This window comes from Hakea prostrata, chromosome 5 (genome assembly GCF_041222555.1).
Source record: "Hakea prostrata isolate BN-2017 chromosome 5, UWA_Hpros_2, whole genome shotgun sequence".
In the NCBI taxonomy this organism is placed as follows: Eukaryota; Viridiplantae; Streptophyta; class Magnoliopsida; order Proteales; family Proteaceae; genus Hakea; species Hakea prostrata.
In genome coordinates, this window is record NC_142604.1 from 56,367,080 (window position 1) to 56,610,872 (window position 243,793).

Sequence of the window (243,793 nt, forward strand, 5' to 3'; positions counted from 1 at the left end):
AGCCTAAGGCCAAGATCTATCCGAAACTTTAGAGAACTTGGGAGAAAGTTCATTGCCCGATTTCGAAGTTGTATTGGGAGTAAAAAGACGGTGGATAGCCTCTTCGCCATTAGACAAAAGCGGAATGAGTCTGTTCAAGACTATCTCTTGAGATCTAATAAAGTGGCTATTGAAGTGGAAGAGCTGAATGATACGGTGGCATACAATGCATTATGGAGTGGGATAACCCAATAACGCTTGCTAGAGGTGTTACTTCAAGACAAGCCCAAGACTTATGGAGCCCTTCTCAAGAAATGTCAAAAGCAAGCAACGATTGCAGAAGTTATTGAAGCCCGAGAAGAATCCACAAAGGGGGAGAAGGAGAAAAAGAATGATGGAGAGCGAGGTCAAAGCTCAAATATTCGTGGGAAGGATGACAAAAGAGGACATTGGAAAGATAGACTTGCCAATGAGGACTTTACATCTCTAAATACTAAGAGGTCAGAAATCCTATTGCAAATTCGAGATAAAGACCTCTTGAAGTGGCCGGGCAAGCTTCGTGCCCGCCCAGAAGAGAGGAATATGACTAAGTATTGTCGCTTTCACAAGGACTATGGCCACCACACGGATGAGTGTAGAAATCTTAAGATTGAGATTGAGAAACTCATACAAGCAGATCATCTTGAAAAATACCTTCAAAGGAAGCAACAAGATTGAGAGAAGTCTCCAGCAAGAGCATGCAAAAGACTAAGTTCAAAGAGTCCAGAGTGTGTGGAGAAGCTTTCCAAGAGCGAATAGACGGATCTTGGAATTCCACGAATCTTCGAAAATTCTACCAATAGAATTAATCAAGACATGTAGTTCTTGCTTTACAAATCATGCAACCATTTGATTTTCAATAAAGTCTGCGTTTCCACCTCCAATGTTCACTTTCCCATGAAGAGATTTATAGTGAAGTATTCACATAAAGAATGGATAAGCACTTCTTCAAGTGAAGAAGAACCCAAGAGAGTTCTTGAACTTAAGATAAGTTCTTGACCCCAGAGAGCGTTCTTCAAGTGAAGAAGACCCAAGAGAGTTCTCCAGATGAAAAAGAACCCAAGAGAGATCTTGAACTTAAGTTCTTGAACCCAAGAAAGTTCTTCAAGTGGAGAAGACCCAAGAGAGTTCTCCAAGTGGAGAAGACCCAAGAGAGTTCTCCAAATGAAGAAGAACCCAAGAGCGTTCTTCAAGTGAAGAAGAACCCAAGAGAATTCTCGAACTTAAGATAAGTTCTTGAACCCGAAAGCGTTCTCCTTTTAAAAGAACCCAAGAGAGTTCTTGAACTTAAGATAAATTCTTGATTTGGTGGTGTTATTTTGTTAAAATTTCACCCTACATCTAGGATGCAAGTGTTTTTTTTGGCGAGTTCTTGTAAATGGTCTCCTATTAGAACTCTCATCGGTAAGTGGTGCTTCAGTATCTCAGTTATATGCCCTCTAAGATTGAAAATGAAGTTATGTGGCACTTATTTTTTTGGTGTGAATATTTGGAACATATTCTGGCCAGTCGCCCCTTAGAAATCCGAGCAGAATTTATCACTGTATTGTCAATTCTTGTAGTATGCCTGGATTGGAGTACTAGAATCCATTGGAACACTCCACAATTGAACTGGATTTTCTCAGTTCTAGCAGTAACCTTCTATTATATTTGGAAAACTATAAACCAGGTTTAGTTTCGAACTAACCGGTTAAACCCAGCCAACACTTTACATGATATCTCATTTTGGATTTCGTAACTGCAAATACAACTCCCTTTTAACTTGTTCTATTGACAAAGGATTTAGGCGATAACATTCCAGACTCTTGTACACACCCTCCACTCCTCACTCCCAACTGGCCTATAATTACTAATATTACCTTAATGGCTGCAGAGTGAACAGCTGGACAGGGGGCTACTTTTGGGTCCATCAGGGACACCTTGTACATAAGAAAATGGATACAAACCCTTTTGACACAAAATTCAAGGCTGTTTTGGAACGGAGTTAACAAGGTTTGTTGTCTGCAAAACTAGGTGGATTAAGGCTATCACAACTCTGGACCAATTGTACATCTGTTACAGATCTACTAGCGAGTCCCAAGCATTTCTGCTGGCCCATTTTTTGGTACCGGTCCTCTTGCAGCTGTTTGAGGATCTCTCTTCAACTCATTTCAGAGATCTATCTATACTTATGTACCTTCAATTTAGAGTTTGTACAAAGACTCTACAGAATGACCTACAAATTATGTAAACAGTTGATACGTATCCTGACTCACTGGTTTCCTATCGAAATCCTGTAGCTTCATCCCAAAAAAAAAAAAGAAAAAAAAATGACCTAGTGCATACCCAGACCCTGTGGAAGGGTGCAGTCGTTCAGGTCAATGCTGCTCCATTCTAGCAGTGGTATCTTCAATATTATGGCCTCACAGATTGGCTGGAAGAAAGAAGTCTTCTGGTTCAGCTAAGAAAGATGGAAAGGAAGTTGAGACTACTACAGAGGATGCGAAGAAGAGCACCATGTCTTAAGGAAACTTGAGAAAGGTCAACGTGAGTACGTTGTAAATATGTTTAAAACTTATTTAATATAAATATTTATTTGGGTAAATATCACTTACCTCCCCTCTTAGCTGGACAAATAGCACTTACACCCCCTCTTAATTGGATAATATCACTTACCTCCCCTCTTATCTAACAAATATATCAAACACCTTCCCTCTGTTAACTTTCTCGGTTAAATTTAACTTTTACCGTTAAATATTTTTCTAAAACCCCAATCTACCCTTGGCTAAAAATATTTTTTTAACCCTAAATTATCGTAATCACCCTGACAGTTGAACTACTAAATTACCTCCAATTAAAATAATTATTAAAAACCAAAACACCATAGTTAAAACCTAAATTATCTTTAATTACTAAAAGCCCAACGTAACAATTTAGAAAACACGTTCTACTTTCAAGTAAACTAAAAAATGCAATTAAAAAAAAAGTAAGGGCATGTTGAAAAAATTAAACACGTACTGGGTTTTTTTAATTGTTTGATCAATTATTAAAAAAAAAAAAAAGGGTATGTTGAGCTTTTAATAATTAAAGATAATTTGGATTTTAACTATGGTGTTTTGGTTTTTTAATAATTATTTTAATTGAGGGTGATTGAGTATTTTAACTATTAGGGAGATTACGGTAATTTAGAGTTTGAAATAAAAAAATATTTTTAGCCAAGAGTAATTTGGAGTTTTAGAAAAATATTTAACGGTAAAAGTTAAATTTAACCGAGAAAGTTAACAGAGGGGAGGTGTTTGATATATTTGCTAGGTAAGAGGGGAGGTAAGTGATATTATCCAACTAAGAAGGGGTGTAAGTGCTATTTGTCCAGCTAAGAAGGGGTGTAAGTGATATTTGTCCAGCTAAGAGGGGAGGTAAGTGATATTTACCCTATTTATTTTAATTGTGTCTTTTATCTATGGTTTTATTTAGTCCCACATCGGGTTGAGAGGATCTGAGTATTTGGTTTATATATAATAAGGGCCCATGTATTATTAATTTGTGCGACACGAACCGAGCCAGAATCCTGTTGTGACCCTACCATGATTATATAGATATATAAATATTAATATTAATATATCTATATGACTTGGGACTTGAATTTCGTGTTCATTCTAGACACTGAATTTCCTCCTCTTTCTGTCTCTCTCTCTCCCTAGCAGTGAACATTACATACACCTTAAGTAACCTTTCTGGGGCTCAAGCACAAATCGGGGTTTCTTCTCTCTAGAATAATTGTAGGGGCTCAAGCACAAATCGGGGTTTCTTCTCTCTAGAATAATTGTAAGGTCAAGTGAATTTGCAGATTCCTCAACAACATTTCAACAGAGTATAAGCTTGATCCTCATATTGAAGACCTGTAGTTGGTTGTTGGCTGCAAGTGCATCCTAGGGCTCTTCAATGCGGTCGAGCTGATGGATATATCCTGGGGCAAAGAGCTTGAATTCTACACGAAGAAGGGGAAGGGTACGGGAAGTGCTGCTTGAGTTCTTTGTGTTATTTTTGAACAATTGTTTTCTTATTCATTTACCTTCTTTTTGGGCTTTGTTAAGATGACATACTTTGCATCATCTTTATCTAATGTTATCAACTAATTAGAGTTAGATTCCCCCCTCACCCCGCTCAAAACTCATAGTTATTAAATACGCATATTAATTGTCATATTAATACAAGTATTTGAACGTATTGTTGAAAAAACGACATTTTCCTGTACATTAAACACACTTAATGCCATACCCGACTTCCAAATGTAGCCAAATTGATTTCGTTATTAATTGCTGTTATGGTTAGCGTATTAATTAGCACACTAATTGTTTTTTTTATTACTTTTAAAACAATAAATATATAATAGAAAATAGAAACTCAAAATCCGACTTATTCCCATAGTTTCTTTTTCTCTTCTATTTTTCCTTCGCTCACAAGTGATCTCTCAAAACCCACAACTTGCTCATCGTCAATGGTCGCATTTGTTGGTAAGTAACTTCTTCTTTCATAAACTATTTATATAGTGTCTTAGATTTTCAATTTATACCACAAACACTTTGTTCAGAATGTCAAGATAAATTACAATGGATTTAGATATGGAGATCAAATTTAACTCTTAAATACCATAGAACAACCACACAATATGTCTTCTAAGTACGTTTTGTAGCTTTGACTTGCTCATGTTATTTTTCAAGGCATCAATTTCTATAGCATTGGAAGAGCAAAACCCAACAAACTGAGCAATGTTAGTGAGAAATTAGACTTGAAAGAGATGACTTTCTTTCTTTTTAGTTTCTTTTTTCACCCTCAATAGCGTGCATCTTTAGAAATATTTAGCTGCATTTTTAGGAAAAATAGTTAGAATTAAAGAAGATATACCCAAAAACAGAAAGTTCGAATTAAAGATAAGTTACCCATGCATTCATTTTATTCTTATGATATTTGATACTCCAATCTACAGTTTTACTACCCATTATTTTTAGTATTCTTTTCACATATGATTGTAAAACACAAACGCCATTTGACATTGATAATTAAAACTTTTTTTTGGGTAAATATAATAGTTTGTAAATTTAAATGGTTATGTCATTATGTGACAAATGAATTTTTTTTTAACAATGTTTTTTGGTTTTGTCAAGTTATGTTCAAATGTTTTTTTTAATATATTTTCCCTGTCTATGTAGAGATCCGAAAGAATGAAAAGGGTCTCAAATTAGGTTTTTGTCAATTGATATTAAAGTTTTTATTTATTTATATAAACAAAAAAGTTTTAAATTAATTGCAAAAGATTAATTTACTATTTATTTATAAAGAGACAAAACCCCCTATTCCCTTGTATTTGTGTTCCCATACTTATTCAAGTTATTTGTATTAAAATACACGTAAAATATGATTACCATACATGACTTATTGAGCTGATTTATTGGAAACATATCATTTGCTGTATGACCTTATTAATTGCCGTTCGTATTCGTACCCGAACTAACCCAAATTTACTAACCATGCTCAAAACACCAGTGTGCCTAATTGGCATCTAAAGAACTTGAAAAAAAGAAAAAAGAGGAGTGATGTGGCAAAGGCAAACTAAGAGAAGCTACAAGAACTTACCGTAACAGGAATGCTCACAAACAGATTTACTCAATTTTCACAAAACTTGTCAATCAACCATAAAGGAAAATGAGACAGGCCCTAAAATACATTTAATTTTTTTTTTAAAGAAATTATAATCATGGGGGAACCAGCCGTATATACTACATCGAGGGCTCATACTCACAGGGCCCACGTACACAGCCAAGAAACTACCGTCAGATCATATCCTTTTGCCCATGGCTCACACCGCATGGCCAACTTGTATAGTCTGATTTGTTGCCACTACAGCCACATGGTCCCATATGAGGAAGCAGACATCCACACCAATAGCTTTGTTCTCTCTATGGAAGAACTGCAAATATGCGTTTAGTATGAATATGTGCATCATTATTTAGTAATCTAGAGGATGTCAGTATATGCAAGAACAGGGAGGTGAAGTAATAATATTCTTGGCAAAAACACAGTTCCCTAATAACAACGTTGTAACTTACCCAGTCGAGATATCTATTCCAAGTTCCGTCATGCCTCAGTTCAGGAGTGGTAGACTGAAACTCACAGGTTAACCCGAGGAAATGATTATATGAAAGTTCCAGTCAATGAGCTTGACATATTCAGGCCTCAAACCTTCTGAACTACTCTGAGCTTTGCACTCCTACACCTACGATTCAACCTTTCTTCCTCCTCAGAAGGTGTTATTGGCCTCTTTGTAAGAATGGTGCCTCTTCTACCTTCTATTTTCTGTTTAATCCATGTTTCTCCTACATTGGCATCCTTTCCCTTCCTTGCATTTCCATCTACATTTCCACTCTTATTGTCAATGATGTCAAGAAATGTTTGTTTCACAATCCTGTCCTCCAAGCTATGGAAAGATATTACAACAAGTCTACCCCCAGAGGAAAGACAATCAAAACAAGCATAAAGTGCATCTTCCAATGTCTGGAGTTCATTGTTAACTGCAATCCTCAAAGCTTGGAATACCCTGGTTGCTGTCTTTATCCAGCCGTTCCTCCCTGGAATTTATTTATAATGATACGCAAGTAAAATAAATGGTGATTTAACATTCACTTAATAGAAAATTATCAATTAGTTGATTTAACATAAGCAGCCAGCCATTGCAGAGGGTATGAAACAATAGGCAAAATTGAGAAGAAATGAACAACCCACTCACCAAGGAAAATAAATGAAGCAGTATAAGAATGAACTAAAGTTAATACCGGAGAAAAACATCGAACTAAAGCTCCAAAAAACAGAAAACTGTACAGGCAAAAACTAAAGTGCAGTTGAGAGGGGGGGGGGGGGGAAGGGGGAACGAATCTACCTCCAGATGCAGGGAAGGTTTTCTGAATTAGGTCTACTAGTTCGCCAGTGGAATGCAAACCTCCATCTAAACGCTCACCAACAAACTTATTCTGAAGAAGCTGCCAATTGCTTTCCTCTCCATACTCGCGTAAAATTCGTCCAACTTCAGCCTCTGGCCAAAAGTTTAAGATGTCTTCTGCTCTCAAACTTGCCTGTTATTAATAGTTGATCAATTGCGAAAAAAACCATTAAGATTTCTTGTAGCATATTGAAGTAAGAATTTCACCTAGCCCCTCCCCCCAACCACACCAAAAGAAGCTCTCAGCTAATTAGCCAAATTTCCCCCTTTATAACCAATCACTTTCCCATGGGGAATAAATTTGAATGTGAACATTAAGCAGAAGTGATGTACTAACTAACATGTATCTATGTTGTTACATGCAACAGTTACATATTTACATTTGTTGTAGAACAAGAAACATAAAAGATAATCCCAGATAGCAAGAGCTGGCAGCGAATACAAGATAATTGTGTAAGTAAATATAAACTTTCACCCTAATTGTCATCTCTCCTTTTCCACCTGCCATGCTGCACTGTTACCACCAGCAACACAAACCCATCCCTTCCCTGCCCCATCGCCTCTTCTCAGCCCTCCCAGGGGTTGCTGCACCCTCAACTTCCTTCCAAATGACCGAGGGTGCCCATACTCAATTCTATCATCAAGCAAGTGGCAGTGAAGTTAGACCCCTGCATTCTCAAAAGAGACCACTGCATATGTACGAAATTACAATTAGATCCCTAATCTAGTTTGGTCCATGATTTCGGTTCAATGGTTCAATGGCTGTAAAGAGGTTGTTTATGTAGTCGATTTGAAAAACAAACGAATGATGGCTGAAAAAAGGTGCTCTGGTTTCAACAACAGTGGCGGAACCGCGGAACCAAGAGAACGATGGTGGAGATGGTCTGGTTGGCAAAACGATGAGTTGCAAGGGGTCGCGAGAGGGTTGCAGGTGGTCTGGGAGGCAAAACGAGGGGTTGCAGGTGCAGCGATGAGTTGGACGTGAGTCATTAAGGGCTGGAATGTGTATAGGTGCAGATGCGATGGTGGTTTCAGGTCTACGATGAGTCGTTAAGGGTGGAATGGGTATATGTGCAGGTTCGATGGTGGTTTCAAGTCTGATTTCAGCTCTGCGATGGTGTTTGGTTTCAGGTGGTGTAGCAGCAGCAGAAATGGAAGATGAAGAACTGATGCGGTGGCAGTTAGGTTGTAGGTGGTGTAGCAAATCGAGAGAGAGAGAGAGAGAGACCCTTGTTGTTTTCTCTCTTGTTTTTCTTCCCTAATCGAACTTAGGCTCTAATGCCATGTTGAGAAACACGACTATGGTAGAATTGCTTCAATGGATCAGTGTGATCTCAAACCCTCTATTTATAATAAAGTGGAAATAACACTATTACATAAATACCTTACTTGGGTAACAAGAAATAGAAAATTACATGAACAAAAACTCTAATAGAGTTGAAATCCCAGTAGAACTCAACCAACAAATCAAGGAGAAATTCCATAACCAAGCATTCATCTATCTCCCACTTGTCTTGTGCCGTACCAAGAGAAGATGGCTTAATAGAAGTCCCGTGACGATGGTTAGTAAGGGCATAAGCACTAACAGTAAGGGAAACAGAGTGAGACCAACGAAGGTAATTGGTTTCACTAAGCTTAACAGTGGTCATCTGGGAAAAAAATCTCAAACCTGAGAAATAGAAGAAACGGGAGAATCCTCCATACCATATGTACTTGAAGAGGCGAAGGTAACTGAATTGGCCATTGCATAGGAAAAATTCATCTAAGAAAATAGATTCCACAAAAATAGGAATCTCTGGCATGAGAAAAGTGCTCACCACCAGGAAGAAGAAATGAATAAGCGTTTTTTGTTAGGAAAAATATTTCAGAACATAGGAAAACAAGGGGATGGCCTTAGAAGCTCTTGCAAAAATGATGTGATGGCTCTTGGACCAATTGCAAGGGCCAGAGGGCCTAACCGATAGGCCTAAATGGATCACAAAGGTCTTGCAATCCTTCTAGGACCTAGCGATTGGTCTGAAAAACTCTAAGAAAGGAGGCTGTAGTGGTAAAAGGCTTAAAGGGAGGTATCGACCACCCTAGGAGAGTTACAGATGAATGGCAACACTCCTATGAGTGATCACAATAGGCTTTAATGGTTGAGGGTGAAGCTTGATGGCCCTAAAGGGATTGCAGAGGTGTAGCAATCCTTCTAGGACCTATTGTTGGGATTTTTGAAGATCTTGGAGCCGTAATTAGTGATGCAAGGGTTGTAGGTGGTGTCAATGGTGTCTAGAGGTGGGCGATGGCTATGGTGCTATCGTGGAGGCAGTACGATGAAAAAGAGAGGAGAAAGAACGGCAGTGCTGCTAGGGTTCAGATTAAAGACGGCTCTAATACCATGTTATAAGATATAGAGAAATCCTGACTTGTGCCTGAGAGACACAACATGGTCTTTATTTATACTAGTAACTTATCAAAAATACGTCAAATCTTTGCAGTTGTGGCCTTTTGGGAATAGTATAAGGAGAATAAAATCAATGATCTTAACAAGACAATTCTACCCTTATTGAAATAAATAAGACTACTATTGCCCTTGCAACAGCATCCTAAGTAGACTACCAGCCCTTGCAACACAAAATAACTAGTTTGACCAGTCCTTGGTTTAGGCCTCCAAACTGGGTCATATCAATCCAGCCATGCTAAGGCTACTGCATCAGCTCTCCTTCTCTTCAAAGTTTGGAGGATCAAGAAGACCATCTGAAACAACAATGTTGGACCTTCAATACTTTGGTATTGTGATTGTATGCACAAGTATTTTTGTACCCACAATGTTGGACCTTCTTACCAAATAGCATGGTTGACCAAGAAGAATACAATAGACCTTCACCAGGAGGACAACACACTGCACTGTGTCATTCAACTCACCAACAGAATAGGTGATCAAACACAAATCAGTAACCTTGAGTTTAGTGTTGTTCACCAGCTTCATTTTATGGGGATTAGATGTGACTTTTGTCTGCAATCCCAGCTTGCGAACTGCTTCCTCAGAGACAAGATATTTGTATAATTACCGCTGTCAATCACCATTGTACGTAATGGTCCAGGGCTGGAAGGTAGTGCTACAGAGCCAAACTTCACCCTCAATGTCTTTGTGAGTGTTAAAAACAAGATGATAAACATAACAAGGGCATTGCTTCACATCATTATCATTGGCCTTGCTCTGTCGATAAATCAACTGTTTCAAGCCCAAGCTGCTATTTTGGAACAGTAGGGATAAAATTATCTTTACCAATGTAAGCTACTAAATGGTTAGGACTCTGAGCATTGATTGTCCACAGCCTCTACACCTGAAACACCGATTGGTTGAATTTGGCATCACACAAAGCAAAAGCATATCAAAACCATGCCAAGGCGGAGATACCGTTGGCTAGGTCATGAAGACTCCGCTGAATTGCTAGCTTGTGGCAAGGAAATCAATCCGACTTTTATTGAGAAGAAGAATCTTGGGGCAAAAGCTATCACCTCTGGAATATGCGTAAGGATAATTTCTTCCATTGTAAGGTCCCCCTCAAAATTTTCACAACCTGATATGCCGGCTGAACTAGTTCCTCCACGTGAGGAATTTGTTAGTAGCACGTACAATATTTTCCTATGGCAAGCCATTGCTAAATTGTGGCACCCAGACATCTTCATCCCACTCAAACCCAAAACAAGTGGCTAAGTAATAGAAATTGGCCACATACTCCCCAACTCACAAACTATCCTGTCTCAACTACACAAATTTGAATTGTACGCACTACTTGAACCAGGTGATTGGAATCTTCAGTTGGCATCTCTTCCCTTGTAGTACCTTTGCCAAGCCATCAAGTACCGTTTGTTGCTGGAGTTTTTTGATCCACTAGACTTGACCATGGTTTTCGACTTACCCTCTGCAAATACTGTCTTCCTAGCCTCTATCAAGTTATAAGGAAGAAAAGAAAAGGCAAACCTGGTGCTAAAGACTTCTGCACAAGCAGTGCCTTCTTTTTTTTTTTTTGGGGGGGGGGGGGGGTTGGGCGCAATTTTCCTATGCAGCCTTAACCCCACAATTTTTGCTAAGAGGTTGTTTTCATACTGTTGAAGTAATGGGCTGTTTTACTGTTCACGTGAACAGTAACATGAACAGTATCATGCCTTGATGCTTGCTTCCTTTTTTAGATATGCTACTCTACTTTCTATTTCTAGTGTAGGAATATTGCTACACAAGTTTTGGGAGTTCCTAGAAAGCATAGTTTCTATTTTCTGCTAATTACTAATTTCAGAATACTAGAAAATTTTGTACAACTCCTTTCTGTTTTCTGATAATTACTAATTTCAGAATACTAGAAAATTTTGTACAACTCCTTTCTGTTTTATGCTAATTACTAATTCAGAATATCAAAAAATTTTGTCCATGAGTCGTACTCTTTATTTCCTTTTTAGTCTTGTCTCTCAAGTTGTATGCTAAGCACTTAAATCCTATAAATAAAGGAAGTTGCAATTCTAGTTTTACTTTAGCCAGAATCACAGGCTTCTTTTGTGGTTCTCTCTTCTCTATTTTCATCTTTTTCTTCTCTCTTTTCTTTTCTCAAGTTCAAACATTGTTTTGGTTGTTTAAAGCTTGATTTTTAACATGGCATCAGAGATTTTTTTAATCAAAAAAATGTTGTTCTCAGTGTTTTCTTTCGAAGTTTTTTTCTTTTCCCCCAGTTCTCCTTAGTGTGCAGCCACCTAATGCTGTATCTAATGTACTGTCAAGTTTTTCATATGAACTAATCTTCCTACTTATTACCTTACCTTTACAGATTCCAGAACTTGGATTAAATACAGATTTGCTTCCTACCTGCATTACCCTTTCTCCCTTTTTTTTTTTTTTTTTTTTCTTTTTGTTTTTTAAACATTCTACTTCAAGTTTTGGAAGGCTGATTCAAGTGATATCTACTTCAGTTTAATGTCTTCAATTACAAGTGACGCATCTTCTTCAGGAGACTTGTCTAAAACTCTAAGAGATGATGTAGCCAAATCATTTGCCGATTGCAAAATATTGAGACCGGCGCTTCCACATCCATTGGTAGTTATGCTGCAACACTTTCTCATACAGATAAGACAACACTTCTCACTTCTACTCTTACCCCTTGGATCATTGACTCAGTGCGGATGTGACCTTTTTTAAAGATACACCTTATTACCCTAGTCCATCTATATCTGTTGAAAATCCTTTTTAGATGCTGCTTCCCCTATTCCTTCTATGGTTCCTTCCATTGGCAGTGTCCCTATATAGGTTTATCAGCAGTTACGTAAGTTGGCAAAGCACATTGTGGATAGTACTGCTCCTCTTGTAAATACCAGCGACTCTCCCCTAGTGGAGACTGAAGTTGGTTACACAGATGTTCCCACTTCATCCTCTCCACCAGCGGATTCTTCTAGTGGAGATCCTACGCCGACTTCAAATGACTTGCCAATTACTTTGAGGAAAGGTACTCGTACTCGTACTTTATGCTCTGACATTGCTTACCTTGTTTCCAATTTGGTATCTATTTCTCATTGACCTCCTCATGTCCGTTGCCTTGCACTTTCTTTATCTTCTATTCATATTCCAACCCATCACACCAAGGCCCTTAAAAACCCTGCCTGGAAGGCTGCCATGGATGTGGAAATGGATGCTTTACAGTCTCGTAATACTTGGTCCTTGGTAAACCTACCTTCTAAAAAGATGTGGTCCTCTGTCAATGGGTGTATACAGTAAGTATCATTCTGATGGTACGGTTGAAAGGTTAAAGGCCCGCTTGGTGGCTAAGGACTATACTCAAACATACGGTGTGGACTATTTTGAAAAATTTTCTCGTGTGGCTAGACTTAATTCTGTTTGTGTTTTGATTTCTTTAGCTGTGAATTATGACTGGCTTGTATTTCAGCTTAATATAAAAAAATACCTTATATGGTGATCTTCGTGAAGTTGTTTATATGGAGCACCCTCCGGGGTATGTTGCTCAGGGGGACGATTGTGTTTGTGTTTGCAAACTTCATAAAGCAATTTATGGCCTTAAACAGCTTCGACGACCTTGGTTTGAGAAATTTAGCAAGATTGTGGAGTCCTATGGATTTGTACACTGTTATTTTGATCACTCTATCTTTGTTAGACGATAGAATGGTTGTGTTGTCATTACGGCAGTTTATGTTGATGATATTATTCTTTCAGGCAATAACGTTGAAGCCATTTATATAGTCAAGGCACACCTACAGAAGTGTTTCCAAACCAAAGAGTTGGGTGATCTATAATATTTCTTCGAGATTGAGGTAGTCTGCAATAAACAGGGAGTTAGTTTGTCATAAAGAAAATATGTCTTAGATCTTTTGACTGAGACTGGCATGCTTGCTTCTATGCCTAGCAACATTCACATGGACCCTCAGTTAAAGTTAGGACGAGATTATGGTGATTTGTTGGATGATGTCCATCGTTACAAGAGTCTTATTGGGAAACTTATTTATCTTATTGTTACTCATCCTAATATTTCTTATTATGTTGGTATGTTGAGTCAGTTTATGCAATCTTCAAGGAAGGCTCATTGGGATGCAACAATGCGAGTTCTTTGATATCTCAAGAGTACGCCTAGGAAAGGGCTCATCTATGACCACATCAAAGTATGGACTTGGTCACCTTTTCTGATGCGGATTGGGTTGGATCTGTCACTGATTGCCGGTCTACTACATGTTATTGTACCTTCGTTGATGGAAATCTTATGACTTGGAGGAGTACGAAGCAATCCACTATTTTTCGTCTAGTGTTGAAGCTGAGTATAGGGCTATGGCCCACACTATTGCTGATATAATGTGGCTTCATTCCTTATTAGAAGAGATGGGGTTCGCAACTTCTGCTCCTATGAAAATGTTTTGTGACAATCAGGCTGCCACTTACATTCCTAGTAATCCACTGTTCCATGAGAGGACGAAAGCATATAGAGGTTGACTGTCATTTTGTGTGTGATGCAATCAAGAAAAACCTTATAGAGACTCCCTTTATTAGCTCTACTGGCCAGCTCGCTGATCTCTTCACTAAAGCTCTATTTCGACCTAGTTTCCAGTCTATTTGTTACAAGCTAGGCATTGAGACTCGTATGCTCCAGCTTAAGGGGGAGTGTTGAAGTAATGGGTTGTTTTACTGTTCACATGAACAGTATTATGTCTTGATGCTTGCTTCCTTTTTTAGATATGCTACTTTACTTTCTATTTCTAGTGTAGAAATCTTACTACACGAGTTTTGGGAGTTCCTAAAAAGCATAGTTTCTATTTTCTGCTAGTTACTAATTTAGAACTTTCCTTTTTCTGTATTTCTATTTTGGACAGATTTTAGGAGTTAGAATACTAGAAAATTTTGTCCATGAGGTGTACTCTTTATTCTTTTTTAGAGGACAAGTTTCTTTTCTCTCAAGTTGTATGCTAAGCACTTGAATTCTATAATTAAAGGAAGCTTGCAATTCTAGTTTTACTTTAGCTAGAATCACAGGCTTCTTTTGTGGTTCTCTCTTCTTTATATTTTTAATAAATAATATATTAAAGCAACAGGCAGAACAGCATGAGAAATACAAAGCAGGAAGGAGAAAGAGGGGGGGGGGGAGGAGCAAGGAGCTCAAGAAGAGGGGGAGAGAGTGCAGTTGAGGCCCCAGAAACTAACAATTAACCTATTTCTGGGGTTGTCGGCAACAGGGGGATGGGGAAGGGAGAGCAATCTAGAAGAAACATCAAAGAAGATGGCTTTCCAAATCAAATCTAAGGAGCGAGATTTGGGAGTCCATCTTCGCAGGTTGCGCTCCCACCAAATGTGATGGATGGCGGCACTGAAGACTAACTTGCCAAGGCGATCACAAATGGAGTTACTAGCAAAGTTCCTAGAGATCCAAGACCAATCACGAACAAACCCGTATGAGCGTCTCGAGCGGGGCCAAATAGATGCAAGGACTCTATCCCAAAGGGGGCGGGAGAAGGGGCAGAAGAAGAAAAGGTGGTCAATGTCCTCAGAACCACTCCAGCAAAGGGTACAACTAGGGTTGGTGGGGATGTGGTGGCTAATGAGGAAGGATTGGGTAGGGAGGGCAAGGTTAATAGCTCTCCAAAGGGTGAGAGAATGGCGGGGGATGTGACATTTGAACCAAACCAAATGGGACCAGGGAGTGGGGACAACGGAGGAGGCTCCATGCAGAGGAAGTGGTGAAGGATTTGGATGGCGAGGGGGACCAAATGGTAGTATCACGGGGAAGGTTCAGGATAGGGGGAAGAGAGTTCCAGACATAAGCGAGACTGGAGTGGGGGAGAGGGGACCAGGCCCCGAGGGAAATGAAGGAGCCAAGGGATGTAGTCTTAGGGATGCGGGTCTTATAGACTGAGCGGGGGCCAAGAAGAGTGAAGAGAATGCCCAACGGATGCCAAGGATCAAGCCAGAAAAGGGTGGAAGAGCCAGTCGAAACTTGGATAGAAATGGCGGAGAGAGCACGGGGCCGGAGGAGAAGTAACTTTCTCCATATCTAGGAAGGGTATGAGGGACAAGAAGCAGTCCAAAAGGAGTCTTGTTTGAGAATGTAGGAATAGACCCAAGAGACCCAAATGGAGTCATGCTTGGTGGCAATCTTCCAAATGAGTTTGAGGAGGCATGTCGAGTTAACATCAAGGATGCGACGGATACCTAGGCCACCCTCAGCTTTAGGATGATAGATCGCAGCCCAAGAGATGGGATGAAGGAATCTGGAGAGTTCTTGGCCTTTCCAGAGAAAAGCACAAAAGAGGGACTCCATGGACTGGATAATGGATTTGGGGAAGGAAAAGATACCACCCCAATAAAGATAAGAAGATTGGAGGACAGATTGAATGAGCACCACTCTCCCAGCAAACGATAAAAGCTTACCTTTCCAGAGTTGGAGCTTTTTCCTAATATGATCAAGCATGGGGGAGCAATGATGGCAGGTGAGCCTGCCGGGGATGAGGGGGAGACCAAGGTAGGTCACAGGGAAGGAGCTAGGATTGAAACCTGAGAGCTGCAGAAGAGAGGCTCTGGTAGAATCCGAGACACCGGAGAGAGGATTTGCTGAGGTTGACACGGAGGCCAGAAAGAGATTCAAAGAAGGATAGGGAGGAAAGAATGGTGGAGATGGATAGATGGTCAGCATTGGAGAAGATCATGAGATCATTTGCAAAGGCGAGGAGGGTAAGGTTAGTGGATCGAAATTTGGGGATGGGAGAGATGAGGAGTTGATCCGTGTTAGATTGGAGGATACGGGAGAGGACCGTAAGAGCCAGAGTAAACAGGTAAGGAGAAAGAGGATAGCCTTGGCAGATTCCCACCCTAGAGGGAAAGAAGCTAGCAAGGGAGCCATTTGTGATGATTGAGAAGTAGGGGGTGGAGATACACATCTCAATCCAGTGGACAAAAGCCGGAGGGAATCCCATAGCAGAGAGGACCCCACTAATGAAATCCCAACGGATAGAATCGAAGGCTTTGTGAAGGTCCACTTTCAAAAGAGCAGCCGGGGAGTGAGAAGATCTTTCAAAACCCCGAACGATTTCCGCGCAAAGGAGAATATTGTCCGAGATGCTTCGGCCCGAAATGAATGCAGATTGGTTAGGGCTAACAAGAGAGGAAATAACCTTCTTGATTCGATTGGCAAGGATTTTGGAAATGAATTTGTAGATGACATTGCAGAGGGAAATATGGCGGAAATCAGAAAGAGAAGTGGCTCCAGGCTTCTTGGGAATGAGGCAGAGGAAAGTTTGGTTAATGGAGGAGATCTGGGAGGGATTGAGAAAGAAGCTCCGGATGGCGTGTACAAGATCCTCCACAATGAAGTCCCAGGTAGACAGGAAGAATCCCATACTGAAACCATCAGGGCCAGGGGCACGATTAGCCTTGTGAGAGCGGATAGCAAGGAGGATCTCCTCACGGGAGGGGATAGAACAGAGAGAATCCAAATCAGAGGGAGAGACGAACTTGTTAAGGAGCGAGGAGTGGATGGGAGGCCGAGGAGGTAGGGAAGGCGGAGAAAGAAGGCAGGAAAAGAAAGAGACAACTTCATTCCTGATACTAGGGAGATCAAAGATCCAGGAACCGCTCCTAGTCAGGAGACCAGGAATGGAGTTGTAGTTCAAACGACCCTTGAGGGAGCGCTCTTCTTTATTTTAATCCTTTTTCTTCTCTCTTTTCTTTTCTCAAGTTCAAACATTGTTGTGGTTGTTTAAAGCTTGATTTCTAACACATGCCTTGACCTCAAGGTATAACAGTGGTCCACCGACCATTGTGCCAAAACCACCCCTTTTAGCCTCTACCAAGTTATACCATCAAAGAAAATCTTTAAATAGAAATAGGAAGTGTCATAAAGGTATGCAGGGAGAAGCAAACTTGGAGACAAGGTGAAAAAAGAAGAAGAAGAAGAAGAAGAAAGATAGAGGGTAAAGCAAAAGGGCGGGGTAATTTGGAATGACAAAAATTTGTGTAATGTGAGCTTTCGAGATTTCTAGGTGTATTGTAGTTCTAGGAGCATCCAAATCAAAATTGATGAACACATTATCTTTCCTCATTCCCAAATGTAAAAACCTTACCTCGGTCATCTTGCCTTCTTTGATGATGTTATTCAAGGCTAGCCACTTCTATCTCCATTGTATCTCCCCCCAACCTCTTCAAGGGGCTATCTAACCTCCAGATAAAACTATTGAAATCCCCCATCTTCCTCTAGTGTTTCCATCTCTAACAAGTCACAAGGAAACCTTCTCCACGTAATTGGGTTATCCCCAAGATCAATTCCGATGAAATACCTAGGCCTTTCCTTGATCCATGACATAGTAACCAGCCATTACTGAACTACATGCTTCATTTCATCTGTAGCAGGCGCCAACTTTGGAAGGGCACAATCTCCTTCCCTTTGCAGGGAACCTTCAGCTGAAAAAGTTTTTTCCCCCCCTTTTTGGTTGGGGGTTGGGGTACAGCAGCTCATAAAGTTTAATGTCTATATTTATTGGTATAGCATGATTAGCATCTATGCTGTTCCAAAATAAATTATCTCAGCCATGGAATTCCTCATGTGCTCATTCCACTAGAAAGGCAAAGAATCTTCCAAATTTCTCTACCTGAATGGTTGAGTTGCCAACTACCTTCCAGATATCTGAGGCTCTTAATGTCCATAGGATCAAAGACTTCAATAAAATAGGGATCCTCAAGCCAATTTGGGATATTTCTTCCACCCACGGTTTGAAATATCGCCTGAAAAGGGGGTGTCGGTGGCTGGCGAAACCATTGACACCCCGAGATGTCGGCAAAATATCGCCAACATCTCCACTGATATATCGAGGGTTTCAACTTTCAAGTGTTTTATATTTTTACAATTTATTATCAAATAATATATAATATACTAATATAAAAACATTTATATGTTGCAACTTGCGCACACGTGAAGCCATAATAGTGGGACCCGCAATGCAATTGATTTTCAACTTTTTAACTTTTAGTGGTAAATAGTAAGGTGCTAATGAATAAACAGAGAAATCCCTGTCCTTTCATTTTTCACCACCCAGAGAGCAAAGAGAAAGACGGTGACGGTGAGTTTGGGAGAGACAAAGAGAACTGAGAACTGAGAAGAGGAAGAGCGAGAGTGAGAACTGAGAAGTCAGTGAGCAACTGGGAGCCGGAGAGATCTGAGAAGTCGGAGACTATGCTGGAGCCTGCGAGAGAGAAAGAAGACGGAGAAAGAGAGAGAGAGAGGGATCAGAGAAGGCTGCATTCTGCGAGCTGTTCGGAGTTCTCTTCTTCTCTTCCGGCATCCAACAGCAGTTGCCACTGGCGGAGAAATCGTTGATTTTTTCCGATATTTCGTTGGTTTGTCGATTTTTCGGCAAGTTTTCGCCGACTTTTAGTTGATGTTGTTTCGACGACCGGTTTCGTGTCACCTGTGAACGACATTTCGGCGACATAATGTACATTGGGTCCACCAACCATTGCACCGAGGCCCACTGCTACAGGAATTAGCAGAAGAATGAAAATCTAGCCTTTCAGTTGGTATCTTCCAAAACGACATGATGGTTAGACATCTATCTGGGACATCTCAACTAAACTAGGACCTAGCTACTGGTTCTTGTTGAGATGTTTCAGTAAACATCCCACTGTTGCATTTCATTCACAACCCAGAGCATAAATTTTACCTCCTTATCTCATAAACTCTAGGGAAATAGTTCCTGAAGAACCCTAAATTTAAGTGCTCCGAAGTAAGCAATCAAGTTCTCTAAAGAACTGTCATCAGTATCAATGCCAATCATAGGATGCCATGGAAGTTGATCAGAGTACAATAACAATAGAGAATTACATTTTAGGACATTAAATCAGGTTTGAGTTAGTTTCTTCAGAAATGCATTTTACTCTGGTTAGGAAGTTTTGGACTTCACTCACTGACAAAAAAGGTTAAAAATAAAGCATGAGGGAAATTCAAAAAAGAAAACTGTACTGGCAGGGACCTGAGGATTCATCCGCATATCAAGGGGCCCATCACTGAGAACACTGAATCCTCTTTCAGCATTGTTCACCTGTACAGAATACAAGAAATTGTTAAGGGCACAGTTATGTGGTCCAGAAGAAGATATTACACAGGTCGGCTTCATTATTTCAAAAAAATAACAAGCAAATTCATAAATAACCAGAGAAAGGCAGGAAAAAATAATTTCTGCTTGAGAATGGCAGTTCAACACTAAACTGGAGTTTTATGGACGGGGATGTCAACCTCATTTTCAAATAAAATGCAACAACATTTAGGAACTTAGATTACGCTAAACAAGAAATGAGGACAGACTGCAAGGAATAAAGTGCATAGCAGAAAGCCAGAAGCAGAAGAATATTATGCCAGTTTCTGTTTTATCACACTAACCAGGGGGCATTGCCTTACAAAGATTAATGACCCAACTAGAGTAGAAGTTTTAGATGGGCAGATTCCTCAAGTAAACCAGCAGAGTATTTCTCATGAGTCCACCACAAAAGAGAAACTGAAGACGACCAAACCTCCTCACCAGACTTACCTAATGATCCACAACCCATGAACTGCCTTGCTTATCCTCTGACAGGGAAGGATGAGCTTCTATAGAGCAGGTGAAAGGCAATTCCAAGGAAAGCCCCATGCTCTCATCACAAATGTTGTTCAGTTGATGACATCATTTCTTTCTTCCAAAATGCGTCTAGTTCAGCAACACTGCATTCAAAGAGGCAACTTCACCATTTCACACCACCTCCCACTGATTTATTTGATGTAGAGAAAATTGAGGCTCATCTTGTTGCCAATTCAGTGAAATATACTGTAATAAGAGTTAGTTCTCAGCCATTCAATTCCTTCACGAGTGAGACTACCCCACTGTTAGCTGCTCTTTTTTTTTTCTTCCTTCTTTTCTTTTATTTTTTATTTTTTATTTTTTATTTTTTATAAGGTCTATTAGTTGTATCCTTCTGAAATTGGTCTATAAGGAGAGAAATGACAGGATTTGAGTGGGATTTAATGCATATTAATGCAGATTAAATACATATAATCATAGAAAAAAAATTCGAGGGAGACTAAAGTTTTTACCAAGTGAAAATGGGAAACCTAGGTGGGAAACTGGGAAATTTTGAGAAAACTTTGGACTTTTTCGTGCAAGTTTCGACAGGTTTTAGGGAGTATTTTAGGGTGGGACTTTGCATTTAAGTTAATTAGAGTATAAAGAATATATTGACACGTGCATTTTGCTAAATAATCAATGTAGGTATGTCATTCAATGTACATAACATCAATGTAGAGTTGTTCGAGAAGTACACTATAAACTTAACTACTTAAGTACATACATTCAATATATAATTTCTAACTTCAAAACATCAAATACAAAATAACTAACAATAAAAGGAAAGTACAACTCAGTGCCAAGAGGAGTGTCTTAGTGGATCCATCCCATAAGCTAAGTAGTACTATGCCTGTAGCATCCTCTCCTCCAACCAACGAACATAAACAGCCCATGACATTTTATGTCTAGTCATCAACATGCCTAAAATAATCAGTCTGAGGGAATACGCAATTTGGATAGGGAAGTCTTGATGAAGGGGGTATTTGTCGTGGTATATGGGAAAATATGAAAGAAACAAAAAAATTGAAAATTTGGGAAAGCTACGAAACTTGCGGGAAAAAGTTTAGAGTTTCAACAAAATTTCCCATGTTCCCCATGAAATTTGGAATTTTTTTTTCTCATGAACTAGCTGGTCCAACTGGGTTGAACCAAGTTTTGATAGGTTTCGACGAAATTTCGATCGAAACTTGGGATTTTTTTTGGTTCCTTAGTTTTTCGTTTTAAGGTTCCCAAAATGCGAAATTTCGACCAAATTTTGTTCCATGCATATAATACTTTTTCAAAATTCAAATTTGGCTTGTGTAAAAATAAAAACTTTCAAAAATTAAAGAAGAAAATGAGTACAAAAAACCATGCCTCCTTATTGATTCTGCAATTGACGTAAACAAAATTCAAGGCCAAAGTAGGGCCTAGGGTTGTTTCCCCAAACCCAACGGCCCCTAGTACCAGGAGGGGTATTTTGGTAATTTACACTTTTTTAAACAAGTCCAATAGGGTTTAGTTGGGTCCAGTATGTTTGTGGGATCCTAGATCTATTTTTGGTTTTGAATTTGAGTTCCTAATTACCAAGTTAATAAAGATTACTTGTTCGGTATGATTCCTAATTTGTGAAGGAGTCCTCTAGATTTGTCCTACTTCTTGCAAGGGTTCGATATCTACTTTTAGAATTCAATTTGGATTCTTCTAGAGTGAGATATGAAAGTTATTTGTGAGACTTAAGAGTAAACTGTTTCCAGGGGTTCCACAGGGCCTAGGGTTACTTCCCCAAACCCTAGGACCCCTACTTCGATCTAGGGGTATTTTGGTAATTTTACCAATTTCTTGGTGTCCTACATTTGGGTCTCAAAGAGTCTAGTTTGTTGTTTGGACCCTAGATCTCATTTTGTTTTACTAGTTGGTTTACTATTTGCATTTCATTACAAACTCCTTGACTAGGTGCGATTCCTAGTTGTGTTAAGATCCCTTAATTTGGATCTTCTTTTCATTAGGACTCCATATCTACTCTTAGAATCCTAACAAGATCTCTCAAGAGTGAGTTATGATACAGTCCTTGTTTATGTGAGAAATTGTTAGTCAAGTCAAAGTCCTAATTAAACTTAGAAAGTCAGTTTGAAGTCTAATAAGGTTTCCTAGTGTGACTCTTAGTTTGTTTCCTTTGAGGCCATAAATAAAGCCTCAATTCATGTAAACGGAAGTTGAATTGATAAATAAAATTTCTTTGTTTAAGGGAAACGAAGTCGTGGGCTTACTTGGGAGGACCATAGCAGATTGAGAGTGAATCTTTTTCAAGTTCAGCCCTTGTTGTCCAATTCCAGCAGTAGAATAAAAGCTCCAGCAGCCTATCTCCATTTTCAAATAAGTACAGCCCCTCTCCCTTCCCCATTCCAGCCCCCTTCTCCCTCTCCCCTAACCCACACAAGCAACCCACCCTTCTCCTTCCCTGCCGCAGCAGCTATCCCCCTCCCTTCAGAACTCTTAGATCCCCAACCCCTAAACCCCCCCTCCTTAATTGGATCGAATCCCTCCCCTTACCCTAGTCCTACTTCTAGTTCCTCCATCGAGCCATCATCCATTAAGTTTACAAGTTTTATGCAATTCATCTTCAACCTTTAGAACCCTAAACCCTAATTTTATTAAAACTCTAATATCTTCCAAACCCCAGCTCCAATCCCCTCACCCTTTTAGGATTAGCTTCCCCAACCTCTTCCTCACACTCAATTTCAACCCCTCCCGATTCCAAGAATCCTAACCCCAATAGGACTCTTCAAACCTAACATAAACCAATTAGAAGTGACCTAAATACATCAATTGACCATAACAGTCCCTATCCTAATGCAACGATGCCTTAACCCTATTTCTAACTCCAAAGACCTAAAACATATAAACCCCAACCTGGAACTACTTTACAGCAACCATGAGCCCTATTGACCGTCCAACTTAGCACAAAATTGAAATCAACCCGAACCCTAAGTTACAGACATGAACCTAAATTATAGCAACATTACAAACTACAAAACCAAATTCCCTAATCCTAAGGCTGGCTGAACCCTTCAATGGCATTGCCTTATCACCTTAAACCCTAATTCCTCCATCCTATTATCAAGACATACAGCTTTAAATGACTGCTGGTTCCTTAACAGAGGATCCTAGAGTGAACCTAAATCAAGGGCAACATCTCTACAAGCTAACCCTAGAATTTAGTTCACATCATAGAGTATTTAGTCAATTAGAGTTTGAGTTTAACTAGTCTTGCAAGTTAGAGTCCAAGTGTGATTTCCTTCAATAGGCTATAAATAAGCCTCCTGATACTGTAATTGTTTGATGATTAATAAAATTCATTGAGAGTTGAAGGCAGCTAGAGAAGTTGCGGGATCCTATTTCTATTTTTTTATTGGGGGGGGGGGGGGGACTAGGGCAGCTTCAAGAAGAGAGGATTTTGCAAGTTCCAGATTTTCCAGCTGATGTAACCTAGACTTAGGGTTTTGAGAAGTGCAATTATCTCCCTAACATTAGGGTCACTCCAAGATCCTCTTCTTTTGAACCAGCAAATAAAAAACTAACCCTGGGAATTAAAGATTTTAACAATTCTAGATGGGATGGGTCTAATAGAGAAATATTGGAAGGTTAGGGTTTTAGGGGAAAGATATGGGGGAAAACTCAGTTAGTTGGGGATTAAATGGATGGATGATGTACGGGTATTAACAAATCATTATGGGTTGGTTTAGCGATACCAAGATTTACCCTAGGATGGATAGGAAGTGTACGGTTGGGACAAGAGTGTGTTTAGAGATGGATTGAGAAAGGATGCGGGCTGTCGTAGGGTAAAGGGTTGATCTTGGGTGTTTCCTGGGATCTTAGGAGGATCTTGGGCGCTTTCTCTCTTTCTTGATCTTGCTTTCCTCTCTTTCTTTCTTTCTTCTCTCTTTTCTAGGGCTGCTGCAAGATCCAAGAAAGGGGGGGTGGGGAAAGAGATGGAAGGGAGAGACGGGTCGGGAGGGGCACTGCAAGGTTAGGGAGGGGTGGGAATGCTTGCTAGGTTTGCCACAGGGGGGCTGTGAGGTCTGCACAAGGAGAGGTGGGGAAGAAGAGCCCTGAGCTAGGGGAAGGAGACGAGGGGTTGGAATGGGGATAGGAGGGGCTGTACTTAGTGGATTAGGGCTATGATGCTGCTATGGGTGTTGAATTGCTGTTGAAGATGGAAGAATCTTGCTGAAACTTGAAGAAGATGAGCTTCAATGCCTGCCATGGCCCTCCCTAGAAGATCACAACTTCCTTTCCCTCAAGACTCTGATTTTGTTTATTCAATTGAACTTGTTTGTTTACAGAGAGGTGGGGGCTTTAAAGAGCCTTACACTTGGAGGGAAAAGACTTAAACTCGGATACCTAACTTGACTCAACTAGAGAATCCTTTATAGACTAGGATTGCCTCTACAACTCAATAAATAACAACTGGAAAAAAAATGATTTGCAAAAATAACAAGTAATTATCCAAAAGAAATCAAACTTTTGAAATTGATCCAATTGGGACTCTTTCTACAACTAGGACTCTCAATACTAACTGAATTAAAAAATAATGAGAATAAAAGTAGATATGGACTCACAAAAAATATAAAGAAAATTACTGGACGAGTTTTAAGTCCAAATGAAGTGGGGAAAAGACCAAATTACCCTGTTAGGGTTTGGCCACCCACTTGGTGCACCATTGGGCTTGGTTCTTGGGCCCAATTTACTGATTCAGCAAGGGGGGTAGGCTTGCTTAGATCACCAGTTTCCAACATCGCATTCCAAGTGCGTACTAAACCCGCACCCCAATCCCAGCCCCATTTGCCTCTTCTTCTCTCCAACCTGCAACCCTCCCCTACCCCTCTCAACCGGTCAACCCTAATTTATGCATCCCAGCCACTTCCCCACCGTGGATCATTCCCCAACCCCTGCAGCAGCCATAGAGCCCCTCCCCCATCCCTAAACCCTAACCCCCTACCCTTCCCCAACCCTGATTGACAACCTGAGCCCACCCTTCTATTTTCTTCTTCTTTTCCCCACTACAGCTTGCAGCAACTTTTGGAATTTCAAGAAACTAAAACCCTAAACTGCAGCAGCCTCCAAGTTTTAATTGAACCCTATTCCCTAGACCTAAACCCATCCCTTTTAGGAATTAGAACCAATTCACCATCCCCTACCTTCAATCTAAAGAACCAGCCACTTTCCTACATCTAAACCCTAGAAAACCTGCAACTTGTCTTCCTATTACGAAACCCTAACCCCAGAATTCTTCAAAACCCTAAAACTCTTCAACCTAGCAGCCAAATCCCAAACCATTTTAGGTCTAGCACCCACATCCCTCCTTGAACACTCAAGCTAACCCTAGCTTCCATCTAAACCCTAGAAACTCTATTCTTATAAAACCCTAAAATCTAAAAGACCAAACTCAAAGTTTCAAATCTGAATTTAACAGAACAGCATAGTTTCAAGTTTGAAATTACAAAACCTTAGACTCTAGGCCTCGCTGAACCTAACCTAACCCTACCCTGTATCCAGCTCTAGTACCCATAATTCAGTCAAATAGTCTCAACCATAGGGCATTACAGCCCCTAGAAAACTGCTGATTCTCAGGAAGAAGATCCCAGAGTGGACCTGGATGTAGGACATTGCCTCAATCAACCAAATCCTACATCCTGATTCACATCACCGATTTTTGGTCTTTCATTGTTGTCACCTCGAACCCTAGCCATGGAGCTAGTCTATTCATCTACTCCATCTGCATTTGTATTTAATTCAATAGTGGCTGGTGATTGTAGAAATCGATCAGAGATCGCTAGTGGTGAGAAGTGACTTATTGGCTCATTGCTGCTCTTCTCAAGTGAGCCCATAACTTGATGCCCCTTGCCTCTGATCCTTCTTTATTTGTCAAGTCAATCAGCATCTCTCTAGTCTCTCCTATAAGTTTTTTTCTCGGATGTGAGTGGTTGAATGCTTTGACTTATTCTAGAATGTTTATATTAATGCCATCATGGCATATGGGTTGCTAGGAATGCTCTTAAGTCTTACCTTCAAGCATAGATAATATCTAATCCTCATCAAGTAATCCAAAAATTCTCAGTTGGGAAAGAAATCTGCATTCAAATCCCACCTATATCAACAACCTCATCTTTTAAACTCTCTTACAGCTACATATTTTACTGGGATATTGTACATTAAACCTTCCAACTATTATCACCAATGCCAACTACAATCCTTAGTCCAAAGTCATTGGATGGGCAGTTGGGCAGTAGGAATACCTGTTACATAGGCTCGTATTTTTGCTTATAGAGCAGCCGTAATAAACACCTACGTATCACTGCCATCTGATCCCTTAATCGTAGTACATATCCTTCTTTGTTTGATTGCCATCCCCAAACATAGTAACTAAGCGCCCAAAGAATAATTGGATCTTCTCATGTGTTTAGCCTGAAACTTGAGGCCATCGACGTGTTACTTTAGCCTAAAACCTAACCCAATGAGTTGTTCTTGATTGGCACATGTCCGGTAGTATACAGACAAAACTGGAAGTCAAGAACATAAATTTTAATGAGGCATGCTACCACACTGCTCATCCTGGGTGCCATGCGTGAACTGTGACTCCCCACTGAATCTGATGGGGCTCGGCTTTGTCTCAGATAGTGGAACTGCCATACGCTTTCGAACTCACCACCACCACCATCGTCATCATTATCATCACCATTGTCATCATCATCCTTGGCTAAGTCTAACTAGGAGGTTAGGTCTCATCCAAATCCTGCACATATGGAAGGCAAAACCTCATCATCACACGGGGGAATCAACCAATCCTAATCTGCAATAGTAGCACCAGCTACCTCTTGTGCATGTACCCGACCGTTGTCTGCCATCAAGTCATCCACATCAACACATGCTTATTGAGAAGTATGTGGGTCAGGCCTCCCTCTTGGCTGGTCCAAAATCGGCTCACCCTTGACCCACACCCAATCAACAAGGGGGTCCTTATCATCTGACTCCACTTGGAAGATATCTATGAGATCGATATGTCCTGTTGCAAGGCAAGGCGTACACCACTAAGTCACTAACTAGTCAACTCGTTATCCCCCTCTTTGTTTGGTTCTCCTTTAGCGCTTTCCCTTGGCCCCAACGTAGATAAAACAAAAGCATGAAGTGAATTGGTTTGACTCACGACGTTTAAATGACCAACAAGCACGATGGTCCATTCTCATATTGGATGAATGGCCAGTCTTACTATACAACAATCTAGAGATCAGAGCTGGCCACCTTAGTGATAGTTTAGCTTAAATGTAAACTAGGGCCAAAAAAGGGCCCCTCCAACGTTATGGTTCAATGTGAAAAAAACATAATAAGACCCTCACTTAGAATACTTATCCATGCTTAAAGCCATCATTGAAGTAGGGCGAGCCACGTTGGCATCTCAACAAATTGGCTTGGCCAATAGTGGACCTTAATGCTCTCACAATCCTTGCTTTACTTAATAGTAAGTCTTCCTTATGCAGCGGTGGGGTACAATCGGTTGGTTTCACAGCCATATGCTTCGTCATGTTGGAACATGCCAAAAAGAGTCTTCAAGTGAGCAAGTCAACCCAATACATTATTAGGTTAGGGAACCATATTTAAACTCAAGGCTTCCCACAATTCAAATCTGGGAACTGAGAACAATTTATTAAGGGATTGGAAAGACACATCAGTTGTCCCAAACAACTGATTTACTAGCTTCAAAATTCCCCAGCTGCTCAGGACGAGACCCACGAATATCGTGATGATAGCTCATAGTTGGATCTCACTATGAAAGATTCAAATCGACCATATCCTTTTAAAAGAAGAGTAAAAACCATTGCCACATCCCAAGTAAAGGAGGATAGACCTAGTGCCCCACCCAAGGATGGGAACTTTATACCAATTTAGTTGAATGACCAGCGCTACAAGCATAGCTTTGAGGGAAGCCCGTGCCGACTGATGAAAGGTCTTTATATTCAAGCGCCTTTTGAAGCCAAACCATAAATGGAAGAACACTTAACACTCCTTGCCCTAATTGGAGAAATGGAAGTACGTAGGTGGGATATTACTGAATGGAGCTTCAGGATAAAGACACTTTCTTCGTTGGGTGAACAACATTGTTCCCAAAGGAAGACTCTCATTGGGACGAAAAGTTAACGGTTGAGTTAACCCACGCCCAAGAAAGCTTTAGGTTTCGGAACAATCCAATTGCATAAATATTACATTAATTGCTATGCCACTCTTTCTTTTTGTCTTTTTTTCTATTCTACCTTTGAGTTTTCGCCATTGGTTATTGGTCAAGCCACTAGAATCGAATAAGACAAGAATCTCTGGTTTTGAAAAAGCCTCTCCACTTACTCGTAATAGGCTTTCCCTCTGGAGAAGACTTTGTCCAAATGGCATAATTCTCTGCAAATGCGCCTTAATCTCCCACGTGTGAATGCTTCACATCCTTCTTTAAACCCAAAACAGCTGTACACCATTCAAACTTCTTTGAACTCACTGCCTTGGTCAAAAAAGCAGCACTAGCCATTTGCTATCTTCTCTTTAATAAAGAAATCTCTTCTTAAGGTGGATCTCCATAAAGCCTTTGATTCCATTCGTTGGGACTTCATTAGTGGTGTCCTCGCTGCCATGGGTTTCCCTACCCCTTTCATCCACTGGATTGAAACCTGTATTTCCACCCCTAGATTATCTATCATTGCCAATGGATCCCCGGCTGGATTCTTTCCCTCCCAGGTTAGTATCTGCCAAGGCTGCCCCCTCTATCCTTATCTCTTCTCTCTTGCCTTAGAAGTTCTTTCCCACATCCTCCAAACCAAAACTAATCAACTCCTCATTTCCCCCATCCCTAAGTGCAAATCCCTAAACCTTACCCATCTTGCTTTTGCTGATGATCTCATGATCTTCTCAAAAGCGAATCACCTCTCCATATCCTCCATCCTATCTGCTCTCTCTAAATTTGAATCCCTCTCCGGTCTTCGGGTCAATCTCGACAAATCCACTATCTTCCTCTCCGGCATCTCCAATCAACTTTGAACCTCTGTCCTTCAGATTTCGGGTTCCTCTCCTGGTTCATTGCCTGTGGTATATCTTGGGCTCCCGCTCATTCCCAGTAGGCTTACTTGTCACCATTGCCTCCCAATGCTTGACAATATCTGCAAGAAATTGCAACTTTGGAAGGGTAAGCTTCTATCCTATGCGGGGCGAGTGGTTCTCATCCACTCAGTTCTCCAATCCACCTATCTCTATTGGTGTGGAATCTTCTCCATCCCCAAGTTCACCATCCAAGCGATGGAATCCTTATTCTGCGCATTCCTTTGGAAAGGGCAGGAAGCCTCACACTTCATCCACCCGATCAGTTGGTCTTCCATCTATCGCCCTACATCCGAAGGTGGCCCGGGAATCGGCCGGATCTCCGACGTTAACCTAACATGCCTTCTCAAACTCATCTAGAAAATTGCTTCCAAGCATAACTCTATTTGGGTTAACTGGGTCTACTCCTCTCTTCTCCGCCCGGATTCCTTTTGGATTGTCCCTTAGAAGGGTTTGGAGGATAATCCTTTTGCTTCGGCCTCGTGCTATCTGAGCTATTTCTATCTCCGTCTCTACTGGCTCGTCAACATCCTTTTGGCTTGACCCTTGGCATCCGACGGACATTCTCTTAAACCACTTTGGTCCCCGTACGGTCTATAACTCTCGAATCCCCAAATCCACCCCCTTATCGGCCTTCATCTCAAATGACTCCTGGAACCCTAACCCCCTGCCCATTCTCAAACAGGTTTGGGAAGCTTTCCCTCCCCTTTCTAACTCCCCCTGCGACCTCACCATTTAGCTACCTTCCCCCTCCAAAATCTTCTCCACCTCGGCCTGGAACCTTGTTAGACCCCATAGCCCAAAACCCCCTTGCCCCCCTTGGTTTTGTTCAAAGGCCACATCCCCCATTACCCTGTTACCCTTTGGAGAGCCCTAAACCTTGCCTTACCACCCAATCCTTCCTCTCTAGCCACCACATCCCTGTTAACCAAAACTGCATCCTCTATTGGTCTGGTTTGGAAACCCTTGAGCACCTTTTCTTTTCTTGCCCTTTCTCCAGATCTATCTAGGGAAAAGCCCTTTCCTTTATATGGCCTCGTTCGAGACGCTCATTCGGATTTGGGCGAGACTGGTCTTGGATTTTGAGAAACTTTTCAGGATCTTCCATTTGCGACCGAATCGGTAAGCTAGTGTTCTGTGCCTTGGTCCACCACCTTTGGTGGGAGCGTAATACTAGGAGATGGACTTCCAAATCCCACTCTGTAGACAGGATTTGGAATGCCATCTATTTTGAGGTTTCTTCCAGGCTGGTAGCGATTCCCCACCCCCTGTCAATGATACCCCAAGGAACAGGCTCATTGTTGTCTCCTAGGGTCTTAGTTCTTTTTTCCGGTCTTCTGCTTAAATACCTTGTACTTGTTCCCTTTCTTTAATATATTTCTTTATTCATCCAAAAAAAAATAATGGTACTCTATGCTAATGTGCTTGGTCCTTGCATGAAAACCTAGGACTTTAGCCAAAAATATTTCACTTTGACTATCACACCCAACTGCCACACCACCTTGTTTAAAACCAAGCCCTTTACACAACTTGTGGAGACAAATCACTTCCTTGATAGCATGTGTCAAAGGCCATTTAGTATGCCTCGGTAGTAAATAAAGCAATTGTGCTCTGCCTTTTGCCCATCCAATTGATAGCTCTTCCAAATAAGGAAACAACATATCCACTGGTAGATCTTCTACTATCGATGTCACCTCCCCAATCAGCATCCACAAAGCACTGTAGTTCTAATGGTGGCTGTCGCTTTGAGCTCTTCGTGCCTTCATAGACAGCTCAAAGTCAAATGTACCACAAGGATAGCAAAACACACGCTTCACTGCCATCTAATGCTCTTTCCCTAGCTTGGACATATATATGCTCAATACTCACTGCTTAGGCAATATCTAGACGATTACAAACCATGGCATACATCAAACTCCCAACCACACTCAGAAAGGGAATTGACGCCATCTCTTCTTCCTCCTCTTTAGTCTTAGGGCACAGGAGAGTTGACAACTTGGAACCTGTAATCATGGGAGTTCTCATTAGCATGCAGTATGACTAAGCTGAATTTATTCAAAATATTTTATGTATATTTCCTCTAACTCAACCATAACCTCCCTTTCTCACGCTCCCCTTTAATTTGCATCCCTAAGATTAGATTTGTCGGGCCTAGATCTTTCATCTCAAACTGCTCTACCAATAGTCCTTTAACAATATTGATCATCTTCATATTGTTCCCTAGAAGCAACATTTCATCCACATAAAAGGTTAAATAACAAAGTTAGCTTCTAACCTTTTCACATTCTTCACAAGATTCACAACGATCAAATCCAAGCTTTAATACATATGAGTTGAATTTTTAGTACCACTATTTCAGGCCATACGAAGACTTCAACTTGCATACTAAGTCTTCTTTTCCTCTGACCATTAACTCCTCAGGCTGTTTCATGTAGATATTCTCCTCCAAATCACCATGGAGGAATGTAGTCTTTACAACCAACTGTTACAGAAAGAACAAGTCTTATGGAATTCAATTTCGCAACAGGTTAAAATACCTCACCACAATCAACCCCTTCTATCTGAGAGTAACCCTTTGCAACCAATCAAGCTTTTTAACGTTCTATGTCCCCATTTGTAGTTAACTTTGTCTTAAACACCCACTTGCATCCAACCACTTCGCGATCTACAAGTATTCTCACCAAACTCCAAGTTCTAATTTCATTCAAGGAGTTCATCACATCTTCCATAGCTTCCCCCAATGTTTGGCATCATCTGAGCTTCTAGCTTGCTTTACTGTGCTTGGATCACCACCTGTAACGCTTAGGGCATTACTATCAATAACCGGCATAAAGAACATAGCTATCAGGTGTATATCTGGTCTTTTCTCCCTCATAGATCTCCTTAACGCTAGACCAGCTACCGCTGCAACCTCAACCTCAGCCTCAGTTTCAGAATCTATGTCTTTTACCTCATCAGGTTCAATGGCTTCAAAATCTGAATTTTCTGCTCCAATCTGTGTACTGACTAACTCTTCTTTGAAACCCACATCTAACGTCACTGCTTGTCGCTTTTCTGGAGCTTCTAGAAAATCTGGTTCAACTTTAATTCTCTAAACACAACATCTTTACTGTAAATCATACATTTAGTATCTGGATTCCACAGCTTTTAACCCTTAATACCATCCTTGTACCCAATAAAGATGCTCTTCTCTAACTTCTTGTCTAGCTTGTTTCTTTTCTTCTTTGGCATTGTACACATATGCCTCATAAACAAACACTCTGACATGAGAAATGTCTTGCCTCTTCCTAAAAAACGCTTCAAACAGAGTATGATCCTTCAATGTTCTTGAGATGACAAGCAATAGCCACTGCTCACGCCCAAAAGTCAGCTGCTAAGCCTACACCGCTCAACATGCTCCTTGCTTTCTCCATGAGCGACCGATTCAGCCTCTTTGCGACTCCATTTTGCTGAGGTGAATATGGTGTTGTCTTCTGCCTTGCAATCTCGTTTTTCACACAAAAGTAATCAAACTTTCTGAACAAAATTCCTCCATTTTCAGTTCTCAACACTTTGATTTTTTTTTTTTTGTTAAACTAATTCTCTACCAAGGCTTTGAACTCTCGAAACTTTTCAAACAACTATTTGCTACGCAAGAAGAATATCCACAACAAGGTAAAAAATTCGATCGATATGAACATTTCGAGGTTTCGGTCGAAATTTCGACCGAAACTGGATACTTTTTTCCTGAATCTTGAAAACTCAATTTCGAGCCTCAAATGCACTCAAATTGATTTGGATTTTTGCATACTAGCTATTTCAAGCATAATAAACACTATAAAACTACTAGTTTACTAAAAAACTATTGAAAATGTAACATCCAAGTATCCAACATTCCAAGTATATAGTACATGAATCAGAGAAGAAGCGGGAATGTTATTACTTACAAGTTACAAGTCTATTCTAATCAAGCCTCAAGGTCTCCCTCTTCCGTCTGCACCCCATACAAATGACAATATAACTCCCATGATGTTTGACCCCGCCCCATATAGTTTTGAACATAGTCAAGAACTGCATCTCTGTATGTGTCCTCATCCACATGCATAAGATTCCCTAACAGTGGGAAGTTGTGAATCTCCAAAGGAACTGGTGGTGGTGGGCCTTGTGGCTGTGGAATAGTGTGGAAGATCTGCTCAACAAATGAAAGAGCACCCTGGCTCTCAGGACTAGGAGAAGGATAAGGATACTGATAAGGTCCCAGTGGCTGACTCCGATAATCGACAGTGGGAGGGACACCATAAGCTCCATAGGCCGCTCCATAACCATAAGGCTCCAGTCGTGGCTGGCCGGGCCTAACCCGGAATCGATAGCCAGGAGGAACACCATTATGGACCATAAACATAAGTCGACTCGGTAGAACCAATACTCTCCACAGCAGTATCATATGAGGACTCTGCAGGCCTATGCCATTCGGATCCTCTGGAGGTGAAGGAGTCTCTAGCATCATCAATGCTCAGCGATCTCATAGATCCCACCAAGCTCTCGGCATCGGATGGACGGTAGGACCCATATGATGCCGTGTCCTCTGTGCTCCAGCCGTGCTGTCTCCCTTTCCCTTCCTCGAATATGTAGAGGAAACATTTTTGCCTCGAGATGCAGCTCCAGTATGGTCTGAATCCTGTGTCGCGTGGGTGAACTGACTCTCTCCTGTGAATCTCGGTGGTCGTCCTCCCCCCTTGACTCTCACGTACTGGTGGTGGTGGTGGTGGTCTGTCCTTAGGATCAGCTGAATCCTGATCACGAGGTCCCACACCCTCCTCACAGCTCCATCATCACCGTCATTGCCATCGTCATCATCACCACCATCGTCGTCATCGCCGGATGCCTGAATCACCTCATCCTCAGTGTCGGACCAGAAAATCAAATCCTCACTCTGGGTGGATGCACTAGGGTGTGGCACGAAGGGACTGGCGGACTCTGCATGTGGCCTCCCCTCCTGGGCCATGAAGGCTCCCACATCAGCCCCCATCTCCATTGCAATCTGACTATTGGGAAGACCTCCCTCCTCATCCAGCAATCCGTCTCCACTATCCCTGATCCAGTCAACTACTGGGTTATCATCATCATACATCTCTAATATGTCGGCCAACTCGATATTGGTGCTCTCTCTATCCATCCCCTGTCCAATATGATCCTCTCTCAGTCTCATATTATAGTGTAGGTAGACAAGGTCCTCTAGACGCTTCACACCCAATCGGTTGCGCCTCTTCGAGTGAATGAGGCTGAAGGTGCTCCAATTTAGCTCACAACCAGTGGCAGAACATGTCTGGGAGAGCACTTTGCTTGCAATCACACTCAAGTAGTGTGAGTCACATCCAAATTGCAACCACCACTCAGCTGCAACAAACATAGACTCCAAGTCATTTTAATACTTAAATAACTAAATTAAAGATAGAATATAATAATTAAATGTATAATGAAATAAATGAATGAACTTACCTGGAGGGGCGGTTTTCCGTCCTGATACGGCCACAGCACGACCGAAGCTCCCAGTGGCATCCCTAAAAGCCTTTATCTAATATATAAAGAGAAAAAACAATAACTAGTTACTAGGTTAATGACTTAGTATAAAACTACGAATTGTGAATGTCAAATGATTCAAATCACTATCTCACCTCCATAAGGATGATTGCTTGTTTAGCTGTTTCCGGTTCGACCTTCTCCACTATAGTTTGGACAGCATCCAGCAAATCTTGCCTCATCCCAAGATTGTCCTTGTAACGGTACTTGGGATTTAAATAGTATGCTGTGTAAGAAAAAGTATGTCATAAAAGGGATGTAGTGGATGCTGCAACATAGACTCCCATCTACTGTTGATGATTTGAAGGACTTTCTTGTTGCCGCGTGGGTGGACCTGAGCAACTTGCTGCTTCATCCTATCTACTGCAGCAAATATGTGTGGTAGAGTAGGTTTTCTCTGCTGATCTACCATCCTCAACACATTCACCACAGGCTCAAGTATCTTCACCATTATCCTCACATTGTGCCAGAAAGTCTCATCAAGGATGGTCAACTATGCTCTCCTTCCTCCCACTGATGAAGAACCCTCCCAGTTAAACCACTCCTCTGATGCAAACATACTCCTAAGGCCAGTCTTACTACTCTCAAAGCTCTGCAATGCTATCCAATTAGTAGCAAATCTGGTTATGCCTGGCCTTACTAACTCACCCTACACTTGTCCCTCATCATCCTTAATGCATAGGTGTGGTTATATATGAAGGTGCTAACATGTCGAGCTTGGTCCACGGTATTCTTCACATACTTGACCTTTCCAATCTCCTTCAACATTAAGTCAATGCAGTGAGCAACACAAGGAGTCCAAAAGAGCCTATATCTGTCCATCCATCAAGGCATCAAGCCATCAATACAAAGTTATAAAGTGTACATGTATATGTGTAATGTAAGTATATGTATTTAAAAATGAAAATTAATACTATATGTTTAGATACCTGGAGTTCTCCTGCATCTTCAACCCAACTTTCTTGTAGTTGGAGCTATTATCAGTCACAATTTAAACCACATTTTCCACTCCAACCTCCTTCACCACTTGCTTCAATAATTTGTAAACGTATTTTGCATCCTTCTTCTCACCGGATGGATCTACTGACTTGAGGAACACTAACCTCCCATCAAAATTCAAAATGAAATTGATGATGGACTGTCTAATGGGACCAGTCTGACCATCAACCATCAGAGTCACTCCATAATGATTCCACATGGGCTTTAATCCCTTAATGTACTCATTTATGTCTTCTTTATGCTTAGGCAAATACACATTATATATCTCATATGGAGTGGGGCCCTGTACACCACTCCCAGCCCTGCCTATCTGCTCAATCATATCTCTGTAGTAGGGCCCCTGGGCCGTATGTGCTGGAACACTATGGTAATGCGCCCATTTGGAGAAAGACATCCCCACTTTCTCCTTCACACTCCCCCATAAGTGCTTCAACTTTCTCTGTTTATGCTCAGGCCTCGCAAATAGGTCCGGATCACTACGAAGAATCTCAAGATCCGGATCTGTAGGATGTGCTGAGGAAGCTCGACCTCTTGTAGGGGCCTGTGGGATAGGAGCCTCCTGCCTCACACTCTGAGACCTCCTCATAGGGACTTGGGAACCACCTGTGCCTCCCATACCTATTGGCTCTCTAGAGGACCCACAACCAGGACCCCTCTGTTGCCTCCTCATGTCATCAATCCTCTGTTGCTCCCTACTCATCATCATCGCCCTCCTCAATTGATCGGCCTCTGGATCAGGGTCATTGTCTCCTGGCTCATCCCTACCATAACCCTCAGGATCTGGAAGGTCATCTAAGCAGGCATCCTCGAACTCATCCCTCTGTGTTCTCTTCTCTTTCCTCTTTTGCTTTGTACCAATAATATATGAGGCCATTGCCCTCTTGACCTCTACAAGCACCTTTGGGCACCCTGTTACATCCATGTTGCCACCAGCTAGATGCACCTTCAATCTAGTGGCCCCACCTCCTCCTATTTGTTTCTTACAATAATTACACTTGCTCTTCCTCCTATCAGTTGTCAGTGGCCTCCCATGTTCCCAAGCTATGTCAGACATCTTTAAAATAGAGTGCCTGATACAAGAAACACACACTATGTATCTTGAAAAGCTCCACAATATGCTCCAAAAATGACATACATGCTTTTAATAATAACCTCCTATTTTTAAATATACAAAAATATATACGTATAACTATATAAGTATTTTTTAATATATAAATAATTTTAAAATATATAAATGCACACAAACTATCTTAAAAATATCCACAACATGCTCCAAAAATTTCATACATGCTTCCACTAATACTCCACTATTTTAAAATTTAAAACAGAAATTAATTGGTTTTTTTTATATTTAAATATATTTTATTAATTATTTAAATATATATTAAATACAGTAAAATTACATAATTAACAGAAAAAAAAATTAATTCAACACCATCACAGCAATATGGTGTCTCAACTCTCACATACATTCATTTGAAGCTTATACATGTACAATACATATACATTTTTAACAATATACATAATTTAGTAAATAATTTTTAATAACAGAAAAATAAAAAAATAGTAGGAAGAATCAAAAAATAATTTTGACACTACAAATTCATAGATCAACACTCTAAAGTAAACATATATAAATTTGCAAGCAATCTAACATGATTTAAGGCACAAATGAAAAAAAAAATCAAAAAATGAGGAAGTTGGTTACTCACCTTGCAAGATTTGAGAAAATTCACAAATGGAGGAGCAAATCAAGTGTTTGAAGGAAATGGAATACTAGAAATTAGGTGTAAAAGGGGATGAAAGCAAGAGAAATCACAAAAAATTTCAAACAGAGGTCGAAATCTCCAGGGCGATACGCTCGAAACAGATAAAAAGGCTCGGTATGTCGAAAACTGGGTCGATTTGGATACTTTAAAGCATACGCAGGTATCATTTCGGCCCCGATATGGTATCGGGCCGAAATATCGACTAGTATCGACCGATATATACGAAACGATATGGATACATTTCGTGCCTACTACTACATTTCGTTTCAATTTGGAATTTTGTAGGTATTTCGGTCGAAATTTCGACCATTTCGTTCGAATTTTTTTCCATGATCCACACATATCTAGAAAAATCATCAGTAAAAGAAACATAATATCTTGATTTTATATGTGGATGCTATAGGTGTAGGTCCGAAGACATCATTGTGGATCAAGTCCAGAATACCTCCTACTTTGCCTTCTATGGATTCAAATTACACAAATTGTCTCCCATGCAGACAGTGCTTATAGGACCCAAATCCTATAGAACATCTCAAAATTCCATCCACCAGCTTCTTTAATGTCACGGCCTCCAATCCTTTCCCACCAATATGACCCAACCTTTGATGCCACAACATTGAAGGGTCCTCCACCTCCTTAGAGATGTAGCTCTCATCACTGAACACTGTGCTACCTAGTAGTTTCCACAGCTTCCCATGTCGTTCTCCTCCTGCAATTACAATAGACCCATGAGTCAAGCATGAATAATTGTCACCATTGAAATTGACACCAGCATCTGTTATAGTTCCCACTGAGATAAGATTTATGATAAGGCCAGGAATATGCATCACATCCAACAGATTCTTGATTATTCCATCATTCATCTTCAGCCTCACCTTCCCACAAACAACTATATCAAGTTTCATGTTATCTCCCAATCTCACTGTACCTCCTTGATATGGCTTATAACAACATAAACATTCCCTATGACGTGTTATACGAAAAGATGCACCAATATCAGTTATTCGTTCATTGCAATCACTCCAATATGAATTGTTGGCCGTATATAGATGCCTTGTGTCACTGCCATCATCCTTCTTTGTAGTAGAAGATGATGTCTCATCAAGCTTTTTTGGGCCTACACTTTTACTCCTACAATCCTTCTTAATGCGTCCAGCCTTTTTGCACTACCAGCACTTTACTTCAGATCTATCCCGGGCTGAGACTTCCCCCTACATTTACCTCTATCACTGGCTATTGATTTCTCATTGCTCCTTCCTCTAACCAAGAGAGCCTTATTTGAGGTGCTTTCAGAACCCATCTTTCACATCTCCTTGGGCAACAAGGCCGCTACAACAGTCTCAAAGCATAGTTTGCTAACAAAAGTATCAATCAAAATAATTATATGCTCTCATGAGTTAAGCAGTGAACAAAGTAAAAGCTTTATTTTTCTCATCCAGATTAACATCTACAAATACACGTTATCCACAAATAGTATTAAATTCAGTTATATGTGTAGAAAACAAATCACCTTCACGCATCCATAGATTAGATTGTGCAGCTTCTTTTGTAGAAATAGTTCATTCACGAGTGACTTGTTCTGACAAAGGCTTCTTAGCTTCATCCAGAGATCCTTCCTTGTCTTCTCAGAGATCACGTTCACTAAAACATTATCAGCAAGGCATAGCTAAATCAGACGTCGAGCCTTCCAATCGTTTTTTACCCAGTCCTTATCCAAATTTGATGCTTAATCTTCCGCAGTTTTTGCAGGCCCAGATGGTTTATCGTCTTCAACCACATACCATAGATCTCTATCGACAAGCAAAGCCTCCATCTTCAGTTTCCAAAACTTAAAACCCTTTCCTCTTAATTTTCTATGTCGATTCATGATTGACCATCCTTCACAAATTAGGTCTAAAGATTATTCTTAACAAAGAAAGCCCACCTAATTTGCAAAAAGGGGGGAGGAAAAGAAAGAAAGAAAAAACCTTTCACAAAACCAAGCTCTAATACCAATTATTGGGATTAGAATGATCAATCTCACACAATCAAACAAAAAACATAACAAAGACGACGTGGATTTACCCTGCTTCACCCCAGTGTAGGGTATTCATGGGCCCAAGCCCAAACTACAAAGGAAACTCCAAGGCCCTAAGTGATATAAGGCAACGGAATATGAAGCATAAGGCATACCCAACACTAAGAACCCAATCTGATCCGCCACTTCGACTGGATCAAGGAAAAGGCAATCCAGTTCCTTCCACATCCAAAGGCGACGCAAGTCTACGAGAGGACCTTGATTGCAACTCTCCTAAGGTTCTCTACACTCCCACCATAGAGAACCTACCACTCGGCAGCATTATAACAAAAACATTAAGGGCGCGTTTGGTAACATTCTTAAAAAACGTTTTTCGCGTTCTTCTGTTTTTTGGGAACGGAAGAATGGGTTAGAGGCGTTTGTTAAAATGGTTTGTTCTTCTGTTCTTTAAGAATAGACCAGTCAGAAAAGTGTTCTAAAGAATGCCTTTTGCAAAACATCAAAAAGATGTTTTTACCGAAGAACAGAAACGAAAGTGACAAAATTGATTTAAATAAAAACCTTAGAACGAGTTTATCAAACACCAACTTATTCTAATAGCGTTCTGAAAATATTTTCAGAATGGATTTATCAAATGCTCATTTATAAGCAAAGAACGATCTTTTAGCACTGAAGCATTAAAAAATGGTTTTGCTTAAGAACTGATCTCTCAGAACGGAAACGTTACCAAACACATACTAAGTCATTACTTAATAAATAGTCTAATGATTTGTAAAATGTAATAATTCTATATAAGTTATTGATTTAACCAAGATTTGTGCGTCCTCATCACTGCACAACAACATTTGAACCAGAGAACCCGAATCCGTCCTTAAAAACTTTGATCTACAACATTTTGTAATGTATGGTTAGCTAAATTCTTTCAAAATTCAAATGTAACTCCTAAGTCCTTAGTCCCTACTATCTTAACTCATTGTTACAAAAAGAGTGCAATGTCGAGTCCTGTTCCAACTTTACAATGAAAGCCATTACTGCCACAATTAGCTCTATATTTAACCCCAAAAGGTTTGCTTTACTAGTATTTGGGGTTAAGATAGCAAGCTGCACAATTTCAAAACTCACAATTAGACATAGCCTATGAATTTAATATCAAATGAATGAATTACCAACAAATTGCATATTTACTTACCAGCCTTCTATAATGGATGCATAAGATGTTCAGTCCATTTATCATCTATGACCTTTAGGAAGTTCCTGCAACCACTTTGATTTGCCTAAAATACGACCTCCCTCATTGCCTCAATGGCTGGGAACAAATGGAGCATCACAGGCCCCTTTATACAGGAGTCCATTATATGTAGTATCTTTATAATGGGGTCCATCATCTTCAACACTATCCCCAACTGTTTTTTGAAGTCCTCTCAAGATATCGTAGCATGTGCCATGCACCCGCTTTAAGTGTTGGATCCCCTACAATTAAACCACTCTTGAGATGAAAACATAGATCTCAACCCAGATTTCTTGCCCTCAGTACTTCGTAAGGTAATGTAGTTAATGGCAAACCTCGTGATATCGGATCGCCTCACCCTTGCATGTCACGTTCATCATATGAAGAGCATAGCTGTGATTGTATATAAAGTTCGTAACCTGTCTAGCCTTGTCCACTATGCTCTCAACACCCCCGATCCCCCCAAATTCCTTCAATATGAGGTCAATGCAATGGGCCGCATGCGATAATCATTGGACCACATCATCATATCTCTAGCTTTTTTTAAGTTACTTCCATTGTCAGTGACAATTTGCACGACATTCTTCATCCCCAGCTCCACCACCACCTCGTGTAGGAGCCCACAAATGTACCTATGGTCTTTCACCTACCTTGATGCATCCATAGATCTCAATAATATCGTCCTCCCATTACAATACAGCATAAAGTTGATGGACTTTCAAGTCGAGCCAATCTATCCATCAAACATTATGTTGTCCCCAGATGTCACTCAGAAGGGCCCCATCGATGAAATGTACTCCATAAGCTCTTCCTACTAGGTAAGATACTTTTTCATGATCTCATGAGGGGTGGGGCCAAGGTAACCTAGATTTGCATGTGCAATGGTGTTGATTATGGATTATTAGTAGGGGACCTCTGCACTGTGTTGGCTGGAATGTTGTTGGAAAGCATCCACATAGCCATTGCTTCCATCACTTTGCCCTTCATATCCTTCTAAGCCTATGACATATTGGCTTACTTCGCCCCCTTCTTCTAGAAAGCATTTGGATTCTGCTTTAGTATGGGATCCTTTCGTCGTGGAATATCTATTGATGGAGAAGGAGCAAACTCTGACACTAAGACCTCCTAAACATCCCATAACCACCAAACCCTGATGGTCTAGCTCCAACAGCTCTAGAGGGACCAGCTCATACACTACTTCTGGCCCTCTCCTGTGTTTAATGTAGCAACCCTGCTCTCTACCATCACCCCCCTCAACTCCCCAGCCTCTGTAGCTGTATGTACATCAACGAGATCATCCTTGGGTAAGCAAAAGGCCCCTTGACTGCCTCATCAAGTGCAACCACCTCACTCTCGATATCCAAACCTTCTTTCCTGCCCCCTTTTCCAACTCTCTTAATGCCCTACTGTGTTGCATGCTGCTATATCCTTCAAACTACCAAGGAAGTGTGCCTTAAATGCACTGATGCCACCTCCCATTAACTTATGCCTGCAGCAGTTACACTGGGTCTTATGCTTATTACCATCATTTGTTGTGCAGTATTGCCATGATGGGTCATTCGCGAGTCTCGTAGCAGCAGCTTGTCTCTGCTCTCTTCCCTGATCATGCCTCTCCTCTGTCATCCCCTGCCTCTGAGGACAGAAACCATCCTCCCCAACATCAATGTTGCAGATAGCCTCCTACTTTGAGACGTTATGACTATTGCATACACATAATGATTGCATCAGCCATTGAACAACATCAAAATAATTTTTTCCAAACAAAGAAACAATGATGTACCTAGCTAGTAATTTTTCCCTTGCCCATGTATTTTAAAATATAAAATCATTTTTAAATTTTTTTACAGTAAAATTGGCTGCCCATAGCAAAACCAGTGATGAAACCATATGGACAACACTTCCAAAAACATATAAAAAGCCATTTAATTTTTTTCTATAATTTTCAAAACCTTTTTCCCTATTTTTTCTATAATTATTTAGAATTTTTATAATCAAATAAACTTTTTATTTATTAGGTGGGAAAAATATCTAGACTCCACGAGACCATAAATATCGGCCAATAAAGTTCAACAATATTTATTCCATCATCATATATATATGGGTAAATATCACTTACCTCCCCTCTTAGCTAGACAAATAGCACTTACACCCCCTCTTAGTTGGATAATATCACTTACCTCCCTTCTTACCTAGCAAATATATCAAACACCTCCCCTCTATTACATTTCTAGGTTAAATTTAACTTTTATCGTTAAATATTTTTCTAAAACCCCAAACTACCCTTGGCTAAAAATATTTTTATTTTAAACCTAAATTATTGTAATCACCCTGATAGTAAACTATTAAATTACCCTCAATTAAAATAATTATTAAACCAAAACACTATAGTTGAAACCCAAATTATCTTTAATTATTAAAAGCCCAACATACCCTTCTTTTTTTTTTTTTTTTTTTAATTTATCAAACAATTGAAAAAACACGTACTACTATCAAGTAAAATAAAAAAATGCAATTAAAAAAAAAGGGTCTGTTGATAAAATAAAACACGTATTACAATTTTGGGGTTTTTTTAATTGTTTGATAAAAATTAAAAAAAAAAAAAGAAGACATGTTGGGCTTTTAATAATCAAAGATAATTTAGGTTTTAACTATGGTGTTTTGGTTTTTAATAATTATTTTAATTGAAAGTAATTTAGTAGTTTAACTGTTAGAGTGTACGATAATTTAGGGTTTAAAATAAAAAAATATTGTTAACCAAGGGTAGTTTGGGATTTTTGAAAAATATTTAACAGTAAAAGTTAAATTTAACTGAGTAAGTTAACTGAAGGGAGGTGTTTGATATATTTTCTATGTAAGAGGGGAGGTAAGTGATATTATCCAACTAAGAGGGGGTGTAAGTGCTATTTGTCCAGCTAATAGGGGAGGTAAGTGATATTTACCCTATATATATATATATATATATATATATATATATATATATATATATATATATATAAAATCCACTTTGCGAAAAGAATTTCAACACCGTGAGTTCGTACATCGGCCCACAGTGTTCAACATTATTTTCATGTCAACCCCACAACTATCTAATATTCATTTCCAAAAAATTTAGTTTAGGAAAGAATGGTACACCTCAGAGATGAAAAACTCCAAGATTTGACAGCAACGAGGCTTGATCCACCCGATGCACGCGTTTGCTGACAATATCAATGCAGGATCATGCAAGAACTGAAAAAATTCAACTAAAAAATAACAAAAAAAAAAGGTATAGGCAAAATGAAGCTCTGGAGAACATAGGCGAAGTTTCGCTCAAAATGGCATGTTTTTATATCCCGCAAGATTTTTGACCATCTCGGCGAGATTTCTCCAAAAATCGCAATTTCGCCAAAGTTTCTACATAACGTATGTTGGTCCTTATTTGTTCAAAACAAGCAAAATTCAGTGAAATTTCATCAAACCATGGCTTAACACCCCCAAGAAATTGCTCATGGAGATCACCATTAAGGAAGGCATTTTTCAAATCAAGCTGACACAACGGCCAGGGATGAGTCAGAGCAAGAGAAAGCATGTAACTCGGAGATCAAGAAACCAAAGAAGAGAAGCAAAGGGAGGCAAGAAGTTGAATGCAGCCAATGGAGGCTTCTGTTAACTTGGGAAACCTCCAGATATACTCTTTAATAAACAGAATGGAAGGCACTTGAAGCCAAAAAAAAGGAATAACAAATAAAAGAAATAAACTTAAATCACTGAGACTACTATTTTCTTTTCTAATTTATATTTAATGCCTATTATGCCCTTAATTCAAACAGTATCAATAGAAAATCTATGTAAACTGTTCGAAGGGAAAAGTGTAGAATGGAAAGACAAAGATGTCACTCAAGATTCCTGGCAGCAGTGTGTGCCTAATAGGACTCTACCGTAAGGCATTAGTTTCCTTTTTTAAGTTTACCTACAAAATAAAGGAAATATACTAAGGTTTCTCACATTAAGAGTGAGGCCTCCTTCATTCTCTTCTCAGATCATCTTCTTCCTCTCATTCTCGAGCTATATTTCTCTCTGTTTTTCTGATCCTTAACATGGTGTCAAAGCTGAAGTATTGAAGAATCCCTACACCTTTTTACCATAGGCTGTTCCTTCTTTATTTTCAAAAGAAAAGCTGCTCGTGTCCTCTGTGACTTGATTCTGAAGGTCTTCTACAGAGTCTCTGGTGGTTGTGCACAGCATCCTATGCTGTTTGTTGGAGATTGGATGTGAGACTGGTTGACTTTCAAATCCACATGAACCAGATCTCTTTAAGTTTCGGCTGGAGTTTGTACAAGTTCTGATTGAGGAGACTTCTGTCCAGGTATGTTTCAGACCTAATTTTTTAAATTTCAATGGAAGCTTGCCCGTTAAATTATGGTGTTTGAAGACTACTTTATCAGACTTTATCTGATTCAGACCTAGACTGCACTTGTTTAGTTAGATTAGGCCTACTTTTTTGCATGGTGGGAGATCTCGCGAGATATCTCGCCTTTTTAGAGAGGCGAGATCTGCGAGATTGCAGATCTCGCTCGAGATCTCGCTAACGGTGGGATTTTTTCTTCTTTAGAGCCATTTCAAAGGCCTTGTCTCGCTCGAGAGAGGCATATCTCGCCTCTCTCGAGCCTCTCTCTCTCCTCTATCTCGCTGGATCACCAAAATTGGCAAGAAAACTCCATTTTTGGCCGGAATTTGTTAGGTATTCAACATAGCAACATCATCAACTCATCTACAACAACAAATTGAAGCATATTTGTATTGATTCAAGCATATTTCAAGGGATCTTCAAGAAATGTAAGATTTTCCCCCAAATTTGGTTTTTTTCAAATACAAGGTTCTACAATGATTGTATGAGTGTGATATAAATATATGTTGATGTTCAAGCTTTGATCTACAATTTCATGGAAAAAAATTTAATTTTCTGTTATTAATTTTTTTTTTAAATTTTCGTATTTAAAAAATATAATATCTAAAAAATTAAAATTAAAGATTATAAATAAATACTTATGATATGAATGTGATTATTATTTATGTTAAACTACATTTAGAGGGCTACAATCTCATGTATTAATATTTTGATTATCATGCTTGCTGTATTTTTTATTATTATTTAAATAATTAAATAAAATAATTATGAAAAATAATAAATTTTTTTTAAATGATGCTTATATTATGTAGTTTATTTTAAAAATACAAATATGTCTTATTGAGCATTGTATATATGTTAACTTAGAACAAAGTGTGTGTTTTGTTGTTTTATAAATTATTTTTACATAAAATAACTATAAAAAATAATATGTTATTAAAAATTTATCCTTTTTTTTTTTTTAAATGATGCTCATATTATGTAGGTTATTTTAAAAATACTAACATGTTTGTTTGAGCAGTGTATATATGTTATCTTAGAACAAAGTGTGTGTTTTGTTGTTTTATAAATTGTTTTTACATGTTTTTATGTATCTAAATATTATTCTAATGATTATTTGGGAATATTCATGATTCATGTATGTATTTCAGACTTTCAATGCTGTACATTGGAATCTTAAATGGCAACTAGTGGGAGTGGCGGCATTGGTAGTGGGACTCAGGACATTGCTTGGCAACATGGGGATCCACTGACCTGCGACAAGAAGAAATCCCGATGCAAGTATTGCCTCAAGACTTTGAATTCTGGTGGCTCAACCAAATTAAAGCAACATTTGGCTGGTGGTTACAAAGATGTTTCCAAGTGTCCCAAGGTTCCTTATGAAGTGCAAAAAGCAGTTGCAGCAACTTTAAGGGGAGGGAAAAAAAAAACGGACGAGATGGCACAAAAGCAAAGGGAATTTGAGGATAAAGTGCTATCTAGACCTATTCTTAATGTTGATGAGGAGTCAAGCGATGATGAAGAGAGGAGGAGGGTTATGGGTGTTGAGTCACGAGCCGAATGGAGACAGATGAAGGCTGCAATGGAAGCTAGCAAACAATCCTTACATGCTGATAGTGTGAGGCAATATGAACAAACAAGGGGAGCAGGTGGTTCGGGGTCAGGGGCATCCATGACACCTAGACATAGTTTTCAGGGAACTGAGACTGAGAGGACCGAAAGGAGGAGGAGGAACACTACACACTATGATTCCACATTTGACCAAGACCCCTCCCTCTTCAACCAACAAGACATCTATCAAAGAAGCATTCCCTATATGTTTGCTGGAGGTAGAGAAGGCAGTAGGGAGGAGGAAGCTAGGTTATCAATCAGCAAATTCATGCTCTATAACAACATTGCACCCAATGTAGCCAAAACACCATACTATCAGGGGATGATCAATGCAGTTGCTAGGGCAGGTGTAGGGGTTAAAGGCCCAACAGCTTGAGAAGTAATGAATAACTATTTACCCAAGGTAAAGCAGGAGGTGGATGAATACATTGGTTCATTAAAAGAAAAATGGAGTACATATGGTGTTACTGTGATGGCTAATGGATGGACTGGTCCTACTAGACAGTCCATCATTAATTTCATGGTGAGCTGTAAAGGAAAGACATCCTTCCTCAAGTCAGTGGATGCCTCAGATAAGATCAAAGATGCTGACTACCTTTACAAGCTTCTTAGGGAGGTGGTCCTCGAGGTAGGGCCAAAGAATGTTGTCCAAATTGTCACAAATAATGGTGCAAACTTCAAAAAAGCTGGAGAAATGTTGATTAGGAAGAAGAGCAGCAGGATCCACATCTTTTGGACACCATGTGCTGCTCATTCGATTGATCTTATGTTGAAGGACTTGGGGAAAAGAAAGTCAATCAATACTGTGGTTGAGAGGGCTAGAAGGGTAAGTAATTTTATTTATAACCACGGTTATGTGCTGAAGATGATGAGGAACCACTGTAAGGGTGATCTAGTCAGACCTGGATTGACTAGATTCGCCACCAATTATGTAGCTCTGAAAAGCTTCCAGAAGAAAGTGGTGGGTCTTCGGCACATGTTTGCAAGTGAGAAGTGGTTTGGTTGGCATAGATCTAGCCATCCTGATGCATTACTAGCCCAACAAACCATTGCTGATGATTCCTTTTGGAGGCATCTGAATAGGACATTGGGCATTATAAAGCCTATTGTGTTTGTTTTAAGGATGGTGGATTCGGAGAAGAAGCCCACAATGCCCCACATATATGCTGCCCTCCAGCAAATGAAAGAGTTGGTTAGAGCTGCTTCCCCTAGCTCCTTCAAATCCTACAAGAGGATCATCGATAATAGATGGGAGATGCACTTGATGCATCCTTTGCACTTGGCTGGTGAGTCACTTTTAAGTCTTTAAGTTTTTGTTGTATACTTTAATTTACATTCTTTATTTGTTATAACTTATAATTTATAAACAAGTAAACAACCAAATCACTAAGTCACTAACCAAATTTTTTATTTCCACAATGCAAGCTTACTACCTTAACCCAAAGTACTATTACAAGAATGATCTGGGGCTTGATGTAAAGTTGATGACTGTGGTGCAAGAGGTGGTGGAGAAGCTTGTGTCAAATCCCGTCATGCAAAGGACAATTAATGGAGAGGTGAGAACTTATTCAATTGTTTCTTCAACTTCTTGCATTAGTGCATTAAGCATATACATAATACAATAATTGAAGAATTGGTGTACAAATCAGGGAGTACAGGGATGCCTCTGGGAGTTTTGGAAAGCCTTCTGCAGTTGCAACTAGGCAAAAAACTGATCCTGGTAAATAGTCCACTACTCTATAAGTCATTAAGTCTATAAGTCTATAGACTATAACTCTATAAATGATAACTGATAAGTTATATAAATATAAAGATTTACTTGCCTAATGCATTCTTATTTTTTGTTATGCAGCTGACTGGTGGGTGCTATATGGAACTAGTGCGCCGAATCTCAGGGACATAGCAATTAAAGTACTCTCACAAACTTGCTCATCTTTTGGTTGCGAGAGGAACTGGAGCACCTTCTCGCTCATCCATAGTAAGGTACGGAACAGATTGGGGAGTAAGAGGCTCGAGAACTTGGTATATGTGCATTACAACATGAGATTGAGAGTAGGGCACATACAAGATAATATAAATGACGACAATCGTGAACCGATTGAGTTGATTGATATATTCCACGAGCCCCCCGCAGAAGATGAGGAAGATGATGTCATATATCAGTGGGTTAGGGATCGAGGTGGCCCAGTGCTGGATGGGCCAGAAGGGCAGCCAGATCCTACCAGTGCTGTTGCTATGGGCCCAGATGCTGTGGCTGAGCACCTATCTTCTGATGAGGGTCAGGCTGCTGTAGCGACATTAGAAGGATCAGCTGTACCATTTGTGGAGCCACCTGGTTGACTTCAAACAACTGAGGTGACAACTAGTAGTGGGGAATCAGATGATGATGCCGATGATACCAGACGGCCAAGTGGCCCAAATCAGACATCGAGTTCGAGTCATGGAGGCAGTCAGGCTGGTCGTGTTTCTGATGGAAGTCACCTGACTCACCTCCACCAGGTCCGAGTCATCCAACACATGTGAGCCACAGTTCCCCTATCTCTCGGACTTATAGTAGGAGTAGGAAGAGCAGATCAAAGCAGGGGCAGGGGCAGGGGCAACCGAATGATGATGCGAGCATGCATGATCTTGAATTGAACATGGGAAGCATGAGCCTAGATCAGAGTGATTCACAACAGCAAAGCCTATCATCGGGGTACCAATATGGGGATCACAGCAACGGGTCAGATTACAGTGGGTATTCTTCTTATGGAGGTCATACTATTCCTCAAGACCCTTCACCTGGAGACTATGCATATGGGAGTGAAGGTGGGTTGTTAAATGAGTGGTTTAGAAACCCATACCCAAATACTCAACAACTATATGAACAACAACAACAACAATGGCTCTTTCACCCACCCACGATTGACGGTTATCCCAGACTGCTATTCCTCCAGTATTCTGACATGCAAACATAAAATGATCATATAAACCGATATGTGACATACTTCAGTGATCAATTGACTTGGGAGTCATATGTGGCCACCGTTCATAATCAATTGATGCGGAATGTTGAGTGATACTCTTAGTCTTGTAAGTTGTAATCTTCTTAATTCTTATGGTTGTAAAATTTTGAAGACATTTAACAATTTATTACTTTGAATCTTTGATAGTTTGAAGTTTGAACTTTGATCACTTGTTGACTTGAATACTTGATGTGTAATGTTATTGTATATTTGTATTTGTATATTTGTATTTGATACTTGATGGTTGATAAATGATAACTCATTAACTTGAAGTCTTGAATTACTTGATATCTTTACATAATTACATTACATGTTGTCTCTAACTCTCTAAGACTCTAACTCTATATCTATAATCTCTATTCTCTAAGACTCTAACCTTGCATTTCACAAAATTTCGATTTTACACATAGGGTCGATGAAGGAGACATAGTTAGGGTTATTTTCTCACAAATCTAAGGCCACCAATGTGTTCAAAAGGCCTTAAATAGGCTAAATACCAAGTTTCAGCCCAACCAGAGCCCTAAAACTCACCGAGATGGGCTACCGAGACTACCGCCAATTTTTTGGCATATCTCGGTCGAGATCTCGGTATTCTGAGTGGCGAGATCTCGCCCGAGAGCGAGATCTCCCACCATGCTTTTTTGGACCTAGTTGATTGGAGACTGTATTTGCAATCCTTCCAGACCCCCATTTGTATGAATGAATAGTCATTCAATAAAAAAGAATCAAAATATTTCATTTGTTGTTGGAATAAAGACAGATTTAATCACTAGGATTTCTCTTTTGTAGGAATATAAGGTATTGCATCATTATATAGGATGGAACCTTTCTTCAATTAGAAATAGAAAGTGAGGTTTTTCCAATGCACGAACAAATTCTCATTGAAAAAATAACTATTTTCCAAGTTTCCTGAGAAGAATTGATTTTCGTATACTTTTGTTCATATTCTTATAATATTTCTATTGCAAGAAGGAAGGAAAAGGACAATATAGAGGATGGTTAGACGAGGTTGTGAACCTTGGCTTGATTCATGACCCAAAACTAGGGGATTAAAAAAATCCACCCATCCAAGGATCCATAGGCTTACTATTCCTGATTCAGCTGGATGAGGAAAAGACCTTTTCTGCTGCTGCCATTCTGCCTTTCTTTTTTTCCCCCTTATTTGAATATTTGAAATCTCTAGATCTGATCATGATTCTGGTTAAGTAATTTTAGTGCTGTGAATTTGCTTGATTAAAGTTGCTTTGAAGGCTTTATTTTCGGTTGAGAACTGTTGTGAGTAGATATCTTATGTTGGGATTTTCGCAGCATCTTATTTTGGAGGATTATTGATGTAAACTATTTCCAAGGGTTCCACAAGGCCTAGGGTTGGGCCCTAATTCTACCCAGGGGTACTTTAGTAATTTAGCAAGAATTCTGACAATTTGGCGAGGGTCCCATCAAGGTGTTGTCTGGACCTTACATCTGTTTTTATTTTATTTCTCTGATTAGTATTTTGCAAGTTCTTTTAGAGTCCTTGCCTAGGTGAGACTTCCCGTTATGTTGGGATCCCCTAATTTGAGTCCCTTTTAATTCTCTTATTTTTAGGACTCCATATCTACTCTCAGAAATTGGATTGGCGTCCTCTTAGAGTCAGTTATTGAGTTCTCTTGTTTAACTAAGAGTCTTAGTCAATTAGAAGCTAAGTTAGTCTTGGATAAGCCAGTAAGAGTTCTAATTGGTTTTCCAACTTAGAGTCCCTTTTTTATTTCTTTATTTGAGGCTATAAATAAAAGCCTTCAAACCTTGTAACCACAAAGTTGAATTGAATACAAATCTGAGTTTGGAGAAGATCCAACTTGTGGTCTTCGTGGAGTGCCACAGCAGAATTAGTGTGCTATCTTCTTCAATTTTAGCAACTTGTCTTCAATCTACAGCCACAATTCAACCCCATCAGCAGTCTCTTCCTTATTTGAGTAAGTACAGTCCCTCCCCTCCCCTCCCCATTCCTAGCCTTCCCTCATCTTCCCTCATCCATCGCACCCTTCTTTTTATTTTCTTGAATTTTCGGACTTTTTATGACACCCAGATTTCAATGTCAGATCTACATCAATTTGACTGTTAGATCTGTCCCAGACTTTAGCAGACTCATCCCCCCAACCCTATGATAGATTCCAATTTGACCCCATTTTGACTGTTTGATTTCAAGATATAGTTATTTTCTTGACTTTTCATACTTCCTAAGACTCTAAAAACTAGAACCTTCATATCTTTCAATTTAGCCGTCCAAACACCCCCACCCCCCAAAACTCAAGGAATCATCTTCCTATATTATTATCTACATTGCCACCAAGTTTCAGCCCATTCTCACACCTATAAACCAAAGCTTCCATCTCAAGGAATTTATCACATATCTCCCAGCTTCCATCTCAAGGAATTTATCCCATGTCACCGATGGGTTGGGTTTTCAACTCTTCGACCAAAAGACAGTAACCTAACCTTTCCCTTAGGAAATATTTTCTTCACAACCCTTGCCACTAAGGCATCCCAGATCCCCTGAGTTCCCAAACCCCAGAAACCCTAGTTTCTCTCAAACCCTAAGAATTTCAAAACCACAAGTGAAAACGTTTACCCATAACCAACCCTTTCCCTTCAACTGTAGGGTATTCTAAATCCTAAATGGCTGTTGATTCTATTGAAGAGGGTCTTGGAGTAAACCTACATCCAGGGCAACATCCCTAAAAGGTAAAACCTAAAAATTCGGTTTACCTCAATTATGTACTGCTGCCTCTGAGTTTCAGACCGAGATTCTTATGAAAATTTATCGCTGGAGACATTCTTGTAGCTGGCACTGCTGCCTCAATATTTCAGATTCGATGCGTGTATGACAGAGCACTTTTGGTTGTTAAATCGAAGTGTTGTTGACATCTATCTTTATTTCTGTCTGCTTATTTTCATTTCAAGTGGAGTGTTACTTGCTTGGACTGAAGGAAGATTAGGATACTATGTCTACATCTGAATCAAAGTGTAAACCCAAAAGTAATTCTGAACAAAAATTTGAAGGGACAGTCAATTTCCATCAGTAGGAGACGATAGTCAAGGTTTTGCTCTTTGGTTGCTGCCAGCAAGGCCATCTCACTGTGTCTACTGGGAATGATACTATAGATTCCCAAATGTTAGGACAGATGATGAACTCTACAGAGACAAATATTGTTGACTTACTTACACATAGTGACATAGTCAGAAGGTTATGAGACTACCCAACTATTTTGTATTCTAGACAGAACAACCTTCCCTGCATCTAAGAGATTTCAAAGGACTTTTATTGGGTTGATAAGAAGGGTAAACCTTTAACCCAATATTTTGCAGAATTTAAGGAAATATCAGAAGAGTTCAATGCTATTCTACCTATTTCATCTGACGTGGTTGAAATGAAAATTTTGCGGAACAGCTTGCAGTTATGGGTTTTGGAAGGAAGGGAAGGAATTTGACCCAGTTAGAGCACAGATCCGGGGGTAGATAAGGTACCATCGATGTCTAAAACATTTTTCCTAGTACTACATGCATGTAAAGAAAACTCACACTGGTCCGGTTCCAACAATAATTCCACATTGGCATCTTTTACTCCAAACTATGGCTTTGGTGGTGGATCAAGTTCTAGAGCCACTCGTGGACTTACAGGCGGAGGATCAGGCAAAAACCCCAATACTCAGAGAAAAATTTACAAGAATCCACTGACACTACTAAGAATGTCAGGACTTGTCACCTCCATTGTCATCCAGGTCATATACAGAACTTGTTGCAAGCTTTATGGCAAGCCACCTAAGGTTGTTAAAACTGCATCAATCAGAATCATCTACTACTGCCCTCCACAGTCAGATGGGAAGACTATGAAAATGGTTGATGATGAATATGTTCAGTTCATCCAATTCCAGGCACTTCCACCTCAAACTCTGAACCTCCCATTCATGGTGGGAGATCTCGCGAGATATCTCGCTATCTAAGGATAGCGAGACGAGAGGGAAGGCGAGATCAGAGAGATGGGAGATCGCTCGCCAATATCTCGGCGAGATCTCGCTAACGGACCTTTTTTCAACACTTTAGGGGCTTTAAAAAGCCCTTGTCACACTCGAGAGAGGCATATCTTGCCTCTCTCTCTCTCCTCTATCTCGCTGGAAGCCCAAATTTGGCCGGAAAACTCAATTTTTGGCCGAAAATTGGCCGGAATTTGTTGGGGATTCAACATAGCAACATCATCTACTCATCTACAACAACAAATTCAAGCATATTTCAAGTGATTCAAGCCTATTTCAAGTGTTCTTCAAGAAATGTAAGATTTTCCCCCAAATTTCAATTTTTTTCAAATACAAGGTTCTACAATGGTTGTACGAGTGTGGTATAAATATATGTTGATGATCAAGCTTTGATATACACTTACATGGAAAAAATTTAATTTTCTGTTATTAATTTTTCTTTTTTTTTGAACTTTCGTATTTAAAAAATATATTATCTAAAAAATTAAAATTAAAGATTATAAATAAATACTTATGATATAAATGTGATTATTATTTATGTTAAACTACATTTAGAAGCTACAATCTCATGTATTAATATTTTGATTATCATGCTTGCTATATTTATATTTATTTTTTTATTTAATTAATTAAATAAAATAATTATGAAAAATAATATTTTATTAAAAATTTATCTTTTTTTTTTAAATGATTCTTATATTATGTAGTTTATTTTAAAAATACAAACATGTCTTATTAAGCATTGTATATATGTTATTTTCGAACAAAGTGTGTGTTTTGTTGTTTTATAAATTATTTTTACATAAAATAATTATAAAAAATAATATGTTATTAAAAATTTATCTGCTTTTTTTTTTTTTTTTAAATGATGCTCATATTATGTAGTTTATTTTAAAAATACAAACATGTTTGTTTGAGCACTATATATATGTTATCTTAGAACAAAGTGTGTGTTTTGTTGTTTTATAAATTGTTTTTACATGTTTTTATGTATCTAAAAATTATTCTAATGATTATTTGGGAACATTCATGTATGTATTTCAAACTTTCAGTGCTGTACATTTGAATCTTAAATGGCAATTAGTGGGAGTGGCGGCACTGGTAGTGGGACTCAGGACATTGTTTGGCAACCTGGGGATCCACTGACGACAAGAAGAAATCTCGATGCAAGTATTGCCTCAAGACTTTGAATTCTGGTGGCTCAACCAAATTAAAGCAACATTTGGCTGGTGGTTACAAAGATGTTTCCAAGTGTCCCAAGGTTCCTTATGAAGTGCAAAAAGCAATTGCAGCAACTTTAAGGGGAGGGGGAAAAAAACGAACGAGATGGCACAAAAGCAAAGGGAATTTGAGGATACAGTGCTATCTAGACCTATTCTTAATGTTGATGAGGAGTCAAGCGACGATGAAGAGAAGATGAGGGTTATGGGTGTTGAGTCACGACCCGAATGGAAACAGATGAAGGCTGCAATGGAAGCTACCAGACAGTCCTTACATACTGAGAGTATAACGAAATATGAACAGACAAGGGGAGCAGGTGGTTCGGGATCAGGGGCATCCATGCCACCTAGACATAGTTTTTAGGGAACTGAGACTAAGAGGACCGAAAGGAGGAGGAGGAGGAAGACTAGACATTATGATTCCACATTTGACCAAGACCCCTCCCTCTTCAACCAACAAGACATCTATCAAAGAAGCATTCCATATATGTTTGTTCGAGGTAGAGAAGGCAGTAGGGAGGAGGAAGCTAGGTTGGCAATCAACAAATTCATGCTCTACAACAACATTTCAGCCAATGTAACCAAAACACCATACTATCAGGGGATGATCAATGCAGTTCCTAGGGCAGGTGTAGGGGTTAAAGGCCCAAGTGCTTGGGAAATAATGAATAAATATTTACCCAAAGTAAAGCAGGAGGTGGATGAATAAATTGGTTCATTAAAGGAAAAGTGGAGTATATATGGTGTTACTGTGATGGCTGATGGATGGACTGGTCCTACTAAACAGTCCATCATTAATTTCATGGCAAGCTGCAATGGAAAGACAGCCTTCCTTAAGTCAATGGATGCCTCAGATAAGATCAAAGATGCTGACTACCTTTACAAGCTTCTTAGGGAGGTGGTCTTCGAGGTAAGGCCAAAGAATGTTGTCCAAATTATCACAGATAATGGTGCTAACTTCAAAAAAGCTGGAGAAATGTTGATGAGGAAGAAGAGCAGCAGGATCCACCTCTTTTGGACACCATGTGCTGCTCATTCGATTGATCTTATGTTGAAGGACTTGGGGAAAAGAAAGTCAATCAATACTATGGTTGAGAGGGCTAGAAGGGTAAGTAATTTTATTTATAACCATGGTTGTGTGCTGAAGATGATGAGGAACCATTGTAAGGGTGATCTAGTCAGACCTGGACTGACTAGATTCGCCACCAATTATGTAGCTATGAAAAGCTTCCAAAAGAAAGTGGTGGGTCTTCGGCACATGTTTGCAAGTGAGAAGTGGTTTGGTTGGCATAGATCTAGCCATCCTGATGCATTACTAGCCCAACAAACCATTGCTGATGATTCCTTTTGGAGGCATCTGAATAGGACATTGGGCATTATAAAGCCTATTGTGTTTGTTTTAAGGATGGTGGATTCGGAGAAGAAGCCCACAATGCCCCACATATATGCTGCCCTCCAAACAAATGAAAGAGTTGGTTAGAGCCGCTTCCCCTAGCTCCTTCAAATCCTACAAGAGGATCATCGATAATAGATGGGAGATGCACTTGATGCATCCTTTGCACTTGGCTGGTGAGTCACTTTTAAGTCTTTAAGTTTTTGTTGTATACTTTAATTTACATTCTTTATTTGTTATAACTTATAATTTATAAACAAGTAAACAACCAAATCACTAAGTCACTAACCAAATTTTTTATTTCCACAATGCAAGCTTACTACCTTAACCCAAAGTACTATTACAAGAATGATCTGGGGCTTGATGTAAAGTTGATGACTGTGGTGCAAGAGGTGGTGGAGAAGCTTGTGTCAAATCCCGTCATGCAAAGGACAATTAATGGAGAGGTGAGAACTTATTCAATTGTTTCTTCAACTTCTTGCATTAGTGCATTAAGCATATACATAATACAATAATTGAAGAATTGGTGTACAAATCAGGGAGTACAGGGATGCCTCTGGGAGTTTTGGAAAGCCTTCTGCAGTTGCAACTAGGCAAAAAACTGATCCTGGTAAATAGTCCACTACTCTATAAGTCATTAAGTCTATAAGTCTATAGACTATAACTCTATAAATGATAACTGATAAGTTATATAAATATAAAGATTTACTTGCCTAATGCATTCTTATTTTTTGTTATGCAGCTGACTGGTGGGTGCTATATGGAACTAGTGCGCCGAATCTCAGGGACATAGTAATTAAAGTACTCTCACAAACTTGCTCATCTTTTGGTTGCGAGAGGAACTGGAGCACCTTCTCGCTCATCCATAGTAAGGTACGGAACAGATTGGGGAGTAAAAGGCTCGAGGACTTAGTGTATGTGCATTACAACATGAGATTGAGAGTAGGGCACATACAAGATGATATAGATGACGACAATCGTGAACCGATTGAGTTGACTGATGTATTCCACGAGCCCCCCGCAGAAGATGAGGAAGATGATGTCATATATCAGTGGGTTAGGGATCGAGGTGGCCCAGTGCTGGATGGGCCAAGAGGGCAGCCGGATCCTACCATTGCTGCTGCTATGGGCCCAGATGTTGTGGCTGAGCACGTATCTTCTGATGAGGGTCAGGCTGTTGCTGCGGCATCAGAAGGACGAACAACTGTACCATTTGAGGAGCCACCTGGTCGACTTGAAACAACTTAGGTGACAACTAGTAGTGGGGATTCAGATGATGCCAATGATACCAGAGGGCCAAGTGGCCCAAGTCAGCCATCGAGTTCGAGTCATGGAAGCAGTCAGGCTGGTCGTGTTTCTGGTGGAAGTCAGCATCAACAAAGGGAGTCACCTTCACCAGGTCCAAGTCATCCGACACATGCAACCCACAGTTCCCCTATCTCCTGGACTTATGCTATGAGTAGGAAGAGCAGATCAAACCAAGGGAAGGGGCAACCAAATGATGATGCGAGCATGCATGATCTTAAATTGAACATGGGAAGCATGAGCCTAGATCATGGTTAGAGTGATTTACAACAGCAGAGTTTGGACAGTTGGCAATCATCGGGGTACCAATACGGGGATCACAGCACCGGGTCAGATTACAGTGGGTATTCTTCTTATGGAGGTCATACTATTCCTCAAGACCCTGCACCTGGAGAGTACACATATGGGAGTGAAGGTGGGTTGTTAACTGACTGGTTTAGAAACCCCTACCCAGATACTCAACAACAACAACAACAACAATGGCTCTTTCACCAACCCACGATTGATGGTTATCCTAGAGTGTTATTCCTCCAGTATTCTGACATGGAGACATATCAATTCTATATAAACTGATATGTGACATACTTTAGTGATGGATTGACTTGGGAGTCATATGTGGCCACCGTTCAGAATCAATTGATGCAGAATGTTGAGTGATACTCATACTATTAGTCTTAGTCTTTTAAGTTGTAAGTTGTAATTTTGAGTTTTGACATTCTTAGTCTTAGACTCTTAGTCTTGTAAGTTGTAAGTTGTAATCTTCTTAATGGTTGTAAAATTTTGAAGACATTTAAGTATTTAACAATTTATTACTTTGAATCTTTGATAGTTTAAACTTTGATCACTTGTTGACTTGAATACTTGATGTGTAATGTTATTGTATTTGATACTTGATAGTTGATAGTTGATAAATGATAACTCATTAACTTGAATTACTTGATATCTTTACATTACAATATTACATGTTGTCTCTGTCTCTCTGTCTCTCTGACTCTCTAAGACTCTAAGAGACTAAGACTCTAAGTCTCTAACCTTGCATTTCACAGAATTTCAGTTTTACACATAGGGTCGACTTAGGAGACATAGTTAGGGTTATTTTCTCACAAATCTAAGGCCACCAATGTGTTCAAAAGGCCTTAAATAGGCTAAATACCAAGTTTCAGCCCAACCAGAGCCCTAAAACCCACCGAGATGGGCCACCGAGACTACCACCAATTTTTTGGTAGATCTTAACCGAGATCTCGCTTTTCTTGAGTGACGAGATCTCGCTCGAGAGCGAGATCTCCCACCATGCTCCAATTGCCATCTTCATTTAGACAGGCAATGCTATGGCCTGTTTTCTACCTCTTGTCCTTATATCACTAACTCAGGGGCATCTGATCATATGACTGGTGTCTCAAGTAACCTTTCATTTGTTCGCCCATCCTCTTCCATCGTGACCCTTATCCTTATGCTAATGTTGGAAGGCACAGAATTGTCAGTCTCACCACCACCTTATCCTAATCCTTTACTTTAATGTACCTAGATTTCTTTTAAAATTTATCTATTCATAAAAGTAACCACCACTTAAATTGTTCTGTTACTTCCATTCTTGGTTACTGTGTTTTATAATCTTACGATGAAGAGGACACTCCATAGAGGCAGTGAGTTGGAAGGGTGTACTTTTTTTTGTCATTTCATCAAATGGATGTTCGAGCACATCTTCCCTTCACCAAATTCATTGTTGTCTAAGCCATCCTTCATTAGCTAGTTTGAAGCTTTACAACAAACCTATTTGTTCCATTCTGCTTTACTTTATGAATCGTGTCAGTTTGGGAAGCTTTAACATGGGAGCTATCCCCCTTGGGTTAGTAATTGTTAGGAGTATCATTGGAAAGGATCTCAAGTTAGCGAGAATCCCTGCTCTCCTTATTAACATAAAGCTTAGTTTCCTTTTTATTTTTTGGTTTCCTTGCTGATTGTAATTGTTGGAGTAAGTCTATATATAAAGTCTTAGCTGAAGGAGCTTACACAGTGAGTAACGCCTTCTAGTGTTTCTGATAAGCCCCTAGTATCACGAATCTACACTCGACAGGGAAAGCAAATCCCTAAATTCTAGGGAAGGAAACGATTGGCATATTTGAAGAGTCCTATTGTATTCAGGTTACTTTTTAGGATTAGATTGAAGAGTCACATTACATTCAGGTTAGAGTCATATTACATTTATATTACTTTTGAAGAGTCCTATTTTAATTCAGGTTACTTTTGAAGAGTCCTATTCGAATTGGGATGATTCTATTAATTAATATTGTAGGAACGTAATTGCTATAAATAGGGGGAAGGAAGAGTAGAAGAGACAGGTTTTGAGGATTGGGGAAGTTTATGTGAGAGCTATTGCTCTTGGGTAGCCGTAGGAATCACCTACTGCTGGTAGTATGTATTGTTTCTTATTCAACTTTTATTCAAAGTCCCTTTTTTCTTCTTGAGTTATTCCACCTTGTTAAGTAGCCTCATTCAGGTACCTAACAGTTGCCTTTAAACTTCTAGCAAGAATTCCTGCTCTCCTCAGTAACGTAGAGCTTAGTTTCCTTTTTAATTTTTTGGTTTCCTTGCTGGTAGTTGTTGGAGTAAGTCTATAAATAAAGTCTTGGTTGAAGGAGCTTACACAATGAGTAAGGCCTTCTAGCATTCCTCTAGACTTCTTCTACTTCCTCTCACTGATTTGGTTTCTTCTCTTCATCTACTCTCTACCTTACATGGTATCAGAGCAGTAGGTGCACTACATTACCTCCAATCTAAAGCTATTAGGGTTTACAAACATACCTTCAACTCTTGGATTCCGTTGGTATTGATATATCGTAGACTTTTTTGTAGAAATAGTTTCAAACCAAAAACTTGGGAAGGCTCAAGTATTTCTTGGGGATAGAAGTGACTCAGTCTAGAAAGGGAATCTCTTTGTCCCAACTTAAATATGTGATTGACTTACTATTGGAAATGGGGACACTTGGTTCAAAGCCTTTGGATACTCCAAATAGATCCATGTATAAAACTCATGGCTGAAAATGGAGATGCTCTTGAAGATCCAGAGTAAGTATCGGAGATTGTTTGGAAAACTAAACTATTTTGTTGTACTTGACATTGCCTTTCCAGTTGATGTTGTGAGTCAGTTTCTACCTAGTCCTAAGACCACACATTCGGATGAGGTTATGCACAAATTAAGGTATCTTAGAAGAGCACCTAGATGTGGGCACCTCTGGCAGATCATGGCCACAAGAGAGTCGAGGGATTTTCTAATGCAAATTGGTCTTGTTCGCTAATTGATAGCATATTTACTACAAGCTATTATACCTTGGCTGGAGGAATCTTATGTTTTAGAAGCATGGAACAAAATTTGCTCGAAACATAGGAAATTTCACTACCATTTCTGGAAGCTCAAAATGAAATTATAGTGGACCGAAAAAAGTCCAAGGTTTCGATCAAAACCTGAGAAAATTTGACAAAACCATGCGAAACTTGGAAAATTTAAAGAAACGGGTCAAAACCTAGTTCGACTTGGATGGACCAGAAGGGTTCATGTCTTAAAATCCTTTTATTCGCACGAAACAGAGGCAGAAGGAAAATTTGAAAACCTCATTTTTCCCCTCAATTTTTACCCTACTGAGATCATTTAGCTCATTTCAAGCACTTTCATTCACTCCTTTGGTGATTTAGGCATTTCTTGGTGGATATTTCAAGGGTTTTCAAGCTTTATACGAAGGTAACTAAGTTTCCCCAAAATTTGTAATTTTTTTCGTTGTTTCATGGCCAAATGATGTTAGATTCTTTTGAAATTTTTTTTATGGTCTCTAGTAGCTAGATTTACAAATGTATGTCATTGGATCTGATTTCTTAAGTGTGCTACTATTTTTAAATTTTTTATTTAAAAAAAATCCCTACAAAGTTATAGTTTTCTGTTAGTTTCATGCTCAAATAATGTTAGATTGAGTTAAAATTAATACGTATGGTCTCTAGTAGCTAGATTTACGCATGTATGTTGTTGGATTTGATTTTTGAACTGTTCCACTATTTTTCTGATTTTCCATGTATTTAATAATTACTAATAACTAATCTTTTAATTACACAATATTTTTAATTAGGAAAAAATCCCCATGTTTGGGGATACCTTAGTTTAAAAGTAATGTGTGTTTATGCTAAAATTACAGTGGCGGTTTGTGTTTTGAGTCTTTTGACAATGATCATTATGTATTTTGTTTCAGGCACCCACTTTTGAGTCGGAAATCACTATGTCAGATATAGCTGGGCAGCATGGTAGGCCTCTGACAGATGATAAGAAAAACTCAAAGCATAAACTGCATGTGCCAACATGTTCTTTATAGTCTAATTAGCTTATATGTAGAGTCCCACCCCAAAATACGCCCTTAAACTTGTCGAAACTTGCAGGAAAAAATCCCAAGTTTCCACGAAATTTCCTAGGTTTCGACCTAAGTTTCCCATTTTCACAGGGTTGAAACTTGAGTTTCCATGGAATTTTTTCTATGCTTAGAAGAGAAAGAAGCCAACAATGGTTGCTTGAAACAATGAATCAAAGTCAAGTCGTAGCACTAGGGGTTTCAACGGTTTGATTTGAGGCGCTTTCAATTTGAGCTAAAACCACGACCCCCTAACATTAGTTGTTAACAAAATTATGGTTACTGCCCGATTTTGATTTTGGCGTAGTTCGATTCAAGTTGACCACTGGTTTAGACTCAAGTTGGATCAGTTTTGGGACAGTTATCAACCCGTTATCAAACCGTTATAGCCTGTGTCAAACTAAAAATTATATGGGTCTTGGATCTTGTCACTAGGGCATAAGATCTAAACAAACAAATCACTTTAACTTCTTTAACAACTTTAAATAGTAAAATAAACTCACCATTCTATTTTTTTTTTTAAATAACACATGAGATATCAATGTAGAAACATAAAAAGCTATCATTCAACACAATTAATAGTTCAGGCCTCTTTAACCTATTCTGAAGTTCCAGAAAAGAAAAATAATAATATAAACAAATACTTCCACACTTCACAATTTGAAAAAAAATTAATAAAAGTCCATTATGTCCTTCATTACTCATAAAAATAGATTAATAGTGATGTTAACTCCAATAATTATATAAATGAAAACCCTTTGAATTGTTTGGGTAGTTTTAACGGCTCAGTCCGAGTAGTGGTTTAGTCCATTCAATTTGGCCTACCAGGTTGGACAAAACAAGCCCAAAACCAAGCGGTTTTTTACCCCTCAGTGCATGCTTGTCAAATAAGCCTCGGTTTTGTTCAGTTCAGGCCTTAACAGGCAGTTCAGTTCTGTTTTACTAGTTTGGTCCCAAAATTGACACCCTTATGTAGCACTTCTCAATAGTGCGCTGGTGTGGATTAAGTAGTTTTGGGGGGACCTTGGCTTTGATCATGAGTCACCTATATCTTTGTAGTGTGATAATCAGACTGCTATCCACATAGCATCAGATCCTTTTTTCATGAACAGATGAAGCATATTGAAGTAGACTGACCCTTTGTCTGTGAGATGCTGCAACAGGACTGATCTCCATTCATTATGTTCAAACCGGAGAATAACTGGCTGATTTATTCACCAAATCTTTGGGGGCTGAGAGAGTGAACTACATTTCTAACAAGCTAAGAATGTTCATGCTTATTCTCCAGCTTCACAGGGAGTTAGAAGGAAGAAGGGTAGAATAGGAAGACAAAGACATCTCTCAAGACTAAAGGCTGGCGCTATATCTCGACTGTCGAGGGAGATACTAGCGGGCAGTGTAAGTCCTTATAGGACTCCACTGTAAGGAATTAATTTCAATTTTTTTATTTTGTAATCTTCCCTATATATAAAAGGCAATATGCTGAGGTTTCTCACATTAAGAGTGAGGCCTCTTTCAGTCTCTTCTCAAATCTTCTTCTTCCACTCATTCTCGAGTACCCTTTCTCGCTGTTTTTCTGATCCTTAAAATAAACCAGAAATAAAACGTGGGGAACTAGGAGAAAATCAGAAACCAGACAAGGAAAATCAATACAAACATTTCTACCTTTTACTGTTAAGCATAAGATTGATGGCTAAGTTGGCATTGTGTTGAAAGAAACGATTGTGGTAGAATGACTTATTGATCAATGATCTCAAGCCCTCTATTTATAATTAAGTGGAAAGTAGACTATTACATAAATACCCTCACTTGGGTAACAAGAAATAGAATTTTACAAGAATACAAACTCTAATTGAACTCCTAGCAGAATCCATCACTCCCCCTCAAGTTGAGGCATAGATATTAGTCATGCCCAACTTGCCTACAATAGAAAGGAAATCTCTTTCTTTCAAACCCTTAATGAAAACATCTGTTACTCGGTCTCCAGATCTCACAAAAGGCATGCAGATAAGCCCTTGTTCTAGCTTACCTTTGACAAAAAACCTATCAATTTCAATGTGCTTAGTTCGATCATGTTGCACCGGATTATTAGCAATACAAATAGCAGCCTTGTTCTCATAATATAACATCATAAGGTTTGAAACTTGGAGTCCAATTTCCTGCAGCAAGCCTTTCAACCATAGTAGCTCACAAACTCCACGAACCATAGCTCTATATTCAGCTTTGGTACTGGATAAAGCTACCACATTCTATTACTTACTTCTCCAAGTAACTATATAACCTCCAACAAAGGTACAGTAACTTGAAATTGACTTATTGTCTGGAGATCTAGTTCAGTCTGCATCAATGTATGCTTGTACTTTTAGATTATCAGTGGGTGACAAAAGTATTCCTTTTCCACGAGTTCCCTTCAAATATTGTAGTATTCTGGTAACAGCCTTCATATGAGCAACAAATGGATCATGCATGAATTGGCTCACTATCCCAACGGCATAAGCGATGTCTGGCCTGGTGTGGGACAAGTAAATAAGCTTCCCTACCAGCCTGTGGTATCTTCCTTTGTCCATTGGTTCTCCCTCTTTTTCTTTAAGTTTAGCTCCAACTTCAATAGGGGTATCAACTGCTTTATATCCCAACATTTCCACTTCTGATAAAAAATCTAGGACATACTTTCTTTGGGATAGGAATATACCCTTCTTTGATCGAGCCACCTCAATCCCTAAGAAATATTGTAACTTCCCTAGATCTTTAATCTCAAGTTCTTTACCAAGAAAGTCCTTCAAGTTTTGAATTTCTTCACCATCATTCCCTGTGATGACAACATCGTTTACATAAACAATGAGAAGTGTGATGTTAGTACCTGACTTCTTGACGAATAGTGTATGATCAGCATTGCTTTGCTTGTACCCAATAAAAGTCATTGCCTTTAGGAGGCGTCCAAACCAGCATCTAGGAGACTGTTCTAACCCATAAATTGACCTATTTCCCTGCAGTATTGTTGTCGGAGAAACTATGTGGGATTTCCATATAGACTTCTTCCGCTAACTACCCATGTAAGAAGGCATTCTTTACGTCTAGTTGGTGCAAGTTCTAGTTTTTGTTCACAGCTTCAGACAACGGAACTCTAACAGTGTTTAGTCTCGCAACAGGGGCAAAAGTCTCCTGATAATCAATCCCATAGGTCTGGATAAACCCCTTTGCAACTAGTCTAGCTTTCAACTTATTGACTGATCCATCCATATTTTGTTTAACCACAAACACCCATTTGCAGCCCATTGGTTTTTTTCCTAGAGGAAGTGTAACCAGCTCCCAAGTGTCATTTTTCTTCATTGCCTGCATTTCCTATACCATAGTTGCCTTCCATCTATTATTAGCATAAGCTTCCTGCCCACTTTTAAGAACAGATACAAATGACAGAGAGGATATAAGAGCACGGTAGGAGTTAGACAAAGAGTTATAAGAAACATATTTAGCTATGAGATGTTGATTACAAGATCCTGACTCCTTTTCTAACAGCAATAGAAAGATCAGAAGAAGATACCTTAAGGGGAACAGTAGAATCTGATTCTGGAGCAGTAGTTTGAAGTGGTAATGTGTCACCATTCTCCACCTGCTTTAGCCGGATGTAATTCTTCCTCTGATAAGTTTGCACCTCCTTATTCTGATCAATCTGGTTATGAAAGACCTCAACAGTGTGCCTCAAAGGAGTGGTCTCCCCCTGGCTAGGTTCTTCACATGGTTCAAAAAATGAAGGGGGAGGATTAGAGTCCTCAGGTATACTAGCCGAAGTCTTCCTTTGGTCAAGAAACTCTTCTTGAACTCTTAAGTTGTGTTGGTGTGTGATAGGAAGATCTAGAGTTGGAAAGAACACCTCTCCTCTAGGACTCTCCCCTTGGAGAGGTGTATAGCAGGGGCAAGACTCATTAAAAATACATATGTGGATACAATGGTTTTCCTGGAAGGAGGATGATAACATTTGTACCCTTTTTGAGTAGTAGAATACCAAAAAAAAATGCAGCGTAGGCTGCGGGGAGCCAACTTACTCTGGTGGGCTGTGATTTTGGCATAACACACACATCCAAAAATCATTGGGGGAATAATAAAAGAAGAGACTCCCTGGAGAATCTCATTAGGACATTTAAAACCAAGTATCCTAACGGGCATCTTATTCATAAGGTAAGAAGCAGTGAGTATAGCATCACTCCAATATTGGTCAGGTACATTCATAGCAATCATAATTGGACGGGCTATCTATAAAAGATGCCGATTCTTCCTTTCAACAAAAACTTCATTTTTTGTTTTAAAAGATAAATTCATGTAGAACGAGAGTGACAATTAATAAAAGTAACAAAGTACCTATGGCTAGTAATAGACACACGTCGGCAGGGGCAAGGAAAAAATTTCGATCGATATGGTAATTTCGACCTAGAAAAAGGTCAAAATTTCGACCGAAGGGGGAGGATTAAAGTCCTCAGGAATATTGTCCAAAGTCTCCCTAGTAGGGAAACTCTTCTTGAACTCATAAGTTGTGTTGGTGTGTGATAGGAAGATCTAGAGTTGGAAAGAACACCTCTGCTCTAGGACTCTCCCCCTGGAGAGGTGTATAGTCAGGGTAAGACTCATTAAAAATTACATCCATGGATACAACGGTTTTCTTAGAAGGAGGATGATAACATTTGTACCCTTTCTGAGTAGCAGAATACCCCAAAAATATGCAGCATAGGCTGCGGGGAGCCAGCTTTCTCTAGTGGGCTGTGATTCTGGGATAACACACACATCCAAAAATCTTTGGGGGAATAATAAAAGAAGAGACTCCCTGGAGAATCTCATTAGAACATTTAAAACCAAGTATCCTACTGGGCATCATATTCATAAGGTAAGAAGCAATGAGTATAGCATCACTCCAGTATTGGTCAGGTACATTCATAGCAATCATAATTGAACGAGCTATCTCTAAAAGATGCCGATTCTTCCTTTCGGCAACCCATTTTGGGCAGCCGTATCAACACAACTCGTCTGGTGTATTATGCCAGAGTCAAAGAAATGTCTCTGAAATTCACCATCAACATACTTTGTGCTATTGTCATTTGTCACTACAAAGGATCTTCACAGTAGCATTGAACTAAGTTTTAATCATATTATGAAAATAACGAAAACATCGAAAAACTTCATTTTTTTTGTTTTAAAAGATAAATCCATGTAGAACGAGAGTGACAATCAATAAAAGTAACAAAGTAACTATGGCCAGTAATAGACACATGTCAGCAGGGACCCCACACATCAGTATGAATGAGCATAAAAGGAATAGATTTTCTATTATGAAGAGAAGGTAAATAAGTAGAACGAGTATGGTTCGCAAAAATGCAGACTTCACAAAAAAAAATCAACCGCATTATAAGAAGAAACCAAATCAGGAAATATTTTCTTAAGAGTTCCTAGAAGGGGGTGAAATAGCCTATGGTGCCACTGATGAAGGTCTTATATTACCGAATGGACCAGATTAGAAGATGTAGTCAGAGCAGTAGTAGATCTTCTAATCGGCTCGAACAAATAAAGTCCATTATCTACTTTACCATGTCCAATCTCCTTCCCCGTGACCAGATCCTGGAAGACACAATAAGATGGGAAAAAAGTTACTTTACAATTCAAGTCATGTGTAAGACTACTGATAAAGAGCAAGTTAGCAAAGAAAGAGGGAACATGTAAAACTTTAGACAAAGAAAGTGATGGAGAATACTAAATGGTCCATTTTCCAGCAATGGAAGAATAGGAGCCATCAGCAATTCGAACTTTATCCTTTCTAGAAGTTGGAGAATATTGTAAGAAAAAGGATGATAAACCTGTCATATGATCTGTGGCTCCTGTATCAATGATCCAAGGAGTAAAGACTGAAGAAACTTGGAAGCTTGTAAAAGTATTACCTGAAGTAGCAAGGTAGGAGTAGGTATGGGTAGTAGAGGAAGCAGTGGTAGAGGCTGTACCAGCAGTAGAAGACTACAAAATACGTCGCAGATAAGCTAACTCCTCCTGTGAAAAACCAACGTCTGCAGAGGGTGTTGTGGAAACTGTTTCATAAATATGAGCTTTCGGTTTTCCTCTTCTTTGAGCTTTTTTTATACAAAATCAGCAAGCTACCCATGAAGCTTCCAACAATTAGCCTTGGTATGATATGGTTTGTGACAATGCTCACACTTGACAATCTCCTTAGCTGAATCAAATTTACTGCTAACAAATTGTAAGGTTGATTTCTCCACAATAGGAGCATGAAGCATGGCTGATCGACGGCTTTCCTCACACTGAACAAGGGCATAAGACTGTTCGAGTGTAGGAAAGGGAGAACGACTTAATACTTGCACTCTGATCTGATCATACTCCACATTCAAACATGTCAAGAAGTCATATACCCGAATCTTATCAACGAGCTTCCTATAAGTAGTCACATCATCTGGATTAGTGGGGTGATAATCCCCATAATGATCCAACTCCTGCCAAAGAGAGCGCAACTCAGCATAATATTGGGCCACAGTCAGTTCCTTTTGGGTAGTCTCATGAAGCTGTGCATCATTCCCCAAATGTCCATATGTTTCAATAGTAGCCTTCCAGAGTTGGGCTGCAGTATCAAGTAATAGGTATCCACGGACAATATTTGGATTCATGGACTTTAAAAGGAATGACTTAATAAGAGAGTCATTCGAGATCCATTTATCCTATGAAACACCTGTGGTGGGAGGTTTGACAGTGGCGCCCGTAAGGTGTCCAAGAAGTCCTCTTCCGGCAATAGTCAAGTAGGCAAATTGAGACCATATCAAATAATTTGTTCCATCAAATCGTACTGAAAGAGGATGAAGAGTGGGATATTGTTTGGAACCAACGGAGGCAGTAGTACCATCAGTGGTTGCCATAACGCCCTTTCTTCTTCTTCTTTTTCTTCTTTTTCTTTTTTTTTCTGATTCTTATTCTGATGCTGATTCTGATTCTGATGATGATTCTGATGATGATTCGATGATGATTCTGATTCTGAAGTTATGGAAAATCACAAACAGGTCCCTGAAAGTTTGTATATTTACAAAACTGAACCCTCAAACATCGTATTTACGTTTTCTGTTTTTCTTTTTATTTTGGTTGGGCTAATCGAAACAGAAAACATAAATAGTGGTCTTCAGGAGACTCTTTCAGTGAAATTGCGAAGCTCCAGCGATTTCGGGATCGAAGCAACTATTGCGGAGCAAGCAGTGGCGGTAAAGCATTATAGCAACGATGGCAACGAAAGTTGCAGAAGAAGCAGTGGTAACCTTGTGTTTGTAATTTGCAACTGTAACTGTGATTCTTATCACAAGAAGAAGCAGTAGCAGGAATGGTTCTTCTTCTCTTCTTCTTTCCTTTTTTTTTTTTTTTTTTTTTTTGGTCTTCGAGGTGGAACTGAAACGATAGTGCAGCGGTGCGATGGGTTTGAAGAGGGAAAAAAATTCAGAAGAATTGATTTATGCGATGGATGCAGAATTACGGTTGTAGAAGAACAAGAAAAATCTGCGGGTTTTGGAGAAAAAAAAAGGTAATCTGCAACGGGTTTATGGGTTTGAAGAAAAAAATAGAAGAAAATCCTAATCAAACTTAGGCTCTGATGCCATGTTGAAAGAAACGATTGTGGTAGAATGTCTTATTGATCAATGATCTCAAATCCTCCATTTATAATTAAGTGGAAAGTACACTATTACATAAATACCCTTGGGTAACAAGAAATAGAATTTTACATGAATACAAACTCTAATTGAACTCCTAGTAGAATCCAACGCATTGGTCTGCTTTCCATTTTCCTTCAAAGTTGTCACATCCGAAACAGCTTTCTAGAAAGTGAAATCACCAACCTAAAGTTAAGCGAGCAAGGCTCATAAAACTTTTTGAGACACTAATTCACATCAAACAAAGAACTTTACTATAAACAATAACAAACTATCAATTGCTCTTAAATATTCATTCCCCAAACAAATTCTTGGCAGACCAGACCCAATCTAGCAAATAGTTTCACCAGATAAAAGGTCTTCATCTCCAAGGAAATGAAGGCTTCAGCAGAGAAGCAAGAGGCTTTTAACATGCCTAATGATGTATTTGGGCTCTCATCCCATGATGAAGTAACTTTTTCTGTTTGCTTCGGCTTCTTGTACTCTTCTGTTATCTATTAAAAAGAGAAAGTATGCATGAGGTTGTGAGAAATATCTATGGATTCCCTTCAGCGCTACTAACCCATGAAGTGACAATGGAGAGTCCCTCAAATACGATATACAACAACAACAACAACAAGCCTTGTCCCAGTCCCTCAAATACGATATACATAATTAAATTGATTACACAAAGAAATTCAAGAAGGTTCATCATTTCATCATCCGAGGGAGGAAACCAGTGTTTCCTGTGTGTTATTGGAACAGCTAGGATCAATTCATATGGCATGCTCCCTCAGATTTGCAAACTGGCATGTAGAAAGGGATGCAACAGCTTTTCAAAATAGGGCTCCTAGCAGCACTGAATCTCAATTAACTTTGAAATACGAGCAAATCATAACGCAATGAGCCCCAGACACATAAAAAAGGCAGTGTAGAAAGTAAACCTGCATAGATGACATCCCCAAGTCCATCAAGATACCATCAACTCCATGGATCAATAAATTTTCATCAATGTCACAGAGAACAGACTTGATATCTCTGAAATTTTTCAAAAAGGTGTAAACATTCAACTTTGAAGCTAAGCTGCAATCCTCACTCAAGAGGGCATGGATCTGAGCACGAGCCTTTTCGAGTGCTTGGGGGTCAACATCCAATCCAACATATAGCTGCAATCCTGAATGGACCTGAATTACCTGTTTCAAACTTTATCAGATTTAATACATTAAGGGGAAGAAAAGATTAAAATAAGATAAAAATAATTAGACATACCTTTTATATACAAAAGCAGCATAAAAAAACTAAAAGTTTGGCATAGCCAAAGGAAATAGAGATCTGAAGTCGGTTCCTTGAGCAGAAATATGTCAAAGTTACATACACTCCATTCATCTATAAGCCTATTGAATCATAAGTATACCATGGCCATGGACGTACATGCATGAAGGGGGACAATACCCATACACATGGTGAGGAATGGAAGAATTCCTTCTCTTTTTTTTTTTCTTTTTTTTTGGGGTGGGGGGTGGGAGGAGGGAGAGGTTCGGTTGTACTTTTATTTGAATAGCTAGTTCTTCATTCAAAAGAATGACCATCAAGCAGAACAATTATGAAGAGAACATATGATAGAGACAGGAATTTTTAAGGATAAGAAGGAAGAAATTGGAGAGATGTAGACGAAGGTGAGAAACAGAACAGAGAGTTTAGAGTTGAGAGTAATATTCTATATCATCTTTATCTGGCATCATGCTTATAAAGCCGATAATCTGGTAGGTTGTTACAACACAGCTCATGCTGCCTAACAAATTAGCAACAGCTGTATCGTTTCCCCAATTTTCTATACTTTCTCTCCTACAGATATCCTTCCACTATTTACATAGGTAATCCCTCAAACACCCTGGAGTTTGTCTCATTCTTGAGGCTCTACGCACGACTTGACTGCCAGGTGTTCTTCTTTCCCTCAGGTGTCATTGAGGCGGTTGGGATTGTATCATTACCATCCGCAGCAAGAGGAACCTTGTCCTCAAGGTTAAGCTGTGGAAAATGACGATGCAGAGTCTGCAAATCAACCCAGGTAGCATCTTCAGGCGGCAAATCACGCCATTGAACCAGGACCTGAGGAACAGTGGTACTACTGTGAAGCAAGGTACGATGTTGAAGAATGGCAAGAGGGACTGGACAGGCTGCCGGAAGGGGCACCGGAGATGTGGATGAAAATGCAGGAGGTTCGCCAATAAATTTCTTCAGAACAGAAATATGGAAGACAAGATGGAGGAGGGCTGTCGAGGGTAAGTCTAAGCGATACGCCACCTTGCCAATACGACCACAAATACGAAAGGGCCCAAAGAAGCGTTTGGAAAGCTTCTGGTTCAAGCGAGCAGCGACAGAAATTTGGCGATACGGCTGTAATTTGACCAACACCCAGTCACCGACTTGAAACTCTTTATCAATACGGTGTTTATCAGCCTGATGCTTCATTCGAGCTTGAGCACGCTGAAAGCAGAGTTTGAGGCAAGTCAGAGCAACATCTCGGGCAGTCATTTCTTGCTCGGCAGCAACATTGACGGTGCTACCTGGAATATATTTTATCAAAGCTGGTGGTGGGCAACCATATAAGGCTTCAAAGGGAGTAGTACCAATGGAAGAGTGATAGCTGGTGTTGTACCAGAGTTCGGCCCAGCTGAGGAATTGAACCCATCGAGAAGGCTCTGTTTCGACAAAGGATCGTAAGAACATTTCCAAGCAGCAATTTACTACCTCTGTTTGGCCATCAGATTGTGGGTGGTAGGCCATGCTAAGGTTGATGGTGGTGCCTTGTAATCGAAATAACTCCTTCCAAAAACCACTCACAAACAAGGGGTCGCGATCACTGACAATCGAGCGCGGAAGGCCATGTAGACAAATAATTTCAGAAGTGAACATCGCTGCAGCCTTAGAGCTGGAGAAGTGAGTCGGCAAGGCATGGAAATGAGCATATTTGCTGAGTCGATCAACTACGACCATAATAACTGTTTTGCCGTGGGAACAAGGTAGTCCAGTAATGAAATCCATAGAGACACCATCCCAAAGTGCAGTAGGGATCGGCAGGGGTTGTAACAGTCCAGCCGGAGCTGTTGTCGCTGTCTATATATGCTGGCAAACAACACAGTGAGCGACATATTGTTTAACATCCTTTCGAATGCCCTTCCAAAATACATTAGCGCTGATGCATTTGTAAGTTCCAACATATCCTGAGTGTCCTCCAATCGGGCTGTCATGGAACTCCTTCAAGAACTGTTTGCAGAACAGGGAACCAGCTGGTAAAACAAGGCGGTGCCGGTGGTATAGAAAGCCATCATGAAGTGTATATGCAGGGTACAGGTGCGGTTGCGCCTGAATCTTAGAACAAAGTGTCTGCAACTCAGACGATGTAGATACCACAACGCGTAATTAATCCAAGAAGTCCAATTGGGGAAAACCCACTGTGAAGGAGTGAAAAGATGGAGCTGGAGACCGTGAGAGAGAATCCGCGGCTCCATTTTATATTCCTGGTTTATATTCGATATCAAAGACGTACCCCATTAATTTGGTAAGCCAATGATACTGCTCAGGGGTTTGAACAACTTGAGTACAGAGCTTCTTCAAACTCTTTTGATCAGTCTTGATGATGAATTTGCGCCCCAAAAGATATTCTCCATTTAGCAACAGCTTGAGTGATGGCATACATTTCACATACATAAGTGGATGCAGCTTGTAATTGAGATGATAATTTCTTGCTAAAGTATGCTATAGGATGTCCAGTTTGAGATAATACCGCCCCAATACCAGATCCAGATGCATCTATTTCGATGTAAAAGGCAGGTCAAAATTGGGCAATGCAAGGATGGGAGCATGGATTAATACCTGTTGAAGGGTTTGGAATGCCTGCTGAGCTGAATCGGTCCATGAGAATGTTCCATGTTTAAGTAAATCTGTAAGTGCGCTGGCCAATTTGGCATACCCTTTTATAAAGCGTCTGTAGTAGCCGTAAGGCCCAAGAAGCCGCGAACGTCTCGGACATTTTTTGGTGTAGGCCACTGCAAGACATGGGTTATTTTATCTAGATCCACCTCAAGCCCATTACCCGAAACCTTATGCCCAAGATAATCAATAGTGAGCTGCCCAAACGAACACTTGGCCCTTTTGGCAAATAGTTGATGGGCTCGGAGAGTAGCAAACACCTATGTCAAGTGGGAAATGTGGGCGGGCCAAGATGGGCTATAGACCAAGAGGTCATCAAAGAAAACTAAAACAAATTGGCGGAGGTAAGGGCGAAAAATGTCATTCATCATGGCTTGAAAGGTCGAGGGGGCGTTGGTGAGCCCAAATGGCATGACCAAGAACTCATAATGTCCCTCATGAGTCCGGAAAGCCATTTTATGGATATCTTCCACCCGTACGCGAACCTGATGATATCCCGATCAAAGGTCCAATTTCAAAAAATAACGGGCGCCATGCAATTCATCAAATAACTCATCAATTGTTTGGATGGAAAACCGATCTTTAATAGTAATAACATTTAGGGCCCGATAGTCGACACAAAACCTCTAAGTACCATCATTCTTCTTAACCAATAGAACGGGAGATGAAAAAGGGCTGTGACTGGGCCGTATGATACCAGATTGTAACATGGTGGTCACTTGTCTCTCCAACTCATTTTTTTGAAAATAAGGATACCGATAAGGTTGCACCTTAACCGGCTGACTTTCGGGCTGTAAGGGTATGCTGTGGTCTTGAGTGCGTGGTGGAGGAAGCCCAGGTGGTTCAAGAAAAATATCCTCATAGCCCGTGAGTAGCTGTTGGATTTCTGGAGCCCCACTTTCTAGAAGGTTTACTGGGGGCCCATCCATAGATAATAAAAATAAGGTATCCTGATTATGGGCTTGTAACAAACCCTTCAGCCCGTGATAGTGAATGGGTTCGGATGATGGACCACCTGTACCAACTAATATCGTTTGATTGTCATCCACGGTAAAGGCAAGGGTTCGTTTGGTGTAATCAAAAAATACTAGGCCCAGCTGGGCCAACCACTGTACTCCCAATATCAATTCGGCCCCAACTAAGGGTAAGACATAAGCTTGGATCACTGTGGAATACTTCTGGATTACCAAGGGCAATTCTGGAATTTGACCTTCACAAAGTAAACGGTTACCATCTCCGACAAGGACCGACATACTCGGAGCGGTGGTAATGGCCATTCCTAATCGGCGAGCAACATGGGTTTGCACAAAATTGTGCGTGCTCCCACCGTCAACCAGTATCTACAGAGGATGTCCATTAACATACCCAATAAAAGGAAGAGTGGTTGGAGTAGATATACCTGCCAATGAATGATAGGAAACTTCAGTGGTTAACATAGAACCATGTCTGCTATGGCTGTGGTATTTGTTAGATCATCAGGGCAAGCAACTCCTTCTGGATTGTCGTCATCATATTCCAAGAGCAGCAAATGCCGTGTCTTACAACGATGGCCAGGAACATATTTCTCATGGCAATTGAAGCAGAGTCCTCATTCCCTTCGTTGTACCATTTCGGTTGTGGATAACCGTTTAATTGGGATTCCAGCAATTGCAGGTGGAGAATAAGGTTTTGGTTGGACATAGCTGCCAGTGGTGTTAACTAGTGGCGGAGGTCGTGAAGATAATGGTGTGGCCCTGACATATGAGCGTTTGGATTCAAGAAATTTTTGCTTCTGAACTCGTGCGAGCATAAAGGCATCCATTAATTCCTTTGGGTGAAAAGCCTTGACCTCGCTCTGTATATCAAATCGGAGGCCGGATACAAAGAAACTAACCAAGCAATCGGTGGGTAAGCCTTCCACGCGATTAGCAAGCGCTTCAAATTGGGCTTGGTAATCTGCGACGGTTGTCATCTGGTTCAACTTGGCGAGAGAGGCTCTCGGATCATCGAATTCAGTTGGTCCAAATCGTATTTCAAGTGCTCGAGTAAAGGAGGACCAAGTAGTAAAGAGATTAGCCTTGCTTACCCATTGGAACCACTGTAACGCAAGCCCCTCCATGTGAATTGAAGCTAAAGTGAGGCGTTGGTCATCTAGAGTTCCATGCATTTCAAAAAAATTCTCAGCTCGAAAAATCCACCCGATGGGATCAGCACCATTGAATCTGGGAAAATCGACGCGAGTCTCTCGAGTTTGGATTGAACTAGTCGAGGTGACGTTGTGGTTAAATGGAGGAGATCCCAGTATTCCTCTATTTTCCGGCGGCAGTGAGCCTGACGCTACTCTCCCATCCATAGCTGTTAATTTGGACATAATTTCTGCGAGCATAAGTTTCTGCTCTGCCAAGGTATTCTGTTGGTCTGCGAGAACATTGCGCTGTTCAGACATTGAGTCTTGTAGAGAACCAATCTGGGAGGCGTGGTCAGTGGAAGCATTGCTCAACTGTCGAATGATCTCTTCAGCTTGCCGTGCTCGGGTTCCTTCAGCCATATCCGGCAGGTCGGACCAATGATAGAGACAGGAATTTTTAAGGATAAGAATGAAGAAATTGGAGAGATGTAGAAGAAGGTGAGAAACAGAACAGAGAGTTTAGAGTTGAGAGTAATATTCTATATCATCTTTATCTCGCATCATACTTATAAAGCCGATAATCTGGTAGGTTGTTACAACACAGCTCATGTTGCCAAACAAATTAGCAACAGCTGTATCGTTTCCCCAATTTTCTATACTTTCTCTCCTACAAATATCCTTCCACTATTAACATAGGTAATCCCTCAAATACCCTGGAGTTTGTCTCATTCTTGAGGCTCTACGCACGACTTGACTGCCAGGTGTGTTCTTCTTTCCCTCAGGTGTCATTGAGGCGGTTGGGATTGTATCAACATATTAGTCAAGAAGAAAAGAAAAACAACTTGAGTGTTACTTATAGACTTCTTTACTTTCTAACATTTAGGTCAAAATAAACATGGAGGACAGTTCTCCATCTCCTCCGGCACCGAGTAAGCACGGCCCCCCCCCCCCACTTCTACCCCCAACCCTGCCTATCCTCTGATCCCTTCACCTGACACCCAGCCATCTCCTCCACACCACCCTCGAATGGACCTTTACCTTAGTCGGCCCTCTTCTCTAATCCCTCCTAAAAATCCGACCACAACCTTCCTTCTCAATTCATTAAACCTTCCTTTGATGGCCCTACCCAATTCGCCCTCTGCCCCAAATATATCCTTCTCCCTTGCATCTCTAAGTGGCATTCTTATTTGGTTGGACATTTCATTGGCCCCAAACTCTCTCTCAACATTGTGCAAGCATCTTCCGAAAAGCAATGGAAAGCAAATGGAGCAATGAAGACTTACCTTCTTGACGATGGAATCTTTGTCTTTAAAATTCATGACGACTCTATCATTCTACCAGGTTTGTTGGCAGCAAATGCACTACCTCAGGCAATGAGAACCTCAACTTCAACTAAGATAGCTTGACTTCAGTTCAGTTCTGCCGTGGATTCAGCCACATGGCCTGTCTCTCCACCTCTAGAATGAAGACACCATCAGTCACATCAGCTCCATCCTGGGCAAACCCCTGTATATGGATGCTCGCAATCAGTTGACTATGATTTGCGAAGGTATGTATTCGAGTCTCTGCAAATAAATCCCTACCCTTATCTATTCATATCAAGAAAGAAGATGACCCCTGCTATGACCAGCCAATGAAGTTCAAAAATCTTCCCTCCACCTACTCCCACTCGAGGCATTCGGCCATACCACATTTCGTTGCCACAATCAATTCCCACCTCCAACCTTAAAACCCAACCCTCCTCCCACCCCACCACTGGAACAGCCCTTTCCATCCACATCTCCAGAGCAACCCTATACCTTGCCCCTCCTACTCACCCCCACCCCCATCATGACCCTACCCCAAGGAAGTATTCCTCTTTGCGACTACCATCACCTGGTCACCATTCGATCAAGGGAAAGCCAGCCTTAAGCTCTCCATTGAATCAACATGAGGCTTCCTTACCTGTTCCGGATGTCTCAAGCACCCTACTGTGAGGTGAACCAAATCCAGGGCCACTCCAAGGGCTGAAATTGGGCCTAGGGTGGCAGCCCAATACCCTATGACCCTACAGGAATTTCCACATAAGGGCATTTTTGATAATTTTGGCTTGTCCTAGTTGAGTCCAATTAGGGTTTGCTGGATCCAGTATGTTAGTAGGATTCCAAATCTACTTTTGTTTAAGAGTTTGGTCTACTTCCAGTTAAGTTATTGAAGAGTCCTAGTAAAGTTAGAAGTCCAAATTAGAGAGAGGTTCACTAAGTTGTATTCTAATTTCTACAGGGCGTCTAGTCCTACTTATGTTCTATAATTAGAATAATCCTAGAAGAATTTAGCCAAAGTCCCCGTTAGAGTGTAAGTCCAACAAGAGTCCTAGTTTCAATCATAGAAGAAAATTTGACCGAAATTGTCGAAATTTCAGTCAAAATGTTTGCATTTTTCAAAAGCTAAACGAAATCCCAATTATTTCAGAAAAGTTACAGATTTCGACCATTTCGGAAGTTTCGACCAAAATTTCGACCATTTCAACATTCCAACTTGTTTTTCTTCAGTTTTTGTTGATTTTTATCCCATTTTCACCTAATTCCATGACTCCTTTGCCTTCAAGCACTTCTTTCGCTCATCTATTGCCTCCAAACACCACCTAAGCCATATTAGCCACAAAGGAAACTCCGGCAGCAATAGAATGTGAAGCATAAGCTATACCCAACAGTTCCAAACTTCACCTTTTTTATTTTTTTTTTTTGTTCATGCCTTAAATGATCTTGTATTGCCTTGAAATTAATATATGTTTAGCCTAGGACTATGATCTATGATTGTGTTTTGTTAAACTTATTTTTCTATTATTTGCTACCATTTTTTCATTTTCTAAAATTATGTATTTTTTATTCTATGTATATATGATATATAGGCTTCAACTTAATATATGTGAGACACCATCACTTGATCTAGTTGGTCATTTTATTTTGTTGACTTGTTGTATATGTAACCACTCTACCAAACAACTCATGTATGCCGATGATTCTATGCATGTATGCAATACAGTTTGTACTTGTCGGAACCAGTCATTTGTTAGTATACTTGAATGATAAACTTTCAATGGTTTTTTTTTTTTTGGCAAAATACTAGTTCCATTGTGTTTATTATGCTTTAAATAGGTAAGAGGCAATAAATCAGATGAAATGGACGCATATAAGGCCCGAAACCTAAGGTCGAAATTTCAAAAATAAATCACATGTCGAAACCTAAAAAATTTCGGCCTTTTCTATTTCGACCGAAATTTTCCCTTGGTTTCAATCACCTTCTAATTTTGAGTCCTAGTATGAATTCATTCACGTAAGGCTATAAATACAACCCCTAGCTTGTAAAGAGGAGAGATTTGATTATTGAGTAAACTTGAGAGTTGAAGGTGAATATTGGAATTGTGGGTTTCCTGAGGACAGCAGCCTGCGGCTGCTGTGGTGCTCTATAAAAAGTTCAGCCCCCTTCCTCTCCAATAAGTGCAAACACTCGCCACCCCTGCCCCTTCCTTTCTTCTTCCTCCTCCTTCACACCACCCTTTTCCCCTCTCTTGCCTACAGCAACCAGCAACCCGCAACCCCCCTCCCCCAGGAAAGAAAAATTCCCCAAACCCTTATCTCCCTAAAACCCAATCCCATCCCCCCATCACAGCCCCATTCCTTTCCTCCCCCTGCCTGCAGCTGTTTCACTCCACCTCACCCACCCCTCTTCTCCCAATACCCTCACATTCCCCAGCCCTAGTTCTTCATCCCAGTCACCTTCCTTCCCCTTTTTCTTCTCTTCTCTCTCGCAGCAGCCTAGTATTTTCAATTTTACACCCTAGGTTTTCATTTACTTCCCCAATCCCTAAAAGTTGTTCCCAACCCCCCTGATAGGAATCCAAGCGGAAGGGATCATTTTTAAGGAGGCTTTTGACTATGAAGAGAATCTTGACCCACTGCCAATAGAGTAGGTAAAACCTTGGTAAAGACCACGACCCATAGCCTCCAAACTATTTGACAACAACCATGATATCAATTGTAAGATGCCACACACAAACTTGCAGCATTTGAGTGGTAAGTCAATCGAATGCCACAAGATAAGTCTTGATAAGTTCAAATAGTCCTTGGCAAAAACCAAAGTGAAAATCCAAAGAGGAAATAAAGCCTCACATATCGATAATTTCACGTCTCCTTACATTGATTTTCTTGTCTTATATAAGGATGGATCTTAACACAAAAAGGTAATTATTAAATGGGGAACTTTAAAAAAAGGATACAAATAGTAAAAATGGTAGATCCCCTTTCCTAGACAAGGAACATAAAGAAAAAGAAAACAAATGGTAAAGATGGAATCAGCCTCAATATGGAACGTAATCAATTCCCTTGAGTGTCTCCGTTTGTCCCAATCAAATTAATGATCTTTTTTATTTTCTTTTCTTCCAGCCTTGAATAATTAGACATTGCAAATCTCATGAATTAAGGTGATTAGACCTTCCTTAAATTGTTTGGCTCAGCCCTTGTGAATGCTCCAACTGGTACGGCCAACTCGTACCCTAGCTGCTGCTTCTCACCATGTCACAGCCATGGCCAAAATCTCATCACCCCCCCCCCCGAACACCCTTTTGCTTTCCCCCTCGGCTGCAACATCTCGTCCCTTCCACTACACTTCAATTCCAACTTCAACCTTTTCACCCAACCCTAAAATTCTGGAACTAATTGTCTTTCCAAGAAACCTAGCAACCTCCCAACACCCATATCTCCGTAAGCGTTCACTGAAACTATTCCCTCTAGGATCCATTATCCCTTCCCCCTACTTTACCTTTGACCCGAACCGCTAGCCAACCCTTGCAAACCCTAGAACACTAGAAACCCTAATTTCTAATAAACCCTTGATTTCTTAAACACTACATCTGAAGTTTTCTGAATTTCAATTTACAGAAAAGTTCAGCACTGGAAATCATTAAACCCTAGACCCTAAGCCATACCCAAACCCCATAAGCCCTATTCCTGAACCCTAAAACCCTCCAAGACAGCAAGGTTATAAAACCCTAAGGCTGCATTTGTTTGCTGGAATAAAGGTGGGGTGGGAAAAAAGGGGTGGGAAAATTCTTGAAAATAGTGTAGATTTCTTACTTTTCCCTTAAATCCCAAAATTGTGGATTGTTTGGTTGTTTGGGTGGGAAAGTGAGAGACAAGTTTCCTTGAATCAAGGAAACTTGTCTAGTGATGTGGCACCCCAATTTTCCCACCCCAAGCCATTTTAAAACCCCACAAATTTGGTGGGACTTTGTAGAAAAGTTTGGAAAAGTAAAAAGTGGGACCCACCACTATCACTTTTTCACAAACCCCTTTCCTTTCCTTTCCTTTCCTTCTCCCTCACCCCACTACACATGGGACCCACATGTTTTTTTTTCCCACCCCACTTTTGCAAACAAACGCAGCCTAAATCTACTGCTGGTTCACCTGAATCGATCCTGAAGACTAACCCTAGAATTGGGGTTTACATCAAATGGTATCAAAGCTATGGACGAGTCAGCAGTAGCCAGGCAATTTGAGAGTATACAGAACACCTTAACTGATGTGCTAGCCCAATTGGAAGGACTGAACAACAGAGTGACCCTATTAGAATAAAACAGCAAGGAAGAAGTGCAAGCCACCCCTCCCTCACCCCCAAGGGTCCATTCTCAGATTGTACTTGTGGGCTCTTATGCAACTCTCGAGGTATGCTCAAGCCCAACCCACCTCGCAGCAGGCTGCTGCCACTCCCTTTAATGGTTCTCCATCCAGTGAACCCACTCTTAATGTGGGACAAACCAATCCCCAACCCCGTAATGCAGTTGCTACGCAGGGTCATCTTGGGCCCACAAATACTCTCCAAACGCACAATTTGGACTCAGCCTGCTGAACCGTTGAGAATTCAACCACGGCCCAACCCAATTGTGCTTTAGCCCACCAGTCCCGCATTGTAATTTTTACTACAACAGAGCTAGAGCATTCTGTATCTCCAGCCTCTTCAGTTCATATTGAGGAAATTGGCAATCTGTCCCATCTTCTAAGGGTCCTCAAACACCCTAAGAATGATTACCACCCCATCCCAGCTAGCTGTGCAATTCAAGAGGCTGAAATTGGACAACCCTGGCCCTGCTCAGGCATCAAAGACACTACCTTTGCACCTACCCCCCAAAACATTGAGGCTTAAAGCTCAAGCCAGAAGAAGACATTCGGCCAGTTCATCAATTGGTGCAATTCATATTGCTAGAGGACACACCCCATCCCACGTATCTGAAAGCGTTAGATCGGCTGCCCTTAATCAGCCCTCAAGTGACTCATGAGGATTATATTTTGGAATAGTTAGGGGTGTGTCGACCCCTAACTAGGCAATACCTACATAAAATATGTATGAATTCTAGACCAAGTTTGGTCTTCTTGCTTGAGACCAAGCAATCAAATAAAGCATTAAATAAATTGAAGTCCTCACTCGGGTTCACAAACAAATTCTTTCTCAGCCCTGTTGGAAGATTAGGTGGAATAGCTATTTTGGAATAACACTGTCTCTATTACAATATTATCTGCATCCTCACACAAATGATTTTCTAATCCATAGTACACCTTGAATTCAGATTTTAGGTTGACTTTCGTATATGGAGATCCTAAGGCAGAGAGAAGAGCAACCATATGACACGAGTTAATTCAACTGGGGACAACAGTGATGTGAACAAGGTTGACACAGCCCCCCCCCCCCTTTTCTTTATAATTGGGCCCAAAACCCCTAGGGGCGTTTTGGTCATTGACAAGTGTTTGGTTAGGACCCCTTGATCCAAGGGGGTCATGGATCTATCTTCAGTTTTTTATATGGGTTAGTATTTTGCAAGATATTTGAGAGTCTTTGTGTAAGTTAGATTCCCAGTTAGGTTGGGATCCACAACTCATGTGCCCTTTGATCTCCTAATTGTTAGGACCCCATATCTACAATTAGAATTTGGATTGGGTCCTCTAGGGTTACTTATTGAGTTTTTTGGGGGGCAAAAATACTTGGTCAGAATTAGAGAGTTCCAATTGGAATATATTTTAAATTAAGATTCCATTTGGATAATTGGTTGACTAAGTTGTTTAATAAGATTATGAGCACAGGGAAAATGCCAGATGATTGGAGGAGAAGTGTTGTGGTTCCAATTTACAAAAATAAAGGAGATATTCAAAGTTGTAATAACTATAGGGGCATTAAATTGATGAGCCATACGATGAAATTATGGGAGAGAATAATTGAAACCCGTTTGAGACACTTAACTACAGTTACGGAGAACCAATTTGGGTTTATGCCAGGAAGATCTACAACGGAGGCTACTTACTTAATTAGGAGACTTATGGAAAGGTATAGAGAATGTAGGAAAGATCTTCATATGGTATTTATTGACCTAGAAAAAGCTTATGATAGAGTCCCTAGAGCGTTAATTTGGCAAGTACTAGAGAAAAGAAGTGTTGCAAGTAAATATATAGATATAGTTAAGGATATGTATGATGGTTCGGTGACTAGTATTAGAATAGTGGGGGGACAAAGTAATGAATTCCCGATAACAGTTGGGCTACATCAAGGGTCAACTTTAAGTCCATATCTATTTGCACTGGTAATGGATGAATTAACCAAAGACATTCAAGATGAGGTCCCCTGGTGTATGCTTTTTGCGGATGATATTGTGTTGATTGATGAGACCCAAGTGGGGATTAATACCAAATTAGAATCATGGAGATTAGCTTTGGAATCAAAAGGCTTTAAACTTAGTAGATCGAAGACAGAATATTTAGTTTGTAACTTTAGTCATGATCGGCCAGATGATGAGGTGGTGATACTTGACGATAAAGAGATTTCTCAGAGTGATTGTTTTAGGTACCTAGGTTCAATCATAAGTAAAAGAGGTGATTTGGAAGATGAGGTTTCCCAAAGAATTAAAATAGGGTGGATGAAGTGGAGAGGTGCGTCCGGGGTCTTATGTGATCGGCGTATTCCATTAAGGCTTAAAGGAAAATTTTATAGGACCGTTGTTCGACCAGCTATGATGTATGGTGCAGAGTGTTGGGCTGTTAAAAAGAATCATATAGATAAACTCAGTGTAGCAGAAATGAGGATGCTAAGATGGATGAGTGGCAAAACTAGGATGGATAAGATAAGAAACGATCATATTAGAGTTGGGCTGGGAGTTGCTCCCATAAGTGATAAGCTTAGAAAAAGTCGTTTGAGGTGGCACGGCCACGTTCAACGGAGACCTATAAATGCTCCTGTACGGAGAAGTGATATAATCCATATTGAAGGAACTAGAAGAGCTAGGGGTAGACCTAAGATAACCTTAGGAGAAGTGGTGAGAAAGGATATGTATAGCTTAGGCCTTGTATCTAGCATGGCCTCGAACAGAACTGATTGGAGGGCAAGAATCCATGTAGCCGACCCCATTTAGTTGGGACAAGGCTTATTGTTGTTGTTGTTGTTGTTGTTTCCAAGATGATTTCTTTTAGAGTTTTTTATCAGTGGGTCCTCTTAGTAGACCATAAAATAATGTTGGGTCCGTTTAGTGCAAATATATTACGTTTGGGTCCCAACTAAACTAACACCATCACCTACCGTTAAATGTTTTCAAATTTAAAACCTAGCAGCACCAAACACCCCTCAGGTTAAAAATGCCTTTAGTCATTAGTTTTTACGTGTGGGTAACAATTACAAATTTAACACTTTGACTGTATATAAAGACAGAAATTTGATAGTCGATAGGAAATCAAGCAAAAAGCAACCAAAGCCCTGCAAAAATCGAAAAAATAAAACCCATTTATGTTTCTGAGTAGAAGAAAAACCTCAACTGGAAGAAGTGGTGTTGGTGGTGGAAGAGTTGTTAGATTTCTCTGTCAAATCAAGGGTGCCCATAGAGTTAAAGTTGGCCTTCTCCATCGAGTGGATGGAAGTAACACTGTCTACGACAGCGCTACCAACCTGCCAAACCTAGTTGATGGTAGTCACGGTTTTGGGTAATGTTATGGTACCATAGATTGTCATTGTATCATCAGAGCTCTTTGCTTCCATGTCTAAAACCTCATAAGCTATCTTCGAAACTTCGATTTTCTTGTAAAAGGTAATATCATAAGTCTTCACCGTTATTCAGTCATCCGCCTTGTAAGCTATCAAAGCCTGAGATCCAATCATTGATAGCGACTTAGGAGTGATGGCCCAAGAGACCCAGCAATCACTTTTTGCCGGAGTACCAAACGTTATCTTCAGACACAAGTTTGATGTATTGTAAGTCCAATGCAAGTAAGAACTCAGTTCTGGGAGATCATTGCATTGGTCGTAAACCCCTGTTTCTGGACAACTTCGGGTTGAACAAGTGAGCGAATGAGATGGGTTGATTTGCATGTGCAGGAAAACAAGAAATATCATAGAAAGCTTAGAAGAATAAACGCCATTGGCGTGCTTGGGTTTGAATGTGTTCACACTCTTCCTAATTTCTTGATCTGCTATTTCTAGCCGAAAATTCCTAACTTAGCTCAAGGGTAGTTAATCTAGCAACCAATTGGGTACTGACAAAATCATCTGATGCCAACTGCAAAGCACAGGGAATAAGGTTAGTTGCCTAATAGAGCTTTTTTACATTTCAACCCACCATCTAATCAGAACTTCATGCAAAATGGCAGACATGGGTGGGCTCTTTCTTTCTGGTAAAAGCATTGGTGGTTCTATTGGGAAATCCAACACATCTTATGAAGCAAAATCATAACCCACCATTCTGATCAAGCTGAAATTTCAGCTCAATTGGAAGAGCTCTTTGATGGCTGCTTCCACGTACTGCACTCACCTTTTCTATTTTCTCTTTTCTCCTTTGTCTACACAACTTCCTAAGATAATTTACACCAGATGGCCAACTGTAAAACAAAAATTCTAAGAAAACGATTAACTATTGGCCACCGTCACCCACCATATAAACAGAGACTCTTAACTGAAACCAAAACTTAAAACAGACTTCAACACTATTCTAAGACCCAATTTTGAATAAACCCAAAGACTAAGGTGGTGAGGCTCTGAGAATAGGTAGGGTGAGAGTTGCACAAGGAGAGGAAGAGTGATAGTGACGACTTCAAGAGTTGGTGTGGTTGTTCGAAAGAGTTAGTTTTGGTAAGGTATTAAGAACGTTGGCATTAGAAAGAAATAGAAGATATAACGGGGGATATTTTGGTCATTAAATAACTTGAGGGGTATTTTGATCCCTCTGAGTTTGAAATTTGAAAACACTTAACGGTGGGGGACGATGTTAGTCTAATTGGGACTCACACGTAATATATTGCACTAAAGGGACCCAACATTAGTTTATGGTACTAAGAGGACCCACACATAAAAACCCCTTTCTTTTATTTGTGTTGTAAGTCATATGTAAGTCATAAGTTAAGTGAGTTTTCAGTCTAGTTGGGAGTTTGGTCTATTAGAGAGTCTTTATTGTTTATGTTTTTTAGTCCCACATTGGGGAACATTGTACTTGCTCATTCATAACTATTATTATAAATAAAGCTCTGCTATGTCACACAAGACATAAGTCAGGATTCTCTCAAGATTTCAACATGGTATCAAAGAGAGGTTAGACTCCCAGTCCCCTTCACCTCCATTATTCTAAACCCCAGCCACCATCCCAATCCCCATCGCCCCCATCATTTTTAACCCAGCCACCATCCTAGTCCACATCCAGACTTGATCGAAGCCTCTTTTCAGCCCAATGAGAAAACCTAAAAGAGTCGATGCATCTCTATGACTCTTCTAGGGCCATCCCCTATCCTTGTCCTCTCCGAAAAATCCTAGGATGATGTAAACACCAAAAAAAACCATCCTTTATTTGTAGATTCAGCCTGCGACAAGTGTTAAAGCAAGCCTTCAGATGTCTCTAGAGCCTTCAAAGATGCTTAAGAGTGGTTCTGGGTACATCGTAGGTTCAGGTAACGTTTTCTAAAATCGCAAGGACCTGTCTTGTAAATTCAAATAGTTCCAGGGACCTGTTTTGCAAATTCAAATAGTTTCAAGGATATGTTTTGTGAATTCAAATAGTTACAAGGATTTATTTGAAAAATCAAAAAAATCCAGGGGTTGTTATATAAATTAGAATAGTTACAGGGAACTGTTTGTAAATTCTAATATTTTCAGGGTTGTATTGTAAATTTGAATGTTTATCTGCCCATTCCTCCTGGTGAGTCTATCTTTGATCTTGATTTGCCCATTGGATTAAGAAAATAGCCACGCATTTGCACCAAACACCCTATTTCTAACCATGTACCATATCATTCTATATCCCTAGAATTTCAAAGCTTTCTTTCCTCTTTGTCTTCCACCTCTATCCCTAATTCATGGCAGGATGCAGTGTCTCACTCAAATTGGAAGAAAGCTATGAATGAGGAAATGCAAGCCCTAGGAAAAAATAAGACATAGGATATGGTATTCTTGCCTGCAGGGAAGAAGATTGTTGGATGCAAATGGGTGTTTGTAATAAAACACAAAACAAATGGGACCATTGAGAGATATAAAGCAAGACTAGTAGCCAAGGGCTTTATTCAAACTATGGCATTGACTACCAAAAGACATTTGCTCCTTTTGCTAAGATGAATAATGTTCGGGTTATTCTCTCATGTGCTGTAAACCAAGGGTGCAGTCTTCAACAATTGGATGTGAAGAATGCTTTCCTACATGGAGAGCTGAAGGAAGAAGTATATATGGATGTGTCCCCTAGTTATTCTAGTTCAAAGACCCATGGGAAGGCGTGCAGGTTAAAGAGAGTTCTACATGGTCTAAAGCAGTCTCCTAGGGCATGGTTTGGAAGATTTCACAAGGCAACGATCTCCTATGGCTACAGGCAAAGTAATGCACACCATACCCTGTTTATCAAGCGGGATAAATGTCATACTATAGTAGTCCTTGTATATGTTGATGATATTGTCATCACAAGAAACAGTGAAGAGAAAATTACAGCTTTGAAGACATTCTTGGGGTCAGAGTTTGAGATAAAAGATATGGGCAGACTCATGTACTTTCTCGGGTTAGAGTTGGCCTACTCTGCTAATGGTGTCTCACTCTCTTAAAGAAAGTACACTTTGGGCCTATTAGAAGAGACTGGAATGCTAGGGTGTAGACCTATAGAGACCCTAGTGGAGCCTAATCAGAACTTGAAAGCTAAGGAAGGAGAAACAATTGACAAAACCAGCTACCAAAAATTAGTTGGGAAGTTGATTTATTTGTCACATACTAGACCAGATATCACCTTTGCATTCAGCGTTGTAAGTCAGTAAATGCATGATCTTTATTATTCACATCTTAATGCAGTATATCGTATCTTGAGGTATTTGAAGGCGTCTCCAGGAAAGGTATTTTAATCTCTTCTTAAAGACATCTTAAAGTTGAAGCATACACTGATGCAGATTGGGTTGGATGTTCAAATGACAGAAGGTCTACCTCTGGCTATTGTACTTATGTGGGAGGTAACTTGGTGTCCTGGAGAAGCAAAAAACAGGTTGTAGTGGCTTGGTCAAGTGCTGAAGCAAAGTTTAAAGCCTTAGCTCAAGGTATTTGTGAAGTGTTATGGTTGAAGGATCTTTTTCAAGAACTTGGAGCAGATCTAGAAGGACCTATAAGGCTAGCTTCTGACAGCAAATCAGCCATCAGCATCGCCCATAATCCAGTTCAGCATGATAGGACCAAACATGTGGAAATTCAGACATTTTATTAAAGAAAAGGTTGAGTCTGGTCTGGTTCAAATTTCTTTTGTTACCTCCGACAACCAACATGCTGATATATTCACAAAAAGTTTGAGTGTCCAAGTTATTTAGTAGTATTGTTAGCAAGTTGGGCATGATAGAATCTATGCACCAACTTGAGGGGGAGTGTTGTAAGTCATAAGTTGAGTTCAGTTAGGAGTTTGAGTCCAGTTGGGAGTTTATTCTATAAGAGAGTTTTTATTGTTTATGTCTTTTAGTCCCACATCGGGGAACATTGTACTTATTCATAACTATTATATAAATAAAGCTCTGCTATGTCACACAAGACATAAGTCAAGATTCTCTCAAAATTTCAACAATTTGTGGTTGAGGTTATTAAGCTATTTGCAAGAGGATCCTAATCTATAAAGGAAACCCCCTTAGATTGGAGTCTTTTAGTAGGCTATAAATAAGCTTATTCTTTCTTTGTAATTTTCTTTAGTCTGGATTAATAAATTTGTTGAAGAATTGGAGCCAAGAAAGGTGTGGCAAGGTCCTATTGAGTAGGACCGTGCGGTTATCTAAGAGATCTCTTATCTTCATCAGTTAGTCCTGCAACTCCAGCAAGTCCAGCAATCTTCCTCCTAACTCAGCACTCAAGTAAATACCAGCAGCCTCCCCACTCTTTCTCCTTCATTCACAGCAACCTCAGCCTCTCCCTAACCTCCCAAGCCTATCGCCCCCCTGCTCTGCGCAACCTAGAATTCCCTTCCCCTTACTACTACACCATTGGCAGCACCTCCCTAGGCCCCCTGGACACCCTAAAACCCTGCCCCTACCCCCTATGACACTTCCCAGCCCTTCCCCCACCTCTCCCCTACCTGTCCCATACCTGTTGCCCCAAACTTTCCCTCTCTCGCTTCATCGCAACCCTCCCCTCTCTCTTTTCTCGCTTGCAGCATGCCTGCAAACAGAAAAGAAAGAAAGAAAGAAAGAAGAAAATAAAGGAAAGAAAGAAGAGAAGGGGGAAGATCAAAAAAGGGTTGCCTAAGATCCATTCTCATTCACTTCTATTTTGATTTGTTAAAGCCCTAAAATTTCTCTAACAATCCTTACCCTTTCTGTACCCAAATCCCACAACCCATAGACCCTTTAGTTAGCCTTTACCAAACCAAGAACCAACCCAAGTTATCTCATTCTTCTTTCCTATCAATCCTAGGATCAATTTTAGTTTCCCAAATTTAATCCATGGATTTAACTTTTCCCCCATTTAGTTTGTTAAACCAAATCTTGCCCAAATCCTACCTATTAGATTCAAATTTTATCTACTTGTCCTTTCCACCATAATTAACAATATTATCCATCCTATCCAGATTTAATAGTTATTTTGTTGGTTCAAAAGAAGATTATCCTGGGTAAACCCTGAATTTTAGGGAAACCATCCTAGGAACCTTAACCCTAAAATTGGGTTTCCATCAAACAGCTTCTTCACCCTGGTTGGTTGTTAGGGTCTTCATTAGGGACTTCAATGAACTCTTGCATAGAGATAAGAAGTGGGGAGGTAAGACTTAAATCACAAGCCCAGATGGAGAAGTTTAGAAAAGCAATCAATTCATTCTCTCTTCATGAACTAAAATGTTCTGGTCCAACATATTCTTGGTCAAAAAAGAAGAGGGGTGAAGGGTTAATCAAGGAGAATATTGACAGCGTCTTTGGTAATAGTGCCATGATGCAGACCTTTACAGGCTTACATGGACATAAGCTAGCAATGGTTGGATATAATCACACTCCTTTGGAAGTCACTATACGGCAATTTTGGAGGAAACATATGAGACGCAATTAAGAAACAAAGTGGGAAGACCATCCAGGCCTCGGCTATCAAGTGCAACAAGGTTGGACTTCTTCATCACAGGGATCACATCCCTATCAACTTCAGCAAAAGATATGGAATTGCACCAAGGTTCTAACGAAGAGGAGCAAATCAACTTTTCAAGTAGCTCCAAGAGAGATCTCGATCCTTCAGAATTGTTTTGAGGACATTCAAAAACAGCCCTCCTACAACACACTTGGAGAATCAAGAGGCAGAGACTGCGACCAAGATTGCTCAACTGATGAGAGAAGAAGATAGGTATTGGCAACAAAGATCAAGGATTAAATGGCTCGAAGCTGGTGATAAACTCTTCTTTTTCCACTTTGTCACCACTCAGAGACAACAAAGTAATGCCACCCACATGCTAAAAGCTTCTACAGGGCAATGGTTGATAGAGGAAGCTGACATCAAGGGTGAAATATGGTCTTATTCCTCAACTTTGTTCACCTCCTCCCTTCCCCAATCCCCCACCCCTTTTCTTTCCAATTCCACTCATTGCATGTCATATGTAAATAGAGATTTTGGGTAGACCTAGGGGTGCAAGCTTGGCCTGATGGCCCTGACCCACTCTAAGCCTGCCCTGAGCCTGAATAGGGCTTGCGCTCAAGATTTTGGCCCTAAGGGCGGGTTAGGGCCAAAATATTCTAGCCCTGACTAGGGCCAAGGGTGGGCCTGGGATTACTTTTTAGCCCGCAGGGCCTGTCCCGACCATTCACTGATTTTTTGCCCTGACCCTGATTCTAGCCCTAATTTTGACCCTGATGTTTGATCTCAATGAATTAGGAACAGGGACAAGGGCAAGGACAAGGATAGGGCCAGGGCCAAGTATAGGGTCAATCAGGGCTAGGGCCAATCAGTGTCAGGGACAGGGCCAAGTATAGGACAGGGCTAAGTATAGGGCCAATCAAGGCTAGGGCCAGGGATAGGGCCAACCAGGGCTAGAAACAGGGCCAATTAGGGCCATGGACAGACCAAGGTGGGAATGGGCTTGGCTTGGCCCTGTAGGTCAAGGACAATAATCCTTGGCCCTGAATTAGGGTCAGGGCGGGAATGGGCCTAGGTTAGAATATATAGGGCTGGGCTTGGGATTACAAAAGCCCAGCCCTGTTGCAACCCTAAGTAGACCTTTCTCGAGGGAGGAGATTAGAACAGCCCTATTTTAAATGAAAGGGGGCAAAGCCCTTGGTATTAATGGGCTTCCAGCCGCGTTCTATCACATAAACTAGGAGCTAATAGTTGATGACTCTATTAGGGAAAATCAAAAATTTTCAATAGAGAGTACCCTCTTAGGGGCTTGAGTAAAACTGTCGTCGCTCTAATCCCCAAGAAAAAGTAACTCCAAGAGGTGAGCCACATGAGGCCCACTAGCTTTGCATTGTCCCTTATAAAACCATTGCAAAATGGTTGCCAAATAGACTTCAACCTTTTTTGCAAATACTTACTAATCAAACCTAGAGTGTATTTGTGCCAAGTAAATAAATTTTAGATAACATATACCGACTCATGAGTGACTAAATTCATGAAAAGTCCATCTTCTAAAAAATGGTACATGGCTCTCAAATTGGATCTTTGCAAAGCCTATGACAAACTAGAATGGAGCTTCATAGGGGAAACATTTAGCCATCTCGATTTTGCAGAGAGACGGACCAATTGGGTATTGCAGTGTATATCTATTGTGGGGTATGTCAAGGTTAATGGATGACTCACTGAAAAGATCATCCCATAAAGGGGCTTGAGGCAAGGATCTCCTCTCGTAGCCCTTACATATTTATTCTTTGCCAAAAGATGCTCTCTAAAAGACTCACCTCAAATATAGGTATCCTAAGGCTCCCAAGCATTTATATTTCAAGAACAAGACCTAAAATTAACCACTTGTTTTTCACCAATGATTGTATGCTCACCAGCTCCGCAACATAATGCCCAACTTGTAAGCCAAATTTTACAAGAATATAAGCAAGTCTCAGGTCAGCACATTAATTTCAACAGACCATTAACCTATGTAATGGCACCCCAATGCACTCTAGAAACAACATAGTTTCCATTTTAGGCATCCAAGAAGTCTCATCTCATGGTAATTATCTGGGTCTCCCATCCACCATTGGTAAAACCAAATCCCAATTGTTTGCGTACATTTCTGAAAGACTTAATACTAAATTAGTAACTATCCCATGCTGGTAAGGAAGTCGATAAAAACCAGTTGCCACTGCCTTACCATCTTATGCAATGTCCAATTTTCTTCGGCCCGAAGACTCACCATTAGGTTGACCAACCAAATCACGGAATTTGGTGGGAGGGTAGCACTAGAAATGGTGTCAATTGGATCAAATGGAAGACTGTAATAGTAGAAAATCGGGTGGGATGGGATTTAGGGACTTGCATTGTTTTAAAATGGCATTATTGGCAAAACAATGTTGGAAACTTCTCTTTGACCTTGATTCATTATTGGCTACAGTTATAAGTAACAAGTATATACACTCTCACTCTTTACTTGAAGCCCTAGTCCCTAGAGGTGCATCATGGGTTTGCAAGTGTGCTTGCAGTTAGAGATCTACTTTAGACTGAGTAGGTGTAAAAAAATAGGTGTTGGGGTGTCAACTCATATGGATTGGTTGCCCAACTTCCCAACACATGGTATTATGTCTCTCCCAACCCCTTCAGGTCCTATTCTTGTTCATGAGCTGATTCATTGGAATCTAAACCAATGGAAGGCCCCACTATTAAGATACCTACTTAGTGCAAATGAAGCAGTTTCATACTAGCTCTTCCTAAGGATACATCGATGTGGCCTCCTTCTAAGCAAGGTAAGTTTAGTGTTAAATTAGCCTACTATACTATGTTAACTTCTTCTTCAGTACAGGGAGATTCTGGGTCATCCTCCTCAAGTTCACCACATTGGTCAGCAATCTAGAGTTTGAAGACACTGACAAAAATCAAGAACTTCTCTTGGAGAGCTGCACATCAGGCTATCCCTACTAGCCAATCACCTTTTTATTGTAAAAACACTCTCTCCCCTTCATGTTTATTATGTGATTCAGCAATTGAGACTAGTTGTCATGCTCTTTTGTTTTGCACACATGCCCGATAGTGTTGGTAAGCATCCCTTTGAGATTGGATGTTTGTCAGTTTACATTCTCATCTTTTCTTGACTGGATAGATTTCATCCAATCATGTTACAAAAGCTCTGGCTGTTTAGAGTTCAGTAGCTCCATTCGGAGTTTCCTCTATTGGATTATTTGGAAAGATAGAAGCTTCAATCTTCTTCAAGGTTCAGTTCCATCTCTTCAAAGATCTATGAACACCTCCTCAAAGTCCTTGAAGGAAATGCAGTCCATACTTGTACCTGTCTCTTCTATCTCAAATGAAGAGGCTAACACTACTTGGGCTAGGCATATAGTCACCGATACTACTAATTATAGAATATTCTCGATGATTCTTGGGACTCAGAGTGTTTGGATTGGGATCCTGTGGTTCTTTTGTCTCAGCCAAAGCAATAATTTGCAGGGGATTCTCGCCTTCACTCTAGAATTAGAAGCCATTAAAAATGCTGTTCGAACGGCTTAATCGATACAGGCATATCGCGGACTATATCGCGACAGGTGCTAAACAGTTTCTCATTTCGAAGGGATAGTGGATGAACCTGCCACCCCCAAAAACCAATTGTAGATCTTCCTTTTCAGCCTCTAAGAGAGTCATCTTAGAGAGCTTAATATAAATTATCTTTTGACCAAAAACAAAAAATAAAACTTCAAACTAAATAAATAAACAAAGACATCGTGATAGCAGAAATACGTGCAAAGTTTAAAGATGAAAGCGTGAGGGAATGACCGCAGAAGAGTGTCCTGCAGCTCCAACAGTGCAGTCTACAAAGGAGCGGAGAGGTGGTCGATGTGGCACGGGGGTAAACACCTCTAGGACCTCTCCCAGCATGACGGGGATGTGATTGCAGCTGTTGCCGTGGCGCTGGAAATGCTCCCAAACGAATTCCCTGTCCGAACGGGTCCTCCTCTTCACCAACGACTCCGCAGCGGCCGACCGTCCCGTATCATTTCGCTTCTTACTCTTATCCAAGTCTCTTTTCTTAGTTCCCTTCTTCTCCTTTTTCTTATTCTTCTCAAGGGCGATGGTGCGTGACGTGTTAAGTGACTTAACAGTATTACATCGAGCAAGACATGGGTACGCCGAATTGGAATTGAAGTGGAATGCAGACATTGACAGCGATAATGCTGATGACGACGACAATGAGTGCTTGCAGATCGCTCGGCCCAAGTACAGTAAGAGGAGATTTCTCGAGGCAGCCATCATCCCAGAAGGAGCTCCCATGTATATTCTTTAGCTTTTTTCTGACACATAGCAGCAAGTTCGGCAGGCACCGGGTCTTCAATCGTCTGCAATTATCCCTCTAAATTTCCTTTGGCGATTTTGACAATATAATTTTACATTATGGTCCCTTTTAAAGGCTAAAATCGGATTGGCTTTTAAAGGCTAAAATCGGATTGGGGCTTTACAACGTGAATTATATGTGATCATAACATACTTCTATAAATAATTTGATAAATAATATTGATTGTAGATATCCATCCCCTTAAATAGATAATATTTTCAATTGAATATCTCAACCATCTCAGCATGTAATCTTGGTGATTCGCATTCCTATCTTAATTAAAGATTACAGTGATCTCAACACACAATATTGGCAATCAATATTTTCATTCTATGCACCTTCTATCTTGGGCGGCAATATATCATTCTATATTAAGATTATCTTATTGTGTGTGATAATCATATATTGTATTTATTTGTAGATTCTGATATTACCATATCGGATAAGATATTAGTTTCATTATAAATATGTAATGACTAACTCAATAAATGAGTTGAACTTATATTGTTTTTCTTCTTTATATTCAATATATCTCATTTATTTTAACATTATCATCACGATTCCGCTCGAAGTAATTGTGAACGACTTCACTCAAAATATTACTTTTTGAGAAGAAAAACGAAAGACTATGTATCATTATATTTCCTTTTCTAAGATGAAAATTATGATCTACCTCCTTATGTTTGCTTTCTAAAAATAATAGAACTTATACAAGTAGGTATATCATGATTATCATCCGTGATTTATTGAATATTAGAATTAAACACACGATATAACATTAGATCATTAAGTTTTATTGATACAATATAATTTATTTCAGAATTTTACTGATATTTGAATATGCTAAAAGAAAATAAATAAATACTATGATACTTGCATGAATCCTTTTTTTTTTTTTTTTGTGATTTAAGATTTTATTAATAATATGTTTAGAAATTCATTTTTTATGGTAAATTAAAAATATAAGAATCTTCGATATGATAATAGAAAATTCATTAGATGTGACCTATGATTTAAAGTTTCAATTTTTAAAATTTTCTGTAGCAAGTAATTGCTTGTTATTTTCCTCTCTTACATTTTCTTTTATGTTTATAGACACTTAGGTTGATAATTACGTTAAATGTCACAATCCTTATTAGTTATGTATATGTGTGTACTTTTTGACAAATAATTTATATCTCATTTTTATTTTATTATTCATTGATTCCATCATATTAGATATGTATTAGCATTATATTCAATTTTCATTGGTATGGAATCTATATTGTTTATAGGCGTAATCATAACATTATAATGCTATATTACTTATAGTAGTCTATGTGGTTATTCAATACTTTTGATTGCTTTGACAATTGTGGTTTATCGTTAACCAATTTCACATTATGATTTTATTTATTGTATATCGTGGTTGTGAATTTTATGCTACAAATGTTGTTGGATGTACCTAAAATTGCAAGATTTAAAACTGTAAATGAATATAGTTTTGTAGTTTTTTAAATTAATAATTATCGATTGAAATTATGTGGAGAAAATATTATTGATGAAGACTTACCAGCAAATTTTCAAACTTCAAATGTGTTGCTACAATAGCAATATCATGAAAAAGAGTTTTAAGAAATACTCTGAATAATATTATGTCTAATCCATTTTAGTTTTGCCCTTAAGGGGCACCAAATTGATTTTGTATAGAATAATTGTTTAATCCATTTTAGTTTTGCCTTTGATACCATTAAAAGTTATGATGATTCTTCCACTTAGAATTGTACGTGTTACTGTACGGATTTGGAAACATCACACTGACATTTTCATGTTGGCCTCCAAAATAACTAAGGCATTCCTCAATTACATGTGTAGGAGACTGACACCATGCACACATAACAATATATTTGTCAATAAAATGTGTTTGACTTGATAGTGGTGGTGCAGCTTTTACGACCAGAGTTTCTAACTTTTTCAAAAGACTATCTATTTGTGCATCCTCATGAACTTGGCTATCAACAAAATATCTCATACCAGTCCTTTCAGATTATTGGGTTGACTCCCATTCTCTAGTTCTATCTACTAAGTCTAAAAATCCCAAGCTTCGGAATCATCAAGGAAAGATATAAATCCTGTGGGGCACATGATTCCAAAAGTTACTTTGTTTGATAATCGATACCCTCAAATTATTTGGCATAAATGCCATAATTCTATACTGTTGTGAGGGCATTATTGGAAAAGGCTTTGGAACCTCTCCATTATCTTAGCAAATGACTCATTAGGTTTCTGACGAAATTGAAGAATGTCATATATTATTTTATTCGTCTTGGAAAAAGGATAGAATTTCTTCAAGAATAGGACAGTGAATTGTTCTCATGTGGTAATGTTATTCCGAGGTAAGCTATAAAGCCACTTTTTGGCTTGGTCCTTTAATGCAAATGTAATAAACTGTAGTTTTACGGCATCATCAATGAGTTGTTGTACCTTCATAAGGACACAAACCTCCTCAAACTCCCTAAGAAACAAATATGCATCTCGATCAAGTAACCCATGAAATTAGGGTAACATAGACAAATAATGAGATTTAAGTTTAAAATGATTACCCCTCACTTCAGGTAAACATATAGAAGAGGGTTGTGCAGATCGAGTTAAATAAAATCTATCTCTAAGAGTCTTAGGTGGAGGTAGGTCTTCCATGGTCAAGGTAGACACTCAGACAATTCGATTTGTGGAATCACGAGTCCAAACACACATGCACTAACCACCTAATGCAATTGAGGGCTCTTTTAAAACAATGAGTAGGGTTTTTTTTTTTTAATTTAATTAATATTTTATAATAAAGTACCTAAAGAAGAAAACAGAATAACAAAAACAAAAGGGAAAATAGTGAATTTCCCACCACAAAGATTAAAACAATGATTCCAAAGCCGTAAGGTTGCCGTATAGCTGAGCGCTGTATAGGTTTGGCAGCAAGGGAATCCGTATAGTCTTCAGAGCCACCTACAATCAAATCCTAGCGATTCTGCAGTAGAGTGGGGACTACTATATGTTTTTGTTTCTACTCTAGTTAAGAGTAATATTTTTTTTCCCCCTTTTTTTTTTAAACACTTTGATTTACCTAAGAATGAGAAAAATAAAATGGACTAATACCTCCCCAGCAAAGACGCAAAAAACTTGTTTGTGAAATTAAAAATTTACACAAGCGTACGGTATCGTGTAGTTAATGGGTCAATCTCAATAAGATATGCCACTTTAAAATTAACCTCTTAATGATAATGCGAGAGTGCAACGATTCAAAGATTTTAACTTATTAATTAAATTAAACGAGCGGTCTTAATCCATACATCTAATGCAATCGAATTGAGACGGAAAATAAAGCAAACATAACCAACGTGTAATTAATAAAAGACATAAAAAAAATGCAAACAATAAATTAATAAAAATAAAATGAAAGTGATCCGAGTGTCAGCTCTGGATCTAGGGAAGGGGAGTATAAATATAATGACTTCGACCCTGGACCATTTGCCGTAGCTTACAGTCCACTGATCGGGGGAACGAATATTAGAGAATTTTTTTTTGCAGAAAATAAATAATCAAAGTAATAAAAGGAAAAGGGAAACCTTAACCAAAGAGAGGCACGGCTGTAGGCATCGTTGATCAAGGACGCAGGGTGTTGGTGCTAAAATTGCCCAGTAGCTTTGAACCGTAATCCTTGCACCAATCCCTTCAGATCTGGATCGATCTGACTCGCTCTTTTCAGTCAATCAACCTCTCGCTCCTGAAAAATAAAACTCCAGTGAGAAACGAAGCCGATCGTCTTGATCGGCCAGTCTCCGACGATCTAGTCAGTAGTTGATCATAAGTGAGCTCTCAGAGAGCTTTAATGGAAAATAAGCGAGAAGTGTGTGAATATTCCAATGAGCTTACCTTTCATCAGAATCTTGGCTCTATTTATAGGCTTTAATACGTTGTCTCTTATCACTGATGACCGTCGGATGGAAAGTATAGATCGGATGGCTATGATTAAGCCTTTGTTTAACCTTTGGGCGGACCCTTAAATTCATTCGTCTCATCAGCTGAATCCAGTTGAACCTGGTTAGACCAGTATAAACCGGAAGTGGATATTTTAGTCACAACACAAGCCTCCAAGCCTGTTGATCAGGTCGAACTTGTATGAGACTTTGGTCAGGAGGTTTGAATCTTTCTTTCAAATGACTTCAAAATATTCTTCGTCTTGTATTGGTTGTGAGAATTCTTCAATACTTGAGCTTATCTTTGAATTTTTCACCAACTATGTTGCTGAATTTGGATCCTTTGACACTTGACATGTGTAGAAAATTGCCTTTTCATCCAATCTTGATCTTCTCTTGCGTTTGGAAAATGTTTAGCCCCCAAATCATTTTAGAAGGGAAAAAATGGGCGACAGAAGAGAATCTTGAGGATGAAAGGAGCATAGAGGGGGCAGCAATCTTTGACCTGCTGCACATCTGACCACATGCTATACTTTTGACCACATGCTATACTTCTGACCACTTGTTGTATTTCTGATCACTTGTTGTATCTTTGATCAGTTGCTGATGAAGTATTCTTAGGAAAGAGTAGCTGATCAAGCTTTTTGAGAAAACAGCTGACGAAAGCCTTAATAACTGATCAGATGCCTTCAGAGAAAATGGCTGGTGATAACCTCAATAGCTGATCATAAACTTTCTGTCCTTAGACAATAGTTGAAGACAGTCTTAGCAACTTTGATTAGAATCTTCAATATAATCTGCTTTAGGATTAATCTGCTTTGTGAGAAAATTTCTTGATCAGCTCCTTTGCTCTTGATCAAAAGGGCCTTAGAGAAATGGCTACTAGAGCCTGACTACGGAAAGTCGGGATCATCCTCGGAAGGAATGATCCATGATTAGCTTAGCATGACCTGGCTACCTGAGCCTGACTTACGTAAAGTCGGGACCACCCTCGGAAGGAATGGGATCCGTGATCAGCTTCGGAAAGCATGACTAGGCCTCGGAAGGCTGGCTACTTGAGCCTGACTTACGAAAAGTCGGGACCACCCTCGGAAGGAATGATCCGTGATCAGCTTCGGAAAGCATGACCAGGCCTCGGAAGGCTGGCTACTTGAGCCTGACTTATGAAAAGTCGGGACCATCCTCAGAAGGCATGATCCGTGATCAGCTAGCATAATCAGGCCTCGGAAGGCCGGCTGCTTGAGCCTGACTTCGGAAAGTCGGGAGCACCCTCAGAAGGAATGATCTGTGATCAGCTTTGGAAAGCATGATCAGGCCTCGGAAGGCTGGCTACTTGAGCCTGACTTCGGAAAGTCGGGATCACCCTCGGAAGGAATGACCCTAGATCAGCGTTGAAAGGCATGATCAGAATATTGGTTCGCCAAAAATATCTTTTGAACTAAATGAAGAAGAATATTTTGATGACAACGATTAATAAGATGATTTCTTCAAGAATACCAGAAAATCCTGTTTCCTTTCTATTGATAGAAATAAGTCTTCAAGAATAATATAAGTCTTCCAGAATGATATAAGTCTTCAAGAATGATATAAGTCTTCAAGAATGATATAAGTCTTCAAGAATAATATAAGTCTTCAAGAATAAAAGGAAAATAAATCTTCAAGAATAAAAGGAATCTTTACTCTTGCTATTGATAATATCTTTTGAGATGGATTATATTTCATGGTTGCCTTAAACAACTTCTATGCAAATCTTTGGTGGTCCTCCGCTATATAGAAAATTGCTGGTCAGAAGCCTTCATAGCCAAGATAAACCTTTTATGTGGCTGAGAAGCCGTTAGAGAAAGTTGCACAATGATCAATGCTTTAATGGTCAGCCTTTTTTATTGCAGTATATTTCTTGCTCCATGTTCTCTTTCTGTACTCGAATTCTTCAAGAATCTTTGAAATGCTTCTTTGAGGAGTTGATACTTGAATAGAAGAGCTTTCAGAAAGTAAGAATATTGGGGATGTAGCATCGATTGTTGTTGATGTTGCTTCTCAAGCTACCATCATCTGTGGCTGTTATGCTTTCGTTTCCAATTTCAAAGATATGAAAAATTAACATTGAGGAAGAGAATGACTCAGATGAGAAAGTTATTCAGTTCTTCAATATGATTGTTGTTGGAGTTATTTCTCCATTAGCAGCATTTCCTGCTCTGAAATTCCCCATTCCTCATGCTAAGACGCAGTCGTTTTCCAATATTGGGTGAGAAGAAAAACCAGCAGGAGACCTGCTATGCCTGATAAAATTGGAGTTATCCATGGCAGCTGAACTCTGACTAGACAGGCGAGAGGAATAAAGCAGCTTGGTAAAGTAGCTACGAAACTGGTTATCATAACACTTTTCGAGACAAGAAGATAGGACATCTTAGAATAGAACAAGAACAGAACCAGACTTCATGCATCTAACATACATTTCGAGCTCGGACTGATGTTTAACTAAAGTTGCTTCAATTGTTGCTGCAGCAATTTGGAAAGATATTGATGTAACAAAGGAATAATGCATGTTACCCATCCTCTATATAAGTATGAATAAGGGGGGAAAGAATGCTCATGGGCTAATGCAAGATGATGCTGCCTCAAGAAATGTTCTGTTAAAAAAGGAGTAAAGGAGAAAGGAAAATCAATAAATAACAAATTGTTTAGAATGACAAAGACTCAAGAGCCTTGAAATGATAAATGATCAGGTAACAACCATAAAACAACATGAGAACAATTAGTCAATGCTGTTGTGACCATGATTGAATCGAAATGCTAAGTTCCAGCCAGTTATTATGTGTATTTCTACAAGATCTTGGATCATCAATCACTAATCTATTGAAACTTATCATATCAAAAGTCTTATGATGCCAAACGAGCTGTATATTTCAAAGGAAATATAAATTTCTATCTTGATGTCAATTCTGGAAGCACTTAAGCTAGGGTGCTTCATTATGTGGTCTAACTATGTGTTGTACAACTGCCAAATTGAGGGAGACCATCATTGTCTTATAAGATCCAGATAGAAATGTAAAAACTGTGTTTAATCTCTGCTAATATGATCAAATGAATAAAAGTTAGCTGAGTTTATTGACCTAAAGAGTACGTGAATACCATGTCTATAATTCTGTAATACTAGATGCTATATGGCATGTTTTTCTAGAACAATTTAAAGCAAAGTAGCCAATCTTTCTCACACATAAATCTACTATTTTGCATGATAAGCATTTACCTAAAAATCATCCAGCAAATTATTCAATAGTCTAGTACAATAGATCTTTGGGTTTTGAGTATTCCATTTCTTCCCATTGTTACTCAAGTTCCTATTGTAAGTCTAAGAGTAATAAGGTTCCTTATTCCTCTCTGTTTTCCTAAAATATGTTAATCCTCTCTACTTATACTAGAGAATCAAAATTCTCCCCCTTCCTTCCTCTAATAAGTTCAACAATTTTACTATTCCAAATAAATCCATAATACATTAATCTTATTATTCCAGATATGTTCACATATGCATCATCAGCAAATAAAAATATGAGGGAGAGTTAGTTGGTATTTAAAAATGACAGTGAAGATTTAAAGATTAAGAGTCCCCATCCAAAAGTAACTAAGATGCCTTCATTATGGACATAGCTACTACAATAATCCAACAAAAATACAAACTTTAGAAATTTTAATACTAAGCTACTCCCAAGTAAACATTAATATTTGTTATTCAATAAGAAAACAATTTGAATAGCAAATAATCCAACAAAAATACGAACTTGAGAAATTATACTTTATGCCCAGGTTTCATGGGCTAAAATCAAAGTATACTCATGATTCTAAAGTTACTGAAAAAACAAATCAAAGTATTCTCATCTCTTGCAATCTTCTGGCTGGAGTTCTCAGATTTACCTCCGAGTATACTTGGTGGAATACTAAAATTATTTCCAAGGATCATAAAAATAAGGACTTTGTTTAAGAATGAGCAGATATTAGACCATGGTCCTGAAATGGTTTTGGGTTGAATTTTGATTCAAATATGCTTGTGGATATTAAGTGCAGGACACAATTGGTCTTTCAGAATCAGTCCCTTATTGAAAAGAAAAACTATTAGAGAACATATAAATTGGATTATCATGGCTACGCAACTTAAAATGAATGCCAAGCCCAATACTCATGGCTGTTATAAATATATCAATGTATTTCCACTGCCCAAAAGTGATAAAGGAAGCAACCAAACAACAATTGTTAGATATTATAAAGAAGCAAAGAGATATTTACTTTCAGCAGCAACACCAAAGAACAGTATAAAGACATGATCACAATCAAACATAAAAGTAAATTACTTTTTTATGAAATGCAACTACCATTAATTCATCCCTATTATTAATGTTAAGCTCCATACACTTGTAACATATATTAAGAAATAGCCTAGAGTATCCTTGCATCAGTGAAATCTGAAACTAAGACTTGAAGTTCTAGAGGACCTGCAAAGTTGAAGTCATGCATGAAACTGCTACAGGAGTTGTATCCCAGATCTAGGCACCACAATTTCCTCAAGATTTATGGGTTATCAGAAACCCATCTACAGAACTTGATTTCAGTGCCTCACCAAAAAATTGGTATAGGCAAAAACATGATAAACTTATTCATATCGATCCATGACTCTTCTCTTCGAAGTGGAGGAGAATTCAATCTCACAATTTATATATTCAGAATTTGTCTTTTACCAGTAGATAGGGAAGGCAAAGCTTGAGTTATTGCCAACACTTGTCCTATTTTTGTCTAACTTGGTCACAAGAGTCAAGCTGGCAATTTCCTCTTACTTGCTTTCTCATTTTTCAGTCGTCTAGAATTGACTCCAGTGGAAAGAAACGATAAAATCAGAAATCAGAGAAATGAGTAAAGAAATATAAAATTGTAGCATCAAAAGTCATCCAAGGAAGGCATGTAGCAACAAGTATTCTAGAAATCTTGCAAACTTGTTGTAGACGAAGAAGCTCGCTAAAGATTATATGCCTTCATCTCTGATCTTAAATCCAAAAACTAATCCTGAGAGATATGGAACAATCAAATCTGATCCAAAGCAGCAATCAAACAAGATGAGATGGAGATCCGCAACCAAACGACAGAATTATTCTTCCACCTTGATCAAGATATCGATCGAATAATAAGAATTTTCTCGCTGGCAAGAGAAACACAAAATTGCCGATTAAAGATCTAGAGATCTCGAAGCAAGAACCAGAGATCAAGAAGCAAGATATAGAAGGATGCCTCTTGCTCCACCATTATTGTCACTGTTTTTCAGAGAATCGATCCTATCAGAAACGGTGAAAAAATATAAAAGCCATTTGGAGAAGACGATCAGAGAATATAAGAGCAATTTGAAGAATATAGGTGGCTTTACAACAGGTTTAACTTCATGCTTCTCAGAAAAGAGTGATAAAAGATCTTAGAAAACAGAGATATTTAGATCTAAGAGAACAGTGACAGATATAAGAAAACGAAAATGTTTAGATCTGGAAAAAGGGCAAAAACGAAAATGTTTAGATCTGGAAAAAGGGCAACCGGGATCTAAGATCTGAGAATTTGGAGATATTTAGATCTGAAAGAAAGGCAACAAAAGTGATCTAAAATCTGAAAACAGGCCAAGCTTTTCTTCTTCTCTTCCGATTAAAAATAAAGTTATTCGCCATACTCATCTCCATTGAAACGACTATCTCATAAAATCTTGAACGGTTGGGAGAAATTAAAGAAGAGTTGACATAAATAGAAAATACACTCTGTTGCGTATAACTGAACCGTGAACAGTGAGAGAGAAACCAACTACGTGGCCGATCTAGTGTAATCGCTGCAACAAGAAAACTTCTCTGTGGTAGTTGATCTTCAAAAGCCACCGGAAGCACTACGGCTAGTTGAAGCGGTGATGCTCGAGTGGTTTAAGCTTTCCTAGGAAGAATAGGTTGTTCGACCGTACGGCACTCTTCGAAGGTCACGAACTTGCAGAAAAGAGCAATGGAGACTTGAAAAACAGCGATACTTAGATCTGAAAGAAAAGCGATAGAGATCTAAAATCTGAGAACATAGAAACTTAAATCCAGAAGAATGGAATAAGATGACAGATATATTTGGCAAGAAGATCTCGATTTCTTCTTCAAATTCACATAATGGAGTGAAATCTAGCTTGCAGTACACGGAACTTCGAGTATCCGGATGCTTCTCCAAGATCTGACAAAACTAAAAGATTTTTATTAGAAAACAACAAATTCAAAGATTAGACTCAAGACTTCGGGAAGTCGCTTTCGACGAGGAACGATGTCTCTTCTCTTCCTTTTTCTTTAGCGAATCACCGCCATAAATTATAGATTTCAACAAAGCTTCACAGTAATGTTCAAGAATCCATAAAATGAAACAGATCTTAGAAGAAAAACTTGATCGCTGAGCTAAAGATCTCCGAACAAAAAGATTGCAGAAGAAGGATTGGTGAATCATCATGCTCTTTTGGTAGTTGAGCCATAGCTTCTTGCTCAGTTTCCCACAGACGGTGCCAAATGTTGGTGCTAAAATTGCCCGGTAGCTTTGAACCGTAATCCTTGCACGAATCCCTTCAGATCTGGATCAATCTGACTCGCTCTTTTCAGTCAATCAACCTCTCGCTCCTGAAAAATAGAACTCCAGTGAGAAACGAAGCCGATCGTCTTAATCGGCCCGTCTCCGACAATCTAGTCAAGTAGTTGATCGAAGTGAGCTCTCAGAGAGCTTTAATGGAAAATAAGCGAGAAGTGTGAATATTCCAATGAGCTTACCTTTCATTAGAATCTTGGCTCTATTTATAGGCTTTAATACGTTGTCTCTTATCACTGATGACCGTCGGATGGAAAGTATAGATCGGATGGCTATGATTAAGCCTTTGTTTAACCTTTGGGCGGACCCTTAAATTCATTCATCTCATCAGCTGAATCTGGTTGAGCCTGGTTAGACCGGTATAAACCGGAAGTGGATATTTTAGTCACAACACAGGGGAAGGGAGAACAATAAATAAATACTGAAAGTAAATTACAGAAAGTAAATAACAGAGCAATATAATAGGAAAAGGGAAACCTTAACAAAGAGAGGCACGAATGTAGGCATCTTTGATCAAGGACCTAGGGGAGGGGAGAACAATAAATAAATGCTGAAAGTAAATCCTAAATTAAGAATATGGAGGGGTAGATAGAAGCAGGAATGGAGGGGGGAGAAAAGATTATTGAAGAATGTTTCTTAATTGCATCTTTGAACTTTAAATAGTAAAAAAAAATTGAACAAACAATTCGAATTTCAACCAACCCTAACAACCAGATCTAGATCTGCAATTGGTAGACCCAGAGAAAAGCGAATCCTCAAACTTGAACTTGAAATTGCATTACATAGAAAAATTAACTTAAACATTCAATCTATAAATTAGAATCCAACAAAAGTAATCAAGGAAAACTAGAGAAAGCCTAAATAAACTAAAGATAAAAGAAAGAGTGCTTCTACTAATCTCTAAAACACGTCCTCTCTTGATGGAGTATGCTCTCCTTTTATAAAGTTTACATGGGATATGAATCTTGACAGAATTTTAATAAAACTCAGAGTTTTTATCTGACTCAACCAATTAGGGTTTTGGTGTACTAATCGGACTGGCTTAGAGAGATAAAATGCACAATTCCACCATTGGATTTGAGGATCAAGAAGTCGTGAAGCTCTCCTCCAAAAAGCAGCTCGATCGGACACCGGATGACCGTTCGATGAAGGGCTTGATCGAAATTGAACAGAGACATTCAAAAACGGGATTTTTCCCTCTTCCTTCTCTGAATATAATTATTTTTCCTCTTTTTCTTTCTTTGATCAAATCCCAAAAAAAAGGATATTGAAGTATGCAATGACTCTTTTCTCCATTATGACTCTCTCAATAATATCTTTGTAGATTTGATTGATAACTTATAATCTCAACCGTAGATCAAAATTTACTTATTTATCTCTAAAATATTTTGGAATTGGCCCATAATCACATCTCTAGCCCATCATGCTCCAGACAAGGCCCATTTTCGCATTTGAGAATTTGAACGGACCTCTTTACGTGTAAAATTGCATAATTCATACCCAAAACTCCAAATATTTGCTTAAATCTCGAAAAGTCCTAAAATCTGCAAAAACAACATAAAACCCAAGGTAGCTCCACTCTAAGTGTGTAAAATGCATGCTTTATGTCCTAAGATTTCACACATAAATGTGCTCAACAGATGGGTAATACCGTAGATCTTGTGACGGATCGCACCCAAGGGTTGTCAGGCATAGCCGAGACCGGCTGGTGGGTTATCGAGATCTCTTTATTATTTTCAGGTACCTAAACCTCTTCTGAGATTTTATAGAAAATGATGTCTTCAGGATTTTCATAATCAATTGTCTCTATATTATGACCATCTTAATAATTTGTTCATTTAATTTTTCTAGGATTTTATCATTGGAGCCAATTGGCATTCCACGTTTTAAACGTGGTTTAATTTCATTTTCATTGATAGATTGTCCTGTTGGGATATTAATTCAAATTGTGCATTTGCAGCTGGAATATGAGATTTAATAACTTTTAACAAATCAACAAATTTGGCAATTGATTCATATTACTTTGTAAATGCATTATCTTTTGAACTTCAGGTTCACTTTGTTCAGTATGAAGATCTAAATGAGATAATGATAATGGATCCAATCAATATTTTTTTTCAACTTTTTATTCTTTATCCCTCATGTTGGAAAAACCAATTCATCAAAATGATAATCAGCAAGTATTGCTTTAAATAAATCTCCAATCATTGGCTTTATATTGAATTATATAAGGAGATTCATATCCAACATATATATTCCCAACTTTATTTAGGGACTCATCTTTGTGCGTTGTGGTGGATCAATTGGAACATAAACCACACATCCAAAAATTATAAGATAATAAATATATGGCTTCTGACCTTAAACCAATTATAATGGGGATAGTTTATGACAACTTATTGGCTTGATGCGTACAAGTAGTGCTGCAAATAAAATAACATATACTTATGTCTACACGAAATTTTGTTCTCATAATGGTTTAGCTATTAATTGGAGACATTTAGTAAATGATTTTACCAAATCATTTTGGATATAAAAATGAGCAACAGACTATTCAACTGTAACCCAGTTGTTATATAGGAATCATAAAGCCTGATATGTAAATTCACCAGTATTATTAAGACAAATGTCTTTATCTTATAATATAGAAGTTGTGCTCTTAATCTAATTATTTGAGCAAGCAATCTCGCAAATACCAAATTGTGATTTCTTAATGACCATACATGTGATCATTTTATAGATGCATCTACTAAAATCATACATAATCTGGATGGTCTACTTGATGGATGAATGAGCCCATATATTTCACTATGTATACGTTTCAAAAGCACTGAATATTCAATCTAAACTTATAGCCGGTGAATATCTAATAATATATTTCTCTTGAGAACAAACAGCACAAGAAAATTTATTCAATTGAAGAATCTTTTGTGTTTTTAATAGATGACAAATGAATTTTAAATAAATTTTCGCATCATACTTGATTCGGGATGATCCAACCGGTTATGCCAAATAATAAAACTATCGGAATCAATGTTATTTTGATTTACCCAAGTATGTATTTCAACCATGTGAATATTCGTGTAGTACTAATTGGGATAAAATATATAACATTATTTGTAGTAATGTATAGATATTCACTTTTACCATCATATGTAGTTTCAATCTGATAATCATTTTGGCAAATAGCTTCAAAACTTAATAAGTTTCTTTAAGACTTATTACAAAATAATGCATTATTTATAGTCAATTTCGTTTCCCAAATGATAATAGATTAGTTCTTCCGGAGCCCTCAATCAATGTTGTACTATTGATTAATATTATATGAACATTGGTTTCTACTCATCAAATAAGATAAATATTTTTTTCTCTATCAGTATAATATGTGGCATATCACATTAGGAAGTATTCATATTTTTCATCAAAATGAAATAAAATACATCAATTAATATGTAGAAAATCAACATAATAAAAATAAATAAATTAGAAAGAGAAAAGAATTATATTTAAGATAAACAAACTAACATAATATCAAATTTATTTTTATTTACACTCTAGTATTATATATTCAAAGGATTTTAAATCATCTAGATATGTAGTATCTGTGAGGCCATCAAAATCATCCTCTTTATAAGCAAAATTTGTTTCAGTAACATTATTTTGAAAAATCCAATTTATCTTCAAATTATTTTCATTCATTTAATTAAAGTTTGACAAAGTTTAACGAAATAATGTAGAGTATAACAGATATATGCCTAATGACTTTTATACCACACCGATAACAAATATTAATATCTTTTCTCATTAAAAAGTTATATTGAAAATCCTTATTTATTTCCGTCATAAGTGTTGATACGAAATCCTGCTCGTCCTTCCCTGTCAAGTACGTGCAAAACACATGCTCGACTTTGTGTGGTCGAGGTACGTCTCCGACAAGCAAGTCAGTACCAATGTTTTGTGATCTTAACTACTTAGTAGAGAACTCAAGTAATTGATCACAGAGAGTATGAATACTTACTTTCTTATGCCTGCTTGTGTGTTTATATAGTTTTTAGATATCAGAGTTAGACTTGGAATATAAATCTAATAAGAGTTGTGTTCGGAATGCAACACCCATAATAGAGATGTACCTGTCTTATCCTTATACGTGATTGACATCGAATAGAGTTTTATCCTGATCAAGTATTCTCAATATGGTGGTTGGCTATATCATAGACTGTATGGTCGGACCGAGTCATATAAACAGATGGTTAAACCGTCCAAACCTGGGAGTCGGCCAGATATCATAGAATGACTATTTTAGTCATTAACAATAAGAATGGTAATTATTTCGTCTTTCCTCTCGTCCATGTCCACAATCATTACTATAATTATAATTTTACCTTTTTTCAGGCTTGCTGCATTCACTTTAGGGAATGGATCAGAACCAATAGGACGAGCTTCATGATTTTTCATTTATAGTCAATTATTTTATTCAGCCACAAAAATACATGATGTCATTCAGAGTATTTCTTAAAACTCTTTTTCATTATATTACTATTGTAATAGCACATCTGAAGCATAAAAAGTCGAAGATTTTTTTTTCTTCTTTCTAGTAAGTCCTTATCAATAATATTTTATTCACATAATTTCAATTGATAACTAATTTTAAAAATTGCAGAACTGTACTAATTTACAGTTTTAAATCTTGCAATTTCATGTGCATCTGCAGAGCTGTATTCATTTATAATTTCAAATATTGCAACTTCACGTGCATCTGCAGAACTGTATTCATTTACAATTTCAAATCTTGCAACTTCATGTGTATCTGCATAATTGTATTCATTTATAGTTTCAAATCTTACAACTTCAAGTGCATCTGCATAATTGTATTTATTTACAATTTTAAATCTTACAACTTCAGATGCATCTGCAGAACTGTTTTCATTTATAGTTTCAAATTTTGCAACTTGAAACACATAAAACAATATTTATGGTGCAAAACTAGCAACCACTATTTACAATAAATAAAACAATTATGTTAATATTGGTTAATGATAAACCACAATTGTTAAGGCAACTTAATATTTTATAATTTAGTTGGCTCTTAGATTTAATAAACTACATACTTTAATCACAATGCACTTACATTAAAAGATGAAATTCCATTGTTTATTAAACGCCGGAGGGAAGTCGATCATTCTTTTTATCTTGGATGATAAAGCATAATAATACATAGTCTTTCGTCTTTCTTCTCAATACACAATACTTTGAGTGAAGTCATTCTGATAACGTGTTACAAAATAAATAAATATATTAAAGATAATAGATAAAATTATGACAATATGAGTTCAACTATTCTATTAAGTTATTCATTCCATATTTATAATGGAACGAGCATTTTTTCTAATATGAAAATGTTAAAGTTTATGAAGAAATACAATATATAATTCACACACAATAAGATGATATTGATATGGAATAATGGATTGCTAAGATTTTCGGTTAATATGGGAACGCAGATATCCAAGATCACACGTTGAGATGGCTGAGATCTTCATTGGGAAATTACATCTTTTGGTATGATCTCTTTGGAGGTAATGAACATCCATAAATAAATATTTTTTATAATATTTATTAATTTTTTAATTTATATTTTGGTAAATGTTGAGGACGTGGAATGGGAGGTTGTAACAATGGATAAATAACTTGTTTTGTTTATTTATTTAATTATATTTTGGTAATAGTTGAGGATGTGTAATAGGAGGTTGTAACCGTTTGTATATTTGAAATATGGCTTTTTCTCTATATTTTTTTGTTAAAATTGAACTTCAGTCTGTAAAGGGAGGCTGTAATCTTTTGTATATTTGAAATATGACTTTTTTCTCTATATTTTTTTTGTGAAAATTGAACTTCAGCCTATAAAGGGAATATATATGTAATATATATAATTGATACGTAGTATGTAATCAAGCCATCAATGAGCGGGAGTTGAGATGAGTGGAACTTGTTTTTCAATTTTATATTTATTTTGGTAACTGAAACAGAAGGTTGTAAATAGTTCGGATTTTGGAATGTAGTGTAGTCGGCTGTAGGTAGATCATAGATGTAGTAGATTTGGACTATGTTTACTTGTAAAATTATAATTTAAATAATAAATATAAGGGGTTAAATATATGAATGGGTAGCCTTTATAGGAAATTGAAATTTAACTCTCATTCCTACACATTTGAACCATTTTTTGTTACAAAATTACAATTTAAATAACTCATAGAAAGGGATGTATAGATAAGTAGGGATTTTATAGGAAACTAAAATATAAATATTGTCTTTATATATTTTGATGCGTAAAAATCTGTTCCCTCTAGATCTTTGAGGAATAACCTGCAAAACAGTGCTAGACGTGATTCGATCGTGGGGTCGGGAGTCCACCTCTGAAGTTTAAGTCAGTTATGAAACTAATCACAAGGCTCTGATAAATTGCAGAGCATGAATTGAATATAATAATGAAGGAAAACAATTTATATACCTTCACTGTGCGTGGATGTCTTGTTTAAATATATTTTATCTCTCAATCTCGACCATTGAATTCGTTTGCATCCTCTTTTGATGACCGTTCGATCTTAGGGTTTTATCTTTTCTAGGAGTAGTTACCAATGTTGGCACAATCTCCACTTTGGATTAGTTTATGTTACCTGTTATGACTCGATTGCGTATCCCAAAATCGTTAGGGTTACATTCATATCTATAACTGTAAAGTCAGTCACCCTCACACAATTGATGGGTTTAAACCCCGAACCGATCCCAACCATGCCATGATTGTTGCTAACTGGGATCTATGACCTGAATGTGGTTCAACCGGATTCAGTATATTTTATCTATATCATATTTAAACCATGTTTTGTTCATGGCCTGACATGTCGATCCGTGTCGCCGTGTCGGACCATGGCGACACGGTGACTCGGGCAACTTTTGGCAGGGGTTCGATGAAAAATCGAATTCTTGTTTCGAAGGGTATTCAGATCATTTTGATCTGAAATTTGACGTGTAGCCTAATTTGAGGCCAATAAACACATTGGGAGTGTTATTTTGACCTAAAACATCACCTAATCTAAAGTTTATAATTAGCACATATCTGGCAATGTGCGGGCAAAACTGAAAGTTTGGAAAATTCATATAAACTAATGTAAATATGTAAACAAAAGTTACAGGAACACAGATACACAACTAATAAATAGATGTACTAAAGTTTAAAATTCATTATACAATTATGTTGAGTATGGCTCATGCTTCACATATTGTTGTCGACGGACACGGGGTCCCGCTCCCCGGTGAGCGAACTGGGGTCCGGGGAGGCCGCCTTGGCAGGGTGTGGGGGCAGCACCCCCGGAGCTTGTAGAGGTCCTATGTCACATTGGCAAAAATCGAACGAAAAATCGGCAAAAAACGAATGAAATACTGTTATATATGTGAATGTAGCGATATATCAACATTTCGGCGATATATTGCCGACACAGGGCGATATATTGCTGATATATTGTAAATATCGTGTCGCTGAGGGGAGTCATGTCGCCCCCCCAACTACACGGCGATATATTGCCGTGTGTTGGCGATATAGTGTACCATGGTTTTGTTGTAATTTTTTTTATAATTTAAATAACTAATAAACGGGAAATGTATCCATTGCTTTTAATTTCGTTCTTATTGGAAATGAAATGTATCCATTGCTTCTAATTTCGTACTTTTACAGATTTTAGAATGATTCGAAAGTACCATTGTTTTTATTACCAAAAAAAAAAAGAAAGTACCATTGTTTTCGGATTGTTGGATTAAAAGAAGATACGTGTCATATGTCTGAGCATGCGCTGACACGAACAAAAATCCAATGACCCCTGAAAGCCCCAGGGTATCATGACTCAAGAGCACCTGTTATTTCCGGCTCCCGTGATGTGTCACCTATCGTAAGGGAAGGGGATACTGAGGTGACACGTGGCGCATTTACTCACCTGTCGTTACCGGCTGCCGTTTCTGTGGGAGAGCTGGTGGTGATGCAAAATCTTCCGCTTGTTTTGGTAAGTTTAAGTGCCGTACTTCTCGTTTGTCATTCTCTGATTACTACTCTAGCTTCGTTCGGCATCCTTCGTTTCCTACTCAGCCTCTCAATACTTTTCCTTTGGTACTGCCAACGCCTGTTGATAAATTTTCTCTTCAATAAGCTAAGGTCTACTCACTAAGAAACGTTATTGGGTAGGTAGAAGTATGAATCCTGCGACTTCCGCTTCATCTTCTCCTTCAGCCTTATGCGGTAAACACTGCAACCACAGCGAGGTCCGGAAGTGGAGTTGTGGGCTTGCCATTTCCGTCTCCAGTTCCAAGTCCTCGAAATACCTCGGCCTTCCTCTTCCCAAACAACCCAACTCCCATCCCCCGCGGGAGAGTCGGAGGAAACGCTTCACGCGCTGGTGTGCCCCCAGAGAGAAATGGACTCCCCGAGTTCTATTACCCAGGGCAGAGGACAAGGAGGAGGAGCAGAAGAAGAAGAAAAAAGAAGAGGAAGGCGTTTCCATCACACTTGATGATGTGAATCCGGTTGGGCTGGGGCGCCGATCACGCCAGATATTTGACGAGGTGTGGCGTAAGTTTTCCGGGCTGGGTCAGATTTCAAGGACCAGCACTGATGAGAACCTTGATACCGTCCTTATCCGTGAGGGTCCCATGTGCGAATTCACCATTCCTGGTGCTCAGAATACCACCGTCCTTGTGGTTGGAGCCACCAGCAAAATTGGTCGGATTGTCGTCCGCAAACTCATGCTCAGAGGGTACAATGTCAAGGTGATGATGGGTGACGACCTTCCTCATTTTCTCCTTTTTTTTTTTCACTGTATCGTTTAAATTTTCCCTAGCTGCTGTTGCCTTTTTCTTTTGATTCATGCTTACAGATTTTATTCCTTTTCCGAAGTTCTTATCAAAGGCAGAGTAGCCGTTCTTTTTAAAAAAAGGGGGGGGGGGGGAGGGGGATTTACGAGTAGCTGCTATGAGAACTTTGAGCGTAGCCATTGTAGCGGGAACTCAGTGAATTCAGTACTGCTGTTAGTAGTAGTAACTACTCAAGCTGTTGATTTCAGGCTCTTGTAAGGAAAGCCGGACCAGAAGTTATAGGCATGCTTCCAAGGTCGGTGGAAATTGTGATCGGCGATGTGGGGGAGCGCTCAACTCTCAAGGCCGCTGTGGAAGGCTGCAGTAAGATAATCTACTGTGCCACTGCTCGTTCCACTATCACTGGCGATCTTTACAGAGTTGATCATCAAGGAGTATACAATGTCACCAAAGCATTTCAGGTTTGCTTGAGAACTCGCTAGTTTTTTATTCCCTTAGGTAGAAAGTCCAGGATTAAATTCTTCATAAATTATAGAGCAAATTGTACTGGACCCTAAAATGGAGGCCTTAAAGCACTGATGCCCTACTTTATGTTTAAAAAGCAGAGACCCAAAATTGAATTTTTATTAGATATATTTGTTAAATTTATCACTAAAACAATTAAATCATTGTTTATTTTCAAAAATATCCCTATAATACACAGTGTCTGAAAGGATTTCAATGACATATTAGACAAATATATCCAATGAAAATCTAATTTTGGGGTCTTTGTGTTTTTTAAACATAAAGTGGGGTGTAGTGCTTTAAGGCCTCCATTTTGGGATGCTAGTGCAATTTGCTCTAAATTATATTCATTGTATAGGATCACAGATCTTGGCCAAGATCTTGGTCGAGTCTCGGTTTTCCAAGAGGTCGAGTCGATATTAGATGCGAGAGCTAGAAAATACCAAAATTCAACTGAGATCTCTAATGATTTAAGATCTCGGTCTGACTCGGCTGCCTTTTGCCTAAACTTGAGTGAGATCAAGGCAAGATTCCTTATCTCATCTCGACTGCTTTGGTGCTCTCGACTGCTTTTGGTGCTGTCTTGAACCAGCTGTTGTTCTTTCATTTTTGACCTGATTTTTGGCCGGAATCTTGCAGGGTTTTCACCTGCAACGCTTCTAAGTTACCCTTGGTTCTTGATTGATTTCATTTTCACATTTTTTTATGAAGTTATGATCCTCGGACCATATTCTCGAGGCTGATGATGTTGTATTGTTCTATTGAGTATTGAACTACTGATATGGATGGAATTATGAACAATTTAAGTTATTTGATGTATGTTGTCACTTGGTTTTCACTTATATCAATTAGTTGTTTTATATTTCATGTTTTATATGATGCATGTTCATTCCTTCAGCATTTCTGTTTGAAACTTAGGGTCGAATTGGAACTCATTCATAAGCTTGTTTTCTCATAAATCCAAGGCCCATGATGTGTTTAGAAGGCCTAAAATAGGCTAAATAGCAAGTTTCAACCTAACTTGACCCTTAAAACCCCCCAAGATGGGCCCTCAAGTTCACTTGACTTTGCCCCAATATTTTGCCATATCTCTATCAAGATCTTGGGTTTCTGGCTAACCAAGATCAGCCTTGTGACCGAAATTTCTTACCATGATTATGTCAACTAGGCAACTTTACAAAGGCATGTGCGCTGTTGAGGGGATTATAAGGGTCAATCTCAGTTAATTTAGTTATGTTGCAGGATTACAATAATAAACTAGCACAGCTACGAGCTGGAAAAAGTAGCAAGACAAAGCTCTTGCTGGCCAAGTTCAAATCTGCAGAATCTCTAGAAGGGTGGGAAGTTCGCAAGGGAACTTATTTTGAGGATGTTGTTGCTACCAAGTATGATGGAGGGATGGATGCTAAATTTGAGTTCACAGAATCAGGGAATGCTGTTTTCTCAGGTATGATAGTGGTATGTATGACTGTTTCTTTATTGGATAAGAAATAAAATGTGTAGCCTGTAATGATGAGGGAAAGCGCACAATGGTTGATACTGAGTATCAAATGTGGGGTGTCTGCAGCTTTTTCTTGCACTGACAGGTATGTTTTCACAAGAGGAGGATATGTGGAACTCTTAATAAAGCTTTCACTTCCTTTAGGTTGCATTTATGATACGTATTAGCAATTTGCATGAGTTGCTGCCTTTCAACTCTGTTCATTGTTTCTCTTGTACTGCAGGCTATGTTTTCACAAGAGGAGGATATGTGGAACTGTCAAAAAAGCTTTCACTTCCTTTAGGTTGCACTCTTGATAGGTATTAGCAACTTGCATGAGCTACCGTGTCTCAACTCTGTTCATTGTTTCTTGGAGCTGTCAGCTTTTTCCATTCTTAGATGCAACACAAAAATTTTCATGGTTATCATTTATATATTGTCTATCTCACGTGATAGGTATGATGGATTACTTCTTTCTGTTGGAGGCAATGGGAGGTCATTTGTTTTAATTCTTGAAGCTGGCCCATCAGTTGATACAACTCAAAGCAAAACGTATTTTGCACGAATGAGCACAAAGGTTGGCTTCTGTAGGGTAAGGAATCTCCTTCCCTTACAAAAGATTATCACTGACTCAGCATAATTGCACCTCAGAAGGGAATGCCCATGGATCTAACCATCCAGTTTTTCTAATGACTGCAATGGGCAGGTCAGAGTACCATTCTCATCTTTCCGCCCTGTGAAACCTGATGACCCGTCTTTGGATCCATTCCTTGTACATACATTAACTATACGTTTTGAACCAAGAAGGCAGGTTTGTCACAAAACCAATTGATATGAAAGTAAATTACAAGAAATTCAAGTAGAGACATAGTTTGATTGGAAAATTTTATTTATTTATTTTTTGATCAGTGATTGTTATATTAATAGAGAAAACCAATACAAAGCAGACATCCTTCTAGAACCCCTTTTGAAGAGGGGTTAGGAGTATCCAGACAAGTAGGGCATTCCCTCTTAACCAATATTCCAAATAGGAAAATAAGCCCAATTACAATCTGTAATAAACATGTGCTGCCTATCCCTTTGAACCAAATCAGCTAGCTCTTTAGGGAACTGTATACCAAGGAAATTTTTTTGGTTGAAATAGGAATTTTGGACTTTGCCTGTTTCAACCCTGGCAAAGGCCGAAATTTCCAAGTTTCGACCGAAATTTTGGTTAAAACTTGTGATTTTTTTTTATGAACTTCAATTCAGGCCTCATATGGACTCAAAATTATTTGGATTCTTGCATTTCTACCTATTTCAAGCATAATCACAAGTTTCATAGTATATAGGTAGAAATGCAAGAATCCAGATCATTGAAAAGGTAACATTCAAGTATATAGTATATATGAGAAGAAGCGAGAATATTACCAATTACAAGTCTACTCTATTCCATGTCTCCCTCTTCCTTTTGCACCCCATACAAATGACAATACAAGTCCCATGATGTTTGCCCCATATAGTGCAACGATAGCTCTGTATGTGGCCTCATCCACATGCCTAAGATGTTCTGATGGTGGGAAGTTGTGAATCTCCAGATAAGGAATTGACTCAACTGCATATGGAAAGGTTGGTGGTGGTTATGGTATAGAGTGAAAGATCTGCTCAACAAATGAAGGAACACTCTAGTTGTCAACAGGGGCAGGACACCATAAGGTCCATACTGACTCCGACAGGTGACAGTGGGAGAACACCATAAGCTCCATAACCATAAGGCTCCTCTGGTGGCTGATCCCGAGTCTGATAGCTTGGAGGGACACCATAAGGTCCATAACCATAAGGTCCATAACCATAAGCTCCATAAGTCAACCCAGTAGAACCAATACTCTCCACAACAGTATCATATGAGGATTTTGTAGGCCTTTGCCATCTGGATCCTCTGGAGGTGGAGTCTTTAGAATCATTTATGCTCATTGATCTCATAGATCTTGTAAAGCTCTCCACATCAACCGGACGATAAGACCTATATGATGGTGTGTCGTCTGTGCTATATTTGTGCTGTTTCCCCTTCCCCTTCCTCGAGTATGTTGAGGAAACATTTTTGCCTCGAGATGTAGCTTCAGTATGGTCTGAATCCTGTGTCACGTGGGTGAACTGACTCTTGCCTGTGAATTTTGGTGGTCCTCCTCCCTTCCCTAACTCTTCACTTATTGGTGGTGGTGGTGGTTTGTCCTTATGATTAATTGAATCCTAATCACAAGTTCCAATACCCTCCTCATCGCCTCCATCATCATCATCATCATCATCATCATTGTCGTCGTCGTCGTCGTCATCATCATCATCACTATCGTTGTCATCGCCAGAGGCCTGAGTCGCATCATCCTTAGTGTCGGACTAGACAATCAAACCCTCACTCTAAGTGGATGTACTAGGGTGTGGCATGAAGGGACAGGCATGTGGTGCGTGTGCACTCCCCTCCTGGGCCATGAAGTCCTCCACATCAGCCCCCATCTCCTCTGCAATTCCCCTTCTCATCCAGCAAAGGCTCTCCACTGTCCCTAATCCAATCAATTATTAGGGTATGATCATCATTGATCTCAAGTATGTCCGCCAACTCGATATTGTTACTCTCTCTGTCCATCCCCTATCTAATATAATCCTCCCTCAGTCTCATAGTATAGTGTAAGTAGACAAGGTCCTTTAGATGCTTCACATCTAATCAGTTGCGCCTCTTTGAGTGGATGAGGCTAAAGGTGTTCCAATTTCGCTCACAACCAATAGCAGAACATGTCTGTGAGAGCACTTTGCTTGCAATTTTACTCAAGTGGAGTGAGTCACGTCCAAATTGCAACCACCATTCAGCTGCGACAAACATAGACTCCATGTCATTTCAATACTTAAATATCTAAGTTATAAATAGAATATAATAATTAAATATATAATGAATTAACTTACCCCCTGGGGCGGATTCCCTTCCCGATACAGCCACTGAACGACCAAAGCTCCCAGTGGCATCCTTAAATGCCTTTATCTAATATATAAAGAAAAGAAAAAAAAAACTAGGTTAATACTTAATAACTTAGTATAAAATTATGAATTGTGAATTCAAATCACTATCTCACCTCCATAAGGATGATTGCTTGTTTAGATGGATCCGGTTCCGACCTCTCTACTACAGTTTGGACAGCATCCATCAAATCTTGCCATGTACCAAGATTGTCTTTGTAATGGCACTTGGGATTCTAATAGTATGTTGTTTAAGAAAAAAACAAATAAAAGGGAATAGTCAATACTTAATAGTGTGATAACATAATGAAAATATTAAATTGATTCCTAGACTTAACAACTCACCAGCCTTATGCAGTGGATGCTGCAACATAGACTCCCATCTAACATAGATGATGTTGAGGATTTTCTAGTTGCCGTGTGGGTAAACCTGAGTAACTTGCTGTTTCATCCTATCTATTGTAGCCCATATGTGTGGTAGAGTAGGTCTTCTCTGCTGATCTACGCTTCTTAACACATGCACCACAGGCTCAAGCATCCTCACCACTATCCTCACATTATTCCAGAAGTTGTCATCGAGTATGGTTAACTATGCTCTCCTTTCTCCTACGGATGAAGAACCCTCCCAGTTAAATCACTGCTCTGATGCAAACATGCTCCTAAGGCTAGTCTTCCTACTCTTAAAGCTTTGCTATGCTATTCCAATTGGTAGCAAATTTAGTTATGCCTGGCCTCACTAAGTCACCCTGACACTTAGTCCCTCATCATCTTTAATGCATATGTGGTTATAGATGAAGGTGCTAACTTGTCGGGCTTGCTCCATAGTCTTCTTCACAAGCTTGATCTTTTCGATGTCCTTTAGCATTAAGTCAATGCAATAAGCAGCACATGGAGTCCAAAAGAGCCTATATATGTCCATCCATTAAGACATTAATACAAAGTTATAAAGTGTAATTGTAATGTAAATATATGTATTTAAAAATGAAAATTAGTACTAGAAGTAGAAGCATGTTTTGATACTTAGGTTTCCCCTACATCTTCAACCCAGCTTTCTTGGAATTGGAGCCATTATTAGTCACAATTTGGATCACATTCTCCATTTCAACCTTCTTTACCACTTGCTTAATAATTTATAAATGTATTTTGCATCCTTCTTCTCACTGGATGCATTTACTAACTTGAGGAACACTGTCCTCCCATCACAATTCAACATGAAATTGATAATGGATTGTCTAGTGGGACCAGTCCAATCATCAACCATCACAGTCACTCCATTATAAGCCCACATGAGCTTTTATCCATTAATATACTCATCTAAGTCCTCTTTATGCTTAGGTAAATAGACATTATATCTCATATGGAGTGGGCCCTTGTACACCACTCCCAGCCCTGTCTATCTCCTTAATCATATCCCTATAGTAGGACCCTTGGGCTATATTTGCTAGAATACTATGGTACATAACCCATTTGGAGAAAGCCATCCCCGCTTTCTCCTTCACACTCCCTCATAAGTGCTTCAATTTTCTTTGTTTTTGCTCAAGCCTTCTAAATACAGCTGGATCATTGCGAAGAATGTCCAGATCCAGATCTGTAGCATGTGCTGAGGAAGGTCGACCCCTTGTTGGGGCCCGTGTGATAGGAACGTCCTGCCTCACACTTTGACTCATAGGGACTTTGGAGCTGCTTGCGCCTCCCATACCTGTTGGGTCTCTAGAGGACCCACATTCCATAGCCCTCTGTTGCCTCCTCATGTCATCAACTCTTGCTTGCTCCTCATCATCATTGCCCTTTTGATCTATTCGGACTCAGGGTCAGGGTCACATCCATATTCTCTTGGCTTCTCTGGCTCTGGAAAGTCATCTAGGCATGCATCCTCGAACTCCTCCCTCTGTGTTCTCTTCTCTTCCTTTTTTGCTTTCCCCCAGCCAAGTATAAGGCCATTGCCTTCTTGACATCTTATGGCATCCTACTACATCTCTGTTTCCCCCAGCTAGATGCACATTCAGTTTAGTGGCCCCACCTCCTATTTGTTTCTTATAGTTATTACACTTGCTCTTCTTCCTAGCAACTATCAGTGGCCTCTCGTGTTGCCAAGCTATGTTTGACTTTTTTGAAAGAGTGTCTGATACAAGAAATACACACTAAGTATCTTGAAAAGCTCCACAATATGCTTAAAAAATTACATACATGCTTCTAATAATAACCTCCTATTTTTAAATATAAAACAAAAATAAATAAGTATTTTTTAATATCTAAATAATTAAAAAATATATAAAATACACACTAATTATCTTAAAAAGTTCCACAACATGCTCCAAAAATTGCATACATGCTTCCACTAATACTCTCCTATTTTTAAATTTAAAACATAATTTAATTAATTTTTTTTATAATTAAATATTTTAAAAATTATTTATATATATATATATATATATATATATATAAATTATATATAGTAAAATAGATAATTAACAAAATAAAATTTGATTCAATACCGTCACAACAATATGGTGTCTCAACTCTCACATACATTAATTTGAAGCTTATGCATCTACTCTACATGTATACATATACATTTATATTAATATATATATATAATTTACAAAATAATTTTTAATAACAAAAAAAAAAAATTAGGAAGAACCAAATTTTTTTTTTGACACCACAAATTCATAGATCAACACTTTAGACTAGACATACTTTAATTTGAAAGCAATTTAAGCTGATTTGAGCCATAAGCAAAGCAAAAATAAAAAATAGAGAAGTTTGTTAACCACGTTCTTTGATTCTCAAAACTCAACAATGGAGGAGTAAGATTGAAGAAGGATGCAAAAGATTTGCTAAAATGAGGTGAAAAGAGGGTAGAATGCAAGAGAAATGGGAAAAAAAGGGGATTGGGGTTGAAATCTGGAGAGGCGATTTCGGTCGAAACTCTTTGAACTTGCGAAATAACGCAGGTTCCGATCGAAATGTTTGATTTTTATAACTGCGAGTGTATCGTTTCGGCCTAATACAAAGTTTTGTGTCGTTTTGACCAAGATTTTGTATCGTTTCGGTCGAAACTTGTAACTTTTCCGAAATATTTTTAATTTTGTTATGCTTTTAAAAAATGCAGGCATTTCGACCAAAATTTCTTCTATGCTGTATATGCTCCCACCACTAGGGTTATGCTGTCCAAGCTGAATCCTTGTCAAATAATCTGCTGGCTGATGTAAATCCAATTCCAGGATTAGGGTTTTTTGAGAAGATTCCCTAGAATTGAGTTGTCCAAAATCTTCCAGCAAATAGTTCAGAAAAATCTTATGGGATCCTATGGGTAGCTGGAAATTGGAGGGAAAGACTAGGAAACAAGAATTGGGATCCTAAGGGTTGTAAGTATTTTATCCCAAAATCTATAGGGGTAATTGGGGAGGAAGATAAAATTAGGGTATTTTAATCTTTATGGGATGTTACAAAAATAACGGTGAAGGTTAACCAAGATGGAAATCAAAATATGGATTGGATCTTGAAAGAATCTTTTCTATCTCCTTATTCTTTCCTCTTTCTTCTTTCATTTCTGTTCTTTTTTCTCTCTTTTATTTCCTTCTTTCTTCTTTGGATTTTAACCCAAAATCTATAGGGGTAATTGGGGAGAAAGATAAAATTAGGATATTTTAATCTTTATGGGATGTAACAAAAATAACGGTGAAGGTTAACCAAGATGGAAATCAAAATATGGATTGGATCTTGAAAGAATCTTTTCTATCACCTTCTTCTTTCATTTCTGTTATTTTTCTCTCTTTAATTTCCTTCTTTCTCTTTCTCTCTTCTTCTTCTTCTTTTCTTTTCTTTTCTTTTCTTTCTTCTTCTTCTTCTTTTTTTTTTTTTTGATAACAGAAAAATTTGGGGGGATGAGATTTAGGGGGACTCGCATGGGCTGGGAAAAGATTGTAGAAGGGTTCAGGTGGGATCGCAGGTTGGTGTGGTGGTGGTGGTTTTCTTGGCCTGTGCAAGGAAGAGGAGGGTGGGGGAAGGCTTGCGAGAGAGAGAGGCAGGGGTTTGGGTGGGAAAAATTCTGTACTTACTTGGCTGCTGCTGGAACTTTGGCGGAAGCTTGTTTGAATGTCTGTAGTTGCTGGAATGAAGAAGAAGAAGCTGAACTTGATGGTAGATATGCTGATCCTTGAACAAACTCTTAATCATGACCCCCTCAACCAATTTTGTTCAATAATCTGACTTAGAAGAGTTACAAAGAATACTAGGCTATTTATAGCCTTCAAAAGACTCTAGGACTAAGTGGGATTCCTTAACAGACAAGGATCCGGGCAGATGATCTTGACTCTTGATTTGGGATCTATATAACTGAAGACGTGCTGAAAATAAAAGTCTAATTAACTCAAAACTCTATCAAAGATATTCCACTTGAAGCAGATTTCCTAGGACACTCCACCATGAACTACTGAAAGACAACTTTTGATTAAAAGTGTACTCTTAAAGATAAGAACCCTCCTAAAAGATAGGAACGCTTTTCATTTTATCCACAACCTAATCAATTCAAGCACATCTCATTAAGAAATAAAAACCAATTCAAACTCTGAAAATAAGTCAGGAAATAATTCCAGCACTGAAAAGAAAAATGCCCTTAATACCCCTATTAGGGGGTTAGGCCAGCTCAAGGGTAAGGGTGTCAATCGGTACTGTATTGGTAATTCGGTATGGTTTGGTACTGTACTGAATTTCAATAATGTAAACCATACCATACGGCGCTGAATTTATATGGTACAGTATGAAAATGATATTTTGAGAAACGGTACGGTATGATTTCGGTATAGAATCAGTGTAGAAAAACGGTGTAAATATGGTATATGGTACGGTATAATTTTGGTATGAAAGAACCCCTTCCCTCAAATCTCCATGAGCGAACAAGCAATGGATGATCCTCAGAATGCTTCTTTAGAACCGAACCCCCCCCCCTGCTCATCATCCACCCTCTCATCTGTTGAGGGGTTAGTTATCTTGGCCAAGGGGAATAGGGAATAATAGGCCGTTTGTCCTGAACTCGTTTCTTTGCGATAGAGAGCTATCCCCGGATAGGCATGCACCAGTTGGCTAATGCTCCGGATTGGTGAACTTATGGGCTATGAGTGCCCATATCTAATGGTACAGTATAATTTTGGTACGAAAGAACCCACTCGCTCAAATTCTTAACTGCAATCAGAACCTTAAACATAAAACTTAAAGATATTGTAAGATTGGTATTTGTGTCAAATATTTACAGTCATAGAGAAAAAAATAATTAAAAAGGATTAAAACTCGTATCCAAGAATGAAGCAATTGCATCATTCGCTAAACCTAATATTATAAATTATGATAGCTAGAATTGAAAGCGGTGAAGAAACAATATCATGCTTTTTTACTGGTTGACAGATGAATAATCAGTAAAAAGAAAGTTCTCAAAGATAACTTGAAGGAAAAACATAAAATAAATATACTTGTATGAGAATCATTTGCAGTGCATGAGAAAAATGAAATTAAACACTAGAAGGTGATCAAATTGAAAAACTGATCTGAATATGTTAGGGTACCAAATTTACTTCTTGTTTCAACCTTGGAATTCAACACGAAGAAGCTTCAAATCTATGTAGAAAGTAGGAGAAAATGAAGGTATAGGTACCCAAAAGGAGGGTTCACTTGGTTGAATCGGGATACGGATGGGGATGAACAGGGAGGAATGGATGATGGTGGGAATTGATATTGGAATTTTCTTCAGATATGCTGTCTACAACTGGGGCTATCAATCTGGTGCTTCGGCTTCAGTCGCCGGTAGACAGTAATGAAGAGTAGAAGATGAAGTCAGAAGTCATGAAGAAATAGGGTAAGAACTAAGAAAACTTGGGGATTATAAGTTGTTCGTGAAATAAAAGTAACCACAAGTGCACGGTATCGTGTAGCTAACGGGTCGATCTCAGGGAGATTTACCACTTTAGAATTTAACCTCTTAATGGTAATGCGAGACTGCAAGGATTCAAAATTTTTAACTAATTAATTAAATTAAATTAGCAGTCATAACACATACATCTAATGCGATTGAATTGAGAATAAAAATAAAGCAGACGTAACCTAACCACTTATCATCTAATAAATACATAAAAAATGCATAAATAAAAAGCAGGAATAAAAGATGCAAACAATAAATAAATAAACAAATAAAACGGAAGTGATTTGAGTGTTAGCTCTGGATCGAGGGAAGGGGAGTATAACTAGGATGACTTTGACTGTGGACCCTTTGCCGAAGCTTATAGTCCATCGATCGGGGGAACGGATATTAAAGAAAAAGAAAATAAAGAAAGTAAATAGCAGAACAAATAACAAAATAATAAATGGAAAAGGGAAACCTTAACCAAAGAGAGGAACGACTGTAGGCATCTTTGATCAAGAACCCAGGGGATAGGAAAACAATAAATAGATATTGAAAAGTAAATCCTAAGTTAAGAATATGGAGGGGTAGACAGAAGTAGGAATGGAGGGGGGGGAGATGATTAAAGAAAGCCTTAAACGATTGATTCGAATCTCAACCAACCCTAACAACCCGATCTAGAATTATCCAAACCTGCAATTGTTAGACCCAGAGAAAAACAAATCCTCTTCGAAATTGAAACTTGAAATTTGAAACTTGAACTCGAAATTGAAATTGCATTGATCGAAAGAAAAAAAATTACACTTGCATAAAAGAAACTAAATAACTTGAATAATCATTGTATTAGTTATAAAAATTAAACTTAAACATTGTGTCTAAAAAACTAGAGCCCCACAAAACAATTAAAGAACTAGAGAAAACATAAGCATGCTAAAGAGAAAAAAGTGTTAAAGGCCTGAATAAACTAAAAAGAAGAGAAGTGTGGAAGGCCTAAACAAACTAAAGTGAAAAAAGTGTAACCTATGTCTAAGAGGAGAGGGTATTCATAGGGGATGGTGAATGGGGTAGAAATAAGGAAAGAATTGAATAAATAAAGAAATATAGGAGTTAAAAAGAATAAAGGAAGAAAAAGAAAGAAAGAAACAAAATCAGTTTGAGAATGTAAGGGGAGAGGGGGAGAGGGAGAGAGAGAGAGAGAGAGAGAGAGAGAGAGAGAGAGAGGAAGGAAAGAAAAAACAATATATTTTTAGAAAAGTAATGTGGGTTAATTCAGGGAGAAAAAAATAAAATAGTAAAGTGAAAGAAATAGAAAGTGGGGAGAGAGAAGTAATTAGGAAAATAAATAAAATATAATAAAATAAAATCTTCTAGAAAATTTGTGGAAAAAAAATAGAAAATCCTAATCTTTGACTATTTGTGGGCCCCATAAAATTTTCAATTACAGTAAAGTAACATAAAATAATAATCCTAACTAATCTCAGTCATAGATCAAAATGGCTTCTTTATTTCTAAGATATTATTGGAGTTGATCCATAATCGCATCTCTAGCCCATGATGTTCCAAATCATGCCCTTTACGCACTTGAAAATGTGAATGGATCTCTTGATGTGTAAAATTGCATGTTTTATACCAAAAACTCGAAATATTTGGTCAAATCCTAAAATCTGCAAAAACAACATAAAACCCAAGGTAGCTCCGCTCTAAGTGTGTAAAATGCATGCTTATGCCATAAGATTTCACGCATAAATGTGCTAATCAGAATTCCCCCACACTTATACTAAGCTTGTCCTCAAGCAAGAATAAAAAAAAAAGGACAAATGCAGGAAAGAAACTAATGCAACAAAATAAAATCTTAACTCGATTTCGAAGGAATCACGATTACGCTTTGCATGTGCAACAAGCCTTTAAACTACTAGGTTACCCCTAGAGGACGAGTTTTGTCTCATGGGTGTTTGCAGAGAATGTACACCCAGAATTTCTATTCAGCTGAATCAGCTCAAGATAAAAACATTGCAAATTCCAACTCTAACAATTAGAAAGCATTCATACACAATCAATAATTATGACATCCTCACATTGATTTAAGATTCCCCACACTTGAACTTTATTTCCCCATATTGATCCTTGAGACTACATATATCTCAGTCAAAGACTCACCTTATATCTTTCAAGTACACCTCTCCTTTAGGCAAAACCACTCATAGAGTAAGGGGACTAAGGACTAAGGTTTTGAAGTATTTTTGACCAAACAATTCTACCAAGGCATTGATGACACTTGCATTTATTTCTTTTTTTTCTTTTCTTTTTCCTTTGAGTAGTAAACTCCACTCTACTCCACTATGGTTGGCTTGAATGACATGGTGGAGCAAACACCAGAAACCCAAGTTACTTTGTAGCTTCACATTTGTGCATATGCCCACACAGATAGTGATGCTAGAGTTTCTTTTCAATAATCTCCTTCCTAAGAGTTTCGATCAAGTCACCTCGATTCCTTAGTTGGAGTGCTTTGTCTAGTTCCAAGGAATTCAAGTTTTACTTTCTACTCTTTTTTTTTTTTTTGTGAACTTTGTGTCATGCTATACAAAAAATTGGTCTCAACTCCTAGCCAAAGGAACAAGGACCCACAAAACCCATAGATGGTCCAACGCCTTAAGTTAATGGCCTCTTATTTTTGTAAGGAAAATCTCATCTCAATATACATACGAGTTACTTTCCTCTCAACAGAGTTTTATGTGTTTACAATGGGTACCAAAATCACTCTCATTTCACACATCATAGCAATTGAAAGGGTATGTACGCTAACCAAAAGCCAAAATTAAAATCTACAAAGAAGCTATTTTCCCCTACACTTAAGTAATGCAATGTCCTCCATGCATGCATGAAAAGAAGGACAAGGACAAGGCAAAATAGGGCATACTTTGGAGTAATCTCAATCATAAGTGTAAAAAGGCTCATAGAGATCAATAACCTCTACACTATCAACACTTGGCATTTCAAGAAAAGAGCTTTAAAGGTTGACTGTTCACTTTGAAAATTTGGTTAGAATAAGGATCAATTATTTCCACAGCACTATGATTAAAAACACGGCGAATAATAAACGGATCTTCCCTTCTAGTTTGCAATTTTCTTGGGAACAAATGCAGCTGAGTTTTGTACAACAAAACCTTATCTCCGCTCCCACAAGCCCAACAAGGCCTCGGGTCCTGATGGTTTCAGTATGGGTTTCTTCCTTGCCTCTAGGGATTTCATTTGGAATGATCTTGTTCATACCATCCGTAGCTTCTTCTTTAACCCCTCTCAGCTCTCTTCTATCAATCAAACTTTCCTCTGTCTCATCCCCAAGAAACAAGGAGCCTCCTCCCTCTTTGATTTTCGCCCCATCTCCCTCTGTAACCTCATCTACAAATTCATCTATAAAGTCCTAGCAAATCGAAAAAAAAGGCTCTTCCTTCCGTTGTGAGTCCGAATCAATTGGCCTTTGTCTTGGGCCATAGCATTTGCGGATAACATTCTTCTTTGTGCGGAGATTGTCCGTGGCTTTGATAGATCCGCCCACTCCTCGGATGCGCTCCTTAAGGTAGATCTCTATAAAGCCATTCTTTATTCACTAGGACTTTATTAGTGATGTCCTCTCTTCCATGGGTTTCCCTCCCCCCTTCATCTCTTCTCGCCGATTATCCGTCATCGCTAATGGATCCCCGGCGGGATTCTTCCCTTCCTGTGTTGGCATCCACCAAGGTTGTCCCCTATCTCCTTACCTCTTCTCTTTAGCCTTGGAAGTCCTCTTCCGTATCCTCCAATCCAAAACTGACCAACTCCTCATATCCCTATTCCTAAGTGCAAGTCCCTAAATGTCACCCATCTTGCTTTTGTTGACGATCTCATGATCTTCTTTAGAGCGGACCACCTTTCCATCTCCTCCATCCTCTCGGCTCTCTCGTAATTTGAATCCCTCTTTGGCCTTCGGGTCAATCTCGACAAGTCCACCATCTTCCTTTCTAGTATCCCTAACCAACTTCGAGCCTCTCTCCTTTAGCTCTCAGGTTTCTCGCTCGGCTCCTTTCCAGTGGTCTATCTTGGCCTCCTGCTCATTTCGGGTAGGCTCACTTGCCACCATTGCCTCCTAATGCTTGACAATATTCCTAAAAAAATGCAGCTTTGGAAAGGCAAACTTTTGTCTTTTGTTGGAAGAGTGGTTCTCATCCGTTCTGTGCTCTCGTCCACCTATCTCTATTGGTGTTGAATTTTCTCCATTCCCAAATCTACCATCCATGCGATGGAATCTTTATTTTGTGCCTTCCTTTGGAAAGGGCAGGAAGCCTCGTGCTTCATCCACCTGGCAGTTGGACTTCCATCCACCGCCCTACCTTTAAAGGTGGCTTGGGAAGCCGCCGGATCACTGATGTTAACTTAGCCTGCTTTCTCAAACTTCTTTGAAAAATTGCCTTAAAGCATGATTCTATTTGGGTTAGGTGGGTCTATTCTTTTCATCTCCGATATGATTCCTTCTGGACTGTTCTTATGCCCTCCAACCCTTCATGGGTTTGGAGGAAAATTCTCTTGCTGCGCCTCCGCGCCATCTCTGCTATTTCTATCGCCATCTTTACTGGCTCTTTCACTTCCTTTTGGCTTGACCCGTGGCATCCAATGGGCATTCTCTATACCACTTTGGTCCCCGCACTATCTATGACATCCGTATCCCCAAATTTACCCCCTCGTTTGCCTTCATCTGAAATAGATCTTGGATCCCTACCCCCCTCCCTATTCTCACACAGGTTTGGGAATCTCTCCCACTTCTCTTTAGCTCCTCTTGACCTTACCATTTGGCTCCCTTCCCCTACTAAATCCTTCTCCACCTCATCGGCGGGAACATTCTCAGATCCCATAACCCTAAGCCCCCTGGCCCCCATTGGTTTGGTTCGTAGGCTTCATTCCTTGTCACTCCCTTACCCTTTGGAGAGTTCTTAACCAATGCCCTCCCCACCCAATCCTTCCTTACTGACCGCCACATCCTTGTTAAACCCAACTACATCCTTTGTTTGTCTGGTTTGGAGAACCTTGAGCACCTATTCTTTTCTTGCCCTTTCTCTAGATCTATTTGGGGAAAAGCCCTAACCTCTATTTGGCCCCGTTTGAGGCGTTCCTACGGGTTTGGTTGAGACTGGTCTTGGATTTTGAGAAACTTTTTAGGTTATTCCATTTTTGATCGGATCGACAAGCTAGTGTTTTGTGCCTTGATCCATCACCTATGGTGGGTGCACAACCTTCGAAGATGGACCTCCAAATCTCGCTCTACAGACAGGATTTGGAATGCCATCTATTTTGATGTTTCTTTTGGACTGTTAGCTATCCCCCATCCCCCTGTTGATGATACCCTAAGGAACAAACTTATTGTTGTCTCCTGGGGTCTTAGTTCTTCTTTCGGTCTAATGTTTAAAGACCTTGTTCTCTTGTTTCTTTTCGTTTAATATAATTATTTATTCATTAAAAAAAAAAACCTTATCACCAATAGAAAATTATTTTTTAACAATATTCTTATCATGAAAGGTTTTAGTTTTAGGTTTGTAAATCTTTTGAGTTTTCATAGGTTTCATTTCTAAGTCCTCCAACTCAGATAGTTGGAGGTGACGGTTGATACTCACATTGGTAAGATCATAATTCAACTTCTTGATTGCCCAGAAAGCCCGATGCTCTAATTCAACCAGTAGGTGACAAGCTTTACTATACACTAAACAGTATGGAGATTGACCAAAATCCGTCTTATATGCAATTCTATGGGCCCATCAAGCATTAATCAAACGGTTTGACTATTTCTTACAAGTTGGGTTAACTGTCTTTTCTAAACTTTGCGTATTGGAAACCTCTATTTGACCACTCGTTTGCGGATGGTTTGCAGTAGCAAGCTTTTGGGTGATTCCATATTTTCATCAAGGCCTCAAAAGGCCGATTACAGAAATGTTTGCCCTTATCACTAATCAAAGCATGAGGAGTGCCAAAACGAGAGAAGATATTTTCCCTTAAGAACTTGACTACCACTTTGTGATCATTGGATTTACAAGCTATGGCCTTGATCCATTTGGTCACGTAATTGACAGCCAACAAAATATATAGATTCGCGTAAGAATTAGGGAATGGTCACATAAAATCAATACCCTAGACATAAATAATTTCAACAATTAAAATCGGATTCAGGGGCATTATGTTCCTTTTGGTCTCTCGACCAAGGGATTGACAAGCCTTGCAAGCTTCGCAAAAAGGAAAGGGATCCTTAAATATTGTTGGCCATCAGAACCCACATTAAAGCACTTTTTCTGCAGTTTTCTTGGGCCCAAAATGATCCCTACTGGGATGATCATATCAAAATGAAAGAACTGACATTTGTTCATGCTTAAGTACGCAATGCCTAATGATTTGATCTGAACCCATTTTAAACAAGTATGGATCATCCCAATAAAAATATTTCACTTGTGAATGGAACCAATATTTATATTAGGTGGACCAATGGGATGCGGTTTCATCGGTCACAAGATAATTGACGATATCTGCATACCAAGGTACCGTGTTCTTGACAGCAATTGCTCATTTGGAAATGTCTCTAGAATTGGACTCTCTTCCTTTTTAGAATTAGAAAGGCGAGATAGATGGTCCGTAACTAAATTTTCAGTTCCTTTTTTGTCCCTAATTTCTAAGTTAAAACTCTTTTATTAGCAAGACCAAACAAATGAGACTGGATTTTGGATCCTTCTTATTTAGCAAATATTTGATAGCTGAATGATCATTGTAAACAATTATATGACTACCTATCAATTATGAGTAGAATTTCTTTAATGCAAACACAACAGCCAAAAATTCTTTTTCAGTTGTCGTATAGTTAAGTTGTGCACTATTGAGGGTTTGACTTGCATAAGAATTCACATTGGGCATCTTATTTAGCCTTTGACCTAGAACTGCCCCTAAATTATAGTCAGAAGCATCAATTTGGTGCTTATATTATAGTAGTAGTGGAGAATTTCTCTTTCAATAGTTCAAAACTTAGTAAGCACTCAGAGGTGAAATGAAAGGGGACATCTTTAGCAAGTAATGAAGTTAGTAGTCTGGCTATCTTGCTAAAGTCTTTTATAAAGTGGCGGTAAAAACCAGCATGACCTAGAAATGATCTAACATCCTTGACACTCTTAGGTGATGGTAAATTAGAGATAAGATCAACCTTAGCATTATCAACCATAATTTCCTCCTTAGAAACAATGACCTAAGACTATTCCACTCTTCACCATGAAATGACATTTCTCCCAATTAGAACCAATTTTTTGGCTTTACTACGTTCAAGAACTAAGTAGAGATGGTGAAGGCAATCAGAAAAGGTAGACCCATGAATAGAGAAATCATCCATAAGTACTTTCAAATAATCCTTTACCATATCTGAGAATATGCTCATCATGCATCGTTGGAATGTGGCAGGAGAATTGCATAACCTAAAGGGCATGCATCGATGGGCATATGTTCCATACAGGCATGTGAATGTGGTTTTGTCTTGGTCTTTCTGGTGCTATAGGGATTTGATTATAGCCAAAATAGCTGTTAAGGAAACAATAATAAGCATGGCTAGGTAAACGTTTTAACATTTGATCAATGAAGGGAAAAGGAAAATGATCCTTACGAGTGGCTGCATTAAGCTTCTGGTAATCTATACAAACACACCAACCAATTTGAATACGAATTGAGATGAACTCGTTGTTAGCGGATGTAACTACCGTGACTTCGGACTTCTTAGGAATAACTTGGACAGGGCTAACCCACTGGCTATCTGATATGGGATAGATAATCTCATTGTCCATGCATTCCAACACTTCTTTGTGAATGGCTTCTTTTATCACAGGATTAGCCTTTCTTTGGGGTTCCCTAGAGGGTTGGGATCTGTCATTCAAATTTATATGATGTTGAACTACGGAGGGACTAATCCCTTTAATGTCGGCTATTTGCCAACTAATGGCCTCTTAATTGTCTTTAAGCAACTAAAAAGCTCATCCTCTTGGTCTTTGGTAATATCAGAGGCAATGATTACATGAAGAATTTCATTAGGGTCTAGAAAAGCATACCGTAGAGTCGAAGGCAAATGTTTCAATTCAAGTTGGGGGGCCTCAACCACTGATGGGACAGGAAGAGTTGTAGACAACTTACCAAGTGGTTCACTAAATTGTTGCAAGCTCATCATATCAGACAAAATTTTGCTCCCTATATCCTATAGTTCTTCCAAACAAGTGTAATAATCATCCCTCAAAACCTTTCTTAAGGGAGAAATCAATATCATCAGAAATGCTTTGCAACGTACTAATATTCTCAGAAAAGTTTGGTTGTTTCCCCAGCCTAAAGACATTGAACCCAAGGGATTTATTCCTAAATGATAATCTTAAAAGACCATTTCGACAATTAATAAGGGCATTGCATGTAGCTAAAAATAGTCTCCCTGATATCACAGAAATGGTCCTTAAAGATTTGTAACTGGATGTGTGATTAAGACAATAACATCAACAAGAATAACAAATTCTCTTACTCGAATTAACACATTGTAAATTATTCCATGGGGTATTTTAACAGACCTATCAGCCGGTTGGAGAGTTACCGAGGTTGGTTTGAGTTCCCTAAGACCTGATTGTTTATAAATGGTATATGGCAATAAATTGACACTGGCGCCCAAGTCTAGTAAAGCATGCTTTATTTTTTTTTTATCACCAATAACTATTGGAATTGTTGGACATTCTGAATCTCTACACTTAACTGGGACTTTTTCTGAGAGGATTGAACTCACATTTGCCATTAGAAAGGCCTTCTTCGGGATATTCTTGGTTCTCTTTTGAGTATACAAGTCTTTAAGCACCTTAGCATAAGAAGGGATTTGAGAATAGCATCTAAAAGTGGATGTTGACACACATTTTTGAAAACTTCTAGAATTTTGTAAACATTTGTATTCCTTTTATTACTTGTTAATCGGCTAGGAAAAGGGGCCTTAGGTACATAAAGATCTCTCATTTGAAGTTTGCGCTTTTCTCAGGGTTTTAGATAATGGTTCATCAAACTTAGGTACCTCTATAACAATTGGCTGATCCTCAACTTCTATGGGTTCCTTAGACAAACGATCATTAGGAGACACTTGAACATTCTCCTCATCACGATGGTTACTAATTTTGCTCTTTTTAGTAATATGAGTTTCACTTGTTAAATACTCTTTTTCACTTCTCAATACATACACAAAATTAATTGGCTCTAAAGAATTGGGGTGTTTCAACTTGGTTGACTTGATTTGGTAAATTTGGTGGTCTTGTTGAATCTGAGTTCTAGGATTTAACTTAGGCTGGCTAGGCATTTTACCTTTTTCTCGCTCAGACAAAGCACTTGTAAGAGTGGAAATTTGTTTTTCCATATTATGTATAGAAGTCATGAAGGTGCTGGAAAATATTTCCATATTCTTCTTTAAGGTAGAAAGATGAGAAAACTCCGGATTATTACCTCTATTGAAACCAGGTGGGGATTGATTTTTTGCAATGAGAGGCATACGAGGCACAATAGGTGGATTGACATGCCTAGCTAAATTGGCATTCTGAAAATTTGGGGCTTGAGGGAACTTGACATTTTGATTATGAGAAAATTGTGCACTTTTTTTTGAGGGGTACCAAATTGATTTTGTGTGGAATAATTGGTTAATCCATTTTGGTTTTGCCCTTGAGACCATGAAAAGTTAAGATGATTTTTCCACTCAGGATTTTATGTGTTACTGTACATGTTTGAAAACATCGCACTGTCATTTTCATGTTGGCCTCCCGAATAGCTAGGGCATTCCTCAATTACATATGTAGGAGACTGACACCATGCACACATAGCAATAGGTTTGTCAATAAAATGTGCTTGACTTGGTAATGATGGTGCAGTTTTTACTATCAAAGTCTCTAACTTTCTCAAAAGGCTGTCTATTTGTGCATCGTTATGAACTTGGCTATCTACAAAATATCCCCTACTAGTTCAGATTCTTGGGTTAGACTCCCATTATCTAGTTCTATCGGCTAAGTCTAAGAAATTCTCATGCTTTGGAATCATTAGTGAACGAAGTAAATCCTGTGGGGCACATAGATTCCAAAAGTTGCTTTGTTTGAGCTTCACTTTCACCACCTCTGTCAATATTGTAGCTAGAGCTTGGAAAATCCTAGTAGCATGTCTTCCAAGAGATAGATTGAGACCCAAGGGAGGTTCAATGTTGCGTGGAATTGGGGTGTGGTCTTGTTATCTGTGGCAGCAATATTCTACCTTTAGTGTTAACGGCATAGGGAACCTCTGGTGGAGTGGGTACCTCATTAATGGGATCTTCTAGGGCTGCCTTTGGTGGAGGCCATGGGTACTCTTGATTAGTAGTTGTTTGATGAAAGTTGAGGCCAACAACTCCTTTTCTTTGATGAGACTCCTTGGCTGAGTGATCTTTCACTTCTAGGGTAGTTTTGTCAATATTTCTAGTACAGTCGCTGGGGGAAACTTCTGACTTGGTGGAGATGACCCTCTGTCTGGATGAGGAAATTTGGCCATGCTTGTATGATCGCTGATGTTGCTGTCCTCTTTCAGTAGAACCTCCTGGGTTGGAACTTCTAGCTTGAGCTACTTCCTGGAAAAGAAAGGACTTGGCTTCAGGCTGAACTTTTGGGGTGGGTCCTTCAATTTCCTTTGGTAGAGACAGACGTTGATTGCTTTCTCGACTAAGTCCTTAAGATTTGGGAACTACCAATTGCTGCATTTTGGTACTGGGATCTTCAGGATCTTTAAACTTATTGGTGAGAGTCACTATGGGTTGGGTTTGGGGAACAAACTCCTTTGAAATTGGAATCTTTTCTACCCTTTTTCTATCTTCCTTTTGTATATTCAAGGAAGGAATATAATGTTTTTTCCCTATGCCTAAAATTACAAGTATTATCCCGCCCATGAATGGTTAAATCATTTTCATACAACCAAGGCCTACCCAAAATTACATCCGTTATTTGTAGGGGAAAACATCACACCACACTTCTCAGAATAATAGTGACGATTAAGAGGGACCAAACATCTGGACCTTTCCTCAAGGGTCTCATTGTTAAGAAGTCCCACTCGATTTGGGTTGGGTTCTTGTTCTATTGGAAGCTTTGACCTCTGAATAGTAAGCTCAAACACCATGTTAGCTCTGCACCCATTGTCAATGAGAGCTCTGCATGTGATCTTTCCAACCTTCAGTTGAGCGTGGAATAAACTATTTCTTCTCCAGTCTTCATCTTCAGGTTCAATAACGAGAAATTTGGAGAGAAAATTTGTCAATGGTCCATACTTGAAGTAACTTTCAATACTGGGACTGATTACCAACTCCTCCATGACTCTGGTTATCATGGATTCATCTTAAGATGGTGTTTGGGTTGCTGGAGACTGCGACTCTGTTATCAATTGATGTAGATCCAATTCTATGGTTAGGGTTTTCTGAGTAGATTCCCTAGAGTTGAGGATTTGCCTAGAATTTTCCAACAAATAGTTCCGAAAAATCTTATGGGATCTCATGGGTAGCTGGAAATTGGAGGTAAAGACTAGGAAACAAGAAATGAGATCCTAAGGGTGGTTGGGATTTTAACCCAAAATCTATAGGGGTAGGGTAATTGGAAGAAAGATAAAATTAGGGTATTTTAATCTTTATGGGATGTAACAAAAATAATGGGGAAGGTTAACCAAGATGAAGATCAAAATATGGATTGGATCTTGAAAGAATCTATCTCCTCCTTGTTTTTTCCTCTTCTTTCTTTTCTTCTTTTCTGTTATTTTCCTCTCTTTTCTTTCCTTCTTTCTTCACTCATCTCTTTCTATTTTTCTTTCTACTTTTTTTTTCTGAATTTTTTTTCTGTTTCTGTTCTTCCGCCACTAAGAGTATCGAATGGGGGGGGGGGGGATTTAGGGGGGACTCGCAGGGGCTGGGAAGGCTGGGGAAGGGGTCTAACAGGATTGCAGGAGGGTGGTGGGAGGGTGTCTGAAATTGTCAGGGGAGAGGGCTGTATGGCCTACGGGTGTTGGGGGAAGGTGGTTCTGATGTGCACTGCACCTTGTGGGAGAGGGTGAAGGAAGGGCTGGGTTCTTGCTGGGACTGAAGGAGAAGGGAGAGAGAGACGGTGATGGGGTGGGGTGGGTTTTTTGGCCTGCACAAGGCAGATGAGGGTTGCGTGAGAAGAGGAGGCAGGGATTGGGGTGGGGAAATTCTGTACTTGGCTGCTGCTGGAACTTTGGAGGAAGCTTGTTTGAATGTCTGTAGTTGCTGGAATGAAGAAGAAGCTAAACTTCATGGTAGATATGCTGATACTGGAACAAACTCTAACTCAACCACGGCTCTGTCAACTAGGAGACCATGATCTTCAAACTCAATCAATTTTATTCAATATCAAACTTTAAAAAGTACAAAATACTAGGCTATTTATAGCCTTCAAAAAACTCTAGGACTAAGTGGGATTCCTTACCAGACAAGGATCCCACCACATGAGCTGGACTCTTGATTTGGAATCTAAACAACTAAAAACACGTGCTAAAAATAGAAGACTAATTAATTCAAGACTCATCTTAGGAATTCCACTTGAAACTGAATTCCCTAGGCCACTCAACCACCAAGGCACCAACTATGAAAAGACAACTTTTAAAGATAAGTACCCTTTTAAAAAAATAGGAAACCTCTTTGTGCAAGAGTCTTATTTTGTCCACAACCTAACCTATTCAAGCACAACTCAAATTAAGAAATAAAAACCAATTCAAACTTTTCTAGCATTGAAAAGAGGGCAAAAATGCTCTAAATACCCCTACTAGGGGGTTAGGCCAGCTCAAGGGGGCTTCTTGTAGCCATCTAGTGGGCCCCACTTAGTTTTCGGCCCGGGGACGGGGGTCTCTGTGTTCACATCATTGGCTGGTTCTATGCTCTCTGCACATGCCTAAATTGCACCTCAGCTAGCACAGCTATGTCTTGCAAAATCCTCCCTTTTATAGCTTGACACTTCCAAGGCCCTTGAAAAGTCTCATAAGAATATGAACTGCTAACTTTGGATCAGATCTGATGGAAACCTCTGAAAAGCCTTCTTGAGTGCAGATTTGAACCTCTCTAAAGATGACTTGCAATTCTATTCCCTATACGGAAGGCTCTTCCCCTCTACCAACACATACTATTATAGGACTGCCTGAATTATGTCTTAGCACCCCACCGTATGTTCCTATTGGATTCACTAATGCTCCTTCATGGTGCAATGAGATCATATTTGTAGGAAGCCTAAATCAGGAACAAGCCTTTGGAACCCTGTGTCGTGAATGTTGCACTTTTTAATATTATAGATTTATAGGGAATAAAATTTGTCCTGTAAATGACTAAAACTTGCATAGACAATTTAAGAGAGTTATTAGAAAACTAAGAATATGTATTTGCCACTTTCTTTAAACCCTTACCTCCTCTGTTGAAATGAATCCTGTTCTGCCATTGCATTATTGGCCATTCTATTAGATTCATTTTCCCCCCATATCTGCAGAGGCCTGTTGAAGGACCAACAGAAATGAAGCATGACCTCAGAAGCTTCAAGCTGATACTGGAGTACATAAAAGCCTTGCCTGTAAGTGTTGTTCTCTGTTTCCTTCTGCGTTCTATGGTAAACGCCACTTCTTTCAATTTGACTTTTATTTCCATTTTTATCTACAATGCTCAACAAAAAATGATATATGGATCAATGTGTTGTGCAATTGATGGATTGCCTCGTTGCTGGCTGAAATATCTGCCTTTCGTATCAGATATGAATGAAAGAAAAAGTGAGAACAAATGAAACAATGGAGGCAGAAGTTTCTAAAGAAATGGATTCATGCACCAGTCTATGCATTTTTCCAGTGCTTACCAAACTTAAAACTATGTAATTACATAAGGGGAGAGAAAACAAACAAACAATTGTGGACTACATGAAAATCCTGGGTACAAAGTATGTCTTCACTACTCCCATCCTGTCTGGATTATATTTATTTCACATGCCTTGCTTTCCTACAGCCACCACAGAAGTGTGAGTGATTGATTAATCCTGAAAGCTTCTGCCAGGTTGACTAGTCCTACGTTGCTTGTCTAGGGTTAACTTTTCCCTTAATGAAAGTGCTCCTTGGCTTCAATATAAGCGTTTTGAGCAATATTGATGGACTTCATAAAGCATTCACTTTGATGATGAAAAAGAAACAAAGCATGTACTCTGATTGTCAATAGGACATTACTGTTGGTCAAAACACTGTTCAACATGATATAAACAATTAGATTTCACGTGTTCAGTCAGCTGAAAAGTTACATATAGGGTTCACACTTTTCATCACTTTTCATGTGTTTTACCAGATAAAAGTGCATCCCTGGTTCCTCTGCCTTGAGTATCCTACTGTGATACCATCTCCAGGGTCTCCTAGTGTCTTCAACCCAAGCTTTTTCACCCTTGCCCAATCTTCCCCTCTTCTCTCCATGGAGCTCCCTCTATGGTTAGGCGGACTAGTCTTCATAAGAGGTCTCTACTTGTGCTTGTTTTCCTATCATATATGTATACACCACTATTTGGGGAGGTGAGAGTGAAATCACGTAGAGGTACAAACACACCCATATGGCTAATTTTTAGCGCGACTGATGGCGTGCTTGAATACTTACAAGAAGATTAAGGAATTTACAAATGAAAATCTACCAAATGCATGAGATGCAAAAAGTTATAGAACGACCTAGGAGATGGTAGAGGCACGATTGTACGCATGCCATCTCAAATCCTTCCTCTATGAAATTAAGAAAAAAAATACAAAAGTAGACCATAGATCTACATTCTTACCTTACTTGGTTTCCCTTTCGGGTTCTCGAAAAGATTAAAAGAAAATTAAAGGAATTATGAGAAAACACTTAACCATAAAAGAGAGCTTTATTGATCACTTGTATAGGAGTTTACAAAGACACATCATACAAACACACAAGGTACCATTCGTAGTTGCTTTTGGAATCCACCAAGGTTTTCCCAAGAACTAGAGTGCCATTTTAACACTCAATACCTCTATTTATAGGCAATGGATTCCAAATTGCCTTAAACCTAGTCTATTACACTTGTCACCATAAAATATATGAATAGTAAAACAAAGGACTAGAATGACACTTTTATATTTTTAGGGGACAACATTGTCCTTGGTCCTTTATTAATATTTACAAAGTTGTCATTGAGACGTCACACCGACTATTTGTAAAGCCTTTTTTTTGTGGCATCTTCTACGTATGTAGTTGTGGAGAACTCGTGGTCTACAGAGAACCGTAGATTTGGAATTTCTTCTAGAACCTCATCGTGGCATTCCACGTATTGTGATACTACTATTTTCCACATTGTTTCGGTTCAGAAAATTAACCCATATTTTACAGGCAGAATTTTTGCCTGGCATGCTTATTATCCTTAGCCTGTTCAAGTTAAAGCGACACTATATTTATAACTTGTGTTATGGGTTGACCTGGTTTTATACTAGGCTAACTTAGTTTACCCAATACTTTATGTGGTTGGTACTAAGCATGGATCTAAGGTTAATGACAAATATGTGATTTATTGTTGTCTTATGAACTAGGTGGTCCTTAATGGATTTGGCAAAAATCCTTGTGATTTTGTTAAGGTCCACAAAAACCTTACCTAAGTTTAACGTCATTTGGGTGTGAGATGGATGGTAAGGGAATCACCTTATGATTGGAATCTACATAGCAATGAGATTTTTCTCTCTGTCTTTTCCTTTCTTTTCCTTATGACCTCAAATTCAACATCTTCTGGAGGTGGCATGATGTTTGACTGTGATGAAGCTTGTGAGTTTATGGGCCCACTCTGCTTCCATGTGATTGGAGCATATTCCGAATGTCTCCTTTGATTCCTTCTCTGAAATTCCGAATTTCTCCCTCTTGGGGAGAATTGGCTAGCTCTGGGTTTGAGTGGATTTCACCCTTAACCACAACTCATCCGTTGATTTTTCAACATCAGTTGGTTCAGACCTCCACTTAGTTTTACCCAACCTTCATCCTGGTCATGGATAGATCACCCAAGTTCTGGTCCATAAGCAATGACAATTGCCCTTTGAAGACTTGCTTTCGCTACGGCTCTGGTAGGTTCGCTTCGGCTTCGGTAGGTTCGCTTAACCAAGCCACTGCCTATGAGTTGCCGGCTCATTCTTCAACAAGCACGCGGTCAGAGCCCTACCCTCCTCCCATTGCTTGGGAGCATACGGTTTCATATTCTATTTCACTCCCCAATGGGGGTTCTTTTCACCCTTCCCTCACGGTACTACTTCGCTATTGGTCACCCAGGAGTATTTAGCCTTGTAAGGTGGTCCTTGCTGATTCACATGGGATTCCACGTGCCCTATGCTACTCAGGTCAAAGATTAAGCTAGTGATGCTTTTGGCCGAAAGTTCAAGGAAGTTGGTGACCTGATGACAGGGGAGCCGGTGACCGAAGCCTCGGTGAACAGCGGCAGTAACTATAACTATCCTAAGGTAGTGAAATTCCTTGTCGGGTAAGTTCCGACCCGCACGGAAGACGTAATGATCTAGGCACTGTCTCGGAGAGAGGCTCAATGTGGAAGTCCTATTAGCTATGACAACAGAATTGTTAGTGGTAGATTTAGAAAAAGAGTTAAAAAGTGATGACTTACCAGTCATATGAGAAGAGGCCCCTAAATCGATGATCCAAGGGCTGGTAGTAGAGGTGAGAAGTGTGGGGTTACTTGTATGGAAAAGTGTGGCAGTAGAAGTACCAGTGGATGTGGAGCACCGATGTCAATATTTTGCAATCGGCGAAGGATTTGGTAGAGTCTTAGACAAGCCCCCTGAAGAAGATCCAAACCATTATTGTTGTTTGCTACAATATTAGTATCACCAGCCGAAATGGCATTATTGGCAAGTTGCCTAGCCCACTTTGGCTTTCCATGTTTGGCCCAACAAGCTTCCACCAAGTGCCATGTTTTACCGCAATGAGTGCAATGCCAAGATGTCTTATTAGATTGTTGAACACTACAACCTCTTGAGGATCTACTAACTCTCCTTGAACCACGACCACGTCCCCTTTTGCGAGAGGTAGTGAAAGCTGAATTTTCTCTTTTAGAACTTTTTTCAGGAGAACTCCATTTAGGCAAGACAATATGTTAAAGTCTAGAATATGCTTCACTAACATTGGAGACATGCTCACTAGTAAGATGATGTCCTTTAACTGATTTCAGTTTAGGATTCAATACTACAAGAAACTTTGATACAAAAATATCAGTCCATTGTGCTTTATGCTTCTCTGTATCTGTGGTGAGAGGTTGAAAGCATGGTGGGGGATCTCGCTCTCGCCACTAAGAAAAATCGAGATCTCTGGTCGAGATCTACCAAAAAATGGGCGTAATCTCGGTGGCCCATCTCGGGGTTTTAGGACCCCGGTTGGGCTGAAACTCGGGATTTAGCCTATTTAAGGCCTTTTGAATACATTGGTGGCCTTATATTTGTGAGAAAATAACCCTAACTATGTCTTCTAAGTTGACCCTATGTGTAAAACCGAAATTTTGTGAAATGCAAGGTTAGACAACGTGTAATGTAAAGATAGCAAGTAATTCAAGTTATCAACTATCAAGTATCAAATACATTAACATTACACATCAAGTATTCAAGTGATCAAACTATCAAAGAACTTAAATAGTTAAAATGTCTTCAAAATTTTACAACCATAAGAAGTTTTAGACTTTTAGTAAGTCATAAATCATAATCCATAAGTTCACAATCACAATTCACAACTCACGAGTCACAAAACTAACAAGATCACAAGAGTACAAAAGACAAGGGTAACAAGATTAGTATATTACAACTTACAAGACTATAAGAGTATTAGTCAGCATTCTGCATCAATTGATTCTGAACGGTGGCCACATAGGACTCCCAAGTCAACCCATCACTGTAGTATGTCCATATCGGTTTATATGGAACTGATATGTCTCCATGTCAAAATAATGGAGGAATAGCACTATGGGATAACTGTCAATCGTGGGTGGGTGAAAGTGCCATTCTTCTTGTTGTTGTTCATATTGCTGTTGAGTATGTGCGTAGGGGTTTCTAAACCATTCACTTAACAACCCACCTTCACTCCCATATGTGTACTCTCCAGGTGCAGGGTCTTGATGAATAGCATGACCTCCATAAGAAGAATACTGATTGTAATCGACCTGGTCGCTGTGATCCCCATATTGGTACCCCAATGACAGGCAAGTGTCCAAACTCTGCTGTTGTGAATCATTGTGACCATGATCTAGGTTCATGCTTCCCATGTTCAATTCAAGATCATGCATGCTCGCATCATCATTCGTTTGCCCCTGGTTTGATCTGCTCTTCCTACTCCTAGCATAAGTCCGAGAGATAGGGGAACTGTCGCTCGCATGTGTTGGATGACTTGGACCTGGTGGAGGTGACCCCCTTTGTTGACGCTGACTTCGACTAGCAATACCACCAGCCTTACTGCCTCTATGACTCGATGGTTGACTACCACTTGGCCCTTTGGTATCATCGACATCATCTGAACCCCCACTACTAGTTGTCACCTCAGTTGTTCAAGTTGACCAGCTGGCTCCACAAATGGTACAGTTGGTCCTTCTGATGCTGCACAGCAGTCTGACCGTCATCAGAAGACACGTGCTCAACCACAGCATCTGGGCCCATAGCAGCAGCAATGGTCGGATCCGGCTGCCCTCCTGGCCCATCCAGACCTGGGCCACCTCGATCCCTAACCCTCTGATATATGACATCATCTTACTCATCTTCTGCGGGGGGCTCGTGGAATATATCAGTTAACTCAATCGGTTCAGGATTGTCGTCATCTATATCATCTTGTATGTGCCCTACTCTCAATCTCATGTTGTAATGCACATACACTAAGTCCTCGAGCCTTTTACTCCCTAATTTGTTCCGTACCTTACTATGGATGAGCGAGAAGGTGCTCCAATTCCTCTCGCAACCAGAGGATGAGCAAGTCTGTGAGAGTACTTTAACTACTATGTCCCTGAGATTTGGCACACTAGTTCCATATAGCACCCACCAGTCAGCTGCATAACCAAAAATAAGAATGCATTAGGCAAGTAAATCTTAATATTTATATAACTTATCAGTTATCATTTACAGAGTTATAGACTTAATGACTTATAGTAATGGACTATTTACCGGGATCATTTTTTTGCGTAGTTGCAACTGCAGAAGGCTTTCCAAAACTCCCATAGGCATCCCTGAACTCCCTGATCTGTACACCAATTCTTTAGTTATTGTATTTTGTATATGCTTAATGCACTAATGCAAGAAGTTGAAGAAACAATTGAATAAGCCCTTGCATGACGGGATTTGACTTAAATTTCTCCACCACGTCATGCACCGCATTCATCAACCTTACATCAAGCCCCAGATCATTCTTGGAAGTTGGAATGGTACTTTGGGTTGAGGTAGTAAGCTTGCATTGTGGAAATAAAAAATTTGGTTAGTGATTTGGTTATAAATTATTATAAGTTATAACTTATAACAAATTAAGAACGTAAATTAAGGTATACAACAAAAACTTAAAGAATTAAAAAAGACTCACCAGCCAAGTGCAATGGATGCATCAAGTGCGCCTCCCATCTATTATCGATGATCCTCTCATAGGATTTGAAGGAGCTAGGGGCGGCAGCTTTAACCAACTCTTTCATTTGCTCGAGGGAAGCATATATGTGGGGCATTGTGGGCTTCTTCTCCAAATCCACCATCCTTAAAACAAACACAATAGGCTCTATAATGCCCAGTGTCCTATTCAGCTGCCTCCAAAAGGAATCGTCAGCAATGGTTTGTTGGGCTAGTACTGCTTCAGGATGGCTAGATCCACGCCAACCAAACCACTCCTTATTTGCAAACATGTGCCGTAGACCCACCACTTTCTTCTGGAAGCTTTTGAGCTACATAGTTGGTGGTGAATCTAGTGAATCTAGGTCTGACTAGATCACCCTTACGGTGGTTCCTCATCATCTTCAGCACATAACCATAGTTATAAATAAAATTACTTACCCTTCTAGCCCTCTCAACCACAGTATTGATTGACTTTCTTTTCCCCAAGTCCTTCAACATAAGATCAATCGAATGTGCTGCACATGGTGTCCAAAAGAGGTGGATCCTGTTGCTCTTCTTCTTCATCAACATTTCACCATCTTTTTTGAAGTTAGCACCATTATCTGTGACAAGTTGGATAACATTCTTTGGCCCTACCTTGAGGACCACCTCCCTAAGAAGCTTGTAAATGTAGTCAGCATCTTTGATTTTATCTGAGGCATCCACTAACTTAAGGAAGGATGTCTTTCCATTGTAGCTCGCCATGAAATTAATGATGGACTGTCTAGTAGGACCAGTCCATCCATCAGCCATCATAGTAACACCATATGTACTTCATTTTTCCTTTAATGAACCAATGTATTCATCCACCTCTTGCTTTACCTTTGGTAAATATTTATTCATTACTTCCCAAGCTTTTGGGCCTTTAACCTCTACACCTGCCCTAGCAACTGCATTGATCATCCCCTGATAGTATGGTGTTTTTGCTACATTGGCTGTAATGTTGTTGTAAAGCATGAATTTGCTGATTGCCAACCTAGCTTCCTCCTCCCTATTGCCTTCTTTACCTCCAGCAAACATATATGGAATGCTTCTTTGATAGATGTCTTTATGCTTGAAGAGGGAGGGGTCTTGGTCAAATGTGGCATCATAATGTCTAGTCTTCCTCCTCCTTTCGGTCCTCTCACTTCCATGAAAACTATGTCTAGGTGGCATGGATGCCCCTGACCCCGAACCACCTGCTTCTCTTGTCTGTTCATATTGCCTCACATTCTCAACATGTAAGGACTGTCTGCTAGCTTCCATTGCAGCCTTCATCTGTCACCACTCGGCCACAGGACTGTCTGCTAGCTTCCATTGCAGCCTTCATCTGTCACCACTCGGCCTGTGGCTTAACACACATAACCCTCTGTTGCTTGTATCTCAAGATATTACACAAGTATACGTATCGCAATCAAGTAATAAATGTTAAGTAAAGTATCGATCCCACGGAGAATTATATCCTTAACTTTCAATGTAAAAGTAAAATTGATTTAAATGAAATTAACAAGGTTGATTGGTGATTAACTTACTAAATAACCAAATGACAGGTAAAGAAAACTAAGGAACTTAAATGTAGATTAAGCAATGGAAGAAACTTAATGAGTGACAAGTGTGTTAGGAATCAAGTTTCCCTTCCCCTGAATTTTATAGCACAAATACTAAGCAATACTACAACCCCAAGATAAATCAAGAACTTGGAATGAATGGCAATATGGCATTTTCCAATACACATAAGCTAGCATCCTAAATCAACATCTGCATATTCCTATGAAGAATTGAATTAAGAATGCAATTTAAACCCAATCCAATCAATGGTAATGTGAGGTAATTGGGTATTCCTACCCAACCTACTAATTAACAGAACCTAATTAAAGATTATGCTAACTCACACAATTCAACAAACACCTAGACTCCATTAATTTTCCAATTAATGAAATCATAACATTCATTCAAGAAAGATCATTCAAGAACTGAAATTAGTCAATATAACATGCTGAATTCATTAATAATAAAGTGGATTGCAATAAAACTAAAGAACACATGATAGTTACATATCAAAATTCAGGTTTAGGTACTACTATCATCCCAACACAGCTAAGATTTAGCCCATAACAGAATTCAAATGCATAAAACCAAGTATAGTTGACATGAGACTAGAAAGTAAGAAGATAGAGTTATAAAAACAAGAAGAAACTAAGGCTTCAATGCTTCCACATGAGCTCCAGCTTTCTTCTCCAGCAAATCAGCAACTCCAGCAGCTCCTTGCTTCCACAAGAGCTCCAGCATTCGTTCTCTACCTCCTTGCCTTAGCCGAGTCTCTATTCCCAACCTTAGCCGAATGTCTCCCCTTCTCCCCTCTTTGCCTCTCTTCTCTTTCTTCCATAAATGTCTTCAATCATTAGGTTAGATTCTGGCCATAGGATTGGAACTTTCCTCCTGAGATCAAGGGCTGAGAACCATCATGTATTTACAAGAATTTTGTCCACTTAAGTTAGCCCTTTTTGGTCAATTCCATTTGAATTGGATTTGAGAATATTCTGCTCCGTTGTTGTAGCAATGCAGCAACAACTCTACAACAAAGTTAGAGGACAGGTTCTTCTATTATGAATCTTCACCTACATTTTCAAGAGAAAGAGAAATAGTCAAATTCATCCATAAAAAGAAGGGAAATTCATGTAATGGTGACAGTAATGAACTAAACAAAATGCAACATGTTAAGACTAAATAAGACAATACCTAATGAATACTATCACTAAAACAAAGACAAAATACTCCTAAATCAAGCCATCTCAAGTATAAAAGTTATCAATCTTAACTTTATTTCATAGAGTTATCACACCCCCAAACTTAAGACATTGCTTGACCTCGAGCAATAAAGACAAATGAAAACAACAACTAACTACTAATGAAAGCATGAGGAAATCAAAAGAAAAGAAAGCAAATAACCTGGCTTAATCATGCAATAGGATGAGTGTTAGACAGAAGTTGCCTCTCAATCTTTTTCTAAATTTTCAGATCCAACACATTTGGCCAATAACACTTAGATGTCATACTTTACTCATCAGGATGCTCTCAAGTGTGTGTGTGAAAGTTAAGGATCTTGCCCCAGATCACCCTAGTCTAGCTGAATCATGGTCATCAAGTTTAGCTCATTGATCTAATATGTTGACCAAATGATTACCTCTCCACCAATCGAAGGTTAGAAAGCAGAAAATGAACTACTAAAAGAATTTTTTTTAATGGTAAATCTCCATAGGAACGTAAGCTGGAACCTTTTTTTTTTAATGTTAAATCTTCATGGGAACCCCAGTTCAATGAATCGTTTGTCATCTTCATTGAACTGGGGTTCCGTTCGTCAAACTGATAACCTAAACGACTCTCAAACCAACAATCAAAAGCAACCCAAGAATCGAATTAAAGCTTTGATACCATGTTAGAAAATAAGCTTTAATCAATCAAAACAGTAGCTGAACTTGAAAGATAAGAGAGAAGGAGAAATCATTGAAGAAGAAGAAGAAGAAGCAACAATGGGCTGCGATTCTAGCTTAGAAACAAGGAACAATGGCATAACACTGTTCACGTTATTGTTCACGTGAATAGTAACAACCCAAACTTCAACAATCTCCTTGAGAACCTTTAGTTTCAGCGGTACTTATGGTTGAGTCACTTGTAATTGAAGACATAAAAAAACTGAGGTAAATATCACTCAAATCAGTTTTCCAGAACTTGAAGTAGAATTAGCATAATACATTCTGCAGACTTCAGGGCCGAATAGGAGAAAAAGGATTTGCAAAGTGCAGAAAGAGGCTTACGAAGGTAGGTAAAAAAGAGGATTTAATCTAAGTTCTTGAACTTGTGAAGGTAAGGTAATAAGTAGAAAAGATCAGGTCACATGAATACCTGATCTAATAGTACAGTAGATACAATATTAGGTGCTTGCACACCAAGGAAAACTGAAAACAAAAGAGAACTCACAAAGAAAACATTGAGAACTGCGCTATTTTGTTTCAAAAAGGTTTTGATGCCATGTTAGAAAACAAGCTTTAAACAATCAAAACCGTTGTTGAACTTGAAAAGAGAAAAGAGAGAAGAAGGAGAAAGAGGAGAGATGATGAACCCGTAGAGAAGCCTATGATTCTAGCTAAAGAGTCTAGAATCACATGACACATATATTTATAGCTTTAAGGGATCTAATACAACTTGAGAGACAAGAAAAGATGTCCTCTTAAAAAGGAAATAAAAAATACAGCTTTAAGAGAAAACTTACTAATTTTCTAACTCATAAAATAAGTCCAAAATAGAAAGTTTTGAAAATAGAAACTAGAGTGAAGAACAGCTGCTGCCAAGGCTTGCGCACCAAGGCAGCAGCCTTGGAACACTATTACATAAATACCCTTACTTGGATAACAAGAAATAGAAATTTACATGAACAAAAACTTTAATAGAGTTGAATTCTTAGTAGAGCTCAACCAACACTCCCCCTTAAGTTGAGGCATAGATATTAGTCAATGCCCAACTTTCCTACAATAGGAAGAAAATCTCCTTCTTTCAAACCCTTAGTGAAACATCTGCCACTTGGTCTCCAGATCTCACAAAAGGCCTGCTGATAAACCCTTCTTCCAACTTTCCTTTAACAAAAAATCTGTCAATTTCAATGTGCTTAGTTCGATCATGTTGCATATGATTATTAGCAATACTAATAGCAGCCTTCTTGTCACAATATAATATCATAGGGTTTGGAACTTAGACTCCAATATCTTGTAGCAAGCCTTAAAACCATAGTAGCTCACAAACTCCACGAACCATAGCGCTATATTCAGCTTTGGTACATGAATACGCTACCACATTCTGTTTATTACTTCTCCAAGTAACTAGATTACCTCCTACAAAGGTACAGTAACCTGAAATTGACTTCCTGTCTGGAGATCCATCCCAGTTTGCATCAGTGTATGCTTATACTCTTAGATTATCAGTGGGTGACAAAAGTATTCATTTTCCAGGAGTTCCCTTCAAATACTATAGTATTCTAGTAACAACCTTTATATGAGCTAAATATGGATCATGCATGAATTGGCTCACTATCCCCATGGCATAAGCAATGTCTGGCCTGGTATGATACAAGTAAATAAGCTTCCTTAGCAGCCTTTGGTATCTTCCTTTGTCTACTGGTTCTCCCTCTTTTTTTGTAAGTTTAGCTCCAGCTTCAATAGGGGTATCAACTGCTTTACACCCCAACAATCCCACTTCTGATAATATATTAGGACATACTTTATTTGGAATAGGAATATACCCTTCTTTGATTGAGCCACCTCAATCCCTAAGAAGTACTATAACTTCCCTTGATCTTTAATCTCAAACTCTCTGCTGAGAAAGTCCTTTAACCTTTGAATTTCTTCACCATCATTCCTAGTGATGACATTGTTGTCCACATAAACAATAAGAAGTGTGATGTTAGTAACTGATTTCTTGACAAATAGTGTATGATCAACATTGCTTTGCTTGTACCCAATAGAAGTCATTGCCTTCAGGAGGCATCCAAAATAGCATTTAGGAGACTGTTTTAACCTATAAATTGACCTCTTTAACCGAAAACTTTCCTTGTAGTATTGTCGTCGGAGGAACCGTGGGATTTCCATATAGACTTCTTTCTCTAACTCCCCATGTAAGAAGGGATTCTTAATGTCTAGTTGGTGCAAGTTCTAGTAATGGTTAACAGCTAGAGACAACAGAACTTTAACATTGCTCAGTTTCGCAACAGGGGTAAAAGTCTCCTGATAATTAATCCCATAGGTCTGGGTAAACCCCTTTGCAACTAGTCTAGCCTTCAACTTGTTGATTAATCCATCCATATTTTTGTTTAACCACAAACACCCAATTGTAGCCCACTGGTTTTTTTGTGGGAGGAAGTGTCACCAGCTCCTAAGTATCATTTTTATTCATTGCCTGCATTTCCTCTGCTATAGCTGCATTCCATCTCTTATTAGCATAGGCTTCCTGCCAACTTTTAGGAATAGATATAGATGATAGAGAGGATATAAAAGCACGGTAGGAGTCAAATAAAGAGCCATAAGAGACATTTTTAGCTATGGGATGCTGAGTACAAGATCTAACCCCTTTTTTTAACAGCAATAGGAAGATTGGAAGAAGATACCTCAGTAGAATCTGATTCTGGAGGAAGAGACTGAAGTGGTAATGTGTCACCTTTCTCCGCCTGCTTTAACCGGTTGTAATTCTTCCTCTGATAAGTCTGCACCTCCTTATTCTGGTCAATCTTGTTTAAAAGACCTTAATGGTGTGCCTTACAGGATTGGTCTCCCCCTGACTAGGTTCTTCACATAGTTCATAAAATGGAGGGGGAGAATTAAAGTCCTCAGGTATATTGGCTGAAGTCTCCCCCTTGGTCAGGAAATACTTTTTGAATTCCTAAGTTGTGTTGTGGTGGTGTGATAGAAAGGTCTAGGGTTGGAAAGAGCACCTTTCCTCTAGGACTCTCCCCCTGAGAGGTGTATAGTAAGGGCAAGACTCATTAAAAATGACATTCATGGAGACAATGGTTTTCGTAGAAGGAGGATGATAACATTTGTACCCTTTCTGAGTAGCAGAATACCTTAAAAATGCAGCGTAGGCACGGGGAGCTAGCTTACTTTGATGGGATGTGAGTCTGGCATAACGGACGCATCCAAAAACCTTTGGGGGAGTAACAAAAAAGAAAAGGTTCGCTGGAGAAGCTCATTAGGACATTTAAAACCATGTATCCTACTGGGCATCCTATTCATAAGGTAAGAGGCAGTGAGGATAGCATCACTCTAGTATTGGTCAGGGGCATTCATAGCAATCATAGTTGAACAGGCTATCTCTAAAAGATGCCGATTCTTCCTTTCGACAACCCCATTTTGGGCAGTTGTATCTACACAACTGGTCTGGTGTATTATTCCAGAGTCAGAGAGATATCTCTGAAATTCACCATCAATATACTTTGTGCCATTGTCACTGCGAAGGATCTGCACAGTGGCATTGAACCGAGTCTTAATCATATTATGAAAATCATGAAAACATTAAAAATCCTCATTTTTTTGTTTTAAAAGATAAATCCATGTAAAACAAGAGTGCAATAAAAGTAACAAAGTACCTATGGCCAGTAATAGACACACGTCGGCAAAGGCCCCATACATTAGTATGAATTAGTCCAAAAGGAATAGATTTTCTATTATGAAGAGAAGGCAAATAAGTAGAACGAGTCTACTTCGCAAAAATGCAAGCTTTACCAAAAATTTCTTCCTTTTTACAATAAAAAACTAAATCAGGAAATACTTTCTTAGGAGTTCCTAGAGGGGGGGGGTGACCTAGCCTACGGTGCCACTGCTGAAGGTCTGATATTACTGAATGGACCTGATTAGGAGATGCAGTCAGAGAAAAAGTAGATCCTCCAATTGGCTCCAATTGATAAAGTCCATTGTTTAGTTTACCACGTCCAATCTCCTTACCCGTTACCAGATCCTGGAAGAGACAGTAAAATGGGAAAAAATCACTTTACAATTCAAGTCATGTGTAAGACTGCTGATAGAGAGCAAGTTAGTAGAGAAAGAGGGAACATGTAAAATTTTAGACAAAGTAAGTGATGGAGAATGCTGAATGGTCCCTTTTCCAGCAATGGAAGAATAGGAGCCATCAACAATTCCAACATTATCTTTTTCGGAAGTTGGAGCATAATGTAAGAAAAAAGAGGATGAACCTGTTATATGATCTGTGATCCTGTATTAATGATCCAGGGAGCAGAAATTGAAGAAACATGGTAGCTTATAAATTTTTTACCTGAAGTAGCAAGGTAGGAGTTGATATGAGTAGTGGAGGAAGCAGTAGTAGAGGCTGTACCAGTAGTAGAAGACTGCAGAATATGTCGCAGAGTAGCTAACTCCTAAGAAAAACCAATGTTTGCAGAGGGTGTTGTGGAAACTGTTTCAGACTTGTTTGGGTTGTTCGGCTATTGCATTCTGGCGACGTTTCGTTACTTCGAAAGGGTGAAGACTGAAGAACTGCAGACAATTTTGTCAATATGACAACTATTAATGGTACTCTTGCTACCACTAGCTCCGACCATTGCCCCACTCTTCATTCTCTTTCGATGAGATTTGATGGAACAAATTATTTGATCTGGTCTTGATTTGCTTACCTCACTATTGCTGGTAGAGGGCTTGTTGGACACATTACGAGCACCACTATCAAACCTACTCCCATAGGTGTTTTACAGGATAAATGGATCTCGAATGACTCTCTTTTTATGTCATTTCTTTCGAATTCCATGAGTCCAAATATTGCTCGTGGATATCTATTACTTGATACTGCAACCGAAATCTGGAAGGCTACTACTGAAACATATGGACAGTTGGGGAATGATGCCCAGATTTATGAGCTCCGAAAAAGCTTCATGAGACTACCCAAAAGGAATTGATTGAGGCCCACTATTATGCTGAGTTGCGATCTCTTTGGCAGGAGTTGTGGATCATTATGGGGATTATCACCCCACTAATTCAGATGATGTGGCTACTTATAGGAAGCACATTGATAAGATTCGAGTATATGACTTCTCGCTTTCCTACACTTGAACAGTCTTATGTCCTTGTTTAGTGTGAGGAAAGCTGTCGTTTAGCCATTCTTCATGCTCCTATTATGGAGAAATCAACCTTACAGTCTGTTAGCACTAAATCTGATTCAGCTAAGGAGATTATCAAGTGTGAGCACTGTCACAAACCATATCATACCAAGGCAAATTGTTGGAGGCTCCATGGGAAGCCTGTTGATTTTGAGCAAAAAAGAGCACAAAAAAGAGGAAAACTGAAAGCTCATATTTCTAAGAGTTTCCACAACACCCTCTGCAGACGTTGGTCTTTCATAGGAGGAGTTAGCTACTTCGTGACGTATTTTCCAGTCTTCTATTGCCGGTACAACCTATCCACTGCTTCCTCTTCTAACCAAACCAACTGCTACCTTGCTAGTTCAGGTAAAACTTTTACAGGCGTCCAAGTTTCTTCAGTTTCTACTCCTTGGATCATTGATACAGGAGCCACAGATCATATGACAGGTATATCCTCTTTTTTCTTACAATATTCTCCAACTTCTGAAAAGGATAAAGTTCGAATTGCTGATGGCTCCTATTCTTCCATTGCTTGAAAAGGGACCATTCAGCATTCTCCATAATTTTCTTTGTCTAATGGTTTATATGTTCCCTCTTTCTTTACTGATTTGCTCTCTATCAGTAGTCTTACACATGACTTGAATTGTAAAGTGACATTTTTTCCATCTTACTGTGTGTTCTAGGATCTGATCACGGGGAAGGAGATTGGACGTGGTAAACTAGACAATAGACTTTATTTGCTCGGGCCGATTGGAAGGATCTACTTCTGCTCTGACAATATCTTCTAATCAGGTCCATTCGATAATATCAGATCTTTTATTAGTGGCACCGTAGGTTAGTGTTGTGAAAGACAATGATGGTAGAATGGCTTATTGATCCATGATCCCACGCCCTCTATTTATAATTAAGTGGAAAGTAGACTGTTACAAGGAATAGAATTTTACATGAATGCAAACTCTAATTTAACTCCTATACAAACTCTTATTAGACTCCTAATAGAATCCAACACTCCCCCTTAAGTTGAGGCATAGATATTAGTCATGCCCAACTTGCCTACAATAGGAAGGAAATCTCTTTCTTTCAAACCCTTAGTGAAAACATTTGCTACCTGGTCTCCAGATCTTACAAAAGGCATGTAGATAAGCCCTTGTTCCAACTTTCCTTTGACAAAAAACCTGTCAATTTCAATGTGCTTAGTTCGATCATGCTGCACTGGATTATTAACAATACTAATAGCAGACTTGTTGTCACAATATAACATCATAGGGTTTGGAACTTGGACTCCAATATCTTGTAGCAAGCCTTTCAACCATAGTAGCTCACAAACTCCACGAACCATTGCTCTATATTCAGCTTTGGTACTAGATAAAGATACCACATTCTGTTTCTTACTTCTCCAAGTAACTAGATTACCTCCAACAAAGGTACAATAACCTGTAATTGACTTCCTGTCTGGAGATCCAGCCCAGTCTGCATCAGTGTATGCTTCTACTTTTAGATTATCGGTGGGTGATAGAATTATTCCTTTTCCAGGAGTTCCCTTCAAATACTGTAGTATTTTGGTAACAGCCTTCGTATGAGCTAAATATGGATCATGCATGAATTGGCTCACTATCCCTATGGCATAAGCGATGTTTGGCCTGGTGTGGGACAAGTAAATAAGCTTCCGTACTAGCCTTTGGTATCTTCCTTTATCCACTGGTTCTCCCTCTTTTTCTTTAAGTTTAGCTCCAGCTTCAATAGGGGTATCAACTGCTTTACACCCCAACATTCCCACTTCTGATAATAGATCTAGGACATACTTTCTTTGGGATAGGAATATACCTTTATTTGATCGAGCCACCTCAACCCTAAGAAATACTGTAACTTCCCTAGATCTTTAATTTCAAATTCTCTGCCAAGAATGTCTTTTAGCTTTTGAATTTCTTCACCATCATTCCCTGTGATGACAATATCGTCTACATAAACAAAGGAGAAGTGTGATGTTAGTACCTGACTTCTTGACAAATAGTGTATGATCAGCATTGCTTTGCTTGTACCCATTAGAAGTCATTGCTTTCAGAAGGCGTTCAAACTAGCATCTAGGAGACTGTTTTAACCCATATATTGACCTCTTCAATTGACAGACTTTCTTTGCAGTATTGTCATCGGAAAAACCATGTGGGATTTCCATATAGATCTCTTCTGCTTACTCCCCCAGTAAGAAGGCATTCTTTACGTCTAGTTGGTGCAAGTTCCAGTGTTTGTTCACAGCTACAGACAACAGAACTCTAACAGTATTTAGTTTCGCAACAGGGGCAAAGGTCTCCTGACAATCAATCTCATAGGTCTGGGTAAACCCCTTTGCAACTAGTCTAGCTTTCAACTTGTTGACTGATCCATCCATATTTTGTTTAACCACAAATACCCATTTGCAGCCCACTAATTTTTTTCCTGGAGGAAGCGTAATCAGCTCCCTAGTGTCGTTTTTCTTCATTGCCTGCATTTCCTCTACCATAGCTTCCTTCCATCTATTATTAGAATAGGCTTCCTGCCAACTTTTAGGAACAGATACAGAAGATAGAGAGGATATAAAAGCACGGTAGAAGTCAGACAAAGAGTTATAAGAAACATATTTAGTTATGGGATGTTGAGCACAAGATTTGACCCCTTTTCTAACAGCAATAGGAAGATTGGAAGAAGATACTTTAGTAGAATCTGATTCTGGAGAAGGAGACTGAAGTGGTAACGTATCAACTTTCTCCACCTGCTTTAGCCGGTTGTATTTCTTCCTCTTAAGTCTGCACCTCCTTATTCTGGTAAAGTTGGTTTTTATAGACCCCAACAGTGTGTCTCACAGGAGTGCTCTCCTCCTGGCTAGGTTCTTCACATGGTTCAGAAATCGAAGGGGGAAGATTAGAGTTCTCAGGTATACTAGCTGAAGTCTCCCCCGGTCCGGAAACTCTTCTTGGGACTCTAAGTTGTATTGGTGTGTGATAGGAAGATCTAGAGTCGGAAAGAACACCTCTGCTCTAGGACTCTCCCCCTGGAGAGGTGTATAGTAAGGGCAAGACTCATTAAAAATTACATCTATGGATACAATGGTTTTCTTGGAAGGAGGATGATAACATTTGCACCCTTTCTGAGTTGCATAATACCCCAAAAATATGCAGCGTAGGCCGCGTGGAGCCAGCTTACTCTGGTGGGCTGTGATTTTGGCATAACACACACATCCAAAAACCTTTGGGGGAACAACAAAAGGAGAGGCTCCTTGAAGAATCTCATTAGGACATTTATAACCAAGCATTGGTCAGGGACATTCATAGAAATCATAATGGAACGGGCTATCTCTAAGAGATGCCGATTCTTCGTTTCGGCAACCCTATTTTCAGCAGCAGTATCAATGCAACTGGTTTGATGTATTATGCCAGAATTAGAGAGATATCTTTGAAATTGACCATCAATATACTTTGTGCCATTGTCACTGCGAAGGATCTTCACAGTGGCATTGAACTGAGTTTTAATCATATTATGAAAGTCACGAAAACATCGGAAAACCTCATTTTTTTGTTTTAAAAGATAAATGCATGTAGAACGAGAGTGACAATCAATAAAAGTAACAAAGTACCTATGGCCAGTAATAGACACACGTCGGCAGGGACCCCACACATCAGTATGTATTAGCATAAAAGGAATAGGTTTTCTATTATGAAGAGAAGGTAAATAAGTAGAACGAGTCTGTTTTGCAAAAATGCAGGCTTCACAAAAAAATTATTTTCATTATAAGAAGACACCAAATCCGGAAATATTTTCTTAAGAGTTCCTAGAGGGGGGTGACCTAGCCTACGGTGCCACTGATGAAGGTTTGATATTACCGAATGGACCGGATTAGAAGATGCAGTCAATGCAGACGTAGATTCTCCAATCGGCTCGAGCAAATAAAACCCATTGTCTAGTTTACCACGTCCAATCTCCTTCCCCGTGACCAGATCCTGGAAGACACAGTAAGATGGGAAAAAAATCACTTTACAATTCAAGTCATGTGTAATACTACTGATAGAGAGCAAGTTAGTAGAGAAAGAGGGAACATGTAAAACTTTAGACAAAGAAAGTGATGGAGAATGCTGAATGGTCCCTTTTCAAGGAATGGAAGAATAGGAGCCATCAGCAATTCGAACTTTATCCTTTCCAGAAGTTGGAGAATATTGTAAGAAAGAGGAGGATAAACCTGTCATATGATCTGTAGCTTCTGTATCAATGATCCAAGGAGTAGAAACTGAAGAAGCTTGAAAACTTGTAAAGGTTTTACCTGAAGTAGCAAGGTAGGTGTTGGTATGGGTAGTAGAGGAAGTAGTGGTCAAGGCTGTACCATCAATAGTTGTCATGTTGACAAAATTATCTGCAGTTCTTTAGTCTTCACCCTTTCGAAGTAACAGAAATGTCGTAGAATGCAATAGCCAAACAACCCTTTTTTTATCTTCCAGTAATGACAAATATGTCCTTGAAAAATCTGAATTTGCAAATAAATCTCAGATCTTATACAAATTTACATATAAGTCCCTGCAATGCAAATTTACCAAAATAACCCTCAAATATCTATTTTATTTGGGCTAATCGAATTACCTCAGATGAAGAATCGATTCTCAATCACAGGCTTAAGAAGAACCGCCCCAGTCGAAGAACCTTATTAGCAGAACCCCAATCGAAGAACCTTATTAGCAGAACCCCAATCGAAGAACCTCAATCGCAGGTTTCAGATGAATAACCAGGCTTCAGAATCGAAGGTTTTAGATGAAGAATCAGAGAGAAAAAAATTGCAGGAGCAGCGGTAGTTGCAGGAGCTGAAGCTGAAGCTGTTGCAGTTTGCGAAGCAGCGGAAGTTGCTGATTTACCTCTGTTTTCTGTTCTTATTCGTCGAATCGAGACGGAACTGAATCGTCGTCTTCTTATTTCTTCTTCTTATTTTTTTTGTTTCAGTTGGCGACCAAGATGGTACTGAAAAACTGCCAGCAGTAGAACTGAAGATCGGCGATGGGTTTGAAAAAAAAATCAGAAGAAGAGGGGTAGGTCACTTCCCTAATCGAACGATAGGTTACAAAATTTCTGTGATAGTTGCAGAAAATTCCTGCTACTATTGCAGAAAAATTCTGTGCAGAAAATTCTGCAACAATTGGAGAAAATTTGCGATGGGTTTTGCAGAGAGAAAAAAAGAAAGAAAGAAAGAAGATCCTAATCGAGGCTGGATTTCGATGTTCTTTGACACTCTGCAATAGCGAGAGAGAGAGGCCAGGAGGTAGGTTTTTTTTTTTTTTTTTTTTTTTTTTTTTCTCTCACTTCCCTAATCGTATTTAGGCTCTGATGCCATGTTTTGAAATTTAATGATGGTAGAATGGCTTATTGATCCATGATCCCATGCCCTCTATTTATAATTAAGTGGAAAGTAGACTGTTACAAGGAATAGAATTTTACATGAATGCAAACTCTAATTTAACTCCTATACAAACTCTTATTAGACTTCTAATAGAATCCAATAGTTAGGTCACCCTCTTCTAGGAACTCTTAAGAAAATATTTCCTTATTTAGTTTCTTTTTGTAATGAGGATGATTTTTTTTGTGAAGCCTGCATTTTTGCGAAGCAAACTCATTCTACTTATTTACCTTCTCTTCATAATAGAAAAACTATTCCTTTTATACTAATTCATATTGATGTGTGGGGTTCCTGCCAACGTGTGTCTATTATTGGCCATATGTACTTTGTTACTTTTATTGATTGTCACTCTCGTTCTACATGGATTTATCTTTTAAAACAAAAAAATGAGGTTTTCCGATGTTTTCGTGATTTTCATAATATGATTAAAACTCGGTTCAATGCCACTATGAAGATCCTTCGCAGTGACAATGGCATAGAGTATATTGATGGTGAATTTCAGAAATATCTCTTTGACTCGGCATAATACACCCAGACCAGTTGCGTTGATACGGCTGCCCAAAATGGGGTTGCCAAAAGGAAGAATCGGCATCTCTTAGAGATAGCCCATTCCATTATGATTGCTATGAATGTACCTGACCAATACTGAAATGATGCTATACTCACTACCTCTTACCTTATGAATAGGATGCCCAGTAGGATACTTGGTTTTAAATGTCCTACTAAGATTCTTCAAGGAGCCTTTTATTTTGTTATTCCCCCAAAGGTTTATGGATGAGTGTGTTATGCTAGAATCACAGCCCACCAGAGTAAGCTGGCGCCCTGCGGCCTATGCTGCATATTTTTGGGGTATTATGCTATTCAGAAAGGGTACAAATGCTATCATCCTCCTTCTAGGAAAACCATTGCATCCATCGATGTAATTTTTAATGAATTTTGCCCTTACTATACACCTCTTCAGGGGGAGAGTCCTAGAGGAGAGGTATTCTATTGGACTCTAGATCTTCCGATCACACACCAACACAAACTAAGGACTCTAATCCACCCCCTTCGCTTTCTGAACCATGTGAAGAACCTAGTCAGGGGGAGACCACTCCTGTGAGACAAATTGTTGAGGTGTTTCAATACCAGATTGACCAGAATAAGGATGTGCAGACTTATCAGAGGAAGAATTACAACTGGCTAAAGAAGGTGGAGAAAGGTGATACGTTACCACTTCAGTCTCCTGCTCCAGAATCAGATTCTACTGTTTCACTTAAGGTATCTTCTTCTGATCTTCCTATTGCTGTTAGAAAAGGAGTCAGATCTTGTACTCAACATCCCATAGCTAAATATGTTTCTTATAACTCTTTGTCTGACTTCTACCGTGCTTTTATATCCTCTCAGTCATATGTATCTGTTCTTAAAAGTTGGCAAGAAGCCTATGCTAATAAGAGATGGAAGGCAGCTATGGTAGAGGAAATGTAGGCAATGAAGAAAAATGACACTTAGGAGCTGGTTACACTTCCTCCAGGAAAAAAACCAGTGGGCTGCAAATGGGTATTTTTGGTTAAACAAAATATGGATGGATCAGTGAACAAGTTGAAAGCTAGAATAGTTGCAAAGGGGTTTACCTAAACCTATGGGATTGATTATCAGGATACTTTTGCCCCTGTTGTGAAATTAAACACTGTTAGAGTTCTGTTGTCTGTAGCTGTGAACAAAGACTGGAACTTGCACCAACTAGACGTAAAGAATGCCTTCTTACATGGGTAGTTAGCGGAAGAAATCTATATGGAAATCCCACATGGTTTCTCCGATGATAATACTGTAGGGAAAGTTTATCGGTTGACGATGTCATTTTATGGGTTAAAATAGTCTCTTAGATGCTGCTTTGGACGCCTCCTGAAGGCAATGACTTTGATTGAATGAAGTGGCTGGTGTGGCGAGAAAAATAAGTGGTTGGTCCCATGTACCATGCCTGTTGCCTGCTCTTGTTATGCAGGCTCCCCCTGTTAGATTCACCTTTTCTGAAAGAAGATTGCCAACTCGTATCCCAAAGATACAAGCTTCTTCTCTTTCCGAAGCTCCCTTAGTGGTCCCCGGTTCAAGTACGGGATACAAGCAAAGCAATGTTGATCATACACTATTTTTCAAGAAGTCAGGTACTAGCATCACACTTCTCATTGTCTATGTAGACGATATTGTCATTGCAGGGAATGATGGTGTAGAAATTCAAAAGTTGAAGGACTTTCTTGGCAGAGAGTTTGAAATTAAAGTTCAAGGGAAGTTATAGTATTTCTTAGGGATTAAGGTGGCTCGATCAAAGAAGGGTATATTCCTATCCCAAAGAATGGGTGTAAAGCAGTTGATACCTCTATTATGGGTGTAAAGCAGTTGATACCTCTATTGAAGCTGGAGTTAAACTTAAAGAAAAAGAGGGAGAACCAGTGGACAAAGGAAGATACCAAAGGCTGGTAGGGAATCTTATTTACTTGTCCCACACCAGGCCAGACATCGATTATGCTCTAGGGATAGTGAGCCAATTTATGCATGATCCATATTTAGCTTATATGAAGGCTGTTACCCTACTACACTATTTGAAGGGAACTCTTGGAAAAGGAATTCTTTTGTCACCCACTGATAATCTAAAAGTAGAAGCATACACTGATGCAGACTGGGCTGGATCTCCAGACAGGAAGTCAATTCAGGTTACTGTACCTTTGTTGGAGGTAATCTAGTTACTTGGAGAAGTAAGAAATAGAATGTGGTAGCTTTATCTAGTACCGAAGCTGAATATAAAGCTATAGTTCGTGGAGTTTGTGAGCTACTATGGTTGAAAGGCTTCTGTAAGATATTGGAGTCCAAGTTCCAAACCAAATGACTTTGTATTGTGACAACAAGGTTGTTATTAGTATTGCTAATAATCCGGTGCAACATGATCGAACTAAGCACATTGAAATTGATAGGTTTTTTGTCATAGGAAAGTTGGAAGAAGGGCTTATCTGCATGTATTTTGTAAGATCCGTAGACCAAGTAGCAGATGTTTTCACCAAGGGTTTGGAAGAAAGAGATTTCATTCCTATTGTAGGCAAGTTGGGCATGACTAATATCTATGCCAACTTGAGGAGGAGTGTTGGATTCTACTAGGAGTTCAATTAGAGTTTGTATTCATGTAAAATTCTATTCCTTGTAATAGTGTGCTTTCCACTTAATTATAAATAGAGGGCTTAAGATCATAATCCATAAGCCATTCTACCAATATCGTGTTTCTCAACAAGTTCCCTCCAAATACTGCAGTATTCTGGTAACAACGTTCATATGAGCTAAATATGGATCATGGATGAACTGATTCACTATCCCCACGGCATAAGCAATGTCTAGCTTGTTGTGAGACAAGTAAATAAGCTTCCTTACCAACCTTTAATATCTTCCTTTGTTCACTGGTTCTCCCTCTTTTTCCTTAAGTTTAGCTCCAGCCTCAATGGGGTTATTAACTGCTTTACACCCCAACATTCCCACTTCTATATACCCTTCTTTGATCGAGCCACCTTAATCCCTAGGAAGTATTGTAACTTCCCTAGATCTTTAATCTCAAACTCTTTGCCAAAAAAGTCCTTCAACCTTTGAATTTCCTTACCATCTTTCCCTGTGATGACAATATTTTCCACATAAACAATGAGAAGTGTGATATTGGTACCTGACTTCTGAACAAACAATGTATGATCAGCATTGCTTTGTTTGTACCCAATAAAGGTCACTGCCTTCTGAAGGCGTCCAAACCATCATCTAAGAGACTGTTTTAACGTAAAGACAACAAGCTTTCTCTGTAGTATTGTCATCAGAGAAACCATGAGGGATTTTCATATAGACTTCTTCCTTCAACCCCCCATGCAAAAAGGCATTCTTTACATCTAGTTGGTGTAAGTTCCAGTCTTTGTTCACAGCTACAGACAACAGAACTCTAACAGTGTTCTGTTTCGCAACAAGGGCAAAAGTCTCCTAATAATCAATTCCATATGTTTGGGTAAATCACTTTGTAACTAGTCTAGCCTCAACCTGTTGATGGATCCATCCTTATTTTGTTTAACCACGAATTACAACCCATGGGTTTTTTTTCTTAGAGGAAGTGTAACCAACTCCCAAATATCATTTTTCTTCATTGCAAGCATTTCCTTTATTATTGCTGCCTTCCATCTCTTATTAGCATTGGCTTCCTGCCAAATTTTCAGAACAAAAACAGATAATATGGAGGATATAAAAGCACGGTAAGAGTCAGACAAAGGGTCATAAGAAACATATTTAGCTATGGGATGCTGAGTATTAGATCGAACTCCTTTTCTAATAGCAATAGGAAGATCAGAAGAAGATACCTGTCGGGGAACAATAGAATCTGATTATGAATCAAGGGATTGAAGTGGTACCATGTCTCTTTTCTCGACTTGCTTTGGCCGATTGTAATTCTTCATCTGATAAGTCTACACCTCCTTATTATGGTCAATCTTGTTTTGAAAGACCTCAATAGTGTGCCTCACAGGAGTTGTCTCCCCCTGACCAGGTTCTTCACATGGTTAAAAAAGTGGAGAGGGAGAATTAGAGTCCTCAAGTATACTGGCCGAAGTCTCCCCATGGTCTGGAAACTCTTCTTGAACTCCTAGGTTGTGTTGTGGTGGTGTGTGGGAGTCATTTTGTGTGATAGGAAGGTCTAAAGCTAGAAATAACACCTCTCCTCTATGACTCTCCCCCAGGAGAGGTGTATAGTAAAGAAAAGATTCATTAAAAATTACATCCATAGACACAATAGTCTTTCTAGAAGAAGCATGATAACATTTGTACCCTTTCTGAGTAGCAGATTACCCCAGAAATATATAGCGTAGGCCGCGAGGAACCAGCTTACTCTGGTGGGTTGTGATTCTGGCATAACACACACAACCAAAATCCTTTGGGGAAGAGTAAAATAAGACTCCTTGGAGAATCTCATTAGGAGATTTAAAACCAAGTATCCTACTGGGCATCCTATTCATAAGGTAAGAGGTAGTGAGTATAGAGTCATTCCATTATTGGTTGAGGACATTCATATCAATCATAATTGAACGGGCTATCTCTAAAAGATGCTGATTCTTAACGGGCTATCTCTAAAAGATGCTGATTCTTCCTTTTGGCAAACCCATTTTGGGCAGTTGTATCACCACAACTGGTTTGGTGTATTATGCCGAGTCCAGAGAGAGATCTCTAAAATTCACCATCAATATACTTAGTGCCATTGTCACTGTGAAGGATCTTTACAGTGGCATTGAACTGAGTTTTAATCATATTATGAAATTCACAAAAACATCGAAAAACCTCATGTTTTTGTTTTAAAAGATAAATCCATGTAGAACAGGAGTGACAATCAATAAAAGTAACAAAGTACTTATGATAGAGAGCAAGTTAGTAGAGAAAGAGGGAACATGTAAAATTTTAGACAAAGAAAGTGATGGAGAATGCTGAATGGTCGCTTTTCCAGCAATGGAAGAATAGGAGCCATCAGCAATTCGAACATTATCATTTTCGGAAGTTGGAGAATAATGTAAAAAAAAGGAAGATGAACCTGTCATATGATCTGTGGCTCCTGTATTAATGATCCAAGGAGCAGAAATTGAAGAAACATAGAAGCCTGTAGAAGTGTTACCTGAAGAAGCAAGGTAGGAATTGGTATGGGTAGTGGAGGAAACAGAAGTAGAGGCTGTACTGGCAGTAGAAGATTGGAGAATATGTCATATAGTAGCTAACTCCTCCTGTGAAAAACCAACGTCTGCAGAGGGTGTTGTGGAAACCATCTTAAAAACATTAGCCTTTGGTTTTCCTCTTCTTTGTGCCCTTTTCTGCTCAAAATCAATAGGCTTCCCATGGAGCTTCTAAAAATTGGCCTTGTTATGAATTTACGATATGGTTTGTGATAGTGCTCACACTTGACAATCTCCTTAGCCGAATTAGATTTAGTGCTAACAGACTGTAAGGCTGATTTCTCCACAATAGGAGTATGAAGCATGGCTAATCGACTGCTTTCCTCATATTGAACAAGGGCATGAGACTATTTTAATGTAGGCAAGGGAGAACGACTCAATACTTGCACTTTGATTTGATCATACTTCACATTCAAACCCGCCAAGAAGTCATATACTCATATACCCGAATCTTATCAACATGCTTCCTATAAGTAGTCACATCATCCGGATTAGTGAGGGGATCATCCCTATAGTGATCCAACTCCTGTCAAAGAGATTGCAACTTTGCATAATATTGGGCCACAGTCAGCTCCTTTTGGTTAGTCTTATGAAGCTTCTTTCGTAGCTGTTAAACCTGTGCATCATTTCCCCACTGTCCATATGTTTCAGTAGTAGGCTTCCAGATTTGGGTTCCAGTATCAAGTAGTTGGTATCCACGGGCAATATTTTGAGTCATGGAATTCAAAAGGAATGACATAATAAGTGAGTCATTCGAGATCCATTTTTTCAGTGAAACACTTGTGGTGGGAGGTTTGATAATGGTGCTCGTAAGGTGTCCAACAAGTCCTCTTCTGGCCAAAAAAGTAATTTGTTCTGGCAATAGTTTGGTAAACATATCGAGACCAAATCAAATAATTTGTTGCATCAAATCTTACTGAAAGAGGATGAAAAGTGGGGTAATGTTTGGAGCCAACGGAGGCTGTAGTACCATCGGTGGTTTCCATGCCAAAAAAATTGTCTGTAGTTCTTCAATCTTCACCTTATAACAACTGAAACGTCGTTGAATGGAATAGCGAAACCACCAACCAAATCTAGGGAGTTATAGGACTCATAGGACGCAGAAGGTGCATAAGGTAAGTAACACCATTTCTCTGTTTCCTCTTTTTTGTTTCTAAGTTATGGAAAATCACAAATAGGCCCCTGAAGATATGTGAAATCACAAACTAGTCCATGTAGATATGTGGAATCACAAACATGTCCCTTGAGATATGTAAAATTACAAATAAGCCCTTGAGATATGTAAAATTAGAAATAGGTCGTTGAGAATATGCGAGTTCACAAATAGATCCTTAAAAATATGCAAATTCTAAATAGGTCCTTGAGAATATTCAAATTTACAAAAGAGACCCCTGGGACAAATATATATATATATATAAATATATATATATATATATATATATATATATATATATATATATTGTTTTTCTTTCTTTATTTTTGGGCTAATAGAACCGTAGGTTAGAAAGGGAAAAACCAAGACATGGTTCAGTTAGGATTGGGGTGGTCTGGCCATTTGAATTCTGCTGCTGGACAGCAGCGATTGACTCTTGCGATTCCTTAAAAAGAAGAAACAAAAAGGTCCTGCTGCTGGAAGGCGATGGGAATGGGAAAAGGCAGCGATGGACTCTTGTGATTCCAAAAGAAGAAGCGATGGAGTCTTGTGATTCCAAAAAAAAGAGGATTGATGGTTGCTGGTATGGTGAAGAGGTGAAGGGCAGCGATGGTGTAGTTGCAGCGGTAATAGGTCTATTCATTGAATTGAGTGAGAGAGACAATCATTCCTTTCTTGCTTTTCTTTCCTTTTTTTCTCTAATCGATTTTTGACTCTGATGCCATGTTGAGAAAATCGATTGTGGTAGAATGACTTAATCGATCAGTGTATCTTAAGCCCTCTATTTATAATAAGGTGGAAAGAGGACTATTACATAAATACCCTTACTTGGGTAACAAGATATAGAAAATTACACAAATTAAAACTCTAACAGAATTAAACTCTTAATAGGACTCAACCAGCATAGAGAGAGAGAAGCGAGGAGTAGAAGAGGGGCTGCTGAAGTCGTGGATCTCCCACTCAACATAGAATAAGTAAGCTTTCCACACTATTCTGTTTAGGACAAGTTCTCTGAACAGGTTACTATCAATTTAGATCCCCTCACTAGTAATCCAGAAACAAATAAAATAAAATTTGTTCTACATGTATCTTTCCTAGAAAACACAGACTCTTGACCACGTCTAACTAACGAATCCTTGATTGACCCAGTAAAAGGGTAAAAAGTAAAAGTGAAAGAAGATTTACTTTACACCATCATTTAGTAAAACTTATACAGGTGTTTAAGCCAAAACTTTTGAAATACGATCAAAGTGGTTGAGTGGTCAAAACTACAGACTTTTCCAACTCCTCCCATATCTCATCTCGGTTTTCAACAAACAAAGATTTGAGTTAGACAGCTCACAAATCTCATTTAGTTTTAACCAAGATTTTGTTCTAGGGTCCGATGTTGCAAATACTATGGAAACATAAAGCTAATGATTCATTCCATGAAACTTTGGATGATGTCATTGAAGCTTGTTTGAGAAGAGATTTGTTAAAACAAAAACAGACAACGACTACAAGAAGTATTATCCCAACTAATTGGGGTTGGTTATGTTGATCCTACCTTCCTACTCTATTTGATGCCACATGGCTCCTCAGTGGTGCATATCCTTTCTCACCACTTCTCCTCAGCTTATATTATGTCTGTCCCTATTTCTTCTAGTTCTTCAAATCTGGATTAAATCCCTTCTTTGTATAGGGACATTAAAGGCCTTTGTTGGATGTGGTTGTGCCACTTTAATCTATCTTCTCGTAGCTAATATTTCAGTGGAGCGACATCCAACGCCAATATGATCATTCCTTAACTTATCCTTCCTAGTTTTGCGATCATCCATCTTTGCATGCTTGTTTTGGTTGCATTGAGTTTATCTATATGATGCTTTTTACAGCCCACCATTTTGCACCGTACACCGTAGCCTGTTATACAAAGGTTTTATAGAATTTTCCTATGAGCTTTAAAGGAATATGTTGATCACACAAGACCCAAGATGCACCTCTCCACTTCATCCACCCTATTAATTTTAGGGGACCATTTTATTTATGTTTGAGCCAAGGTATCTAAAATAGTTGTTTTGTGGAATCTCCTTCTCATCAAATTTCACCTAACTCGTTGTCTGTTTATTTACGACTAATGTGTGTAACTAGATATTCCATTTTTTCCCCTACTTATTGTAAATTTTTTTATTTCAACGTTGCTTTCTATTATTCTAAGTTGGTATTAATCCCTACTTGTGTCTTCTCTAACAAAACAATATCATTAGCAAAAAGCATGTACCAAGGGACCTCATCTTGAATGCTTTTGGTTAAGTCATGTATTACAAGTGCAAATAAATTTAGGCTTAAAGCTGATCCTTGGTGTAGGTAATTGGGAATTCACCACCTTGACCCCCCACTATTCTTATACTTTTGTCATTGAACCGTCATACGTATCCTTAACTATGTCCACATATATATATATATATATATATATATATATATATATATATATATATATATATATATATATATATATATATATATATATATATAATATATATATATATATATTTTTTTTTTTTTTTTGGATACAAAGGAGCTTTATTAAGCTGGGGGATGGGGATATTATGTCCATATATTTCTTATACCATCCTTTTCTCCATTACTTGCCAAATTAATGCTCTAGGGACCCCTCTGTTATAAGCTTTTTCTAGGTCAACAAAGACGATATGCAAAATAGAGCTTTAATGTGGTTAATACACCAATGTGATATGCTCCATTCACGGGCAAAGAAGAGCTCTCACTATTGAATGTTACAATGGAGATCATTCACAAATTGCTATAACGGCATTATGAAACTCTTTTTTCCAAACCCAAAGATGACAATCCCCAAATCCCACAGTGACCCTACAACTAGAGCGTAAGGAACATATATATAGAGTTTCAGCGTGTAAATAAGCAACCCATAGTATCAAGTCATACCGAGTCCTTTGCTTCCATCTCTGATGTTAGATATCAGAAAACAGGTCATTCAAGTTGTCATTAGAATACGTCGGTGCAGATCAATCTTCAAAGTTGGGTTGGATCACACATATTGATGAGCCAGTTTGGTTTTACCCCAAGTAGATGTATGACATAAGCCATCTACTTATTAGGGTCTTATGGAAATATATGTAGATAGCAAGGAGGATCTCTGCATTGGTCATTATCGACCCATAAAAAGCTTGTTGGCGGCTCCCTAGAGATCTGATCTAGCTTATGCTTGTGAAGAGAAGGGGTCCAAGTAATTATGTGAATGTAAAAAAGATATATACAAGATTGTGGTGATTAGTGTCGGATCTATGAGAGGTCAGGAAATGGAATTCTCAATTATGATTGGGTTACATCAGGTATTTGCATTAAGGCTATGTCCTTTTGCACTTATGATGTGCGAGCTAGCCTAGAGCATTTGTTGTGATTACTCGTGATGAACCTTAAGAATTGCAAGAAGAGAACAAGAAAGAACACCAAAATTGATGACAGAGTTTGGCCAAATGAGGCCTACGTCTCCCGGACTCAAGAGAGAGTCCGATTGCAATATGAGAGGTAATAGTATCTTATAGATTTTTGGGGAAAACATGTACACAAGAGAGGGCTAATCATAGTAACCAATCTGACGTAACCATATGCCTGAAACCATATCTTGATCGTTGGAAAACGCCATCTCCAGTAGCAGCGGCAACAAGGTCGATGAAGCAATGATCGCACGAGAGAGAGGAGAGAGAACAGAGCTTGATAGATGAGAACCTACAAAAATGACCTCACTCACTCTCAAACCAAGCCACTTAACATATATACAAAGACTTGATCCAAACGGTTCATCCCTGGTTCAATCCAAAAGCTGAATTTACAGATTTAACTTACAAATCTCCCCCTTAATTTGTAAGCACTTTCTTCCATATAGCAACTGGATTACAACCATCATCATCCAAGTGTTCCAAGTGTTCCTACAAGATAAAAAAGAAAAAAGAAAAAAGAAACCAACAGTACAATGCAAATATAAAATATGCAAAATACCTAAACACATGCAATAGCAAAAGACTCCTTGCAGGCACACCATGCAACAAATGGAATAGGTAGAGAAGTCCTAAACCACAACTCAAATGTCCACAACTATGACCAAACAACTATGGGCGGCAAAAATGCACAAACAAGGCATACATCTAAAAAAAGTAGAGATAAACATGAACAATAGCTGTAAAAAATTGGGTAGCATCTCCCCTAAAAATGCAACATATGGAAAAAACCTGATACAACAATCAAACATACCTGGATATCACCATACCAATGGTAAATGAAAAAACAAAGAATACACTCTCATAAAATGTGCTAAACCATCAAATAAACTTACCCATGCCAGCAAAAGCATAACAATATATGAATGTAAAAAACAAGTAAGACTTAAAAAAAGAAAAAAAAGAAAAAGCTAGTGTAATCTTCAAAAGGAAAAATATGGTGACACCCATAGACAAACTAGGTCAACAGAGCCTCACGACCATCACAATGAACAACTTGGAATCAAATAAATAAACTTTGCCAAACAGGCCAATAGGACATGCAACCAATATGTAAACCACATAATGGCATATATAAGGCACAGAAAAAGAAATGAGAAACTAAAGGCCACTGTCAAACCTATAAATGCAAAAACATAATGCTAAATTTAGATATCAAGTCTTATATGCCAATGCCAAGGGAATATGCAAGAAACCACAAGAGGATTCATTTTCAAGTCATATTTTCAATTCTGTTGTTAAAATGCCTAAAGAAGTTGCAAATAAATTCTCTCTTCTACATTAGTGTGAAGAAAGACAACAAGCATCCAATTACCCAAAATATGATGTAGGGAGCAACTCAGGATAACAAACACTCTTATAGACTTACATTTAACAATAAGATGAAAATATCAAGAAACAATCAGACAATCACTCAATACAAACTCAAAGGCAACCACTCTCCTAACTCCATCACTGGTTTACTAACCACTACTCAACTAGGACCTCACCACCCACACACCACAAGGAGGGCACAAGTCAACTACCAAACACATCTAGGTCACCTAAAGTAGATACCAACCACAAATAAAGAAAAGAAGTAAATTCCATAAGAATCAACAACTACACTGATCCCACAAGACCACACTAGTGAAACACAAGATGAGGGACCAAACTCCAACCACCTATGCTGATGCCTGGGACACAATGCACTCAAGCTCTAAAGTCCAACTGCTAGCATGACATAACCTAGCAAGCAACACTGGTGCAAACTAGCCCACTAGACAACAACATATATCTGAGACACCTTAAGGTAAATACGCCCACCCAAACCATATAAGTTGACATAACCATACCCCTTGAATCACATGTGAACCCCAACAACGTGAGGACACCCCTTGACAACACCTGTGTCAAGACCAACACTATCTAGGTTGAAAAATGGAGACCCGAACCTCTCCAAACACCAGGGATACACCTAATGCCATACAAAGTGACCATCATGTGTGTGCAACCAACTGTGCTAAAACCAACCTCACACATGTCAACACCACCCATTATCACTCCAACATTCCAAACCTCATTCAAGCAAGTACACCAATGCAAATATGAGCACATATGAGAGTACATTAAAACAACATTTATCAATCAACATGCCAACACTATCAAAACTGGTCAAGACTTCACACACCATAAAACATAGCTTAACCAATACTAGTAGAAGGCAAGGCACAAAATGATGTCTTAACTCTTTTTGTAATTTAAATTATTTATTTAATAACCAACTTCCTTACGCAAGTATAATACCTTTTAGATAAAATAGACCACCCTTTTACAAAGGAACAAATTAGAGTAAACCAAAGTGTGCACCCAATGGCACCCCGAGAAACTAGGTCTTTAAAGCAAGGTCTATGCTTCCAAAGAAAGCACCTGGGTCATCAAAGGTTCTCAAAAAATAACCTCTCTCTCTCTTCTCTGCAAGCAAGGTAAAGAGAATGCCAATTCCACCCACCTTCACCATATATACCGTTGAGCTCACCATTGGAGCCCTAAAACTAGGATACCAAGGGTTTTCACCTAATCCTACTACCACACTTGGGCAAGGGGCTAACACACTAGGAGAATAATCCTCCCCTAGCACCACAAATCTCTCAAAGGTCTCTACTAGGGTCTTAACAACTATCAAACATCCATAAAATTTATGATATAACAAAATCTGAATTTATACACCAAGTATGACACAAAGGCAACAATTCAAGTTGGAAACTGTTCACCAACAGTAATAATTCAGAAATTAAATGCCAGAAAAATTCAAGGCTTATTCAAGACAAAATAGAAATAACAAGGGCTGAGTTTAAAACAACAAGTACATCATCCAATGACAGTAAAAGTCTCAAGAATGTTGACCAAAGCAACATCAATAACTCACAAATATCAAAGTAGACAAAGCATATGATATTCTTGGCAAACAAAACACTATGTCACTCTCTAGCTCCTTAACACTGGCAGAACCTGTGTCCAACAGAACCTAAACAATTTACAATTTCCAAATCACCAAAAGAAGATAATTCTGATATAAGAAGAACTTGAATTTAAAACACCATGTACATTATATAAAAGATAGTAGTACAAGTCTTAACATGTTGATAACACAGAAAAATAATTAAAAAATGTCATATCAGATTAATCCAATGTATTAGACAAAGTAAATGTCACAAAACTAGCAACAACAGTGCTAAAGAATACATAAATAAATATGATTCTCTAAGAACTGAAGCAACCTAATACCAGGGGTGCTCAAAACAGTTCAAATCAGTAAAACAATGTACAACTGTTAACAAAGTTGATCAAAATAATATAACAATGTTAACAATATACATAATAAACTCATTGTGTTAATCACAGTGCCAAAGCCAGTCTAACAAAACCAAACTATAAGGAAACATGTACATTATCTCAACAATAGAAGCTAAACCCAGGATAAAACACATCATACAATCAGTTAATAATATGGTCTAAACAATAACATAATTATTAACTTAAAAGGAGAAACTCAGTCTAGCAAAAAAATAAATAAAATAAAGATTGTAAGCCAGGAATAAGTCCTAGCTAACCAAATAGAATTGATTATAAGAAACAGATTCACAAATTTAAAAATAACACTCATATAGTTAACAACTTAATGACACAAAACCTAAATTGTTAACAATATGCAAACGGCCAACTTGACATAATCAGATTGCATCCAAAGAAATGTATATTTAAATCAAAACAACATATAAACAATAATAGCCACTCAGAAATACACTACATCAACAAAATATGAAAAAACAAAAAATTATTTGTTAATTGCAGTGTTAAACCCAACCTGGCCAAACCAGATTGCAACCTCAGATTATTTAATAAAGCTGCATGAACCTAAATCAGATATACACCTACTAGACAAATACATAGATGCCATATTACATCAATTTATTAACAAGAAATGACTAGAAGCGAACTGGGAGAACCAGCTCCAAGCATGTATATCATAATTAGAGAACTTTGAACAATCTGAGAGACAAAGGTAAAATAATACCAAAATTGAGAGAGCTTTAATGTGAAAAATCAGATGCATATGATCAATTCACATTTAAGGGTCAAGAAAAAATCACAATAAAAACCGAGTGAAGAAACACAGCCAAGAATAACATCTAAGCCTTGAATTAACCATATCCCAAAGTCCCAGTCCCATCAAACTTCTCAATGTCTATCTTAGAGCTCCCCATTGGAACTCTTAAAACTAGGTTTCTAGGGTTTTCACCCTAATCGTCAGTTCTACTAGAGCCTGTGGTAATCACACTGGGAGGAGAATCCTCCACAGGAAGACTTAAACCCTTGTTAATCTCCACTTTTACAACATCAATTCTTACAAATTAGAATACTCAAAAAAATGCAGGTATAATTGATAACAGAAACAATCTGAAAAATTACAGAATTAATTTAACCCAAAAAAAATGTTGGCTGAATATGCTCAGTTAACAGCAGCAACAAATCATACACAGTTGTTAACAAATTACAGCAAATAACATACCAAGTAACTGCCCAGTTAACAACAGGAAGCAGCTAATGCAAGAATGTTAACAATTTCTAGCAAATCAAATACCAACTTATTAAAACTGTAATTAATAAACAAAAATTGATCTCATAAACAGGCATAAATTACCTTGTTGTACCAAATTGGATCATATAAAACTTGACAGAGCCCGATTAACCAAGATGGTAAACCCTAATGGGCAATTAGTGACCAAAATGATCAATAATCATGCCAAGATTCCCATATGAGATCATAAACCCCTAATTAGAGAAGCAGAGAGCAAAAACCCCCGATTCAGCTTCATCACAGAGAGCACCGAAAACTGGCTTTGATACCAGATGTTGTGATTGCTTGTGATGAACCTTAAGAATTGCAAGGAGAGAACAAGAAAGAACACCAAAATTGATGACGGAGTTCGGCCTAGTAAGATCTACGTCTTCGGGACTCAAAAGAGAGTCCGATTGCAATATGAGAGGTAATAGTATCTTACAGATTTTTGGGGAAAACATGTACACAAGAGAGGGCTAATCGCATTAACCAATCTGATGTAGCCATACGTTTGTAACTATATCTTGTTTGTTGGAAAACGCCATCTCCAGTAGCAGCTGCAACAACGTCGAAACAACAACGATTGCACAAGAGAGAGGAGAGAGAACAGAGCTCGATAGATGAGAACCAAAAAAATGACCTAGCTCTCTCAAACCAAACCACTTAACATATGTACAATGACTTGAACCAAACGGTTCATCCCTGGTTCAACCCAAAAGCTGAATTTACAGATTAACCCTTATAGCATTCAAGACAAGGTCCAATGCTGTCTGCTCTTTTCCAGGGATATTCTTTTGGTAGATGAGACTAAAGCATGGATAATCCTAAACCATAGTTGTAATGGCAACGAGGAGATGCATGGTGGTTTAGGCTAGTTGAGGCTATGAGTCGATGAGGTGCCCTCCGAGGCACTTTTAAAGCGGTCGAGGCGTTTTAAGTAAAAAATTTTAATGTACATCTCATACACTCTAGTTCATTATAAATTTATCATATCTTATATAATAAAAGAACTAACATTAGCCTACCTTAAGTCATCCAACATACTACAAACCACACATAATAGGTCCTAAATAAATTCCAAGTATCATACTATCATTAACAATTGTATTCAAGATTCAAGATTCAAGATACGATAAAATGGGACTAAATATTAAACACATAGATACATAAGCAAAACAAGTAGACAACTTACCTTCATTAAACGTCACCAGCACTAGCACCATTTGCAACTCCACCTCCACCAACACCTACAACTCCACCTCCTCCACCAGCTCCTCTACGTTGTTGAGCTCTAGCCAACTCCACTTGATATAAGTTTTCAGCAATAGGTTCCTGCACCTTAGGAGGGACTTGGCGGCGCTTGGGTTTCCTGAAGTGTTGGTTCGAATCCAATTCATGAAAAATTGACAAGTGTTGCTTAAACCTTCTATTACCTCCATGGATGACTCTACCACATTAGTTACACATTGTACTTTGTCTTCTTATTTCCATAGGGACTCCATATTGCCAAGCAATATCCTCATCTGCCATTATCTAGTATTAAGGAATATGACACAAAAATGGACAAAATATATAGCCAAATATCCAAATACGAAGTTTTAAATATTTAAGCAAACAATCTCACTTCTATCTAAAATCTAAAGTCCAAATCTCAAATATAACAAAAACATCCATGTCCAAAATCCCCAATAAGAATCCATAATCCATATCCAAAATTCCCAATAGAAAAGTATAAATTAACTAGTTATAATCATCATCAAGCAAATTGGTAGGAAGTGGGAGATCTTCTCGAAGTTGTTGCTCCAAGGAGGTACTTTTCCTAGACCTCAAACCATAGTCATCTACAATATTCTCATCATCATTCAAATCTTCCACTTGTTCAATGTCTCCATCAGACTCAGAGATATGTTCCTCAACTACCCTCTCCAAAGACCTGTGACGTGAGTAGCATAAATTAACTCCAACAGATGTTGTTTCACTTGGTTGACCTCTCCTCGGTCTGTTCTGGCCCTCAAGTGATGCAGATGCCCTCATAGCTCTATCACAGTGCTCCGAGTAATATCATCCTCAGGATGGACTAAATCATCAAGTTGACTAACCATCCACTCACTGCTCCAGTTAAGTTGGAGTAAGGGATCATAATTTCTATTCTATAATCGCCTTTCATTGAACCTTTCTTGAAGATGACGATTGTATTGAATAATAACTAGATCATTCAACCGTTCATGGTCTAGCCTATTCCTCTTTTTGGTGTGAATCTAAATTCATAAGCAATTGAAGAGAATCCCAAGTCATTCTTCCAAAATTTAAACTTAAAAGTATTTTAAATACTTAAATCACTTAATACTTTCAAACTTAAATGTGCTCCAATTCCGTTCACAACCAGAAGAGGAACAACAAAGGCCTAGTATCCTCCATACAATCCTTGTAAGCTCAAAAACATTTCTTCCATGTGTATCCCACCAAATAACTATAATATTAAAAAAAAAAAAATAATGGAAAAACTAGAGTTACAAACCAAACAAGTATAACTAAAAATAAAAAGCATACAAAAACGATGACTCATAGTTGTATGTTGTCTAATAGCCATACTTGTGGAGAATGGACCTTTAACTTGCTTGTATTCACTTGCTTGATCTTGTAGATTTACGTCAGGCACTAGTCTTGCAACAACTTTATTGAAAGAAGTTTAGAGAGAACTAATCAACTCACAATCATCCACAACATTTAAATTGTAGAACTTCCCAGATTTAAAAATAAGGCTGCACCATATAGAGGTCTCTCAATCTAACACTCCCATCAATTATCAATTATTTGTATGTCTTTTGTCTAGAGTCATTCTTTGCCTCCAAAATTGTACTTTATTCTTCTCTTAGCCTCTTGCATGGCTACAAATACTTCAGGCAATGTGGGTCTTTCATCAGCATCTACAATCCTCAATATAATCATAAGAGGTTGTGATGCTCTAATGCAATCCTCCATGCCATGCCAAACTGTTGTAGCAAATGTTGTTTTAGCTACGTTCTTCCCTACTTCTGTCTTGGACAAATTGGATTTTGTCCACTCCTCGAAAATGAATAAGTGCCTTAAGTCATCCTTGTGTTTCAATCAAGGTAAAAAATTCGATCGAAATGAACATTTTGACCTTGGAAAAGGTCGAAATTTCGACCGAAACTGGATACTTTTTTCCTGATTCTTGAAAACTCAATTTCGAGCCTCAAATGCACTCAAATTGATTTGGATTTTTGCATACTAGCTATTTGAAGCATAATAAACACTATAATAACTACTAGTTTACTAAAAAACTACTGAAAATGTAACATCCAACATTCCAAGTATATAGTACATGAATCAGAGAAGAAGTTGTATTGTTATTACTTACAAGTTACAACTTACAAGTTACAACTTACAAGTCTATTCTATTCAAGCCTCAAGGTCTCCCTCTTCCGTCTGCACCCCATACAAATGACAATATAACTCCCATGATGTTTGCCCCCGCCCCATATAGTTTTGGACATAGTCAAGAACTGCACCTCTATATGTGGCCTCATCCACATGCAAAAGATTCCCTAACGGTGGGAAGTTGTGAATCTCCAAAGGAACTGGTGGTGGTGGGCCTTGTGGCTGTGGAATAGTGTGGAAGATCTGCTCAACAAATGAAAGACCACCCTGCCCCTAGCTCTCAGGACTTGGAGAAGGACAAGGATATTGATAAGGTCGCAGTGGCTGACTCCGATAATCGACAGTGGGAGGGACACCATAAGCTCCATAGGCCGCTCCATAACCGTAAGGCTTTAGTCGTGGCTGACTGGCCTGACCCTGAATCTGATAGCCAGGAGGGACACCATTTGGTCCATAACCATAAGGACCATAACCATAAGTCAACTCGGTATAACCAATACTCTCCACAGCAGTATCATATGAGGACTCTGCAGGCCTATGCCATCCGGATCCTCTGGAGGTGGAGGAGTCTCTAGCATCATCAATGCTCATCGATCTCATAGATCCCACCAAGCTCTCGGCATCGGATGGACGGTAGGACCCATATGATGGCGTGTCCTCTGTGCTCCAGCCATGCTATCTCCCCTTCCCCTTCCTCTAATATGTAGAGGAAACATTTTTGCCTCGAGATGCAGCTCCAGTAAGGTCTGAATCCTGTGTCGCGTGGATGAACTGACTCTCTCCTGTGAATCTCGGTGGTCGTCCTCCCCCCCCTTGAATGTCACGTACTGCTGGTGGTGGTCTCTCCCTAGGATCAGCTGAATCCTGATCACGAGGTCCCACACCCTCCTCATCCCCTCCATCATCATCATCACCGTCATCATCACCACCATCGTCGTCATCGCCGGGGGCCTGAGTCACCTCATCCTCAGTGTCGGACCAGAAAATCAAATCCTCACTCTGGGTGGATGCACTAGGGTGTGGCACGAAGGGACGGGTGGGCTCTGCATGTGGCCTCCCCTCCTGGGCCATGAAGTCCCCCACATCAGCCCCCATCGCCTCTGCAATCTGACTATTGGGAAGACCTCCATCCTCATCCAGCAATCCGTCTCCACTATCCCTGATCCAGTCAACTACTGGGTTATCATCATCATCCATCTCAAATATGTTGGCCAACTCGATATTGGTGCTCTCTCTATCCATCCCCTGTCTAATATGATCCTCTCTCAATCTCATATTATAGTGTAGGTAGACAAGGTCCTCTAGACGCTTCACACCCAATCGGTTGTGCCTCTTCGAGTGAATGAGGCTGAAGGTGCTCCAATTTCGCTCACAACCAGTGGCAGAACATGTTTGGGAGAGCACTTTGCTTGCAATCCTACTCAAGTCGTGTGAATCACGTCCAAATTGCAACCACCACTCAGTTGCAACAAACATAGACTCCAAGTCATTTTAATACTTAAATAACTAAATTAAAGATAGAATATAATAATTAAATGTATAATGAAATAAATGAATGAAGTTACCCGCAGGGGCGGTTTCCCATCCTGATACGGCCACAGCACGACCGAAGCTCCCAGTGGCATCCCTAAAAGCCTAATATATAAAGAGAAAAAAACAATAATTAGTTACTAGGTTAATGACTTAGTATAAAACTACGAATTGTGAATATCAAATGATTCTAATCACTATCTCACCTCCATAAGGATGACTGCTTGTTTAGTCGTATCCGGTTCGAACTTCTCCACTACGGTTTGGACAAAGATCCATCAAATCTTGCCTCATCCCAAGATTGTCCTTGTAATGGTACTTGGGATTTAGATAGTATGCTGTGTAAGAAAAAGTATGTCATAAAAGGGAATAGTTAATGCTTAATAATGTGATAACATAATGAAAATTAAATTAAATACTAGACTTAACAACTCACCAGCCTTATGCAGTGGATGCTGCAACATAGACTCCCATCTACTGTTGATGATTTGAAGGACTTTCTTGTTGCCGCGTGGGTGGACACCGAGCAACTTGCTGCTTCATCCTATCTACTCGTAGCAAATATGTGTGCTAGAGTAGGTTTTCTTTCTTGACTACCATCCTTAACACATTCACCACAAAGCTCAAGCATCTTCACCACTATCCTCACATTGTGCAGAAACTCTCATCAAGGATAGTCAATCGAGCTCTCCTTCCTCCCACCGATGAAGAACCCTCCCAGTTAAACCACTCCTCTGATGCAAACATACTCCTAAGGCCAGTCTTCCTACTCTCTAAGCTCTGCAGTGCTATCCAATTAGTAGCAAATCTGGTTATGCCTGGCCTCACTAACTCACCCTGACACTTGTCCCTCATCATCCTTAATGCATAGGTGTGGTTATATATGAAGGTGCTAACATATCGAGCTTGGTCCACCGTATTCTTCACAAGCTTGACCTTTCCAATCTCCTTCAACATTAAGTCAATGCGGTGAGCAGCACAAGGAGTCCAAAAGAGCCTATATCTGTCCATCCATCAAGGCATCAAGCCATCAATACAAAGTTATAAAGTGTACATGTATATGTGTAAAGTGTAATGTAAATATATGTATTTACAAATGAAAATTAATACTATATGTTTAGACTTTAGATACCTTGAGTTCTCCTGCATCTTCAACCCAGCTTTCTTGTAGTTGGAGCCATTATCAGTCACAATTTGAACTACATTTTCCACTCCAACCTCCTTCACCACTTGCTTCAGTAATTTGTAAATGTATTTTGCATCCTTCTTCTCACCGGATGCATCTACTGACTTGAGGAACACTGTCCTCCCATCACAATTCAACATGAAATTGATGATGGACTGTTTAGTGGGACCAGTCCAACCATCAGCCATCAGAGTCACTCCATAATGATTCCACATGGGCTTTAATCCCTTAATGTACTCATTTATGTCCTCTTTATGGTTAGGCAAATACACATTATATATCTCATATGGAGTGGGGCCCTGTACACCACTCCCAGCCCTGCCTATCTGCTCAATCATATCTTTGTAGTAGGGCCCCTGGGCTGTATGTGCTGGAACACTATGGTAATGCGCCCATTTGGAGAAAGCCATCCCCACTTTCTCCTTCACACTCCCCCATAAGTGCTTCAACTTTCTCTGTTTATGCTCAGGCCTCGCAAATAGGGCCGGATCATTGCGAAGAATCTCAAAATCCGGATCTATAGGATGTGCTGAGGAAGCTCGACCCCTTGTAGGGGCCCGTGGGATAGGAGCCTCCTGCCTCACACTCTGAGACCTCCTCATAGGGACTTGGGAGCCACCTGTGCCTCCCATACCTACTGGCTCTCTAGAGGACCCACAACCCAGACCCCTCTGTTGCCTCCTGATGTCCTCAATCTTCTATTGCTCCCTACTCATCATCATCGCCCTCCTCAGTTGATCGGCCTCTGGATCGGGTCAACTGTCTCTTGGCTCATCCCTACCATAACCCTCAGGATCTGAAAGGTCATCTAAGCAGGCATCCTCGAACTCATCCCTCTGTGTTCTCTTCTCTTTCCTCTTTTGCTTTGTACCAGTAATATATGAGGCCATTGCCCTCTTGACCTTTACAGGCACCTTTAGGCACCCTGTTACATCCCTGTTGCCACCAGCTAGATGCACCTTCAATCTAGTGGCCCCACCTCCTCCTATTTGTTTCTTACAGTAATTACACCTAGCTCTTCCTCTTATCAGCTGTCAGTGGCCTCCCATGATCCTAAGCTATGTCAGAAATCTTTAAAATAGAGTGCCTGATACAAGAAACACACACTAAGTATCATGAAAAGCTCCACAACATGCTCCAAATATGACATACATGCTTCTAATAATAACCTCCTATTTTTAAATATAAAAAAATATATGTATAACTATATAAGTATTTTTTTAATATATAAATAATTTTAAAATATATAAAATACACACTAACTATCTTAAAAATATCCACAACATGCTCAAAAAATTGCATACATGCTTCCACTGATACTCTCCTATTTTTAAATTTAAAACAGAAATTAATTATTTTTTTAATATTTAAATATATTTTTTTTAATTATTTAAATATATATTAAATACAGTAAAATTACATAATTAACAGAAAAAAAATTTAATTCAACACCATCACAGCAATATGGTGTCTCAACTCTCACATACATTCATTTGAAGCTTATACATGTATTATACATAAACATTTTTAACAATATACATAATTTAGTAAATAATTTTTAATAACTGAAAAATAAAAAAATAGTAGGAAGAATCACAAAATAATTTTGACGCTACAAATTCATAGATCATCACTCTAAAGTAAACATATATAAATTTGGAAGCAATCTAACATGATTTAAGGCACAAATGAAACAAAAATAAAAAAATGAGGAAGTTGGTTACTCACCTTGCAAGATTTGAGAAAATGCACAAATGGAGGAGCAAATCAAGTGTTTGAAGGAAATGGAATACTAGAAATTAGGTGTAGAATGGGATGAAAGCAAGAGAAATTAGCAAAAATTGCAAAATCAGGTCGAAATAGCTCTGGTGATATGGCTCGAAATCTCGAAACAACGTCGAAATGGCGAAACAGGGTCGATTTTGGGTATTTTATAACCTGTGGAAGTGTCGTTTCGGCCCGATATGGTATCGGGCCGAAATATGGACTCGTATCGACCGAAATTTCGGTCGATACGAAATGAAATGGATACTTTTCGTGCCTACTACTATATTTCGTTTCGAGTTGGATTTTTGCAGGCATTTTGATCGAATTTTCTTCCATGGTTTCAATAAGCTTTGGAGTGTCAAGAATAGAGTGGTAGATCTAGTCACTACAACCCTCACAAGATCCATGCCATTTGTCTTCTGTCTCAAGGCCTCCAAGAATTGTGTGCCTATAAATGAAAGTGGTTATTCTCTTTTCTTGAATTATCACCCTCTTATATTGTTTCAAATTCCCAATGTCTTCTAACATGAGACCAAGATAGTGGGCTGTACAGGGAGTCTAATATAATGTAGTCCTCTTCTCCACTAATAATGCCACTGCTGCTTTGTAATTTGAGGCATTATCAGTCACCACTTGAACTACATGCTCTTCTCCAATTTCTTCAACTTTACTATCCAATAATTCAAATAACATTTTTTGTATCTTGCGCATGGCTAGATGCATCTTCAGAACCAAAGAAGAATGTTCCCTCTAGACAATTTTCAAAAAAAAAATTGATGAGGTGCCTACCCTTTTTGTCATTCCACCCATCAGACATGAGTATGCATCCATACATCTTCCAATACCTTTCTAACTTTTCCTTGTCTCCATCGTTCTTTCTTTTGCATTCTTCATTAAAGGCCCCCTGACTTTATGGTAAGTTGGGGGCTTATACCCATAACCATATTGTGCAATAGACTCCACCATCACTTCAAAGCTTTTAGCTTTAACTGCATTGAATGGAATGCCACACTGATACATCCAATTAGCGATGTGGTTATCCACTTGCTTCTTTTCTTCCGTGGATCTCATTTTATTCAAGATTGTTGTTTGAGGAGTACCCTTTACCTCCTGTCATCAACAACTTCTTTAGGGATGCATCTAACGTGCATATCTATAAGACCCCTTACTGGTGCCTTAATGAGGGCACTTTTCAAAATCTTTAATGTAGTCCCGTAGCTTGGTTTCTTAGAGGATACCTCATACCCAGCACTAGAAAACGTCCCTCCTTCAGTAGAGGCAGGAGTAGGATGTTCTTCTCCAGTTACTTGCTAAACATCATCCTACTCATTATCCAAATAAGTAACAATTGCCCTCTTCTTATTTTTCAATTACGCTACATTCATCAATTGCTACAGTGGTCTTAGTGCACTTTACACCATCCTCATATCCTCCCACTAGATGTGGCTTCAATCTTCTAATTCCTCCTTTAAGGTCTTTGTTGCACAAAGTGCACTTGACTGTATACCTATCAGCCACATCTGGCCAATACCTGTACTTCTACCCTGGGTCATTTGACTTGGCCTTTCTCTTTGGGTCTTTAGAGGGATTATAACTAGCTTCACCCCCACTAGCAACAGCCACCGGATTATCCGTCGAAGCTGTTGTAGATAACTAGGAAATATCTACAACTAAAAGACATGAGACACATACATATAATCAGCCAAAATTAAAAACAATAATAATAATAATAATATAATTTTGCACGAAACACAGACCACAATAAAAATTATAGCTGTAATTGTAAATGAACATGTACTATGGAAAAGAAAAAGATCATATTCTAGTCATCCTATGTCGCATATATTATGCATTCAATCTCAGAGAAGAAATGTTATTTCAAAATCACAAAGATGTGAAAAATTGCAAAAAAAGGGGGGAAAAAAACTGACGTTGCCTAAGAAGACTATTGTTCAGAAAAAGTTGCTGGAGACAAAGAAAATAGAGAAGAATCAAAAGATAGAGGTGCCGTAGTTGCAATGCTACTGGTGCTGCAAACAAGAAAGTAAAAATAGGAGTTCCATCGATTGAAACTCAGTCAACTCACCGTAGAAGAAAAAAGAAAAGGGAAAAAAGAAGAAGATAGAAAACCACTAACCGCCGGCGATTGGAACTTTGTCAACTTTGTTTTTCATAAATTTGAGGGGAGGGTGGTTATTAGGGTAAGGAATCTGAGATTTGTTGTATGTCAGTGGATTGCATTGGAAGTTATTACGGCAGATTTGGTGCACTTGCTAACCCTCTACAATGGCCACAACAATGGGCATAATTCTTTCGTGAATGGTCCGTACAAGTTCGGCAACGAAAAAGAAGAGTTCTGTCAGTGTCAATGAGGAAGAAAAAAGGGGGAAAAAAGAAAGAAAGAAACACTTACCGCTGGCGATTGCAGAAGATTTTGAGAGGGAGCAAGAGCCGAGAGGATGACAATAGCCACAATTCTTTCGTGAATGGTCTGTGGAGTTCCGTCAGCGTTTGTGAGGAAGAAGATAGGGGAAACTAATAAAATAAAGAAACACTTACCTCCGGCGATTGGAGAGAGGGATGATTGTTGGCGATTGCAGAGAGGGATGGTCGCCAGCTATTGCAGAAGATTTTGAGAGAGAGCGAGAGCTGAGAGGATGAGGAGCTCTGTCCGTTAGGGCGCTGTTTCTTTTGATTTTGGGGTTTTCTGGCTTTTCAATTCTTTTGAGTTTCGCACCCAAATAGCAATGGATATGATTCCATGTATAGCAATGTACAATGTCTCTTAATTGATGTGTAATCTAACCAATGAAGACCTTTAGATTATAATCATATGTATTTATATTATATGCCACTGATTTGGTATCCTTTTTTATGAAAAGATAAATATAAAACTGAAAGCTCATAAGTCGGTCGCCTTGGGGTCCAAGGCGTCTGAGGCGCTTGAGGTGACGCCTCTGACACCAAGGTGACCGCCTTATGGGATAACAATGAGGCGACGATCGCCTTACAACCTCCGAGGGCACCTGAACGCCTAGGCAATGCCTTAACAACTATGTGCTAAACTGCAGCTCTGGAGATTCACCTTGGAAATAGGAAGGTTTTAGATTAGTAGAATGAAGATGGAATATATGAGGTGTGTTTTAGTCATACTATGGTGGATATCAATATGCTGCTAATTAGAAAGAGAGTCATCACAAAGTAAGTGTTTGGATATCCGGGATCAATCATAAATAAAGGAGAAAGATATAAAGGATAACGTTAGATAGGGGATTAAAGTGGGATAAATGAAGTGGGGAGGTGCATCTACAGTGTTGTGTGACTGATTTATTCCTTTAAAGCTTGAAAGGAAGTTTTATAGTAATATTGTGAAATTGGATATGATGTATTTGGTAGAATGTTGGGCAGTTAAGACATTTCATAATGAGAAGTGTAGCAAAGATGAGAATGTTAAGTAGATGTGCAGAAAAACTGGGAAAGGTAAAGTAAGGAATGTTTGTATTAGAGCTGACTTCCAAGTTTGTTTGATCACTAACAAGCTTTAGGAGAATCATTTTGGGTGGTATTGTCATTTCCAGTCGAGGCCTAGGGATTCCCTCTTAATGAGGAGTGATATAGTTCTGATTGAAGGAGCTAATAGGAGGTGCTAAAGTGGCGACAGGAGATCTTGTGAGAAAAGTCTTTAGCAGTCTAAGTCTTCTACCAAGTACAGCCTCAGATGGAGCCAATTGATGGCAAGGATCCACCCATGTAGCTGAAATTTTCCTAATTTTTGGGCTGTGCCTCGTTTCTCTTACTTTAATCTTTCACTGTCATTTACCTTTCGCTTTACCCCCCTTCTTTTCTTTCTCATGTATTAGTTTTCCTATTCTTGTTTTGTTTAGGTCCAAGTAATCCCCATTTAGTTGAATAAAGCTGAGCTTCTTTTTGTTGTTGTTGTTCTTTCATGTTTCTGGATACTTAATTTTTTATATTCCTTGTTCTTCTATGCGCCTTCCAGTTGCTTACCACTATATCTTAGTTTTTCTGCATTTTCTTCTCATCATTTGATTGTTGATGTTTGCAGACTGGTCAAGAAACAGACTTTATTCTGGTATCATGCACCGGATTGGGAATTGAGTCTAGCAGGAGAGAGCAGGTTATTAAATCTAAAAAGGTTGTACTTTCCTCAAATTCATTGCTTTGATTATGTTTCACTTTCTAGCAATCTCTGACTAAGGTTGTATCATTGAGGTTCTTACAGGCTGGAGAGGATTTGCTAAGAAGGTCAGGCCTTGGTTACACAATTGTTCGCCCTGGTCCTCTGAAGGTATTTCCTCCAAGCTGCTCAACCTTCTGTTGATTGACATTTTGGAACTAAAATAGGTTTCTCATGTTCTCAATCATCTCCTTTACAAGTCTTATTGAAATTTGCGAACGTGGTTAACCATCTGTTTAGCTATGAGGTTGTGAATAAGTATCCAGAGCTTCAAACTTGACGTCTCATGTTTACATTCATCTCTTATAGATTCTCTTTGAAATTAACAAACTTATTCATGACCATAGGCTGTTTAGCTTGTTTATGTCAGATGAAAAATTTAGAACAAAGACTCGCTGAACTACAAAAAAGGGTTGACTGGCCAGCTTTTGAGTCTTGTTGAGACTTGCGCAGCCTTGGTGCGCAAGCTTTGACGCAACTTCTTTGTTGCACAGACTTGGGGCAGCAGGCCTGGTCCTCAAGTTACTAAGTTTCTAGTTTTAGAGAAGGATCCTTGGTGCACAAGTTTTGAGGAGTTATTGTGATAACCCCTAAATGGGGTTTGACAGTTAGAATTACTTGGTTTCTGTTTTCAATTTGTTACTATTTTCATACTTTCCTTTTCTGTTCTTTCTGTTTTGGGCAGAATTCTCTGTTAGTTTATTCTGTTCATAAGTGGTAATTTTTTGTTTCCTTTTTAGGGGATAAGGGTCCTTGTCTCTCAAGTTGTAATTGATGGTTGAAATCTATAAATAAGACTAGCTTGCCATTCTAGAAAGTGGATCTAGAATCGCAGGCTACTGCTGGTTCTTCTTCTTCTTCTTCTCTCGTCTTCTCGTTCAGTTCAGCAACTGGTTTGATTCCTTAGAGCTTGATTTCTATTGACTCTGTTAGCTTACTCTTATTAGTTGCGAGTGTTATAAGGGTAAAATGGGTAAGAAATTATCTAATCGAAGACAGAATAGAGGACAAATAAGGATAAGGATAGGGGGAAGAAGGAGAAAGCTAAGAACAATCAGACTTGAATTAGGGTAAGGAGGAGAAGAACACTCATAAGAAGAAGAAGAGATTGGGGGGGGGGGGGGCTGCAAATGCACAACGCTAAAGCTTCAGTTTATTTATTTTTTTCTATTCCATTTCAATAAACTGATTATGTAATTGTCCTACCCAAACTAAAAATCTAATTACGTAATTGTCCCAATAAATAAATAACAAAATCGTGAGTTATCTCTATAATTCGCACAAAAACAGTTCCCTTTTCTTTTCTTCTTGCAAGCTGGACTTCTACGTCGTAATTTGTTTCTGCTTTTCTTTTGATCCTTTTCCTATTCTGTTCACTTGTATGTTTACCTATAGATGAATATGAGAGGTCATTTAAGCGTCACAAGTTAATGGTGAAGCTCCACAGTGGATCGATCTTGTTCCTCTTCTTTTCTTCGAAATATAAGTGACATGGTATCTGAGCTGGTTCAATATGAGTGGTGTAAAGACCTTCATTATGGTTTTCCTTTCTTAGATTTCTTCTCCTTTAAGCAAGAAGTTGCTGCTGAACAATTTTGAGGACCCTTCCACTCATTGGCTGAAGGATGCAGCACCTGTTGCTGCTACTTTGGTGAAATTATAAAATTAGCTCATGATTTGAATCTAGGTTTTTCTGCATTGAGGATAGCTTCTAGTCTCCTTAAGACTTAAAGAGTATAGGTGTTTTTGGTTGAATTAGGGTTGTTTGTTTGGTGGATTCCTCAAAAACAAATTTCCTTCCTTGAACGACAGCTCATGCTACCCACTGAGGAAGTTTTACTTCTGTTTTTTCCGTCATCGAGATATTCATTTAACCGTATAAAATGTGGATCGATGCGGGTCTCTAAATTCAAACACTTGTATATAATCTTCAGGATTAATTGCAGCTTTCTCTTTCTAAAGTTCTTCTTCTTTTAACTTTTGTCTGGTTCCAACAGGAATAGTTGAGCCACCATTTGAGTGTGAAGGTTTTCTGGACTTTCCAGACCTAGAAATTTTTGAAGGCTCAGCAAGCCTCTGTCCATACGAACAGAAAAGGTACTTCATTGTGGTGAAAAATTCCATCCACCCATTGCGTCCATCGTATTAATCTCGATTTTTGCCCCGACCAATATCCGTGAATCACAGAATTCAGAACCTGGCTGTCCTATTATGTCTAACAATACCTATAGGAGACTGTCGGTACGACGCTGACCGTCTCTCTCTTGACATGTTTCCCTCCCATACGACTGTTTGTGCCTCTATTGTTGCATTCAGAACAATCTCCCCAACTCAAATCAAGGCTGTACGAGGGTGTCGGACTCCCTGAACCCTCCAGATATATTGCCAAAGTCTTGTTCCAAGGAGACATTGCCACTGCTCCCTCTAGTGCGCTGGTCTGGTGGAGAGTTTGAAGGTCGGAGGTAAATGAATAGTGACTTCCCCTAATTGCTCCTGCTTATTTTGCATTTCATGTGGGCAGCATGGGTTCTTGGCGGGCTGTGTGTTTACTAGCCCACCGTCTGGGTTGGGCCTAAAATTATATTGTTTGAAGGGCCCATGATTTGTGACGTGAATATTCAGCTCATAGCCCGAGTAACTGGGTCTTTGATATTTTGGGTGGATTGTGCTTCTTGTGGCCCAGTTGCCTGTTTTAACATACAGACCCAATTAGATTGACCAGACCCAAGTCAAGGGTTCAGCCGCCCACTAGTCCAACTGTGTTTTCTTCCTCTTCTCTCCGGCTATAGATATTGCTATGATGTAAACCCTAATGCACCGTTTGTTTGTAGGATAAAAAGGGGTGGGAAAGTTGTACTTTTGGTCCCACATGTTGGTGGGGTGAGAGACAAGAAAAGGAAATGATAGTAAAGTGTAGAAAAGTAACTTTTCCCACCCCCTACTTGTTTGGTTGGCATGGGAAAAAACACTTTTCCACCCCCAATACTTGTTTGGTTGGATGGGGTGGTAAAATTGTCAAAATCATGATACAAAATTACATAAATGCCATTTAACCTTTGTTAAAATTTAATTTCAGGAGAATTTCTTGAATTTTATTTTTTGCGATGTAATGAATCAACAAATATTATATAGTAAATATAATTTAAAAGAACAACAAATATTATATAAATAAATTATTATAAATGCATAGATTAGCCCTGTTTCCATGTTTGAGCTAAAGAGCTGAAGAGAAAATAAATCTAATATTCATCTCAAGTTTCATACTCAACAAGCACAACCTTTAGAATCAATAGTAAGATAAGGCATTTCCTATGGTAATCTAGATACAAAATAATGCATGGACCTCAGAAAAAATCTTCATAATTGCTTGGCAAGTTGTCCAGTAAAATAAACTCTTTAATGTACCCTTGTTGCAAGAGATCCCAAAATTATTTACATAAAAAAGAAAAAAATTAAAGCTATGAGAAATAGCACAAGGGCCTCAACGGTTCTCTGTTCTAGGCCTTCTACCTAAGAAATTTTTTAAAACTACGGCCAATTCTGAATTTTGGGTTTAAAATGACCCATCTCACCATCAAGTTTTTTCACAATTTCCATTACCATGTTCCATTCATCTATAAGACTATAACTCTTTTAAGGGAATCTACATTCCACAAATGTTGAAACAGTTTCTTGTAAATAAATCTAATACCAAAATACCCATATGTTTAAGGTTTTCTTATAATATAAACCTTGTACCAAAAAACAAAGTCTCCATGAATTTGAAATTCTTCTATCCATTGTTGCTCTGAGGTTGCCATAACCTTTGGAGAAATGATGCTCTACGTGAAACGTCGTACGTCATGAACACATTTGCTTTCATCGGATTTTCACTCAAATATTCGAATGACCTTTCAACAATATCATCAAGAACACCAGGGATCTCTTGTATGGCAGAAAGCAGAGGTGTCAAATCCTTCTTTTGAAATGCATTTGCCATCACATTTGAACTAAGCAATATTGGTCATCTGTTGAGCGTACACACCTTGTCTCTCCCTTTGTTTTGATGGAGGAGTTGGTTGACCTTGATGACTAGTTCCCTCTCCAAAAGGTTGTGTAACTGGAATTTGGGATTAAGAGAAATTTTGTTGTGACTCATTCACTTTTGACCCCATTGGAATATCACCAAAATTGATTTGATCCCCATCCATTGCTTTTGCTTGGTTTTGGTGGTAAGTTTGACTACTACTTCGAGTTCAAGCCCATTGCCTAGTTGCGGTGTCCTCGCCAAAAAGATTTTCCCAAATCTCAAAGACCTTAAATTTTTTGTTGAGAAAAGGTTTGGCTTCAGGATGCTCCTACAAAATAAGAAACATATTTGAATTCAATACACAATATAAGTCAATGATAATGTCCAATATAAACTATATAAGGAAGTAATTACCAAAACATAAGAGTTCCAAACACTTTCTTCATGGTATGTGAATTGCTTGAGTTCAGAACTCCAACCAAATCCACTGGTGTTGATAATGGCAAGGGTTGTTCTGAAGATTTTCTTCACGCTTTTAACTCTATTCTGTACATTTTCTTTATTGAGATTCAATCCATGGGTAGCATTAATAACCTGGGCTACTTGTACATATGTTGTCTCTTTAAAGCCATTTTTGGATTTTTTGCCATTTGCAACTTGACTATCTAAAAACTCAAACAAAGTTTTGTCCATGTATGGGTTCCAAGTTTGATATCTTCCTCTCTTGTTGGCATCATTATAAGGTGTTTAGTTGTAAATTGGTTCCATCTGTAAAAATAAATGACTAAAATTTTATAACAATTACCCATATGTTCTAATACAATAGATAAAATGAGACCTTCAGGAAAAGTTAATAAAAAATTTAGATGGTGGAGAATGACATATGGGGGCTGTTTACTGCAGAGGTTTTCATAGCTACTCTTTTTCTTTGCTGTTCCGTTGCTTGATTCCAGTTCAGATTTTGTTCCATAGAATTTAGCTATGGGATCCAAGTCACCTGTGATTACAGAGATGGTTGATTTACATGGGGCTGATTTCAGTTTGGGTTCTGATTTGCAACCTGCTAGTCACTGTTTTAATTTGATATCAGGTTTAGCTTCTGTTTGTAATAATTTGGACGTTGGTCAGGATTTTTCTTCTTCGGATTTTAATTGTAGAAATTCTCAATTGGGGTTAACAGCTGGTTCTTCTTTGGGCTTTAATGGTTTGGATGTTTTATCTCATGCTAGTCCAGCAAGTGGTTTGGGCTTAGCTAGTGAATCTCTCTCAAAGTCCAGGTGTTTTTAATTCAAGCCTAGAAGCTTTGGATTCGGCTAAAACTATAGTATATACATGCATGTAGTAATGGGTGACAAAAAAATTTCCCCTCTTTTTTCCCCTCTCTCTCTCTCTTCTTGCTTCTTAGGCTATCTTACGGAAAGTGGGGAGTGAAATGACCACCCTCCCTTGTTTCCCTTGTACCTAAAGGGAACTCTCTCCATTTTGTATTGTTGAGAAACACGATATTGGTAGAATGACTTATTGATGAATGATCTCAAGCCCTATATTTATAATTAAGTGGAAATTACTTTATTACACGAAATATAATTTTACATGAATACAAACTCTAATGAACACCTAGTAGAATCCAACACTCCCCCACAAGTTGAGGCATAGATATTAGTCATGCCCAACTTGCCTACAATAGGAAGGAAATCTTTCTTTCAAACCCTTAGTGTAAACATCTGCTACTTGGTCTCCAGATCTTACGAATGGCATACAGATAAACCCTTGTTCCAGCTTTCCTTTGACAAAAAACTTGTCAATTTCAATGTGCCTAGTTTGATCATGTTGCACCGGATTATTAGCAATACTAATAGCAGCCTTGTTGTCAAAATATAACATTATAGGGTTTGGAACTTGGACTCCAATATCTTGCAGCAAGCCTTTCAACCATAGTAGCTCACAAACTCCACGAACCATAGCTCTATATTCAGCTTTGGTACTAGATAAAGCTACCACATTCTGTTTCTTACTTCTCTAAGTAATTAGATTACCTCGAACAAAGGTATAGTAACCTGAAATTGACTTCCTGTCTGGAGATCCAGCCCAGTCTACATCAGGGTATGCTTATACTTTTAGATTATCAGCGGATGATAAAAGTATTCCTTTTCTAGGAGTTCCCTTCAAATACTGTAGTATTATGGTAACAGCCTTCATATGAGCTAAATATGGATCATGCATGAATTGGCTCACTATCCCTATGGCATAAGCGATGTTTGGCTTGGTGTGGGACAAGTAAATAAGCTTCCTTACCAGCCTTTGGTATCTTCCTTTGTCCATTGGTTCTCCCTCTTTTTCTTAAAGTTAAGCTCCAGCTTTAATAGGGGTATCAATGGCTTTACACCCCAACATTTCCACTTCTGATAATAAATCTAGGACATACTTTCGTTGGGATAGGAATATACCTTTCATTGATCGAGCCACCTCAATCCCTAAGAAATACTGTAACTTCCCTAGATCTTTAATTTCAAACTCTCTGCCAACAAAGTCCTTCTACTTTTGAATTTCTTTACCATCATTCCCTGTGATGACAATATCGTCTACATAAACAATGAGAAGTGTGATGTTAGTACCTAACTTCTTGACAAATAGTGTATGATCAGCATTGCTTTGCTTGTACCCAGTAGAAGTCATTGCCTTCAGGAGGCGTCCAAACCAGCATCTAGGAGACTGTTTGAACCCATAAATTGACCACTTCAACTTACAAACTTTCCCTGCAGTATTGTCATCGGAGAAACCATGTGGGATTTCCATATAGACTTCTTCCGCTAACTCCCCATGTAAGAAGGCATTTGTTACGTCTAGTTGGTGCAAGTTCCAGTCTTTGTTCACAGCTACAGACAACAGAACTCTGATAGTTTAGTTTCACAACAGGGGCAAAAGTCTCCTAATAATCAATCCCATAGGTCTGGGTAAACCCCTTTACAACTAGTCTAGCTTTCAACTTGTTGACGGATCCATCCATATTTTGTTTAACCACAAACACCCATTTGCAGCCCACTAGTTTTTTTCCTGGAGGAAGTGTAACCAACTCCCAAGTGTCATTTTTCTTCATTGCTTGCATTTCCTTTACCATAGCTGCCTTCCATCTCTTATCAGCATAGGCTTCCTGCCAACTTTTAGGAACATATACAGATGACAGAGAGGATATAAAAGAACGGTAGAAGTCAAACAAAGAGTTATAAGAAACATATTTAGCTATGGAATGTTGAGTACAAGATCTGACTCCTTTTCTAACAGCAATAGGAACAGTAAAATTTTATTCGGGGCCAGGAGACTGAAGTGGTAACGTATCACCTTTCTCCACCTGCTTTAGCCAGTTGTAATTCTTCCTCTGAAAAGTCTGCACCTCCTTATTCTGGTCAATCTGGTTTTGAAGGACCTCAACTGTGTGTCTCACAGGAGTGATCTCCCCCCAGCTAGGTTCTTCACATGGTTCAAAAAATGAAGGGGGAGGATTAGAGTCCTCAGGTATACTAGCCGAAGCCTTCCCTTGGTCAAGAAACTCTTCTTGAACTCTTAAGTTGTGTTGGTGTGTGATAGGAAGATCTAGAGTTGGAAAGAACACCTCTCCTCTAGGACTCTCCCCCTGGAGAGGTGTATAGTAGGGGCAAGACTCATTAAAAATACATCTGTGGATACAATGGTTTTCCTGGAAGGAGGATGATAACATTTGTACCCTTTTTGAGTAGTAGAATACCCAAAAAAAATGCAGCGTAGGCTGCGGGGAGCCAACTTACTCTGGTGGGCTGTGATTTTGGCATAACACACCCATCCAAAAATCATTGGGGGAATAATAAAAGAAGAGACTCCCTGGAGAATCTCATTAGGACATTTAAAACCAAGTATCCTACTGGGCATCTTATTCATAAGGTAAGAAGCAGTGAGTATAGCATCACTCCAATATTGGTTAGGTACATTCATAGCAATCATAATTGGACGGGCTATCTCTAAAAGATGTCGATTCTTCCTTTCAACAAAAACTTCATTTTTTGTTTTAAAAGATAAATCCATGTAGAACGAGAGTGACAATTAATAAAAGTAACAAAGTACCTATGGCTAGTAATAGACACACGTCGGCAGGGGCAAGGAAAAAATTTCGATCGATATGGTAATTTCGACCGAAACTAAATACTTTTTATCTGACACTTGAAAAGTCAATTTCGAGCCTCAAATGCACTCAAATTGATTTGGATTTTTGCATACTACCTATTTCAATCATAATAAAAACTATAGAACTACTAGTTTACTAAAAAACTACTGAAAATGTAACATCCAGTATCCAACATTCTAAGTATAATAGTACATGAATTAGAGAAGAAGCGGGAATGTTATTACTTACAAGTTAGTGAGTTACAAGTCTATTCTACACACAAACTATCTTAAAAATATCCACAACATGCTCCAAAATTGCGTACATGCTTCCACTAATACTCTGCTATTTTAAAATTTAAAACAGAATTTAATTAGTTTTTTTTTTAATATTTAATTTTTTAAAATTATATATATGTATTTAATATATAAAATATTATATAATATATATATATATATATATATATATATATATATATATATATATATATATATATATATTAAATACAGTAAAATTACATAATTAACAGAAAAAAAATTTAATTCAACACCATCACAGCAATATGGTGTCTCAACTCTCACATACATTCATTTGAAGCTTATACATGTACTATACATATACATTTTTAGCAATATACATAATTTAGTAAATAATTTTTAATAATAGAAAAATCAAAAAATAGTAGGAAGAATCAAAAAATAATTTTGACACTACAAATTCATAGATCAACACTCTAAAGTAAACATACATAAATTTGAAAGTAATCTAACATGATTTAAGGCACAAATGAAACAAAAATAAAAAAATGAAGAAGTTGGTTACTCACCTTGTAAGATTTTAGAAAATGCACAAATAGAGGGGCAAATCAAGTGTTTGAAGGAAATAGAATACTGGAAATTAGGTGTGGAAGGGGATGAAAGCAAGAGAAATCAGCAAAATTTTCCAAAGGAGGTCGAAATGTAGAGGGCGATATCGCTCGGTAGGTCGAAATAGTGTCAATAGGTCGAAAAGTGGCTCGGTTTGGACACTTTATAAGCTGCGCAGGTAACATTTCGGCCCGATATGGTATCGGGCCAATATTTCGACTCGTAATGGATACTTTCTATTCCTACTACTACATTTCATTTCGAATTCAAAAAATGCAGATATATCGATCGATATTTCAACCATATCGATCGATTTTTGTTCCATGGGTAGGGGCCCCACACATCAATATGAATGAGCATAAAAGGAATAGATTTTCTATTATGAAGAGAAGGTAAATAAGTAGAAGGAGTTTGCTTCGCAAAAATGCAGGCTTCATAAAAAATATCAACCTCATTACAAGAAAAAAACCAAATTAGGAAATATTTTTATAAGAGTTCCTAAAGGGGGGTGACCTAGCCTACGGTGCCACCGAAGAAGGTCTGATGTTACCGAATGGACCGGATTAGAATATGTAGTCAGAGCAGAAGCAGATCCTCCAATTGGCTTGAGCAAATAAAATCCATTGTCTAGTTTACCACGTCCAATCTCCTTCCCCGTGACCAGATCCTGGAAGACACAGTAAGATGGGAAAAATGTCACTTTACAATTCAAGTCATGTTTAAGACTACTGATAGAGAGCAAGTTAGTAGAGAAAGAGGGAACATGTAGAACTTTAGATAAAGAAAGTGATGGAGAATGCTGAATGGTCCCTTTTCCAACAATGAAAGAATAGGAGTCATCAACAATTCGAACTTTGTCTTTTCCAGAAGTTGGAGAATATTGTAAGAAAAAAGAAGATAAACCTGTCATATGATCTGTGGCTCCTGTATCAATGATCCAAGGAGTATAAACTGAAGAAACTTGGAAGCCTGTAAAAATTTTACTTGAAATAGCAAGGTACGAGTTGGTATGGGTAGTAGAGGAAGTAGTGGTAGAGGTTGTAGAAGACTGCAGAATACATCATAGAGTAGCTAACTCCTCCTGTGAAAAACCAACATCTGCAGAGGGTGTGGTAGAAACTGTCTTAGAAATATTAGCCTTTGGTTTTCCCTTTCTTTGAGCTCTTTTTTGCTTAAAATCACCAGGCTTCCTATACAGTTTTCAACAATTTGCCTTGGTATGATATGGTTTGTGACAGTGCTCACACTTGACAATTTCCTTAGCCGGATCAGATTTAGTGCGAACTGATTGTAAGGCTGATTTCTCCATAATAGGAGTATGAAGTTTGGCTAATCGATGACTTTCCTCACACTGATCAAGAGCATAAGACTGTTCTAGTGTTGGAAAGGGAGAACGACTTAATACTTGCACTCTAATTTGATCGTACTCCACATTCAAACCTGCCAAGAAGTCATATACCCGAATCTTATCAATGTGCTTCCTATAAGTAGTCACATCATTTGGGTTAGTGGGGTGATAATCCCCATAATGATCCAACTCTTGCCAAAGAGATCGCAACGCGACATAATATTGGGCCACAGTCAGTTCCTTTTGGGTAGTCTCATGAAGCTTCTTTCGTAGCTCATAAACCTGTGCATCATTCCCCAACTGTCTATATGTTTCAGTAGTAGCCTTCCAGATTTAGGCTGCAGTATCCAGTAATAGATATCCGCGGGCTATATTTGGACTCATGGATTCGAAAGAAATGACATAATAAGAGAGTCATTCGAGATCCATTTATCCTGTAAAACACCTATGGGAGTAGGTTTGATAGTGGTGCCCGTAATGTGTCCAACAAGCCCTCTACCAGCAATAGTGAGGTAAGCAGATCGAGACTAGATCAAATAATTTGTTCCATCAAATCTCATTGAAAGAGGATGAAGAGTGGGGTAATGGTCGGAGCCAATGGGAGCAGGAGTACCATCAATAGTTGTCATGTTGAAAAAATTGTTTGCAGTTCTTCAGTCTTCACCCTTTCGAAATCACAGAAACATCACAGAATGCAATAGCCGAACAAGTCTAAGTAATGATATAAGCCCCCTTTTTTGTTTTTTTAACTAACAGAACAGTAAAAGAGGGAAAAAAACAGCAGAACCAAACATATGGTTCGGCCAAAGTGCAATGAGTTTGGTTTAAATGAAAAGAGAACTAAATATGGTTTGGTTTGGTTTAATTTAAATATTAAGACTTTCAGAAGGGTTTAAGGGTTGAAGGTCGTGTTTCAAACGAAGAGTCTTGGCTTTGTGGCGATGGCGATGTCTTTGGATTCCTTCTGATTGTTATAGTCTGCGAGGGTTCGTCCATCCTCAAGCTGTTTCCCAGCAAAGATGAGACGCTGCTGTTTGGAGGAATACCCTCCTAGGGAGCATTTGCAAGAAATTCACTGACCACTACCACGAAGACGAAGGACAAGGTGAAGTGTGGCGGGAATGGCGGAACTTCGATGGCGATGGTGAAGACGATGGTGGAGTTCTTCTTCTTCTTTCCCTTTTTTCTGTTCTTGGTTTTGTCGAATCTAACTCACTGAATGCAGCGGTACTGAAGAACAGCCAGGCAATGAGTTTTGATGAGTACTGAAGGATATCCAGAAAGAAAGGGCGATTGGTTTCGATGGGTCTTTGATGGGTTTGAAGAACTGCTAGAAAGAAAAGGCGATTGGTGAGGGGCGATGGGTTTCGATACTCTTCTGTGACAGAGACAGCGAAAGAGAGAGAGAGAGAGAGAGAGAGAGAGGCGGAGGAGGTAGGTTCAAGACTCTCCTTTTTTTCTCTTCTTTCACTTCCCTAATCGAAATTAGGCTCTGATGCCATGTTGAGAAACATGATATTGGTAGAATGGCTTATTGATCAATGATCTCAAGCCCTCTATTTATAATTAAGTGGAAAGTACACTATTACAAGAAATAGAATTTTACATGAATACAAACTCTAATTGAACTCCTAGTAGAATCCAACATGTATAATCTTTCCCTTTGAATTAGACTTTAGGCAAAGAGGAAGAATTACAATCCTTAACCATTAGATTCTATGTCAAAGTTAACCATTATGGGTATTTGTTATTGAAGAATTGATTGGATGAGAACAGTTCAAAGAGTGAGAGAGGGCAATGCTGAACTGAAACACATTATCATAGAAAACCTAATGTCTCATATTAAAATCAGTAAAATCTGAACTTATAGAATGTGGCAATATGATTCCTACTAGAAAGTGTAATCGCCCAGCAAGTCATTCAAACAAAAAGGAACCACTGTGATCATGGAGACGATAAGAATAACATTTAGTCTAACCTAATATTGCTACTGAGGCTAAGAGATGCACCTAGAGGGAACTAACTAGAAGAACCTAAAGATTGCAACCATGGCAGACATTACAAGTGGAGCAGCAATGGGAGCTGCAATATTAATTGCACCATTGGACTTGAAGAAGACCCACTAGTCCCATTCTTGGTCGGCGGCGGTGGCGAAGAATTCTCTGGTTCCAACACCTAGCTGGCCCTCTAAAGTCTTAATTTCTTTTTGCTTTGTATAGGGGCTTTGGCAGTTCAGCAATTAACCATCTGAGCTCCTGTCTGTATTGGTCAAATGCCATTAATTACTGCATCATATATAGCTCAAGTATCCTACTTTTCTATAGGTCTTGTCTTCTGCCTCTAAACAGCATTTATTAATTTTGTTTAAACAGCATTTACTCTTCTTGTTATGCTAGAATATGTGTCAGCAACTCAACCCCAATCCAGGTAGAAGCTCTAGCCATCAAGTGGTCCCTAGAGGAAGCCAAAAGCTTAAACACAAATAAAATCATCATAGAGGGAGATAATCAAGCAGTTATGCAGATCTTAGTTTCAAATTCACAATTGATCCCATGGAGAATTACTAACCTGTGCTTGGTACTTAAACCGTAGCTGCTGATAAAAAATAAAAAAAGAAAAAGAAGAAAGAAAGAAAGAAAGACCATAAAGCTACAGAATCCATTCTAAACCTGTGCTTGGTGCTTAAACCGTAGCTGCTGATAAAGCTCTGGAAATCTCAGATCGTAGCAAACTGTGACACCCAAACGTCCAATGGGGCTGTCTACTACAACAACATCCGTCCCTGGAAACTTCACCAACTTTAGGAGCCCAGCATTAAGTTCAAATCAAATCACTTACTTATGTGGAAACAAGAGCTTACCTAGAAAATAAAGAAAATAAAAATTCACATTTTGCATGACACATAAACTGGAGGAAAAGACATCCCATAGAAAGGAAGAAGCAGCAATCTATTAAACTACAAACGTGGATAACACACAAAATTTTAAGAATCCACATTTCCAAAGTTTATGGTGTCAAGTAATATAAAAAGTCTTAGCAGAAGATTGACTTAACCAGTTAAATGTAACCACCAAATGTTTATTCCAACTTCCTCCATTCATCCCACACACTAAGCTTGTTTTACAGAGTGTCTTAGAGAGCCCAGTGTTATCTATGCGTTAGTTTCTTTTAGTCACAGACACTATAAGGTTTTCATGGTCAGAAAACGGGCTGCATATCCTTGTACTTTAGTTCATTCGAACTTGTGGGGTACTCTGTTACTTTTGTTAATGACTATTATAGAGTCACTTGACTTTATTTTTCCTTCAGAATTATTAAAATTCAAAGTCAATTTATTATAGTATTACTAACCCCAGCCAACACTAATCTTGACTCTCTCACCCCCCCCTCCCCTCTTCTCTCCTCTGTTTTGGTTTGGACACCCCCTTTTTAACCCTTAATAAAGTCAGCCCTAATTGTGGTTGTGTAATTGATTTGCGAATTTACATACAGTGAACAGATTTGAGGAAGTTACAACTCGTAGAGTAGCAGGAACTTCTACCGCCTCTCTATCCTCTTTCACTTCTTTATTAGTTACACTAACCAAACAGTGAGTAAACCTGATGAGCTAGATCAAACAATATAAGTAATAACACTGAGAATTACACATTATGAATATTTAAGCTATTGAATACCTGCTTCTGGAACATCCACATCAAACCTTCAAACAGGAAGAAAAAACTTACATAAAGCTTACTATGTTAATGAGTCTAGAATTACAATTTATAAAGTAGTACTAGCCTACATAAGCAGAGGTACTTTACAAGTTCAATTTGTATAAAGCTAAGGGTATAAAGTAGTTGGACATTTGATTAGTAGTGTACTTAAATATCCAAAAAATTTCATGGGCTTGAAACTATGGTGACTGAAATAGAATAAGTAATGAAAGAATTGCACATTAAAATTTTGAAATACAAAATGAATGAAAGATATGCACATTAAAATAGTCTTCATGCTGCAAGAAGAATAAGCAGAAACCACTCAATGGTAAAGGGACTCTTCCAGTACATGGAGCAGGATATCCTCATCAAACCAAATGAAACAGCCAAGACAATTCATGCAGCGGGGGTAGAGGCAGCTAGCAGAAACTTGACCATTAGATCAAAATCATGTAAAGAATCTCTTCAAGTTCATTCCATTTTAATTTTGTTCATATTTATATATATATATATATATATATATATATATATATATATATATATATATATATATATATATATATATATATATATATATATATATATATATATATATATATATATATAGAGGCTCCTGCAGCCATTTGCGTAGGGTTGTGGCATCCGTGTCCGTGTCGGCAGAGAGTTCCAGATCGTTTGAAAGAATATTTGAAAGCAGAAGGAAACAAGAAACCAGAGATGTTTTATTCTTGTCTTCCATATTCTAGCATCACAACACCTTACATGATTATTCCTTTGCAGCCCCTGTCTCTCTCTCTCTCTCTCCCCCCCCCCCAACCCCTTCTATCTTTGACAATACCAATTTTTGTACAAGGACAAATAAATGGACACCTCACAAGGAAATGGAGGAATAAGGATTTTGCTGTCAGTTTTTTTTTTTTTTTTTTTACTTTAGGGTGTACAGATGTTGTATGCTTCTAAGACTTTTTTTGTAGAACAAGTAATAAAAAATGAAAATAAGTATTCTTTGATTTACAATTGCCAATGCACCTGAATTAGATTCCAGGACAAACACATGTACAAAGAACCAACAAACCATTAAACTTGAACTGCCAATTATGAAGAATTTCTATTGCATGTTGGAGTCCTGCATTCTAAGAATGGCAAAGTCATCCAACTGTACTTCTTAATTAGTCTAAATTCTCAAACCCCATATCCTTAGAAAATTGAAGAGTTCAGTCAGTTGGCACAAAGGAAAATCTACCCAGGAAATTAAAAAATACAATCAAATTTGTATATTTCCTCACAAATGCAACTAGATTGTATCATCTCTACAAGACCAGATTTGGCTAACAACATCAGCCAGCTTAAAAGTCGAATCCTTTACCAACTCTAGGAATCACAACTTCCTTGCATCTGTTTTTATATTTTAAGTTTATAAACCAATTACAAGACCACAAAATATCCATGTACAAAGCATGGCCCCAGGATATTCATATACAAAAAAGATTGACAACCAAAAAATAATTCACCATGTACAAAACATGACCCCAAAATATCCATGTACAAAAAAGATTGCCAATATCTATTGAATGCATCAATTTCGACGTTGACGGCGTGCTTGTCAATCACCCCACATTTGATGCATGATTTGATCCCTTAATATAACCCCTTGTCGACCACTCTCGACTCTACTAAGTTGTGGCTCAATGACTGGCATAGGATCAAGAACGCGTGTTAAAAGATCTCTATCCACTTCATCCAATATAGAGTCTCGTGGCATTACTCCTCGAATGAAGTTATGCACTGATGCACAAGCTAACACGATATCTATTTGCTTCTTCCAAGAGTACTTTGGTTTTATATTTAGTATATCAAACCTCTTCTTCAACACACCAAAGGCCCACTCAATGTGATTCCTAAGAGAGAAGTGCCTATGATTAAATAATTCATTTTCTGTTGTTGGAATTCGACCCCGTATCTCATTGAGATGATAACGAGTGCTTCAAAATGGGGAAACAAAGTGTCGAAGCAAGGGAAAACCAGCATCATCCAGATAGTACTTACCTGACCATATAAACAAAAGCACTAAAGATTAGTGCTTGAATAAAAAGGAAAAAATAAATCTATCTTATGCTTAAATATAATGCCAATCACAAGCCTGGAGGACACACAATTCCATTTTCCATTGTAATGGCACTAGCTAATATCCTTGAGTCGGAAGCTGACCCCTCCCACCCAGCTAAAACCATTGTAAACTTAAGATCAAAATCACAAGCCGCCAATACATTTTGTGATAACCATTGCTTTCGGCCATGAAATCTACCTTCTATCTCTTTAGGTGCCGATGCCGGTACATGTGTACCATCAATTGCACCTATACAATCCTAAAATAATGATGATCTATTAGATCAACATCCATAATCTTAAAACATAAATAAACAAAACTTTGGAATTGTAAGGATTCCATACCTTGAAGTATGGCCACCATCTATAATTATGTCTAATAATTGAGTGTGTCTCTGTAGATGGTTGTCGAATGATAAATTGATCTTGCATATCAAGAATAGCATCCAACACTAAGTCGAAGTACCTACTAACTGTCTCTCCTGATTTTCGACAGTAACCTACATTGTTACGGTTGACTACACTAAATGCTATAGTGTGCAAGACTATAGCAACTTGCTCCTCAACACTACAATGAATTGTGCCATGGAGTCTTCCGGATGATCTGAATAAGAATGTGGACCTATGAAAGCACTTTATGTTCATCCGAAGCATATCATGGTATCTTATGTCATTCGCTTCGATGTCTATTAATAAGGTCCTTGTAGTCAAGTATGAGTTTCTAGGTGGTGATGGTCCATCCTCTTCTTCATCTTGTATATTAGCCCCATCATCCAATATAATAAATATGCAAGCTATCGTAGCTAGAGAAAATGCAACGGCTGCAACTTTTCTTCGTTGCTCATAGCTACCAACATCCACACTTGACATCATCTACTCATATAAAGAATTGTATATACATAAAGAATGTGACAATATGATTCCTACTAGAAAGTGTAATCACCCACAATTATTCAAGCAAAAAGGAACCACTGTGATCATGGAGATGATAAGAAAAACATCTAGTCTAACCTAATATTGCTACTGAGGCTAAGAAATGCACCCAGAGGGAACTAACTAGAAGAACCCAAAGATAGCATCCATGGCAGACATTACAAGTGGAGCAGCAATGGGAGCTGCAATATTAATTGCACCATTGGAACTTGAAGACCGACTAGTCCCATTCTTGGTCGGCGGCGGTGGAGAAGAATTCTCTGGTTCCAACACCTAGCTGGCCCTCTAAAGTCTTAATTTCTTTTTGCTTTGTATAGGGGCTTTGGCAGTTCAGCAATTAACCATCTGAGCTCCTGTCTGTATTGGTCAAATGCCATTAATTACTGCATCATATATAGCTGAAGTATCCTACTTTTCTACAGGTCTTGTTTTCTGCTTCTAAACAACATTTATTAATCTTGTTCAATCTAAGATCTATAGAAAAAAACACATTATTCTTTTTGAACACATTCTAATGGGATGATAGCTCAAAAGTATCAGGCAAATTTGATAGTTTAGTCACATAAGCCAATATTTTTACATATTATTAATAAGAATATAAGCATCAAACCAAAAGCAGAACACATAAAGCAAGAAAAGACAACAAAAGCATAACACATAATACAAGAAAAGTCAACATGAAAACGAGAAAAAAGATGAGTAAAATAAATTTCAGGATTTATTGCACAACAACAGACAGAAAAAAGAAAGTGACTTTTTTTAAGCACTACTGAAGCCACATATGAAAATGCAAACTAATTTAATTGCACATGAGTTTCAACTAACGCCTACTTGTTTCTCAAGCGCAAATGAGTTTTGAATGCCACCGACAAGTTCAAAACCTAAGAACAGAGAGTATCCAAACATATTGAGTACATTTCTTTGCAAGTCCTACACAGGAGAAAAGGCTTAATCAAAAAATGGGTCAAAATTTTACTTTGATGAGAGTTCGTTGCGTTAAAATGGAAGGGGTAAAGGGAGTGGAAAGAAAGAATAAAGAATGGAATCCAAACAGGTTTCGAATTAGAAACGCTGAAATGATGAAACCAAGAAGAAGAAGAAGTCGAATAGGTATTTTGATATCGAGGTAAAATTAACTGTCTTGAGAACTGAAGAAGCACGAAACCTAAAAACAGAAGTACCCATTTCAGAATATCGACTCAGTAGATAGAAGATGAAAAATACATTAGAAATAGGAGAGAAGATGAATACGAGTAGAAAAAAAGGAGTGGAAGAAGAAGAAGACTCACCCATTAGAACTCCCGCAAGTGAGAGCTTCAGCTGTTGTGCCTTCATTCGTTCGCCCAAATTTCCCTCTTTTCCCCTCAAAACCCCATCAAAATCATGGGATTTTGAGAGGGCGTGGGGTGGGAAAAAGAAGCCCCAACAAGAATTCCACGGTGGCAAGGATTGTCTGTTATTTTCCCACCCCATGTATCCAAACATACCATAGTTTAGAATTTTGTGGGAAAAAGGTACAAGTTTCCCACCCCTTTTTATCCACCCCACTTTATTCCTGCAAACAAACGTAGCCTAACAGTAACCTCCTCAAATCTTGCCACCATTTCTGCTGCACACGCTTCTTGAGGCGATGGAAAATAATCGTGGGTATAACTGAGCCGGTGCTTCTCTCCTCATTGCCCCCACATTGCCTTCGGATCCTCCATTGTGGGCATTGTACCCATGGATTTTTATTTGCAGCAGCGGCTGCTGCAGGCAGCCAGCCGCTGTGATTTTGCCACGTGTATAGTAGTGAATCCAATGGTTGTAAATCAAAACGCAAGGACTTGAGTGTAAATTGAAAATCTTCATTTTACTTTTTTCGAATTATATATTTAGTATTTACAATAATAGATCCCTTGAGATCGGTGGAGCTCCATCTTCATGGCCTACTTTGAATTTCTTGGGCGGTTCATGGCCTGCCTTGGATTTCTTGGGCGGGCGTTTGTCGTCTCCTGCAACTTTAGAGGTGTGAACACAGAAAATAGAAGAAACGATCGATAGATACCTGATTGGGTTCTACCCTAGGGTAAATGCTTTTTGTTTCATCATTGCTCCAATTAAAATCATTCACTTGGGATTTTGACGAAATTGTTGCGAAGCTAACATTTAAGAAGTGGAAATGGAAAGAAGACCAAGCAGGTCCTGAAAAAGTGCTGTAAATGGCCATTAATTTTTACTTAATGGCTAAGCAAGCAGTCACTGTTTGCATATACATATACTAAGCAAAATGGTGGATACAGTAACTAAGAAGGCTTAGATTCATTCTAAGGTGACTTTTCAGTGCTTCAAGAATTAAAGATCAGGAGCAATGGGGTTTTTTATCAATTGTTTTTCCTCCCTCTCGCTCTCTCTCTCTCTTCCCCCTTGTGTTCGCTTCTCTGGTGGTCTAGGAGACAACATGAAATGCCCATCCAAGAAATCCAAAGCGGACCGGGAAGCTCGAGCTCCACCGATCGCTAGGGTAGAAATATAACTTAAGATTAAGAATGAATCATGCGCGACCAAATTACTCTTCAAGGAAAAACAACCCACTACAGTTCATTTTGAAGCATTGATCTGTAGAGGAGGAAGATGGATATTAAAGAAGGTAGTTTCTCTGAAATTCCTAATTTCAGAAAAACCGATTCGAAATCCTAATCGCAGAGACCTAGGGTATGCAGCGATGGTGGTGGATGGTTCCCAAAGTTAATGGGTGCTGGTTATAGAGCTGGAAGGGGTTTAACAGCTATGGGAGAGAAATTGACAGAGAAAACTGAATCGAGTTTTGGTGAATCTAACGAGTTTTTGTAAATTTGAAAAGATTAAGTAGGAATTGATCAAATAAAAATTTTTAATTTACATTCAAGTCCCCGTGTTTTGATTTTCAATCGTTGGATTCATTGTTGGAGGCGTGGCTAAATTGCAACCGCTAACTGCAACCTGCAGCAGCAGCTGCAAATAAAAATCCTTGTACCCATCCATCCCCTGCCTCCGTCGCCTTGGTGGAGTATGAAGCTTGGCTAATCGATGACTTTCCTCACACTGATCAAGAGCATAAGACTGTTCTAGTGTTGGAAAGGGAGAACGACTTAATACTTGCACTCTAATTTGATCGTACTCCACATTCAAACCTGCCAAGAAGTCTTATATACCCGAATCTTATCAATGTGCTTCCTATAAGTAGTCACATCATTTGAGTTAGTGGGGTGATAATCCCCATAATGATCCAACTCTTGCCAAAGAGATCACAACGCGACATAATATTGGGCCACAGTCAGTTCCATTTGGGTAGTCTCATGAAGCTTCTTTCGTAGCTCATAAACCTGTGCATCATTCCCCAACTGTCTATATGTTTCAGTAGTAGCCTTCCAGATTTGGGCAACAGTATCAAGTAATAGATATCCACATGCAATATTTGGAATCATGGAATTCAAGAGAAATGACATAATAAGAGAGTCATTCGATATCCATTTATCCTGTGAAACGCCTGTGGTAGTAGGTTTGATAGTGGTGCCCGTAATGTGTCCCATCAAATCTTACCGAAAGAGGATGAAGAGTGTGGTAATGTTCGGAGCCAGTGGGAGCAAGAGTATCATCAATAGTTGTCATGTGGACAAAATTATCTGCAGTTCTTCAGTCTTCACCATTTCGAAGTAACAGAAATGTCGCAGAATGCAATAGCAAAACAACTCAAATTGATTTACTTTTTTTTTTCTCTCTCTCTCTCATGGTGGGAGATCTCGCCGAGATCTCACGAGATATCTCGCTATTTTGACATAGCGAGACGAGATGAGAGGCGAGATCTGCGAGATGGGAGATCTCGCCACATCTCGCCGAGATCTCGCCATATCTCACCGAGATCTTGCCATATCTTGCTGAGATCTCGCCTATATCTCGCTGCAACCATAAAAAATTGCCAGAAACTTGATTTTTTTATTGGAATTTGTTGGGGATTCAACTTCTAAACATCTTTAAAACATCAAATTATCATCATTCAAGTCTATTTTAACTAGATCTACAACAAAGGTAAGATTTTCCCCCAAATTTGAATTTTTTCAAATAGAATATTCTACAATGGGTGTGTGAGTTTAGTGTAAATATATGTTGATCCACAAGCTTTGATCTAACTTTCATGGAAACCAATTTAATGTGACATTTAAACCTATATGTGACATACTATAGTGATGAGTTGACTTGGGAGTCATATGTGGTCACTGTTCAGAATCGATTGATGCGAGAATCTTTGAGTGATACTCTTCTTTGTCTTGTAGTCTTGTAATCTTATTACTCACATACTCTTGTGATTGTGATTGTGAACTTATGGATTATGATTTATGACTTACTAAAAGTCTAAAACTTCTTATGGTTGTAAAATTTTGAAGCCATTTAAGTTCTTTGATAGTTTGATGTGTAATGTATTTAATACTTTATAGTTGATAATTAAACATGAATTACTTGATATCTCTACATTTCGGTTTTATGCATAGGGTTGACTTAGAAGACATAGTTAGGGTTATTTTCTCACAATTCTAAGGCCACCAATGTGTTCAAAAGGCCTTAAATAGACTACATACCAAATTTCAGCCCAATCGAGGCCCTAAAACCCACCGAGATGAGTCACCGAGATTACGCCAATTTTTTGGTAGATCTCGACCGAGATCTCGCCATCTCGGTCGAGATCTCTCTATTTTGGAGTGGCGGATCTCGCTCGAGAGCGAGATCTCCGACCATGCTCTCTCTAACATAATAGTAGATTAGAAGAAAGAAAAAATAATAATAATATGGTTCGGCCAAATATGCAATGGTCTTGTTTGGTCTAAATTTGGAGAGCCAAAATATGGTTTATAAATTTGGTGAGAACCAAAATATGGTTCGGCCAAGATTTATTGTTTACCTGGTTCATCCATCGTCATAGCTAGGTTGTCTGATTCGTTTTCTCTTCTTCCTGAAGTCCTAAAGGGTCACCGGGTCTTCTAGTTGATACCCGTGATTAGAATCAGAAGCAAAAGCCGGAGAGACGACGAGAACGAAAGCTAAGGCGAAGGCGATGGTGGCTTCGTGCAGCAGTTTCTCTTCTACTTTTTTTATGTTACTGTTCTTCTCGAATTGAGGCGGTAGATGCAGCAAGTAGCGACAAGCAGCAGCGATGGTGTTTCTCTTCTTCTCTTTCTTCTTAGTCTTCCCTAATCGAACCCATTGTAGTGCAGTGGAATTGAAGAACAGAGAAAAAAAGAGATGGGTTGTGATGGGTTTGCGATGGGTGCAGTGGAACTGAAGAACCGAAAAAAACAGAACTGCCAGAAAAAAAAGGCGATGGGTTTTTTTTGAAAAAATCAGGGAATTACGATGGGTGGCTTTTGGCTCGGCAAGAGATGTTGCAGATGAAGAAGAAGAAGCTCGGTTGCAGTGGTGATGGTATAGTTGCAGCGGTGATGGTTCTTCTTCTCTTCTTTTTTATTTTTTTTAAAGATGAAAAAAAATAGAAAAGGCGATGGTTGCTTGGAGAGACGTCTCGGTAATGGAGGTAGGTTTTCCTTACCGAGAATCTTTTTCTCTTTTTCTTCCCTAATTGAACTTAGGCTCTGATGCCATGTTGAGAAACACGAAATTGGTAGAATGGCTTATCGATCCATGATCTCAAGCCCTCTATTTATAATTAAGTGAAAAGTAGACTACAACAACAACAACAATAAGCTTTGTCCCAACTAAATGGGGTCGGCTACATGGATTCTTGCCCTCTAATCAATTCTGTTCGAGGCCTTGCTAGATACAAGGCCTAAGCTATACATATCCTTTCTCACCATTTCTCCTAAGGTTATCTTAGGTGTACCCCTAGCTCTTCTAGTTCCTTCAATATGGATTATATCTAAGTGAAAAGTAGACTATTACAAGGATTAGGATTTTACATGAATACAAACTCTAATTTAACTCATATACGAACTCTAATTGTACTTCTAATAGAATCCAACAATTAGTAATTATTAAATACATGAAATCAAAATTTAACTACCCAAAATTAATTTGCACACCATCAAAATGTAGATTGAGTGATGGTGTCTTACATACATCAAAAGAAAGCCAATACATCATGTAAATGTAAGTTATTTTTTGAAAAATATAAATTTTTAAGTAATTTTTAAAATTAGAAAAATAAAGAAATACTAGCACACTTCAAAAATTAAATCTAACAACATAAATTATTAGATCTAGCTACTAGAGACAACATATATTAAATTCAAAAGAATCTAACATCATTTGAGCATGAAACAAAAAAATTTAGGGACATTTCAATTACGTTGTGAAAAAACCTTGAAATGTATCACCAAGAATTGTGGAAATCACCCAAGGATGGAAGGAAATGGCTTAAAATCACCTAGAATGAGCTCACAAAGGTTGAAATCAGAGGGGAAACAAAGGGGTTCCACCTAGGTTTCGTTCGAAACTCTACAGAATGTGAAGTTTTGATTGAAATTCATGACTTTTAAGTGAAAAAAAAATCACCTGGTTTAGCCAATTGACCCAAGTTTCACATGTTTTGAGCAATTTCAACGAAATTTTGCAGGTTTTGATGGAAATCTGTGATTTCATTTCAGTATCCACAGGTTTTGTTTCGACCTTTTCAAAATGGGAAATTTCGCATGTTTCGAGGAAATTTTGTTCCATGCTCTTGAATAATGCCAATAGTGGGGAGGAATCTTTACAAAGCTATGTAAAAGGAGCAGCCCCATTGTTTGCACAAGTAGGTAAAAAGTGTAGCTGCAATATTTGCACAAATGCGTAAGGGTTGCAGCTCCAGTGTTTGCATAAATAGGTAAAAACTGTGGTTCTGCTGTCTGCACAACTAGGTAAAAATTGCAGCTCCACCATCCGTACAAGTAGGTAAAAGGTGCAGCTCCGTCGTCTGAACAAGTAGGTAGCTCCAACGTCCACATAAGTGCTCTTTGCAAGAAGGCAGGTAGTAGGTAGTAATTCACCAAATAAAATTCGTCTTCAATCTCTGCTTCGCAGGACCAAAAAATATTAGAATCTCAAAAGGAAAGCCTCATATATCTTCAATCAACCCCTCACACTAACAAATAAAATCCCAAACTTATGTAGTCCATGGTTAACCAAAATAAAATAATAGCAAATTAGTAATTAATCCATCAATCCCAACTCCATCCATGGTTGAGTCCAAGCAAACATGTCAAATGTTTTAGATCCTAGGTTCCAAACCCATTTTGATAAGTCACGCGCTTACAAAATCATCAAATTGGCCCTACGTATACAAGTAACGGTAATATTTTTAATAAACCAGATTTTTTCAAGGGGTTGTTGGTAATAAAGAAAAGAATGGCTTGAATGTAATTTAGAGAAGTCTCTGAAAAGAAACACAAATAAAAGCTGAAGGCTAAAGTTGGAAAGGGGAAAACTCTCGATGGCAAGCCATAAATACATGAAAAGGTATGCACAAAGTTATTCTTAAAAAAACAAGGAAAAGAAAAAGGAAGTTAAAGAGATAACATGAGGTGGGTTATTTGAAAGGAAAATAAAGCCAAAAATAATGGGCTGATAGAATGAAAGAAAGTCTAAAGTTAAGGAAACAAAAAGGGAAACAATCCTAATGAGATTGCTAACCTAATAGAGCAAATTTAGAATTGAAAAAAATAGGGAAGTTAGGGATTATGAGCAGGGAGTTTCATCTTCAACTACGATCCAGGAAGCAAATCTCATCAGTCTCCAAAAGATTCTCCTCCTTCCAACCTTTCTCTTCATTGGCATTTTGTTCAAAGCAAAATCTATCGCAAGTTCCAACTCTGAAATTCCAGAATCAGTTCTTAATTTATTTGGAAGAACATAACAGAAAGTATAAAAAAGGAAGACTGCTTGTCAAACCATCCTACTTCTGAACCCTTAGTTCTTGATTCTGCAAACCTTGACAGCAACAGAAGCTTGTAGTAGCAGCAATAACAAAATGCTATATTTAGATCTGCCATTTAAGAAAGAAGATAAACAGCTGACCAGATCTCGAAAGAATGGAAACAAAAATAAACCAGTTGAGAAGGTGAGGTTCATCATAATCAGATGTCTTCAACAAATTCAATGAAATCCGAGATAGGTTCTTAAACAACAAGATGCTAAAAACATGTCCTTCAATCAGAACCTATCCTGAAGAAAAGGAAATCCAATGATTTTACTAACACTGATTTAAAGGCCAATAAACCAGAATATATAATTTTCTTCAACTTCCATGTGAGAACTAAACAAATCAAGTTCAAGTCGTCAATGCTTGTACCACAATGATGACTACGAATTACAAAATACAACTGATAGCACCATTATTTGAGGATAACTTCACAAAATTGAGAACCCAAATCACATATAATTTTCATGAATCCCATAAAAAATCAAATCGTGAAATCTTAGTTCAACAAAAAACAACTTTAACTGATTTTTTCAGCCAGGAAATCTTGAACGACTCTTTAACCCGGCAGTGGAAAAATAGCAACCTAGGAATCAGATTAATGCTCTGATACCATGTTAGAATATCAGAATTCTATAACCAACCAAAAGTAAGAAGATCGAAGAAGAAGAAGAGATGGGAGAGATGAATTGTCACAAGACTTGTGGAGAATGGATCCTGCAATTAGGGTTATGTGTTCCTAATCGCAAGTCTTTCTTTTATTTATAGAATAGAAGGAATACGAACTAAATTTAGGACTTCTACCACTATTGCCCTGGTATCTTTCAGCAGATTTACAAGAATGAAGAGTAATTGGAAACTACCTAAAACAGAAGCATAACCTAATGCAACACTAGGACAAAAGTACCCCTAATGTCGTTGCTATTTCTTAACAAATACAATGAAAGATTTATGAGAATACTTAAATATGTTATATTCTAGTCAAAATAATCTTTCTAGAATATATGAGCTATCATATGAGTTCTATCGGGTTGATAGGAAAGTTAGACCTCTACAGTATTTCGTTGGATTTAAAAAAATGTATGAATGTCATATCCCCATCTAGACTTCCCAGATAAGGTGCAACATTGAGTTCCTCACCTGGAATCTCTAACCAACCAAGATCCTATTGTTGTAGGCGTGCTAACCAAATTCCAACCATAGAACAAAGGGCAATAATAAAGCACAACGAAAATGGGATAGATAATTGGACCATCTATACAACCGGAGCTCGACAATATACTACAAAAGATGGGGAACAAAGACCCCCCAAAACTAAAGCTTGTCCTTAAAGAGATAGTTAAAGGCCTCTTTGAACGTGATTGTGTCACCTCCTTTGACTTTCTTGTAGCTAATCATTTTTCGGAGCCACTCTAGACCAGCTCTAATATGATCATTTCTTAGTTTATTCTTTCAAGTTTCCCCACTCATCCATCTTAGTATCCTCATTTTTGTTACATTGGGTTTATCTATATGATGTTTTTTAATAGTCCAACACTTTGCACCATACATCATAACTAGTCACGTGACGGTCCTATAGAATTTTCCTTTGAGATTTAGAAGAACACATTGATCACATGAAACCCCGAATGTAGCTCTCCACTATATCCACCTTATTTTATTTTTTTAAGAAACATTATCATCTATATCACCTTTTTTATTTATTATATGATTGAGCCTAGGTACCTAAAATAATCAGACCATGACCAAAGTTACACTCTAGATATTCCTTCTTCATTAAAAGTGCAGGCTAGTGCTGAAGGCTTCCGCACAAGCAATGTGCGGTTAGGAGGTCAATTTTCCTACACAAGCTTGACCTAACAATTTTTCTTTCTTCATTCAACCCAGTTTAAAGCCTTTTGATTCCAAAGTTGTTATCCAGGATTCTAACTTAATAGTTTGTACTAGTTGTGTCTTATCCACCAAAACAATATCATCAGCAAAAAGCATACTCCAAGAGACCTCATCTTAAATGTCTTTGGTTATGTCATCCATTATAAGTTCAAAATTTGGGCTTAAAGGTGATCCTTGATGTAGCCCCACTATACTCGTGAAGTCATTACATTATCCCCTCACCGTATGTATCTATAACTCTGTTCACATATTGACTTACAACATTTCTTTTTTTTAGTACTTGCCAAATTAACGCTAATGACTCTATCACAAGCTTTTCTTGGTCAATAAAGATCATATGAAGATTTTTTTTTATACTATCTATACTGCAAGTCTCCAACAAGGTAAGTAGTTTCCATTGTAGATCTTCTTGGCATGAAACCAAATTGAATGTTCATAATAATGATTTCTTGTCTCAAAGTTGCAATTACTCTCTCCCATACTTTCATTGTAACACACTAGCACTCATCAATTTTATGACTTTATAGTTATTACAGCTTTGAATATCTTTTTTTATTTAATAAATTGGGACCATAATGCTTGTCTTCATTCATCTAGCATTTTACTTATGCTCATTGTTAGAAAGTAAGCTTTAATGAATTAAAACAGTGCTAGAAGAAGGAGAAGTACAAAGAAGAAGAAGAGGAAGAAGATGAGAGAAGAATCACTCAAAGGCCTGTGATTCTAGCAAAGTGAAACTAGAATCACAGGCTTCCTTTATTTATAGAATTCAAGTACTAAGCATACAACTTAAGAGACAAGAAACTCGTCCTCTAAAAATGAAATAAAGAGTACAACTCATGGACAGAATTTTCTAGTTTTCTGACTCCTAAAATTTGTCTAAAATATAAACTATAGAAAAAGGGAAAGTGCAGAAATTAGTAACTAACAGAAAATAGAAACTATGCTTTTTGGAAACTTCCCAAACTTTCCAAGGTTCCTACACCAGAAATAGAAAGTACGGTAGCATATCTAAAAAATAGGAAACAACCATCAAGTGATGCTTGCGCACCAAGGCAGCAGCCTTGGTGCTCCTACGTATGCTTCAACGCTGATAATTAAACAACTTGGTCAGCCAAGCTAGTTATAGGTTTCTAAAGTCTTCCATATTACTTTGGGATCCCATTGGGATTATGTGCCTTACGTACTTTTATTCTCCTTAGAGGTTCTTTTACTTCAAACATTGTAATATTCCGTATATATGTTCGAAAATTAGTGCTATGGCAAATGGTGTAATCATCCAAGTTATAGATACCTGAAGTACTTTCCTTTAGTAGACTAGAGAAAGAAATTGTCATCTCTTCTTGATGTCCTGGCTTGGTACTAGTACTTTACCTTCTTCGCTTTTAATACATTTAACGTGGTATGGATCTCTGCTCTTTCTATTCTTTATTTATCTAATTTATGAATAGTTTCCCCCCCCCCCTTCCTTTGTGCCTAGCTTATAATATAAATCTTTATATTTCTTCTCCCTTGCTTTTCCCAAAATTTTCTTAGCTTTATTTCTAGCCAACTTATACATTTTATAGATCCCCTACATCTTTTAGTCTCTTGCCATGTTTTAAAGCTAGCTTGTGTATTCTTAATGGCTGTTTGAAGTTCACCATCCCACCGCTAGGTTTCTTTGTAACAATGTTACTTTCCTTTCGATTTACCTATGTTCAGATCATGGACTAAATTTCAATCGAAATGATCAAAACAAATGCCTGCATTTTTTCAAATCGAAACGAAACTTCAAATATTTAGTCAAAGTGGTTCGTTTCCACCGAAATTTTGCAGGTTTCGACCTAAATTTAGTAAGTTTCGACACTCCAACTTGTTTTTCTTTGGTTTTTATTTATTTCTGTCCATTTTCACTTAGTCTCCACAATTCCTTTGCCTTCAAACACCTCTTTTGCTCATCTTTTTCCTCTAAATGCCTCTTAGGACACAATAGCTACAAAAGAAACTCAAGCAGCAATAGAATGTAAAGCGTGAGCCATACCTTTTTTTTTTTTTTTTGGTTTTGTTTTGTTTTGTTCATGCCTTAAATGATCGAGTTTGCCTTGAAATTAATATATGTCTAGTCTAGGACTATGATTTATGATTGTGTGTTATTAAACTTTTTTTTTTATTTGCTACCTTTTTTATTTTCTAATTTTAATAATTTTCAAATATAATATATGGGCTTCAATTTAATATATGTAAGACACCATCAGTTGATCTACTTGGTCATTTTAAATGTTGACTTGTATGTGTAACCCTTTAATCAAACAATTAATGTATGTTGATGATTCTCTGTGCATCAACAACAACAACAATAAGCCTTGTCCCAACTAAATGGGGTCGGCTACATGGATTCTTGCCCTCCAATAAGTTCTGTTCGAGGCCATGCTAGATACAAGGCCTAAGCTATACATATCCTTTCTCACCACTTCTCCTAAGGTTATCTTAGGTCTACCCCTAGCTCTTCTAGTTCCTTCAATATGGATTATATCACTTCTCCGTACAGGAGCATTTATAGGTCTCCGTTGAACGTGGTCGTGCCACCTCAAACGACTTTCTCTAAGCTTATCACTTATGGGAGCAACTCCCAAACCAACTCTAATATGATCGTTTCTTATCTTATCCATCCTAGTTTTGCCACTCATCCATCTTAGCATCCTCATTTTTGCTACACTGAGTTTATCTATATGATTCTTTTTAACAGCCTAACACTCTGCACCGTACATCATAGCTGGTCGAACAACAGTCTTATAAAATTTTCCTTTAAGCTTTAATGGAATACGCCGATCACATAAGACCCCGGACGCACCTCTCCACTTCATCCACCCTATTTTAATTCTTTGGGAAACCTCATCTTCTAAATCACCTCTTTTACTTATGATTGAACCTAGGTACCTAAAACAATCACTCTGAGGAATCTCTTTATCGTCAAGTATCACCACCTCATCATCTGCCTGATCATGACTAAAGTTACAAACTAAATATTCTGTCTTCGATCTACTAAGTTTAAAGCCTTTGATTCCAAAGCTAATCTCCATGATTCTAATTTGGTATTAATCCCCACTTGGGTCTCATCAATCAACACAATATCATCCGCAAAAAGCATACACCAGGGGACCTCATCTTGAATGTCTTTGGTTAATTCATCCATTACCAGTGCAAATAGATATGGGCTTAAAGTTGACCCTTGATGTAGCCCAACTGTTATCGGGAATTCATTACTTTGTCCCCCCACTGTTCCAACACTAGTCACCGAACCATCATACATATCCTTAATTATATCTATATATTTACTTGCAACACTTCTTTTCTCTAGTACTTGCCAAATTAACGCTCTAAGGACTTTATCATAAGTTTTTTCTAGGTCAATAAATATCATATGAAGATCTTTCATACATTCTCTATACCTTTCCATAAGTCTCCTAATTAAGTAAATAGCCTCCATTGTAGATCTTCCCGGCATAAACCCAAATTGGTTCTCTGTAACTGTAGTTTAGTGTCTCAAACGGGTTTCAATTATTCTCTCCCATAATTTCATCGTATGACTCATCAATTTAATGCCCCTATAGTTATTACAACTTTGGATATCTCCTTTATTTTTGTAAATTGGACCCACAACACTTCTCCAATCATCTGGCATTTTCCCTGTGCTCATAATCTTATTAAACAACTTAGTCAACCAAACTAGTCCATGGGTTCCTAAGCTCTTCTATACTTCAATTGGGATTTCATCAGGACCCTATGTCTTGCCGAGTTTCATCCTCCTTAAAGCTTCTTTTACTTCGGACATCGAAATTCTACGTATATAAGTTCGGACATTGGTGCCTTGGTGAAAAGTGTAATCGTCCGAAACATAAGTGCTTGAAGAATGCTCATTTAGTAAACTAGAGGAATAGGTTTCCTATCTTTTCTTAATATCCTCCTCACAAACTAATACTTTACCATCTCCATTTTTAATACATCTAAAATGGTCAAGATCTCTACTCTTCCTATCCCTCATCTTAGCTATCTTATAAATAGATTTTTCCCCTTCCTTTGTGCCCAACTTATTGTATAACTCTTCATACTTCCTTTCCCTTGCTTTTCCCGCAATTTTCTTAGCTTCATTTCTATCCAACCTATACCTTTGAAGATCCTCAACATCCTTAGTTCTTTGCCATGTCTTAAAACTAGCTTTTTTATTCCTAATGGCAGCTTGAACCTCACTATCCCACCGCCACGTCTCTCTATAAGAATGGATCTTTCCTTTTGATTCACCTAGAACATCTTTAGCCACCTTCTTAATACACATAGCCATCTCATTCCACATTGCATTGGTATCCCCATTAAAATCCCATTTTCCTTGTTTGACTACTTCATTAACGAAGGATTTAGAGTACTCTCCTTTCAAATTCCACCATCTTATTCTGGGATAGTTTACCTTGGACCTTTTATGTGTTCTTGGGACTAAGCACATATCCAAGACCACAAGTCTATGTTTTACAGTTAAGCTTTGCCCCGGTATAACCTTGCAATCCTTGCACAACAATCTATCAGTCCTTCTAGCTAGGAAGAAATCTATTTGGCTTTTATGCTGTCCACTTTTGAAAGTAATTAAATGTTCATCTCTCTTTTTGAAGTAAGTATTTATAATAGATAGATCAAAACAACAACAACAACAACAACAATAAGCCTTGTCCCAACTAAATGGGGTCGGCTACATGGATTCTTGCCCTCCAATCAGGTCTGTTCGAGGCCATGCTGGATACAAGGCCTAAGCTATACATATCCTTTCTCACCACTTCTCCTAAGGTTATCTTAGGTCTACCCCTAGCTCTTCTAGTTCCTTCAATATGGATTATATCACTTCTCCGTACAGGAGCATTTATAGGTCTCCGTTGAACGTGGCCGTGCCACCTCAAACGACTTTCTCTAAGCTTATCACTTATGGGAGCAACTCCTAGCCCAACTCTAATATGATCGTTTATTATCTTATCCATCCTAGTTTTGCCACTCATCCATTTTAGCATCCTCATTTCTGCTACACTGAGTTTATCTATATGATTCTTTTTAACAGCCCAACACTCTGCACCGTACATCATAGCTGGTCGAACAACGGTCCTATAAAATTTTCCTTTAAGCTTTAATGGAATACGCCGATCACATAAGACCCCGGACGCACCTCTCCACTTCATCCACCCTATTTTAATTCTTTCTGAAACCTCATCTTCCAAATCACCTCTTTTACTTATGATTGAACCTAGGTACCTAAAACAATCACTCTGAGAAATCTCTTTATCGTCAAGTATCACCACCTCATTATATGGCCGGTCATGACTAAAGTTACAAACTAAATATTCTGTCTTCGATCTACTAAGTTTAAAGCCTTTTGATTCCAAAGCTAATCTCCATGATTCTAATTTGGTATTAATCCCCACTTGGGTCTCATCAATCAACACAATATCATCCGCAAAAAGCATACACGGGGGACCTCATCTTGAATGTCTTTGGTTAATTCATCCATTACCAGTGTAAATAGATATGGGCTTAAAGTTGACCCTTGATGTAGCCCAACTGTTATCGGGAATTCATTACTGTCCCCCCACTGTTCTAACACTAGTCACCGAACCATCATACATATCCTTAACTATATCTATATATTTACTTGCAACACTTCTTTTCTCTAGTACTTGCCAAATTAACGCTCTAGGGACTCTATCATAAGCTTTTTCTAGGTCAATAAATACCATACGAAGATCTTTCCTACATTCTCTATACCTTTCCATTAGTCTCCTAATTAAGTAAATAGCCTCCGTTGTAGATCTTCCTGGCATAAACCCAAATTGGTTCTCCGTAACTGTAGTTAAATGTCTCAAACGGGTTTCAATTATTCTCTCCCATAATTTCATCGTATGGCTCATCAATTTAATGCCCCTACAGTTATTACAACTTTGAATATCTCCTTTATTTTTGTAAATTGGAACCACAACACTTCTCCTCCAATCATCTGGCATTTTCCCTGTGCTTATAATCTTATTAAACAACTTAGTCAACCAAACTAGTCCATGGGTTCCTAAGCTCTTCCATACATCAATTGGGATTTCATCAGGACCTTGTGTCTTGCCGAGTTTCATCCTCCTTAAAGCTTCTTTTACTTCGGACATCGAAATTCTACGTATATAAGTTCGGACCTTGGTGCCTTGGTGAAAAGTGTAATCGTCCGAAACATAAGTACTTGAAGAATGCTCATTTAGTAAACTAGAGAAATAGGTTTCCCATCTTTTCTTAATATCCTCCTCACAAACTAATACTTTACCATCTCCATTTTTAATACATCTAACATGGTCAAGATCTCTACTCTTCCTATCCCTCATCTTAGCTATCTTATAAATAGATTTTTCCCCTTCCTTTGTGCCCAACTTATTGTATAACTCTTCATACTTCCTTTCCCTTGCTTTTCCTGCAATTTTCTTAGCTTCATTTCTATCCAACCTATACCTTTGAAGATCCTCAACATCCTTAGTTCTTTGCCATGTCTTAAAACTAGCTTTTTTATTCCTAATGGCAGCTTGAACCTCACTATCCCACCACCACGTCTCTCTATAAGAATGAGTCTTTCCTTTTGATTCACCTAGAACATCTTTAGCCACCTTCTTAATACACATAGCCATCTCATTCCACATTCCATTGGTATCCCCTTTAAAATCCCATTTTTCTTGTTTGACTACTTCATTAATGAAGGATCTAGAGTACTCTCCTTTCAAATTCCACCATCTTATTCTGGGATAGTTTACCTTGGACCTTTTATGTGTTCTTGGGACTAAGCACATATCCAAGACCACAAGTCTATGTTGTGCAGTTAAGCTTTCCCCCGGTATCACCTTGCAATCCTTGCATAACAATCTATCAGTCCTTCTAGTTAGGAAGAAATCTATTTGGCTTCTATGCTGTCCACTTTTGAAAGTAATTAAATGTTCATCTCTCTTTTTGAAGTAAGTATTTAATATAGATAGATCAAAAGCAGTAGCAAAATCCAAAATTGAAATCCCCTCCTCACTCCTTTCTCCAAAACCATATCCTCTATGTACACTCTCATATCCTCTTTGATCTTTTCCAATGTGTCCATTTAAATCACCTCCTATGATAATCTTTTCTTCTTGACGAATTCCTTGCATTAATCCATCCATATTTCCCCAAAATTCTAGCTTTAGACTTTCACCTAATCCTACTTAAGGTGCATATGCACAAATTATATTTACAAACTCTTTCTCCAATACAAGGTTGATAGCAATAATCCTATCACCCACTCTTTTAACATCCACCACATCATTTTTTAAATCTTTATCCACTATTATACCCACTCCATTTTTATTTGTTTTATCCCCAGTATACCAAAGTTTAAAGTCATCCAACTCTTTGGCTTTTTTACCCCTCCATCTAGTCTCTTGGATGCAAGCTACATTAATCCTTCTTCTCCTCATAACATCAATCAATTCTAAGCTCTTACCAGTTAAAGATCCTATGTTCCAAGATGCCAATCTAATCCTACGCTTATGGACTAGCTTCTTTACCCGCACTCGTCCACGGCGCGGGAACCCTTGCCTACTTATCACCGCATCCGGGCGCCGATGCGACGCATCGCTTACAGGGGACGCCCTAGCTAACCCTTGCCCACTTATCTCTACACCCGGGCCATAGTGTAGTGCGTCGCTTCTTTTGTCGGGGAACGCCCTAGCATAGCTTTTATCATATAAGGTCGAATCCAATAGATAGATCAAAAGCAGTAGCAAAATCCAAAATTGAAATCCCCTCCTCATTCCTTTCTCCAAAACCATATCCTCCATGAACACTCTCATATCCTCTTTGATCTTTTTCAATATGTCCATTTAAATCACCTCCTATGATAATCTTTTCTCCTTGACGAATTCCTTGCATTAATCCATCCATATTTTCCCAAAATTCTAGCTTTAGACTTTCATCTAATCCTACTTGAGGTGCATATGCACAAATTATATTTATGAACTCTTTCTCCATTACAAGCTTGATAGCAATAATCCTATCACCCACTCTTTTAACATCCACCACATCATTTTTTAAATCTTTATCAACTATTATACCCACTCCATTTTTATTTGTTTTATCCCCAGTATACCAAAGTTTAAATTCATCCAACTCTTTGGCTTTTTTACCCCTCCATCTAGTCTCTTGGATGCAAGCTACATTAATCCTTTTTCTCCTCATAACATCTATCAATTCTAAGCTCTTACCAGTTAAAGATCCTATGTTCCAAGACGCCAATCTAATCCTACGTTTATGGACTAGCTTCTTTACCCGCACTAGTCCACGGCGCGGGAACCCTTGCCTACATATCACCGCATCCGGGCGCCGATGCGACGCGTCGCTTACAGGGGACGCCCTAGCTAACCCTTGCCCACTTATCACTACACTCGGGCCATAGTGTAGCGCGTCGCTTCTTTTGTCAGGGAACGCCCTAGCATAGCTTTTATCATATAAGGTCGAATCCATGAAAAAAGGTTTGGCTAGATTTTTTTCCGGTGCCGGCTGCCGACCTGACACACCAACCCTCCTCCTTTACCCGGGCTTGGGACCGGCAGAAAAACACTGGCGGAACCAGTCATTTGTTAGTATACTTGAATGATAAATTTTTAATGTTTTTTTTGGCAAAATACTAGTTTCATTGTGTTTATTATACTTTAAATAGGTAGGAGACAAGAAATCAAATGAAATGGAGGTCATATAAGGCCCAAAACCTAGGGTCGGAATTAAAAAAAAAAAAAAAAATTCATTGGTTTCGACCATCATTTCAGTCAAAACCTGGAAATCTTGCATTTTCCTTGGGTTGAAACTTCAATTTTGTTGAAGTATACGTAAATTTAGAGTTTACTGTTCACGTGAACAGTAAAAAGAGCTTTTACTGTTCACGTGAACAGTATTTTGATGTTGTTTTGATTATATTTTCTATTTCTAATGTGGGAATCTTGCTACATAAGTTTTGGGAGTTTTTTAGAAAGCATAGTTTCTATTTTGGTGGTAGTTTCTATTTTCAGAACTTTTTATTTTAGGAGTTAGGAAGTTACTAAAGCTGTAATATTTTGTTTCCTTCTTCTAGAAAACAATTACTTGTCTCTCAAGTTGTATTAGATTCATTAGAAGCTATAAATAAAAGTGCTCTTTGATTCTAGACTCTTTAGCTAAGAATCACAGGTCTTTTCTACTAGTTCTTCATCTCTCTTCTCTTCTTCTTCTTCTATCTTTTCTTTGTCAAGTTCAACTGCTATTTTGATTGTTTAAAGCTTGTTTTCTAACATGGCATCAGAGCTTTTATGAATCAAAATAGTGTTGTTCTCAATATTCTCTTATGAAATTCTTTTTTTTCTGTTTCCTTGGTGTGCAGCCACCTAATGCTGTATATTATGGACTGTTAGATCAGATATTCATGTGAACTGATCTTCTCTACCTATTACCTTACTCTTACACGTTCCAGAACTTGGATACCTTTGCTACCTCTCTCTTTTTTTTTTTCTCCTATTTTGTCCTAAGATTGCAGAAATTTTTTTTTCTGCTCATTCTACTTCAAGTTTTGGATAACTGATTTGAGTGCTATCTACCTCAATTTAATGTCTTCACTTACACGTGACTCAATCATGAGTACGGCTGAATCAAAAGGATCTCAAGGAGATCATGTAAACGTTCAAATTACATCTATCAAGCTCAAAGGTAGTTCTAATTACTTGTTGTGGTCACAAGCGGTTCGGGTGTACATACTTGCAAAAGGTGAGCTTAAGTTTATTGAGGATGAACCTCCTGCTGAGACTGACAAATCCTATTTTAGTTGGATCCAAGATGATGCAATCATCAAAATTTGGATGTGGAATAGTATGGCACCTGATATTGCAGCGAATGTTATGTTCCATAAGATTGCAAAGGGAATATGGGATGATTTGCAAGAGACTTATTCCCAAGCTAAAAATATGACTCGAATTTTTAGTATTTATGAAAAGCTATTTCAATTTCAGCAAGCTGACAAGTCTTTGCAGGATTATTACAACTCCTTTAAAGGCATGATGGAGGAGTTGAATGTCTTTCAACATCTCACCATTGATATAGAGAAGCTAAAGGCCCGACGGAATGAATTTTTTGTGTCTAAGTTTCTTGCAGGATTGAACCCCTGAACTGAAATCTATCAAAGGACATCTTCTTGCTGGTGAGCATGTCCCTAATCTTAGTGAAGTGTGATGCCCCGTGTCTTTTTATATTATTATGTTATTATTGTGTGTGAATGTGTCAGTCTTTAAGATTATTAACGGATTCGATAATTGATTTGACGGTTTAATTAAATGATTTGAGTATAGTTAAATGATAGTTTAAATGAGGCTAGATCCAATTGATATTGGGTCGAGGTCAGACATCGTTTGTGGGTCCCACAAAGGAGTGGAATTAGACCGAACCGAAAGCGAGGAAATGATCGAGCGTAAATTTCCCGGACCTAGAGGTATGAATATTAGCACCTGAAAGTGGGCCCTGCATAAGATATTACAGCGGGCCCACAAGCCCATTAGCCATTTAATATTTATATATGTATATATATATATATATTATATTTATTATATATATTATATATATTATATTATTTACCCAACCGACTCAAGAGGACCGACTCATGAAGAGGACCGACTTAAGAAATTGGGAAGAGGGATTATTCGTTGCGTAATGGAGAAAACACGAAGAGAAGAAGTAGAAAAGCAAGAGAATAGAAGAGGAGAGAGAAGGAGTGGGGAGAAGTGGAGAGGAGAAGAGAGAGAAGAGGAAGACCGTAGAATAGAAAGAGAAAGAGAAAGAGAAGTTGCAGAAGAAAAGAGAAGGGTTGGGAATTTCAGAAATCAGAGTGTAGCAAGGTTAAGAAGAGAAGAGTGTAGCAGGTGAGAGAAGAAGTGGAACGTGGGGAGAGAAGACAAATAGAAGAAGAAGAAAGATTAAGAGAGAGAGAAGAAGCAATTAAAGAGAGGAGAGAGAGTTGGGAGAGGTGAGTTGTGTGTGAGGTGAAGTTGAGGAACAGGGGAGAACGTGGAGAAGAGAGAGAGAGAGAGAAAAGGAAAGAGGAGAAAGCCTAGAGGAGAGAGAAGGAGTGGGGAGAGAAGAGGAAGACAAGAAAGAAGAGAGGAAAACCGAGGGGAGGAGAGAGAAAGTAGGAGAGAGAAAATAAAATAAAATAAAAGGGGAAAATCTACCGTTGGTTCCTACGCTTTCGAAATAGCCAGTAATTGTTCGGAATACCGGAGGGAAAGCGGTTTTATCAGAATCAGGGTCAAATCACACACACATGGAACCAGGACAGGTAAGTAATATTGACCAACCTATATATGATAAGTGGGTGTTTTCCTTTAATAGATATGTAGCATGCACATGATAACATAAAAGCTATTTTATGTATTCATTGATGCAATTTATGGAAAGTGCATGATATATGTTTATGTGTATTGTGCGAAAATGCATGGATTGGATGACACTCAATGACTTGATTGAAACGCTTGAAATGGAATGTTGATAGCATTCTTGAACTGTTAATTATGCATTTGAAAGAATGATTATGCATGTTAAATGTAAATTATCATGCTCTCATATTTAAATGATGGAACTACATGAACTGTGTTCAGATGAGATTGAATGATATCATGCTCTCATGTTTAAATCATTGAATTGTATGGAATTGTGTCCAGCTTTACTCATATGAGACTGAATGATGATTGAAATGAAAAATGTATATTGAAATTGGCAGAGTATGGTAATGCAATACTGGAATTGCAGATGAAAAGAGTAAAAGAAAAAGGAATAAAATGTAATGGCTCAGTAAGTCCTGGTGCTTATGTACCCAAATGGGAAGGCATGAAGCAAGACCGAAAAGTGAAAAGATTGAGTCCGTGCCGATGGCAATCCACGAGGTGTACAAGGCCTTGTGCCTAGAAGCCACTTCGGTGGTGAAGAGACAGAAGCCACTTCGGTGGTGAAGAGACAGAAGCCACTTCGGTGGTGAAGAGACAAAGCCACTTCGGTGGTGAAGAGACAGAAGCCACTTCGGTGGTGAAGAGACAGAAGCCACTTCGGTGGTGAAGAGACAAAGCCACTTCGGTGGTGAAGAGACTGAAGCCACTTAGGTGGTGAAGAGATATGTGCATCCTCTGGATTTGCCTAGGCTCAAGACTATAATGTCAGATAACTGAAATGCAAGTAAAAGAAAAAGGAAAAAGGAAAAAGAAAAGAAAAGGAAAAATGAGCGGGGAAAAGGATAATGGAAAAGGAAAACGAAAGGAAAAAAAATTGGAATGTATGATGTTATATGATTATTGATGCATGATGAACCGACTGGACTTACTTACATGGTTGTCTATATTGCTTTCTTGGGCCGCAAAGCTCATTATTGAAAATGTTGACAGGTCCTCAGACACGCGATAAGGGCAAGGGTGCTGCTACTTGACAGTACCTTTAAAGTTGAAGATGGGAACATTTTCTTTTTGTTGCAACTAATGTTAGTTTGAATGAACTGTGAATGTATATATTTCTTTGAGATTGTATGTACTTTACTAAACACTGTTGTAAGGTCAAATGTAAGTATAACAGGACTTTAGACTGTGTACATATGTGTATGAGTCAAATTATCAGACAGGTTGTTTGTTTGTTCTAAAGAATGTTTAGTCTGGTTTTAGTAGTTAAAAACAGGTTTATTTTAACGAATGAACTGTCACGTGCCCTAGTTAAATGTCCATAATGAGGGCCCCACCAAGCCTGTGACAACTGGGGTTGTGACATGAAGCATATTCTAGACTTCAACATATTGCCTTGCCTGAAGGGAGTTCTCCAAATAAAAGTTCTAAAGGAGAAAATTCAGCCTTCACTACCTCTTATGGAAGGGGACGTGGTCGTGGTTCAGGGGGAGTTAGTAGGTCTTTTGGAAGTCGTGGTGTTCAACTGTCTGATAACACATCTCGACTTTGTACTCATTGCGGTAAAACAGGGCACTTAGTGGAAGCTTGTTGGGCCAAACATGGAAAACCACAGTGGGCCAAGCACCTTGCCAATCATGCCGTTTCCGATGGTGGTATTGATACTGTAGCAAACAACGATAGTGGTTCTGGATCTTCTTTAGGGGACTTGTCTAAGACTCTAAGAGATGATGTAAGTCAAATCCTTCGCCGATTGCAAAATATTGAAACTGGGGCTTCCACATCCACTAGTACTTCTGCTGCTACAGTTTCTCATGCAGGTAACACAGCACTTCTCACTTCTACTCCCACCCCTTGGATCATCGATTCAGGGGCCTCTTCCCATATGACTGGTAAGTCATCACTTTTTAGCTCTTTTTCTAAATCTACCACTAAAAATTCTGTTGTCATAGCTAATGGGACTTCCACACCTATTCTAGGCTCTGGAAGTGTTTCTCCTACACCTTCTCTTAATTTATCATCCGTACTTCATGTTGCTAACTTTCCTTTTAACTTATTATCTGTTAGTCAATTAACTAAAGCACTAAACTGCTCTGTGACTTCTACTCCCACTTATTGTGTTTTCCAAGACCTTCACACGAGGAAGACAATTGGTGGAGGGTGTGAAAGGAACGGACTCTACTATCTGGACTATGCTACCCCTATTGCGGCTCTTTCTAATTATTGTGTAGATGCTCTCCAGTGGCACTGTCGTTTAGGCCATCTGTCTTTACCTAGATTAAAAATTTTATTTCCTTTTTTTAAATCAGTGTCTAGATTAAAATATGAAGCGTGTGAGTTAGGGAAGCATCATCGTGCCACCTATCCTCCACGCTCTAGTGAGTCCTTATTTTCTCTTGTTCATTCCGATATTTGGGGCCCTTGTAGAATTAGTAATAGGCATGGTTTTCGATATTTTGTTACTTTTGTGGACGATTTCTCCCGTCTTACATGGTTGTATCTTTTAAAGGATCGGACAGAGTTCTTAACTACATTTAAAAGTTTTATTCATGAAATTCGGACTCAATTTTCTCTTCCTAATAAAATTTTTCGGTCTGATAATGCTTTAGAATATGTGCAACATGATATATCTAATTTGTGTGATTCTCTTGGAATGATTCATCAAACCAGTTGTTCATTCACTCCCAAACAAAATGGAGTGGTTGAACGCAAAAATCGTCACCTCTTGGAGGTTGCACGCGCTATTTTGATTCAGATAAATGTTCCAAAGAGTTATTGGTGTGATGCAATTTTGACTGCTGGTCATTTAATTAACTGCATGCCTATGACCTTGCTTTCTGAAAAATCTCCTTTTTCAATTGTTTTTCCCAATAGAGAACCATTTTCAGTTCCACCCAAAATTTTTGGTTGTGTGTTTTGTTCACATACCACATCCTTTGGATAAACTTTCCCCCCGTTCTATTAAGTGTATTTTTCTTGGGTACTCACACGCTCAAAAAGGTTTTCTTTGTTATGATCCGGTTCTTCGCAAACAATTTACAAGTGTGGATGTGACCTTTTTTGAAGACACTCCTTATTATCTAAGTCAATCTGTGTCTGTTGAAAATGTTTTGGATGATACTCCTCCTATTCCCTCTTTAGTTCCTTCCATTAGCAATGTTCCTCTACAGGTTTATCAGCGAAGACATAAGTTGCCAGAACATATTGTGGATAGTAGAGTTCCACCTAACAATATTAGCGGCTCTCCTTTAGTGGAGCCTAAAGCTAGCCCTACGGATGTTCCTTCTTCATCCTCTCCACCGGCGGATTCTTCTAGTGGGGATCCCACTCTGCCTTCAGATGACTTACCAATTGCTTTAAGGAAAGGTACTCGTACTTGCACTTTACACTCTAACATTGTTTATCCTGTTTCCAATTTTGTTTCTACCTCTCATCTCCCTCCTAGCTTTCGTTGCCTTGCTTTGTCTATGTCTGCCGTTCATATTCCAACCCATCATACCGAAGCTCTTAAAATTCCTGGCTGGAAAGCCGCTATGGATGTGGAAATGGATGCTTTACATTCTCGTCATACATGGTCTTTAGTCAACTTACCTCCTGGGAAAGATGTGGTCCACTGTCAGTGGGTGTATACAATTAAGTACCATTCTGATGGTACGGTTGAAAGGCTTAAGGCCCGCTTGGTGGCTAAGGGCTATACACAAACATATGGTGTAGATTATTTTGAGACTTTTTCTCCTGTGGCAAGACTTAATTCTGTCCGTGTCTTGATATCTTTGGCTGTGAATTATGATTGGACTCTTTTTCAACTTGACATAAAAAATGCATTCTTATATGGTGATCTTCATGAAGAAGTTTACATGGAGCAACCTCCAGGGTATGTTGCTCAGGGGGAGGACAATGTTCGTGTTTGCAGGCTTCATAAAGCGATTTATGGACTCAAACAGTCTCCACGGGCTTGGTTTGAGAACTTGGTTTGAGAAATTTAGCAAGACTGTGGAGTCTTTTTGTTTTGTACAGTGTTATTCTGATCACTCTATGTTTGTCAGACGGCAGGGTGATTGTATTGTCATTATGGCAGTTTATGTTGATGATATTATCCTTTCAGGCAATGATGTTGATGCAATCCATACAATTAAGGCACACTTACAAAAACCTTTCCAAACCAAAGATTTAGGTGAATCTAAAATATTTCTTGGGGATTGAAGTGATCCGCAGTAAAAAGGGAGTAAGTTTGTCACAAAGAAAGTATGTGTTAGATCTTTTGACTGAGACTGGCATGCTTGCTTCTAAACCTAGCGACATTCCCATGGATCCTCAGTTGAAGTTAGGACGTGATGATGGTGACTTGTTAGATGATGTCCATCGTTACAGGAGTCTTATTGGGAAACTTATTTATCTTACTGTTACTCGTCCTGATATTTCTTATTCTGTTGGTGTGTTGAGTCAGTTTATGCAGTCTCCTAGGAAGGCTCATTGGGATGCAGCGGTGAGAGTGCTTCGGTACCTCAAGAGTGCACCCGGAAAAGGGCTCATCTATCGACCAAATCGGAGTATGGACTTGGTTGCCTTTTCTGATGCAGATTGGGCTGGATCCGTCATTGATCGCCGGTCAACCACAAGTTATTGTACTTTTCTTGGTGGAAATCTTGTGACTTGGAAGAGTAAGAAACAGTCCACCATTGCTCGATCTAGTGCTGAAGCTGAGTATAGGGCTATTGCCCATACCGCTGCTGAATTGATGTGGCTTCGTTCATTGTTAGAGGAAATAGGATTTCCAGTTTCTGCCCCTATGAAAATGTTTTGTGATAATCAGGCAGCCACTTACATTGCTAGTAATCCAGTGTTCCATGAGAGAACGAAGCTTATAGAGGTAGATTGTCACTTTGTGCGTGATGCAATGAAGAAGAAGCTTATAGCAGCTCCTTTTGTGAGCTCTACTGACCAACTAGCTGATTTGTTCACCAAAGCTCTGTTCAGACCAAGTTTTCAGTCTATCTGTTGCAAGCTGGGCATGGGAGATTTGTATGCTCCAGCTTAAGGGGGAGTGTTGAAGTATACGTAAATTTGGAGTCTACTGTTCACGTTATTGTTCACGTGAACAATGTTTTTACTGTTCACGTGAACAGTAAAAGCTCTCTTTTACCTGTTCACGTGAACAGTATTTTGATGTTGTTTTGATTATATTTTCTATTTTTAATGTGGGAATTTTGCTACATAAGTTTTGGGAGTTTTTTAGAAAGCATAGTTTCTATTTTGGTGGTAGTTTTTATTTTCAGAACTTTCTATTTTAGGAGTTAGGAAGTTACTAAAGCTGTAATATTTTGTTTCCTTCTTCTAGAAAACAATTACTTGTCTCTCAAGTTGTATTAGATTCATTAGAAGCTATAAATAAAAGTGCTCTTTGATTCTAGACTCTTTAGCTAAGAATCACAGGTCTTTTCTACTAGTTCTTCATCTCTCTTCTCTTCTTCTTCTTCTCTCTTTTCTTTGTTCAAGTTCAACTGCTATTTTGATTGTTTAAAGCTTGTTTTCTAACAAATTTCAATCGAAATTTGTTCCTTGGCGCAAATTATGGTGTTGATTATTAGAACACATTTTTCTGATGGCTAAACTCACTTTAATTTGTATTTTGGTGTCCTTGGCATCTACATTTCATTGGCCCTTATATAACTGGATGTAAAGAGTGCTTTCCTCTGTGGTGACCTCCTAGAGGAAGTCTATATGGATAACCTCCAGGTTTGTTCCCCCAAGGGAAAGTGATTTGGTATGTAAACTCAAGAAATCCATATGGCTTGAAACAATCCTGAGAGTATGTTTCTGTCGTTTAGCTTTTGTGGCAATTGATTTTGAACCAACTAGGAGTGAGAGTGGATCACTCGGTGTTGTTCTTCCATTTCGTGGATAGAAAGCTCTTGTGGCATGTCACTTATGTTGATGATATTGTTATTATATAAGATGGATTTGCAGGCATGAAATAGTTGAAGGCTCACCAATTTCAGTCTGAAGATTTGGGCCAACTCTTTTTTTTTTTTTTTTTTTTTTGGGTGGTTGTTATTGTGTATTGAGGTAGCACAATCCAAGAAGGGTATTTCTATGTCACAGCGAAAGTATTTTATTTATATGTTGTCTTAAACGAGAATCTTGGATCTAAACCTCTAGAGACTTATGCCCAAATGATGGAGACATCCTTGATGACCTGAAAATTATTGAAGACTGGTTGGCGAGTTGATTTATTTAATGATAATGAGACATGGCATTGTCTTTCCTGTCAGTCTTATGAGTCAGTTCATGTCTGCGCCATGGCCAGCTCATTGCTATGCAATTATGAGAATTTTAAGGTATCATAAAAGTGCTCCTGGACATGGGGTACTATATTCAAATGGTCCTAGGTGTGTCAAAGGATTCTCGGATGCTGATTGGGGAAGAACTTCAGTTGCTAGGAGGTTTAGAACAAGTTACTATGTTTTTGTTGGAGGAAATCTAGTGTCATAGAAAAACAAAAAACAAACTGTGATCACCACGTCGAGTGCAAAGTTAGCATATAGAGCAATAGCACAGATGACTTGTGAATTGTGGGCTAAAAACTACTCAAAGAGCTTGATTTCGTTGATGAGTCCGCTATGTTACTATAGTGTGACACATGGTAAAAAATTCGAGGGAAACTCAAGTTTCGACCGGGTGAAAATGAGAAACTTAGGTGGAAACTTGAGAAATTTCGAGGAAACCGAGGACTTTTCCGTACAAGTTTTGACAGGTTTTAGAGAGTATTTTGGGGTGGGATCTTGTATTTAAGCTAATTAGAGTATAAAGAATACATTTGTTGTATTTTGCTAAAAAAATCAATGTAGATATGTCATTCAATGTACATAACATCAATGTAGAGTTGTCCAAACAGTACAGTATAAACTTAACTACTTAAGCACATAACATTCAATATATAATTTCTAACTTCAAAATAGTTGACAATAAAAGGAAAATACAACTTAGTGTTAAGAGGAGTGCCAAGAGTGGAATTATCCTGTGAGCTGAGTAATACTATGCCTGTAACGTCCTCTCCTCCAACCAACGAACATAGACATCCCATGACATTTTATGCCAATGGTTGTCAAATTAATCGACAACTGTAACTTTATGAGTCTGGTCATCAATATGCTTAGGATAACCAACCTGAGGGAATACGCACTTTGGATAGGGAAGTCCTGATGGAGGGGATATTTGTCGTGGGTATTTGGGGAAAATGAAATAAATAAACAAATTGAAAATTTGGGAAAACTACAAAATTTACAGGAAAAAGTCCCAAGTTTCCACGAAATTTCCTAGGTTTCCATGAAATTTCCTAAGTTTCCCACGGAATTTGGGAATTTTTTTCCTCATGAACCAGCTAGTCCAACTAGGTTGAACCAAGTTTCGACAGGTTTCGAGGTTTCGACAAGTTTCGACGAAATTTCGACAATTTCGATCGAAACTGAGGACATTTTTTCGGTCCCCATGAGTTTCGTTTCGCATTTTCCAAAATGGGAAATTTCGGTGGAAATCTTGCAAGTTTCGATGGATGTTCTATGGTGTGACAACCAGGTGAGTATTCACATAGCATCAAACTCAATGTTCCATGAGTGCACAAAGCACATTGAAGTTCACTGTCATTTTGTTTGAGAGAAGCCACAACAAAGAGTGATATCTCCAAGCCATGTCCGTATAGGGGAGCAATTAGCAGATCTGTTAACCAAGGCATTAGGGACTCAAGGGTTAATTACATTTGTAACAAGTTGGGCATGAACAACATATATGCTCCAATTTGAGGGGGAGTGTTAAAAGGGCATTTTAGGAATAAATTGGCACTAATTCTCGATTAGACAAGTCCTATATTAAGTTGATTTCGATGGGTTTTGGACTTCTAAAGTCCTACCATACTTTTACCTTATTTCCTTTTTTTATTTTGGACTATGGAATTGAACCTATAAATGGAGAATAAGAGTTCCACTAATTCTTGATGAGATATGTCCCAATTTGAGTTGGTTTCTTGCTAGGTTTTGGACTTCTAAAGTCCTTTATGTTTTTATCTTATTTCCATTTATATTTTGGACTATGTAATTGAAGCTATAAATAGAGAATAAGAGTATTGGAGACTTCATAATCAATAGTGAAGCTCCACAAATAAATTATGATTTGTTTTCTCTCTTTTCTTCGTAATCTCAGTCCTATTCATAGAACAAAATTTCATCGAAACTTGTGAAATTTTCACCGAAATTTCCCATTTTGGGAACCTCAAAATGAAAAACTAGGGGACCGAAAAAATTCCCAAGTTTCGATTGAAACCGTCGAAATTTCATCGAAACTTGTCAAAACCTGGTTCAACCCAACTAGACCAGCTGATTCATGAGAAAAAAAAAATCCCAAATTTTATGAAAAACATGAGAAATTTCGTGGAAACCTAGGATTTTTTCCTGCAAGTTTCGTCTTTCGCATATTTTTTATTTTTTTGTTTCTTTAATGTTTTCCCAAATACCCCCTCCATCAAGGTTTCCTTATCCAAGTTGCTTATTCCCTTAAACTGGTTATCTTAGGCATGTTGATGACCAGACTTATAAAGTTATAGTTGTCGATTACCTTGACAACCATAGGCATAAAATGTCATAGAATGTCTATGTTCGTTGGTTAGAGGAGAGGATGTTATACTACTTTGCTCACAGGATGGATCCACCGAGGCCCTCTTCTTGGCACTGAGTTGTGCTTTCCTTTTATTGTCAGTTACATTGTATTTAATGTTTTGAAGTTAGAAATTATATATTGAATGTTATGTACTTAAGTAGTTAAGTTTATAGTGTACTTCTCGGACAACTCTAAATTGATATTATGTACATTAAATGACATATCTACATTGATTTTTTTAGCAAAGTGTAGCCAATGTGTTCTTTATACTCTAATTAGTTTAAATGCAGAGTTCCACCCTAAAATACTCCCTAAAACTTGTCGAAACTTCATGTCGAAACTTGCACAAAAAAGTCCTAAGTTTCCTCGAAATTTCCCAGTTTCCCACCTAGGTTCCCTATTTTCACCTAGTCGAAACTTAAGTTTCCCTCGAATTTTTTTCTATGGTCCTATTGCTGTGTGTTTACTTCAAGTTTTTGTTAGAAAACAAGCTTTAAACAATCAAAATAGCAGTTGAACTTGAACAGAGAAAAGAGAGAAGAAGAAGAAGAGAAGAGAGATGAAGAACCAGTAGAAAAGATCTGTGATTCTTAGCTAAAGAGTCTAGAATCACAGAGCACTTTTATTTATAGCTTCTAATGAATCTAATACAACTTGAGAGACAAACAATTGTCCTCTAGAAGAAGGAAACAAAATATTACAGCTTTAGTAACTTCCTAACTCCTAAAATAGAAAGTTCTGAAAATAGAAACTACCACCAAAATAGAAACTATGCTTTCTAAAAAACTCCCAAAACTTATGTAGCAAGATTCCCACATTAGAAATAGAAAATATAATCAAAACAACAGCAAAATACTGTTCACGTGAACAATAGCTGTTTTTACTGTTCACGTGAACAATGTTTTCACTGTTCACGTGAACAATAACTTGAACAGTAAAACTCCAAATTTACGTATACTTCAACACTTCCCCTCAAGCTGGAGCATACAAATCTCTCATGCCCAGCTTGCAACTGATAGACTGAAAACTTGGTCTGAACAGAGCTTTGGTGAACAAATCAGCTAGTTGGTCAGTAGAGCTCACAAAAGGAGTTGTTATAAGCCTCTTCTTCATTGCATCACGCACAAAGTGACAATCTACTTCTATATGCTTCGTTCTCTCATGGAACACTGGTTTACTAGCAATGTAAGTGGCTGCCTAATTATCACAAAACATTTTCATAGGGGCAAAAACTGGAAATCCTATTTCCTCTAACAATGTACGAAGCCACATCAATTCAGCAGCAGTGTGGGCCATAGCCCTATACTCAGCTTCAGCACTAGATCGAGCAATGGTGGACTGTTTCTTACTCTTCCAAGTCACAAGATTTCCACCAAGAAAAGTACAATAACCTTTGGTTGACCGGCGATCAATGACGGATCTAGCCCAATTTGCATCAGAAAAGGCAACCAAGTCCATACTTCGATTTGGTCGATAGATGAGCCCTTTTCCGGGTGCACTCTTGAGGTACCGAAGCACTCTTATCATTGCATCCCAATGAGCCTTCCTAGGAGACTGCATAAACTGACTCAACACACCAACAGAATAAGAAATATCAGGACGAGTAACAGTAAGATAAATAAGTTTCCTGTAACGATAGACATCATCTAACAAGTCACCATCATCACGTCCTAACTTCAACTGAGGATCCATGGGAATGTCGCTAGGTTTAGAAGCAAGCATGCCAGTCTTAGTCAAAAGATCTAACACATACTTTCTTTGTGACAAACTTACTCCTTTTTTACTGCGGATCACTTCAATCCCCAAGAAATATTGTAGATCATCTAAATCTTTGGTTTGGAAAGATTTTTGTAAGTGTGCCTTAACTGTATGGATTGCATCAACATCATTGCTTGAAAGGACAATATCATCAACATAAACTGCCATAATGACAACACAACCACCCTGCCGTCTAACAAACATAGAGTGATCAGAATAACACTGTACAAAACCAAAAGACTCCACAGTCTTGCTAAATTTCTCAAACTAAGCCCGTGGAGACTGTTTGAGTCCATAAATCGCTTTATGAAGCCTGCAAACACGAACACTGTCCTCCCCCTGAGCAACATACCCTGGAGGTTGCTCCATGTAAACTTCTTCATGAAGATCACCATATAAGAATGCATTTTTTATGTCAAGCTGAAAAAGAGTCCAATCATAACTCACAGCCAAAGATATCAAGACACGGACATAATTAAGTCTTGCCACAGGAGAAAAAGTCTCAAAATAATCTACACCATATGTTTGTGTGTAACCCTTAGCCACCAAGCGGGCCTTAAGCCTTTCAACCGTACCATCAGAATGGTACTTAATTGTATACACCCACCGACAGTGGACCACATCTTTCCCATAAGGTAAGTTGACTAAAGACCATGTATGACGAGAATGTAAAGCATCCATTTCCACATCCATAGAGGCTTTCCAGCCAAGAATTTTAAGAGCTTCGGTATGATGTGTTGGAATATGAATGGCAGACATAGACAAAGCAAGGCAACGAAAGCTAGGAGGGAGATGAGAGGTAGAAACAAAATTAGAAATAGGATAAACAATGTTAGAGTGTAAAGTGCAAGTACGAGTACCTTTCCTTAAAGCAATTGGTAAGTCATCTGAAGGCAAAGTGGGATCTCCACTAGAAGAATCCGCCGGTGGAGAGGATGAAGAAGGAACATCCGTAGGGCCAACTTTAGGCTCCACTAAAGGAGAGCCGCTAATATTGTTAGGAGGAACTCTACTATCCACAATATGTTCGGCAACTTATGTCTTCGCTGATAAACCCGTAGAGGAACATTGCTAGTGGAAGGAACTAAAGAGGGAATAGGAGGAGTATCATCCAAAACATTTTCAACAGACACAGATTGACTTAGATAATAAGGAGTGTCTTCAAAAAAGGTCACATCCGCACTTGTAAATTGTTTGTGAAGAACCGGATCATAACAGCGAAAACCTTTTTGAGTGCGTGAGTACCCAAGAAAAATACACTTAATAAAACGGGGGGAAAGTTTATCCAAAGGATGTGGTATGTGAACAAAACACACACAACCAAAAATTTTGGGTGGAACTGAAAACGGTTCTCTATTGGGAAAAACAATTGAAAAATGAGATTTTTCAGAAAGCAAAGGCATAGGCATGCGGTTAATTAAATGATCAATAGTCAAAATTGCATCACACCAGTAACTCTTTGGAACATTCATCTGAATCAGAATAGCGCGTGCAACCTCCAAGAGGTGACGATTTTTGCGTTCAGCCACTCCATTTTGTTGGGGAGTGAATTGATGAATCATTCCAAAAGAATCACACAAGTTAGATATATCATGTTGCACATATTCTAAAGCATTATCAGACCGAAAAATTTTAATAGGAAGAGAAAATTGAGTTCGAATTTCATGAATAAAACTTTTAAATGTAGTTAAGAACTCTGTCCGATCCTTTAAAAGATACAACCATGTAAGACGGGAGAAATCGTCCACAAAAGTAACAAAATATCGAAAACCATGCCTATTACTAATTCTACAAGGGCCCCAAATATCAGAATGAACAAGAGAAAATAAGGACTCACTATGAGAGATAGAGCGTGGAGGATAGGTGGCACGATGATGCTTCCCTAACTCACAAGCTTCACAATTTAATCTAGACACTGATTTAAAAGAAGGAAATAAAATTTTTAATCTAGGTAAAGACATATGGCCTAAACGACAGTGCCACTGGAGAGCATCTACACAATCATCAGAAAGAGCCGCAATAGGGGTAGCATAGTCCAGATAGTAGAGTCCGTTCCTTTCACACCCTCCACCAATCGTCTTCCTCGTGTGAAGGTCCTGGAAAACATAATAAATGGGAGTAAAAATCACAGTGCAGTTTAGTGCTTTAGTTAATTGACTAACAGATAATAAGTTAAAAGGAAAGATAGCAACATGAAGTACGGATGATAAAGTAAGAGAAGGTGTAGGAGAAACACTTCCAGAGCCTAGAATAGGTGTGGAAGTCCCATTAGCTATGACAACAGAATTTTTAGTGGTAGATTTAAAAAAAGGGCTAAAAAGTGATGACTTACCAGTCATATGGGAAGAGGCCCCTGAATCGATGATCCAAGGGGTGGGAGTAGAAGTGAGAAGTGCTGTGTTACCTGCATGAGAAAGTGTGGCAGCAGAAGTACTAGTGGATGTGGAAGCGCCAGTTTCAATATTTTGCAATCGGCGAAGGATTTGGCTTACATCATCTCTTAGAGTCTTAGACAAGTCCCCTGAAGAAGATCCAGAACCACTATCGTTGTTTGCTACAGTATCAGTACCACCATCAAGAACGGCATGATTGGCAAGGTGCTTGGCCCACTCTAGTTTTCCATATTTGGCCCAACAAGCTTCCACTAAGTGCCCTGTTTTACCACAATGAGTACAAAGTCGAGATGTCTTATCAGACAGTTGAACACCACGACCTTCAGAAGACCTACTAACTCCCCCTAAACGACGACCACGTCCCCTTCCATAAGAGGTAGTGAAGGCTGAATTTTCTCCTCTAGAACTTTTTTTTGGAGAACTCCCTTCAGGCAAGGCAATACATTGAAGTCTAGAATATGCTTCACTAAGATTAAGGACATGCTCACCAGCAAGAAGATGTCCTTTGACAGATTTCAGTTCACGGTTCAATCCTGCAAGAAACTTAGACATAAAAAATTCATTCCGTTGGACTTTAAGCTTCTCTATATCAGTGGTGAGAGGTTAAAAGACATTCAACTCCTCCATCATGCCTTTAAAGGAGTTGTAATAATCCTGCAAAGACTTGTCAGCTTGCTGAAATTGAAATAGCTTTTCATAAATACTAAAAATCCGAGTCATATTTTTAGCTTGGGAATAAGTCTCTTGCAAATCATCCCATATTCCCTTTGCAGTTTTATGGAACATAACATTCGCTGCAATATCAGGTTCCATACTATTCCACATCCAAATTTTGATGATTGCATCATCTTGGATCCAACTAAAATAAGATTTGTCAGTCTCAGCAGGAGGTTCATCCTCAATGAACTTAAGCTTACCTTTTGCAAGTATGTACACCCGAACTGCTTATGACCACAACAAGTAATTAGAACTACCTTTGAGCTTGATAGATGTAATTTGAACGTTTACATGATCTCCTTGAGATCCTTTTGATTCAGCCGTACTCATGATTGAGTCACATGTAAGTGAAGATATTAAACTGAGGTAGATATCACTCAAATCAGTTTTCCAAAACTTGAAGTAGAAAGAACACAAAAAAAAATTCTGCAACCTTAGGACAGAATAGGAGAAGAAGAAAAAAAAAGAGGTAACAAAGGTATTCAAGTTCTGGAACGTGTAAGAGTAAGGTAATAGGTAGAGAAGATCAGTTCACATGAATATCTGATCTAACAGTCCATAATATACAGCATTAGGTGGCTGCACACCAAGGACACAGGAAAAAAAAAAAAAAAAAAAAAAAAAAGAAGAAGAAGAAGAAGAATTTCAGAAGAGAATATTAAGAACAACACTATTTTGATTCAAAAAAGCTCTGATGCCATGTTAGAAAACAAGTTTTAAACAATCAAAATTGCAGTTGAACTTGAACAGAGAAAAGAGCAAAGAAGAAGAAGAGAAGAGAGATGAAGAACCAGAGAGAAAAGACCGTGATTCTAGATGTGATTCTTAGCTAAAGAGTCTAGAATCACAGAGCACTTTTATTTATAGCTTCTAATGAATCTAATACAACTTGAGAGACAAGCAATTGTCCTCTAGAAGAAGGAAACAAAATAATACAGCTTTAGTAACTTCCTAACTCCTAAAATAGAAAGTTCTGAAAATAGAAACTACCACCAAAATAGAAACTATGCTTTCTAAAAAACTCCCAAAACTTATGTAGCAAGATTCCCACATTAGAAATAGAAAATATAATCAAAACAACAGTAAAATATTGTTCACGTGAACAGTAACGTGAATAGTAAAACTCCAAATTTACGTATACTTCAACAGTTTTTATTATGAAGTGCAATGATCACCTAGGGCATGGTTTGGCCGCTTCACTTGCATTGTAACTAATTTTAGGTTGATTAGGAGTGAGAGTGGCCATTCAGTATTCATTCACCATTCTAGTGCTGGTAAACTGTTTTTTCTAGTCTGTGTATGATATTGTCATTACTGGAGATGACTTAGTGGGTATTGGTAAGTGGAAGAATCATCTACAACGGTTTCAAACTAAAAACTTGGGACAACTCTAAGTATATTTTGGGTGTAGAAGTTGCACAGTTCAAGAAGAGTGTCTTCTTGTCAGAGAGAAAGTATGTTAGTGATTTGTTGTCTGAAACAAGATTGGATCTAAACCGCTTGAGACTCCTACATATCCGAATTTGAAACCTATGCCAGATGATGGAGATTTTCTTGAAGAACCTGTGAGATATCATATTGGGACTCAGTTATGAGGATCTTAAGGCATCCCAAGGTGCTCTTGGATGTGGATAACCAGATACAGATCATGGTCACAGATGGGTCAAAGGTTTCTCTGATGCCAATTGTGTAGAATCTCCAGTTCATAAAAGGTCTACCACAGGATATTGCACTTTTTTTGAGGAAATCTAGTGTCATGGAAAAGCAAAAAGCAATCTGCTGTTACTTGATCAAGTGCAGAGATAGAATATCGAGTAATATCACATGCTACTTGTTAACTAATGTGGATTAGACAACTACTTGATGAACATGGTTTTTTGGTTTATTCTCCCATGTCATTTGGTTTGATGACCAGGAGTCTATTCACACGGCATCAACCCTGTGTCTTATGAGTGCACAATGTATGTTGAAGTTGGCTATCACTTTGTTCGTGAGAAGCTACAGCAAGGATTTATATCTCCTGTCCATGTCTTTACAGGGGAGCAACTAAAGGATATGTTACTGAAGCATTTAGCAGTGCAAGGATTGACTATATTTGTAACAAGTTGGGCATGAATAACATATATTCTCCAGCTTGAGGGGGAGTAGAAGGGTAAAATGGATAAAAGACCTAGTTTGTTTCTGCTTTTCTTTTAATCCATTTCCTATTTGATATACATGTGTGTTTGCCTATAGCTATAAGTAATGATTAGAGGTTATTGTACCAAAAGGAAAAGAAAAAAAAAGAAAAAGGTGAGAGGTTATTGGAGGCTTCACAAGTTAACAGTGAAGCTCCACAGCAGATCGAGCTTGTTCTCTCTTCTTTTATCGTCTTTTCTCTTGTGGTCTAAAATGCAATTGACAGTGAGATATTAGATTCTATTCGTTGGGGGCAGATTATCTACTGAAACAGTTGCAGGATTCTGTTGAATTTCCTCATTTAACATCTAAATCATATTTCTGTTAATCTTTCAACTGCATCCACCCTCCTTTGCCTAAGAGTATCATTTGAGACAAATAGAGATGAATTTATTGTGATGGTATATTTGCTCTCTCAAATGGGATTAATTTGTAGTACAAAGTATTGTGGCTGGAGGTATAGAACATTCCCGTTAAGCTCTGCACCTGGTTCTGGTGGTTTACTTAGGAAAAAGAAGTTTGTGTCTTTGTGAGCATGATACGCAAAGGGTCTCAAGTATAGAGATTTTGTGTGCGTCTGTCATAAAATGTCTGTGGTTTGTGTGTGGCTGTCATAAAGGGGGGATCAGAGATTTTGTGTGCGTGTCTGCGGTTTGTGTTTGATCCATCATCATCAGCCATGAAGGGTTGGACTGTTGGAGATTGGGTTCCTTTTATTTCAAATATTTTTTTTTAAGTGGCAGTCCATTGTTGCCTGTGGACTATTCTTTTTTCCCTCATAAAACATCAAAACTGAAGTAGTTAATTATTTCTAGGAAGAGCCAGGCGGACAGCGTGCCCTTATCTTTGACCAAGGGAACAGAATTTCTCAGGTACAAAAAGGTAGATTTCTTATTATTAGTTAAATTACTGCCATGACCATGACATGGTATTCCCATCCTTATTCATTGCAGGGCATAAGCTGCGCTGATGTGGCTGATATCTGTGTGAAAGCGTTGCATGATCCAACTGCAAGGAACAAGAGCTTCGACGTTGTTTGTCTAAATAACTCGTTATCCATATTCAAGGAAAGAACGCTACCTGGGTGCATGCGGTATGCTATTCCTGTGCTATGACACGGGCGTGGGAAGCAACCACCCCTGAGAAATACCGTCTTTTCATGGATTATGCCATTATGGTGGTCAATTCACACGCCCCCACCCACTAGCCCAACCCCACCCCCAAAAAAAAATAAAAATAAATTCATACTCCCCCTTGTATGTGGGTAGTGGGTAGTGGGTATAGGGACGGCATACCATGCGCGTCCGGGCAGCATTCTTTCTCTTCCACGATTAATTAATAATTTAATACAATGGATTAAGATAATTACCGATGTCGTTCGCTTGGCAGGTATGCTATGAATACGTGGCAGAGCAAGGGAAGGATCTTTATGAACTTGTACGGAGTAATATGAATAATCCCTTCTCATTTTGAGAAAGTATATTATGTTCATCGAAGGCTAATTTTTTTACTGGTGCAGGTGGCGCATCTGCCTGACAAGGCAAATAACTATCTGACACCAGCTCTATCAGTTCTTGAGAAAAACACCTGATTTTTACGTCGATTGTATTCCGTGTCCAAGAAATAAGTCTCCGTTTGTAAAGAGGAGTCAGAGGACACTTGTCTTTCTTTCCATCTACAAGTTCCGTTCCGTTCCGTTCCGTATATATGATTTCTTTCATAGAATAGGATGTAAATGTTGGCTCAACACAATCTTAAAGTTCTCCATACGATTTCTTTCAACTGACACCTTTCAAATGGTCGAGTGTCGGGTTATGGTATTTTTTTCGCGACTGGAATTTTTCTCGTTTCGACATCGTGTCTAGCACACATTTTCGTGGAAGCTGATATAATTAGCATATCCAAGGGACATTATCATCCTTATCATCTTTACTTTGATATCGGAGAGGTCTTCTCCTGGACCGCTTATCGGTAGTATTAATTCGGTTTGTGTTGGTATGTTTTACTGCGCAAGGGAAAAGATTGATTTTGCTTCAGTGTTGTACAATTAATGCACGGTGACAATGAAGCCATATCACCGAAATGAATTGGAATCCTTGATTAAACGCATGTGGTATTTTAGGACATAAGTAAATCAAATCGGTAGACCGTTCCGGCTCAACGATTCCAAACACCGAGTGTCATTTCAAAATGCCAAATTGAGGGAAAAAGCCCTATTTTTTTCATTCTTCTTCATTCTACTGAACTGCGAATGAGAGAGAGAGAGAGAGAGAGAGAGAGAGCTGTGAACGGTGATTACATTCTCAAATTTGCGAACAAAAGAGAGAGTTGCGTGAAAGAGAGAGATAGAGCTTAGGGCTTCCTACTACGCTACGGACGATTTCATTCGACTTGTGTGCAAGAACGAACACAAAGGTCAACGATTTGTTCTAATGGAGGTCTTAATCTCATTAAAGTTTGATGGATTTGATCTCGCACTGAGTTGTTCTAACGATTTGGTTCCATATTTTTACTTTTTCTTAAGGATAAAAAATAAAAGAAAAAAGCTTAGGGCTTCTTGCATTTTGCTTCCTTGATAAGCCTCCAGTGAACAAGTTGTCTCATCCCTTATTTACTTCTGAAATTTACTAATTCAGGTTTTTTAGTGTTTTATTTTCCTATTTTTCTTTCATACAAATTTAAATTCAGTCAAAATGAAATAGAAGAAAGTTTATGTTCGGAAAGGGCTGTTGCCTGTTGGTAATGTCTTAAATGAAATAGAAGAAATTGTATGTTCGAGATTTCTTTGTGTTTTAAGTTTTTCTTTCTCTATTTCTATTTGTATCCATTGTATGCGTGCAAGTTTCAGGGTATGTTCCTGGATAAAAAGTGGACTTAAATAGATAACTTGATTTTTCAATTCCCATGGGTATAAGCATGATCATGTATCTTGGCTATGGCTCTAAGTTATGTTTTGGTTTAATTTCCATATTTATTTTCGTTGGTTCATTAAGTTTTGTTGGTTTAGGCTAATTTAAATCCCATCCACCTGGCCGTCTTTTCTCAATGTTCAATGTTCCTTGGCTAGATTATGAATCTTCTTTTGCAGGTTAATCGGTAGAGATGGAGTAAGTCTTTGTTTAAGTTCTTACCCTTTTGCATCAGGACTGAATCTAGTATTTTCATTTTTGAGTATGAATGTGTCTTATTTCTAGAAAAATTACTATTGAATGAATACTGCTAGACTAATCCCCTTGTACTTTATTGGGTTTGGCATTTATACAACGAGAAAGGATTTCTTGAAATTACTGATAATACCTGCAAAGCTAAGTGTTGTGTATAGAACTTCTTCGAGAGTCGGATATTGAGATGACCACCTTAAGTGCTCTCCAACCAAGTTGGAATAACTGAGATGCCTGCACACACAAAGAAAGCAAGAACGGTCCGGCCTAGTTTTGGCCGGGGAACCGCCTCCGACGCTCAAATCAGCCTATGTAACAATAATGGTTCTTGAGAGAGTTCTCAAGAACGTAATGAGTAAGTACTCAGATGAAAGTTCTCGTTACCTTTCTCCATGTTGGAGGTAGGTTTATATAGAAGTTACCTGGAGGCGGCGATTCCTTAGATTCCGGATCGATAGTTGAGGAGTGAGTGGAGTAGTGGAATAACGGCTCCTTCTTTGTCGCACCTGATAACGCCGTTATGCTGACTCACCTCCCCAATTCTCGGAATAGAAATGCTGAGTGTTTATGCGTAACTAACTCTTCTTGACTTAGTCAAGAGAATCTTCTGAGAAATGCTAGAGTTGGATATTTTTCCCAAGTGTGGCACTTCTCCGACGAATAAATGAACCTGCCCAAGAGGGAGGTGTCTCTCTCAAATGAGGCCCTCGGGACCTTCTTCAGGGATGAGGTGAGCCATCCCACATGGGAGGTGT

General features: G+C 38.6%; 2 protein-coding genes across 8 annotated transcripts; one reads left to right on the forward strand and one right to left on the reverse strand.

Annotated features, from left to right (window-relative positions):
• Nucleotides 1-5,019: 5,019 nt before the first annotated feature.
• On the reverse strand, nt 5,020-94,787 carry LOC149016699 (mraW methylase family protein). 2 transcript variants are annotated; one of them, XM_089154768.1, is made up of 7 exons: nt 94,192-94,787; nt 70,712-70,960; nt 67,597-67,713; nt 19,478-19,546; nt 6,932-7,124; nt 6,105-6,623; nt 5,020-5,965 (listed from the first exon to the last, which is right to left on the reverse strand). In XM_089154768.1, the coding sequence occupies exons 1-6, from the start codon at nt 94,684-94,686 to the stop codon at nt 6,232-6,234; spliced, it is 1,515 nt and encodes a 504-aa protein (XP_089010894.1). In that variant the 5' UTR covers nt 94,687-94,787; the 3' UTR covers nt 5,020-5,965; nt 6,105-6,231. The 2 variants fall into 2 exon arrangements, with proteins under 2 accessions (XP_089010894.1, XP_089010895.1); XM_089154769.1 differs by lacking the exon at nt 67,597-67,713 and having other exon boundaries at nt 5,022-5,965.
• Nucleotides 94,788-113,223: 18,436 nt separating this feature from the next.
• HCF173 (high chlorophyll fluorescence phenotype 173) lies at nt 113,224-241,674 on the forward strand. Of its 6 annotated transcripts, none has more exons than XM_089154771.1 (13): nt 113,226-114,132; nt 114,426-114,638; nt 115,924-116,128; nt 116,406-116,481; nt 116,618-116,753; nt 116,868-116,972; nt 138,590-138,670; nt 185,677-185,766; nt 185,854-185,919; nt 240,693-240,749; nt 240,831-240,911; nt 241,267-241,314; nt 241,397-241,674. In XM_089154771.1, exons 1-13 carry the CDS (start codon nt 113,560-113,562, stop codon nt 241,466-241,468), a joined length of 1,803 nt encoding a protein of 600 aa, XP_089010897.1. In that variant the 5' UTR covers nt 113,226-113,559; the 3' UTR covers nt 241,469-241,674. The 6 variants fall into 6 exon arrangements, with proteins under 6 accessions (XP_089010899.1, XP_089010900.1, XP_089010901.1 ...); XM_089154772.1 differs by having other exon boundaries at nt 113,227-114,132; nt 240,831-240,908; XM_089154773.1 differs by lacking the exon at nt 240,693-240,749 and having other exon boundaries at nt 113,224-114,132.
• Nucleotides 241,675-243,793: the final 2,119 nt, after the last annotated feature.

Coding starts and splice junctions, on each gene's coding strand:
- LOC149016699 (XM_089154768.1), bottom strand. CDS start 94,686: ATGGGAGCTCCTTCTGGGATGATGGCTGCCTCGAGAAATCTCCTCTTA. Junction 70,961..94,191: donor CTGCAGGACACTCTTCTGCG/GTCATTCCCTCA, acceptor AGTTTGAAACAG/GTAATTCAGGTCCATTCAGG. Junction 6,624..6,931: donor AACCTTCCCTGCATCTGGAG/GTAGATTCGTTC, acceptor AATAAATTCCAG/GGAGGAACGGCTGGATAAAG.
- HCF173 (XM_089154771.1), top strand. CDS start 113,560: ATGAATCCTGCGACTTCCGCTTCATCTTCTCCTTCAGCCTTATGCGGT. Junction 116,973..138,589: donor GTTTTGAACCAAGAAGGCAG/GTTTGTCACAAA, acceptor CCATATCTGCAG/AGGCCTGTTGAAGGACCAAC. Junction 241,315..241,396: donor GGAAGGATCTTTATGAACTT/GTACGGAGTAAT, acceptor TTACTGGTGCAG/GTGGCGCATCTGCCTGACAA.